The sequence below is a fragment of the Pelophylax lessonae genome (assembly GCF_965119305.1).
Source record: "Pelophylax lessonae genome assembly, chromosome: 2".
NCBI classification, from domain to species: Eukaryota; Metazoa; Chordata; class Amphibia; order Anura; family Ranidae; genus Pelophylax; species Pelophylax lessonae.
The window spans coordinates 578,733,206-578,981,425 of record NC_138769.1 but is presented as its reverse complement, the minus strand read 5'-3'; the positions used below and the strand labels follow the sequence as shown (position 1 = coordinate 578,981,425).

The following is a 248,220-nucleotide window of genomic DNA, read 5'->3' as shown; positions in this document are numbered from 1 at the left end:
GACCATTCTTCCAGAAGTGCATTTTTGAGGTCCGGCAAGGTTGTGGACGAGAAGGCCTGGCTCACAGTCTCCACTCTAATTCATCCCAAAGGTGTTCTGTCGGGTTGAGGTCAGGCTTCTGTGCAGGCCAGTCACATTCCTCCACCCCAAACTCGCTCATCCATGTCCATAGGGACCTTGTTTGTGCATTGGATAGAGTAAAGGAGGGTTATAACCATCAGATTTCCCTTCGTTTCCTGTCCCATAACCAAACAGGAAGTGAGTCCATCCATCCATTGGGGCCCCCCAGATCATCAGAACTTGTGTTCCCATTGGAAGGTTTTTCCCTCCATTACCTTTCAGGGGACAACCTAAAATGTTGGATTTTCTTTTATTTTCACCTTCAATGATAATGGTAAACAGGACAAATGGAAAGGGTGAATCTCCCTAACGAGAGGGCATAGACAGCAATAAAAACTGACAGGGGTTCTAAGCCCTCTCCACTCCATCAAAAAACTGAAAAATGTTGGCTTTAATTATACTTTAAGAGTTCCTTTCACTGGAACTAAGGAGCCAAGCCCAACCCCTGAAAAACAACCCCACATCATAATCCCCCCCTCCACCAAATGATTTGGACCAGTGCACAAAACAAGGTTCATAAAAACATGGTTGAGTGAGTTTGGGGTGAAGGAACTTGACTGGCCTGCAGAGTCCTGACCTCAACCCAATACATAGTTATAGGTTGAAAAAAAAAAAAAAAAAAAGAAAAGTCCATCCAGTCCAACCCATAAAAGGGGAAAAAAAAACAAAACACACCTATAAAACAGGGGCGTGACCACGCGGCTCTCACAGAGTGACGTAGAACGGTTTTCCCTGACCGAGGATCTCCGCTGGTCGGACATTAGCGGTGGGTGGTTGATGCTGCGCGCTCTGCTTTTGTGTGTATATGCTGATTTTAAAGAAAGTCCTTTGTAAGTGTATATCTGTAAGGGGGGAATTGGTGTGTGGTCCCAATAAAGTTTTGTGGTGTTGCACGATGAGTTTCTCCTTCTCTTTTTTGGTGGGTATACTACTTTGGATACTATTGTCCTAAGCACCAATTGCACAACCTTTGGAGAAGTCGGGCGAGTGTGGCTGATGAGGCATGTTAAGTGTGTGCCTACAAGAGGATATCGTGGCAATGACAGGCTGTTAACCTATTATTGTCTGGTGAGTGTATAACCACTGGGAGAGGCTGCACGCGGTGTGGTGACGGATTTATGTCGCATTTCCGGATGTCCCTCGCGTGGTGTACCTTGTGAATATCTTCTGATTATACAGACTGATTAAATTCATATTTGGACTATTAGGATATATTGTTTTTTGTCCTAATAATCTATTTGGGTGGTGCTGTGTCATTTTAACATATGCCTGTATGACTTTAGGCTGCACCCAAGTTATGATTAACTATAATGAGTGTCTGCATATGGATTTGGAGGACTTTTTATATATACATATATTTGTATGTTAGAGGGGTGGCTTACGGGTTGATTTCAGTGTATAAGGTAACCACAACCTCTATTCAGGTTTTATTCATTTATTAATGTTATTAATAAGTGATTAGCACGGCTTGATGTTTTAGTTCTTTGGAGCTTATACATCCTATTGCTTACTTATAGAACACCTTTGGGATGAATTAGACCAGAGACTGCAGGCCTTCTCTTCCACATCAGTGCCCGACCTCACAAATGTGCTTCTGGAAGAATGGTCAAACATTCCCACAGGCACTCCTAAACCTTGTGGACAGCCTTCCCAGAAGAGTTGAAACTGTTATAGCTGCAAAGGGTGGACCAACTCAATATTGGACCCTACAGGCTAAGACTCGGATGCCATTAAAGTTCATGTGTGTAAAGTCAGGCGCCCCAATACTTTTGGTAATATAGGGAGTATGTGTATATATTAAAAAAAATAAAAAAAAACACAAAAAAAATAAGTAAAGCATATTTTAATAAATATTTCTGTAAGAGACATACAATTAAACAAATTATTCAAGACCTCAGAAATGAAAGATAACTTGACATGACAATAAAAAATTCACACACTCCTTCACAAAAAAAAAAAAAAAAAAATACAAAAGTTGTCATATTGCAAAACTGCACATTTTCAGCAGGACTCTGGAACTGTAATCATTCTCTTTGCATCAAACAAGTCAAAGGAAAAAAGACAGGATGAAAAATATGCTCAACATACAAAGGAGAAAGGTTTCATATTTTTATAACCATAACTTGCCTAATTCAGGAATTTTATTTGCAGATAAAATGAGATGAAAAATGTGCCTTGAGCCTTGTGAATGGCTGATCAATATCTGCAACTTCCAATTTATTTCCGAACCTGGACCCTGAGAACGGTTGATGATGGACACAAAAAGACACGAACCCGTAGCCCAGCTCATGCCATAAGCATGTATCCCAAGGGGAACCCCTGACACCATTTAACTGGCTACAGCCTTGATTAAGCAAGGTACTGTCCAAACCCCCTCAAGCCAGGCAGTGCCCACCGGCATGGCTTTTCTGCTTCCTCATTTCTTATTCCCATAAACAATTTGCCAAATCAGAACAACCCTGTTCATGGACCCACCAACAGCGATCACCCTTCTTGTTTTTTGAGAAGCCCTAGTAAATAAGGAAACCCACAAGATGTTTATTGAGCTCTATGCGGTATTGGTAACTGTGCTAGTGAAGGATTTAACTGACCAGGGAAGCAATACAAATACATTGATGGCATTGTCCTAAATGTAGTTTGCTGCATGCAATTCAATGCAACCCACTGGTGATTACCTTTGCTTGGTATACATGTTCAGCATCAAGGAGAGCATTCAGCAGGCACCAGTTATGCACATTAAGTGTCCCCTTTTTTTTTTTTTTTAAACACCTGTGTGTACAAGTCCTTAGAATACAGAACACATACAATACACTCTTGTACCTTGACAAATCCATGACAGATGCACAGAAAAACAAAATTTCAATACTGCACAAACATCAGTAATTTCCAAGCAGGCCTCAATCTTTCTTTTTCAGTAAACCAGTAGGGAATGAAGGACAGGCTGATACAGCCCATCAGCACATGCCGTCTTTAAAGGAGAATGGAATAAGGTTTAGGAAAGCTGGGTAACAATCATTTAAATGTCAAAGAAATTACCAAGAACAATGCTTTTGAAATGCTTACAGAAATACATATATATATTTTTTTGTTACTGGCTGCAACCATCCCCTTTCAAAATATTACAGATGAGAAAGACCAACCTATGGAGTGGGAAAAGCATATATATGTATACACACACACTGGGAACTTTACTTTGCTTCTGTATGAACTGTGCTATTGACTTGATATACCCATGCAGAGGGTGGATTTAGAGGGAGATTTGCTAAAACTGCTGCATACAGAATCTGGTGCAATCAGTTTCTAACTTCAGCTTGTTTTAAGCTTTGCTAATAAAATCTAGAAGCTGATTGGTTACTATGCACAGCTGCACTAGATTCAGTGTACACCAGTTTTAGTAAATCTCCCCCTTAATTGTCTAATCTTTTTCTAAACCCAAAACATAATTTTGCAGCTTTCTAGTCCTTGGTGTGGTGGCTGCATTGGTTTTCCTTTATCCAGCTTATTTTGCTTTTTATTCACCTGGGGATCGTGCAAATAACACTTCCTGGCCCTGGGCGGCTACGTCATTTCTCCACTGATCTATGGAGGAAGCTATAGTTGTCACGCTAGGCTGCTCTCCTGATATGGACTACAAACATGCTCATATCCCCCCAATACATGGGGGTGAGGGCAGTACGTAGTTCACAGAAGATAGCCAGGAAGGAAGAGATTCTTCTGAGTAGCTCAGGAAGTGACAAGGACACTGCATTTCTGGCAAGAGAATAAGTATTTTCTGTATTTGGTGAAAATGTTCTTGGCTTGAAACAAAGGGAAAATGACTCTAGCCACCGCATCCAAGGACTGTAACCTGCAATAGATTACATTTTTGTGCTTGAGTTTAGTTATCCTCAAAGTCTGCCAGGAGTATAACTGCCAATTGAGTCAAATCGCATTGCAAGGAAAGCAGGTTGTAAATATTTCTAAAATTCTGAGTTTTAATTGGGCTTAGTTCTAGGTCAGTTTTGAGATCTATTACTTGAAGTGAGGCTTTTAGTGCATTTACCCACTTGCTGACCACTCACCGTAGTTATACTGCGGCAGGTTGGCTCTGTTACACGAAACAAAGTACATGTACGTTGTTTCGTGTAGCAGTTAGTGGGGGGGGGGCGCATGCCCAGATTGGCTAGAGGGGAAGCCAATCAGCGGGTACGGTGGACGCGATGTCCGCCAGACACACGATCACTCCCCATGGAGACAGAGTGGCAGTCTGCCGATGCAAACACGGCAGACCGCTGTTAGGTCAGTGATGAACACTGGGATCCTGTGTTCCTCCTATTTAGGAACACAGGTCTCTGTGTTCATCCAGTGACTATATCCCTCACACAGTTAGAAAGCATTCTCTAGGCACACATTTAACTCTAAAAAGGAAAAGGAATTGGCAGCACTCCAGGTTGAGTCAAAATCCAGATTTATTGACTGGACATCCAAATTATGACAATCGTGACAAGGTAGACGCGTTTCACACACTGACTGTGTGCTTAATCATTTTGTAATGATTAAGCACACAGTCAGTGTGTGAAACGCATCTACCTTGTCACGATTGTCATAATTTGGATGTCCAGTCAATAAATCTGGATTTTGACTCAACCTGGAGTGCTGCCAATTCCTTTTCCTTTATCAAGTTTTCACGGAGGCGAGCCGGGGCATGCACCGGTGTGAGTCATCAGGCAATTACACCACCTTGAGCAGTGAGTCCTTGTCTATTCACACATTTAACTCTGATCGCCCCTGGTGTTACCCCTTCCCTGCCAGTGTCATTATTACAGCAACAGTGCATATTTTTAGCACCGATTACTGTAGTAACGTCACTGGTCCCCCCAAAAGTGTCAAAAGGGCCAGGTGTCCCATCTGCCTGCCGCAATGTTGCGTAAAAAAAACGTTGATCGCCGCCATTACTAGTAAAAAAAAAAAAAAAAAAAAAAACAAAACCACAAACTTTGCGCAAACCAATTAATATACACTTATTGGGATTTTTTTTTTTTACCAAAAATATGTAGCGGAATACATATTGGCCTAAAATGATTAAAAAATTAGATTTTTTAATTTTTATTGAAAATGTTTTATAGCAGAAAATAACTTTTTTTTTCCACAATGATCACTCTGTTTATAGCGCAACCCTAAAAAAAAAAAACGCAGAGGCGATCAAATACAGTAAACCCCAGCTCCATCACGGTTCAGTTTTTGCGGTCGCTGTGTATTGCGTTTTTTTCCGTAATGTTATTTTACTAATTAAATCATTGAAAATTTTATATTTTTGTGTTTTCCATAGCTCTTGCTCTGTCTCTCAGGATCTTTTATGTGTTTAAAGGAGTTTCTATTGTTTTAAAAGTGTGTTTAAAGACCTTAAAATGCTTTTAAAAGTACAGTGACCGTAAAAAAAACATGCCTACAGTGTATTTTATAGGGTATTTAGGTATTTTTTAGGGTATTTATTATAGTATTTTCTATTTTGCGGATTTTCACTTTTCACGGGTGGGTCCGGAACGCAACCCTTGCGATAGAAGGGGGTTTACTGTACTACCACAAGAAAGCTCTATTTGTGGGAAAAAAAGGACAATTTTTTTTTGGGTGCGGCGACCCACGACCGCGCAATTGTCAGTTAAAGTATTGCAAAAAATGGCCTGATCATTAAGGGGGTAAAACCTTTCGGTCCTTAAGTGGTTAAAGCAAGAACATGTTTTGAGTGACAAGTTTAGCCTTTGCCTCTTTCCTCATAAATTTCCCCTGTAAAGGATATTTGCATAGCTTGCAGACAGGAAGCTTGCTACAACTAAGATCAGATAATTTAGCCATATCTGCATAAGCTGAGAAAGAGGAACAACATATGATTACTGTGCAGCATTTTTAAACAGGGAGCGGACAGCAGATATAGCGTCCCCATTTGTAAACACGTGTTTGTAAATATATAGACATAACATTTGAAACAAAATAACATATTGGGTAGGATTAGTGAATCTAAGCAGATTGTCATTTTTGCATCTGCATTGAAAGTTTTAGGCCCCTTTCACACAGGCGGACCGTTCAGATCCGCCTGTCAGTTTTTTTGGTGGATCTGAACGGATGCACCATGCATCTCTATGGGGCATCAGATGTCAGCGGAGACATGGCCGCTGACATCCGATCCGTCAAATCTGGACGAATAGAAAACCCTTTTTTCCATCCGTCCAGCGGATCAGATGAGAATGGACAGGCGGTCCGTTCCCATCCGATTCCCCCATAGAGAACAGCGGGGACCTGACAGCTCTGTCTCCACACACAGCGCAGAGACAGAGCTGCCATCCGCCTGCTCAGCGGGGGATCGGCGGATTGATCCCACGCTAAGAAAAACTGAGTCCGCCGACGGACTCCCCTGTGTGAAAGGGGCCTTAAACAGATTCCTTTTACAAGGCAATGTATAGTATTTATAATGCAGCATGATGTAAAGCTTAGTTCTAAAACCTTGTTTTCATAATATACAGTTTATAATTCTACATATAAATGGGGCAGTTATATTTTGTCACTACATATGCAGGCTGCTCTTCCTACTTTGCAGTGCTACATGGTGGTTATGGTTTACTGCTCCTTTTCACCAAAGAGGAGCTAAGGTTCGGTTTGAATTGTCCCATGATAGTAGGCCACTGGCTCCATCAGCTGCAGCTGTGGATTTCCCTGCCCCACTGCCACATGTAACAAGGGAGCGGGGATGCTGGGGTAATCATTGACCTACACAGTAATATAGCAACATGGCTGATTGAGCTGACAGCCTATCATCAGTTTCCTTCAGGTTCGGGACAAAGTTCAGCCTGATCCTTCGTTCTTCTCAACTTCTCACAATACAAGTCTAAAGTGGGCTAACTTTTTGAAACCACTGCTCTTCCAGTAGACGGATTTCTTATCACAAGTATTGTTAACCTCAACTAACACGTTTCCACGTTTAAAGAGGTTCTAAAGCCTAAACATGGTTTACCTTAATGCATGCCTTGCATTAAAGTAAAAAAAAAAAAAAAAAAAAATGTTGTTAGGGCATAACATAAGTATCCCCCCCCCCCACCCCCCTTTTACTTACCAGCGCTATGCACATCTGCAGCTCTTCTCTCCCCTAACTTCCGGATCTCACTGGGAGCCATTGGCTCCTGCCGCTGTCAATCAAAGCCAATGACGAGGGAGCGGCCGCAGCAGTGTGGCTAGGGAGTGAGCACGCACAAGTGGGATGGGAATGGGAAGAGAATGCCCATGGGGGCACTAGACAGGAGGAGCCAGGAGCACCATCAGGGGACCCGAGAAGAGGAAGTTCAGGGCCGCTCTGTGCAATTCCTTTGCACAGAGCAGGTAAGTATAGAGAGGTTTGTTATTTAAAAAAAAATGCCTTTACAACCACTTGAATGCATTAAAATAGATGAGCAAGTATGTAAAAGTAAAATAAAAATGATATATATATATATATAAAAAAAAAAAAAAAAAAAAAAAAAAAAAAAAAAAAAAGAAAGAAAGAAAGAAAGAAAGAAAGAAAGAAAGAAAGAAAGAAGAGGGCCAAAAATATTTTAGGGGAAATAGTGCTAAGATAACGTAAAATATCTGCACACTAAAGTTGCACTACACTTCCTCAATAAGAACCGATATTAGGACTCCTTCCCCCTGTTTTCTCAAAGTGAAGATACAGAAAAGACTTCTCCAGTTTAGGGCTGCATTCACACGGTGTAAATATTTTACTGATCTTAGTATGCATGATTTTTTTTTTTAGCACAAAAGTGCCAGCGTAATGATCGGCAAATAATTGTGTAAAATTGCCCAGCTTTTTTCCAATTCCTTCATCTGGCATACATGCATAGGTAAGTCCCCAGATGCAAATTTTTGGATTTTGGGTTATGGATCTAAATGCGGTGTATGTTTATGCACCTGTGTGAATGTCTCCACGGAAAACAATGTGGCTGTGTTCAGATCCGTAACGACAATTTGAATGAAGCCTTATGAGGAGGTGTAAAGCACACATTTCTAAAGCAGCCGATCCCCGTCAGAGAACACAGAGGTGAGATGACAATTTTTTTTCTAATAGCTTACAAGCTTAAACAGCATAATGTGCCTCTCCATTAAGGTTGCATTCACTTTTTGTCAGGTTTGGAGCATGGTTAGTTCATTTAACAATTCTCAATACTTAAAAGCAAAGATATAATTCCTGAGCTATTGGGCTATACAACAGCAACATTTACATTCTTTCTGTCATTCATTTTGTCAGCGGTTTTATTATCTGCACAATATCTTTCCTAATAAAGAGAATTCTGCATTTCTGGGTACCATGAGGACTAAAATCAGAACACATGTAGGCAAGTAGTTTGAAGGAGAATGTACAGCTTTCTGTGCAGCTAACATGAATGGCAGTATATAAATTGTGATTCTGAATAGAAAATAAAAACAAAGTATTTTCTCATATTGGTGGGCGAGGAGGCTGTGGTCACAGTTATGAAGTTTGCAAACCACATTTTTCAGAAGAAAAAAAAAAAAAAAACAAGGAGAAGGAAACATTGCTTTTATTCTGCAGGCTGTGCTTGGCACAGCCAGCAGATCCTCTAACACTGGCTTTAAACTAATGTAGGCTAGACTGAGGCCTCTGCATATTCTTCTAAAGGCTTGCAATCCCTCCCATTGTTCCAGAAGCAACACGTTATCCTAAAAGTTTTGTTGCAAAGCTCAAGTCCACAGGGCAAAGTCAGGCAATCCGGTCTGTGCTGGTGAATTTCCAAATAGTTCATGTTAGAAATCCACATCATCAGAGTCCGTAGAAGCGCTGTTGCTCTTTGGATCATCCTGGTTTTGGTTCCAAACAAAGCGGTAATTATCTTCTAGCTGCTGTTGTCTCTTTTGTTCTTTGTGTGCATCTTCTGTCCCATGAATCTGAAACCAAAAGAAGCACTTAAAATGTTGGTTTGAAGCATACAAATACTATAGCAAAATATGTAACAACCACGACAGCCTTTTGTGTAGACTGAAGCCTGCATATAGATATAAAAACTTGTGTAAAGTGGAGCTGAGCAACCTTTATGTTGTTCATGCCCCAAGTACCAGACTGCCAATGCTCTGGGACCTAAAAATAAGCCTTTCAATGCAACCTTACATACTGAATGTAAAGGTAATGATTCAGAGATTCAAAAAACTGGATTTTTGACTTACCGTAAAATCCTCTTCTCTTAAGTTCATTGACGGACGCAGTTCTCTGATCCACATCAGTAGGGTTATACTGCCCCTTACAGGAGTAGGACACTAGGCAGTAAAAAAGTTCTGGCTACGCCTATGGGCAGTCCCAGAGGGTACACCATCTCTCTTCCTGCTTAGGATGTCTGTTTTGTATCAAAGTAGTGTCAGAAAGAAACACCAACCCAACTCAAAATAGAGGGGCGGGTACTGCGTCCGTCAATGAACTTGAAAGAAAAGGATTTTACGGCAAGTCAAAAATGCAGTTCTCTCCATCGTTCATTGACGGACACAGTTCTCTGATCCATATCAGTAGGGATGTCCCAAAGCAGTGCCATAAAAGGAGGGGTGGTCACAGTAGAAAAGAACAAGTCCCCAAGGCTAAGCATAGACAACCAGGCAACATAGGACTCAGCAGAACAAAAGATGAGGCCCATCTGAAACAAACAGTAAACACCCTCAAGGAAGGCCAAAAGCCCTCCAGTCAGCAACCAGCAAAACATTGTGGTCAAAAGAGGCATCTGCAGATGCCAGCACATCCACTTTATAAAATTTGATAAAGGTGTGAACAGACTACCAGGTAGCCTTCTTGCAACCTGGAGCACAGACCCCTGTCAAGCGAAAAGCCCAGGAAGCACTAAGCGCCCGAGTAGAACGCGTCAAAACAGGGAAAGGTAGGACCTAACCCTTAATAGAATAAGCCTGCACTACCATCTATCTGATCCGTCTGGAAATCTAGTCGCAGCAGACGCAGGCAGTCCTGTTCATGGGCCCGCCGTAAGTACAGAGAGCGTGCCTGACTTACGAAAAAGACTCAGTAGTAGCCAAGTACACCTTGAGTGCCCGAACTCTATCCAGAGTATGCAATGCACATTCCCAAGGATGTGAGGGCTTAGGACACAAGATGGTAATACAATGTCCTCGTTCAAGTGAACACCAGAAACCACCTTCAGAGGGAAGGACGGATCTGGACGAAGTACCACTTGTCTCCATGAACCAACATATAGGGAGAACGACAGGACAATGTCGCCAGTGCAGACGCCCTGCGTGCAGAGTGAAAGCAACCAAGGCGGCCACCTTCTGTAATAAAAAGGTAGGCAGGGGATACCCTTAAATACTAGCGAAAGGAGGTTCTTGAAGAACCGACTGCACCAAATCAAGGTCCCCAGTTGGTGACGGAGGTCGGACCGGAAGTACCAAGTGTTTCACCCCCTGGAAGAAGTCACGCACCAGGGAACAGGTGGGCCAATGGCCTTTGGAAGAAAATTGCCAAAGCCGAAACCTGACCCTTGACAGTACTCAAGGCCAACTTTTGATCAACTCCCCATTAAAGGAAGCCAAGATCCGGGCCACCTAGTAAGAGCGAGGGGGAGCCCAAAGAGACTCCACCATGCAATATACAACTTTCTCGTATGATGAAAAAAATCATCCTAGAAGTCGCTTCCCACGCTTCAAGCAGGGTGGAAATCACTGAAGCAGTCAATCCCCTATCCTTCAGCACCTGGCTTTCAACAGTCAAGCTGGCAAAGCCAACGACTGTAAAGCCGGATGGATGATTGGCCCTGGAGACAAATCCTCCCGCAGAGGAAGTCTCCAGGGAGCGTCTGTGGCTAGCCTGACAAGGTCGGCGTACCAAGCTCGACGAGGCCAGTCCGGAGTCACAAGAATGACCGGAATCCCTTCTGCCTCGATCCTGTGAAGAATTCTTGGAAGCAACTTGAGAGGAGCAAAAGGCAGACAGCAGCAGATACTGACCTTGGCCCCTCAGTGATCACTCCCACACGACCATGCCAGCGTCAGCCTTGCGCAGATGACCATGCTAAACTTCTCGGCATCGTTCACGTTGAACTTAGCGAATGTTCTTGCCTATGACAGAACCCATGGTGCCACCATTACACCTGTCAGAGGGTCCCGGCAGCGGGCCACAAAGCTCTGCACTATTCAGTAGATGCGACGCCAGCAGGTCCACGATTGGAGTGCCCCAATGAAGGCACAACCACTGGAACCCCTCCAGATGAAGGGACCATTCCCCTTGCATCCAAGGCCTGTCGACTGAGGCAATCCGCCTGCCACCATTTCACACCTGGAAAGGGAACAGCGGAGAGAGCTGGAACAAGGCGCTCTGCCCAACAAAGAATGCCTGTCACTTCCTAAGCAGCAAGGACACCCTTGGTGCCCCCTTGGTGAAAGACCCAAGCCTCGGTCGAGGCATAGGCGATTGAACGTGCATCGGGCAGCTGCAGGTGCCCGATCCAGTGAACTAGGCAAAGCTGGATTGCTGTCAGCTCCAGGACATCGATCGGTAACCTGGATCCTCCAGGGACCATACTCCCGAGGCAGAGAACCTGCCGAGGACCCCTCCCCACCCGGACAGGCTTGCATCCGCGGTGACAATTGTCCAGTAAAAAGGGGAGGAAGGATTCTCAGATCAAGACTCCCTAGTCATCTAGCTCAGCCAGAGTGTTAGAATTCTAGTCCCATTCGAGGATTGCCTTCTGGGGGATCCTCGAGAGGGATTGAGCGAAAAAGAAAGACCCAAAAATAGACACCAACAGCTCCAGAACTCGCAGGCAGGTCCGAAGGGATGACCATGTGCTGGACAGTAACAGTTGAACCGCAGTCTGAGGTTCCAAGAGTGTTTTCCCAGAGGGATAAAACACACTGACTGAGGACGAGTCCAAAGTCATGCCCAGATATCCAGTCTCATGGAAGGGACCAGTGATGACTTCTGAAGGTTCAGAACCCACCTGAACTCTTCCAGAGTTCTCATGGTGACTTCCAAATTTGTTGTCAGCACCGTAGGGGACTCCACATGGAGAAGCAGATCGGCCAGGAAACCAGGACTGATACGCCCCGCTGCTGCAACAGCAACAGGACCGAAGCCAACACCTTTGCGAAGACCCGAGTAGCAGAAGCAAGACCAAGGAGTAACGCCACAAACCGATAGAGATCCTACCCTACGGCAAAAACGGAGAACACGTTGGTGTCCTGAACATAACGGGATGTGAAGGTAGGCATCTTGATGTCTATGGAGGCCAGGAATCCCCCCTGATGTAGGGAAGCCACCATTGTGCGAGCCGATACGATCTTGAATTTTTGATCCGCACAGGTCCAGCTTGTTGAACCAGAGCCTGAACTGCCCCAAGAGCGCCTGCAAGCGATCAGGGGACAGCCATACATTGGAAGGGAAAACCCTACCAGAAAAAAAACTGATCGAATTTCGATCTTGCAACTGGACCACATGACCTCCTGAACCCAGCTGCCTGGGATCCGTGCCAGCTGCAGGTCCGAAAACCGGCAAGGACGTCCTCCCACCCCATAGATGGGTGAGGACGCACCTTCAGGCCGAGTAGGCCTTGTCCGCAGGTCTGGGAAAAAAAAAAAAAAAAAAAAAAAAAAAGGATCTCTTGTTCACCCGCCCGAGGAAGTCTTGAAGGACTTCGCCACATCGACATAGAAACTGTTTGTGAGCCTTCAAGGAGGGACCCCGTCTGTGACGAAGGCCCTTACCCTTGTTAGCCTGTGTAAGAAAGGGACTCTACCCCCCCCCCCCCCCGTGAGGCCCTTATATAATGTCATCCAGGGAGATCCATTAAGGCCTTCTTAGAACTGTGATCCGCAGATCAACACTCCGGTCAAGTATACGCCGGACAACCACCGCCGAAACTGACAGGAGACCCATATAAAAGAGCAGTGTCCAGCGCGGCATTGCAAACAAATTGCAGCCCCTGCACCAGCTGGTACAACAGCTCCCCCAGGGCAGGAGGGACTTGCCCCTCACCAAGATACGGCATTGGAACTATGCCCATCAGGCAGAGTCTGCGTGGTAAGTGCAATCATGAACACTGTTCCCAGTGCAGACCCCGCCAGATAGTACAGATCGTGGGCCACAGCCCGCGCCATCCTATCCCCCAAGTCCTTAAGGGATAGGGATTCCACCACCGGAACAACGGTAGTCCTATCCATCCTATAGACTGTACGTCCACCATAGGCGGAACAGTCCACTTTACCAGAGACATCTCAAAGGTGCAACGTCTAGCAGCTGCTTAGACACCCCAGGGGAATGTTTCAGATGGTCCCATCCTACATTAGCATTCTAGCAAAATAAGATGCTCCGGATGGCGTGTGAGTGCCAGAAGCTACCTGCGCCCCAGGCGCAGCCGCTGCTGCGTCCTCCCAATTGCAGGGTGTCACGCACCGAAACAACCAGTGCATCCACCAGTGCCTGTATCATGCACGGCAGGGGAGGTAGAAATGTCATCCACATTATCCAAGGAGACAGGGTGCGAGGTAACAGACCCGGCAGGGAGGCCCACGTCTGCGGCTGAGTCAGACTCAGAATCCAAGACATCAGATGAGGCAGGGGTAGGTGGAGAAAAAAACATTTCAGAGCACCTCCACCCAGGCCCAAATACTTCCCGAACCGTTGAAAAAGCATTGATGGACAGTGGAGATCCGGAAGGTGCTGCGAACTCCGTGAGGGGGCCAGGTGGGGAGACATGGCCTGCAGGGTCCATACTGAACCTGAGGAACCCGCCAGCAAAATTTGCAAAAAATGCCAAAAATTACTTTTTTTTTTTTTAAACACAGCGCTAGAGCCCCCACCGGAGGTCAGGCACGCGCTAATGAACCCCCTACAGAGAGACCACCCTCAGTAACCACTGTCCCCAGATACAATCGGATTCAGAAGGTCTCATCGGTGGCTCAATGAAAGGGAGTGAGCCAGGAAGCAGCAAAGGGTGAAGGGAGGGGCTCCTCCCACAAAAAGAACACCTCCAGGCACACCCACCGTCCTTTACAGCAAAAAAATTAAAAAATCCACTGCAAAATGTCCGAAAACGGGTGTACCAAGATGGCCGCCGCCATAGAAGCAGACGAGGCTACAGGAAAATGGTAGGAACGCAGTAACCAGGACCTACAGGGGGACCCCCCGCCAGCCAATCGAACACCAGCCAGCTGCAGGAACCTCACCAAGCCCCCCCTTCCCCCCTGCACGATCGGTCGAGCGCCGCGGAAGGCGCCTTCCCCGGCGGCTAGCAAACGAGGTCCCAGCCCCATGTAGGCCCAAACAGTCCCCCACTTGAAGGGGGGGTGGGGGGGGTGTCACAACAGGACAGAGGGAAACCCACCAGGAGTGCGAGGGTCCGACCATCCCAGGGAGGGGGCCCGCGTCCACCCCAAAATCCGCCAGGGAAGGGGGGGGGGGACGTTTACTCACCATACCAGGAACATAGGCGGGCGCCATCTCCTGACAAGACCCCACGCCACTGAAGTGGGGGGGATGGGGGGGGCTGTCGGCCAAATAGGAACGCTGTGGCATAAGCCTAGACCCTGTCGTGTGCTTCCTGGCAAAACGTTTAACTCACTGGGCCAGTCCCCGTCCAGTGGGACTATGTCTCGGCCGACCCAGCGCGGAACTAAGGCCTGCACGCGCTCAATGGCCAGACTGGGGTGACCACTGGATCTAGATTATCCAGCCTGTCTTAGTTGCTTGAAGATCGCACAGTAAAAAAATCCAGAGAAAAAGACTAGCTAAAAAAAAAAAATCAATATTAAAAAAATACTTATGCCAGGACCAAAGATCCCAGCAAGGAATTAGGTCCTTACTCCTGACTAGGCAGATTAAAACGGACATCCTATGCAGGAAGAGAGAGGGTGTACCCTCCAGGACTGTGTGAGGAAGATTGGCAAAAAATCAACCAATTATGGGATGGTGTTAGGAAATATCAATAATCAGATATTCCAAACAAAACAGTCCATCGAATCATAATAGTGCTGTAACCACATTCCAAATGATAAACCATCCCCGTGAAACACAATGTAGTGATAAATCAACTCAAAATAGTGCTAACAACAATGTGACAAAATCTTCTCCAATAAATAGTCCATCAAATTATGTCCATGTGATGAAAATATATATGAACTCTTGTGATGCTTTGTGGATAGAACAAAAATGTATAAACCACGTCCCAACCAAGAGAATCCACGTGAGTATGACTCCCACCACCAGCTGGCTGTACTTCTTACCAGATGAAGATTATCTATGGCAATCCAAAATCGTGCACATTCACCCTCGTTCAAGCTACTCTATGGAGCCTCTTACCAAAAATGGGATGAATATGGGCGTATGGATGTACTCTTCTTCTATCAGAACGTAGCAGATAGCTGATTGGATGGTCTATTCTCCCCGGGTCTAATACTGATGGATCTTCTAAATTTTCTCCGCAATGAGCATGTAAATAAATGCAAAGGGACTGACAATGGTGTATTACCCCTGGTAAATTTATTGAACATAGGCAATTTTACTTACAGCAGACGTTGTATAGTCGAGCATGTAACAGAGCCTGGGTGATCCCGCGTCCGGCTGCAGCACGGACGACTTGGATGACGTGTGTGACGGCGCGACACGCCTCCTCTTCGACGCGTTTCCTCTGACAAGGCTTCCACTGGGATAGGAGGGCCTCCTATCCCAGTGGAAGCCTTGTCAGAGGAAACACGTCGGAGAGGAGGCGTGTCGCGCCGTCACACACGTCATCCAAGTCGTCCGTGCTGAAGCCGGACGCGGGATCACCCAGGCTCTGTTACATGCTCGACTATACAACGTCTGCTGTAAGTACAAATGAAGTACATTATATATGAACAAGAGTTCATATATATTTTCATCACATGGGCATAATTTGATGCACTATTTATTGGAGAAGATTTTGTCACATTGTTATTAGCACTATTTTGAGTTGATTTATCACTACATTGTGTTTCACGGGGATGGTTTATCATTTGGAATGTGGTTACAGCACTATTATGATTCGATGGACTGTTTTGTTTGGAATATCTAATGATTATTGATATTTCCTAACACCATCCCATAATTGGTTGATTTTTTGCCAATCTTCCTCACACAGTCCTGGAAGGTACACCCTCTCTCTTCCTGCATAGGATGTCCGTTTAGCGCACCAACTATTTATCACATATTTATATTTATCACAGTATCTTGGTTGCAGCTTCATTTTTACTTATCAGCGAACCCTAATTTTTAACAATTATACCCTCCAGGACTGCCCATAGGCAAAGCCAGAACTTTTTTTCTGCCTAGTGTCCTACTCCTGTAGGGGGCAGTATAGCCCTACTGACATGGATCAGAGAACTGCGTCCATCAATGAACGATAGAGAAAATTACTACAATCTCCTTGGGCACCAACCTAGAAAACTACATAGCTAAGCTTTTAAGGGTCATACAGTGGTATAAGTTTGTGAACAGGGAAATTTGCATTAGAAATGCTTTTCTACCCATACAAGTCAATAAACAACTGGCAGGGAATACCTGATGTTCCAGTCAATATATTAAATCCTGTTGCAACTGCATCCAGGGAGGTAAAAAAAAAAAAAAAAAAAAAAAAAAAAAAAAAAAGGGTACACTGGTCAGTACTTTCATGGCTAGATCTTCTTTTCAAATGCGCAGTTACCTGGCTTTAATGTTTCAGAATCACAACCAAAAACAAGAAGGGAGAAAGGGTTTTTCTTCTTTTTTTTTTTTTTTTTTTTAAGAACAGTCAGAACTCCTTAACTCTGAACTTGTTCCGGGGTAGGGATTTAGCCAGTCAGAAGCATTTATACAGTGCCTTGCAAAAGTATTCACCCCCTTTGACTTTTTATCCATTATGTTACATTACAGCCTTTAGTTCGATTTTTTGTTAATCTGAATTTTATGTGATGGATCAGAACACGATAGTCTAAGTTGGTGAAGTGAAATGAGAAAAATATATACATAAAACCATTTTTAGAAATCGAAAACAGAAAATTGGCATGTGCCTATGTATTTTCACCCTTTGTTATGAAGCCCATAAAAGCTCTGGTGTAACCAATTACCTTCAGAAGTCAAATAATTAGTGAAATGATGTCCACCTGTGTGGAATCTTAATGTCACATGACCTGTCATTACATATACATACCTTTTTTGAAAGGCACCAGAGGCTGCAACACCTAAGCCAGAGACACCACTAACCAAACACTGCCATGAAGACCATGAACTCTCCAAACAAGTAAGGGACAATGTTGTTGAGAAGTAAAAGTCAGGGTTAAGTTATAAACAAATATCCAAATGTTTGATGATCCTCAGGAGCACCATCAAATCTATCATAACCAAATGGAAAGAACTTGGCACAACAGCAAACCTGCCAAGAGATGGCCGCCCACCAAAACTCACAGACCGGGCAAGGAGGGCATTAATCAGAGACACAGCACAGAGACCTAAGGTAACCCTGGAGGAGTTGCAGGTTTCCACAGCAGAGACTGGAGTATCTGTACATAGGAGGATAATAAGCCGTACGCTCCATAGAGTTGGGCTTTATGGCAGAGTGGGCAGAAGGCATTACTTTCAGCAAAAAACAAAATGGCACTTTTTGAGTTTGCGAAAAGGCATGTGGGGAACTCCCAAAATGTATGGAGGAAAGTGCTCTGGGCTGATGAGACTAAAATTGAACTTTCGGCCATCAAAGAAAACAGACTATAAAGTAGTACACATACCAGCAAGTTGAAAAAGATCTCTTTTAGGTTCTTTGTATCTTCCTCTGAAAGCCAGTGTCCATCATCATCTTCTCCAAAACCCCCAGTTAGGATTTTTATCTCTATTTTGCCTGACAGAGAAATAATGGGTAAATCTGAAGTAATACATCACAAAAATTATTTAATGTTTTTACATTTATATATACATACAGTATCTCTCAAAAGGGAGTATATCCCTCATGTGACCACACTGAAGAAATCATACTTTGCTACAACGTAAAGTAGTGAGTGTACAGCTTGTATAACACTGCAAATTTGCTGTCCCCTCAAAATAACTCAAGACACAGCCATTAATGTCTAAACCGCTAGCAATAAAAGTTTGTACACCCCTAAGTTAAAGTGTCCAAATTGGGCCCGTGTCAATATTTTGTGTGGCCACTATTATTTTCCAGCACTGCCTTAACCATCATGGGCATGGAGTGCACCAGAGCTTTACAGGTTGCCATTGGAGTGCTCTTCTACTCCTCCATGACAACATCACAGGGTTGGTGGATGTTGGAGACCTTGTGCTCTGCTATCTTCCATTTGAGGATGCCCCACAGATACTCAATAGGGTTTAGGTCTGGACATGCTTGGCCAGTCCATCACATTTACCCTCAGCTCCTTTAGAAGGGCAGCGGTCGACTTGGAGGTGTGTTTGGGGATGTTATGTTGGAATATTGCCCTGTGGCCCAGTCTCTGAAGGGAGAGGATCATGCTCTGCTTCAGTATGTCACAGTACATGTTGGCATTCATGGTTCCCTCAATGAACTGTAGCTCCCCAGTGCCGGAAGCACTAATGCAGCCCCAGACCATGACACTCCCACCACCATGCTTGACTATAGTCAAGACACACTTGTCTTTGTATTCCTCACCTGGTTGCCGCCACACATGCTTGACACATCTGAACCAAATAAGTTTGTCTTGGTCTCATCAGACCACACGACATGGTACCAGTAATCCAAGTCCTTAGTCTGCTTGTCTTCACCAAAGGGTTGGTGGGCTTTCTTGTGCATCATCTTTCAAAGAGGCGTCCTTCTGGGACGACAGCCATGCAGATCAATTTAATGCAGTGTGCGGCGTATGGTCTGAGCACTGACAGGCTGACCCCCACCCCTTTATCCTCTGCTGCAATGCTGGCAGCACGCATACACCCCCCCAAGGGTGACCTCTGGAAAAGACGCTGAGCATGTGCACTCAACTTTGGTCGATCATAGCGAGGCCTATTCTGAGTGGAATCTGTCCTGTTGAACCGCTGTATGGTCTTGGCCACCGTGCTGCAGCTCAGTTTCAGGGTCTTGGCAATTTTCTTATAGACTAGGCCATCTTTATTTAGAGCAACAATTCTTTTTTTCAGATCTTAGAGAGTTCTTTGCCATGGAGGTTCCATGTTGAACTTGCAGTGACCAGTATGAGTGAGAGTGATAACACCATACCTGCTCCCCATACACACCAGAGGCCTTGCAACACTAATGAGTGACATGACACCTGGGGGGGGGGGGGTGGCTATTGGGCCCAACTTGGACATTTTCACTTGGGGGTGTACTCACTTTTGCTGCAAGCAGTTTAGACATTAATGGCTGTGTGTTATTTTGAGGGGAGAGCAAATTTACACTGTTATAGAAGTTGTACACTTACTACTTTACATTGTAGCAAAGTGTCATTTCTTCAGTGTTGACACATAAGAAATAATAATATATTTACAAAAATGAGGGGTGTACTCCCTTTTGTGAAATACTGTATACATGCAATCTCTGTTTAGCAAGATATCTAGGCCAGGATCTTACGGCAGACTATAGGGATACAAGGAATTAATTTGCAGGCCAAAAAGCAGTACTTTTGTGGGCTTTCACCTCAGCACTGATGCTACCATAGATACTTTTTGGATCAGGCTCATTTAGGGTATTTGCTTAAAATGATTTTGTATCAATGCCAGGCAAGGTAAAAAAAGGTCCCCCTTCTCCCTAGTCTTTCCATCCTATCAACACAGTGGCATTCAATTTGCTGGAGCTTACATGGGGCTGAGGACTCTCTCCACCCACATGTGACAGTGTAGGACCAATCACCATCACCATCATCACATAAAAACAGATGAGAGGCACATGCTCTGCCATACCCAAGGACAGTGGGGTAGGCACTGTATACCCAGAAGTCCCAGGTCTTTCTAAAATTTTCTGAAAATATTTAAATTTCTTACTAAATATGCAGGTTTATCTTCCTGCTTTGCAGTGCTACACTGGGTTGTACCTCTGTGTGGTTATAGACTGTGATAGTGGCTCTAGGAAGTATTGGTATCTAGCACAGTACATAATAACAGGTGCCAACACTTCAAAGGATAGGCACATGCCTTCCTATCTGGTTTTTATTTTTACTTGGAGACTTCTTACTGCTCCTCTCATAATTTAAAGTGGTTCAAAAGGAATTCTATGCACGAAGGTAAAAAAAATGTCTGCATGCAGCTCTCTGCTCCCCCTTATATGTGCCTGAGCCTGATTTGGATCTAGCGATGTGCTCGAGAGTAGGGATGATCGAATGGTTCGGGTCGACCATCGGTTCGACCCGAACATTGGCTGTTCGGAATTCTACCACCAGAACTGCCCAAAATGCAATGGGACAGGAACTGGGCTTTAAAAGCCCATGATTGGCCCAGAAACATCAGTAAATGTGATTGGAGTGACTACGGGGTCCAGAGCCCAATGAGGAGTGAATATGCCCCCCAGTATATAACATACCCCCGCCAAAACTCTAGCACTGTAATACAGGGGCTGTGGAAGAGAGTGGAAGCATTTGTGTTGCTCCAGTGTCATTTTGCAATTAGTGTGAGGAAAGGGATATGCAGTGTAGTTAGGGTACTACATACCACTATAGTTCGATTCAATAATCTAGTTTCTGTAGGGAAAGTTTTAGGTGTCAGGGTGACCGTAGTGTAGTTTAGGGTGAACTGACTCTGCTATGCCAGGGTGACCCCACTATGGAATCCAAAAACACCATTTTGAAGCCCTAAAACCCAATAAATGCCCCTAAAAAGTGCCTAGGGTTCTGGGTCATGCCCCAGGGACTATTAATCACACAAAAAAAATAGTTCTTAAAAATTGTCGTTTTTGATAGAGTTATATATATATATATATATATATATATATATATACATATATATATATATATATATATATATATATATACATACATACATACATACATACACATATATATGTGTATATACGTATATATACCCCTATACAGAAGTGGGGATGTCATGCCTGCCTCCAAAGACGCCCAAAAAACGCCCAATAAACGCCTGAAACAAAAACGCCCAGGTGTCAAAGGAGGTTAACACCATCCCTGCGCTACTGAAATTCTAAGAAAAATTATCTTTTTTTCTGGTTCTGGACATGCTAGAGCTGAAACTTCACAGGTACACATTTTAGACCCTCCAGACACTAAGTCAAAGAAATCTCATTTTTTTTTTTTTTCAATAATTTTTTCAATAATTGGCTCTCTATCAAAACGACAATTTTTAAGAACTTTTTTTTTTTTGTGTTATTAATAGTCCCTGGGGCATGACCCAGAACCCTAGGCACTTTTTAGGGACATTTATTGGGTTTTAGTGCTTCAAAACTGTGTTTTCTGATTCCAGAAGGTCAGGTCCCATTGATTTCAATGGGGTTCTGGAATCCGAACCGAACTTCAGAAAATTCGGGTGTTCTGGCCGAACCAAACTTTACAAAAGTTCAATCATCCTTGAGAACAGAGGATCTCTCCATCTACTGTCAATTACAGATAGTGAGGCAGCGGGGGGGGGGGCGTCCGAGACACAAACAGCAGGCTTCGGAACAAGCACACACAAGTGCCCCCATAGCAAGGGACAAAGGAGGACCTGGGCTGCTCTGCGCAAAACTATTGAACAGAGCAGGCAAGTATAATGTGTTTATTCTTTAAAAAAAAAAAAAAAAATGAAAATTAAGCATTTAGAATCCACTTTACAATTTACACAGTCTGGGGAAATGGAAAAATGGGATTTTTGACTTAGCGTAAAATCCATTTCTCTGATGTTCATCTGACAGCTCTTTAATCTTCTTGACCATTGGGTTATACTGCCCCCTATAGGAGTAGTACACTAGGCAGGAAAAAGCTTGACTATGCCTATGGGGCAGTCCCAGGAGGTATACTCCCACTCTCAGCTATTGGCACTCAGTTTTTTTACAAGCAGCGTCAGAGGAAAGCCAAATACAGAGGGGTGGGTGCTGTGTCAGCCAATGAACATCAGCCAAATGGATTTTACGGTAAGTCAAAAACCCCATTCTCTCTTTCGTTCATTGACGGACACAGCTCCTTAGCTTCTTGACGTCCCAAAGCAGTGTCAAACATGAGGGGTGGGAATAGCAAGAAAAAATTCCCAAGGCTAAACCGTAGCCAACCAGGTAACATGGAGCTCAACCATAAACAACTGGCGCTCACCTGAAAAAACAGTACACCCTTAAAGAGGACCAGGTACTCTAAACAGCAGCCTGCAAAAACTTGCGGACAAAATAAAAAAGCATGCGCAGATGCCCACACATTCTCCTTTTAAAACTTTGTGAAAGTGTGCACAGACGACCAGGTGGCCGCCTTGCAAACCTGCAACACTGAAGCCTGATGACTTAAGGCCCAGGAGGCACTAAGTGCTTGAGTAGTGTGCCTAAACAGGGAAAGGAGGAACCTGACCCCTAATTGAATGGGCCTAAATCACTGTCTGTCTGATCCATCTGGAAATAGTCACAGCAGAAGCGGCCAAACCTTTCCGAGGTCCCTCCGCGAGTACAAATAGTGAGGCTGACTTGCTAAAAGACTCCGTAGCTGTCAGGTACACTCTGATTGCCCATAGCACATCCAGGGAATGCAAGGCAATTTCCTTAGAATGCTTAGGCCTGGGACATAGGGAAGGCAACACAATGTCTTCAAATGGAAATCAGACGACCTTTGGAAGGAACGACGGGCAGGGACGAAGAACCACCTTATCTCTGTGAACCACCAGGTAGGTTGAACAAAAAGGACAACGCCACCAGCTCAGACACCCTGCGCGCCTAATAGGCACCAAAAAGGCAACCTTCTGGGTCAACGTAAGCAGGGGAGCCTTCCGAAGACTTTCGAAAGAACGTTTCTGAAAAACTGACCACACCAATTTGAGGTCCCATGGCGGCAATGGAGACCGCACTGGAGGAGCCAAATGTCAAACTCCCTGGAGAAAAGGTATGCATCAAAAAATGTGTGGCCAATGGACGTTGAAAGAAAACCGCCAAGGCCGAAACCTGGCCCTTCATGGTACTCAAGGCCAGGCGATGCGCAACACCTCATTGGAGGAAAAGGGGGAACCCCAAGAGACTCACACCATGCAAAGTACTTCTTTCAAATACGATGGTAGATCTACCAAGAGGTAGATTTTCTAGCCATTAACAGCGTAGGAATCACCGATTCAGACAAACCTTCATCCTTCAGCACCTGGCTTTCAACAGCCAAGCAGTTAAAGCCAGCAACTGTAAAGCAGGATGGAAGATTGGCCCTTGGGACAGCAGATCTTCCCTGAGGAAGTCTCCAAGGAGCATCGGCAACCAGCCATACCAGATCGGCGTAACCAAGACCGCCGAGGCCAGTCCGGAGCCACTAGAATGAGTGACGTCGGCCAGAGGATCCCGAGAGTGCCACAAACCTCTGTACCTTCCTTGAAATGTGTACAGCAGAGGGCTGCAACAAATTGGTCTGACCACCTTAGAATGCCGGCTACTTACACTTCTTATGCCCCCTTGGTGACTGACAGATCACGGCCAAAGCATTATCCGATTAAATTTGTACCGGACACCCCTGAGGATGAATTGTCCCATGATCCAGATAATGTCTGATCGCTCAGAGATCCAGTACATTAAATATTAAATTGGTAGCCTAGACTCCTCCAGAGTCCAGACCCCCTGAGCACAATCTGTGCTGAGGTCACCTCCCCACCCGGACAGGCTGGCATGCGTGGTAACAACCATCCAGTTCAGGGGGGGGGGAATTTTCCCTAACGAAGTGCTGGAGAACGAAGCCACCTCTAGACCGGGGATTCTTGTCCCATTTTATCAGAGATTATTTCCAGAGATCTCGTGTTGAACTGTGCAAACGGAACTGCCTCGAAGGTAGACACCATCAGGCCTAGCACCCGCATGTAAACCTGGAGAGATGACCGTCTGGTGGACAACAGAAGCTGAATTGCCTTGCGCAATGTATGGAATTTTTCCAGAGGAAGAAACACTCTGGCTGAGGCAGAGTCCAGAGTCAGACCCAGGTAGTCCAGTCTTGTGGATGGAACCAGAGCAGACTTCTGAAGGTTCAGAGTTTGTAGCGTAATATCCAAGTTGTCAGAGCGTTCGGAGGCTCCGCTCGCAGAACAACAATGTCCAGGTATCCCCTGCTGAAGCAACAATACTAGCACCGGTGCCAACACTTGTGAAAATCAGAGGAACGGAAAGGGGAGTCCAAAGGGTAACGTCACAAACCGATAATGCTCCTCACACACAGCGAAGCAGGAGGAAGCGCTGGTGACCGCCACATATTGGAATGTGAAGGTAGGCGTCCTTGATGTAGATAGAAGCGAGAAAATCCCCTTGATGTAGGAACATCACTACCGTGCAAATGGACTCCATTCGGAACTTCTGTATCCGCACAAAGCAGTTTAGTGCCTTGAGGTCAAGAATTGGACATACCTTGCCTTCCTTCCTGGGAACCATAACGAGGTTTGAGTAAAACTCCTGAAAACTTTCCCAAGTCGGAACCGTAACCATCACCTTGAAGTAACAAGTATTGCACTGCCCCAAAGAGACCCCCTAAGCGATCTGGGGACAAGTGCGGATTGGAAGGGAAGAACCTTTCTGGAAGAGAAGACCGAAATTAGATCTTGTAGTCGGATCGAATGACTTTGTGGATCTACTTGTCCTGTACCAGGGAGGTCCACGGATCCGGAAAACAGCAAAGACATCCCCCCACTCCAGATACGGTAAGGGCGCCCCTTCATGCAGAGGAAGCCTTGTCCGCAGGTCTGGAAGAGCCCGCACTTTGCTCACCAGACCAGGTCCTCTTGGACCTGCAGTGGAGGCCCTGAAGGGCTTTGTTCTCTTGTCTTGAGACCCTGAGTGACGAAAAAAGGCATGAGCAAAAAGAATGGCCCACGTCTACAACAGGGCTCCTTGCCCTTGGTAGCCTGCAGAAGAAGAAGAGTACTCTTTCCCCCTGTGAGACCCTTACTGATGTTATCCAAAGAAGCTTCAAACAGGCGATCCCCTACAAGGGGGAGATCAGATAAGGCCTTCTTAGAAGTCTGGTCCACAGACCAGCATTTCAATCAGATAATATGCCGAAGGACCACTGCTGATACAGACAACCTAGAATCAAAGGAGCCACATCCAAAGAGGCATCACAGATAAAACTGTAACCCCTGGATCAACTGACCTGCCAGCTTCGCAAAGACAGGGGGAAGTGGTTTCCCCTCCAGGTCCCGGGGTAAAAAGTTTAGTCCACTAGATCAGAGTTTGCGACACCAGGGCAATAGCAAATATCAGCCGAACCGACTGTGAACATATGGCGGGCCAGAGCCCCCGCCCTCCTATCAACCCGATCTTTAAAGGCCGGGATGTCTCAACCGGAATTAAGGTAGCTTTATTTAACCTGGAAACCAGCATGTCCACCACAGGTGGGACCGTCCACTTTTTAAGCAGGGAATCCTCATAAGGATACCGCATAGCAAAACACTTACGGACCACAAGAATGCGTTTTAGACAACCCCACTATTTTATGACAATGTTGTCAAAAGTAAGCAGAAAAGGGGGACACCCTCGCTGCTTTGAAGAGGCCTGTGGGAGCCAAAAAATACCGGCGCCTCAGACGCAGCATCCTCCATTTTTAAAGTTTCACGCACTGACGCAATCAGTGCATCCACCAGTGCTTTTTCATGCACGCTATAGGCGCGTCCGCAACAGATTCAGGATCTAATGAGACAGGAGAGGGCGGGGGGGCCCTATATACTAAGCTCACCCGGAAAACACAACAATCAGGGACGGGCCACCGACTGCGATCCCGCAGAGGGGACTCCGACAAAGGGCCCATGAATGGACCGCCTACTGGATTCCGCAAAAAAACAAGGGGAGGGGGGTCGCCCTCTGAGCCTCTCCAAAGAGGCCGGCATAACAGAAAATAGCCCCCTTAAAAAGGGGGCCAGCCACCGTAACGCAGACGCACAGGCAGGGTATCCCGATGGTTCCGCAGTGCAAAAAAGGGGCAGGTGCCCTACACAATGGCGGCACGGCTGCCATCAAAAAAATAAACCCCCCCCCCCCCCCACAGAGTCACCACTTCCAAGGGAGGCGCCAAGCTGGCCCGTATGTTCTAGTAGACCGCAAGCCGTGGCCTAAATTGTTACACGGATCCCAGCCAGGCAGATGCCCAAAAGAAGAGCAGCGGGAGGAGGGGAACCAATGGGTCCCACATCCACCCCAAAACCCTCCAGGGGAAGGGGGGGAGGAACAGCTACTTACCATACCAGAAACAGGGTGGGCACCGCTCCTGACAGCCCAATCAGAATAGGGCAGGGGGGCTGTCGCCCAGGAGGAACGCTGGAGGAACTATGTGCCCTGTCCAGTGGGGCTACGTTGCGGCTGATCTAGCGTGAGGCTGAGGTCTGCATGTGCTCGCTGGCCAGACTGGGGGGAGGGGAATCTAGATTATCCAGTCCGTCGCCCACACAGGAACCAATGAACAGGAAGAGGAAAAAGTTAAATTTAAAAAGGAAAACAAATTGCCAGAACCAGAGATCCCAGCAAGGAATTAGGTCCTTGCTCCTGACTAGGCAGAAAAAGGAAAAAAAAAACAGTGCCTATAGCTGAGAGTAGGAGTATACCCCCTGGGACTGCCTCATAGGCATAGTCAAGCATTTTCCTGCCTAGTGTCCTACTCCTGTAGGGGGTAGTATAATCCAATGCTCAAGAAGATAAGGAGCTGTGTCCGTAAATGAATGAAAGAAAAAAAAAAAAAAAAAAAAAAAAAGCACTATTTCTATACAGTTAGATTTTTCTCTCACAGGTTGCTTGCTATTGTTAGGAGCTCAGTAGAAGTAAAATACCTATAGCCAAGTAAAGGGAGGAGCTAAAAAAATCTACCCGTACAATACAATTATAAAAACATGTAAGCCTGACGTCATTTCCAGTCCGCGGCCAAGACCGGAAGCCTCTGTATTGCAGCGCCATACCACTTGCCTACTGATGCTACTACATGCGGTTTTTCTATGAAAAGAAATTATATTTTCTCCCCTGATGTCTGATGCTGGTTACCCATAAGGACCATAACAGCCTGCCTTAAAGGGACCACCACAGGACCATTCACGTCCATATTGGAGACCCTGCTACCTATTGGTACAAACACTCTTTAAGAGTCTTGGAGGTGAGCGGCCATTTCACTCATTTTAGGATATATGCTCACCACCACATGAAAAGCAGTTTCCCGCACCTTGTGAATGTTCAGTTTTCCGCACACCCGCAATTCTTTGCACATCAGCACTTTTTTTATGGAACTTTTGTTTATTCATGAACATTTGTCTATATCTACATATACATCTATATCCATCTATCTAATATATATATATATTATATATATATATATTTTTTTTTTTTAAATATGCTTTTACCCTCACTTTTTGAGCATTTGAGTGTATTCATTTTTTGCATTTCTTGCCATCTATACATTTTTTTCCCGGTATTTTCATATAGTCACAATTTATTACACAGTCATCTGTTTCTATTACTGTGTATTTACTATCACTTCACCTCTGATCATACATTGTTGGGGGTTTTGATCAGTTTATCATCACTTGGCACTTTAATTCACTGTCACTTTTGTCTTTTCAGTGACATTTGGTTGTTATCATTGGATTATTTCTTTGCTGCTATCTATTGGAGTTTTTCTCACACATGTTTATGCATTTCTATGCACTTTTGGCACATGTGCACTTTATCACATCACTAATATTTATTTGAGGTCACTTATTTTGCTATTGATGTGTATATTTTAAGTGTGTTCTCTTATCAAGTTTTATTGGGGATTAATTAAGCGCAGATTTTATTGATTTTTACTTACTTTGATGTATGTGGTGACACTATACAGAATTGGCTGCTATTTCTTTTTATTCCCTATCCATACTCTATATCTACTACTCGATTTTTCTATTACATCTGGTATATGGTCAAGCGCTTAGGTTTTTTTCCATTCTCATTATAAAAACATGTAAACACTGAAAAGTCATGTTAAAAATAAGGCTCCGTTCACATGTAGGCGTTTTGGGGAGTTTTTCTGCTCTAGGATCAGCTCTCAAAACGCCCAACAAGACAAATCCTATTCATTTCAATGGCCCCTGTTCACATCTGAGCGTTTTGATGCTGTATACAAAACGCCCAACACTCAAAAAAGTACATGAGCTTCTTTTTGGGCAGATTACAGGCGTTTTCCATTGGTCTCTATTCAATCTAAAATGCCTGCACAAAAATTGCGGCAAAATCGCGGTAAAAAACGCACGAAAACGCTACGCTCAGGTGTGAATGTAGCCTAAAGTGAATTCAAGAACAAAAGCGAAGCAGTTAAAGCATATACGAGTACTATAATGCCTAGTAAAATATTTTACACTCCAGGGTCCTACCCATGTACAAAGAAACTGACTTAAAGTGTGAACTTCACACTTAAAAAGGGAAATTCCGCTTTATGCCCTCGTCTTCTGTTTTTGGCACATTTTGAGGGAGCAGGTAACTGGTTTGACAGGAACCCAATCCCGGTTGGATTGCCGCAACAATGCACTGGAAGTTCTTCCCCCTGCCTGCAATCTTTTGGGACATGTCACAGGTCCCAGAAGGCTGCGGGACCATTCACAAAGTGCAACGCAGCTCGCATATGCACAGTGGGCAGCCATCTGTAAAGCTGCAAGGATCCACCGCTAGCTGCCTACAGAGCCAGGGACCCAAAGACCAGTGAACAAACAGCACAGTGCTAGACCCCTGGACAGGTGAGCGTCTTTTTTTTTTTAAAAGTCAGCAGCTACAGGGTTCGTAAACTGTAGCAGGTTTTTTTCCTTTTCAAACAGGAAAAAGAACCGCTTTAATGCCTCAAGATTCCCCCTCTCCCCTATCCCTCTTCTTTCCTTTTCTCCCATATATCCCCCCTTTAGTTCATTCCCTCCCTCACTAGCACATAAAAATGTTTTCAAAAACGTGGTACTTTCCAAGGGATTGTCTTAAGGTATGCCTTAAGATGTATTGCTGTTGCTAGGCACGCTTCGGCCTGATCAGGTCTCCAGCCTATTGAGCACAGCCATAAGACTAGCTCTTGCATATAGGGGCACAACTGCTGCTGGTAAGTTACTAATGCAATGAGCCTCGTTCCTGCTGCTGGTTCGTTACTAATGCAGCGAGCCTCGTTACCCTGCATCTACACATTTTGCTCACCTCCTTTTGTAGTGGACATGGGGGAACGAAGGTATATTTTTCTGATTCTCTACCTGTTCAGCAGGTATGCACTGCTGGTATTGCCCACTCTGACAGCAAGAAGGCGTGATTGTTTAATTGTTCATGTTTTTTACCTGACTGTCATGCTGATGCAAACCTTTTAATAAAGAAAAATTAAAAAAAAAAAAAAAAAGGGGGGGGGGCCGCTTTAATGACAAACCAGGTATTGTAAGCATCACAAGCTGTCTACACTTTACTAGTAATGGCGGTTTTTACCCTTTGGTGAACATGTCAGGTCAAATGTAGTATAAATTGGCTGTGAATAGTTACAAAAAGATTTGAGCTAGGAACAATTTAACTTGACTAAAAACTGGTGAAAGACAGTCACACAGCATTAAAATAAAAACTAAAATGATCAGTTTCAACTTTGCAATGCAACTGCTTATAAGAAGTCAAACATGAAGGAAGAAGAATCAAGTCAAAAGATTCAAGAAAGGTAGGGCATGCATAGATTTCAATAAAAACGTGTCTCAGTCTGAAATTAGAGAAAAAGAATGATTTAGGGAAAATGTCAACTGGAAACAGAATATCCCTAAAGAAAAGCTAGCCAAGAAGCAGAAAAGCCAGACATTAGACCATAATTAACATATTACAGAGAAAATCAAAAATAGCAAGGGTTAATAGAGAAGCACCAGAATAGTCCTATATTACACTCCACCTGACCAATTCTGCCTTGTGCATACACAACCAAAAGGGAGCCAGACTGACGAGAGCAACACAAGCCTACCTTGTGCCTTTAGGCCCTCCTTTTCAAGCAGGTCTTTAACAACATTTTCAATGAGTTTCATCTGTGGGTTTTCGCTGCTCATTTCTTTCAACCTCCTCTCGGTATGCTCAGAGCTGCCCCTCCGTATCTTAGTGACCCTGACTTTTACACGGCCATCCGAACGGTCATCTGATATGAAGAGGTGACAGGAAAAATTAACCCATCTGTTTACAAATAATTAAACAGGATAGCCACACTCAGGTAATGGCCGTTCGGGTGAGTCAAGGCCACATCCAGATTTGTATTCTATCAATATCTGTTCTCTCTCAGCAGGGCCGCATAGAGGTCTACTCTGATACACTAAGGGGCAACAAATATCCACAAAACAGCTTTGTACTTACTGAAAGGAAAACCTGAACACCGTTATAGCCAACAGACAGATTTCCAATATTCCAAAAGTAGACAATAGTAGGAAATTGTTGGCCTTATTTCTAAAACTTGTCCCTTATAATCACTTTCTTCCTTACATTTATACTGTGCTTAAGGAATAAAAAGAAAATAGAAGTTGATAACTGCTATGGGGTAACACACTTCTCTGAGATCTCTTAGCCAATATGACCAACGGTGTGCATATTTATCAAAATACTGCCAATACTTTCAGGATGCTACACAAAGTGTTTAAACTTAAAGCATCTTTAGAAATCAGTACCTTAAACCAAATAAAACTGTATAGTATATGGTTACTACACTCTCTATAAGTAATTTTTTTTTTTTTTTTTTAACAAACTGGACAAAACCTGAAAAATATATAAATGTACTTTAACCTACAAGAAACACCACAGGCGGTTAGTGCGCCTCCATACTTTAGAATCTGCCTTTCTTCTGTTCATTCTGAACACAACATTCCAAAGCAATGACTCCCCCCGCCCGTAGTCACAGGGGAAGGGGCGAGCAGGGCACTAAATGTGTGTAACATGTTCCAAAGATAAACTTTAAGCCAGCAACAGCATTTTTTTGGGGGGGGGGGGGGGCAGCAACACCCATTATCGCCTTTATGCCATTTCGCAGACACTCAAAATATATATATATATATATATATATATATATATATATATATATATATACACATACACACACACACATACACACACACATACATACATACACACATATATACAGTGCTTTGCGAAAGCAATTCGGCCCCGAACTTTGCAACCTTTTGCCACATTTCAGGCTTCAAACAAAGATATAAAAACTGTAATTTTTTGTGAAGAAACAACAAGTGGGACACAATCATGAATGGGCAAAAATTTCAGTCTCTCGATGTGCAAAACAGCTCGAGCTCAGTGAGGTTGGATGGAGAGCGTTTGTTTACAGCAGTTTTCAGTTCTTTCCACAGATTCTCGATTGGATTCAGGTCTGGACTTTGACTTGGCCATTCTAACACCTGAATATGTTTATTTGTGAACCATTCCATTGTAGATTTTGCTTTATGTTTTGGATCATTGTCTTGTTGGAAGACAAATCTCTGTCCCAGTCTCAGGTCTTTTGCAGACTCCATCAGGTTTTTTTCCAGAATGATCCTGTATTTGGCTCCATCCATCTTCCCATCAATTTTAACCATCTTCCCTGTCCCTGCTGAAGAAAAGCAAGCCCAAACCATGATGCTGCCACTACCATGTTTGACAGTGGGGATGGTGTGTTCAGGGTGATGAGCTGTGTTGCTTTTACGCCAAACATAACGTTTTGCATTGTTGCCAAAAAGTTTGATTTTGGTTTCATCTGACCAGAGCACCTTCTTCCACATGTTTGGTGTGTCTCCCAGGTGGCTTGTGGCAAACTTTAAACAACACTTTTTATGGATATCTTTAAGAAATGGCTTTCTTCTTGCCACTCTTCCATAAAGGCCAGATTTGTGCAGTATACGACTGATTGTTGTCCTATGGACAGAGTCTCCCACCTCAGCTGTAGATCTCTGCAGTTCATCCAGAGTGATCATGGGCCTCTTGGCTGCATCTCTGATCAGTCTTCTCCTTGTATGAGCTGAAAGTTTTTATCTTTTATATCTTTATGTTTGAAGCCTGAAACGTGGCAAAAGGTCGCAAAGTTCAAGGGGGCCGAAAACTTTTGCAAGGTACTATGTATGTATGTATGTATGTATGTATGTATGTATGTATGTATGTATGTATGTATGTATATATATATATATATATATATATATATATATATATATATATATATATATACACATACACACACACACATATACACACACACACACACAAATGCGCACAGTATATAATCTCTCTCTGTCTCCCATCTATATCCATCTCTACACACACACACACACACAAACTGCTTTTTTATCGGTTTTAGGGGGCAAGTTCTAGTGTAGACAGTTAACTAACGGTTGTCTGTATCAGTGCTGGGGAATACATTGGCTCTATAGGCAAATTACTAAAAATTATTTTAAAACCTTACCAGTTGGGGCTTTGGCAGCAGGCTCCTTGTTGCCTTGTGTCATGACTTCATTGCTTTCCCCAGGTTCTGTATCTTCTCCCTTATCCTCTGCAGCATTGTCCAATTTATCTATTAATTTGTTTAATGTGGTGGCAAGTGATTTAGTCGCTTGCTTTCTGTCAAACTCCCCCTTCAAACCTTCTGTTTCCAACTCTTCCTGAGCCTAGAAAATATGGAGTGTGCAACAAAGCATGACAACTTAGGAATACTAAAATATAGCAGTAGCAATCTGACAATTAGTGAGAAAAAAATAAAATGACAGGGGTGGGGGGTGTTAACGTACTGATGCCGATGCTAGGGACTCTTATTGCATCCACAGACATGAATGTTGGGGGTTATTACTGGGTCTAATTAAACCAAGGATAGGGTGTTCTAATAATATGGCCACCAACACAGACACTAGTGCTGAGTTAACTGTACTCCCAACTTAAGTGTGCATTGTGATATACTGCAAAAAAATGCAGCAGGAGTAACATTTTGGGCAATGAGAGGAGTTAAGCCTTTTTATTTTAAATGGGCTGCCTAATTTGCCACAATGCACCTCCTAAGTGCAAGAAAATGAGCTGTTGTGCTCTGAAACTGTTGGGGGCCATATGCTCTAAGTTTTAAAGTTGACCACCACTGTTGTAGAACATTAATGTCTGCTTATCAGAGTTTCTGATTGGATGCCAGATATCTCCAGTGAATCAGTTATGACCATTCCAAGATAAGGAAGGAAGGATGCTTGCAAATAACTGTTAGGGTCCATGCACAGTGGCTTCTACAGGAGTTTTGTGTTTTGCCTGTAGAAGCAGCTCAGGGTTATCTTATTTGTTAATGTACATTAGGACGATTACAGGCATATTTTAAAGCTCAGCGTTTAAAAAGGTAGAAAAAAAAAAAAAAACACAAACATTCTTGTTTGCGTTTTTGATTGGAACTTTCTGGCAGAAAAGCTAAACACTCCTAAGCTCTCCTAAAGTCCTGTAAAAAAAAAAAAAAAAAAAAAAATAAAAAAACGCTCTTCATGAGCATTTGTTTTCTGCCAAGGGAACTGGCAGAAAGCCCAGTGTGCATGGAGCCTTAGGTATTAGAAGCTCATCCACAAAAGCCTAAAAAATGCTGCTTTTACAGACATTGAGTTTTTGATTTTAGCCTAAAAAGTCTATGCATCCATGGCACACACAGGTGTTCACAGGCATATTAGAAGACAAGCATTTACGGGGGAGGGGGAGGATTCACCAAAAAAAGGTGCATTCAAAAGATGAGCTAAAAAGCAGAAAAACATGGGACGCGCCTAAACGTTATATGTATCTAGCATTTGAGCGTTATTGCATTCCAATGGGCAGAATAAATTTAAATATTCTGGCAAACTAAATGCATTAACATTCAAATGGTAAATGCGCCTAAATGCATGTGCAATAGCACTATTTTAAGCAGCATTTTTCTGCCAGAGGTTCTAGTATTCAGAGGGGTTTAAACAGACACCCGGTGTGCATGAGGCAATATGGAGATGAAAAGTAGAAGTAGAACATTCAGGAAAAAAAGTTCTGGATGATACCATGCAATGATAAAACGGTTTTGTAGCAGTTTAGGTGAGTAGTGCAGGTGATAACATACAGTATATAACAACTTGTATATAAAATATAGTAACTTTACAGCCAGTACCCAAACTTTCCGAATACACTTTTTCTATGTTAAGCCAAAGGAGCCGATTTAATAGGCTGTTCCCTTGGCAAGGCAATTTTCCCTTAGCTTAGTGAAGGAGTGAAAATTCATATTTTAAAAAAAAGCACTCAATTTCATGCAAGGGGAAAAAAAAAAAAAAAAGGATAATGGAAGTCAGCACAGTATCAATTCACTAGGCTAAAGAAAAATTTAGCAAAGTGCAAGTTATCTTTCAGGTGCTAGGGTGAGCTGCACGCACCCTTCCTGTGCTGGGACCTCCACTGCGCTTACATGGCATTCAATCTGTGTCTCCTGAGTCTTGCTGCAGAGAGGGCCATGCTGTCAATGTCACATGACCTGAAGATGGACCATGCCCGAAACGCATCGAAAGCCTTGTGAGACTACAGTGGATTTAGCCATCATCATAGCCCCTAACGTCACATTCGGCGTACCATCAGGAAGCCCTGGCCACATACACCCAGTCTGTCTCCTGCCTCCATCCCTGGGCTGATGACTGGGCCTGCGACTGTGCTGCACAGTTTACGTCACTCTGGTTGCACTGACAGTACATCCAGATGTAAATTTTGATGATTATGGATAGGAAAAACCCAAAATTCAGTATCTCAAAAAATTTGAATATTACCGAAGACCAATAAAAAAAAAAAAAAAGATTTCTAATACAGAAATGTTGATTTACTTAAAAGTATGTCTATGAACATTATAGTATGGGACCAAATGAAATGCAAAATGTCCGCAGTCTGCGATGATTTGGGGAGCCATATCATCTGCGGGTGTTGGTCCACTGTGGTTTATCAAGTCCAAAGTCAGCGCAGTCCTCTACCAGGAAATTCTAGAGCACTTCATGGTTCCCTCTGCTGACCAGCTTTTTGGAGATGCAGATTTAATTTTCCAGCAGGATTTGGCACTTGTCCACACAGCCAAAAGTACCAATACCTGGTTTAATAAACATGGTATCACTGTGCTTGATTGGCCAGGAAATTTGCCTGACCTAAACTCCATAGAGAATCTGTGGGGTATTGTCAAGAGGAAGATGAGATACATCAGACCCAACAATGAAGACGAGCTGAAGGCCAGTATCAAAGCAACCTGGGCTTCCATAACACCTCAGCAGTGCAACCGGCGGATTGCCTCCATGCCATGCCCTATTGATGCAGTAATTCATGCAAAAGGAGCACGTATTGAGCGCATACATGCTACTGTAGTGCAGCGCAAAAAGTTGATAATCCAGACACATAAAATGAATGCAGAGTAGAAAAAAATGTCCAAACCAAAAAAAGGAAAGGGAAAAATAAAACTCCTCATTCCAAAGTCCAGAGTGATGAAAAATGGGACTAGTAACAGTTGAAAAGAATAGTCCAACTCCACACCCATATTGTAAAAGCAAACTGCTTACCAGATAGATTTGACCACTGAATTACAGGTGGTCAAAAAAGGTCCCAGTCCTTAGTACGAGCTCCGGCCTCTGTGCTGGAAGTGTGCTGTGCGGCACTCTCCCAGCAAGGGAGGTACGGAAATATGCGGCCCCATAGGGATAATAATAAAAAAAAAATGGGATTTTGGTCTTACCGTAAAATCAATTTCTGGGATGTTCATTGGTGGACACAGCTCCTGATCTTCTTAACCATTGGGTTTTACTGCCCCTTAATTGAATAGGCTTGAAACACCGTCTGTCTTATTTATCTGGAAATGGTCACAGCAGAAGCCGACAACCCCTTCGGAGGTCTGTCCGTGAGCACAAATAGGGAGTCTGACTTCCTAAAAGACTTCGTAGCTGCGAGGTACATCCTAATTGCCTTGCATTCCTTGGATGTGGTTCGAGCAATTTCCCTAGGATGTTTTGGCCTGGGATACAGGGAAGGCAACACAATGTTTTTATTCAAATGAAAATCAGAGACAACATTTGGAAGGAACGACAGACAGGGGCAAAGATCCACCTTATCTCTGTGAACCGCCAAGTAAGGTGGACAAGACAACACCGCTAGCTCCGACAACCTGCGTGCAAAAGCGACTGCCACCAAAAAGGCCACCTTCGGGGATAATGTAAGCAGGGAAACTTCCCTAAGATTTTTAAAAGTAGATTTCTGGAGGACTGAAAGCACCAAACTGAGGTCCCAAGGCGGCAATAGAAACCACGACGGAGGAGCCAAGTGTCGAACTCCCTGGATAAAAGTACACACCAAGGAAAGTGTGGCCAATTGTCATTGAAAGAAGACCGCCAAAGCGGAGACCTGACCCTTGATAGTACTTAAGGCAGGCGCTGCTTAACCCCCTGTTGGAGGAAGGTCAAGATTCAAGCCACCGAAAAGGATTGAGGATGAACCCCAAGAGACACCACGCAATGTACGACTTCCATGTATGATGGTAAATCTTCTTAGAGGTAGATTTTCTAACTTAACAGCATAGGAATCACTGAATCAGACAGACAAACCTCTATTTTTCAGCTCCTGGCTTTCAAATAGCCAAGCTGTTAAAGCCAATGACTGTAAAGCAGGATGGGAGATTGGCCCTTAGGACAGCATATCTTCCCTAAAAGGAAGTCTCCAAGGAACATCGGCGACCAGCCATACCAGGTCGGTGTACCAAGATTAGCGAGGCCAGTCTGGAGCCACTAACATGACCCGAGTTCCTTCGGCCTCGATCCTGCGCAGAAGTCTTGGCAGAAGCTTGAGAGGGGGACAGGCATAAGTCAGACGATTCTGACACCACAAGGCCACCAGCACGTCTGTGGCGTCCGCCAGAGGTTCCGGAGACCGTGCCACAAACCTCTGCATCTTCCTGTTGAGATGAGAGGCCAACAGGTCCACCCGGGGAGTACCCCACTGGAGGCACAACTGATGAAACACCTCCAGATAAAGTGACCATTCCCCCTGGTCCAACGCCTGTAGACTGAGGTAATCTGCCTGCCAATTCTCCACCCCCAGAATGTGTACAGCAGAGATGGCTGAACAAAATGTTCTGCCCACCTTAGAATGCCAGCTACTTCCCAAGCAGATAGGACATTTCTTGTGCCCCCTTGGTGATTGACATAGGCCACAGCCGTGGCATTGTCCAATTGAATTTGCACCAGACACCCCTGAAGATGATCCGTCCAATGATCCAGACAAAGTCTGAACGCTCGGAGCTCCAGTAAAAATGTATTGTGCACAACAAGACCTATACAGTACAAACTGTTATCCATACATTAATTTGTATATATGTTATGAACTTGTGTTTCATTACTTTTCTGTGGGTTTTCTATTAATTCACTATGTTGTTATTATTGGATTTTAAATGTACTTTATGATGTGCAATAAACCTGTATATTTTTAATATGTGGTATGTTTCTTTAAAAGTCCCGTGGGTCATTCTTTTTGTTTTAGTTCTCAGAGGAGCTGCATCCAAAGAGGCATCACAGAAACTGCAGCCCCTGGACCAACTGATCTGCCAGCTCAACAAAGGCAAGGGAAAGCTACTCCCCCTCCAGGTCCCGGCATAAAAGCTTGGCCCACTCAGTCAGAGTTTGTGACACCAGGGCAATAGTAAAAACCGGCCTAAGTGCCAAACCAGCCACAGTGTACATATGGCAGGCCACAGCCTCCACTTTTCTGTCAGCAAGGCCAGGGACTCCTCAACCGGAATCATGGTTTTGTTTAACCTAGAAAATGGAGAGTCCACCACAGGTGGGACATCCCACTTTTTTAGGCAGTGAGTCCTCATAATGGTACCACATAGCAATAAGCTTAGGGACCACAAGCAGGCGTTTTGGACTGCTCCACCGTTTAGTGACAATTATGTCAAAGTAAGCGGGACCACCCTTCCCCCTCTGGAGGGCTTGTGGGTACCAAAGCGTACTGACGCCTCAGATGTGACATCAGCCGCATCCTCCATTTTTAAAGTCTCACACACAGATAAAATCAGTCCCTCCACCAGTGCGGCTACAGGAGCAGAGGAATCATCCTCGCCATCTGAGAAATCAGGGTGTGTGGACACAGACCCAGCAGGGTAACTTGCGCCGGCAGTAGCCGAATCAGATTCAGGACCTGATGAGACCGATGAGGCAGATGAAGGCGGGGGACGCTTGCCCGTTTCCCAAGGAATAAATCCACCTTGGACACCAAAGACTCCAGGACCGCCGCAAGTGTTGGAAGGCAGTGGTCCTCAACTCCAGTCCTCAGGGCCCACTAACAGGCCAGATTTTAAGTATTACCTTGGGGAGATGCAGACTAGAGTACTGCAATCACTGAGCAGCAAATTATATCACCTGGGATGTATTTCAGTTATCTTGCAAACCTGGCCTGTTACTGGGCCTTGAGGACCACTGTTGTAAGGGATTGTTGGGACTCAGAGGGCCCGGTAGCCTCTGAGAGGGGAATCCGGTAGGAAAATGTGCTCCAGGGACTCCATGAGTGAAAAAAAGGGGGACCCACAAAAAAAAAAGCACTGCTATGGACACCCCTACTGCGCTGGCAGCACCACAGGCACCAGAGGATAAGGAGGGGCTCCCACTGCCAAAATCACCGCCCATATATGCTTCACAGTCATGGCCGCTGCTTTTAGCGTTGAGAAACCACTAGAAAAGCGCCGCTGAGGCTACACAAACATGGCCGCCAAACCTACAGCACACAGGCTACAAGAAAATAGCGGGCCAAGAGCCCTGAAAAAGGACACCAGCAGGAAGACTCCACCAGGTACAGCCCCCCTCCCAAAAGCCGATCGTCCAGTTGCCGGCAGCGCACCCCCACCCCTGGCGCCAGCTCAGCACCCAGATCGACCTGACAAGGTGGTATGGCCACCCCATGGGAAAGTGGGGGGGGGGGGGTAGGCAGAGGAGGGGCAAAGTGTTTGCAGGGACCACTGAGAGGGGGGGGGGGACCCTGCATGGGAAGGAGGAGAAACCAGTCAAGCTGTAAACTCACTACTCTATGAGTAGCAAAGTGTAATTTCTTCAGTGTGGTGACATGAAAAGATCTAAAATATTTACAAAAATGTGAGGGGTGTACTCACTTTTGTGAGATTATACATACATTATATATATATATATATATATATATATATATATATATATATATATATATATATATATATACACACACATATACATATACACACACACACACACACACACACACACAGTGTACAATACACTTAAACCAATATTCAGTGCAAACAAATCTAGTGAACTCATGTCCAATACAAACATGTCCAATTGTTCACTGGAATTCTATGAATTGCACATGTGTTCACTAGAATTGTTTGCACTGAATATTGGTTTTAGTGTATTGTAAATTACATCAGATGTATATACAGTGGATATAAAAAAAAGTCTACATACCCCTGTAAAAAATTTAATAAAAAATTAGACTAAGATAAATCACTTCAGAAATATGTCCAGCTTTAATGTGACCTATGTGGACCTAAATCCAACTGAAAATCTGTGAGTTGACTTGGGGAGGGCTGTGCACAAGAGATGCCTTCGGACAGATTTTTTGCAAGAAATATTCCCACGGTAAGATGCTATACTGATAAACACCTACCCCAAAAGACTGAATGCCATCATAAAATCAAAAGGTGCTTCAACAAAGGGCGTGCATATTTATGCAACTGCGTTTTTGTAAGGTTTATTTCTCTCCCCCCACCCATTTAAAAAGACTTTAGTTTGCTGCAGCAGGAAGCTTGGTACTGAATGCACTTTGTGTTTCAGCACCTGACAAGGAGTGAGAGACTGTACTGTGGGCAGAGTCACCCCTGCCCACAGTGCAAACAAAATCTCATCCTAGGGAGAGCGGCATTAATGTGATGGGGGTTGACTTCCATGGTCAGCCAACACAGGGGAGGGAGGGGGGTTAACTTTCACTGCCAATCCACAATAAAGGGTGAGGTTCAATATCACTGCCACTGACCACCAATGCAGGGAGGGTATAAATTGCACTGCCACTGAAGAACGTGACACCAAAGCAGGGGGTTTATTATTGCACTCACTGATACCAATGCTGGAGGGGGGGGGGGTTGTTATTATTGCACTCAGTGATGCCAATGCTGGAGGGGGGTTATTATTGCACTCACTGATACCAATGCTGGGGGGGGGGGGGTATTATTGCACTCACTGATACCAATGCTGGGTGTTACTGTACTTCAAATTCAGTGTACATTACTTTAGAAAGTGCAGCAGGAGCAAAGCTTTGGGTGCTGAGGTACACAAATGTATAGCTACTCTGCAGCCCTCTGGAGGTGTTGGGGAATCACACTCCAGGTCCTCTAATTTTCCGGTTGACCACCACCACTGCCATAGAGGGTTCATTTCTTTTTTTCATTCAACCAGCAGGTTGAACAAGAAAACTGACCCAATTCCCCCATCCACACATTTGAGGTGGATGGGGGAAATCACTCCCACGGAGCCATTGTATTCTGACGGCAGGGAGACTTCCCCACTGTCACAACACACTTATTGGTTGTGCAGAAGTCAATCTGTCCCCAAACATGGATGGAAATTCGGCCGGTCCCCGCTGAACTGGTCGAATTTTGATCCATACGTGGCTAGCTTTATACAGATTTTAGGCCACATTAACCGCTTCCTGTCCTTAGGAGATGGAAGCAGTTATACTACACCAGGATCATAGCTGAAGCCATGATCCTGGTATTGTTCTTTAGAACAGTCAATGGGCTTTCTACAGCCACCTTAACACTTAGTGATGAGGATGTAATCACTTCCGGTTTTAGTTGGTTTGTTTACAGGCCATTATTGGCTTGTAAAACAGCCGATCAAACCGATCTCAGTTTATTTGACTGCTTTGGAGGGCAGAAGAGAGCTCTGGGGTGTAAAAGATGCCAGATCTCTCCAAAAAAAAAAAAAAAAAGAGGACCTGTCACAGCCCATGCCATCACGAGGGATGTTGTTCATCTCTTGTGAAAGCAATAAAGTCCAATCAAAACAAAAATTAAAGAGATAGTGTAAAAAAAAAAAAAAAAAGCAGATGTGCCCAGTCCATCCCCAATGCTCACATGGAGGATACTGCAGTGCTGAGAGGAGGAGCTGGAGACCGGGGACAGGCCACTGGAGTCGCTGGGGGCCAGGAACAGGAGAGGCACTTCCTGCGGCGAGAGGACCATGGCTTGACTGACAAGACAGCAGGAACCAACAAGGTGGGGGACAGAGACAGAAGTTGACAGATGGGGTAGCGGGAGCCAGGGCACACTGACAAGTGAATGTGGGGAAAAGGAACGGAGGAAAAGCTGGCAGGAGAATGTGGTGGGGACATACTGACAGAAGGAGCGGTGGACAAGCTTTGAGTACTGGGTGTAATTCCTGTGGTACCCGAGAGTATTGGGAGTAATACCTGTAGTGACTTGGAGTACTGGGAGTGGTACTGGGAGAAATTCCTAGGAGTAATACCTGAAGTAACTAGGTGTACTGGGAGTAACCCCTATAGTGACTTAGTACTGGGAGTGCTACCTGTGGTAACTTGAGAACTTGAAATACTGGAAGCATTTTTTTTTTTTTTAACTGGAGTACGGAGATACATTTTTGCACCAACTCGGGGTGACCTTGCACTAACAGTGATTTTACTTTAATTTGGAGTACTGGGAGTAACCAGAAGTACTGAGGGTGACCTAGAATACTGAAACTATTTGAGGGTACTGGAGTAACTAGAGGTTACCTTGGTATTGGGAGCAACTGGGAGTAATTTGAAATAACTCGAAGTACTGGATAGCTACTAGGTGTACTGGGAGCAACTGTAAGATATTTAGAACCTATATTAGTACTTGGAGTAATATTACAGTGCTGTGAGTGACATGGGGTTACTTAGTATTGACTGGGAGTACTAGGTACGGACGTGGAGCGCTAAGTATTTACGGAGTACAGACTAATAAGTTGGGAACTGGGTAGGGACTTGAAATTCTGGGAGCGTTTTAAAGTAACTTGTAGTATTGGAGGTATCTGAGAGTAATTTGAGACAACGTGGAGTACTGGGAGTGACCTTGAGTAACTTAGAATAGCAGTAGCACAAGAAGTAATTTGGAGTCGAGTAGAGCAGTGGTCCTCAACTCCAGTCTTCGGGGCCCATTAACAGGCCAGATTTTAAGTATTACCTTGGGGAGATGCAGACTAGAGTACTGCAATCACTGAGCAGCAAATTTTATCACCTGGGATGTATTTCAGTTATCTTGCAAACCTGGCCTGTTGGTGGGCCCTGAGGACCAGGGTTGAGGACCACTGGTGTAGAGTATTCGTTTAATATTCCTACTACAGTAGCGGGTAAAACGTCAAACAGGATTGGTAATACGACCTGGTACACATCCTGCTCCATGTATGCATTTCTTGAAGAGCGATCCGAGAATCAATACTGCTGTGTGAGAGGTCAGCTAGCTAGTCGTTTCTCTGGAAACTCAGATCCTGAATCTATAGAATCAGGTGGCAACAATGCACAGCATCAATAACCTGGAAAGAACCTTGGACATTTCCCAGCAGGTGCTAGTGGGGGCCAGTATAGAGGGGGGTGGAGAAATGGAGTAACAGGAGCCAGAGGTAGGTAGCTAGGTTACCCCTAGGAGACAGAGGGAAGAGCACTAGGGAGGCTAGTCCTGAGTTGGTACATCCCAACAAATATGCCAAGTTGCAGGATGTTGGGGATATAAGCTCAGGGGTGGCATTGCTGGAGCAGGCGCCCTCCCCTAGCTGCCAGGGGAATGTCTGCTACAGTAAGCGGAGCAGGGGCACAGGCAAGGTTTGACAGGCACTGGTAGCAGGGGACTCAATTATTAGAAGGACAGAGGCTGTCACAGACCGTGATCACTAAACGGTATTATTGTTTAATTTGCGATCAGGTTTGGCACGTCACGGATCGAATGGACAGATTATTGGGTGGAGCTGGGGAGGACCCAGCAGTCATGGTACACATTGGTGCCAATAACAAAGTGGGAGGAAGGTGGAGAGTCCTAAAAAATTATTTCAGGGACTTGGGGAATAGATTGAAGAGAAGGACCTCCAAGGTGGTATTCTCAGAAATACTGCCTGTGCCTCGAGCTACACTAGAGGCAGCAAGAGCTTAGGGAACAGAGAAAGTGGCTGAGCAGCTGGTGTAGCAAGGAGGGATTAGAGTTCACGGAGAACTAGGCTGACTTTTCAGACAGTTACCAGCTCTTTAGTAGGGATAGGCTACACCTTAATTGGGGGGTGGGGGGGGGGGGGGTGCGCTGCTCGACTGGGAAAAAAGATGGCAGAGAAATTAGAGGGGCTTTTAAACTAGGAGTTTGAAAGGGGGGGGGGGGGGGTGGAGTGGACAGAACAAAATCGCAGCCTCAGAAGACCTAAAGAGAAAATATGCACCATACAAAACTGAGGGGCATGTTCCCATATGCAAGGAGTCTAGCTAACAAAATCGAGGAACTAAAGCTGCTATTACACAAGGAGGATGTGGACTTTGTGGGAATAACAGAAACTTGGTTTGACAGCTTACATGACTGGCTGGCAATTATCCAGGGGTATTCTTTGTATTGGAGAGATAGGGAGGGGTGTCCCTATATATCAAGAACGATATACAGTTGGAAGAGAGGAATGACATCGGGGACGCGGCAAGAGGGGAGGTAGGATCTCTGTGGGTGGAACTTCAATGGCAAAAAGTGGGAAATGAATACCGGGGGTATGTTACAGGCCCCCAAACATGAAGAAGAGGAGGAGTTGGATCTCCTTTCACAGTTAGAAATAGCGTTGAGGCAGAGAAATGTTATCATAATGGGAGACTTCAACTATCCCAATACTGACTGGGCAGCAGGGACAGCTCACTCATTAATGGCCTGTCATTTCCTAAAAATGTCCTAGAGGACAACTTAATTTCCCAATAGGTGGATTCCCCAACTAGAAATTATGCAGTACTAGATCTATTCATTACATATGACTCAGATCTGATCACAGATGTGGAAATACAGAACAACTTGGGATCTAGCGATCACAGGCTGATCGCTTAGCATAAATCATAGGAAAAGGAGACACGAGGGTAGCACACGAACACTAATGTCGGGCAAGACAATTTTTTTTTTTTTTAAACTGCGCTCGATAATGCCAGATATTAAATGGGACCAAATCTTGGATATTTTAAAAAACACACAAAAGAAAAAAAATGGGAGCGCTTTATTAAATATATTAATGAAAAGTATCGCCGAGTGCATTCCAATTAGCAATAAATATAGAAGAACGAAGATGGGTGGCCAATATGCAACATAAAAAAATCATATCAAAGATAAAAAAATGGCCTTTAAAAAATATAAAGTGAATGGGTCATTGTCAGCATTCCAAAACAACAAAGGAATGCAACAAGAATTGTAAGAGCACAATCAGGGTGGTTAAGATAGAGCAATAGAGACACATAGCGAAGGAGACTAAAAAAAAAAAAAAAAAAAAAAAAAAAATCCCAAGAAATTCTTTAAATATATAAACTGTGAAAAAGCAAGGTCAGAGCACGTTGGCTCCATAAAGAGGGATGAGCGAAACCTGGTTACAGATGACAGAGAAGGCAGCTGTACTAAATGCTTTCTTCTCCTCAGTTTTTACACAGGAAAAGGAGGGGTATAACATCCATTGTATGGTTAGTAACACGTCCCAGGTTGTAACCTTGTGGCTTACAGAAGTCGGTGTACAGAAAAGACTAGTAAAACTTAAAACGCAAACAGTTGGCTCTGAGGAAGAGGCTAGGCCTCGAAACGCGTCAGCCGTCATCTCATCGGTTATGAACGATTGTATGGACTACACCCGGACATTTGAGCAATCTAGCTTGATATGATTTACTTTTATCTACGTCTGTGAGTAGCCATTTTTAAATGTTACATAAATAAAGCCTTTTATTGAGGATAATGCGCTAGGTCGGTGCGCCCTTTTTTGTTTTCTTTGCTTCTAGTACCGGTGGACTACCCCAGTCCGATATGGGCAGCAAGACCTAAGCCATCTGAGAAGCCAGTTGTGAGTCCCGTGAGGAGCGTGGTCGAGGGGTTTGGATACCAAGCGCAGGAGAAGGGTGGTCACACCTTATTGTTTTTTGGACCTGATGGCTTACACCCGAATCTCCTCAAGGAACTCAGTCAGGTTATAGCCAGACCGATATTCCTAACCTTTATGAACACCATACAGACAGGAATGGCACCAGCTGATTGGTAAAAAGCCCACATTGTACCAACATTCAAAAAAGGGAAGAGATATTTCTGGTAACTACAGACCTGTTAGCCTAACATCAATAGTATGTAAAATATTTTAGGGGAGAAGGGACTATACCAAAGAATTTGCTGATGAAAAGGGTATCAATAGTAGAACTACGCATGGATTTATGAATGGTCGTTCTTGCCAAACCAACCTGTTACCTTCTACAAGGAAGCGAGCTGCCATCTGGACAAAGGCAGGCCTGTGGAGTAGGTGTTTCTGGATTTGATACAGTTCCCCCAACGCTTTATCTAGAAACTGAGGTCAATAGGCATGGACCATAGGGTTTGCTCTTGGATAGAAAATTGGCTACAGGAGCACGGCTAAAGGGTGGTGTTAAATAACGTGCTCAGAATGGTCTAAAGTGGTAAGTGGGGTCCCCAAGGCTCTGTCCTGGAACCAATTCTGTTTATTTTATTTAAAAATACTATAGAGGATGGAACAGCTTAATCTCAGCGTTTGCTGACAACACAAAAATGAGTAAGGCAATAACATCACAGCAGGATGTAGAAACCTTACAAGAGGACCTTAATACAATTAATGGAGTGAGCAACTAGATGGCAAATGTGGTTTAGCATGGATAAATGTAAAGTAATGTACTTGGGGGGTTAAAAATATAAAAACGCAGGTTACTTACTGGGGGGGGCTCTGGGGGATTCCAGGATGGAGAAGGATCTGGGCATCCTAGTAGATGACAGACTGAGCAATAGCATGCATTAAGCAAAGCCAGCAGAAGATTATCATGCATTAAAAAAAGGGATTTTTTCCAGAGATAAAACAATAATTCTACCACTTTCTAAAACTCTGGTTCGGCCACATCTGGAGTATTCTGTCCAGTTCTGGTCACCATTCCTCAGAAAGCATGTGCTGGAACCGGAGTTAAAATAAAAAATCAACAAAATTAATAAGGGTGCTAGAGGACCTAAAATAGGAGGAACGACTACAAGCGCTAAATTTCTTCTCCCTGGAGCAGAGACGCTTGAGAGGAGATTTGATAGTGATCTACAAATCGCTCAATGGTAATCCCAATGTAGGTAGGAAACGATTCAGTCTTAGGGAGTGAAAGAGGGGGAAAGGGTTTTAACCTTAAGCTGTGTATGGGCTTTTTCACTGTCAGGGCGGTAAGGATGTAGTTCTTTATCCAGGTCTGATATTTTACATCTCAAAAACCTGGCATTTTTGCAGGGGTGTATTGACTTTTTTATATTAACTGCATAATAACTGGAGGTATAAAGATGTTGCATTGACTAAGTACATGTCATTTGGGGATGGTTTAACACTATAGCATTTATTTGTTTGGGCTTTAGGGGTGTGTATATGTATATTATTTTTATTCTGAATATTGATAATTTATAGCGCTGCCATCTGTCGATCGGTTACAATATTTTAACAGGGTTCCCCCAAAGTCGTCACTTAGGCAGGACGTAATGCATAGGGCACAAGCTGAGGTTACCGGAAGGGACGTAGACACTGATACAAGCACGACGTTCGGGGACAATTACCAGATGTTTTTAACTTAAAGCGGAGTTCTGGCCACATTTTAAACTTCACATCATGCATTCCTATATCCCTTTCTAAATTCAAATTGGCTATTTTTTTTAGGTTCCCTTACCTTATTTTTAATGGAAAATAACTTCACTTCCTCCCACTTCCTCCTTATGCGGCTGCGCCTGCCGACGTCATTTCCTGCATTGCACTGACTCCTGGGAGATGAGGGTCATCAATCCCAGGAGTCAATGCGCCTGCACCGGTGTCCCTCGTCACTTCCGGTTCAGGCGCATCATTCTCTGCCGATGGATCGAGAACAGCTTCTGGACATGCGCAATGACGTGCCTGCACCGGAAGTGAAGAGGTATAGCATTCTGGGACTCGCGAAATCCAGGAAGAGGGACACTGCGGCTTCAGCTACCCACACCGCAGATGGCCGCGCTGTGCAAGAACTTTACAAAGTAAGTAATTCATGCTGCACAAACAAAAAACAGGGGACAGTTTAAAGGATATCTTTATGTAAATGCACTAGCCCTGACTATTCTAGGGGTATTTTTAGCAAAAAAAAAAAAAAAAAATTTGGCCAAAACTCTTTAAATGGGAGTTTTTGCCATTTTATTTCAATAAATATTTTAATATACTACACCATGAGTATCCTTATATATCCCCACTCTGCATCTTATGGCGAGAGTACCTTAAGAAGCCCCTGAAAAATACCCATTATCTACAGAGCTAACTAAGCATTGGGGAGAAGCACAGAGGACATCTAGTGGTGAAGACACATAATGCCAATGGGGATATAATACTATATGCTTAATTCAAGTAATATTCAGGTGAGAGGCTAGAGAGCACATTGGTGTCACTTGGATGAAGAGAAGCAACATACAGGAATATTTCTATTGGTGAAGGGATACACCTGGATTTATACTAAGCACTTTTTGCATATGTTAATTTCAGTTAATATTTCAATTTACTGTCTGTGATTATTCTATATTTACACTTGTGTTATTGCACAATTGCATGGTGCACTTTTTGGTTGGTGGATCATATGTGTGGTTTTATGCACTTTATGTCAACAAGATGTTTCATTACATATAGAAATGTAATTATTTGTTTTAAATACCAGTTTTAAAGAGAAACTGCGTTACATCTGGGCACCACAAATCAAACGCTATTTCATTAATTTTTATTATTTAAAACAAACGCCTCCATCCATCTAGGTCTTAATGCTTTATTTTGCTGAGAAAAAAAAATTAGAAAATGCCCCCCCCCCCCCCCCCCCTTGCATTTCCGGCTGTGGCCATCTTGAGTAAGGGTAGAGGATTCATGTATCATTAACTTCCTGGGAATCCAGCATTGGCTGAGCCGAGACCCCTTCCTCAAGACTCCTGGGTTGTATGACATTTGCCAAGGCATGGAAACCAGGAAGTAACCGAAGAAATGCAAAAAAAAAAAAAAAAATAAATATTATATATATATATATATATATATATATATATATATATATATATATATATATATATATATATATATATATATATATATATATATATATGATATACTTTCCTATTTAGTTAATAATGCTAGCAGCATAAGGATGAAATTCCAGTAAGTTATGATACTCTGAATATTATGGTATTTTATCACTGAAGGAGGTAGAGCAGCACTATTCACCCATTATCGCAAGCCTAAAAATACTTTTTGGTAGCAATCAAACACAAGAGCAGTGGCTAACCAAAAAGTAAAAGTTCCTTAATCCTAATAGATACAAACACTAGTCAAGATGATATCCTAAGTAAACAGATATATACACACACACAATAGAGTACAGGCAACTTGTAACCAGTGTCCATAACACTGAAGTTGGTTTCAGCTTAAACAGTTGTATACCTGCCATCTAGTGGCTGTGAGCCATGCAGTCATGTGTCGGGTGGGGGGAGCTATCAAGTCAGAAAAGTTGAACTGGAATTCCAAGCAAATCACCAAACATACATATGAGGTACACCCCACAGAACATTTTCAAGCTGGCACAGGATATAACTTATTCAACCAGTCTTATTTACACACCACTGTCACACTGCACAACCATGCATATAACTAACTGTACTAAAGCTGGCCACAGATGTATCGAAATTCATCTATGGGCAGCTTAAATCCTGGCTTATCTTTACTGCTTCTTGGATCATCTCCCTGTTCATTGGTTATAGGCAATGTTGACCCAATAAGCAGACAGAAGTGTGGAGAGAACAGAGGAAACTGCATAGCTAAACCAGAAAATGAGTATGCGGTCTTTATGGCTATGCAATGTGGCAGAAGTATTTAAATCACAAGACTGGACAAACAAAAGAATAAATATATTAGCAGGAAAAACCATTACTAAATGTATTCCAACTATGTATTTAGTGATTTCCCTGGACCTCAACTTTAAGTCTCTGACATGGCAGAAGAGATAGAGGTAGGCTCCTGGCTTACATATTCATCCAAATATCCTATTTACAGGGGTTCCCCAGCAGTTGATCGTTATTTATAAGTCCTAGTAACTACCTCATCGATAATGTTGTTAAATTCCTTCTCCATCCCCGTTTTCACATTGTCCTTAATTTGGGATACATCAGACTTGGGAAGGAGGAAGTGTTCCAACTCTTTCTCAAATTCCTGCATTAAAGCCTGTTCATCTTCATCCTCAGGATTTTTCAGTTCATCAACTGCACTCGATTCGGTTTCAGCCTGTGCCTCTTTGCTCTCAGAGACAAGTTTATCTTCATCCTGCAAAAAAAGGGAGGGGGTGACAAAACAGCCTACACCGGAACCAGTTAAAAAAAAAAAAAAAAAAAAGGTATTTACACACATTTTTACAGGCAGTATACAACATAGGCAGGAGTCGGGGGGGGGGGGGGGAAGCAACGTTTTTCAGCAAACAAATGTACCTTGCAGGAACCATATAAAATAAAGCGGTACTTCACCCAAATAGGGACGGTCCGCCCCCCTCTTCTATATTTGATTTTTTTTGTTGGGTGGGGGTTCACAGGTATCTACTTATAACGTCTAGGCGACTGCAGCGAAGCTTCTCCAGTGCTGTACATGGCCATGTGATTCGGCACAGTGCTCTGCGATAGAATGCAGTCTGCATTTTAGCACCGCACTAGGCTTTGTTGCAGCATGAATGTGACACATAGAAAACAATGGTTTCCTGCATGTTCTTGCAGTGACAAATATTTACAACGCAAAAAATTGTACATTACCGCACATAGTGTGAATTCACCCTAAAAGCCAGCAACTACAGTATTTGTAGCTGCCTGACCTTTTTAAAAATCTGACTGAAGCTGACAGATGTCTGATCTTTCACAACATAGAAGTGTAATATTTCAAATAAAGTGTGCTTGGTCAAGGGTGGTTAAAGGAAAAAAAAAAAATTTAAACAAATTTCTGCTGGAATAAAAAGGCATAAGCCATGAGGAAGACACATCCAACCACAAAAAAGGCAGCGACATACCACAGAAATATACACAGTTTTGGTTTTTAATAAATGTGGTCATGTAGTTCTTAGCAATATAAACAGAAAAAAACAGTCAGCGCAGACAGGTGAGAAATAAATAAAATGCAAGGCTGAAATGCTAGCTAAACACCGACCCGGGACACACAATCAATCCCAGACAGAATATGTAATGGAAATTGGTTTAGCGCAAATCATATAAAAACTGGGGAGACCTATCGTTAATGGGATTGGATCGGTATCTGCTCGTCTGGGTCAATATATAGACCACTTTTTAAAACCTCTTGTATGTGACACTAAAGCCTACCTAAGAGATACCAGACACATCATCCAAACTTTGGAGAGTATCACTATACAGTCTGAAATTTTTCTGGTGACTGCTGACGTAGGGTCACTCTACACCATTATTGGTCATGAGGACGCTATGGCTTCAGTTCAATGGGCATTGGAAACCTCCACCTTAAGTAGTCAACATCAATCCTACTTATTAGACGGTCTTAATTTTTGTTTACACAAGAACTATTTCTGGTACGAACATCGCTTCTACCTTCAACAGAAGGGAGTTGCGATGGGAGCCCGCTTTGCTCCCAGTGTGGCCAATTTATTTATGGCCCACTGGGAGGAAGCTGTGGTGTTCCAACAACATCCTGAAGAACTTGTTTGTTACCGAAGGTATATTGACGATGTGTTCTTAATTTGGAAAGGTGGCATTGAAGGTTTAAGAGCATTCATGGACCGGTTAAATTTCAATGACAGACACATCGTCCTTTCCTAGAATATTGATCCGAACAAGATTGTTTTTCTTGATTTGGAAATATTCAGGGAAGGCGATACCATCAGAACTCGTAGCTACTTTAAGCCCACTGACAGGAATGGTTACATTCCATTAAGTAGCTGTCGTCTCAAACTGTGGCTGTGTAACATCCCCAGAGGGCAATTTGTTCAGCTAAAAAGAAATTGTTCCTCTGAAGCAGACTTTTTGTCTCAATCAGCACAGTTGTCCAGCAAATTTGTACAGAAGGGCTATCATAAAGTAGATTTAGATAATGAAATATCACGGTGGCTATCCTTGATAGAACTACACTTGTATCAGGACCTACTAGGAGAAAAGAGAACACCCAGGAGTTTAGGATAGTTTTAGACTATAGTGTACAACAAACAATTTGAGAGGATAGTGGCGAAACATTGGGATATCCTGCTTAGGGATAAGGACTTAGGTCCTTTATTACCTCCCCGTCCTCATTTTATCTACCGGAAGGCTAGGACATTAAGAGATAAGTTGGCCCCTGGAGTGGTTGATCCCCCGGTTGTGAAGGAAAATAAACTCTTTTCCTTCCTGTCAGGCTTTTATGCTTGTGGTCGATGCCGAGCCTGTAAGCATTCTATATGCAACCTTAAAGCGGAGTTCCACCCTGGAATTTTTTTTTTTAAATACCCCCGGGACAGTCAGGGCTAGTGCATTCCACAATGGCTAGCCTCTGATCTGTCCCGGGTTGCACTTACCTGTTAGGACAAATACTTACCTTGAAATAGTCTTGTCCAGCGCTGCCATCTCAGATGTGGGCAGCTTGAAGCCAGCGCGATCCTCTTTGGCGTCCTCTTCCGCCTTCTTCGGTCCCACGATGCCCTGCGCCGGCCCCGCCGTCACTTCCGGGCGCGCGCGTCATCCCTCCACAGCTTCTGGGCATGCCCAGAAGCTGTTTAGAAGGGGATGACGCGCGCGCCCCGGAACGGACGTCGGGGCCGGTGCAGGCGTAATGATTCCTGGGAGCGATGACGTTCAGCTCCCAGGAATCATTGCAGAGCCAGGAAGTGACGACGGGCCGCGGCCGAGGAAGAAGGAAGTAAGGTAAGTATATTTTCTTCGCTACGAGGCAAGTAAAAAAAAAAAAAAAAAAAAATTCGATTAGCCATTTGTTTTTCAGGTGACCCGCAGCGAGAAGATGGAGTTAAGTATAAAATTAGGGTGGAACTCCACTTTAAGAAATGGAAGGAGTTCTCGGCATCCACTACTGGCAAGACGTATCCAATACGGGAACTTATCACGTGTCAGACCCAGGGGGTCGTCTACATGCTGGAGTGCAATTGCGGCCTCCAGTATGTGGGCAGAACCTCCAGGGCTCTACATGTCCGTATTGGTGAACACATGAGCAATATTAAAAAAGGCCTTAAGTCTCACAATGTGTCTAAACACTTCAGAATGTTTCATAATCGAGACCCCAGGGGGTTGCATTTCTGGGGCATCGAGAAGGTTAATAGACATTGGAGAGGGGGACATTTTGTCAGATTTTTGAGCCAGAGAGAGTCTTATTGGATTTATGAGACTAGAGTTTCTCATCCGTCTGGCCTTAATGTAGAATTTGATTTAAATTTTTTTATTTCAGATAGGTGATTTGTCTTAGTATATAGTACATATGTAGTATTTAATTATTATCAATTATATATATATTTTTTTAATTCATTTTTTCATATATCTTTTCAGATTTGGGGTCTTATATATATTTTTAATATTCATATCTCATTTTATATGTGTACAAATTTTATATGCCTATGTTGTGTATTTATTATAACAGCAGCGGTTGATGTCATGAATTTTAGTATAATATATATATATATATATATATATATTTTTATATATATTAAATGTGCAACAGGCTTTGCCCTGTTTGTATTATGATTATTACTTATGTGGATTATTTTATATATATTTTCCTATATTAGGTTCATTCTATCTATGGGACATCTTTTTTGGATGTAGTACACTCTTTAGGCCACAAGATGTCCTCAGTAGAGTGAGTAGTCCTCAGTAGTGTGAGTAGAATGAACGTATTGACATCATGCAGCAGCGTCTGGTTATAAAATCGACTGTGGTGACTTGACTCCACCCCCGCTGACGAAGTGCTGTAGGACGCAACGCCGCGTACGGGAGGTGGAGTCGCTTTCATAGACGTCACCCACTGCTGTCTTGTACATTTGTGTGGCTGGCTGCCACTCTGCAGAGCCCTCAACGCCTTCTATTGACGGATGTTTACTGCGATATTTATTCTGCCTACATGTAAGTGCAATTCTTTATTAAAGATCCCTTGTTGTACGGTTTACACTTAGAGGCTCTGTTCCATTTCTTTATACATGCTTGATGGAGTTACCTGCTGTTACACGGTACCACTGGAGGGATCTGCACTAATATATGATTTTAACTGCTGATGACAAAGGGGGCTTTTCTCTGAGTCTTTGCCCCTTTGATCTGCTGCCATCTGACATCATTGGAATACTCTGCATTAATGAGTTGTTTGACCTGCTGGTGAAAGAGGGGTCAAACCTTGAGGTGAGCGCACAGGTGTGCTTCTTGGTAAAGGGTTATCACAAGTTGGACCTGTTTGTGACCTACGTTTTCCAGCACCTTATGCGGATCTATGGGCCTTTTATAACTTTATTTTATATACCTTTATGTATTTATGGACAGTTTTTATATGATTTGCGCTACACCATTTTCCATTACACATGTAGTTCTTAGCGCCAAAGAACTTAATGGATCCAGTAAATACCTTTTCATTTTTTTTTAAATCTTCAATAAACTTCATTAAGTCTTCTTGATTTCTTATTATTCTGTAGCGGAGAGTCTTGTGTGTACCTAGAGTGATAAAAAGGTGGTGCCGTTTACTGATTATGCATAAACAAAACCATGCTAGATATTGAGAAAGGAGAGTTCATAGTAATAGATAGGGTCACTTTTTATTACTGAATAGATCTTCCACAATGTCACCATTTTAATGCATCAGAAATTGTGTGCACCGTGTAGATTGCATATGTCATAATAAAGACTGCAAAGGTTTGCTGGCTTCTGATCTTTTTTTACATTATACTACCAATATTGCCGTAAATAAGAGATCATGTAAAAATATGTACTAACCTTGTGCCCCATCAGTTGGATTATTGTGATTGGGAAATACTCCTTCCTACATAAAGAAGCAGAAAATAAGAATTGCAGAAAAAAAAAAAAAAAAAAAATGGGATTTTTGACTTATCGTAAAATCAATTTCTCTGATGTTCATTGACAGACACAGCTCCTGATTCTTAACCATTGGGGTATGCTGCCCCCCACAGGAGTAGGACACTAGCCAGGAAAAAAAACAAAAAAAAAAACTTGGCTACGCCTGTGGGCAGTCCCAGGGGGGTACACTCCCACTTCCTGCTATAGGTACTCCGTTTTGTTTCAAGCAGTGTCAGAAGAAAAAAAAAAAAAAAAACTCTATAGAGGGGAGGGTGCTGTGTCCGTCACTGCACATCAGAGAAATGGAATTTACGGAAAATCAAAAATCCAATTTTCTCTTTCGTTCCTTGACGGACACAGCTCCTGATTCTTCCTAACCATTGGAACATCTCAAACCAGTGTCAAACATGAGGGGTGGGAAACAGCAGACAAAAAAGGCTAACCAAAGCCAACCAGGTAACATGGAGCTCAACAACAAACAAAGTTTCTTCTCATCTCCCCTCCGCCCTCCAACTTTTTGGAGTCCCCCCCGATGGCTCTTTTTAGCCTGATCCTTTACATCCTTTACTTCTATTTGCTCGCCCCCCTTTCCCCTCCCTCCCCTTTTTTTTCTTCTTCTCTACTTATCCATTTCTTATTTTCCATCATTCTGCGGTTATGGATTTAACGTTGTCTTTTTTCTTAGTACAGGTTTTCTTGATATATTATGTTTGATGTACATTGATATGTAATGTTTATGCTAGATACTATGACATTTTGAAAGTCTGTTTGATATGCATGCGCTGCTTGGATCCTGAAGAAACTTGTAATATGTGAGCGAAACACGTAGATCCACCAGCAGATTATATGAATCACACTCAGGTCATGTGAGCCGTTCTGTTCATGCAATGTCACACTTCATTAGGACTATCTATTTTAATGGATTGTATGTAAATCTGTGGATCCTTGATTCATTTTACCAGAAACTCTTTAGCAGAGATCTTGTGTGGAGCTGTGCAAACAGACCGCCTCGAGGATGGACACCATCAGGCTTAGCACGCGCATGCAAGCCTGGAGGGATGACCATATATGGAACAGCAGCTGAATTGCCTCCTGCAATGCCTGGAATGTTACCCAATGAAGAAACACTGGCTGAGGCGGAGTCCAGGGTCAGACCCAGATTGTCCAGTTTTTGTGGACCGAACCAAAGCAGACTCCTGAATGTTTAGGATTCAACCAAACTCCCTCAGAGTTCGCAGAGCAATCTCCAGTAGTCCATCAGAGCAGTTGGAGACTCTGCTCACAGAAGAGGATCGACCAGATACCCCAGTACAGCGATCCCCGCTGAATCAAACAATGCTAGCACCGGGGCCAACACTCCTGTGAAGACCCGAGGTGAGACCAAAGGTCAGCGCCACAAACGGATAATGCTCCTCGACTATGGCAAAAACTGCGGAAGCGCTGGCGACCAGCACATATGAAAATGTGCAGGTAGGCGCCCTTGATGTCGATAAAAGTGAGAATAAATCCCCCTGAAGTAGGGACGCCACTACCATGTGAATGGACTCCATGCTGAACTTCTGTACTCGCACAAAGCAGCTTAGCGCCTTGAGGTCCAGAATTGATATACCTTGCCTTCCTTCCTGGGGACTGTAAAGAGTTGAGGAAAAAAAAAAAAAAAAACCTTGAAAATGTTTTGAAGTCAGAACTGGAACAATCGCCCCTTAAAGTAACAAGTTTTGCACTACCCCAAAAGAGACTCCGTAAGCGATCTGGAGACAAGTGCAGGTTGCAAGGGAAAAAAAACCTGACCAGATAACTTTATGGACCCACTTGTCCTGTTACCAGGGAGGTTCATTGATCCGGAAACCAGCGAAGACATCCCCCACCAAGATACAGGTGAGGAGCCGAGGAGAATGGCCAACATCTACGACAGGGCTCCTTGGCCTTGGTAGCCTGCAGAAGAGGACTACTCTTCCCACGTGAGACCCTTAATGTCATCCAAGGAAGCTCCAAACATGCGATCCCCCACAACAGGGAGATCAGATAAGGCCTTCCTAGAAGTCTACCGCGGATACAGATAGCCTTGAAATCAAAGGTGCCACATCCAAAGAGGCATCAAACTGTAGCCCCTGGATCAACTGGTCCGCCAGCTCCGCAAAGGCAGGGGGAAGCTATTCTCCCTCCAGGTCCCGACGTAAAGGCTTAGCCCACTCGATCAGAGTTTGAGACACCAGGGAAATAGGAATTACCGGCCTAATTGCCAAAGCAGCCACAGCACACACATGGCGGCCCAGAGCATCCGCCCTCTTATTAGCTGGACCTGGCTGGAAACCAGCAAGTCCACTACAGGTGAACCATCCACCTTTTATACAGCAAATCCTCACAAGAATACTGTAAACAGAAAATGCCTAGCAATGGTTTTGGACAACCCCCGTTTTGTGACAATGTTGTCAAGGAAAGCAGAAAGAGGAACAACCTCGCTGCTGCGGAGGGTCTGTGGGCGCCAAAAGAAACCGATGCCTCCGATGCGGCGTCAGCTGCATCCTCCATTTTTAAAGTTTCACGCACTGACACAAACCGTGCATCCACCAGCACCAATTTAAGCGCAGCTAAAAGAGCAGAGGAATCATCCGCACTATCGGAGCACTCAGGGTGTGTGGACGCAGACCCAGTAGGGTCGCTATATACTGCGCTCACCCCAAAAACAAAATCAGGAGAGGCCGCCAACTGCAATCCCGCAAAGGGGACGCCGGCCAAGGGTCCACAAATGGACCACCTATTGGAGCCCGCAACTCAAAAAAAGGGGGGGGGGGGTCACCCTCCGAGCCCTCCCTAGAGGACATATTAGGACATAGCTCCCTTCAAAGGGGGCCGCCCGCTGTGACACGAACACGCAGGCAGGGTACCCTCGCTAAAACAAGGCAGGTGCTCCACACAATAATGGGTGCAAGACTGTCATTAAAAATGAAGCACCCCCACAGTGCCACCTGGTCCAAGGGAGATGCCAAGCTGACCATATGGCCCAGCAGGCCGCAAGCTGCAGCCTAATTTTTTGTGGGGGCCCAGCCACAATTGCACGGATCCTCAGCTCAGCAGATGCCCAAAGGAAGAGTGGGGGCTTCAGCTACATGCAATGGGGCCGCCCCCAAATGGTGGCACCCGACTCGACCGCATGGCCTAGTAGGCAACAAGCTGAGGCCTAAACCGGCTGCCAGGACACAAGCCCAAGCGAAGCCGACCACCCAGGAGCAGCGGAGGGGGAAGACTGATTGCTCAAACTGGAGGGAGTGACTTCAGCCATGCTCACAGGGGCCGCCTCATGTAGTTTCAGAGTAGTAAGCCGCAGCCTAAATTTTCCTCTGGATCCAGCTGCGTGAGGCCCGCAGATGGTAAACTATCCGCTCCCCCAGCCCAACAACCGCCGTAGGGTATCCCTGCCCTAGTCACCAACCCCCAAGATGGCAGGGAACCCTGCTCAACCCACCCTGTTGTGCACCAGGGAAGCCAGGTCAACAGCAATTCCAACCAGCCTCCATAAGGGCATATGGCAACAGCCAGTTCATAACCTCACCCAGGGAGGGAGGAGGGGGTGCGGGCTGAGAAACCCAAAGTGACCGAAATGTTAGAGGTGCTGGGGAAGGGAGGGGAACCCAGGGGTCTGACCGTCCCAGAAAGGGACCCACATCCACCCCAAAACCCGCCAGGGGTAGTGGGGGGACAGCTACTTACCACACCAGGAACAGGATGGGCACCGCTCCATCGTAATGTGGGTGCTGTCGGACAGTAAGAAACACTGCGACTCAGGTCGAAGCCAGTTCATATGCGTCCTCGCAAGATGTTTATCTCGCAGGCCAGCCCCCGTCCAGTGGGGCTATGTAGCAGCCAACCTAGCGCGGAGCTGCAGTCTGCATGTGCTCGCTGGTTCGTCGTCCAGTCTGGCACTTGATTGGATTGTAGTTCTCACAGGAACAAAATAAAAAATTTCATTTAAAATGAAAAAAAAAATGCCAGGACCAGAGATCCCAGCAAGGAACTAGGTCCTTACTCTTGACTAGGCAGTTAAAAAAAAAAAAAAAAAAAAAAAAAAAACTAGCAGGAAGTGGAAGTATACCCCCTGGGACTGCCCCATAGGCGTAGTCAAGTTTTTTTCCTGCCTAGTGTCCCACTCCTATAGGCGGCAGCATAACCCATTGGTCAAGAAGAAACAGAAGCTGTGTCCGTCAGTGAACGAAAGAAATAGTGATGTCATTATTAGAGAATAGGATAGGTAAATCTACACCTGCCACTACACCAATAAAATAACAGTGTGGGTTACACCAATGCAATTTTCACTTTTAGTTATATTTACTAATCAAATCTCAGATGATAAATGCAAATATGAGAGTATGGTTCACACAAAACAGAAGTCCAGTCAAATACTAATTATACTGAGAGAGTAGCTCCACTTGTTGAGAAAAAAAAAAAAAAAAACACAAACACTATTCCCCTCTGGTTGATCTGTGTGCCTTGCAAGGAGTTTAACAAACTTTGCTGCAGATTAGTACCTTTTGTTACTCTGAAGAAATAGCCGTTTGTCTACATCCATGTGAAAAATGAATGAGTGATTTTGTAATCATCAATCAGCTGCTGCTCTTGCAGGATTCTATTGAGGAAAATTGCACGGTCTGCATCCCTTTAGACGTGATTTCCCTTTGGTAGTATTTAACTAAAAAGGACATTTTTGTTGCAAGGTATGCCCAAAATCTGACTTGCATCTTAGTGCAGACTTCTAGGAAAATCATTGAGACAATCTCAAAAGTAGGAAACAACAATTCTGGGGGGCGTTCTGTACACCATCCCGTGTACAGGATGCCTACAGGTTACCACATTGCATAGAAAATTACAGAGCTGCAGATTGGAAAGGAAAGGTAATTTTTAATAACGTTCAATTACAATATGACTTGTGTTGCAATTGTATAAGCATTTTTTTTATTTGCCGTTTTCCCATAAAAGTGGAGTTACCCCTTAAACCCGCTACCTCATCCATTATACACCTATTCTAACTACCCTGTAAAGGAAAGATTTCTAAATTTCTCTATTCTAAGGGTGCTCTGGTCCAGCAGCCAGCTGTAGTGAGTAGAGATCGCCAACAATGGCTGCAGAGCCTGAGAAATGTCATCACCCATAGGCTTACTATGGGGCATCCGTTGTCAGAAGCCCCTCCTTTACCCTGAAGATGGAGCTGGGATCCAATCATGTGACCGAACCGGAGTGCCCTCAGAATAGCTAAGTAGAGACATCTCTTCTTTACAGAGTAGTTAAAAATACACTTAAAAATGTGAGTGGGAGCTGATTTAGGTATAGTTACGATTTGACTGGACCTCAACCTGGAACTTTTTTCGCTTTGTGAAAACAATCAAAAGGATCATCAAAAACCCTGGCCTATAATATTTACTTACATTTGATACTACAACCAGACTTCTTCAAATAAAATTAAGTTTCATATCATGAAATGTACGATTTCCATGTACAATGATAGATCTTCCTGAAAGTAGACTTCCTGGCCTTCAATAGTGTAGGAATCACAGAGTCAAAAAGACCTCTATCCTTCAACACCTGGCTTTCAAGAGCCACGCGGATAAAGCCAGGGACTGTAAAGCAGGATGGAAGATCGACCCTTGAGACAGCAGATCTTCCCTGAGATGACATCTCCAAGGAGCATCGGCGACCAACCTTACCAGGTCTGTGTACCAAGACCGGCGAGGCCAGTCTGGGGCCACCAGAATCCCTTCCACCTCTATTTTGCGCAGAAGCTTTGGCAGGAGTTTCAGCGAAGGGAACGCATAGATCAGCTGATACTGACCCCAAGGAACCACCAGTGCATCTGTGGTGTCGGCCAGAGGATCCCTTGACCTGGCTACAAACCTATGAACCTTCTTGTTGAGTCGAGAAGCAAACAGGTCGACCTCGGGTGCCCCCCACCGGAAACACAGGAGGTGAAACCCCTCTGGGTGTAGGGAACAATCCCCCTGATCCAAAACCTGACCACTCCGGTAATTCGCTTGCCAGTTGTCCACACCTAGAATGTGCACAGCCGAGAGCTGAAACAAACTTCTGCGCCCAATCCAGAATCTCGGCCACCTCCTGGGCTGCCAAGACACTCTTGGTGTCCCCTTGATGATTGATGTACGCCACGGCCGTGGTATTTTCGATTAAATCTGGACCAGACAACCTTGCAGACAAGTTGTCCAATGACTCAGGCAAAGCTTTATCGATCTGAGCTCCAAGATATTTATCGACAGCATGGACTCTTCCACTATCCAGGATCCCTGGGCGCAGCGCCTCCCCAGTACCCCTTCCCAGCCTGACAGGCTGGCATCCGTGGTTACCACCGTCCAATACAACTGAAGGACTGTATTGGCGTAGCCTTGACTTGGCGTAGTGCTGACGAGTGAAGCCGCCACCACAGAGGAGCAGACTGTGTTGCAACTCAACAGAATCAAGGTGTGCAAGGATTTTGGATCCTTGCTCCACTTTACAAGAATCTCCCTTTGTAAGGGTCTCGTGTGCAACTGAGCAAACGGAACCGCCTCGTAGGTTGATACCATCAAACCCAAGGCCGCAGAGAGGCCAGATTGTTTTCCAACAGCAACCGTATCGCCCCCTGCAACTTCTGCAGCTTGTCCGATGGAAGACAGACCCTCGCCAAAGCGGAATCAAGAATCAGGCCCAGATAATCTAGTCTCAGTGAGGGTATTAGGGCAGTTTTTTTTTTTTTTTAAATGATGTTCCAACCGAACTCTTGCAGTGTTCAGACAGTGATCGCCAAGTCACACAACAGGGCTGAATGAGAGTCCACCCTCAATAGGAGATCGTCCAGGTACCCCAGCATCTAAATCCCCAGTTGGCACAGTTATGCCAACACTGGGGCCAGCACCTTAGTAAAGACCCTGTGGGGGGGAGACAAGACCAAAGGGTAACGCCACAAATTGAAAATGCTCCTCTCCTATAGCGAAGAGAAGAAAAGGCTGATGTCTAGTGTAGATAGGGATGTGTAGATATGCGTCCTTGATGATATCTATGAAGGCCTAAAAGTCTCCTTGGTGTAGGGATGCCACTACTGTGCAAATGGACTCCATTCAAAACTTCTGTACCCTCACAAAACGGTTCAGAGCCTTGAGGTCCAGGATTGGATGCACTCTGCCCTCCTTCCTGGGTACAGTAAACAAGTTTAAAGAAAACCCTTAAAAGCGTTCCTGAGAAGGAACCGGCACAATCACACCATGCGACAGCAGATCTTGTACCACCTCTCATAGATCCTTTAACAAGTCTGGAGATAGGTGCAGATTGGACAGGAAGAACCTGTCGGACGGTTGAGAACAGAATTCAATCTTGTACCCTGATCGTATTAGTTTGTGAACCCATTTGTCCTGAAACAAGGAAGTCCATGGTTTGGGAAAGAAGCAAAGACATCCCCACACCCCAGAAACAGGTGAGGGCTACCGTTCATGCAGACAAGGATTTGTCTGCAGATCCGGATTGGCCTGTCTTCATTTCTCCTGACCACGTCTTCTTGGAACCCCCCAGAAGACCTGAAAGGCTTTCCTTTCTCCTGTGACCCGGAGGCACGAAAAAGCCGTCTACGAGCAGTAAAAGGTCATGGTGCCTTGCCCTTAGAAGCTTGAGGAAGAAGAGTACTCTTCCCACCCGTAAGGCCTTTGATCAGCTCATCCAGGGAGGATCCAAACAACATCTCCCCCGTAAAGGTCAGAAAGAGCCTTTTTGGAAGCCTGGTCCGCAGACCAGCTCTTTAACCACACCATGCGTCAAATGGCAATCTCCACCACAGACACATTGGCCACCAGGGGAGCCGCATCCAGCGACACATCACATATGTACAGCAGGGCTTGAGCCATTTGATCCATGAACTCGATTCGCCCCGGAGAAATCTGTCCCGTTTCCAAGTGATCTTTAAGTAACTTCACCCATTCAGTGATGGTCTGACACAAGGGTGGTCACAAATATTGTTTTTAATATTAAAGCATGTTAACACATGTAAATGGTGGGACAGACTCAATCTGTCTATCAACAGGGACCGTAAAAGCCGGGATTCTTCCACCGGGACCACAGTAGACTTATTCAGTCTGGAAAACGGATGATCCAACTTTGGCGGCACAGTCCACCGAGCGGAAACCGCATCCGCGAAAGGTAAGCAGCGTTTGAAACATTTGAGCACCACTAACATGTGTTTGATGCGCCCCCACTGTTGATTGACAATATTGTCAAAAAGTTTGGGGCAGGGAAAACACCTTGCCGATTTCTGGGATTTGCAGGTGCCAAACGACACCTGCGTCCCTGACAATGTGGGCTCATCTGTCATTTTTAAAATTTCTCGCGCAGAAACTATAAGTGCTTCCACCAATGCGCTTTTCTGCGCAGCGGCTGGCGAGGACATGTCCTCGTTGCCTTCAGAATGCGATGACACAAATCCACCGAGGTGGGGTGCATCTGCCATTTACACTGAAGATAAAAAGACGTCGCAAAACGTGATTGCACCGCTGCACTAGCGATATGCAAGTCCCAGCCTAATACAGTCTGTCAGCAGAGTGAGTGAAGAATACCTACAAGAGACCCCAAACACATTACCAAACTGCTCAGGAGGCTTGCAGGAATGTTCTGTGTATCAGAAAGAAAAAACAATCTCACACATGAAGTAGAAAAAACACCTGGGTCATAGCTAGAGTCTATAGTGTCTGCCTTGCTTGTCCAGCGATCGTGAACTACAAGAAAAGGGCCGCCCCATGCATTCCTATGGCGAACTATCAGAAAATGGCTGCCCATAGATTTTCAATGAGGGAAGCTAGAAAGCTAAGCACAAATCTACATGAAAATGGCGGTCCACACGGCGCACCATGCGATCTCCAGGACCCCCCAGGGGGGTCCACAGACAAGAGGCATTGGAGGGTCCCCAGGAGGAGACCCCACCAGGACACCAAACCAACCCCCCAAAAGAGGCAGCAGCGGCAGTATTGTAGCCGCCCCCCAGAGGTAAGAACCTGCAATGGAAAGGGGGGGGGCGTGGTATGTCCGAAAAGCCAGGGGAACCGAGGGACACCCGAGGACCCGACCATTCCAAAGGAGGAATCCACATCCACCTTGAGACAACCAGAGAGTTGGGAGAACAGTTTACTCACTACGGTATCAGTTGGGCGTTGCTTCGAACAGATTACCTTTCACCCGGGGCGGGGGTGCTGCCAGTCAGGGGGTACACGCTGCGACTCAGGGTGTTCAGGGTCGTTTGGGTCCCAGCAAGATGGTCCACTTGCGGGCTCGTACCCGTTCATCAGGGCTCTGGCGTGGCGAGGCCTAGTGCTAAACAATAACCTGCTCACGCTCGCTGGCCAGGCTGGGAGACTAAGGATCTAGGATATCCAGTCCGAAAACCCAGCTGGCTGTTGCTTGTAGTTCTCCAGGAAGTCTAACTAGTAAATAAAAATTAAAGGTTTCCGAAAATAAATAGCCAAGACTGAAGTTCCACCAGGGAACTAGGTCCTACTCCTAAACTAGGCAGAAACAAACTGAGGGCTGTAGCAGAGTGTGTGGGGTTATGCCTGCAGGGACAGCCCCATAGGCGTGGTAAAGCTTTTTCCTGCCTATTGTCCTACTCCTGTAGGGGCAGCATAACCCAATGGTCAAGAAGATATGAAGCTGCGTCTGTCAATGAACGATAGAGAAACACAAGCAGTATTCAACGCTATCCCTACACATCTAGACCAAGATGCAATCCTCACTTATTTACAATAGCACCGGTGTGTGCTGCATTTGCATTGGGTGCATGTGAATATGTGTGCGTGCACACACCCTTAGTATGACACGCAAATATTATGAACAGTAAAGCAATGGTCCTGGAGTTGATACTTAAGGGGCTGCAAGATGCTAGCATTAAGCACTTAAAAAAAAACAAAAAAAAACAAAAAAAAACTTCGGATTCCTCCAATAAATAGATTGCATTTCAATGAGTTAAGGGCAGACATCTGTGACGCACAGCCCCACATGGGCTTTCAAAGGCAGGTTGTGACATCATATATTTTGCATATTAGATCCACTGAAGTGCATGAAATGACAGTGCAAATGTGCTGTATGTGGATTTCAAGATAATAGTTTTACAACATGCACACTCTTCAGAGACTTTACCGTGGGTTCAGAATCTGGCATCTGTGTTTCTGTATCTTGTGGTTGACCCATCTTATTCCAGACCTCGGCTTCTTCTTGTTCTAGCTTTGCACCACCTTCATCAAGCTCAGCTGCAGCAGAATCTTCAACTGCAGATTGTAGTCAATTAACAAAAACATTTTTATATTACTACATATATTACTACATAGCACTAACAATTTACAGACAGCTTTAGTTCAGTTCTCACTTGAATACATTTCTAATGCTTAACGCTCCTATGGGCAGATTTGAAGCGTTTGTTGAGTGTTAACGCTCCACAAATGCCTATTCTCTTACAGTAAATCAACTAATAACGGCCCGCAACTGCCTGGCAGAACATTTGCAAAGTATTACCCTGGATTTGAATAGGAGACATTGAAAGGTTTCAAACGCCTCCCGACTTGACATGAGGCTTCAAATTTGAAGTGACGCCAACGCTTCATGTTTTGATAGCGTGCAGTCTATTGTATCTTGTGCATAGGCGTTTCAGGGGCATTTTTTGCACCTCTTAAACGCCTCCTTTAATGCCAGTGTGAACGTAGCCTAACATACTCGATATTCAGATTAATCCCCTGCTCTCAGGCATCTTTAGAGTGTGCAAGAAAACCAGAAGGTACTTGGAGAAAACCCACCCTAAATATCCAAATACTCCATAAAAAAAAAAAAAAAAAAAAAAAAGGATTTTTGACTTACCGCAAAATCCATTTCTCTGATGTTCATTGATGGACACAGCTATTTCTTGACCATTGGTTATGCTCCCTCCTACAGGAGTAGGACAAAAAAAGGTAGGAAAAAGCTTGACTACGCCTATGGGGCAGTCCCAGGGGGTATACTCCCACTCTCTGCTATAGGCACTCTGTTTTGTTACAAGCAGTGCCAGAAGAAAGCAAACTCCACAGAGGGGTGAGTGCGGTGTACGTCAATGAACATCAGAGAAATGGATTTTATGGTAAGCCAAAAATCCCATTTTCTCTTTGGCTCATTGACAGACCGCTCTTTAACTTCTTGACCATTGGGACGTCCCAAAGCAGTGTCAAACACTGGGAACAGCAAGAAAAAAAATTCCCAAGGCTAAACAGTAGCCAACCAGGTAACATGAAAGGTATAAGAGGACCAATGCGCTACCTGAGGGGTAAGACTGATGAGCAAGAACAACAGTAGGTGCCAAAAATATTTAAATAAATGATGAAAAAGGAATAGAATAGAAAAAGCAGCCAATTCTATTCGGTGTCACCACTGTATAATGGATAATATAGATAATCCAAAAATCAGCGCTAATTCATGAATAAGTGGTAAAAAGCAGTGGTAATGCAATAAACTAATAAATGATGCAAAAGCAATGTGATGGATAAAATAAGTGCACAAAATATCAAGCGAGCAAAAAAGACCTGAGATGCCTGTAGAAATAAAGAATCACTGATGTCAAGACAAGTGGTAGCATACAATAATAAATGCACAAAATAAATGTGACCATCAAAGACAACAGTGGGTGCACAAATCAAATGAATGACAATGTCCAATAAATGGTGAGGAAGTGCACAAAAGGTAATTGCCAACAAAAAGTGACCGAAGTGATAATTCCACAAATAAAAAAAGTGATGGATGCGATTCCAAACAGTGTTGCCGGAGGATTTGGCGTGTTACTCCAGTGAGCTAAAATAAACGTGTGCAATGGCCGCTCACCTCAATGCACACTCATATGAGCGTGTTTAAAAACTCCTTGGATGTCGCACGGACCTCTTGTGGTAAGGGATGGAAGGTGGAATATAGAATGAAACGCCCCTCTACCCTCCGTGAGAATTAATCCACAATGCAGTATTGCTAGTGACCAGCCACTGATATGCTTCGCAGGTGTATGGATGCATCTCTTATGTAGGGGTAATCCAATAAAGGCCATCATGGTGTAATACATCAAAAAAAAAAAAAAAAAAAGATTTTAATAATAAAAAGGACTTACAGTGAGGTAAAAGAACAAACGCAGACCGCAGATGAAGTGTACAACCCGACTTCCGGTTATGGCAGTAAACCGGAGTGACATTATCCGGCTGCGTCACTACACACGTGACTTTCTCAAGGGATAGGAACTGCATTGATTATTGTATGTCACCACTTGTCTTGACATCAGTGATTCTTTATTTCTACATGCATCTCAGGTCTTTTTTTGCATGCTTGATATTTTGTGCACTTATTATACCCATCACATTGCTTTTGCATCATTTATTAGTTTATTGCATTACCACTGCTTTTTACCACACAGTCAGGTCCATAAATATTGGGACACCGACAAAATTCTAATCTTTTTGGTTCTATACACCACCACAATGGATTTGAAATTAAACAAACAAGATGTGCTTTAACTGCAGACTTTCAGCTTTAATTTGAGGGTATTTACATCCAAATCAGGTGAAAGGTGTAGGAATTACAACAGTTTGTATATGTGCCTCCCACTTTTTAAGGGACCAAAAGTAATGGGACAATTGGCTGCTCAGCTGTTCCATGGCCAGGTGTGTGTTATTCCCTCATTATCCCATTTACAAGGAGCAGATAAAAGGTCCAGAGTTAATTTCAAGTGTGCTATTTGCATTTGGAATCTGTTGCTGTCAACTCTCAATACGAGATCCAAAGAGCTGTCACTATCAGTGAAGCAAGCCATCATTAGACTGAAAAAAACAAAACAAACCCTTTAGAGAGATAGCAAAAACATTGGGTGTGGCCAAATCAACTGTTTGGAAAATCCTTAAAAATAAAGAACGCACCGGTGAGCTCAGCAACACCAAAAGACCCAGAAGACCACGGAAAACAACTGTGGTAGATGACCGAAGAATTCTTTCCCTGGTGAAGAAAACACCATTCACAACAGTTGGTCAGATCAAGAACACTCTCCAGGAGGTAGGTGTATGTGTGTCAAAGTCAACAATCAAGAGAAGACTTCACCAGAGTGAATACAGAGGGTTCACCACAAGATGTAAACCATTGGTGAGCCTCAAAAACAGGAAGGCCAGATTAGAGTTTGCCAAACAATATTTAAAAAAGCCTCACAGTTCTGGAACAACATCCTATGGAAAGATGAGACCAAGATCAACTTGTACCAGAGTGATGGGAAGAGAAGAGTATGCAGAAGGAAAGGAACTGCTCATGATTCAAAGCCTACCATCTCATCAGTGAAGCATGGTGTTGGTAGTGTCATGGCATAGGCATGTATGGCTGCCAATGGAACTGGTTCTCTTGTATTTATTGAGGATGTGACTGCTGACAAAAGCAGCAGGATGAATTCTGAAGTGTTTCGGGCAATATCTGCTCATATTCCGCCAAATGCTTCAGAACTCATTGGACGGCGCTTCACAGTGCAGATGGACAATGACCCGAAGCATACTGCGAAAGCAACCAAAGAGTTTTTTTAAGGGAAAGAAGTGGAATGTTATGCAATGGCCAAGTCAATCACCTGACCTGAATCCGATTGAGCATGCATTTCACTTGCTGAAGACAAAACTGAAGGGAAAATGCCCCAAGAACAAGCAGGAACTGAAGACCGTTGCAGTAGAGGCCTGGCAGAGCATCACCAGGGATGAAACCCAGCATTTGGTGATGTCTTTGCGTTCCAGACTTCAGGCTGTAATTGACTGCAAAGGATTTGCAACCAAGTATGATAAAGTGAAAGTTTGATTTAGGATTGTTAATCTGTCCCATTACTTTTGGTCCCTTAAAAAGTGAGGCACATATACAAACGGTTGTTATTCCTACACCGTTAACCTGATTTGAATGTAAATACTCTCAAATTAAAGCTGAAAGTCGGCAGTTAAAGCACATCTTGTTGGTTTCATTTCAAATACATTGTAGTGGTGTATAAAGCCAAAAAGATTAGAATTGTGTCCATGTCCCAATATTTATGGACCCGACTGTATTTATGAATTAGCGCCGATTTTTTGATCTATATTAACCAGGTAACATGGAGCTCAACCATAAACAACCGGAGCCCTCCTGAAAAAACAAAAACACAATACACCCTCAAAGAGGATCAGGTCCTCTAAACAGCAGCCTCCAAAACTTAGCAGTCAAATGAAGCATCTGCAGATGTCAACACATCCACCTCATAAAACTTTATGAAAAGTGTACAGACAGCTAGGTGGCTGCCTTACAAACCTGCGTCACTGACGCCCGATTGACGGAAGGCCCAGGAGGCACTAAGCACCCTGATGGAATAGGCCTGAACCACCGTCAGTCTGATCGAACTGGAAATTATTGCAGAGGAAGCGGACAACCCTTTTCAAGATCCGTTTGTGAGCACAAATAAGAGAATCTGGACTTCATGAAAAACTCTGTAGCTGACAGGTACACCCCAATTGCCCGGACCACATCCAAGGCATGCAAGACAATTTTCTTTGAATATTTAGGCCTGGGACATAGGGAAGGCAACGCAATGTCTTCAGTCAAATAAAAAACAGACAACCTTTGGAAGGAATGACGGTCAGGGGCAAAGAGCCACCTTATCCCTTGTGAATCACCAGATAAGGTGAACAACAGGATGCCGCGGCCAGTTTTGACACCCAGAACACCTAGGTAATAGCCCCCAAAAAAAGGCCACCTACTGGGGACTGTGTAAGCAGGGGAATCTCCCAAATCATTTCAAAGGGAGGCTTCTGTAGAGCTGAAAGCACCAAATTGAGATCCCAAGGCGGCAACAGAGCCCGCCCTGGAGGGACCATATGTCGGACACGCTAAAGAAAGGTACGCACCAGGGAGTGTGTGGCCAAAGGTCGTTAGAAGAAGATCGCCAAAGCCAACACCTGGCCCTTGACAGTACCCAAAGGCCCACTTCTGTTCAACCCCCCACCCCGTTTAAGGTAGGTTAAGATCCAAGCCAGTGGAAGGAGTATTAACTACTAAGCGACTCACACCATGCAATGTATGTCTTCCACGTAGGATGGTAGATCTTCCTAGAAGATGATTTCCTAGCTTTCAACAGTGGTGGAATCTCCGATTCAGATAAACCCCTATCCTTCAGCACCTGGCATTCAACAGCCAAGCCGTCAAAGCCAGCGACTTTGGAAAATCGGTCCTTGGGACAGGAGATCCTCCCTGGAAGGAAGCTTTCAAGGAAACGTCAGGGACCAGATCAGCGTACCAAGCCCAACTAAGATGACCGGAATCACTGCCTCTATCCTACGTAGAAGTCTTGGCAGAAGTTCGAGAAGAGGGAAGAAGTAAATCCGCAGATATTGACCCCACAGGGCCACCAGCGCGACTGTGGAATCCGCCAGAGGATCCCTTAACCCAGTCGCAAACCTCTGCACCTTTCTGTTGAGACGAGACGCCAACAGAGCCATCTCGGGCGTGCTCCACCAGAGATACAGCTGATGAAATAATTCCGGATAAAAAGGGACCACTCCCCTTGGTCCAACGACAGCCAACTGAGGTAATTCATCTGCCAATTTTCCTTTGCGGGAATGTGTACGGCAGAGAGGACTTGAACAGTTCCGCCCACCTATGAATGCCGGCTACCTCCAGAGTCGCCAAGACGCTTCTTGTGCCCCCTTGGTGATTAACATAAGCCACAGCCGTGGCATTGTCCGATTGAATGCGCACTGGACAACCCTTAAGGTGATCTGTCCCAAGACATTGATCGGTAGTCTGGACTCTTCCAGCGTCCAGATCCCCCGAGGAGAATGCTTGCCGAGGATGCCTCCCCAGCCTGACAGACTGGCATCAGTGTTTACCACTGTCCAATACAAGGAGAGGAAGGATATTCCCAGCCGAAGCACCGGAGAATGAAGCCACTGTCCAATACAAGGAGAGGAAGGATATTCCCAGCCGAAGCACCGGAGAATGAAGCCACCATATCAGGAACTCCCTCGTTCCCGACTCAGTCGGATCCGATTGTCCAGAGACTGGGGAGCCTTGTCCCATTTGGCCAGAATCTCCCTTGCATGGACTTAGTATGGAACTGTGCAAAAGGAACTTCCTCAAAAAGGTAAACACCATCAGGCCCAGCACCCGCATGCAAGTCCTGATAATAAAAACAAAAAGCAGAGCGCCTCTAAGTGTTTTCAGTTTAATTAAAAAGGGTAATGCAGGTACAGGAAAACTGCTCACATTTAAAACAGTATAAAATAGCTCATCTGTTAGGTGGTCTGCAGGAACACAGGGGTCCACGGCTGGATGTTAGTAGCTCCAAGAGGTGGTGCAGGGGATGGTGAAGGAGGGAGATGTCTGGAGAGCCAAGAGACCAGATAGTAGGATGGTCAGCAGCTTCAGGAAGGTGTTCTGTTCCTCAGGGAGACACCTGGTGAGCCGAGAGACCGTTAGGTAGGATGGCTGTCGGCTTCAGAAGGGCGCCCTGCTCCCTAGTACATCCGGCGCCAACAGATAGGGGAGCCCAGCATGACAGATCCTGTAGCCTCACAGGGCGTGCGCGCTCCTTTCTCAAGTGCAGTGGCATGACACAGAAGAGCTGAACAAGTTTATAGGAAGCCAGCACTCAAGCTGGGTGGATACAGATGGACTTAAAGTGGCCATTGTAAATGGGCTGGACAGTGGGACCACTGAAAACACTTAGAGGCGCTGTGCTTTTTGTTTTTATTTTCACTTTCAGAGCTGACTTCTCTCTGCAGCTGAGCTGGCCCTGAGTGTAATCTATTTCAGCCATCAACTACACCAGACTAATGACTATACATGAACTGCATACCCCTTGATGCTATATAGGTATGTGTGATGCGCCAACTCTTATCCTGCTTGTGCATGCAAGTCCTGAGGGCGACCATCTGTTAGACAGCAGGAGGCAAATCACAGCCTGCAAATTTTGAAGTTTGTTCAGAGTTAGGAGCACTCTGGCTAAGGCCAAGTTTAGAGTCAGGCTCAGATAGTTCAGCTTCGTGGACGGAGTCAGAGCAGACCTCTGAAAATTCAGAATTCCGCTTAACTCGCAGATTTCATATTGAGATCTCCAGGTTTTCCACCAGAGCAGAGGGAGACTCCGCTCACAGAAGGAGATCGTCCAAGAAGCCCAGTAACACTAACACTTTTGTGAAGACCCGAGGAGAAGAGGGGAGACCAAAGGGCAACGCCACAAACTGATAATGCTCCCCTCCCACAGCAAAGTGAGAAAACACTGTTGACTGGCACATACTGGAATGTGTACCCGCACGAAGCAGTTGAGCGCCTTGAGGTCCAGGATTGGACGCACTTTGCCTTCCTTCCTGGGGACTGAGAACAGGTTTGAGTAAAAACCCACAATCCGAAGTCAGAACCAGACAAACAAAAAAAAAAAAAAATAGAGGGGGGATCTATGCGCTGCCAATCTGGTATAAGAATAGAAGGGAGTCCGGGGGAAAAAATATAACTAATATTGTAAAAAGGGTATAAAATCGTAAATAAGTGAAAATACTAAATCAATAAAAGAAGGATAAGAGTGGAATAAATGAGGATAAAATCCTAAATCACCAGCAGCCATTTCTAGTATTATCACCAATACCGCTAAAATGTAAATTGAGAAATGAACCGGCGCTGATAAACCACACTACTCCTAGTGGATGACAATAAATGATCCTAGGAATATATAAAATCTCAAAGCCTAATCGGAAAACACATATAATCAATCCAAAGTGCAGGTCAAAAAAACGCATCATGCGATAAATCTCGAGTGAGATGAATATAAAAGTGCCAGATCAACTCTGATAAATATCCCGGGAACGTATAAATTCTCAAACCCAAATCTAAAAATGCATATAATCAATCCAAAGTGTAGGTGAGAAATCGCATCATGCGATATATAAGTGAAATGGATAAATAAAAATGTGCTAGATCAACTCTAATAAGAAATGCTGGGGGAATATACCATATAAATAGAGCAAATTAGTAGATATATAAATATTTAGATGCAATTCATAAAAAAAATCCCAGTGGAATAATATATGAAAAAAAAAAAACGATCACAGATGTGAATAAAATGTCCAAAATAGTTCATAAATGAATAAAGTGCAAAATACAAATAATCCGTGAGCGTATAACTCTGCAATAAATAATAATGCAAGAAAAAAAAAGTGCAAAAAAAAAAATGTATATATTAGCTAGAGGTGGTCATAAACAAACGTGCAAACAAAGTGCAAAGTGACTGTTCGTGGTAATCTTCTTAAATGATTGTTTTAAAGTGACTTTGTGTGAAATCCCACTGATGTGGTCCGGAGTGAGCAGGAAAAAGGAGAATATGTGCAATGGCAGCTCACCTCACATTGCACCATTCAGGCGCTTTAATTGCAGATTGCCCCGGAATGGGGGAATGGATATCCTTTTTCTCCAATCGATGTGGGGTTTTGACCAAACTGACATCCAATGTTTAAGATAAGGGCTTTTGGATACCCACAAATTAGACCAATCTTCTCCACTCAGACAAAGGTGCTCCCAGTTGTTCAAAAAAAGAATATGCTTTAAATAGTGAAGTATGTAACTAAAGGGTATTTATTTCAATACATAAAATCACACTCACATGGATAAAACTTGAAAAACAGCAGCCGCAAAGTTGCGGTGTACAGCAAACACAGGTACTTCCGGTTTCGGCCGAAAACCAAAGTGACGTCACCCGATGGGAGGACATTTTATTCACATCTGTGATCTTTTTTTTTTCATATATTATTCCACTGGGATTTTTATGAATTGCATCTCAATATTTTTTTTTATATATATATCTTTTCATTTGCTTTATTTATAATGGCATATTCACCCCGCATTTCTTATCAGAGTTGATCTGGCACATTTATATTTATTCATCTCACTCAATATTTATCGCATGATGCGATTTTTGACCTGCACTTTGGATTGATTATATGTGTTTTCCGATTAGGGTTTGAGATTTTATATATTCCTAGGATCATTTATTGTCATCCACTAGGAGTAGTGTGGTTTATCAGCGCCGGTTCATTTCTCATTTTACAGAACCAGACAATCACCACTTGAAGGTACAGGTCTTGTACCGCCCCAAAACAGGCCCTCAAGCGGTCTGGGTACAGGCGCAAGTTGGAAGAAAAAAAAAAACCTCGCTGGGAGACTAGAGCAAAACTCGACCTTGTAGCCGGACCGAATTACTTGGTGGACCCACTTGTCTTGAACCAGGGAAGTCCACAGATCCAGAAACCAGTGTAGTCTTTCCCCCACCCCCGATACAGGTGAGGGCGCACCTTCATACAGAAGAAGCCTAGTCCAATGATTGGGAGAAGCCAGAGCTTGACTTGCCAGACCAGGTTTGTTTGGATCCTCCTAAAGAGGCCCTGAAAGGCTTCGAGCCCTTGTCAGTCAACCCTGAGGGACGAAAAAACTTCTCAGCTCATAAGGAGGGCCTAAGTCTACGACGAGGTTCCTTGCCCTTAGTAGCCTGCAGAAGAAAAAAGTATTTCCCCCACCCCCGTGAGACCTGTAATGATGTCATCCAGGGTAGCTCCTAACAGGCCACCTCCTTGAAAAGGAAGATCAGCCAGGGCCCTTTTTTGAATCGGATCTGCAGATCAGCACTTGAGCCAAGACACACCTAAGGACCACTGCTAAAAACAGAAAGACAAGCCATCAGGGGAGCTGCAGGCAAAGAGGCATCACAGATAAAATGCAGCCCCTGGACCAGCTGGTAAACTAGCTCGGCAAAGGCCGGGGGGAGCCGTTTCCCCTCCAGGTCACGGCATAAGAGCTTAGCCCACTCGGTCAGTTTGCGACACTAGGACAATGGTGAATACCTGCCTCATTGCTGAACCAGCCAGAGTGTACCTTTTGCATTCCACAGCCTCCGCCTTCCAGTCAGCCGGATCCTGAAAGGCCGGGGACTCCCCAAGTGGAATCATGGTTGCCTTGTTTAATCTGGAAACCAGAGAGCCCACCACCAGTGGCACAGTTCACGTCTTAAGAAGGGACTCCTCATAGGGATAACACCTAGTAAAGCGTATAGGAACCCCACGGGGGTGCTTTGACCATTCCCACTCTTTAGCGACAATTCTGTCAAAATAGGTAGGGAAAGGAAACACCTTTGCCACTCTGGATGGCGTGTGAGTGCCAAAGGGTACCTGCGCCACCGTCGCAGCTGCGTCATCCATCTTTAGGGTCTCACGCACAGATACATCAGTGCCTTTTGTGCGCAGTCAGACATGGAGGAATCATCCTCACTATCGGAGGATTTAAGGCGCGTGGTTGCCGACCCAGCAAGGAGACCCACATCCGCGGCGGCCAAATCAGATTCAGGATCTGCTGAGACAGATGAGGCGGGGGCGCTTTGCCCAAAGTCATCTCCACCTGCGACACAAGGGACTCCAGGACCGCCGTCAGTGCATGGATGGATGGTTGGGACCCGCAGCCACTGAGAGGGGATCAGGTGGGGAAATGTGCTTCAGGGACTGTTAGAGAAGGGGGGACCCACACAAAAAAAAAAAAAGGTATAACATCACTAGGGACACACCCACCACGCTGAAGGTACCACAGGGTCCAGCACAGAGCACTACCACTGCTATAGCAGAGAGAGCGAGAGAAAACCCCCACAAAGACTCACCACCACCGATCAGGCACTTCAAGCACCAAGCAAACTGCACACCATGCAGCGTTCAGGAAGAGAAAGATCCAGGAGGCAGCACTAGAGGATGAAGAGGGGCTCCCACCACCAAAACCACCGTCATACAGCTTCAAAAACATGGCCACCGCTATTTTCAATGGGAAAAAAAAAACACAAGAAAATGGCCGTTAAAGCTACACAAACATGGTCGCCGATCTACAGCACAAAAGGCTACAAAAAAATGGCAGCAGCATGCAGCTCCCGGGGGACCCCAAAAGAACTGAACACGACTCTAGCAGGAAGGGGAGCCCCCACCAGGTACAGCCCCCTCTCAAAGGTTGATCATCCAGTCGCTGGCAGCCCCCGGCAGGGCCCCCCCCATATCACCAGCTTGACACCCCATACCGGCCTAAAAGCTATGGCCACTTCATGGGAGGGAGAGGGGGGGGGGGGGAATGTGTGAAGATGAGGGGTAACAAGTCCGCAGAGGACCACCAAAAAGGGGGGGGGAACGCTGCTCGGGAAGGAGGGAACCCGGGGGTCAGACCCTTCAGGGAGGAGCCCACGTCCACCCAAAAAACCTCCAGGGTTAGAGGAGGGACATTTAACTTACCATACCAGGAACAGGGTGGGCACCACGGAATAGGGGAGGTTGTCAGCCAGGAGGAACGCTGCAACTCAGGCTAAGGCCAGGTCATATACGCCCTCGCAAGACTTTTAACTCGCAGGCCAGCCCCCGTCCAGTGGGGCTATGTTGCAGCTGACCTAGCGCCGAGCTGAGGCCTGCGCACGCTCTCTGGCTAGACTGGGGAGATCCTCGGCATCTAGATTATCCAGTCCGTCGCCCAGTCTGGCAGTTGATATTTTGTTCCTGTGAGAATCTACTAACAAAGATAGGAAAAAATTCAATTTAAAAAAGGAAAAAATGCCAGGACCAGAGATCCCAGCAAGGAACTAGGTCCTTTCCCCTGACTAAGCAGGAAAAAAAAAAAAAACTGAGTGCCTATGGCTAAGATTGGGAGTATACCCCCTGGGCCCTCCCCTATAGGCGTAGTTAAGCTTTTTCCTGCCTAGTGTTTTTCTTCTGTAGGGGGCAGCATAACCAATGGTCAAGAAGATAAAGAGCTGTGTCCGTCAATGAACGAAAGACCCACAATATCGTAGCATTGTCATTGGAGCCGAAACAACTAATCGATTAATCGACAACTAGTTCAACTATTTTTATATTTGATTAGTTGGTCAGCCAATTAGTTGGCCTGCATACAGAATGCATTATTGGTTTACATATCAGGAAATACAGTGCAGCCCACATACAGCTCAGTACACCGCCCACAGGTCAGAAGACACAGTGCAGCACACATACAACTCCGTACACCATCCATCATGCAAGAAAAGCCTCGTACACACGATCAGATCAGACAATTTTGACCCATTTTCTGTTGCATGCTACTCTCATATCGAAAGTGAAAAGGTTACTTTCATACGAAAATTCTGATACAACATAATTCAACATCAGAAGTGATGTAATGTGTTGAATTGTTTTGTATGTATTTTTTAATTTCTGAAAATGCGCAGTAATTTTTTTTTTTCTCTTTTTTCAGACGAAAACCGTACTAATTAAACGAAAATCGGACGTTGTGTTCACATACGATAAAAATTTTATAGCCTGCACATCCAGTTTTTGTCGTACGAAAATTAGTAAATCGGCTGTCGAAAGCACCATACTAATGATCCGAAAATCAGCAAATCGTTTGTCGGACCAAATTTGACTTCCGATTTTCTTATCGTGTGTATGGGCCTTAAGTGCCTAAGAACTTGTGAATGTGTGATAAGCAATGCCTCATGGGACATGTAGTCATGGGCAGGAAGTGAGTGTTTCTATAAGCAGTTTTTTTTACCTTGCTATAGGAGTAATCTATACTATAATTTGTAACTTGCTATAGGGGCACTCTGGTGGGGGACCCCAGAAGAGGAGAATCGAGGCTGCTCTGTGCAAAACTATTGCACTGAGCAAGTAAGTATAACCACGTTTTTTTTTTATCTCCCTTCACATATCTTCATGTCTGATTCCTGGTTAAAATGCCCATATATCCTACTCCTGGGTGTAATTATTACACACACACACACACACTAATATATATATATATATATATATATATATATATATATATATATATATATTTTTATAACTTTCACCGTTTCACAGTATAAATGGAACCCCTTATAGTAGCCATTATTTGCTCTTTTTGTACTATAAAAGGGCCAATTTTAGTTTTTTAGCCCAATTAGAACAGGTGATACAAAAAGAAAAAAAAAAAAAAAAAAAAAAAGCATGTTGCTGCTACTAAATGCCTTAGGCCTGGTTCACACTTGTGGGTTTTTTGTTTTTTTTTTTTTGCAGAAACACACTGCAGTTCATTTGACACGGTTTCCTATGGGACACATTCACATATTAGCACTGATTACTGTAGTAATGTCACTGGTACCCCCAAAAGTGTCAAAAAGGTCAGTTAGGGGTCAGATCTGCCCGCCACAATGTCGTAGTCCCGCTAAAAATTGCAAATTGCCGACACTGCTAGTAAAAAAATAAAATAAAAATGACAAATCTTTCCCCTAATTTTGTAGACGCAACAACTTTTGCGCAAACCAATCAAAATATGCTTATTGCGAATTTTATTTTTTTTTTTTTTACCAAAAATATGTAGCAGAATACAAATTGGTCTAACAAAGAAAAAAAAATGTGATCTTTCATTTTTTTTTTTTTTTGGGAAGGTTATATAGCAAAAATGTGAAAACTTTTTTTTTTTCTCTCGGGAATTGTCACTTTATTTTTTTTTTTGGCGCTATATAAAAAAAAAAAAAAAAAAATCGCACAGGTGACCAAATACCATCAAAAGAAAAAGAAAAATGGATTTTTGTAAAATCTTACCGTAAAATCCTTTTCTCTTAGCTCATCGACAGACGTAGTCCTCGGTGATACACCACCTTCGGGTTATGTTACCTCCGCAGGAGCAGGACTAGACAGGAAATTAAAAAGCTCTGGCCACACCCTAGGGGCAGTCCCAGAGGGTATATCCTCTCTCTCTCTGCCTCAGCAAATCAGTTATGTGAAAAAGCAGTGCTTAGAGAATTTAACCCAACCCAACTCCAAAACAGAGGGGCGGGGACTACGTCTGTCGATGAGCTAAGAGAAAAGGATTTTACGGTAAGATTTTACAAAAATCCATTTTTCTCTAGCGCTCATCGACAGACGTAGTCCTCGGTGATACACCACCTTCGGGACGTCCCAGAGCAGTATCACAACTGAGGGGTGGGAAAATGGAAATCAATCCCAATCTAGAAGGCCCAACCGGTGCCAACTAGAAGTTTACAATGCTCATCCTTAATGATGAGACTCAACCAAAAAAAGAGAAAACAATTTTTTTTTTTTTTTTTCAAACAGAAAAAAACCCTCGAGGTAGACCACCGGTCTCCTCAAATTGCGGCCTGCAAAACCTTGCGGCCAAATGAGGCATCCGCCGATGCCGTCACATCAATTTTATAGAATTTTGTAAAGGTATGTACCGACGACCAGGTGGCCGCCTTACATACCTGGACCACTGACGCCTGATGGCGAAAGGCCCAGGAAGTACTGAGCGCTCGAGTGGAGTGCGCCCTAACAGGGAACGGAGGACTCTGACCCTTAATAGAATAAGCCTGTACCACCGTTTGTCTAATCCATTTGACAATGGTCGCGGCAGATGCAGGCAAACCCTTTCTGGGGCCATCCGTGATCACAAAAAGTGAATCCGTCTTACGGAATGATTCCGTAGCTTTCAGGTATACCCTGATTGCCCGAACCACATCTAAGGAATGCAACGCATGTTCCCAATGATGCTTGGGCTGAGGACACAAGGAAGGTAGTACAATATCTTCATTCAGATGAAAATCTGAAACCACCTTGGGAAGAAAAGATGGCTTAGGATGAAGTACTACCTTATCCCTATGAATCACTAGGTATGGTGACTGGCATGATAATGCAGCCAGTTCTGACACCCTGCGAGCAGAAGTAATAGCCACCAAGAAGGCCACCTTCTGGGATAGAGTAAGCAAGGGAATCTCCCTGATGTTTTCAAAGGGAGGTTTCTGTAGAACCGACAAAACCAAATTAAGATCCCAGGGCGGTAAGGGCGCGCGGACTGGAGGAGCCAGGTGCCGCACCCCCTGGATGAAATTCTGCACCAAGGATTTGGTAGCTAAAGGCTTCTGAAAGAAGATTGCTAATGCTGAAACTTGACCCTTGATGGTGCTCAAGGCTAGCTTCTGCTCAACCCCTTGTTGCAAAAAGGCCAATATTCGAGTCACCGAATAGGTACGTGGAGGAAATCCTAAAGATTCGCACCACGCAATATAAGTCTTCCATGTGTGATAATAGACTTTGCTGGAAGTCGCTTTCCTTGCTTTAATAAGGGTAGGAATGACTGAAGTAGACAAACCTCTGTCCTTCAGTACTTGGGTCTCAATGGCCAGGCCATTAAAACCAGCGACTGTAAAGCACGAAGGTAAATTGGTCCTTGAGACCACAGACACTCCCTGAGACGAAGTTCCCACGGAACGTCTGCGACTAACATGTCCAAGTCGGCCAGGCCGGCTTGAGGAGGCCAGCCTAGAATTTCTAGGACCACTGGCGCTGATTGGATCTGAACCAGGCGTCCCTAGAGGTATCTGGCCCCGACCATCCGAGAAAGTCTGGTCGTTTTCTGTTCCCACACATTTATCAGATACCTGATTGCTATCAGGAAGGGTGATCTTTTCTGGTTGAACCTCAGGGACCGAAGTCACCCGACTAGAGGCTACTTGGCCTATCTGGTCAACCAGATCCGATTCCTGTGAGGTATCGGGACTAATCTTAGGAAAAGGTAAAGGAAAAGATCTTTTCAGGGAACGGTAACTACCGCTTCCTGTGGTACTTAAATGTTGGAAGGGAAGAATCGCACCGGTAGTAGTGGTTGATGCTCGATCTAATGTCCTGAATACCGGTGAAAACGTCCCCCCACCCTGAAACCGGGTGGGGGCGCACCTTCAGGCTGTGTACTCCTTTGCTTCGGGTTTGGCTGGGTTGGTCCCCTTCTTGAACCCTCCTGGAGGAGTCTTGCCTTTCCCGCTAGTACCAGCCGGGCGCCCTTTATGGGCGGTAAAGAAAGGTCCTCGCTTGTTGCGAGGTCCCTTAGCTTTTGCAGCCTGTGGCAAAAAAGTGCTCTTGCCCCCAGTGGCATCCTTAATGATTTCATCTAGGTTGGCTCCAAATAGACGATTCCCCTGAAAGGGGAGATTGGTCAAGGTCTTTTTGGAACCTAGGTCAGCTGACCAGCATTTTAACCACAGCACACGTCTGAGGATCACTGCTAACTTAGATGCATGCCCTAATAGGGGAGTAGTGTCCAAGGCTGCGTCACAGATAAACCGTAGCCCTTGTATGATCTGTTCCATCAAATCAGATGTCTCCTGGGGAATATCTTTTCCCCTAAGATCTTGGCGTACCATTTTCGCCCATTCCGTAAGTGTCTGGGAAACTAGACCAATAACGATTACTGGTCTAAATGCTGACCCTATCAGAGAAAAGATAGTGCGGGACTCTGCTTCTATCTTTCGATCCACCGGATCCTTAAAGGACGAAGTGTCCTCCACTGGAATAACCGTGGCTTTATTCAGCCTGGAAATAGGCGGATCCACGACTGGTGGTACCGTCCATTTCTTAATGATGGATTCCTCAAACGGATAGCGTCTAGCAATACGCTTGGAAATAGTAAAGGTACGCTTAGAATGCTCCCATTCTCCTTTAATCTGATTACCAAAACATTTAGGTACAGGAAAAGCCTTCGCCGTCTTGATGGGCTTATTAGTCCCAAAAGGCCTCTCTGTTTCAGTTGCCTCTGCCGGTAAAGCCTCAAGTTTTAAGGTTTCTTGCACTGCCACAACTAGTGCGTCCACCAATGCTTCTTCCTGAATTATAGCAAGAGAAGAAGCGTCCTCCTCACTGTCTGAGGGGGCTTTACCTGGGATAACAGCCCTTGCAGAGGAACCTGCAACTGCCGTGACCATCTCTGAATCTGAGTCAGAGGTGTCAGATGGTATAGGGGTAGGCGGGGGTCGCTTCCTAGACCCCCGTCCCTGACAGGCCGCCTCCACCCGAGCCACCATAGACTCCAAAATTGCTGTAAATGACTCTATACTCTGTGCACCGGCGGGTCCCGAGGCCCCCTCGAGGGAAACAGGTGGGGGAATATGTGTGGCAGGGTCCATAATAACTCCAGTTACTTCCTGGATAATATAATTCAAAAGTAAAGAAAAAAAAAAAAAAAAGTTTTTTTCTTTTCTGACCCCCAGCGCCACAAAAAGCCCCTTAGTGTTACCTGCTTAGGGATCCCTATCGATCGAGAGAGAGAGAGATAGACCCCCAGGCTCACCACTTGATGCTCAGAGTTAAACTGCAACAGCTTACAGCGCTGTCTTGACAAACAGGAAGTCTCTTGGCTGGCTGCCCAGGAAGAAAGGAGGCGGCTCCGCCCCTCTGCACGCCTTCCGGCGCCTCCCCCAAGCTCCACGAGGTGTAGGATCACCTCAAACATGGCCGCCCCCATGCTGGAGACACGAGGCTACGCCAAAATGGCGGCTCGTGCGATCCAGCAAAAAAAATGGCGGCGGCCTAAACTGAATAGCGGTGTGCTGCAGGGCACACAACACTCTCTCTGCATGGGGATATGGCGTGGTTGGCGGTACCGGCCCTGGCGGACCGCGTGGCCGTTCGGGAGGCCTGCTATTAGCTGGAGATCTGATTTGGAAGGCAGTCTACATGTCCGTGGCTTCTGACTGGTAGGTAGCTTATACTTAACCCATAAGATTCCCAGAATGCCACAGATTACATCTTTAAAACATGTATACAATAGATTGTTAGCTCCCAAGCCAAGCCTCCTGGCTTTTGCACACATAAATCACACTCAAAGTAGGAGGATTTGTGACATGTTATAGGATAGAAAGGACTCTTTCTTACCATACAGAGAGGGGCCCGCGTTCACCACAAAACCCGTCAGGGAAAAAGGGGGAACATACTACTCACCATACCGGAACCAGGCGGGCACCAACTCCTGACAGTACCCCTCTCCACCGGGGCGGGAGGGCTGTCGACCGATACGGACGCCGTGACTCATGGTCTTTGGCGTTTCGGCGAGACGTTTAACTCGCGTGGACAGTCCTTTAATGGGACTTTGTCGCGGCCGACCCAGCGCGAAGCTATGGCCTGCACGCGCTCGTAGGCTGAACTGGGGTGACCACCGGATCTCAACATCCAGCCCGTCGCCCAGTTCAGCTTTCTTGCTTGAAGATCTCACATGAACACTGGAGAAAAAAGCGGTCTAAAAAATCTTTTTAAGAAAAAAATCTTGCCAGGACCTAAGATCCCAGCAAGGTGTCTAGGTCCTTACTCCTAACTAGACAGAAAATAACTGATTTGCTGAGGCAGAGAGAGAGAGGATATACCCTCTGGGACTGCCCCTAGGGTGTGGCCAGAGCTTTTTAATTTCCTGTCTAGTCCTGCTCCTGCGGAGGTAACATAACCCGAAGGTGGTGTATCACCGAGGACTACGTCTGTCGATGAGCGCTAGAGAAAGCTCTATTTGTGGGGAAAAAAAAAGGACATCAAATTTTATTTTTATTTCAGTACAGCGTTGCACGACCGCAATTTTTCAGTTAAATTAACGCAGTGCCGAATCACAAAAAATGGCCTGGTCATAAAGGGGGCATATCCTTCCGGTCCAGAACGGGTTAAATATATATGCGAGTATATTTCTTCTCTCGGTTATTCTCAGAGTGGATTAGAGATTTTTCTCCCTAAGGCTCCTTTCACACAGCCGCTCCGTGTGAAAGGTCCGCTGCAGGACTTTTTTTTTTCCACGGAGCGGATGACATTTCTGTCATCCGCTCCGTGTGCCCGCATATCATCCCATCCGTTTGCAGATGATATGCGGACATAATGTAAGTATATGGCACTGCGGATGTCAGCGGATGACACCGCTGACATCCGATTTTCCTTCCTTTCCGTTTTTTACACGGAAGGAAAAATGGGGTTCTGTTCCATTTGTAAAAACGGAACAGAACTGAAAGGAGGAAAATCGGGTGTCAGCGGATGGTATTCCGCTGACACCCGCAAAGCCATTCACTTACATTATGTCCGCAAATCATCCGCAAGCGGATTGGATGATTTGCGGACACACGGAGCGGCCGTGTGAAAGGACCCTAACCATATAATTGGTTATTTATATTTACCACTGCATACAAATATTTAAGAATAAATTGCCTTTTTTTTTTAAACTTTACAGAGTAACTAAATTATACACCACACTGTTTTTAATGGTATTATCCGATTAGTTGGCCAATTGTTTAGATTAATCGGTTATGAAAATAATTGTTAGTTGCAGCCCTAATTGCCATGTCTTTCTGATTAAATGATTTCTAAATTCCAATAGAAATTCACAATGCATTTAAGGGACTGACACCTACAGTTTTTCTAATTTCTTAAAGAATATGTAAACCCAGCATTTCATATTCCTAATAAGTGCCTGCTGTACCATGTTCTTGTATGAAAAAGTATTCTGTTCTTTGTATTGTGTGAAATCCCTGGTGTTCTGGCCAGCTGCTCTGCTTTCCTATTAAAAACTGACCACAGTGAACAGGAGAACACACACCGTGGTCAGTTCTCTAGCAATGCTGAGCACTCAACCTGTTCTCCAATAATAAGACTTGTCCTCACACACCTTCCCGCACAGCTATTCACTGGAAAATTCTGTGTACTGCCATTTCTCCCCCCCCATACATACACACACTATATATACACATACATACATACACCCACAAAGGCCTCAAAATTTCTGCCCACCTGCTCGCATTTGGCAAGTGGAAATTAGTGGAGGGCAAATATGGAGCAGGGGAGGACTGAGCTGACAGTGTCCTGGCTGATTGCTTCTCGCAGCCGCGGTGTGGCCATCAAAGTGGCCCGGGAGGGGGGCTCAATGCCCAGAGTCTCTCCGATACCCTGTAAAAGAAGGCCACACTGCTTCTGCCAGAAGGGATCAGCCAGGAAGCAGTCAGGAGGATCTGTCGGCCAGATCACACAGAGCAGGGATCTCCTACTGAGACAAGGCTTATACAGTACTATTCATATACTAGCCGTGTCTCAGGGGATGATCCCCGCTCTGTGTGCTCCAGCCACCGCATCCTCCCTGCTGCATTGATGGGCACTGATGAGCATTGCTGGTCACTGATCCGGCTGCACTGATGGGTACAGATATGCTTTAGGTTAATGGTAATATTTTTTTGTAACTTAATTATGCATAAAACATTTAACAGGGCAATTTCATGATATAAATGAGGGCATTTTTAGGGACGGACTTAGGGGCAGGGCAGATAGGAGTTGGGTGGGGCAACTGGTGGCAAGCAACTCTTAAGGCCTGGCTAGTGGCTCAGGACTTGAAATTGAGCCCTGTACATACATTCATACACACACCGGCCACTTTATTAGGCACACCTGTTCCATTGCTTGGTAACACAAATTGCTAATCAGCCAATCACATGGCAGCAACTCAATGCATTTAGTCATCTAGAGGTTGTGAAGACAACTTGCTGAAGTTCAAACCAAGCATCGGAATGAGGATGAAAGAATTTAAGTGATTTTGAATGTGGCATGGTTGTTGGTGCCAGACGGGCTGGTCTGAGCATTTAAAAAAACTGCTGATCTACTGGGATTTTCCCACACAACCATATCCAGAGTTTACAGAGAATGGTCCAAAAAAGAGAATATATGCAGTGAGTGGCAGTTGTGTGGATGAAAATGCTTTGTTGATGTCAGAGGAGAATGGGCAGACTAGTTTGAGATGATATAAAAGAAACCGTAACAAGTAACCACTCGTTACAACCAAGGTATGCAGAATACCATCTCTGAACGCACAACATCGAACCTTGAAGAAAATGGGCTACAGCAGCAGAAGACCACACCGGGTGCCACTCCTGTCAGCTAAGAACAGGAAACTGAGGCTACAATTTGCACAGGCTCAGCAAAATGAAATAGAATATTGGAAAAACATTGCCTGGTCTGAGGAGTTTTGATTTCAGTTGCGACATTCATATAGTAGTGTCAGAATTTGGCGTAAACATGAAAGCATGGATCCATCCTGCAATAAGGCTGGTGGTGGTGTGAGTGATATTTTCTTGGCACACTTTCGGCCCCTTAGTACCAATTGAGCATCGATTAAACGACACGGCCTACCTGGGTATTGTTGCTGACTATGTCCATCCTTTTAGGACTACAGTGTAAACATCTTCTACAGGCTACTTCCAGCAGGATAATGCACCATGTCACAAAGCTCAAATCATTTCCAACTGGTTTCTTGAACATAATGAGGACACTGTACTCCAATGGCATCCACAGTCGCCAGATCTCAATCCAATAGAGCACTTTTGGGATGGGGTGGAATGGGAGATTCTAATCATAAATGTGCAGCCGACAAATCTGAAGCAACTGCGTGACGTCAATATGGACCAAAATCTCTGAGGAATGTTTCCAACACATTGTTGGATTTATGCAATGAAGAATTAAGGTTCTGATGGCAATTTTTGTAAAATCTTACCTGTAAAATTCCTTTCTCTGAGTCCTCCGACAGTCGCCGCCTCTTCATATTCGTCACAATGGGGTATTCGACTTTGCTCCGTAGGAGTAGCTAGGCAACAGAATATGTCAATATTAAATCTTTTATCATATCCCACCCCCCAGGGGGTGGTCCCCTCAGTCTATACCCTCCTGCTTCCTGTTCCATACCTCCGTTTCAGTAGAATAGCAGTAGAGTACATACACAAAACCCCAAAAGAGGGGCGGGGGCGGCGACTGTCGGAGGACTCAGAGAAAGGAATTTTACAGGTAAGATTTAACAAAAAAATGACTACGTCTGTCAATGAGCGACAGAGAAAAATGGATTTTTGTAAGATCTTACCGTAAAATCCTTTTCTCTTAGCTCATTGACAGACGTAGTCCTCTTTGATTCATATCAATTGGGTTATGCTGCCCTCTACAGGAGTAGGACTAGGCAGAAGGAAAACGTTCTGGCTCCACCTTAGGGGCAGTCCCAGAGGGTATATCCTCTTCCTGTCTGCTGCAGGAAATCAGTTCTGTCACAAAGCAGTGTCAGAGAATTTAACCCAACCCAACTCAATGATAGAGGGGCGGTTACTACGTCTGTCAATGAGCTAAGAGAAAAGGATTTTACGGTAAGATCTTACAAAAATCAATTTTTCTCTGTCGCTCATTGACAGACGTAGTCCTCTTTGATTCATATCAATTGGGACGTCCCAAAGCAGTGCCACAAATGAGTGGTGGGATTGACGAAAATCAAATCCAATCTAGAAGGCCCAACCGGTGCCAACTAGAAGTTCAAAGGCTCATCAGACTAATCAGACTAGAGGGATGAGACTCAAATAAAAATCCAACTGAAAAAAACCCTCGAGGTAGACCGCCGGTCTCCTCAAATTGCGGCCTGCAAAACCTTGCGGCCAAAAGAGGCATCTGACAATGCCATCACATAAACCTTATACAATATTGTAAAGGTATGACCCGACGACTAAGTAGTCGCCTTGAAAACCTGAACCACTGACGCCTGATGGCGGAAGGTCCAGGAAACACTAAGCGCCCGCGTAGAGTGCGCCTTAACAGGGAACGGGGGATCCCGACCCTTAAATAGAATAAGCCTATACCACCGTCTGTCTGATCCATCTAGAAATGGTCGCGGCAGAAAACAGGCAACCCCTTCTTAGGGCCATCCGTGATCACAAACAGTGATTCCGTATTACGAAATGAATCCGTAGTATTCAAGTATACCCTGATCGCCCGAACTACATCCACGGAATGCAACGCGAATTTTCGAGGATGACTGGGCTTAGGACACAGGGAAGACAATACCATGTCCTCAATCAAATGAAACTTTGAAACCACCTTAGGAAGGAAGGATGGATTCGGACGAAGAACAACCTTATCCCTATGAACCACCAGATATGGGGAACGACAGGATAATGCGGCCAGTTCTGACACCCTGCGTGCAGAAGTAATGGCCACCAAGAAGGCCACCTTCTGGGATAAAGTAAGCAAGGGAATCTCCCTGATATTTTCAAAGGGAGGTGTCTGAAGAACCGACAGCACCAAATTAAGACCCCGGGGTGGTAAAGGTGCGCGCACTGGCGGAGCCAGGTGTCGCACCCCCTGGATGAAATTCCGCACCAAGGAATGAATAGCCAAAAGCTTCTGAAAGAAGATTGCTAATGCTGAAACCTGACCCTTGATAGCACTCAAGGCCAGCTTCTACTCAACCCCCTGTTGCAGAAAGGCCAATATTCGGCCCACCGAATAGCAACGTGGAGGGAACCCAAGGGATTCACACCACGCAATCTAAGACTTCCATGTGCGATGATAAATCTTTCTGGAAGTCGCTCTTCTTGCTTTAACTAGAGTAGGAATAACTGAAGCTGACAATCCCTTGTCCTTCAGCACCTGGGTCTCAATAGCCAGGCCGTTAAAGCCAGCGATCGTAAAGCAGGATGGAAGATCGGTCCCTGCGATAGCAGATCCTCCCTAAGAGGAAATCGCCAAGGAACGTCTGCGACGAGCCTGACCAGGTCGGCGTACCAAGCCCGACTAGGCCAGTCCTGATGTACCAGGATAACTGGGATTCCCTCCACCTCTATCCTGCGAAGAAGCTTCGGCAGTAACTTGAGAGGAGGGAAGGCATACAGTAGCTGATACTGCCCCCACGGGGCGATCAGCATGTCTGCGGTGTTTGCTAGAGGATCGTGGGAGCGAGCCACAAACTTCCGCACTTTCCTGTTGAGCCGAGATGCCAACAGATCCCATTCGGGGTGCCCCAACAGAGGCACAGTTGGTGGAATACCTCTGGATGAAGAGATCATTCCCCTTGATCCAGAATCTGACGGCTGAGATAATCTGCCTGCCAATTCACCCCCGGAATGAATACCGCAGAGAGAGCTGGAACAATCGTTCCGCCCAACGAAGAATGCTGGCCACATCTATGGCCGCCAGGACACTCCTGGTGCCCCCTAAATGATTGACATAAGCCACTGCTGTGGCATTGTCCGACTGGATCCGAACTGGGCTGCCCCGGGGCTGCTCGATCCAATGCATCAGACAAAGTCTGATCGCTCTTAGTTCCAATACATTTATCGGTAACCTGGACTCTTCCAGGGACCAAAGCCCCTGAGCAGATAATTGACAGCGAATTCCTCCCCACCCGGATAGACTGGCATCCGTGGTGACAATCGTCCAGTATATTGGAAGAATGACTTCCCCTGGCTGAGCATCGGAGACCGAAGCCACCAGACCAGAGACTCCCTGGTCCGCTCGCTCAATCGGATCCGATTGTCCAGAGATTCTGGATTCTGATTCCATTTGAGAAGAATCTATTCCTTGAAGGATTCAGGTATGGGACTGGGCAAATGGTACTGCTTCGAAGGAAGCCACCCTCAAACCCAGGACCCTCATGCAAGTCCGAAGAGAAGGCTAGTTGTCGGATAGTAACAACTGAATTGCTGATTGAATCTTCCGGAGTTTCCCTGCCGGAAGGAATACTTTGCCCTGGATGTGTCTAGAATTAGACCCAGATAGTCGAGCCTCCTGGTGGGAACCAGAGAAGACTTCTGCTGGTTCACCAGCCACCCGAACTCTTGCAAAGAGATCATGGTGATCTCTAAGTTTTGTAACAAGATCTGCGGAGACTCCGCACGGCGCAGATCGTCTAGGTAACCTAGAATCGATATGCCTCGTTGACGCAACAGCGCCAACACTGGGGCCAACACCTTAGTGAAGACCCGAGGAGCTGAGGCGAGACCAAAGGGTAACGCTGCAAACTGATAATGGTTCTCTTCTACGGAAAAATGCAGGCAACGCTGATGTCCTGCGTAAATGGGAATGTGAAGATAGGCATCCTTGATGTCTATGGACGCTAGAAAATCCCCTTGATGCAGGGAGGCTGCTACTGTGCAAATGGATTCCATTTTGAATTTTTGTATCTTGACAAAAAAGATTGAGTGCTCTTAAGTCCAGAATTGGACGCACCTTACCCTCTTTCCTGGGTATTGTAAACAGTTTTGAATAAAACCCTTGAAAACGCTCTGTCCAAGGAACGTGGATTACCACTCCTTGTTGCAGTAAATCCGTGACCGCTCCCCGCAGAGCTTCTAAGCGATCTGGGGACAGTCGGATATTGGAAGGGAAGAATCGCACCGGTGGGAGAGATCGAAACTCGATCTTGTAACCTGACCTTATGACTTCGCGAACCCACTTGTCCGGGAATCTGGAAAGCCATGGATCCGGAAACCGGCGAAGACGTCCCCCCACCCCAGCTATGGGTGGGGGCGCACCTTCAGGCTTTAGTAGTCTTATCTTCAGGTCTGGAAGGGCCGGGCTTTTGCTTGCCCGACCAGCGCCCCTTAAAACCTCCCGAAGGAGTTTTGGAGGGCTTTGTTTTTTCGCCCGTGGGGCGAAAAAACTTCTTATGGGCGGAAAAGGAAGGCGCCCGCCTCTGACGAGGTCCTTTACCCTTAGTACTTTGTGGCAAGAAAGTGCTCTTGCCTGCAGTGAGATCCTTGATAATCTCATCTAAGTTAGCCCAAAATAGGCGCTCACCCTGAAAAGGGAGATTAGCCAAAGCCTTCTTGGAACCTTGGTCTGCCGACCAACATTTTAGCCACAGTCTACGCCTGAGAACCACTGCTGAGACTGATGCTCGCCCCAATAATGGAGTGGCGTCTAGCGCAGCGTCGCAGATAAACTGTAACCCTTGTATCATCTGTTCTAACAGATCTGATACCGCCTGAGGGATATCACTCCCGGCGGGACACTAAATCCCGGCGTAACCACTTGGTCCATTCTGTTACAGTTTGAGAAACCAGACCAATAGCAATTACTGGTCTGAAGCTGACCCAATCAGGGAAAGGATGGCGAAAGGATGGCGCGAGACACGGCTTCCACCTTAAGATCCTCTGGATCCTTAAAGGACGGAGCATCCTCCAATGGGATAACCGTAGATTTGTTCAATCTGGAGATTGGAGAATCCACCATAGATGGTACTGTCCACTTCTTGAGGAGGGATTCCTCGAACGGATAACGCCTATTAATGCGTTTGGAAATAGTAGGGGCTCGTTCTGGATGACCCCATTCTACCTTAATTACATTACCGAAACACTTGGGTAAGGGAAATACTTTCGCCATTTTGGCGCATTTATTAGTACCAAATGGAATCTCAGTAGCAACTACTTCTGATGGTGTAACCTGTAGTCCTAAGGTTTCCCGAACGGCTACAATTAATGCGTTTACCAACGCTTCCTCTCGGGCTATGGTAGATGCTGAGACATCTTCCTCACCGTCAGAAGAGACAGTACCCGAGACACAAACCCCAGATGAGGTACCTGCAACTGCAGGGATAGGCTCAGACTCTGAAGTTTTCAGATGAAATGGGGGTAGACGGGGCTCCTTGCGCCCTGTCCCTGACAAGCCACTTCCACCCGGGATACAAAAGTTTCCAAACTGCTGACAATGACTCAATAGTCAGCGGGGAACTGGAGGGTCCTGCAGCCATTTTTTTTTTTTTTTTTTATCTGTAATCCACTAGCGCCCCTCAGTGTACCTGCCTTGGACGAGAGAGAAAGAGAAAGAGAAAGAGAAAGAGAAAGAGAAAGAGAAAGGAGAAAGAGAAAGAGAAAGAGAAAGAGAAAGAGAAAGAGAAAGAGAAAGAGAAAGAGAAAGAGAAAGAGAAAGAGAGAAAGAGAAAAAGAGAAAGAGAAAGAGAAAGAATGGCGATATTTACACACTAAGGTAGGCTATAACCCCTTTGCTCTGGATACTTATATGTATACTCTGGTAAATCGAACCAGGCTTCCTTGGATCAATCTGCTAGAGAAACCAAGGCTGCTGAAGTGTCAGCTTCCAAACCCAGGTTGTTAGAGTGTTAGCTCCCAAACCAAGGTTGCTTTTAAAGTGTTCGCTCCCAAACCAAGCCTGCTGGAGCGTCAGCTCCTAAATCAAGGTTGCTAGAGTGTCAGCCCCTAAACCAAGGTTTGCTTAGAGTGTGAGCTCCCAAACCAAGCCAGCTGAAGTGTCATCTCCTAAACCAAGGTTGCTAGAGTGTCAGCTCCTAAACCAAGGTTTGCTTAGAGTGTTAGCTCCCAAACCAAGCCAGCTGAAGTGTCATCTCCTAAACCAAGGTTGCTAGAGTGTCAGCTCCTAAACCAAGGTTTGCTTATAGTGTTTAGTTCCCAAACCAAGCCTGCTGGAGTATCAGCTCCCAAACCAGATCACACTATCCAGGGGATAGGTGAATTTGTCATAGGCTAAAGGGGGAACCTTAATGTCAGAAAGAATCCGACCATACACAGAGGGGCCCGTATCCCAAAAACCCCACAGGGGGGAAGGGGGAATATTTACTCACCATACCGGAACTGACGGGCACCCTCTCTTCACAGTACCCTCTCCACCGAGATGGGGGGCTGTCGACCAATACGGACGCCGTGACTCTGCTGGTTCCTGGCGTTCAAGCGAGACGTTCAACTCGCAGGGTCAGTCCCCGTCCAATGGGACTATGTCGCGGCCGACCCAGCGCGGAGCTATGGTCTGCATGCGCTCGTAGGCTGAGCCGGGGTGACCACTGGATCTCAACATCCAGCCCGTCGCCCGGTCCCGCATACTTACTTGTGTCGCGGCCGACCCAGCGCAGAGCTATGGCCTGCGCGCGCTCGTAGGCCGGCTGGGGTGACCACTGGATCTCAACATCCAGCCCGTCGCCCAGATCCGGCGTGATTTGCTTGAAGATCTCACAGGAAAACTGGAGAAAACAACTACCTAAAAAAAGAAAAAAGAAGTTTTTTCTAAAAAATCTTGCCAGGACCAAAAGATCCCAGCAAGGAGCTTAGGTCCTTACTCCTGACTAGACAGAAAAAAACTGATTTCCTGCAGCAGACAGGAAGAGGATATACCCTCTGGGACTGCCCCTAAGGTGGAGCCAGAACGTTTTCCTTCTGCCTAGTCCTACTCCTGTAGAGGGCAGCATAACCCAATTGATATGAATCAAAGAGGACTACGTCTGTCAATGAGCGACAGAGAAATTCCGTTTTCTCTTACGTCCTCCGACAGTCGCCGCCTCTTCATATTCGTCACAATGGGGACGTCCCAAAGCAGTGCAAACATGAGTGGTGGGAAATGCAGCCGCGCCTAAGGCAACGCCGTCTCCACATCAGAGAAAGTAACCTTACCAAAGGAAGGAAACCAGCTGGGCAGCATGGAAAAAAAAAAAAAAAAAAAACTTTGCTCAACAGGAGCAACAACCCAGGAAAAAACAAATAACCTAGGGATAAAAACATCCCAAAACAGCCAAGGGCCCAAAACAAGGGACCTTAAGGTACTGCCGCACTAAGAACCTTGCGGCCAAAGGAAGCATCTGCCGATGCCTGAACATCCACTTTGTAGAACTTAGAGAAGGTGTGAACGGACGACCAAGTCGCCGCCTTACACACCTGGGCCACAGAAGCCCGATGAGGACAGGCCCAAGACGTACTCAACGATCTAGTATAGTGCGCCTTCACAGGCATAGGAGGAACCTTCCCCTTCAAAGCATATGCCTGCTCAATGGTCTGTCTGATCCATTTGGCGATGGTAGAAGTCGACGCCGCCATGCCCTTCCGAGGTCCCTCAGGAAGGACAAAGAGAATCCGTCTAGCGGAAGGATTTAGTCGAATTCAGGTAAACCCTGATCGTCCTAACATCCAAGGAATGTAAGGCCACCTCCTTCGGATGCTTAGGCTCCGCGCAAAGCGAAGGCAAGACAATGTCCTCATTGAGATGAAATTCCGAAATCCTTTTCGGAAGAAAAGAAGGATTAGGTCGCAAGACCACTTTATCCAAGTGAAGTACCAGATACGGAGACCTGCACGACAAAGCTGCCAGCTCAGAAACTCTGCATGCCGAAGTGATCGCCACCAAAAAGGCAACCTTTTTGGACAACAGAGGTAACGAGATCTCCCTGATCTTTTCAAAGGGAGCATGTTGCAACACGGACAGAACAAGGTTCAAGTCCCATGGAGGCAAAGGCTCACTCCGAGGAGGGACCAGGTGTCGCACCCCTTGAACAAAGGTGCTAACCAGAGAATTAGACGCCACAGGGAGCTGAAAAAGAACGGCCAGAGCAGAAATCTGACCCTTAATCGTGGCCAAAACCAAACGCTGGTCCACGCCCGTTTGAAGGAAAGCCAACACTCTCAAAACCGAATATGAGCGAGGGGAATACCCCCTGGACTCACACCAGGCAAAGTAGGCCTTCCAAGTACGGTAGTATATCTTCCCTGAAGAAGCCTTTCTAGCATTGATCAAAGTATGAATGACCTCCGGAGAGAGACCCTTATCCTTCAGGACCTCGGTCTCAACCGCCAGGCCGTCAAAGCCAACGACTGTAAAGCAGGATGGAATATCGGTCCTTGAGACAGAAGATCTTCCCGAAGAGGCAGACGCCATGGAGCGTCGACCGCCAGATTCACGAAGTCTGCGTACCAAGACCGGCGGGGCCAGTCTGGCGCCACCAGAATCACCGTTTTCGGTTCCAAGGACAACCTGCGAAGGAACCGGGACAGCAACTGAATTGGTGGGAATGCATACATCAGCCGATACTGATGCCACTGAGCCACTAACGCGTCTGACGCGTCCGCCCGAGGATCGCGCGTCCTTGCCACGAACCTTCCCACCTTGTTGTTCAGACGAGACGCGAACAGGTCCACATTCGGAAAACCCCACTTCGCGCACAACATCTGGAAAACCTCCGGGTGGAGCGACCATTCCCCCTGGTCCAGAGTCTGGCGGCTCAGATAATCCGCCTGCCAGTTCTCCACCCCCGGAATGTGAACTGCCGTTATCGCCGGGACGTGCGTCTCGGCCCAAGACAGAATGTCGGCTACTACCCGAGCCGCTCGGGCACTCCTAGTGCCCCCCTGGTGGTTGATGTAGGCCACCGCTGTGGCATTGTCCATCTGAACCCGAACAGGACAGCCCTGTAGCTTGTCCGTCCAACGTTGAAGGCAAAGATTTATCGCCCGCAATTCCAGAACGTTGATCGGAAGGGAGGATTCCTCCTCCGACCAAGTACCCTGGGTGGACAGAACGCCCAGAACACCACCCCAGCCCGACAGGCTGGCATCCGTGGTGATCACCGTCCACGAAAACGGACGTAAAGACTTGCCCCTCGACACCGCCGGGGACTGCAGCCACCATAGAAGATTCCTTCTCGTGCGAAGACTCAACGAGATCTGAAGATCCAGAGATTGTGGTCGCCCGTCCCACCCGGACAGGATCTCCACCTGGAGATCCCTCGCGTGAAACTGGGCGAAGGGAATCGCCTCGAAAGCGAGACCATCAAACCCAAACACCTCATGCCCGTCCGGAGGGATGAGCACAGAACTTCGTCCTGAAGCGTTTTGAGCTTGTCTTCCGGTAGGAAGACTTTTGCCTGAACCGAATCCAGAATCATACCCAGATAGGGAAGACGAACCGACGGGCACAGCGTCGATTTTGGGAAGTTTATCGTCCAACCAAACTCCTGCAGAGTTTGCAACGTGACGGACAGGTCCTTCACCAGACCCTGACTGGTCGCAGACCGAACCAGAATGTCGTCCAGATACCCCAGGATCGAGATACCCTGGGCTCTCAATAAGGCCAGAACCGGTGCAAGCACCTTGGTGAAAACCCGCGGAGCCGAAGCGAGACCGAAGGGCAACGCCACAAATTGATAGTGATCCTCCGCAATGGCAAATCGAAGATACCTTTGGTGACCCTCGAAAATGGGGATGTGTAGGTACGCATCCTTCAAGTCGATGGAGGCCATAAATTCTCCCGGAACTAGAGCAGCCACCACCGAGCGCAGGGATTCCATGCGGAACTTGCGAACCCGCACAAATTGGTTCAGAGCTTTCAAGTCCAGAATTGGACGTACCTTGCCCTCCTTTCTGGGCACAGTGAACAGATTTGAATAAAACCCCCGAAATCTGTCCCGATGAGGCACCGGAACCACCACTCCCTGAGCCCGCAGGTCCTGCACCGCCAGATGCAGGATCCCGCAAACGCTCCGGAGACAGTTGAAGGTTTGAGGGAAAAAACCTGTTCGCCGGCCGAGAGAGGAACTCGATCTTGTACCCAGACCGAACGACCTCCTGAACCCACCTGTCCCGAACGCGGGCCAGCTAGGGTTGAAGAAAACCGAGCAAACGTCCCCCCACCCCAGAACTGGGTGAGGGCGTCCCTTCAGGCCGCATTGTTATGGGCAGCGGATCCGGACTGGCCGGACTTCTGCTTACCTGCCCACGGTTTCTTTTGGGAACCTTGACCCTTGAAGGGTTTGCCCTTATAGTGCGACCGAAAGGCACGAAAGGACCCCTGAGGGGGCCTAAATGAAGCATGCTTCTTACCTTGAGCGCCCTTAGCCTTGTGAGATTGGGGCAAGAGCGTGCTCTTACCCCCAGAAATCCCCTTAATCAGCGTATCCAGTGAGTCGCCAAAAAGGAGAGTTCCCGAATAGGGCAAATTAGCCAAGGTCTTGCGAGACGATTGGTCCACAGACCAACATTTTAGCCAAATCAAACGGCGGGTCAACACCGCCACGCTATGCACACGTGCAGCCAAAGGAATAACATCCAATTCAGCATCACACAAATACATGACACCCTGATGGATCTGATCCACCATAGCCAACGTCGTCGGCGGGGCAGAATCAGCCACCAGGACACGCCTGAGTACTTGCGTCCAATCCGCAACAGCCTGAGCTGCCATAAGGGAAGCAAAAATAGCTTTTAGCATGGAACCGGTAACCAAGTATGGCGGGCAAGAGACTCCAGTCTCCTGTCCGTAGGGTCCCGGAACACCGGGGTATCTTCTGCCGGAATCGCAGTAGATTTATTCAAAACCGCCACCGCGTGATCTACCGGAGGTGGAACACACCAGCGTTCATCAGTGGCAGGCGTAAAGGGATAACGCAGTTTGAAGCTACTTGGCACAGCAAAAGGCTTTTTAAAGATTGCGCCATTGTTCACTAACAGCGCGCTGAAAATCTTCAGTGCAAGGAAAAACCTGCGATGTTTTGCGCCTCCGCTGTGTCCCATAAGAAGCCAGAATGGCAGGTGGACACGGTTCATCCTGTAAATGCAGCGTTTGTTTGATAGAAGCAACCAAGTCATCCATGATTGCAAGCTCTTCAGACGAGGCAGGGGGAGAATCATCAACCCCCTCAACCTCTGCATCCCCCTCCGACCCTGCAAAGTCCAGGGACGAACGGGACCCCGATAAGGGGACCCCAGCCATAGCAGCCCCATCACCTTCGCCCTCTGAATCAGAGGAGATTGAAACTCTGGGCCTTTTAGTGGATTGAGCAGCCACAAGCATCTGCACCTGAGCAGCCAGGTTAGCCACAACTGTGGCCAAATCGCCCCCCTCAGGGGAAACAGCAGCAGCCCCTTGTCCACTCAGTAAAGTGGGAGGAAATTTGCTTTCCTGAGAATCCATGCCCCCAGAAGTGTGCAGGAGAAAAAAAGGGTAACTGCCCCTTTAAAAAACACGGCTAGCGCAGCCCACCGCACACACACACACCAGCACAATGCGACCCCCTCAGGGATAACTACAAACAAACTACAGGAACACAGGACCAAGGAGGATAAAAACCTGGAGAGAACACTGCTGCTGCTGTATCGATCGGTGTGCCCAGGGAAAAGGAAGTGATGCAATAGAAGCCACTCCTATAAAGCCTATAGAAGGCTACAAAAAAATGGCCGCCGGGGGAGGAGGCAAATGCAGTGCTACATGAGGCCGGAGCGATCGCCGCCAAAATGGTGGCGCTTGGCGCCAAAAACGCCGCTCCCAGTCATAGAAGAAGCCCTCATATGCCTGTAGATAACAGTAAAATGGCGGACCACAGCAGCGGCCGCCGCATGTTGCACAAAACATGATCCACAGCATGTCCTACAACATATAGCATGTCACATAGAGAAATCACACAGTTATGCACACAGAACAGTGTATCACAGCCCCCCTCCTTGCAGCCCACAGCAGCATCTAGACAGGGAGTCCCACAGTGTGAACAGACATGCAGGGTTACACAGTCCCAGACTGACACCCACTAAACAGACAGGTCCCCACACAGAGTACACTTACCTTCTGAGTGGCGTGGGGAACCCGCACAAGCGATCAAGCCACTGCACATGTGACAGGGAGAGTCGCAGCCAGGACGCAGGAGAACTGCGGTGCAAAACCGCATGGCGTCCAGTGAGGTAGCCACCTCACCATAGCATCCCTGCAGCGAACAGGGATGGGTCGTTCACATGTGCCAGGAAAAATACCTGACTGAACGCTCGATGGCAGGCTGGGAAGCCACTGGCCCACAACCTGCGACCAGGGGGGCCAGCCCGAGACCCAGCCCGCATGATCCTCTTCATCAGAAGAACTAACTAATGCTGACAAAAGTAACAGCTAAGTAAAGAAAGAGAAAAACTCAAATAAAATCAAAAGAAGATAAAGGCTGAGACAAAATGCCCCAGCACAGAAACAGCCAGCTAACTCCTGAAAGCTAGACATTGAAACTGAGGTATGGAACAGGAAGCAGGAGGGTATAGACTGAGGGGACCACCCCCTGGGGGGTGGGATATGTTAAAAGCTTTAATATTGACATATTCTGTTGCCTAGCTACTCCTACGGAGCAAAGTCGAATACCCCATTGTGACGAATATGAAGAGGCGGCGACTGTCGGAGGACGTAAGAGAAATTTATATATATATATATATATATATATATATATATATATATATATATATATATATATATATATATATATATATATATATATATATATATATATATATATATATATATATATACACATACATACACACACACACACACACACACACACACACACACACACCCCTTTTGCCTTTCATTTCCATTTCAAACTTAATAGGTTCTTTAACAAGGTGAGGGTTTATAATCACTTTAAGTAGACAACTACTTGAATTTCATGTCTTTACAGCATAAGAGGATTTCTAGATTTTTTTTACAGTTACATTTGGTAAAGCAATGTAGATCATACCACCTACCGCTCTCCTCTTGTGGATGTCCCTCTGCAGTTTCTGCTATATTCAGTAGCTTCTCTTGATCCAAGGAGGCAGAGCCTTTGTTTGGCAATGTATTAAGATCGAGTGTTTTCAATTCTTCTGACAATTCCTCCACAATGCGCTTTGTGTCAGCTGGAGTAAATAAAAAAAAAAAAAATAAAAAGAAAGGATATTTCACAATTAAATAGTATATTCTAGTTAAATAGATTTTATGTCCAAACAAAACACTGAAAATAGGGTAACAAATGTATAATTGTTGGCATTTTTAATCTGGGTGATCTAAACATTTTCTAGCCTCTTATTTTAACGTCAAACTCGTATGCAGTAGGGATTTGGCCAGGTTTAGTTTGTGAACCATTTTATGAATATTTCTTGAAATTTGAGGCAAACCATTAATGTCTATACAAGATAAATCATGGGGCCAATAACTAATCTATTTTGCTTTAAAAGGGAAGCATTGTAGCCTCAAAAGAATCGATAAATAAAATATATATTTCTAAGGGTTAAATTGACATGAAATTTTTACCACGTTGGGAACAACCCATACCTATAAAAAAAACAAAAAAAAATAAACTCCAGAAATTACGTTATGTGTAGAAAAAGGTAATGACACAGGGAAAAAAGTATTGAACATGCTAACTGAAATTTAATACTTCGAACAAAATCCTTTGTTGATAATGACAGCTTCAAGACACCACAACTAGTCGCATGCATTGCTCAGGTGTGATTTTGGCACATTCTTCCACACAGTCAGTCTTCAAATATTGAAGGTTCCGTGGGCCTCTCCTATGAACTCTGATCTTTAGCTCGTTCCACAGATTTTCTATTGGATTCAAGTCAGGTGATTGGCTGGCCTGCTCTAGCAGCTTTATTTTCTTTGAATGTCTTGGTACATTTTTTCATTCATCCTTCCTTCTAGGACATGAAGTTTGCCAGTACCGTATGCTGAAAAACAGACCGACACCATGATGTTCCCACTTACAAAACTTCATCACTGTTGGTATGGTGTTTTTGGGGTGATATGCAGTGTCTTTTGACCTCCAAACATGGTGTGTATTATGGCATCCAAACAATTCAACTTTGGTCTCATCTGATCAGACTATATTCTTCCAGTATTTTATAGGCTTGTCTAAATGTTGTATAGCAAACTTTAAAACGAGCTTAAACATGCTTTTTCTTCAGCAATGGAGTCTTGTGTGGCGAGTGTGCATACAGGGCATTGTTGGTTGAGTGCATTACTGATCGTTTTCTTTGAAACCAATTTCTGAAGCTCTCCACAAGTGGTCATTGGCTCTTGAAAACTCTTCTGATAATTTTCCCTCCTGTCAGAAATGTTCCCTCCTCAGGGAACCCCAGCAAGGAGCACTGGGTTTATGGTGAAATTATGCTACTTCTGGATTATGGCCCTAACAGTGCTTACTGGGACATTCACAAGTTTAGAAATTCTTCTGTAATCAATGCTATTAGTAAGTTTTGCAGACAAGGTTGTGAAGGTCTTGAGAGCTCTTTGCTTTTACCCATTATGAAATGTTTGTGTGACACCTTGGTAAAGAGACACCTTTTTATAGGCTTTTTTTTTTTTTTTTTTTTTTTTTTTAGACTAAACAAGCTAATATTAATTTGCACTGACAAAGGGGAAGAGTTGTTTTCTAATTACTGATAGTTTTCAGCTTGAGTCTTGGCTTCCTATGCCTTTTTGTACCTCCCTTTCTTCACATGTCCAATACTTTTTCCTGTGTCATTCCATTTTATTACACATAACCTAATTCCTGAACTTATTTGTTTTTGTTTCTTTGTATGTATGGATCGCATGAGTTGTTACCGACATGTGCTGAACATTTCATGTCAATAGCACCTTGAGAAATAGATTTACCTAAAAAATTGTTTAGTGTGCGTGTATCTCTCTCTATATCCAGGGCCAAAAGTTTTGAGGACACAAATATTAAATTTTCACAAAGTCTGCGGCCTCGGTTTTTATGCCTCTCTGCAATAAAAATGAACTTAATGCCATAAACAATTCCACTGCCTTTGTGAAGGCGGCTTTAGAGCGCCCAAGAAAGTCCAGCAAGTGCCAGGAGGACCATCTCCAACAGTGGATTCAGCTGCAGGATCGGGCACCACCAGTGCAGAGCTTGCTCAGGCAGGTGTGAGTGCATCTGCACGCATGAACAGCGAGGCAAAAGACCTTTAGAGGATTGCCTGGTGTCAAGAAGGGCAGCAAAGAAGCCACTTCTCTCCAGGAAAAACAGGGACCGACTAATTTTCTACAAAAAGGTACAGGGATTGGACTGCTGAGGACTGGGGTAAAGTCGGTATCTCTGATGAATCCCCTTTCCGATTGTTTCGGGCATCCGTAAAAAACCTTGTTCGGAGAAGAAGAGGTGAGCCCTACCATCAGTCTTGTGTCACGCCAACAGTAAAGCATCCTGAGGCCATTCATGTGTGGGGTTGCTTCTCAGGCAAGAAAGTAGGCTCACTTACAATTTTGCCTAACAACACAACCATTAATAAAGAATGAACTAAAAACAGAAAAAAAAAAAAAAGGGCGCAAACGCCTAGTGCATTACCGAAGACACCTTGGAAATTTATTAAAAAAAGCATGCTCAAACATAAAAAAATAAAAACTTATGGTAAATACAACTCCAGTAACAAGGGTCATACATCTTTTGCTGGAAAGCCAACGCTTTTCGGGAAATGTGCTTATTTCCTCTGAGCTCTAAGTACGCTTTTGGCTATTTTAATACATTTCTAAGGTTTCTTCTTAGGTAATGCACTAAGCGTTTGCGTCCTTTTTTTTCCCTGCTTTTAGTGCTTTGGGCGTTTCCCCGCTCAAGGAGTGCAGCATCACTTTATTACCACTTTCTACAGAGCAAACGCAGTCCGATGAATAAAGAATGGTACAAAAACATCCTCAGAGCAAATTCTCCCAACCATCCAAGAACAGTTTGGTGATCAACAATGCCTTTTCCAGCATGATGGATCACCTTACCATAAGGCAAAAATGATAAGTGGCATGGGAACAAAACATCAAAATTTTGAGTCCACGGCCCGGAAACTCTCCAGACCTTAATCCCATTAGGAACTTGTGGTCAATCCACAAGAGGCGTGTGAAAAAAAAAAAAAAAAAATGGATTTTTGTAAGATCTTACCGTAAAATCCTTTTCTCTTAAGCTCATTGACAGACGTAGTCTTCTTGATTCTCAAGAGCTGGGTTAGGTTGTCTCCGCAGGAGTAGGACTAGGCAGAAAGACAAAACGTTCTGGCTCCACCTTAGGGGCAGTCCCTGAGGGTATATCCTCCCTCTCTCTGCTACAGGGAATCAGTTCGGTTTTAAAGCAGTACAGAGAATTTAACCAAACCCAATGATAGAGGGGCGGGTACTACGTCTGTCAATGAGCTTAAGAGAAAAGGATTTTACGGTAAGATCTTACAAAAATCCATTTTTCTCTATCGCTCATTGACAGACGTAGTCTTCTTGATTCTCAAGAGCTGGGACATCCAGAAGCAGTGCCACAAATGAGGGGTGGGATTGACAAAATCAAATCCAATCTAGAAGGCCCAACCGGTGCCAAACTAGAAGTTTTTAAAGGCTCATTATAAACAAAGAATGAGACTAAAGAAAAATTTTCCAACGGAAAAAACCCTCGAGGTAGACCACTGGTCTCCTCAAATTGCGGCCTGCAAAACCTTGCGGCCAAACGAGGCAAAGTGAATCCGTCTTGCGAAACGAGTCTGTCGTTTTCAAGTATACCCTGATCGCCCGGACTACATCCAAGGAGTGTAAAGCAAACTCCCGAGGATGACTGGGCTTAGGACACAGGGAAGGTAATACAATTTCTTCATTCAGATGAAATTCTGAAACCACTTTTGGTAGGAAGAATGGATTCGGACGAAGAACCACCTTATCTCTATGAACCACCAGATATGGTGAACGACAAGATAATGCGGCCAGTTCTGACACCCTGCGTGCAGAAGTAAGCCACCAAGAAGGCCACCTTCTGGGACAACGTGGGTAGAGGAATCTCCCTAATATCTTCAAAGGGAGGTTTCTGAAGAACCGACAACACTAAATTAAGATCCCAGGGGGGTAACGGCGCGTGCACTGGCGGAGCCAGATGTCGCACCCCCTGGATGAAATTCCGCACCAAGGAATGAGTAGCCAAAGGCTTCTGAAAGAAGATGGCTAATGCTGAGACCTGACCCTTGATAGTACTCAAGGCCAGTTTCTGCTCAACCCCTTGTTGCAGAAAAGCCAATATTCGACTAATCGAATAAGACCGAGGACGGAACCCCAAAGGTTCACACCATGCAATGTAGGACTTCCATGTGAGATGATAAATCTTTCTGGAAGTCGCTTTCCTTGCTTCAACTAGAGTAGGAATAACTGAAGCTGACAAACCTTTGTCCTTCAGCACCTGGGTCTCAATAGCCAGGCCGTTAAAGCCAGCGATCGTAAAGCAGGATGGAAGATCGCTCCCTGAGACAGTAGATCCTCCCTGAGAGGAAGTCTCCACGGGACGTCCGCCACCAGTCTGACCATGTCGGCGTACCAAGCTCGACGAGGCCAGTCCGGAGCTACCAGGATTACTGGAATTCCTTCCTCCTCTATCCTGCGAAGAAGTCTTGGCAGTAACGCGAGAGGAGGGAAGGCATATATTAGCTGGTATTGCCCCCACGGGGCGATCAGTGCGTCTGCGGTTTCTGCTAGAGGATCGCGGGAGCGAGCCACGAATCTCTGAACTTTCCTGTTGAATCGTGATGCCAACAGATCCACATCCGGGGTGCCCCACCGTAGGCACAACTGGTGGAAAACGTCTGGATGGAGGGACCATTCCCCCTGATCCAGGGTCTGACGGCTGAGATAATCTGCCTGCCAATTCTCCACCCCCGGAATGAACACCGCAGAGATTGCTGGAACAAATCGTTCCGCCCAGCGAAGAATGCAAGCCACTTCTTTGGCCGCTCGGACACTCTTGGTGCCCCCCTGGTGATTGACATAAGCCACGGCCGTGGCATTGTCCGACTGGATCCGAACCGGGCTGCCCTGGAGCTGCTCGGTCCAGTGAATCAGACAAAGTCTGATCGCTCTCAGTTCCAATACATTTATCGGTAACCTGGATTCTTCCGGGGACCAAAGTCCCTGGACAGATAACTGACCGAGAATTCCTCCCCATCCGGATAGACTGGCATCCGTGGTCACTGTCGTCCAATATATTGGCAGAAATGACTTTCCCTGGCTGAGCATCGGACACCGAAGCCACCAGACCAGAGACTCTCTGGTCTGTTTGCTCAATCGGATCTGATTGTCCAGGGATTCCGGATTCCGATTCCATCTGAGAAGAATCTCTTGCTGAAGAATTCGGGTATGGGACTGGGCAAAAGGGACTGCTTCGAATGAAGCCACCATCAACCCCAGAACCCTCATGCAAGTCCGAAGGGAAGACCAGCTGTTGGACAGTAACAACTGGACTGCTGATTGAATCTTTCGGAGTTTCCCTACCGGAAGAAAAACTCTTGTCCTGACTGTGTCTAGAATTAGACCCAGATATTCGAGCCTCTGGGTGGGAACCAGAAATGACTTTTGCTGGTTCACCAGCCACCCGAATTCCTGTAAAGAAATCATAGTAATTTCTATGTTTTGTAGCAAGGTCTGAGGAGACTCTGCATGAAGCAGAAGATCGTCTAGGTAACCAAGGATCGATATACCTCTTTGGCGCAGAAGTGCCAACATTGGGGCCAACACCTTTGTGAAGACCCGCGGAGCCGTGGCGAGACCGAAAGGTAACGCCACAAACTGATAGTGGTTCTCTTCTACGGAAAAGCGTAGAAACCGCTGATGTCCTGCGAAAATGGGAATGTGAAGATAGGCGTCCTTGATGTCTATGGACGCTAGGACATCCCCTGGATGCAGGAAGGCTGCTACCGTGCGAATGGACTCCATTCTGAATCTTCTTATGTTGACAAAAGAATTGAGTGCTCTTAAGTCCAGAATTGGACGCACTTAGCCCTCTTTCCTGGGTATTGTAAATAGGTTTGAATAAAACCCTTGAAACCGTTCTGTCCAAGGAACGTGGACTACCACTCCTTGTTGTAGTAAATCTGTGACTGCTCTCCGCAGATCTTCTAAACGATCTGAGGATAGTCGGATATTGGAAGGGAAGAATCGCGCCGGTGGGAGAGATCGAAACTCGATCTTGTACCCTGACCTTATGACTTCGCAAACCCATTTGTCCGGGATTCTGGAAAGCCATGGATCCGGGAACCGGCGAAGACGTCCCCCCACCCCAGTTATGGGTGGGGGCGCACCTTCAGGCTTTGGATGGTTTATCTTCAGGTCTGGAGGGGGCGGGCTTTTGCTTGCCCGACCAACGACCCCTGACGCCTCCTGCAGGAGCTTTGGAGGACTTAGTTTTTTCACCCGCGGGACAAAAAAACCTCTTGTGAGCAGAAAAAGAAGGCCCTCGTCTTTGACGAGTTCCTCTACCTTTAAAATTTTGCGGTAAAAAAAGGTGCTCTTTCCACCCGTGAGATCTTTAATGATCTCATCTAAGTTGGCTCCAAATAGACGCTCTCCTGAAAAGGGGATATTAGCCAATGCTTTTTTGGAACCTTGGTCGGCTAACCAACCTTTTAGCCACAGTGTACGCCTGAGAACCACTGCTGAGACTGATGCCCGCGCCAATAATGGAGTGGCGTCTAACGCCGCATCACACACAAACTGTAACCCCTGTATCATTTGTTCCAACAAATCTGATACCGCCTGAGGGACCTCTTCTAAGTCCCGGCGTAACCACTTGGTCCATTCAGTTACAGCCTGCGAAACCAGACCAATAGCTATTATAGGTCTGAAAGCTGATCCAATCAAGGAAAACATGGTGCGAGACATAGCTTCTATCTTGCGATCCACTGGATCTTTAAAAGACGGAGCGTCTTCTGAAGGAATAACCGTGGCTTTATTCAATCTAGCAATTGGTGAATCCACCACAGGTGGTTCTGTCCATTTCTTAATAAGGGTTTCCTCAAACGGATAACGCCTGTCAATGCGTTTAGAAATAGTAAAAGTGCGTTTTGGCAGACGCCATTCTTCTTCGATTGGATTGCCAAAACATTTGGGCAATGGAAAAACCTTCGCCACTTTGATGCGTTTTTTAGTCCCAAAAGGGATTTCAGTTTCAGCTATTTCCGATGGAATACCCTGTAACCTTAAGGTCTCTTGAACAGATACAATGAGTGCGTTTACCAACGCTTCCTCTCGGGCTATGGCGGATGCCGAAACATCCTCCTCACTGTCTGAAGAGACAGGACCCGAGACACCAATCCCAGATGAAGTACCTGCAACTGCAGAAATGGGCTCAGAGTCTGAATCCAAGGTTTCAGATAATATGGGGTTAGGCGGGGGTCGCTTTCTTGCGCCCTGTCCCTGACAAGCCACTTCCACCCGGGACACAAAAGTTTCCATAATAGCTGACAATGATTCAATTGTCAATGGGGTGCTGGAGGATCCCGCAGACCCCTCGAGGGGATCCGGAGGAGATACCTGAGTGGCAGGGTCCATGTTAATTCAGGACACCTTTGCCAGCAAAACAAAAAAATTTTCTTTTTTTTTTTTTTGTGTGTCTCCCCCTAGCGCAATAGCGCCCCTCAGAGTACCTGCTTCTCGATCCCACAGAGAGAGAGAGGGACCCCCAAGGCTCACCAACCGATGCAGTGCAGTTTCCAACCAACTGCAGTCAGCGTCTGTCTTACACAGACTGGAAGGAGCTGTTTGCTTTTTCCCGGGTAGAAGGACGTGGCTCCGCCCCCTGTGTACGCCTTCCGGCGTTCCCAGCTCTCCACGAGGTAGCTGGGCTCACAAAACATGGCCGCCCCCATAGAAGAGACATAAGACTCCAAAAACATGGCGGCCGGCGTGACCTGAGGACATACATGCATTCGGTCTACGGCAAAATGGCGGCGGACCGCCGAAATCGTTTTCCCAGCACATCCACCTGCATCTCTGCTAAGAGGCGATATATGGATCTACAGGAGATACACTACACATAAGGTAGGATTATACCTCCTATGTCTGCTGTAATGTTACAGTCTGCTGGGTAGAGTGTTAGCTCTTAAACCAAGTCCACTTTCCACAAACACATGCTGTATTACAAGGGGGACTTGTAAGTATCAGATATATACTGACCATATATGGAGGGGCCCATAATACATACTGCCTCATAACGAGGAAAAAAGGGAACGTTTACTCACCATACCGAACCGACAGGCACCCTCTCTTCACAATACCCTCTCCACTGGGGTGGGGGTTTGTGGACCACTCCGGACGCCTCGACTCTCTGGTACCTGGCGTCCAAGCGAGACTTTTAACTCGCAAGGTCAGTCCCTCCACTGGGACTCAGTCGCGGCCGACCCAGCGCGGAGCTCTGGTCTGCACGCGCTCGTAGGCAGAAACCGGGGTGACCACTGGATCTCAACATCCAGCCCGTCGCCCGGCCCCGCATACTTACTTGAATATGTCGCGGCCGACCAAGCGCAATGCCATGGTCTGCGCGCGCTCGTAGGCCGGCTGGGGTGACCACAAGTGTCGCCCAGTCCGGCATTTTTGCTTGAAGATCTCACAGGAAAAAACACTGGAGAAAACTACCTAAAAAATGTCTTTTTCTTAAAGAAAAAAAGTCTTGCCAGGACCAAAAGATCCCAGCAAGGAACTTAGGTCCTTACTCCTGACTAGACAGAAAAAAACTGATTCCCTGTAGCAGAGAGAGGGAGGATATACCCTCAGGGACTGCCCCTAAGGTGGAGCCAGAACGTTTTGTCTTTCTGCCTAGTCCTACTCCTGCGGAGACAACATAACCCAGCTCTTGAGAATCAAGAAGACTACGTCTGTCAATGAGCGATAGAGAAACAACAAATTCTGACAAGCTCCAAGCATTGAATATGCAAGAATGGGCTGCCATCAGTCAGGAGGTGGCCCAGAAGTTGATTGACCACATCCCAGGGCGAATTGGAGAGGTCTTGAAAAAGAAGGGTCATCACTGCAAATATTGACTCTTTGCATAAACTTAAACTCAATAATAGCCTTTGACACTTCTGAAATGCTTGTAATTATACTTAAGTATATAATAGTAACAGGCTGCGACCTTTCCCCTATCCTTTTATTACAGCAGCTTCAATACAAGGTCGGTAAGGATGTTACAGTGATGTGGCCTGCTGGCCATGCAGCGTGTTAGGATTTAAAAAAAATAAATTAAAAAAAAAAAAAAAAAAAAAAAGTTGCCTGGGGGAATTTTGACATAAAACCACAAATTTTGAACCTGCATGATTCACCACAAATCCATGGCAACGACAAAACCAAAGCGAATGCCTAGTTTACATTTTAAATGCTGGCTCAGTAATGTTTTTAGAATGGACAGGCCTGCAAAGAAAAGGGTTAATACTGATCCCACACCAATTATGTTGTCCAAGGTCTTCCCTAAGCTGTACTGGCTGAAAAATCTACAACAGTTGAGTGTCAGATGTCTAATCCCCTTCCGCACCTTCTCATTCCTTCCTCTGGACCCTAAGTTACTACAGGACACAGTAATGTGATGTAGGGGGGCCAAATGAAATATCCACAGTGCAGAGAGGTAATCAAGGCATTAAGCACACAAACACTATAGGAAACACTAGGTTTTTCAGCCAGCATAGCTTGTGAAGACAGTGGAGATCAGCAGCCAAAGAGGTCAATATTAGTCCTTTTTCAGGGATGCCTTTGATTCCCAGTTTTCAAAGCAGGACAGTCACTTTATAAGGTAAATAGGCTATCAGTGGACTGCAGCATCACATTAGGCTACATAATTTTTCCTCCCTCTGAATGAAAACCTTACTTCCAAAACAGAAACAAAAACAATGTTTTACTTACAGACTTGGGCTTTAACATATTCAACATACTGCTCAGGGCTGAGCGCAGGGTGGCACGTTATAGACTGTGGGGTTCCTGTAGAAGGAGGACGCAAGAAGGGATGATTGCAGATGCGAGTTGTATGTACAGTCAGTACATAAGTACAAGACTGGGGCTCATCCACGCGTGAAATGTAGTCTCCAGAGCCTTCTTCACACATGAACTGCAACAATAAAATACCCAAATATAAATATAGGGTTTTTTTCTTCCTTTTTTTTTTTTTTTTTTTTTAAAAAGTCTACTTCCTACCTATTTTTTGTAGAAAAAAAAAACAATTGCCTATGAACTATAAAAATGGGATTTTTGTCTTACCGTAAAATCCATTTCTCTGATGTTCATTGACTGACAGCTCCTGATCTTAACCATTGGGTTATACTGGCCCCTAAAAAAGCTTGACTACTCCTATGGGCAGTCCCAGGGGGTATACTCTCACTCTCAGCACTCCATTTTGTTACAAGCAGTGTCAGAAGAAATCCAACTCCACAGAGGGCTGGGTGCTGTGTCCGTCAATAAACATCAGAGAAATGGATTTTACAGTAAGACAACACAAATCCAAATTTTCTCTATCGTTCATTGACTGACATAGCTCCTGATCTTCTTAACCATTGGGACGTCCCAAAGCAGTGTTAAACATGAAGGGTGTGAACTGCAGAAGAAAATTCCCCAAGGCTAAACCATAGCTGACCAGGCAACATGAAACTCAACCAAGAACAGGAGCTCACCTGAAAAAACACCCTCAAATCAGACAAGTTATCTAAATAGCAGCCTGCAAAACTTGCAGCCAAAAGAAGCATCCACAGATGCCATAACACCCACTTTACAAAACTTTGTGAATGTGTGTACAGACGACCAGGTGGGCGCCTTGCAAACCTGCACCACTGACACCTAACGACGGAAGGCCCAGGAGGCCCCAAGCACCCAAGTAGAGTGTGCCCTGACAGGGAAAGGAGGAGCTAGACCCTTAATAGGACAAGCCTGAACCAGTCTGATCGATCTAGAAATAGTCACAGCAGAAGCAGCCAGCCCCTTGCGAGGTCCATCCGTAAGGACAAATAGTGAGTCGGACTTCCGGAACGACTCTGTAGCTGCCAGGTACACTCTAATTGCCCGAACCACATCCAGGGAATGCAAGGCAACTTCCTTAGGATGCTTAGGCTTGGGACACAGGGAGGGCAAGGCAACACAAGGTCTTCATTCAGATGAAAATCGAAGATGACTTCTGGAAGGAACGATGGACATGGCCGAAGAATCAACTTATCCCTGTAAACCACTAGGGTAAGGTGAATGACAAGACAGCGCCACCAGCTCAGACACCCTTCGTTCAGAAATAACAGCCACCAAAAAAGGCCACCTTCTGGGACAACTTAAGCAGGGGAAAAAAAAAAAAAAAAAAAAAAAAATCGCCCAAATATTTTCAAAGGGAGATTTCTTGGAGAAGTGAAAACATCAAATTGAGGCCCCATGGCCGCAAAGGAGAGGGCAAAGGGGCAATCAAGTGTCTCACTCCCTGGAGAAAGGTACGCACCAAGGAGTGTGTGGCCAATGGACGTTGAAAGAAAACCGCCCAAGCCGAAACCTGGCCCTTGATGGTACTAAAGGACAGGCGTTGCTCGACCCCTCACTGGAGGAAGGCCAAGATTAAAGTCACCAATAAGGAGCGAGGGTGAACCTGTAGGGATTCACACCATGCAATGTAGGTTTTCCAAGTACGATGGTAAATCTTCCTGGAAGTAGATTTTCTAGCTTTTATAAGCGTAGGAATTACAGATTCAGGCATCCCTCTATCCTTCAGCACCTGGCTTTCAACAGCCAAGTCGTCAAAGCCAGTGACTGTAAAGCAGGATGGTAGATCAGTCCCTGTGATAGCAGATCTTCCCTGAGAGGAAGTCTCCAAGGAGCATCGGCGACCAGCCGTACCAGTTTGACGAACCAAGACCGGCGAGGCCAGTCTGGAGCCACTAAGATGACCGGAATCCCTTCCACCTCAAACCTGCGCAGGAGTCTCAGCAGAAGCTTGAGAGGAGGAAAAGGCATATCAGACGATACGGATTCCAGGGAGCCACTAAAGGAGTCTGGTGTCGATTAGAGGATCCCGAGACCATGCCACAAACCTCTGTACTTTTCTGTTGATCAGATTCACCTTGGGAGTCCCCCACCGGAGACACAACTGATGGAACATCTCCAGATGAAGTGACTATTCTCCTTGTTCTAATGCCCATTGACTGAGATAGTCCACCTGCCAATTTTCCACTCCTGAAATGTGCACAGCAGAGAGGGCTGGAACGAACTGTTCTGCCCACCTTAGAATGCTGGCTACTTCCCGAGCCACCGGAACACTTCTTGTACCCCCTTGGTGATTGACATAGGCCACGGCTGTCGCATTGTCCTATCGGATCTGTACCAAACACCTCTGGAGACAGCATGTGTAATGATACAAAGTCTAATCGCTCGGAGCTCCAGTACATTGACTGGTAGCCTGCACTCTTCCAGAGTCCAGACCCCCTGAGCATACTCTGACGAGGGCGCCTTACCACCAGGATAGGCTGGCATCCGTGGTAACAACCATCCAGTACAAGGTAAGACATTTTTTTTTCCCAGAAGAAGTGCCGGAGAACAAAGCCACAAAACAAGGGACCCCCCTCGTGTTCCAGCTCAACAAGATCAGGTCGTCAAGAGACTGAGGATCCTTGTTACACTTCACCAGAATATCCTTTTGCAGAGATCTTGTATGGAACTGTGCAAACAGGACCAGCATGAAGGTAGATACCATCAGGCCCCGCAGCCGCATGCAAGCCCCCAGAGACGACCGTCGGCTGGACAGCAGAAGCTGAATTGCCCCCTGTAACTTGTGAAGTTTTTCCAGAAGGAAGGAACACTCTGGCCGAGGCGGAGTCCATAGTCAGACTCAGATAGATAGTCAAGGCTCGCAGACCGAACCAGAGCAGACTTCTGAAGATTCAGAATCCAACCAAACTCCCTCAGCGTTTGCAGAGTAATTTCCAAGTCGGCCAACCGAGCAGTTGAAGACTCTGTTCGCAAAAGCAGATCATCCAAGTACCCCAGTATCCCAATCCCCCGCTGACGCAGTAATGCGAGAACCGGGCCTACACTTTTGTGAAGAACAGAGGAGCGGGAGCGAGACCAAAGGGTAACGCCACAAATTCATAATGCCTCTCGCCTATGGCAAAGCAGAAGAAGCACTGATGGGCGACACATATGGGGATGTGAAGATAGTCATCCCTTAGGTCGATTGAGGCAAGCTTGACATGGAGGCAAGAAAATCCCTCTGATGTAGGGACCCTTCGGAACTTCCGTACCTGCAAAAAGCAGTTTAGCGCCTTGAGGTCCAGAATTGGACGCACCTTGCCCTCCTTCCTGGGAACCGTAAAACAGGTTTGAGTAGAAACCTTGGAAACGTTCCGGCGTCGGAACCACAACAATGACCCCTTGAAGTAACAAGTCTTGCACTGCCCCATAGAGATCCATTAAGTGATCTGGGGATAAGTGCAGGTTGGAAGGGAAGAACCTTTCCGGGAATATGATCAAAACTTGATCTTATAGCCTGAGTGAATGACTTCATGGACCCACTTGTCCTGGGTTAGGAAGGTCCACAAATACAGGAAAACAGCAAAGACGACCCCGAAGGATAACTTGCGTCCGTGGTGGCCGAACCAGACTCTGGATCCGAGGAGACAGAAGAAGGTGAAGGCGGGGGGCCCAGGAACAAATCTACTTTGGACACCAAGGACCACCATCAGTGCAAATAGTTGTTAGCCCCAAAGGGCCCTGCAGCCTCAGAGGGGTCAGATGGTGAAACATGCTCCATGGACTCCATGAATGAAGAAGAGGGAAATCCACAAAAGTGTAAAACACTGCAAAAGGGACACCCCATCACGCTGTGACATTACACGGCCCAGCACTGAACACTACCACTGCAATAGCAGGAAGAGGGAGAGAAAGCCCCACAAAAGGCGCTCCCCACACCGGTCAGGTACTCACAGCCCGAAATATCTGCACACCATGCAGGGATCAGGAAGAGTAACATCGCCATATCAGCACTAGAGGCAGACTGCTGAATCCCCGTCCCATCTGACTCCAAAGACATTGCAGCTGCTATTTGCAATGGGAAACCATAGGAAAATGGCCGCTGAGGCTACACAAATATGGCCGCTGATCTGTAGCACATAGGGCTACATTAAAATGGCGGCCCCACGGGGTTCCCGGGGGCCCCCGAATGGACCCCGGAGCACAAAAAACGACCCAAACCGGAAACAGGATGGGGGGGCCCTGGCAGGTGCCCCCGCCAGGCCCTTATCCCTCCTGAGGAACGACCGTTCGGTCCCTTGCAGCGCGGGCCCCCCCCACCCCATCACAGCACCCCATGTAACCTAAAAAGGTATGTCTGCCCAGGGGGGATGTCTTGCAGATGGGGGGGTGTCTGAGCAGATTGGGGCATAGGCCGCAATAGACCACCGAGACGGGGGGGGGGGATGTGAACTGGGAGGGAGGGGAGCCCAGGGGTCAAACCATCCCAGGGAGGGGCCCACTTCCACCCAAAAACCTGCCAGGAGTAGAGGTGGGACAGCTACTTCCCACACCAGAAACAGGGTGGGCATCGCTCCGGACAGGACACCGCTCCATCGTAATGTGGGTGCTGTCGGCAAGGAGGAACGCCGTGACTCAGGCCGAAGCCAGTTTGTGTGCGCCCTCGTGAGATGTTTAACTTGCAGGCCAGCCCCCGTCCAGTGGGGCTATGTCGCAGTTGACTAAGCGCGGAACTGCAGTCTGCAGGCGCTCACTGACCGGACTGGGGCGGCCCCAAGGATCTAGATTATCCAGTGTGTTGCACGGTCTGGCAGTTGATTGTAGATTCTCACAGGAACAAAATAAAGAGGAAAATATTCCATTTAAAAAGAAAAAAAATTGCAAGGACCAGAGATCCCAGCAAGGAACTAGGTCCTTACTCCTGACTAGGCAGAAAAAAACTGAATACCTATAGCAGGAAGTGGGAGTATACCCCCAGGGACTGACCCATAGGCATGCTCAAGCTTTTTTTCTGCCTAGTGTCTGTCCTGTAGGGGTCATTATAACCCTACGGTCATGAAGATGAAGAGCTGTGTCCGTCAATGAACAAAAGAGAAAACTTTTTATGAGCTGAGAAGGATGGACCACATCTACGACGGGGCTCCTTGACCTTGTTAGCCTGCGGAAGAAAGGTATTCCCCCCCCCCCCCCCCCCGTGAGACCCTTACTGATGTCATCCAAGGAAGTGTACATATGGCGGGCAACAGCCTCCACTTTTCTGTCATCTGGGTCCCCAAAGGCCTCAACCTCAACTCCTCAACTGGGATCATGGTTGCTTTGCTAACCTACAAAACCGGACAGTCCACCACAGGTGGGACAGTCCACTTTTTATGCAGGGAGTCCTCATAAGGGTACCGCATAGCAAACAGCTAGGGACCACAAGGGGGGCGTTTTGGACAACCCCGCTGTTTAGCGAAAATTTTGTCAAAAGTAAGCGGGAAAGGGGAACACCCTTGCTGCTCTGGAGGGCTTGTTGGTGCCAAAAGGAACAGACGCCAATGCCGCATCTTCTATTTTTATAGTCTCACACGCAGATACAATCAGTGCATCCACAAGCACCTTTTCATGTACGGCTACAGGAGCAGAGGAATCATACCCACTATTCTGAGAAATCAGGGTGTGTGGATACAGACCCAACAGGGTGACTTGTGTCCGTATTCGATTCAGGATCAGATGAGACATTAGGCAGGTGAAGGTGGGAGATGCCTGTTCCTAGCCCTATTCCCCAGGACCAAATCCACCTTTGACACCAAAAACTTCAGGACCGCTGTCAGTGCAGTAAGGGATTGTTGGGACCCGGAGAGCCTGGCAGCCCTCGAGAGGGGATCAGGTGGGGAAATGTGTTCCAGGGACTTCATGAGTAAAAAAAGGGGGACCCACAAAAAAAAAAAAAAAAAAGTGTAGAAACACGAGCTGAGGCCAAGTATGCTCGCTAGCCAGACTGGGGTGACCACTGGATTTTAGAAAAATATCCAGCCCATCACCCAGACCAGCAGTTGATTGTAGATTCTCACAGGAAAAATAGAAAAATCCAATTGAAAAAGTAACAAAATTGCCAGGACCGAAGATCCCAGCAAGGAACTAGGTCCTTACTTATTACTAGGCAGAAAAAAACTGAGTGCCTATAGCTGAGAGTGGGAGTATACCCCCTGGGACTGCCCATAGGTGTAGTCAGGGCTTTTTTTCTACCTAGTGCCCTACTCTTGTAGGGGGCAGTATAAGCCAACGGTTAAGATCAGGAGCTGTGTCCATCAATGAACGATAGAGGAATAACCCTAATTATATGCAATACCAAGGGACTAGTGAATTTCCAAGCAAGAAAAAAAGAAGAAAGAAGAAGAAAAAAAAAAGAAAGAAAAAAGAAGAAAGTAGAAAGACCATATTAAATTCTTGTCAGAAATTATACAAATAGCATTCACCAGTGAGGTAAAATCCTACTGTATGAATAGACCCTTGGCTTCTCAGCCCTACAATCAGCAATGCAAGCTCTACATCGTAAGTGATGCCAAATGCATGGTTGTAGTGCAGGGGTGCTCAACCTTCTGAAGAGGGAGGGCCACTTAAGTGATTTTGTAACCAGCTGCAGGCCACAATTAAATGAAATGGTTCAGAATTTATTTTGAATGGAATAATGAAGATTTTAAAAAATCAGGATCATTATTTTCTGTGGGACCAACCCTCGTTGGGTGTTTACCCACTACTCCATCTTGCCAGTGTGATGCACATTCTGAAAGCGCACCAAAATTTCTGCATTCAGGAGTTTTGGTGCGCTTTCAGAAAGCGCACCAAACCCGCAGGATATGATAGAAGTCTATGGCTCAGTGCAGATAACCTGCAGGTGCACTTCTCTGCACCCGTGGATGGTGTGAAAGCAACCTAATAGTTGTTAACCCTTTTATATGTGCTAATATGGCCACTATTATGTCCAGTGTACGTGTCGTTTAATACATTAACCTTTTCCTTTTGCAGCTCTGGGATGGCAGGTCAGCAAGCCCAGATTGCAATCAACAGGTTGCTGACTGGTCATGCGATGCTGACCAGCCCTACGAGGCCTGCGTACCAAGACTGACAAGGCCATTCTGGAGCCACCAAAATAACTAGAATCCCTTCTGCTTCGATTCTGCACAGAAGCCTCGGCAGAAGCTGTAGTGGAGGAAATGCATAAATCAGATGATACTGACCCCCAAGGGGTCACCAGTGTCGGCGGCGTCGGCCAAGGGATCCTGACATCTTGCCACAAACCTCCGGGTTGAGACCAGAGCCAACAGGTCCACATAGGGAGTCCCCCACTGGAGACATAGTTGTTGAAACACTTCCGGATGAAGAAACCATTCACCCAGACTCCGAGCCTGCCGACTGAGGTAGTCCGCCTGCCAATTTTCTACTCCTGGAATGTGCACAGCAGAGAGGGCTGGAACACATCGTTCTGCCCACCTTAAAATGCCGGCAGCTTCTCTGGCTGCCAGGGCACTTTTTGTGCCCCCTTGATGATTGACATATGCCACAGCCGTGGCATTGTCCGACTGAATCCTTACTGAACACCTACAGACGATCAGTCCACTGGGACAGGAAAAGCCTGATCGCCCCAAGCTCCAGGATATTGATCAGCCGACTGGACTCCTCCTGAGTCCAAACCCATTGAGCCAAATCCCTGCTCAAGACACCTCCCCACCCGGACAGGCATCCGTGGTAACCACTGTCAAGTACAGGGACTTCCCCTTGTCGAAGCGTCGGGGAACGGAGCCACCAAAGCAAGGATTCCCTTGCACCCCTGCTCAACAGGATCAGATTGTCGAGAGATAGAGGAATCTTGTCCTATTTGGCAGGAATCTCCTTTTCCAGAGGCCTGGTATGAAAATGAGCAAAACGGAACCGCCTCGAAGGTGGAGACAATTAAACCCAGTACTTGCATGCACGTCCTGAGAGATGACCAGGAGCCGTATCACATGCTGCAACTTCAGCAGTTTTGCCTCTGGGAGAAACACCCTGGCTGAGGCTGAATACAAAGTCGGGCCCAGGTAGTCTAGCTTGTCAGACGGGGTCAGAGCTGATTTCTGAAAATTCAGTGTCCAGCCGATCTCTTGCAGAGTTTGCACAGTTATGTCCAGATCGCCTTTTAAGACAGACGGAGACTCTGCTCGCAGGAGATTGTCCAGGCACCCCAGTACCGCGATCTTCCTCTGCCTGAGCAAGGCTAACATTGGGGCCAACACTTTGTGAACACCCGGAGAGGTGAGGCGAGACCAAAGGGTAACGCCACAAATTGATAATATTAATCTCCCACTGTAAAAGGAAGATAACGTTGATGCCCTTATCGAGAGAGGCTAGAAAATCCCCTTGATGAAGGAATACCACCACTGTGCAAATGGACCCTCACAAAGAGATTCAGGGCCTTGACATCCAAAAGTGGACAGACCTTGCCTTCCTGGGAACAGTAAACAGATTTGAATAAGATCTCTCAAAAATTTCCAACCCTGGAACTGGGACAATGATTCCCTGTGACAGTAGATCCTGCACTGCCTCATAAAGGCCCTGCAACCAATCCAAGAACAGGCGCAAGTTAAAAGGAAAGAACCTTGCTGGAGGTAAGGACCGAAACAACTTGTGAACCCATTTGTCTTGAATGAGCAAGGTCCACGGGTTTGGAAAAAAGCGAAGACGTCCCTTCACCCCAGATACGGGTGAGGGGACCCCTTCAGGCAGAGGAGGGCTTGTCTGCAGGACCAGTGAAACCCGCTTTCGACTTACCAGCCCAGGGTCTCTTGGAACGACCCGCGAAGTTACAGATGGACTTTCGTCCCTTGTCCTGCGCGCGCTCGCGTGACAAAAGGGCCATTTGTGAGCTGAGAAGGAAGGACCACGTTTACGACGAGGCTCTTTGCAACCTGTGGAAGCAGAGTACTCTTAACTCCTGTAAGACCTTTAATGATCTCTTCCAAAGAAGCACCAAACAAATGGTCTCCTGCAAACGGTAGATCAGTCAGCACCTTTTTGGAAGCCTAGTCAGCCGACCAGTACTTCAAACTAAATCATGCAGCGAAGGGTCACCGCAGTCACAGACACCGGGCCACATCCAAGGACGTATCACAGATGAACTGTAGCCCCCTGTATCAACTTATCTGCCAGCTCAGGAGGATGTTGACCCCCTTCCAGATCCTGGCGTAAGAGCTTTGCCCATTCCGTCAAGGTCTGGGAGACCAAGGTGATAGCAAACACTGGCCTCAAAATTTAACCCACCACAGTGAAAAGGTATCGGACAAGAGCTAACTGTGGACAAGAGCTTGTCTCAGAGCTTCAGCTCTTGTCCACAGGGTCCTTAGCAGACGGGGATTCTTCCACTGGAAGGAATGTGGCCTTATTCATTCTGGAAACCTGAGAGTTCACCACCGATGGAACCGTCAGCTTCTTCAAAAGTGTGCCTCCACAAGCGCCTTTTCATGAGCGGCCGTAGTGGAAAAAGGAACCATCCTCACTGTCAGGGCCCTCAGGGAGCGTGGACGCAGACCCAGTGGGTTGACTTGCATCCATGGCAGCCGAATCCACCTCAGACTTTGAGGAGGCAGAGGATACAGGTGAGGGCGGTTCTTGCTAGACCACTTTTGAAAAGCCATATCAACCTTTGATACAAGTGACTGTAGGACCGCCGTCATGGCCGCCAGGGCAGACTGAGACCCAGAGGGTCCCACAGCTTCTGAGAGTGGGTAAGGTGGCGATACCTGCTCTAGGCTCCATGGTTAAATCAGAGGCTGCCTTTAATTTTTTTTTTTTGCTCAAAAAAAAAAAAAAAAAAAAAAAAAAAATTCCCTCACTGCTACAGCTGTGGGACTGCAAGACCCAGCACACCAGCAGCGCTGCTATAGCAGAAGAGGGAGCTGTATACCTGCAGGGACTCACCACCACCTATTCAGAGCTGGATACAGAGCACCAAAGCTGCTTGCCATGCTGCGATCAGAAAAGGAAGAGGAAGCACAGCTACTGCCACTAGAGGCCCACCACGGCTCCACAAGCTACAAGAAAAAGGCCACTGCATTGACTTCAATGGGAAACTCCAAAAACATGGCCGCTGGACTACACAAACATAGCCGAAGTTGAATACAGCCATCCACAGGTAAATGGCAGGACCACGTGGCACCCAGGACCCATATTGGTGCTTGGAGTCCACTGGGGGCCTTGCTGGGACCCCCCCCCCCCTCCTGAGCAGCCACTCACCGCAGGAACCTCAAAAAAAAAAAAAAAAAAAAAAAAAAAGGAAGGATGAAGATCACTAGCATCACTCTCCTGCCTCCCTTCAGCCCATCACCAGGACACCCCACACCCACAACAGCCTGTACACCCAAGGGGGGGGGGGACCTGCTGGGGGGGAACCCATGAGGGAAGGAAGGCCACAAAAGGGCCCACCAACTCAAGGAAGGGCCCGCGTCCACGCCAATAATTCCCCAGATGAGAGGGGGGGACACTACTCAACACCTGGGAAACGGAGTGGTCACCACTCCTGACGGTCCACTGCGCCATCATGGAATGGGGGTGCTGTGGGCCAGAGGTGAGCTGCGACTCTGGTCGTGACCAATATCGTGATCAGGGCTATGTGGTCTCACGAGGTGTTTCACTCGCCAGCCCCCGTCCAGTGGGGCTATGTTACAGCATACCTAGCGCGGAGCTAATAGTTGGGTCGCGCTCGCTGGCCAGAGCATAATGATCTAGAATATCTAGTTTGTCGCCCAGTCCAGCAGTTGATTATTATTTTCTGTTCCTGTGAGAACTAAAAAAAGGAAGAACCAGGTCCTTACTATTGACTACGCAGAAAAAAACTCAAGTCCTATAGCAGGAAGTATACCCCCGCCTAGGGGCACACATATATAATATACACACAAAAACGTTTTGACCTTATATGCACTTCAAAACTGATTGCTACTATACTTACCCTAATGTGGGGTGTTTTGGTGTCTCAAGCCAAAGTAGTGGGACTTTATGGGCAAGTAATGATAATTGATGCAAGTATTAAAAAATAATAGTATCGGATTTATTCCATTATACATGAAGCATAAAAGGTATATACATACATTCCAATAGGTGGAGGTAGGTGTTTGGGTATAGGCCCAATGTGATAAAGATTGAGAAAAAAAGAAGAAGATTCAAAGGAATCTGTGACATATGTGATAATTAGTGACAAAGATAAGGATGTGGTCTCTGTGTTTCCTGTATATTCCAGGAAAATGTGGGTCACAGAGTCTATCCCTATACTGACGCGTTTCGGCTTTACTTAGCCTTTTTCAAAGATTCTTTGTCACCCAGCTGCAATATATAATCAATAACATATCTGTTATTGTAGGTATTCATATAAATATTTAGTCCTAGTATATTAATATAAAGTATTTGGTACATACACTATTCAACTTTGTTTCTGCAGAAACCTCTCAGTGTCCTCTGAACCTGCAACAAGGAGTGGTGGGGTACCTTTGTGTGGAAGGATATGCAAGTGTAAATAAGTTGTAGGTGTTTGTATCCTATAGTTACTCAATATTTTCATTTACTCATGGGTTGGGTGTAGATACTCATATATGGGTGGCTAGGTAGCATTCCAGCATTGTCCTGAGCGATCCTTTCTATAATAATCATATATATATTGTTTAAAGGGGCTTCAGCATTATTGGTGATTATTTCATACAGAGTTTTATGTCCGCTTAAAACCAACTTACATTTAGCAGTTTTTATGGGTAGAGGATTGAAGGGTGGATGATGAGTCTTCCCCTGCCGCAGATAAATTGCAGCTCCAATAAGCCGCTCTAAAGAAATCAGATCGGTGTGATTCCAGTGCTTTGTACATTGGATTGGTGGTAAGTGGTAAATATTTATTTATTTAAGGTAACTTGAGGCTTGTGGATCCATTCCAAACTTACGTTTAGCAGATAAAGTTGATGAAAAGGAAAATTCTCCACTGCAGAGGTCCGTGTCTTTCCTGTTCCCTCGCTAGGAGGGAAGTGAAGGGAGACGCCGGCTCCCCGGCCTTTTATAGCTGTTCGCACATGCGCGGATGGCGCTGCACGTATTCAGCTCTTCTTTGCCCGTGACGTAGTAGCCTCGTACTGCGCAAGCGTCTGGGTGTTGCACACGCAGTACGAGCCAGTCAGGCAAGGAAAGGCGGCCGCCGACACGGAGTGTGAGACACGAAGCTTTCTGGCCGTGGTCAGAGGGGAGATGTTTGTCCCTTCCATGTCTCATTCATCGCCCCTGTCCTTGGGTGGTGACAGGGGCTTACCGTGCCGGGTGCACGTTCATGAGGATTGAGATGTCTGTTCTTGAGATAAAGTATACATTGCAAGCTATATAAGTAAAGCATTACCGCAGTATATACAAGTATTAAATATCAATACATATATTAGTGTAAATCTTAGTTTTAACAGCAGTAAAAAATAAAGATTATCCAAGGGGGGATGATATTCCCGTGGGGGATGTGTTGGATATAAATGAGCCTCAAATAATTAAGTTTCCTTAAAACAAATCCCTGATATGAACACCTTTTTGGTATGACAGACATTGGAATATATCCAACACATCCCCCACGGGAATATCATCCCCCCTTGGATAATCTATTTTTTACTGCTGTTAAAACTATGATTTACACTAATATATGTATTGATATTTAATACTTGTATATACTGCGGTAATGCTTTACTTATATAGCTTGCAATGTATACTTTATCTCAAGAACAGACATCTCAATCCTCATGAACGTGCACCCGGCACGGTAAGCCCCTGTCACCACCCAAGGACAGGGGCGATGAATGAGACATGGAAGGGACAAACATCTCCCCTCTGACCACGGCCAGAAAGCTTCGTGTCTCACACTCTGTGTCGGCGGCCGCCTTTCCTTGCCTGACTGGCTCGTACTGCGTGTGCAACACCCAGACGCTTGCGCAGTACGAGGCTACTACGTCACGGGCAAAGAAGGGCTGAATACGTGCAGCGCCATCCGCGCATGCGCGAACAGCTATAAAAGGCCGGGGAGCCGGCGTCTCCCTTCACTTCCCTCCTAGCGAGGGAACAGGAAAGACACGGACCTCTGCAGGGGAGAATTTTCCTTTTCATCAACTTTATCTGCTAAACGTAAGTTTGGAATGGATCCTTTATGGATCCACAAGCCTCAAGTTACCTTAAATAAATATTTACCACTTACCACCAATCCAATGTACAAAGCACTGGAATCACACCGATCTATGATTTCTTTAGAACGGCTTATTGGAGCTGCAATTTATCTGCGGCAGGGGAAGACTCATCCTCCACCCTTCAATCCTCTACCCATAAAAACTGCTAAATGTAAGTTGGTTTTAAGCGGACATAAAACTCTGTATGAAATAATCACCAATAATGCTGAAGCCCCTTTAAACAATATATATATATATGATTATTATAGAAAGGATCGCTCAGGACAATGCTGGAATGCTACCTAGCCACCCATATATGAGTATCTACACCCAACCCGTGAGTAAATGAAAATATTGAGTAACATAGGATACAAACACCTACAACTTATTTACACTTGCATATCCTTCCACACAAATGTACCCCACGACTCCTTGTTGCAGGTTCAGAGGAAACAGAGGTTTCTGCAGAAACAAAGTTGAATAGTGTATGTACCAAATACTTTATATTAATATACTAGGACTAAATATTTATATGAATACCTACAATAACAGATATATTATTGATTATATATTGCAGCTGGGTGACAAAGAATCTTTGAAAAAGGCTAAGTAAAGCCGAAACGCGTCAGATTTAGGGATAGACTGTGAACCACATTTTCCTGGAATATACAGTAAACACAGAGACCACATCCTTATCTTTGTCACCAATTATCACATATGTCACAGATTCATTTGAATCTTCTTTTTTTCTAAATCTTTATCACATTGGGCCTATACCCAAACACCTACCTCCACCTATTGGAATGTATGTATATACCTTTTATGCTTCATGTATAATGGAATAAATAAGATACTATTTTTTAATACTTGCATCAATTATCATTACTTGCCCATAAAGTCCCACTACTTTGGCTTGAGACACCAAAACACCCCACATTTTTTTTAAAATACAGGGACGGAGGCAAAAACCTACTCCTACTATCTAGAGACAAAAACCCTCACCCCTTCACTATACTTACCCTAACCTCGGTTTCTCTGGATTTTCCATTCAGATCACACCTGGAACCATTCACATACATCTGGCTGTGGTAGCGCTTTAGTTTGTGATGTTTAGAAGCCTAAGAGAAGGAAACACAACACAAACCTGATCTTCTAGCTCATGAGAAAAAGTATACATTTATAAAAATGGATGACAATGCAAAACCATTTAAAAAATGATTTCCAAAATAATATATATCATCATCAACTCAACACACCATGTTGCCCCTTGAACAGAGAAATTACAGAGAGTACCCACCAAATCCAAACCACCACAGGAATTACTTTTAGCAAACGCAACCAATTTTCATATCAACTGTATCCACTTTATTTTAATGTAAGAATCACATTCAGTCAAATTTATCTAATCTCTAAAAGAACGACTTGTATGATAGAGGTTGTTTTATGAAACAATGTGAAATGAAGTGCAGCAATTCTGGATCGACTGCTATCAGTGTGTATGAGTATGTGAAGCAGCTTCCAAAAGAAAGAAAATGGAGCATCACACCAAAATGTAGATCGTCCAAAAGACAGATAGGTTAATGCATTTCAGGGGTGTAGGGGGGCCTCCCTTATCGATACTGGAATATCTGGTTCTATAAGATAATAAACTCCAAATAATTCACACATTCTGAGTTAGCAGAAGGAAAATATATTTGTGCAGGTTTCTGCAGCTGGTCCAACCTAGAACCAGAACAGAATCTAAACAGGTTTCAGCAGCTGGTTTAGGCCTAGAATCAGCTGCTGAAATCTGCTCAACTTCAAGCCCTTCTGCTAACTCAGAACGTGTGAATCAAATGAAGTCCGCTATCCTTCAGAACCAGATATTCTAGAGTAAAAAGCCTTGATAAAAGGAAGTGTGTCTCTGGTCTTTATTGAACACACGGAGTATGAAATAAAATATTCACCACTACATTTGGCATAGCAGGCCACTACAGGTATCTGAAATAATAACTTTCCAGGTTTTCCCAAACCAAGCAGATACTGGCTTTCATCTTCTAGCCTGCACCAAAATAAATAAGGAAACGTAGACTTTTTTTGCACTCAACTCATAAATGAGGATCATTAAAAGCTACAGCTACCTTATCTCCAACCAACACAACCAGAAGTGGAATAACTGCAAGCATTTGGGTTTCAAAATACAATGGGGATTACTAGGTAGATGGCTAAATAACACAGCGGACAGGAAAAAGTGAACCATTTACTTGCCAAATGATCACTTGTATTGGAAATCATATACCTCCTCTATGCTACAAAGTCCAGACTGATAGCACCTCTTTGCAGTTCCCCATGTCGCCTACTAAAAGGAAAGAAACACAAGAAGGGTCATGACTAGACAATGTTTCTGGTGCAACCTGCCCTATTAGAATAAAGCTGCACATACACTAACCAAAACTATTTGGACACTTGCCATTACACACATGAACTTTAATGGCATCCCAGTCTTAGTCCGTAGGATTCAATATAGAGTTGGCCCACCCTTTGCAGCTATAACAGCTTCAGCTCCTATGGGAAGGCTGTCCACAGGGTTTAGGAGTTTGTCTATTGGAATTGTTTTACCATTCTTCTGCTTTGTGCACTGGTGCGCAGTCATGTTGGAACAGGAAGGGTCATACCCCAAACTGTTCACACAAAGTTGGGAGCATGAAATTGTCCAAAACCATAATCTCCCCTCCACCAAATGTTTAGAACCAGTACACAAAGCAAGGTTCATAAAGACATGAATGAGAGTTTGGCTTGGAGGAACTTGATTGGCCTGCAAAGAGTCCTGACCTCTATCCGAAAGAACACCTTTGGGATGAATTAGAGCGGAGACTGCGATCCAGGCCTTCTCGCCCAACATCAGTGCCTGACCTCACAAATGCGCTTCTGGAAGAATGGTCAAACATTTCCATAGACACTCCTAAACCTTCTGGACAGCCTTCCCGGAAGAGTTGAAGCTGAAAAGCTGCTAATATTGAACCCTACGGATTAAGACTGGGATGCCATTAAAAGTTCATGTGCGTGTAAAGCAGTGTTAATATTGGCATCAAATTTTGATTTTGTTTTAGTTATAGTCTTTTGACTAAAATGCCATTTTAGTCATCGTGCACTGAACAAAATTATAAAATGCAACACTTGTGTTTGCCCCCATTTTTCATGAGCTGAACTCAAAGATCCAAGACTTTTTCTATGTACACAAAAGGCCTATTTCTCTCAAATATTGTTCAATTTCTCTCAAATATTGTTCACAAATCTGTGTAAATCTATGTTAGTAAGCACTTCTTTGCCAAGATAATCCTTCCACCTCACAGGTGTGGCATATCAAGATGCTGATTAGACAGCATGATTATTGCACAGGTGTGCCTTAAGGCTCGTACACACTTGACGAAAATCGGACGAAATAGCCTGCAATTTTTCTATCTCATGCTCAGCGGTCATAACCGTTTTTAGTTGACAGTGCATAATGTTCACAAAATTTCTCGTCTGATTTTTTTTTTTTGGGACATTTGTTCCTAGACTTCCGGGTCGTCAGCAACTTCAGACCATGCGTGGTCTTTCGTATCCGATTTTTCGCAGACATACTGCATACACATTAAATGAAAATTGGTCGTCTGGGGACGGACCATAAAAATTTTGGTGTTTGTCCCTCCGTTTTTTTCATTGAAAAATGTTGGCATCGGCTGCTGAAAGTTGTGTACACACTAGCCGAAAATCGTACGACTTTACCTCGGATGGGAATTTTCGGCAGATTTTTTACTAGTGTGTACCCCACTTTAGGCTGGCCACAATAAAAGGCCACTCTAAAATGTGCAGTTTTACTGTATTGGGGGGGGTCTGAACACCAGTCAGTATCTGGTGTGACCACCATTTGCCTCACGCAGTGCTGCACATCTCCTTCGCATACAGTTGATCAGGTTGTTGATTGTGGCCTGTGGAGTGTTGGTCCACTCCTCTTCAATGTCTGTGCAAAGTTGCTGGATATTGGCAGCACCAGGAACACGCTGTCGTAGAACACGATCCAGACCATCCCAAACATGCTCAATGGGTGACATGTTCAGTGAATATACTGGTCATGCAAGAACTGGGATGTTTTCAGCTTTCTGGAATTGTGTACAGATCCTTGCAACATGGGGCCGTGCATTATGCTGCAACATGAGGTGATGGTCGTGGATGAATGGCACAACAATGGGCCTCAGGATCTCGTCACGGTATCTCTGTGCATTCAAAATGCCATCAATAAAATGCACCGGTGTTCGTTGTCCATAACATACACCTGCCCACACGACGCCATACACATCTGCTCTGTACAGTGAAAACCCGGGATTCATCCGTGAAGAGAACACCTCTCCAAAGTGTCAGACGCCATTGAATGTGAGCATTTGCCCACTCAAGTCAGTTACAACGAACTGCAGTCAGGTTGAGACTCTGATGAAGACAATGAGCATGCAGAGGAGCTTCCCTGAGATGGTTTTTGACAGTTTGTGCAGAAATTCTTTAGTTATGCTAACCGATTATTGCAGCAGCTGTCCGAGTGACTGGTCTCAGACGACAGAGGTGAAGATGCTGGATGTGGAGGTCCTGGGCTGGTGTGGTTACACGTGGTCTGTGGTTGTGAGGCCGGTTGGATGTACTGCCAAATTCTCTCAAACGACTTTGGATTTGGCTTATGGTAGAGACAAAACTCAATTCACAGGCATTTGCTCTGGTGGATATTCCTGCAGTCAGCATGCCAATTGCACGCTTCCTCAAAACTAGCAACATCTGTGGCATTGTGCTATGTGATAAAACTGCACATTTTAGAGTGGCCTTTTATTGTGGCCAGCCCTAAGGCAAACCTGTGCAATAATCATGCTGTCTAATCAGCATCTTAATATGCCACATCTGTGAGGATATCTCGGCAAAGGAGAAGTGCTCAACAACACAGATTTAATCCCGGTTCACACTATTGCGATGCGGGAACACTGCGAATCTACTGCGTGTTCCCGCATCGCATCCGCAGCACAGGCGGTTCACACTGTCATATGCGATACGCTGGGGGTGTCAATTCAAAGTTAACGACACCTCCAGATCAGATCGCATATCGTAGTGCGATCTGACAGTGCACAGGAATTGGATCGCACTGGTGCGGACCAAAAAAGGGTCCTGTGCGTGTTCACTGCAATTGCATACAGTCACACAGTTTGAATGGCTGAATTCGCACCGCACAGACATTGCATGTGATTTTAGGAGCAGTGCGCTCCAAATCACATGCGATGTCTGTCATCGCAATAGTGTGAACCGGCACTTAGACAGATTTGTGAACAATATTTGAGAGAAATAGGCCTTTTGTGTACATAGAAAAAGTCTTCGATCTTTGAGTTCAGCTCATAAAAAAATGAGGGCAAAAACAAAAAAAATGTTGCATTTAGAATTTTGTTCAGTGTATTTTAGTTGACTAAAATCTCCAGTATATTTTAGTTGAATAAAATAATTTTAATCAACTAAAATCTAATGTGTTTGGAAATTCTATAGAAATGCTTAAAGAATACATTACAATTTACTAAACTCATTATATACTCCTGGAGTAATAAAAAAAAAAAAAAAAAAAAAATCGAATCTAATATTTTTATGGTATTAAAGGTTTGAAAAAACTCAGACACAGATTTAGCCACTCTGGAAGGTCTGAGGAGGCCTGTAATGCTGCACAGTGCACTGGACGGTGGTCTGAGGAGGCCTGTAATGCTGCACAGTGCTGGATGGTGGACTCAGGTCTGAGGGATGGCCTGAAATACACAGTGCCCTGGATGCCACAGGTCAATAATACGCACACAGTGCTCCAGGAGTGGGAGTGGGACAGTCTCGTCGGGACTCGGGAGGCCTGCATGTAATGCACAGTGCTGCTCTGATCTCTGGCAGTCATCACGGAGGGTGTATACAGTCATTTTAACATGCTTGCTTGCTGGGAGCGGAAGCAGGCGGAGCTCTGTGAAAACCGGAAGTTCGTTCACGACGGTTAACGTCCATGCCTCACATTAACGAAAACGGATTTGATTTTCGCCAAAGTTTTCGTTAGTGGACACTGGACAAAAAGGTGCTGTACTTTTAGTTTTCATCACTGTAAAAATGCCGCTGACTAAACATTTTGACAAAATTAACACTGGTGTATAAGGCAGGTGTCCCAATACTTTTGGTAATATAGTGTATATGCCTAGCTAAGACTGCCTGCTTTCTCGTCTTTGGCATAATTCTAGATGACCCAATCTTCAGTCAACTGATACAGTAAGCTGTTGGAACAAGTCATATATTCAGCGGAAACAATATAACATAAGAGATTAATGCTATGAGACCTGCTGACCTTTGCTGTTTCATTATTCCAGTCAAATTCTGACTGATAGTACCCAAGGTACAAGATGTCTCCCTTTACTTCAGATTCTGGAATAAAAAAAAAAAATTATAGAACTTAAACTGTCCTATATTTACAGGACATCGTTCACAGAGCATAGTAAGAAAAAATAGAAAAAAAAAAAAAATCTACCACCACCAAACATAGTAGATAAAATATAGCTTTATGGTGAAATTAGTAAAATAGTAATTCTACAAGACTGGCAAAAACTGTGTGCTTAAAGCGGAGTTCCACCCTAAAAAATATTTTTGCACGTCCGCTAGCTTAGATGAACCTGAAAAAGAATTGGATAATTAAATTTTTTTTTTGTTTCACTTACCTTGTTTTTAATGAAAATATACTTACCTTCCTTCATCTTCCTCCCTCTGCGGCCACGGCCCAGGACGTCACTTCCTCCTTGTATTGACTCCTGGGAGAGGAACATTATCGATACCAGGAGTCAATGCGCCTGCACTGGAGTCACTCGTCACTTCCAGTGCAGGTGCGTCATTCCCTGCTGAACAGCTTCTGGTCATGCGCAGAAGCTGTTCAGGGATGACGTGCCTGCACTGGAAGTGACGAGCAGGGCATTCTGGGACTCCAACGTCACCGAGAGGACATGCTCCGGCTTCAGCTGCCCACATCTGAGATGGCAGCGCTGGACAAGACATTTTCAAGGTAAGTATTTCTTCTTACAGGTAAGAAAAACAGGGGACAGTTCAGAGGCTACCATTGCTTAAATGCACTAGCCCTGACTGTCCCGGGGGTATTTTTAGCCGGGAACTCAGCTTTAAAAACACACTACACCCAGATCCAAAGTTTAAAACAGGATGTAAAAACGTCATCTATGAAAAATGATATCAAGATAAAAAATTTCAGGCCACACAAACACATTAAAGGTTAGGCTTTTTTTCAGATAGTCGATCTGTGCAAGCTTAGAACTGCAAATTAACAGTTAGTGTATAACTAAAAGGCAAAACTTTCTTTTTATCGTTTTGAATAGAGTGGAGAGGGTTTAGAACACTTTGTTGGTTTTTTTGCGGTCTGTGGCCCAGTTGAGGAGATTCGTGCTACCGATCTGTCCTGTTTCAATTTCACAGAGGGGAAAGCTACAGTACCAATAGACATACTAGTTGTGGTGACTATCCGTCATTTTGTAGGGATTTCCTCTCACTTCCCATTTTGGCTACTAGACAGGAAGTGAAGGGAAATCTCTCCAATAGGACATTAATGGCAAAAAAAAAGTTTTTCCTTTAGTTCTACTTTAAATACCACACTGGGCAAAATTTGACTCTCCTCCAACCACTTTACTCCACCCCCTTCTGACCCATGTTGCAGGGTTTTTTCTTCATTTCATGCCTGCTGAAGAAAATTATTCTTTCTAGTAGCAGGTTCTCCACAATACAGGAGCGATTGGTGCCCTAGGCAGCAGAAGAGGCAAAACATCTTTGCAGAGGCCATATTTCTAAAATGTTTGTTTTCACCAGAGACACATTATACAGGATCACTTAGGGCATGTTAATGTTAAATTACCAAAGGATTAGAAAACCTTGGCAGCTTGTAATATTTAGGGTCGGATTTTCTGACCCCCACTGATTGTTGTGATTATACCACAAAATTGTCCAGCCAGTGACCAGATAATTCCATAAAAAGATCACATGACTAGTTAAAAAATAGAATGCAAACAAAGTAAGCGGTACCAGATGACACGGTCAGGGCTGAGGTAAAAAAAAACTCACACTGTATTCCAATAAGGGCGAAGCCAAAACGAAGGTGTAAATATCAGTCCTCGAAAACTCAGTTGTTAGGAGAATGACCTGGGCTGCAGAGTAGTGTCTCCAGGCTTGGCGCGCCACGGAGGACACGGGAGTTGGCCACCGGAAAGAAGTAGGAAGAGCCACATGAGCCGGCTTGGACCACAAACCTGGTCTGTTGTCATGACAACTCATTTTGCGCACATGCGCTTTGCCAAGTCACGGAGGAGGCTGGCAACCAACAAATTTAAAAGCAAAAGGAGGGTAAGCAATGGGCGGGATGGCCGAGAAACATATTCCAAGTTAAAATACCAAAAATGTATACAAAGCATAATTTAGCTGGACAATGTGTGTAGCAGGCATCAGAAAAGCCTAACTATTCTATCAAATGTTTTAGTGAAAGAATTATTTATATATGTTATATGTACCTTCAATATGGTATTGTTGTATATGTTTTCCATAGCAGAACTCGTACGTCCACCAGTCTTTGGTCTGAAAGACAAACATGACCACCTAAATGTTGTATGCACAGAAAATATGGTCAGACATAAATGACAGATTACAAAAAAAAAAAGAAAGAAAGGATCCAGTTTCAAATAGTTAAGGTTTACATGGCTTGGGTCCATGGCTTGTGACAGAGAAGAGGTGTGTTGGATCCCCCCTGTAAGGTAGCATTAGGTTTGTCATAACTGGATTTTGACTACTCCAGTCCACTCAAATAAGTACCAATTTAAACCCCGGTTCACATTAGTGCGATTGCGAAGATCGCATGTAATTCGGAGCGCACTGCTCCTAAATTACATGCGATCTCATGTGCGGTGCAAATTTCAGCCATACACTTTGTATTGCTGAATTCGCACCGCATCTGCACTAAACTCGCACGAGGCTTTTTTTTATCCACAGCAGAATCAGATCGCATAGTGGTTCACACTAGTGCGATCCGATTCTGTGTGAACTTGCAGATCTCACTGCAATATGCAATCGCAACTGGGGGTGTAACTTTAATTGACACCCCCTGCGTATTGCATATGGCAGTGTGAACTGCCAGAGGTGCGGATGCGATGCGGGATCACGCTGCATATTCACAGCGTTCCTGCATCGCACAAATGTGAACCAGCACTGACAGCTGAAAAAAGGCATTAATAGCGCAAACACAAGGTCAGAAAAGACAGATGCTCGTCCAAAACAGACATTCGCCAGCAAAATAATATAGCAATCCATCAAAAACCCATATAATCCTTGATAGAGTCTCTAAATGTATGTAAAAGCAATCCAGGAAAGAAGAATCAAGATCCCAGGTGTGCAGATTGAAGGCATACACCTCACACTCCTCCACCAATTAGTGTCTCAATCCAGAGAAGATGGCAACTCACCAGACTGACGCTCATCCATTCTCATGGAAAGGCTCACAAGCGTAGCTACTAATCACACACAGGGGCACTGGATCCTACTGCTCACTCCTGGTCCTGATTCGACAGCCTCTGGACTTATTTTGGAATATAGTTCTGGATATAGGAAAAATCCTTTTCTCCACCCCTTGCACACAGTACACTCAGGATAAAAGAAAGAATTGCCGCAATAGTGTGATATTGTTTTCATAAAAACACACACTTTTATTAAAAGTTTCCTATATCATTACACTCACAAGTATAGTGAATTTTAAACAGCATGATTTGCAAGATTGCAAATTGACCAACACCCTGGGGTGTCTCCTCGGCCTCTCCACCGTGGTGTGGCATCCTCTTGGAGTGACTTGGGAGTCCGTCCGTCACTGCTGATCAATGCCGGTTGCCGTATGGTCACACCATGAAGCTTTTCGTCATTTCCGAAACCGGACCAGGAGTGAGCAGTAGGATCCAGTGCCCCTGTTGGTGATTAGTAGCTACATTTGTGAGCCTTTCCATGAGAGTGGATGGGCGTCAGTCCGGTGAGTTGCCATCTTCTCTGGATTGAGACACTAATTGGTGGAGGAGTGTGAGGTGTATTCCTTCAAGCTGCAAACCTGGGATCTTGATTCTTCTTTACTGGATTACTTTTACATCTATTTAGAGACTATAAAGGATTATATGGGTTTTTTGATGGATTGCAATATTATTTTGCTGGCGGATGTCTGTTGATGAGCATCTGTCTTTTCTGACCTTGTGTTTGCACTACTAATGCCTTTTTTTCAGCTGTTAAATTGGTACTTATTTGATTGTCGTTATAACTCCAAGTAGCAGCAACATGTCCATTAGTGGACATGAAACATCTGGGTTATCCCATACAGGTCATTTATGTGTGCAGGGGACCATTTTATATTGTTTTAAATTTATGAAAAATATTTTTGGCGTTTTATAATACTCCAGTTCACTGTAGTCACAGACTACAGTGAACTGGAGTATTATGAGGTTTATGAGGTTTAAAGGCTAAGTTCACCTTTTTTTTTTTTCCAAAATCCCAGCTCCCATGTACCACTATAGCATGAGTTTACCTCTTCTGCAGAAATAACAAAAATTTCTTCCATTTTATGCACTCACCTCACTGTCTGCATGGCTAATTAAAAAAAACTTCTCCATTTCTTCTGCCTTACTTCCTGGACAGACTATAGGTCATGACACAGGAAGCAGTTGACCAGCTGATTTCATTAGCTCACCCCCTGCATATCTACCCTCCTACATACCACCCACCTCCAGGTACACATTTTTTTAAAATTAAATGAAATCAGTGATCACCATTCTCACTAAATACAAAAGCATCAATTTTTTTTGTTCTACCTTAACTTCATCTTGCATAAATCGTTAATTTGGCAGAGTGTGCTGAGTGATCAGATAACAGCCTATGTGGATAGAGCTGTAGTATTGAAAACAGGAAAAAGTTTGTAATTTATGCAAATCTGATTGTACAATCGTCTTTAGATCTACCATCAACTATGTAGTTTAACCACTTCCATACCAGGCCATAGTCAAATGACGCCGGCAGGTAGCTTTTGTCGATCCGGGTGGCCGTCGTATGACGTCCGCCCGCTCTCGCCACTACTGCGCGCCCGATCAGAGATGAGGCTCGTCCCTTGGACAGAGCCCATCTCTGATCAAGGTAAACAGCCAATGAAATTGGCCATTTACCACGTGATCAGCTCCAATCACAGCCAATCACATGAGCGACTCCAGCGCGAGCCGCTCGGTCTCTCCGCAAAGCGCACCCCCCGGGGGGAACAGCGCGTCGATCAGGGACGAGGCTCGTCCCTCGGACAGAGCCCATCAGCGATCTAGGTAAAGAGCCAATGAAATTGGCTTTTTACCACATGACCAGCTGTCAATCACAGCCAGTCACAGAATGTCAACAGAGACAACGGTAACTAGCCGTTACCGTGCTCTCCTTCTCACACACTGATCCTGTGTGAGGAGGAGATTGCGGTAACAGCTAGTTACCAATCATAGTGCACCCCAAAACACATCGATTGCCCCCCCCCAATAAAGAGGACCTGTCACTAGCCCATCAAAGTACCCGAGAACCTGTCACCAGCCCATCAGGGTCCTCTGACGACAGGTACTCGGGTACTTTGAGTACCCGAATACCTCTCTGTAGCCCATCAGAGTACCTCTCTGTAGCCCATCAGAGTACCTCTCTGTAGCCCATCAGAGTACCTCTCTGTAGCCCATCAGAGTACCTCTCTGTAGCCCATCAGAGTACCTCTCTGAAGCCCATCAGAGTACCCCTCTGTAGCCCATCAGAGTACCCCTCTGTAGCCCATCAGAGTACCCCTCTGTAGCCCATCAGAGTACCCCTCTGTAGCCCATCAGAGTACCCGAGTACCCATCTGCAGCCCATGCCTCCTAGATTATGTGTCGGGGTGTTTGCTTTCCAAAATGGGGTCATTTTGTGGTTAATTCCCTTGTCTTGGTGTTCCAGGGCCTTCATAAGTGTGATAGGTTGTAATGAAATTATATGTGTAATTTATGCTCCTAGAACACCTGACGGTACTCCTTGTATGTTGGGCCTCTGTATTTGGCTATGCTGTGACAAAGTCCCACATATGTGGTATCGCCATGCTCAGAAGGAGTGGCAGAATGTATATTGGGTGTAATTGCAAGTATGCATATACTGTGTGTGAGAAATAACTTATGACAAATAAAAAATGATTTCTTCATTTTCCCAAGAATTGTGGGAAACAATTACAACTTCAAAAAACTCACCATGCCTCCACTAAATACCCTAGAATGTCTACTTTCCAAAAAGGGGTCATTTGGGGGGTATTTGTACTGTCCTGACATTTCAGGGCCTCAGGAAATGAGATAGGCCATCAGTACATCAGGTGTGATCAATTTTCAATGATTGGCACCATAGCTTGTAGACTCTCTATAACTTTCACACAGACTAAATAATAACCAGTAATTTGGGTTATTTTTACCAAAGATATGTAGAAGTATAAATTTTTGCCCAAATTTATGAAAAAAAAATTATTTGCAAAATTTTATAATTAGTAGAAACTAAAACAAATTTTTTTTTTTTTTTTCTCAAAATTTTCGCTATTTTTTCACTTCTATCGCAAAAAATAAAAAACCCAGTGGTGATTAAATACTACCAAAAGAAAGCTCTATTTGTGTGAAAATTTTTTTAAAAAATTTGATTGGGTACAGCGTTGTATGACTGAGTAATTATCATTCAAAATGTGAGAGCGATGAAAGCTGAAAATTGGTCTGGGCAGGAAAGGGGTGTAACTGCTCTGTATGGAAGTGGTTAAGGGCCTGCCTGATTGGATACAGAGTGATTGCATAAATGGGGTGTCCTCCTTTTATATAATTTTGGTAAATCTAAAGAAGATTGTACAATCAGATTATATAATGTATGGCCATCTTTATACATCTAAAATTAACTAGTTGTGCTTTCAGTGCCATTAAATTGTTAACAGCACATCAAACGCAGAAGCAAACACACATTTTGCCATGTGAAATGCTGCAAAATGCGCAGTAACAAAAACATGCAACCCCCAACACGCCAAAATGTCCCATGAGCCACATGTAGCACACCTCATTGAAAACAGGCTGCCCTATGCGTCACGAGAAAAAAAAAAAATTAAACAAAAAAAATGTGCACTCCCACTATGCTAGATGTAAATGGGGCCTGAAAGTGAAATTGGTGTGTACACAAGATCAATGAGGTTTCTTAACATCTGCCCATTTCCAGATGCATGGCCAACTGAACTGATAATGGGTGCTTTTGCCTTGTGATTCAGGAAAGCGCTGCACCAAAATTCACAGGAAAAAAAAAAATGTCAGTAGCTTCTCTGGGGTGATCGTTGCTTGTAGGGCAGCCCATTCAAATGGATGGGCTGCCCTATGCGTAACAAGTGAAAATGCTCCAAAACAAAAAAAACCTGCATGTGAGAATGAAGAAGAGTTTCTTATGCAGAGATGTGAACGGGGATTGACAGCTGAATGTTTCCGTCTGATCCTTCCCATTTACTTGTATAAAGATGGCCACACACTATGCAATCTGATTGTACAATTTCCTTTATATTTACCAAGACTATGGAATTTCTAGGACCCACTCATTCTGTATCCAAACAGGCAGGCCCTTGTACTATATAGTTGATGGTAGATCTATAGAAGATTGTAGAATAAGATTGCATAGTGTATGGTGAGCTTTACAGAACCCAGGACATACTTTGTTTTCAACACTACAGGTCTATCCACATAGGCTGTTATCTGATTGCTCAGCACACTCCAAATAAACCATCTGTGCAAGATGAAAGTTAAGGTAGAGAAAAATCTATGCCTCTATTTAGCGAGACCGGTGATCACGAATGGCATTTTATTTTAAAAATGTGCACCTGGAGGTGGCTGGTAGGTAGAAGGGTAGCTGGAACTTCGCTTTTAAACTAGACCCATCATGACAAACATGAAGGTTGCGATTCCTGATCTCTACTTGAAAATACTACTGTCCTTTGCTGACCCTCCACTTCAATACGGAGTCACTTCAATACTGAGTCACAGACCCAGAACATGTTTTCATATCAGAAAACGTCAGGGAGAGAATGATTAATACAGGTCAGTAATGCAAAGTATTGAATTGTGGAAATGACAGGTGGTTCACAGAAGCAGCTCAGCAATGTCAGCCCTGCGTTTCCTTCCACCAGGTTTCCACCAAATCACATGAACAATGATCACCATTAGTCGACAGCTCCATAGAAGCCCCTGGCAGACACATGCTATACTTTAGAAACAATGAGTCCAATGGCCCATTTCTGCAAATCCCCATCTCTATACCAACGACTTTTTCAGGCAACGGTTCAAAGGGCTGACATCTGGGAATAGTGAAACTGCGTAAGGAGAGGTTTTACCTGAGCACACAACCACGCTTGCCTGAATATTAAGGGGTCTATGGCCTAAATTCTCCACAATACATCTTACCCTTCCATTAGCTACATTCTTCTAAATACATCTTACATTTTCCATTGGCTACACTCTTCTGAATAAGGCTTACCCTTCCAATGCCTATATGCACAAGTGTAACATAAGTGTAAGGAGGAGTTAAAGTGGATGTAAACCCTCACATTATACACAGTGAAGTGAATAACCTCAGATGATACACAGACATAAAAAAATCCTCCTACATAGGTTTTACTTGTTTAACTGCGGTCTTCTCTTGGCTACAACCCTTCAAAGTGCTGATTTGTGATAAAATCATTCTGCATCTGTGAGGAGTACAGAGGAGGGGTGGAGAACTGCAGTTACATTGTGCAAGAGCTGACTGAAGGAAAGGGACACCCCTCCCCCTCTCTACACATAGGCAGAGGAATGAAGTAACATGCAGAGCTGTATTCGAAATAGACAAGCTGTGTGCTTTTCTCCCTCCCCGACACAAATTTTAGGTCATGGTATCGCATGTGTCGGGAAAACTTATCAGAAGTGACTCATGATAGAGGAATGAAGCACCGGAGAGAAAAACGACACTTCGAGCTTTGGAGAGAGTAGTAAATACTACAGATATATGTGCTTAGTTCAAATTTCATGACTGGGGTTTACAACCATTAAATTTCAGCCTCTGCTGATCTCTAAACTGCTGGCACTTTACTCTGCAGCTTGAGAGGTGTTAGGGTTGCAGCCCCTGTCTCCAACCTATAGCAATACCCCAAGAGACTTGGGTAACTTGGCTTTTGCTATCCAAGCTCTCCAGAACTGTGACTGAACAAGAAATAAGCTGACCCATGTTTTCGCATCAATACAGCGGACTTCTCCCCTGCCTTCTTTACTTTGCGTTTAACATACCTTTGAGCGAATTAGCTGCGCATTTATATGCTTACAAATGACAATGTTGGTGAGGTATGTCCCTCCAGTGCCCCCAGTGTTCTAGAGGCACATATTATTGTGTCACCAATCCCTCCTAAGGTAGACATCTATTAGCTGGCAACAATCACAGTGTTTTTATATGCAGCCTACCATACGTGTGCACACATTCCTTGCAAAACATACATTGTACTAATCGCATACATACCCCTGAAGAAGATTGTAGAACAAACAATATCGAAACACGCTTGGCGTTTGCTCTGTCATTGTAGCAACTTCTTATGACAGGAATCATGGGATTATCGCTTACAGTGTGCTTTTATTCAAGACTGCAAAATGTTGTAAAATGTCTGTTATTGGTACGCTTCACTGTTGTATTCATGGTTTTAACCTTGAGACAATAAATTATTAATTTTATGATTTCCACTTTCGGACTAGTCTTTTCCTTTAAAGTTCCACCCATAGGGTTCTTCTTTATTATTTAGCTATCAACAGGGATGTGGGCAACTCCTAGCTCCTGATCCCAACAGTTGTTCCCACAATACCTAAAGAGAGGACATCGTCCCAAGGGTACCCCACACTGTGCCTCCCCACACTATGAGCAAAGTAGGATGAAGAGCTACAAGAAAAAAAATCTCCAAACCACCTAACTTGAAGCGGTCTGCCAGATTTAAAGCAGCTGGCATGTCAGAATCAGACTGCAGGGTGCAGTGCTGCAGACGGGAGAAATTCTGCTCTAAAACTTCTGGAAGATCAAGGTCGGCTCAATCCCCCTCCCTGGTGTCTCTGGATGCCTGCATCAAGGTAAGCTCATGCACCTGCCATACTGCTATCCTTTCAGAGAGACCAACAGCAGAGATACCCAGGCAATCTCCACTAGAGCCTCTGCACCCATGGGTATAGTTACTTCTCCATCAAAGAAGGAACCTTTGGGGGTAAAAGCAAAAAGGTGATGGGGAGATTCTACAACTAGGATAACAAAAAGTATCTGGGATTTTTTAGGTTAAGCAACCCCTCCAGGTCCACTGTCACTGAAATCATTAGGAAAAATATACTAGGAGGTCCCTGCAACTAACACAAAGGCTTGAGGGAACGCCACAAAAACATTTAACAGTAACATGATATTTCGGTTAGGCCGGAGGAAACAAATATTAGAGGAAACTAGGTAAACTGTGCTCCTATTGATTATGGATGATGGGTATCCTGTTTTAGGAAGGGGAGCCTGTCTCTCATAAGCTGTCCTGGAAGAGAACTTGGGGCCAAAAAAAAAAAAAAAAAAAAAAAAAAAAAAAAAGTTATAATGGTTAAATCACCTTGAATCTTCTTACAACTTAAATTCATTACAGTAGAAGATATGGTCGCTTTTTTTTTTTTAAAAACAGGACTTTTAACATTCAACTTAAAGTGGAGTTCCACCCATTTTTTCAACAATACAAAAATTGCATCTATTCCCCAAATGATCACAGTATTAATTTGGCAGTGAACTCTACACATGGGAGGTCACAGTCTGAATGTACAGTTAAGTGTACCTTGGTTAAGCATGGTGCAGCCTCCATAGGTTTAAGGAGATCAGTAATTCCGAGTCCAGAGTAGGCCTGAGTGTCTTCCTCCTTCTCCTGCTGAAATTTTACAGCAATTGCTGGAAGTTTACATTCATAATTCTGCTTGTATTTTGAGGCAATTGTTACAATATTGTCAGCTTTGCTCTGGGGGGGGAAAAAAAAAGAAAAAAAAAAAAAAAAAAAAAGAAGAATTAGTTATTTTTTTCTGTTGAGGTGTATAGATTTAATACACAACATTCAGAATTTAATCTAGTTGTTGCAGTTACACTTTAAAACTGATGTGATGCTTTATGATGTAATTCAAACAAATACACAAGAGGTTACCTTCAATGAAAACCATTACGTGAAAAAAAAAAAAATAAAAAAAAAAAGTGGAAGGAGATGCTGACAATGGCATGCTGCGTCCCACTGACTTCAATACAAACTTGCGTCCTATTGACTTCAAATGCAAAAATTGCCAGCCACAATAATTAGGTTTGTTTTTTTGTTTTTGTTTTTTTAAACTGTCCTTTTGGTTTTGGCCAAATTCATCCTGAATTTTCCGGGTTTGGCACTTTTTTTGTGAACCACTATCGCAAGCCAAAAAAAAATTCACACACACACACACACACACACACACACAGTGCCTTGCGAAAGTATTTGGCCCCCTTGAACTTTGACCTTTTGCCACATTTCAGGCTTCAAAGATATAAAACTTTAATTTTTTGTGAAGAATCAACAAGTGGGACACAATCATTAAGTGGACCGAAATTTATTGGATATTTCAAACAAATAAAAAACTGAAAAATTGGGCGTGCAAAATTATTCAGCCCCCTTAAGTGAATACTTTGTAGCGCCACCTTTTGCTGCGATTACAGCTGTAAGTCGCTTGGGGTATGTCTCTATCGGTTTTGCACATCGAGAGACTGAAATTTTTGCCCATTCCTCCTTGCAAAACAGCTCGAGCTCAGTGAGGTTGGATGGAGAGCGTTTGTGAACAGCATTTTTCAATTCTTTCCACAGATTCTCGATTGGATTCAGGTCTGGACTTTGACTTGGCCATTCTAACACCTGGATATGTTTATTTGTGAACCATTCCATTGTAGATTTTGCTTTATGTTTTGGATCATTGTCTTGTTGGAAGACAAATCTCCATCCCAGTCTCAGGTCTTTTGCAGACTCCATCAGGTTTTCTTCCAGAATGGTCCTGCATTTGGCTTCATCCATCTTCCCATCAATTTTAACCATCTTCCCTGTCCCTGCTGAAGAAAAGCAGGCCCAAACCATGATGCTGCCACCACCATGTTTGACAGTGGGGATGGTGTGTTAAGGGTGATGAGCTGTGTTGCTTTTACGCCAAACATAACGTTTTGCATTGTTGCCAAAAAGTTTGATTTTGGTTTCATCTGACCAGAGCACCTTCTTCCACATGTTTAGTGCGTCTCCTAGGTTGCTTGTGGCAAACTTTAAACGACACTTTTTATGGATATCTTTAAGAAATGGCTTTCTTCTTGCCACTCTTCCATAAAGGCCAGATTTGTGCAGTCTACGGCTGATTGTTGTCCTATGGACGGAGTTTCCCACCTCAGCTGTAGATCTCTGCAGTTCATCCAGAGTGATCATGGGCCTCTTGGCTGCATCTCTGATCAGTGTTATCCTTGTATGAGCTGAAAGTTTAGAGGGACTGCCAGGTCTTCGTAGATTTGCAGTGGTCTGATACTCCTTCCATTTCAATATTAATCGCTTGCACAGTGCTCCTTGGGATGTTTAAAGCTTGGGAAATATTTTTGTATCCAAATCCGGCTTTAAACTTCTCCACAACAGTATCTCGGACCTGCCTGGTGTGTTCCTTGTTCTTCATGATGCTCTCTGCGCTTTAAACGGACCTCAGACTATCACAGTGCAGGTGCACTTATACGGAGACTTGATTACACACAGGTGGATTCTATTTATCATCATTAGCCATTTAGGTCAACATTGGATCATTCAGAGATCCTCACTGAACTTCTGGAGAGAGAGTTTGGCTCCTGCGCACTGGATGGAGCGGGTTGGCATGGAGTTTTGCGTAAGATTTGCAAATAATTCCAGCTACCTATATATCTTTGGCTCTACTGGGCATTCCGACACGCAGACTTCACTTAACATAGCCTCTGCGCAATTTTACATCATGCGTTTAGTCTGAATTTACATTAAGGGACAAGATCCAGGATATATAAAAAAGTCTCCCCAGCCCAGAAGACTTAAAGGACCAAGAGTGCAGGAACAAGCAATAATTGGATGCTAGCATACAGGAAGCTCAGTAGACATTACTTTACAATTATTGAAAATAGCTGCTAAACACCTATCTATAATCCAAACTAAGAAAATAGGAGGTAGCTTACAATTATTATTAGGGCTGAAACAACTAATCAGCATAATCGGTTATGAAAATAGTTGTCAACTATTTTAATAATCGTTTAGTTGGTCAGTAGTTGGCCTGCATACAGAATGCATTATTTGTTTATATACAAAATACAGTGCAGTGCACATACAGCTCAGTACACCATCCAAACATGGAATTAAAGCGGTAGTATACTGCGCTTTTGAATTTTTACCTACAGGCTAGCACATTATGCCATTGTCCTGCAGGGTTTTTTTTTTTTCCCCAAACACGGGGGATACAACCACTTTACGTGTCTGAGAACTTAAATGGATTGTAAAGGCAGAAGTATTTTTTTTTAATCTTAATGCATTTTTGAATGAACCACTTAAGGCCTGGAAGGTTTTACCCCCTAATGACCTGGCCATTATTTGAGATACAGCGCTGCGTTACTTTCACTGACTGTCGTGCGACACTACACCCAAACAAAATCAATGTCGCCCCCCCCAAAATGGAAGTTTTCATTTGGTGGTATTTGATCTCTTCTGCGGTTTTTATTTTTTGAGCTAAAATTATATATATATATATATATATATATATATATATATATATATATATATATATATATATATATATATATAATAAAAAAATAAAAAAAAAAAAAAAAAACTTTCTGCTATAAAACATTCACAATAAAAAAAAAAAAAAAAAAATTAGAAAAATGAATAGGTTTTCATTAAATTTAGACCAATATGTATTCTGCTAAATATTTTTGGTTAAAAGAAAAAAAATCCAATATTAATTGATTTGCGATAAAGATATTGCATCTACAAACTAGGGGAAATATTGTCATTGTTATTCATTTTTTTTTTTTTATTTACTAGTAATGGCGGTGATCAGCGATTTTTAGCAGAACTGCGACATTGCAGGAGACATATTGGACATCAGACTTTTGATGGGACCAGTGACATTACTACAGTAATAAGTGCTAAAAATATGCACTGTTACTGTACCAATGACACTGGCATGGAAGAGGCTAACACCAGGGGCGATCAAAGTGTTAATTTTGTACCTAGGGGATGCTTTTCTAACTGTGTGGGGGGGATGTACTTACTGGATATCCACAGAGACCTGTGTTCCTAAATAGGAGGAACACAGGATCCCTGTGTTTATCACAGACAGAACAGCGATGTGCCAATATGTACTTCGGCAGACCGCCGTTCTGTCTCCATGGGGAGTAATCGCCGGTGCCCGGCAGACTTTGAGTCTGCCGGACCTGTTGATTGGCTTCCCCTCTAGCCAATCGGCACCTGCGCGCATCCCCACTAACTGCTACAAAAAACGATGTACAGGTACGTAATTTTGGGCAACCAAGCTGACCTGCAGCAGAACTGCAGAGGCTGGTCAGCAAGTAGTTTAGAAAAAACAAAAACAAACACACCACACGTTCTGTGTACAAAAGCCCCCCTAAGGGTCCATTCACACTAGCGCGACTTGACAATTCACAGTCGGTCGCCTGCCATTGATTAGCACAGGACCCGTTCTAATAGGAGCGACACAAGTCGCTCCGACTTAGAAAAAGGGTCTTGTACTACTTTGGGGGCAACCTGGAGGCGACTTGCATTGACTTCAATTATATGAAGTCCGTGCAAGTCGCGCCGAGGTCTCGATGCACGCTGTGCACCGCGACTTCACAGGTCGCCCCACAAAATCCTGTTAAGGCAGTGTGAATGGGCTGTAATACTTACCTGAGCCCGTCTATATCTAGCGATGTTACAGGAGTGTCTCATTGGCTGAGACAGCATGCGGCACGATTGGCTCCTGCTGCTGTTAATCAAAATCATTCAGCCAATTAGGAGAGAGAGAGCGAGAGAGAGAGCGAGAGCGAGAGATGTGATTTGGTTCGGGTGCCCCCCATAGCAAGCTGCTTGCTGTGGGGGCACTTAACAGGAGGGAGGGGCCAGGAGCACCAAAGAGGGACCCGAGAAGAGGAGGATCCGGGCCACTCTGTGCAAAAACACTGCACAGAGGTGGCAAGTATAACATAAAAAAAAAAAAGAAGACGACTTTACAATCACTTTAATAGTGTGAATGTGTCAGAAGCAATGCCTCATAGGACATGTAGTTCTGGGCAGAAGTAAACGAGTGCTTCTAAAAGCATGCATTTTTTTTTTTACCTTGCTATAGGGGCACGCTATACTATACTAAACTTTGCAGCTTGCTATAGGGGCACTCTGAAAGTGCCAGAAGCACTGGCGGGGAACCCCAGAAGAGAAGAATAAGGGATGCTCTGTGAAAAACCACTGCACAGGGCAGAGAAGCATGACAAGTTTATTGTTTAAAAAAATCAGGGTAATAGACTTGAAGAAATGTAAGGCATTACAACATTTAGATTAGAATACTTTTACGTGTGTGGGTGTTGTAAATAGATTATATCTTTTCATGTGACAACACTGAAGAAATGACACTCTGCTACAATGTAAAGTAGTGAGTGTACAGCTTTTATACCAGTGTAAATTTGCTGTCCCCTCAAAATAACTCAACACGCAGCGATTAATGTCTAAACCGCTGGCAACAAAAGTGAGTACACCTCTAAGTAAAAATGTCCATATTGGGCCCAAAGTGTCAATATTTTTTATGTGGCCACCTTTATTTTCCAGCACTGCCTTAACCCTCTTGGGCATGGAGTTCACCAGAGCTTCACAGGTTGCCACCGCAGTCCTCTTCACCTCCTCAGCGACGTCACAGGGCTGGTGGATGTTAGAGACCTTGCACTCCTCCACCTTCCGTTTGAGGATGCCCCACAGATGCTCAATAGGGTTTAGGTCTAGAGCTTTGCCAGTCCATCACCTTTACCCTCAGCTTCTTTAGCAAGGCACCGGTCATCTTGGAGGTGTGTTCGTGGTAGTTATGTTGGAATACTGCCCTGCAGCCCAGTCTCCGAAGGGAGGGGGATCATGCTCTGCTTCAGTATTTCACAGAACAGGTTGGCATTCATGGTTCCCCCAATGAACTAACTCCTAAGTGCGGTCAGCACTCATGCAGCCCCAGACCATGACATGACCATGACCACCACCATGCTTGACTGTAGGCAAGACACACTTGTCTTTTTACTCCCCACCTGGCTGCTGCCACACATGCTTGACACCATCTGAACCAAATAAGTTTATTTTGGTCTCATTAGACCACAGGACATGGTTCCAGTAATCCATGTCCTTAGTCTGCTTGTCTTCAGCAAATTGTTTGCGGGCTTCCCTCTGGGACAGCCATGCAGACCAATCTGATGCAGTGTGCGGCGTATGATCTGATCACTGACAGGCTGACCCCCCACCCCCCCCCCCACCCCTTCAACCTCTGCAGCAATGCTGGCAGCACTCGTGTTTATTCCCCAAGAGAACTTCTGGATAGGACGCTTAGCACTTAACTTCTTTGGCCGACCATGGCAAGGCCTGTTCTGAGTGGAACCTGTCCTGTTAAACCGCTGTATGGGTGTTGGCCACAGTGCTGCAGCTCTGTTTCAGGGTCTTGGCAATCTTTATGTAGATTCTTTTTTTAGATCCTCAGAGTTCTTTGCCATGAGGTGCCAAGTTGAACTTCCAGTGACCAGTATGAGAGAGTGAGAGCGATCACACCAAATTTAACACCCCTGCTCCCCATTCACACCTGAGACCTTATAACACCGAGTCACATGACACCAGGGAGGGAAAAATGGCTAATTGTGCCCAATTTGGATATTTTCACTTATGGGGTGTACTCACTTTTGTTGCCATCGGTTTAGACATTATTGGCTGTGTGTTGAGTTATTTTGAGGGGACAGAAAATGTACAATGTTATACAAGCTGTGCACTCACTACTTTACATTGTAGCAAAGTGTCATTTCTTCAGTGTTGTCACATGAAAATATACAATAACATATTCACAAAAATGTGAGGGGTATATCACACATACACACACCCAGAATGTAAAAGCGATTCTTCAGGTGCACATCAGGCAGTGGCGATCACCCAGACTCCAGTATATAGAAAAAACTACATAGATCCAATCTGCAGCACCTATTCTATTTAGTAAGAGTGTTAAAAAAAAAAAAAAAAAAAAAAAACTCATAGAAGACATCAAACTAACATTTTAGGTCTATTAAGATCCTTCATCAGGTAGAGTAAGCATGAAAATGTGTTTAGCGCAACTTCTCTCATCAACTGGAAATGAGCATCACCTGGATAATCTTCACTCAACGTAAAATAGAGACTAATATTACAGCTAATATTCAGGAGATACACAATATAACAGTGTTACTGGTTATCCATATACACAAAGAAAAAAAGAAGAAACAAAATATTTACAAAAAGATGTAAATCATAATCTGTATTCAAACCTCTAGTCTAGGATAACTAGCATTGAGTTGTGAAATCCAATTTACTTCCCTCTGTTGTAACTTTAACTCCATATTTCCCCCTCTCTTTAGTTGTGGTATGTCATCAATTACCATAAATCTTAGCTGGACTACAGTGTGACCACACTGTCTAAAATGATTAGCAACTGGTAATTCAGACTGGGGAATGAATAGAGGATTTATGTTGATATATCCGGTCCTTAATTTGTTTGAGTGGTCTTCCCTACATAGTATAACCCACATGGACATTTTAGGATATAAATCACATATGTACTCTGACACGTGTAAAATCCTTTAATGTCAATAGTTTTCCCTGTATGGGGATGTGTAAATGAAGTGCCCTTGATCATACTAGAGCACTGAACACAGGATCAGCAGGGGAAGGAACCATTTTTTTTTGGACCTAATCATATTGGTACTCCCTTCACTTTCTCACTCAATCTCATTTAATAATCATCTCCTCAATAGTTCTACCCCTCCTATAAGATGATAAAGAAGGGGCTTTAAACTCATCAATATCAGGAAAGGCCTCTCTAAGGTTTCTCCAGTGCCTTTTAATCACTGAATAAATCTGTGCAGAATAGGAATGATATTGTGAAACAAAAGGAATCTCTTATTCTGCCTTTTCACTCTCCTGGACTCTCAATCTCTCATGGGTTAACGGTTGTATCGGATAACCTATGTCTGCAAGTCTATTTTGCATCTCTAATATATAGATCCAGTCTCAATGATGTTTTACTGGCTATGCAATTCACACGTGTGACATCTGTCAGACTGCGAGGGCATCTCCTGTGCAAAGCCCTCTTCAGATCACCCCACAGTCACATATAAAATTACTATGCAAAAATATGAAATTCGGGAAGAGTTTCTCTGCAGATATGGAATATTAAACAGTGATATATAGAAATGAAGGACCATTGCTCCCAAGCAATATTATACCGTTAGTCAATTGTCAGAGCCCTGTAAAAAAAAAAAAAAAAAAAAAAAAAAAAAAAAAAAAAAAGGTACCGCTATTGCTTATGTGCAAAATGTACGGTAAATGCTAATGCAGAGAGGTTCCGGATAAAAAGAAAGCGAAATAAGGAAATGGGAGAATGAAGAAAAAGAGGCCATCTCTGTCCCAGGGGTTCACTATGGGCATATTGACTCATTGTGTTGGATTACAGTTCACTGGGGTACTGTGCACCCAACTTTTCACCTCATCAAAGTTGTCTTCCATGCTTTTGCAATTGTCCGTTTTATGCAGGGAACAAGTCCTGGGGAAAAAAAAGTGTGGGGACTCACCCAAGATTACCACCCCCTTAAAAATAAAAAAGTATATATACATATACACACACACACACACACACACCTTTTGAGGAGCGAGGGACACTTTAGTGACTGGGTAACTGGTCGAGGGCCACAAAGAGCAGAGCGGACAGATCAGATGACAGGTCCATGTTAGCATATGCAGAGCAGACACGGACACAGCCTGCTCTACTCTATGGGCCCTCCAATCTGATCTGCCCACACAGAAGGAGACGGATCCCCTTCTGTTTTTTTCAGTGGATCGTATTGAGTTCCTGCAGGTATCGCTGGTTGCTGCTGTCCCCCAGGCAAGGGTGGCAGGTGGCTGCTAACTGGCTGTCCTCCAGGGCTGGTACTGCTGGTGGATACTGCTGGCTTGTACTACTGGGGGATACTGCTGGTGGATACGGCTGGCTGGTTCCCACCTGCATCCTTAGTGGATTAATAGTACTACTGGAGTATTTATAACTATAAATTTTGAGGATTTTTTACAACAATGTTTTATAACAGGCTAATCTCGCATATGGTTAAAGCGTCATACACTCTGCATTCATCACAAATAACTGGCTGTCCTCCAGGGCTGGTACTGCTAGTGGATACTGCTGGTGGGTGCTGCTGACAGGTACTGCTGGTAGAGGCTACTGCTGGCAGGTACTGCTGGTGGCTACTGTTTTTCTAACAGGCTAATCTTGCATATGGTTCAAGCATCACACACTCTCCATTCATCCCAAATAAAGTACATATACCAGGGATTCCCAAACAACGGCCCTCCAGTTCAGGAACTACAATTCCAATCATGCCTAGTCATGTATGTGAATGTCAGAGTTTTACAATGCCTCATGGGAAGTGTAGTTCCGCAACTGCTGGAGGGCCGTAGTTTGGGAATCCCTGACATATACCATATACCCATATGCATAGTAGCTAGGGTTGTCTGACAAGGGAACTATCATCATCCCGGAGCCATGGACATACAGCAGCTGCTACAGATTACAACAATTCTCACTTGATACAAACATTTCTCTCCTCTCTCTCTACACCTCTCCTTCTGGCAGCAAATGACAGCACAAGTAGTCATAGCATAAACACCTGATAAGATAACTAGAAAAATCAGACAGAGCTATCTATTCCGGTCCTAGGGGGAAGAACTGAGCTGACCTGATCAATAACAGCAACCAACCTGTAAACAGGATAAAATGCCAAATTCAAAAAAGGTACTGCTATATTTAAAACACAACATTTAGTGGACCCACCATTAGTGTGACAGGAAGCATGCGGCTGCAGTGGAGAACACAGCCTATGCTTCCTGTATTGCTCCCCTCACAGGCGGTTTTTGGTATCACTCCGCCTGTGACAGGAGCCAGCACTATACAGGAAGCATCGGCTCCGCTTCCACCAGTGCCAGCTCCTTTCTTCACACTGTGCTCAGGGATGGCGGGTTGGGAACCCGCAATCTGGGCTTACCAACTCGCCATCCCAGAGCAGGAGGTGGCGCTGGAATCGTGTCGGGGGGACGCAGCTGCTGACGGGAAAGGCGTTCCAGCTGTAGAAAAAGTACAGGAACCCCATTCCCATGCGTGTCTGCAGGACTCGATCCCTGGTTTCATGGCCGAAAATATATGGGTCACTAGAGCGCTCTCTCGTTTAGTAGCGCCTTCTATCAGGTCGTGCAAGAGTGCCTCCCAGGGATCTTTTCACAGGTTTATATGGAACACCGAATTTACTACATTATAGACCCTTATCTTCAGTCACATACATAAATTTAGCCATCATAAGTTACGGCAAGCACAGGTGGCTTGTTCAAGCTACCCGTCTATAAAAGGGGGTCTCTCATGCATATTATCAGGGCTCATAATTTCATGTCCTGAGCGACTAGCCAGACCTTAAAGGTTACTCGCCACCAATTGCCCCACCCAACCCTGCCCTTAAACACGCTCTCATGACATGACGCTTAAATAATTTATGCAGGATCAACTTACAAAATTTTATTAACAAACAACAACAACATCAGTCCCACCTCATCAGTGCAGGGGTTTAGAGAGAAGAGGAAGATGAGAGCCGGCCAGATCATCACACAAAGAGGGGATCCCCCACTGTGACAGCTTTGATTTGAATTGCCCGGCACTCACACAAAGTCCCTCTTCCTGGACCGGCTCCTATGATAGACGTCACACGTCCCGTCATTGGACCAGTGTGCCGTCTACCAAAGGAGCCGGTCCAGGAGGCGAGACTGTGTGACTGCAAAGCGCTGCACGGTTCAAATCAAAGCTGTCACAGGAGGCGATCCCCACTGTGTGTGTGATGATCCAGCCAGCTCTCCTCTTCCTCTCCCTTATCGTGGCCTGTCAGCGCTGCTCAACCCCCCCACGGTAGCCCCAAACAGGCAGGTAAAAAATTTGAAGGTTGATATATTACAATCCTGTGTGAAAATCTGCAAGAGAGTGTCAGGTCTTTTTTCTTTTTTTTTTTCTGTCCTTTAAATAAAAATTTTGATCTCTGTGTCAGATGATATTTACCAGCTTCAATCTCTAAATAAGTATTTACAGTATATCTTCTGTTAGTGGATTCGATATTTTATTCCCCAACCATAGAGTTGGTTATATTGTATTTATCACTGCGTAGAAGAATAAACTTTTTTTTTTAAACGTTACCAACTGAAACAATGATCGGCCAACGAATCGATTATGAAAATAAGCCTTAGTTGCAGCCCTATTATTATACAAGTCTTAATGGTGCCAACAGTTTGCTCAGCGCTTTACAACGATTGGACAAACAGTACAGTTACAATACAATTCAATACAGGAGGGACCAAAGGGCCCTGCTCGTTCGAGCTTACAATCTTAAAGGGAGGGTCAAGTGATACAATAATTGAGTTGTTTTACAGCTTATAGAATTCCTGGTGAATTGATCACCTCTACAGCCATCAATATTTTCAGTAGCTCTCCATAGGCGCTGAGTAGACCTCAAAATCGATTTACAGCAGTAGACCATGCAGGAGGCTGCAGCTGTACAGGGAGGCAAGTATAGAGGGACTAGCATTTATTACCATCCCTGAACTTGTTCTTTTAAAATAAAGCTGAAATAGAATGGGTGAATCTCTTGATGGGAGGTTCACTTCGTCCAAAACTTGAGCATTTTTCTTATCATTTTTAGTAGCACATGAATAAGGCTTCTCTACACCTGGGCGTTTTTCTTGCAGGCATTTTTGGAGGCAGGCATGACTTTTTTTGGATTTAGTGCCTGGGGGGTCTAAAAAGTGTACCTGTGAAGTTTCAGCTCTGTAGCATGTCCAGAACCCAAAAAAAATATATAATTTTTCTTATAATTAATAATACAGCAGTGTGGCGGCTTCTCTACACCTTGCATTTTTTTTTTGCAGGCATTTATCGGGCATTTTTGGAGGCAGGCATGCCTTTTTTTTTGGATTTAGTGTCTGGGGGGTCTAAAAAGTGTGCCTGTGAAGTTTCAGCTCTGTAGCATGTCCAGAACCCAAATATCATTTTTCTTATAATTATTAATACAGGCGGCTTCTCTACATCTTGCATTTTTTTTTGCTGGCATTTATCTGGCATTTGGTGCCCCCTTGGTGGTTGATGTAAGCCACCATGGTAACATTGTCAGCCTGTACCCGAACAGGACAGCCCCGAAGTCGGTCCGACCACTGGAAGAGAGAGTTTTATCGCTCGCAATTCCAGCACATTTATCGGGAGGGAGGATTCCTCCTGCGACCAAGTGCCCTGGGCAGACAGGTTGCCCAGGACTCCACCCCAGCCCGACAGGCTGGCATCCGTGGTAATCACCGTCCACAACAACGGACGGAAGGAAGGACTTGCCTTCCGACACCGTTGGGGACTGGAGCCACCACAGAAGAGCCAATCTGGTCTGACGACTCAATGAGACGCTCAGATCCAGGGACTGAGGCAGTCCGCATACAGGTCCTGAGTGACGAGGATGGATTGTCCCTGAGGGACCTGATCTCGTCCCGTAAAGTCCGGAGCTTGTCCTCCGGCAAGAACCCCTTTGCCTGAGCAGAGTCCAGAATCATTCCCAGATAGGGAAGGCGAACCGATGGAGACAACGTCGATTTCTGAACGTTGATGGCCCATCCGAACTCCTGTAGCGTCTGCACCGTGGTGGACAGATCGCGCAGTAGGTCCTGGCTGACACTCGATCTTAGAAGGAGATTGTCCAGGTACCCCAAGACCACAATGCCCTGTGCCCTTAACAGGCCCAGAACCGGCGCCAGCACTTTGGTAAACACCCTTGGAGCCAAAGCGAGACCGAAAGGTAACGCCACAAACTGATTGTGGTCCTCTGCGATAGCAAACCGAAGGTACCACTGATGACCCTCGAAAATAGGGATGGGCAGGTACGCATCCTTCAGCTATCGAGGCCAGGAATTCCCCTGGACTCAGGGAGGCCACCACCGAGCGGAGAGACTCCATACGGAACTTCCAAACGTGCACGAAGCGGTTCAGCGCTTTCAGGTCCAGAATAGGACGTACTTTGCCCTCCTTCCAGGGCACAGTGAACAGATTTGAATAAAATCCCCGAAACCTGTCCCAATGAGGCACCGGGACAATCACCCCCTGAGCGAGAAGGTCCCGTACCGCTTGATGCAGGTCCTGCAGACGCCCAGGAGGCAAATGAAGATTTGAGGGAAAAATATCTGTCGGCCGGCCGGGAAAGGAATTCGATCTTGTACCCTGATCGAATGATTTCCTGAAACCACTTGTCCGAAATCCGGAGCAGCCAAGGTTGGAGGAAACCTCGCAAACGCCCCCCCACCCCTGAAACGGGTGAGGGCGCCCCTTCAGGCAGAGGCGGATTGACCCGCCGAGCCAGCATTGCCTGACTTCTGCTTGCCCGCCCAGGGCTTCTTCTGGCTACCCTGGCCCTTGAAGGGTTTGCCCTTGGATTGGTTCCGAAAGGCACGAAAGGACCCCTGAGTGGATCGAGGCGCAGAACCCCGCCTGCCACGAAAGGACTTGTTCTTCGGGTTCTGGGGCAGCAAAGTGCTCTTGCCCCCTGTGACGCCTTTCACCAGGGTATCCAACGCCTCGCCAAAAAGGCGAGAACCAGCATAGGGAAAAATCAGCAACTGTAGTCCGCGAGGACTGGTCAGCCGACCAGCTCTTCAGCCAGATCAGTCGCCGGTTAAGTACCGAGACACTAGACAGGCGTGCTACTAAAGGGGCCTCATTTAAGGCCGCATCACACAAATACACGATTCCTTGGTGAATTTCATCCACCATATCCAGCCGGGCAGGCGGAACAGCATCAGACACGAGGTTGTCCTAAGCACCTTAGTCCAATCAGCCACCGCCTGAGCCACCAAAACGGACGCGAAAATGGGTCTGAGCAACGAGCCCGCCACCGTATAGGAATGGCGGGCTAGAGACTCCAACCGCCGGTCCGTGGGATCCCGAAAAACCGGGGTATCCTCAGAAGGAACCAAGGTAGCCTTGTTCAGCACGGCCACAGTGTGATCCACCTGTGGAGGCACACACCATCGTGAATCTGTAGCCGGTGCAAAGAGATAAAGCAATTTGAACCGACTAGGTACCAGGAATGGACGTTTTAAAGTGCGCCATATTTCATTAACAGTGTAATGAAACTCAGCGGGACAGGGAAAAACCTAGGGGTCCTGTGTGTCCCAAATGAGGACACAATGCCCGGAGGATTGGGCTCAACCTCCAAATGTAGTGTTTCCTTAACAGAAACTATCAATTCATCCATGGTCGCACGCTCTTCGGGCGACCCCAGGGAGGAAGTATCAACCCCCTCCACCTCCCCCTCAGACCCCAGCGGGTCTAAGGACGAGCGAGACCCTGAAAAGGGCACGCTCGCCACAGCAGCCATATCACCATCTGAATCAGAAGAGAGAGACAATCTGGGCCTATTCCTAGCAGCACGTTCAGCCATCAGCATTTCCATATTGGACACCAAGGTCGCCACTACAGCGGCCAAATCAGGTCTCAGAGGGGCCACAGGAGAACTGGGGTCCCCCACCAGAGCTGGGGGGGAATTTGCTGTCCTGAGAATCCATTGCCCAAGATGAAACAGTGCAATAAATTTTGTACTGCCCCTTTAAAACCGCTGCGGAGTGTGCAGCCCACCGCTACAGATACAGTGACAAAGACCCCCAAACAGGAGAAGAAAAAAAACTGAGCCAGAAATGACAATACAGAAGGTAATGAGAGCGATAGCCTGCAGAGCCCCACAGAATGTTACCACTGATGTCACTGCTTCAGAGGAAAAGGAAGTGCTGTCAGAGTAGGCTGAACTATAAGCTGCATAACTCAGGGAAAATGGCTGCCCCATAGGACTGAATGGAAGGCTCCAGCAAAATGGCCGCCAAACATGCAGTCGAAACGATCATTCTGCCACCGCAAAATGGCGTCGGATGGCGCCAAAACAGCATGTAGTATTGCCCATAGTGAAGACAAACATGCTTGCCCATACCTAAAATGGCGGACCGGGCGGTTTTACCCCGCTGCGGCTGCCACACACACAGTCTGCACCCCCACAAACACCGAAGTGACACAGGGAAGGGGACCCCCAAAAACACACAGCACCGCAGCGCATGTACAAGCGATCCCCGCAGGAACCGCATCAGGGAGTCGCACCAGGCACAGACATGGGGACACACAGCAACACAGGACTGCCACCCCAGACAGAGGCCCCACACAGAAATACTTACCTGTACCAGATGGCGTGGGGAGCCTCTCAGAACGGATAGCCGCTGTCCTCATCTGACAGGGAATGCCGTTAGCCACGGACATTACACTGCAGTATCGCAGATGTGTCCAGTGAGGTAGCCACCTCACGGCTGCATCCCTGCTGCGAGCAGGGATGGGTCGTTCATAATGCCAGGACGAACCACGGCTGAACGCTCGATGGCAGGCTGGGGGTCCATCTGACCCTCTGCCCTGGAGAACCAGGGCGGTCATTCCGAATCCCAGCACCGCATGAATCCATCTTCATCCGAAGAGTCGACTAAAACTAAGCTGAAAAAAGAAACAGCTAGTAAAGTAAGAAAAAAAACTGACATTTTCAAAGAAAATCAAATAAAAAAGAAGGATTAGATAGGCTGAGACTGTAGCCCCAGCACAGGGAAGCCCAACTACTCCTGACGCTAGGCAGAAAGAAACTGAGTTGGGAGTGGTCACTGCAGGGGGGTATTGACCTAGTGGGACAACCCCCATGGGTGTGTATATGCAAATGCCTTTGTTCTTTTTGACCAAGTCTTATGCCTAGCTACTCCTGCGAAGCGGAAGTCAATACCCAATAGTGATGACTTAGAGGCGGCGGCGACTGTCGGAGGACGTAAGAGAAATTATATATTTTTTTGGGTTCTGGACATGCTACAGAGCTGAAACTTCACAGGTACACTTTTTAGACCCCCCAGACATTAAATACAAAAAAAGCCATGCCTGCCTCCAAAAATGCCCGATAAATGCCTGCAAGAAAAAACGGCCAGGTGGAGAGAAGCCATATTCATGTGCTCATTAAAATAAGAAAAATGCTCTTTTTTTCTGGTTCTGGACATGCTACAGAGATGAAACTTCACAGGTACACTTTGTAGACCCCCCAGACACTAAGACATGCCTGCCTCCAAAGACGCCCAAAAAATGCCCGATAAATGCCAGCAAAAAAAAAAAAAAACAGGAAGGGGAAATTAGGTCACAACACATCATATTCTGATTGGCCAAATACAAAGTCGTACAAAGTCGTCTATCATACAAGTCGCGTAAAATAATTCACAAGTCGCGCTAGAAGTCGGCCCTTATGAGGCGACTTTAGTGGTCGCGGCAGTGTGAACCGGCACTTAGATAGATTTCTTGTTACCAAGGCAAGCTAAAATATCTCTCTACTTAATCAACAAGGTTTTAAATGGAAAAAATAAAAAAAAAAAAAAAAGGGGAGGAGGGGGTTTTATATAAATTAGAATTTTTTGTAATCCGGAAACATGCATGTTGTTTCCCAAGTGTGAAATACGAGGGAAGTGAAAGTAGTCTATTCATTGCTGAAAGCATTGGAGAGAAGAGATATTTGCATATTAAGAAGAATACTAAGTTAACAGTAGTCAGGCACACAGACAAGGATACCCTCAACCAATTCATTCCAGCACCTGTCATTACATGTTTTTTCAGCCAAGATGCAATACACAGGAGGATTTGTTGTTTTCTCTCATAGTATACGAACAGAAAAGTAAACGCACACCATACTTTCAGAATCTGTTGACATTAACAATGCATATGTTGAAAAGAATTTATAGAACACTAACATACGTAAGCCTTAAAGCTGGACAGAAGACAGTTTGCTGGTGTAACAATATCACCATATACTTGATATGAATGATTACACTTGTAGACTTCAGATCCTGCTTTTGACATCCATGCATTCTAAGCGGTAATGTGCAATTGCTGGGCGAGCACTGAATATCTGATTTGCTTGCAAGTTGAAAGAAGGCTCATCCAAGTGTCTCCATATTTATTTCCAAATGATCAAATCTTACTGTATAAGGCTAAAATAAAAAGCACACCTAAAAAGGCCACCTCCAGCCTGAAAACAGTAATAAACCCAAACATTTTATATAAATCCTTAAAGTTCAACTCCAGAAATCTAGCCAGTCTAAAATCTGACAGAATTCCTTAGGTTAAGTCCAACAAGGTGCATGCCACTTCATGAACTTCTCTCTAATTTACAACTAAAGCTCCGTTCACATCTTGGTGTCCCAGATCACAGGCAGAATCGCCATGATTTCAAATCACGGGATGCCCATGTGATCCCCGTCACTTCCAATGGCACCCCAAATGATTGTTGCCAACAAATCGCAGAAAAATCAGGCAAACAGATCGCAGGACACGTCACCCAAAAGATGTTCTTGTACTTTTTTGCATATTTTACTGCTATTTGTCAGATGTCAAAAAATCGCACCACGATTGGGGTTCCAATGAAAGTGACGAGGATCACACGGGCATCCTGCGATTTGCCTTGATTCGGGATCGCGGGCAGAATCGCGGCAATTCTACCCACGATCAGGGGCCCCAAGATGTGAACGGAGCCTAAAGGTTTTACGGAGTTCTGGGAGCATAGCAATTGTTCCAATTTCACCCACTTCAATGCTGAACCTTCTGGTCTCAGCTCCAGTATAAGAAGTCACATGCAGTTCTACCCACTTCCCCTCTTCCAGCCCAATCACAGAGCACTTTGTATTATGTGAACCCATAAACAAAGAGATAGCTGAAATCCAATTGGGAAAAGACCGCTCCAGGTGGGCTGGATGTCAGGTGCTGGTCGGATCCGTCAATCCGGAATCACATATAGCAAAAAAAGGAGATGACCGCACTCCGATGTAAATCAAAAATTGGAGTAAAATTTATTCCACATCAAACAAATAGGCAAACTGGAACAACACACTGTGGATGCAGGACACAAAGGCAGACGCGTTTCACGACTTAGGGATGTCGCTTACTCATTGCCAGCTCCATTCTGTGTGTGCAGCTACCACAGATAAACCCATACAAGCAGCTGTAAACATTCAGGTTCATTGATTGATTGATTATCTGAATAGGTGTCGGCTACAAGTCTGTGGATTTAAAGTGCACAAACAGAATGGCCCCAAACGAAAACAAATACAAATTCAAATACACAATAATAGTGATATATGTACAAAAATACATCAATGACAAAATATTCATTTAAGACAAAAAATGTGCATTTGTGTTGAACAAAACTCAGTATTATTAAAAATACATAAATGTAATCGTGCTAAAATAAACCTGTATACAATATATGTATATGTATACTTATGTGAACTGTGAAATATTCAATATACAAAAAACATATATTCAATAGTGTGAGTATGTATCAACAGATCGATACTCGATCAGAAAAGTTTTCTAACCGATGTAAATAAATCCCCAATATAATGATATAAGAAACGAAGTACGTGTACCCTGTTGGAAAAAACATGTGAAAAAATATATATATATATATATGGTACTGGGTAGACTTCGTACATGAAAACACTGTTTAAAGTGAAAAATTATTGAAAAAGTGTATATATATATATATATATATATATATATATATATTCAAAAGAGGAAAAATTATATATATTGAAAATATATATATATATATATATATATATATATATATATATATATATATATATATATGTGAAAAATTTTTATAGAAAATTCATGGAATGTGTATAAGAAATAATTAAACAAATAAATGTGTATATATAGTGATTAAAAATATCATGTTTTGAACTGATTAGATGTATATATGTATATGACAGGCTTATATTGTATGGATATGTTCTTCAGTATAATAAATTTAACACATAATTGAACATATATATATTTTCAATACAATTAGCCAACCAGTCTGTTTCTACTCTAATATAGGTTCGTCCAAGAAGATTATTTTATAATCTTTTCCTTTTTTCCCCTTGTGGAATGGGAAATAGTAGCTTTTTCAATACATATTTTTCAATAATTGAGCATATAGAAACATTATAACTTTTTTCATCCATAATCTATAATCTGACTAGTTATGTTTAGAAACTATCTATATATTGATATATTTTATGGTTCTATTTAGAATCTGTGTTTTTGCCAGAATTGGATTAAATTGGATGTTTCTCTATACTATTTCCCATACACAAACCGATTCTAAATATCTGGGGGTTTTTTGGCCATCCAATTATGGGTTAAATGGATTGGATAGCAGTCAGCTATCTAATCTAATGGGCCAACCTTCCCCGGTTTCTATCCCCTTCCCCCTCTCACAGAATCATATATGTTTGGGTTGCTAATTAGCTCCAATAACATTTGTAACTCTGTGAGTTCTATCTATTCTTTATTATGGTTTTAAACACTGTTTGTGGAATGAATTGAAAGAGTATATCTTGTGTTAATACGCAAGATATTCTATGTGGTCTTTATAATTGTGAAATACTGGAACATGATATATATATGTGTATGTATATTTTACATCTAATCAGTTCAAAACATGATATTTTTAATCACTATATATACACATTTATTTGTTTAATTATTTCTTATACACATTCCATGAATTTTCTATAAAAAAAATTTTCACATATATATATTTTTTCAATATATATAATTTTTCCTCTTTTGAATATATATATATACACTTTTTCAATAATTTTTCACTTTAAACAGTGTTTTCATGTACGAAGTCTACCCAGTACCATATATATATATTTTTTCACATGTTTTTTCCAACAGGGTACACGTACTTCGTTTCTTATATCATTATATTGGGGATTTATTTACATCGGTTAGAAAACTTTTCTGATCGAGTATCGATCTGTTGATACATACTCACACTATTGAATATATGTTTTTTGTATATTGAATATTTCACAGTTCACATAAGTATACATATACATATATTGTATACAGGTTTATTTTAGCACGATTACATTTATGTATTTTTAATAATACTGAGTTTTGTTCAACACAAATGCACATTTTTTGTCTTAAATGAATATTTTGTCATTGATGTATTTTTGTACATATATCACTATTATTGTGTATTTGAATTTGTATTTGTTTTCGTTTGGGGCCATTCTGTTTGTGCACTTTAAATCCACAGACTTGTAGCCGACACCTATTCAGATAATCAATCAATGAACCTGAATGTTTACAGCTGCTTGTATGGGTTTATCTGTGGTAGCTGCACACACAGAATGGAGCTGGCAATGAGTAAGGCTGGCCATACACTATACAATTTTCTTATTCAATTTCCTTTAGATTTACCTTAAACTATGTAGTGCAAGGGCCTGCCTGACCGCATACAAATTGAAAGTGTTTAGGTTTGACCCTATATTACATGGTTTTGGTAAATCTAAAGGAAAGTTGAACAAGAAAATTGTATAGTGTATGGCCAGCCTTAGCGACATCCCTAAGTCGTGAAACGCGTCTGCCTTTGTGTCCTGCATCCACAGTGTGTTGTTCCAGTTTGCCTATTTGTTTGATGTGGAATAAATTTTACTCCAATTTTTGATTTACATCGGAGTGCGGTCATCTCCTTTTTTTGCTATAACCCATAAACAAAGCCTTCCGTGAATGAACAGCAGAGGAGGGGCAGGCAGAGCTGCTGTTGTGTGAAAAAAACAGCATCATGCCTGTGAGAGTATAGCTATATTCCCAGAGCTTTGTAAAACTTTCAATTGCAAATGAAAGAAAAATCTAAGAGTTGGCATGCATCTCATAGGACTTAAAGGGAGTTGTAAATGCAGAAGTTTTTTCATCCTAATGCATTCTATTCATTAGGATAAAAAGCCTTCTGTATGCAGCAGCCTCCCCAACACCCCCTAAAACTTACCTCTGCCCCCTTTCTGTCCAGCAATGTCCACAAGTCCATCTACCGACCGGGACTCCCCCTACCGATTGGCTGAGATACAGCCGTGGCGCCATTGGTTCCTGTGGCTGTCAAAGTCAGTGAGCCAATCAAGAAAGAGGAGGCAGAGCCAAATGGCAGCTCCGTGTCTGAATGGACACGCGGAGCTGCAGCTCGGCTCGGGTGCCACCATAGCAAGCTGCTGGCTGTGAGGGAACTCGATGGGTTCCTCACTCCTGGTCCCTCCCTCCTGAGAAGAGGGAGGATCTGGGGTTTTATTTTTTTTTTTTTTTTTAAAAACACAACAAATGAGAGTTTACAATCAGATTAACCCTTAGTAAACCCAGCACATTTTAGAACCGTAACTCACTTTTGTTGAGGGGAAAAAAAAAAAAAAAACAACATTCCCCCACGGGGGATTTATGTACATTGCAAGAATTATAACAAACTTTGTTGCAGATTCCTTTTGTTATTCTGAAGAAATCACTGTGTTCCTCTGTGCCCATGTGGGAAACTGAGTCTAATGGGCCATACACATCATACAATTGTCTTTAGGTTTTTTCTTTTAGATTTACCAAAACCAGATAATTTGGGTTCAAATCTAAACACTTTCAATTTGTATGAAATCAAGCAGGCCCCTGCACTACATAGTTGAAGGTAAATTTAAAGGAAATCTACAACAAAAGTTGTATAGTGTGTATCCAGCTTAATGGGAGTGGTTTCATAATTATCAATCAGCTGCAGTCACTAATGAGGAAAGCTGCTGGACCTGCATCCCTTTAACCGCTTGCCGACCACCGCAAGTACATATACTGCGGCGGTCAGCCCCACACAGGCAGAGTGACGTATCAGTACGTCACTAGCCTGTGAGGCTCTGGGGAGCGAGCGCCAACGGCGGCGCGCTCCCGTGCGGTCACGGACCCCCCCCCCCCCCCGCGCGTGTGACCGGCGGACCCGATGTCCGCCGGTCACTCTGCGATCGTCGGGGGAGAGGGAGAAAGGCAGGCTGTGTAAACAAGCCGCCTGTCATTCTCCCCTGTGTAAAAACACTGATCATACGGTTCTACTATGTAGGACCGTTGATCAGTGTTCCTACAGCTCAAGCCACAGCCAATCACAGGTAGAATCACGCCCCTAGGGACACACACAGCCCCTCACTCTCAAATAAAGTTAACCCCTTCACTGCCAGTGTAATTTTACAGTAACAGTGTGTGTGTGTGTATATATATATATATCACTGATTACTGTAGAAATGTCACTGGTAACCCCAAAAGTGTCTAAAATGTCAGTCAAGGGTCCGATCTGTCCGCCCCAATGTCGCAGTACCGCAAAAAAAAAAAATGCAAATCGCCGCCATTACGCGTTAAAAAAAAAAAAAACAACAAAAATGACAGAAATCTTTCCCTTAGTTAGTAAACGCGATAACTTTTGCAACATATGTAGCATAAAACAAATTGGCCGAAAATGTTAAATTTTGATTTTTACTTTTTTTTGGGGGGAATTTCATACAAAAAAAAAAAAAAGTGAAAAATATTGTTATTTTTGCAAAATTGACGCTCTTTTGTTGTTTATAGCGCATGATAAAAAAAAAAAAAAAAAAAAATAATAAAAAATAAAAATCGCACAGGTGATCAAATACCACCAAAAGAAAGCTCTGTTTGTGGGAAAAAAAAGGACGTCAAATTCGTTTAGGTACAGCGTCGCACGACCGCGCAATTGTCCGTTAAAATCACGCAGTGCCGAATCGCAAAATACTCCCTGGTCTTTTAGCAGCCAAATCCTCCGGGGCTTAAGTGGTTAAGCCCCGTACACATGTACCGATTGTCGGCCGCCGACCGATCGGCCAATTGGAGGCTTGTTAGTATGATGCTTCCGACAGCTGACAGCGCATTTTCGGCCGAACAGAATCTGTCGTGCAGACTTAAAAATATTGGTTGGCCGTAACCAGAACAGCCGATTGTTCGCCAGTCAGTACAGATTTCGGCCGACAGACAGCAGATTAGCAAGACTGGGCATGCTCAGAAAATAAAAAAGACAAGGAAAGTTAACCATCACATGACATCACTTCTGCAGTCGGCTGTTGTTGGCCGACAAAATTCGTGTGCAGTCTTTTGCAGTTTTCAACAGACACGACAGCCCTGGACAAAAGACGGCCGATCGTTCGGCCGACGATCAGTACGTGTGTACGGGGCTTTAGATGTGTTCCTATTGGAAGTCTCTCATTAAAAATGACATCTTTGCTGCAGGGGATGCCTGAAATCTGACTTGTATCTTAGGCAGACTTCTGGGAAAATCAGTGAGCCAATCACACAAGCAGGAAATTATGTTTCTGGGGAGTGGTCTGTACAAAGTCTGTGTACAGAGCACCTCCAGGTAGCCATATTTTATTGCATTTTTTTTTTTTTAAAGATATGTTTATTAAATTCTATAAAACATATTACACAACACTAGCACAAAGCAGTGTGCAATGTACAAACAAACAAAAAAAAAAAAAACCCCATCAACAAACAATTTCTCTCCACTCCTCTCCCCTGCAAGGTTATCCTATGTGCAGTTTACAGTCAGTGATTACATAGAATGTACACAACTTTGCCTAGTTTCACCATAAGCAAGTATGCCATTTGTCAAAGTGTGATGTATAAACACATTTTTATACTTGTGGCAAATCAGGAGTAAGTGCCGGTTCACATTTGTGCGATGACAAGAGATTGCATGTAACTCAGAGCGCACTGCTCCTAAAATTACATGCGATCTCTGTGCGGTGCAAATTCAGCCATACAGTTTGTATAGCTGAATTCGCACCGCAATCGCACCCAACACGCACAGGAATCTTTTTTTGGTCCACAGCAGAATCGGATCGCACGGTGGTTCACACTAGTGTGATCCAATTATGTATGAACTTTCAGATCGCATTGCGATCTGATCTGGGGGTGTCCTTAACTATTAATTGACACCCCCAGCGTATCGCATATGGCAGTGTGAACGGCCAGGGGTGCGGATGCGATGCGGGAACACGCTGTATATTCGCAGCGTTCCCGCATCCCACAAATGTGAACCGGGACTAAGGGTCAGACGACAGGCAATCCACCAATCCCATATTTTGTGAAAGGTTTTTTTTATTTTCCTATTCGCAAAAGGTAAGCTTCTATAGCGGAAGTGGGTCATTGACCAGTTTTATTTATTGCATTTTCAAAACATTACAGCGAGTGCAGATTGAAAAGGAAAGGTCATTTTTATTAACATCCAATTACAAAATGACTTGAGTCACAGTTGTATATGCTATATTATGTTTTCTTTATTTGCTCCCCTCCCCCCTACAAAAGTGTAGTTACCCTTTAACTAACAAATTAAAGTTAAACTCCTGCTAACACTAAGTTACAGCAAACTGTTTTTTCCCCCCTTTTAGGCTAAGCCCCGGTTCACACTAGGGCGACCTGTGAGGCGACCTGGTCGCCTCACAGGTCGCCTCCCATAGGGAAGCTACGGACCCGTTCTAATAGGAGCGACACAAGTCGCTACGACCTAGAAAAAGGGTCCGGAGCTTCTTTGGGGCGACTAGGAGGCGACCGCCATAGACTTCAATGTTATGAAGTCTGTGGCGGCCGCTCCGAGGTCGCGGCGTGCTGCTCGCACCGCGATCTCGGAGGTCGCCCCTGAAAGTAGCGTCGCGCCAGTGTGAACCGGCGCTAAAGGTTTTATGTAATAAATAAAAGCTGGCTATTGTAAAAACACCCAAGTCAGTGGTAAACGGATTGTCCCAACCCTCCAACTGCTACTTTGTGTGGACACCTTGGTCTTGGGTTTGTTTAAAATGACTTACTGGCTGGACCAGCAGGTAAATATAAAGGGAACAAAACCCTAATAAAAACATGTTTTTTTGGTTTTAATACTTTAAGTCAGCCTTTTTCAACCAGGGTGCCTTGACAAAATGCCTAAAATTAATCAAAAATGATATACAATCCGGCAGGTAGATGAAGCCTGCCTTTTAATTACACAAAGCCACAGGTTTTCAATTTGCCCCATTTCGACTTTCTAGACATTGGCATCTTAACAACCAATGACGTCATCAGTTATTAAGGTGGATGTCAGTTGCCTCCTTGTTTGACCCTCCTCTGCCTCTCTTCCTCAGCACTGGGGTGACATTAGCTGACTGATGGAGAGAAATTGAAGAGAAACATTAGAATACTAGTCAGTACCAGTGTGCAAAAGTGTATTTGCTTTGGATAAATAATCACCTCTAACGGCTGGTGTCCTATATATGTGGATATTGCTGCATAATGTAAAACTATTATTAGAATAGTTTTTTACATTTTAGAATGGGGTGTCTTGCGACTGTCCATAATTCTAAAGGGTGCCTTGACTGAAAAACATTGAGAAACACTGCTTTAAGTGGAATGCAAAAAAAAAAAAAATCTCTCCCCCCCCCACCCCCCCCAAAATAAAAAGCCATGGTAGTGGTGTGGAGGTTGGTGGGAAGAACCACAAAGTGCAGTGCAGCTCTCCAAGAAGTGATGGTTTCTGAAGATAGTCCAGAAGCCATTGTTTTCTGGATTAGAGTGGCTTCAGAGGCATGCACAGTACAAAAAAAAAAATATTTTGTTCCTCTGTCCAGGAAACTGTTTCTGGAATTTTAATTTTAGCAACAGAGATGCTTTCAACCTAAGCTACAGACAGATAAGAAAAATAAATGCTCAGCTATCATCAGTTCACATCCCTTCAGTGTCATGTGGAAAAATGCAAAGTACATTATGGGCATTCATTTTTAATATATACATCACAACACACCAGTAACGCACCACCATGCACTACTGAAAAAAAATTGGTGCATGTCCAGTTTTTAGTCCATTTGGTGCTTTGCTAGCCCATAATGCAACACATGACTGCATGGCATAATGCACTTTAATCAAACGCACCGACAGGGACCCGTTTAAATGGGCCCTTAGCATTCACAGTATCTGCCCAATCAATCTTTTTAAATCTGTAGCTTTTATTACAAAACCTGGTGGTCCTTCCATGAAGATCCTTCTTCAAATACTTCCTGTTATAGGATGACAAGTTTTCCTCTTACGTTATCACCACGTTTTAATACATGCTCCACCCACCTCACTATCAGTCGCTGAGGCTATCACCAAGAAGGTCCAATAGGAAAGCTTTAGTAGTGGGAGGTACAGCTTTACATATACCTTTCAAGGTCTGTATCCCATCCCTGGATCTACTGATTATTATGGTTTACATCTAAAGTCCATCCAAAGCCTCCATTTTTTTCCTTTTCAAAGTAATTGATAGGCCTACTTGTTTAATGAGCAAATATGGCTCCCTATTAGGGCTCTTTCACACAGGCGTTCCGTATGTCCGTTTTTCATCCCATCCATTTGCGGATGAAAAACTGACATAATGTATCTCTATGTAAATACGGATGTCATCGGATGACCATCCGCTGACATCCGTTTTTCGCCAGTTCAGTTCTTTTGAATGGAAGAGAACCCTATTTTTTCTTCCGTTCAAAAAACAGAACGGACGCAAAAACGGATGTCAGTGGTGTCATCCACTGACATCCGTATTTACATAGACATACATTATGTCCGTTTTTCATCCGCAAACGGATGGGATGAAAAACGGACATACGGACCGGATGACACAAGTGTCATCCGTGTCTGTTTCAAAAAAAAAAAAGGAACTGATCGGGCATAAAAAACTGAACGCCCGTGTGAAAGAGCCCTAACATATACAATTTCATGACTAACAGAAAAAAAAGTTTAGACATCAGCACATAATAGAAATAAAGATGAATTTATGTTTACAGTTACACTTTAACTACATAACAGCACAAGATTAAAATTATCCAAGTAGTTTGCTACTAAAGATCATACTTGTGCGGTTAGCTACCTTAATGAGAAGAAAAAAAAATTCTATAGAAACTATGTTGCACAATATCAGAAAAATTATTAAAAAAAAAAAAAAAAAAAAACACTGTAAGAAACTGCCACTGGGGGATTTGTATTTTTTTCCCCATTGTTTGTGGTGTCAATTAGGGACAGACTAGAAAAACAGATCATGGTGGCAAACCCAACCTACTGGTCTATTCATGGTGGCGGCGGGGGGGGGGGGCTACTACTCCCCCAACACCGCCAGCCGTAGGTCACTACTCCCACACCCCCCTCAACACGGCCAGCCATGGCTCACTACTGCTCAAACGCCAGCCATGGGTCTCTACTCCCACACAACCCCCCTCAACACCGCCAGCCATGGCTCGCTACTGCTCCCCCAATGCCAACCACGGGTCTCTACTCCCACACACATCCCCCCTCAACACCGCCAGCCATGGCTCGCTACAGCTCCCCCAATGCCAGCCACGGGTCTCTACTCTCACACCCCCCACCATCAACACTGCTAGCCATGTGTCGCTACTGCTCCCCAAACGCCACCAGCCATCAGTCACTACTGCTCCCCAAACGCACCCTCCCCCCCCTTCAACACTGCCAGCCATGGGTTACCACTCCCATACCCCTTCCAAAACCGTCAGCCGTAGGTCGCTACTGCTCCCCCAACACCGCCAGCCTTGGGTCTCTACTCCCACGACCCCCCTCAACACCACCAGCCATGGGTCACTACTGCTCCCCCAACGCCAGCCATGGGTCTCTAATCCCACTCCCCCACCCTCAACACCACTACCCATGTGTCGCTACTGCTCCCCAAACGCGGCCAGCCATCAGTCGCTACTGCTACCCAAATGCCCCCCCCCCCCCCCCATCAACACTGGCAGCCACGGGTCACTACTGCTCCCCCAACGCCAGCCATGGGTCACTACTAACACCCCCCCCTCCCAACACCGCCAGCCGTGGGTCGCTACTGCTCCCCCAACGCCAGCCATGGGTCGCTACTGCTCCCCCAACGCCAGCCATGGGTCGCTACTGCTTCCCCAACACCGCCAGCCGTGGGTCGCTACTGCTTCCCCAACGCCAGCCGTGGGTCGCTACTGCTTCCCCAACGCCAGCCGTGGGTCGCTACTGCTTCCCCAACGTCAGCCATGGGTCGCTACTGCTTCCCCAACGCCAGCCGTGGGTCGCTACTGCTTCCCCAACGCCAGCCATGGGTCGCTACTGCTTCCCCAACGCCAGCCATGGGTCGCTACTGCTTGCCCAACGCCAGTCAAGGGTCGCTACTGCTTGCCCAACGCCAGTCAAGGGTCGCTACTGCTTCCCCAACGCCAGCCAAGGGTCGCTACTGCTTCCCCAACGCCGCCAGCCGTCAGTCGCTACTGCTTCCCCAACGCCGCCAGCCGTCAGTCGCTACTGCTTCCCCAACGCCGCCAGCCGTCAGTCGCTACTGCTCCCCCAACGCCGCCAGTCGCTACTGCTCCCCCAACGCCGCCAGTCGCTACTGCTCCCTCAACACCGCCAGTCGCTACTGCTCCCCCAACACCGCCAGTCGCTACTGCTCCCCCAACACCGCCAGCCGTCAGTCGCTACTGCTCCACCAACACCGCCAGCCGTCAGTCGCTACTGCTCCCCCAACACCGCCAGCCATCAGTCGCTACTGCTCCCCCAGCCATCAGTCGCTACTGCTCCCCCAGCCATCAGTCGCTACTGCTCCCCCAGCCATCAGTCGCTACTGCTCCCCCAGCCATCAGTCGCTACTGCTCCCCCAACACCGCCAGCTGTCAGTCGCTACTGCTCCCCCAACACCGCCAGCCATCAGTCGCTACTGCTCCCCCAACACCGCCAGCCATCAGTCGCTACTGCTCCCCCAACACCGCCAGCCATCAGTCGCTACTGCTCCCCCAACACCGCCAGCCGCTACTGCTCCCCCAACACCGCCAGCCGCTACTGCTCCCCCAACACCGCCACCTGTCAGTCGCTACTGCTCCCCCAACACCGCCAGCCGTCAGTCGCTACTGCTCCCCCAACACCGCCAGCCGTCAGTCGCTACTGCTCCCCCAACACCGCCAGCCGTCAGTCGCTACTGCTCCCCCAACACCGCCAGCCGTCAGTCGCTACTGCTCCCCCAACACCGCCAGCCGTCAGTCGCTACTGCTCCCCCAACACCGCCAGTCGCTACTGCTCCCCCAACACCGCCAGCCGTCAGTCGCTACTGCTCCCCCAACACCGCCAGCCATCAGTCGCTACTGCTCCCCCAACACCGCCAGCCATCAGTCGCTACTGCTCCCCCAACACCGCCAGCCATCAGTCGCTACTGCTCCCCCAACACCGCCAGTCGCTACTGCTCCCCCAACACCGCCAGTCGCTACTGCTCCCCCAACACCGCGAGTCGCTACTGCTCCCCCAACGCCGCCAGTCGCTACTGCTCCCCCAACGCCGCCAGCCGCTACTGCTCCCCCAACACCGCCAGCCGCTACTGCTCCCCCAACACCGCCAGCCGCTACTGCTCCCCCAACACCGCCAGCCATCAGTCGCTACTGCTCCCCCAACACCGCCAGTCGCTACTGCTCCCCCAACACCGCCAGTCGCTACTGCTCCCCCAACACCGCCAGTCGCTACTGCTCCCCCAACACCGCCAGTCGCTACTGCTCCCCCAACACCGCCAGCCGCTACTGCTCCCCCAACGCCGCCAGCCGCTACTGCTCCCCCAACGCCGCCAGCCGCTACTGCTCCCCCAACACCGCCAGTCGCTACTGCTCCCCCAACACCGCCAGTCGCTACTGCTCCCCCAACACCGCCAGTCGCTACTGCTCCCCCAACACCGCCAGCTGTCAGTCGCTACTGCTCCCCCAACACCGCCAGCCGTCAGTCGCTACTGCTCCCCCAACACCGCCAGCCGTCAGTCGCTACTGCTCCCCCAACACCGCCAGTCGCTACTGCTCCCCCAACACCGCCAGTCCCTACTGCTCCCCCAACACCGCCAGTCGCTACTGCTCCCCCAACACCGCCAGTCCCTACTGCTCCCCCAACACCGCCAGTCGCTACTGCTCCCCCAACACCGCCAGCCGTCAGTCGCTACTGCTCCCCCAACACCGCCAGCCGTGGGTGGCTACGTCTTCCCCAACACCGTTGGTCCCTACTAAACGCCCCCCCCCCCCCCACACAACACACTGCCAGCCGTGGGTCGCTACTCCCACACCCCTCCCCACTAACAGCATTCATGACCCAACACTGCCAGCCATGTGTTAGGTAATTTTTTATTCCCAATGCTCACACCCCATTGCATCTCTGCCGCTACAACTCCACCCAGCCACCGTCTGTTCCATTCACATCTACACATATACTGAATGTATGAAGAACACATGCTGCGTTTGCGGTGCCATTAAAGACACAATCACACATTTACACGCAAAAAAAAAAAAAAAACTGAGTAAAGGACGCAAACTCTGCGCCCAAAGAAGGGGCAGGAGCTTCTTGCACACGTTTGCAGCACGTATGGCAGCTCTTTCAAGCGAATGGTCTGCTCTATGCTGTCACATGAAAAACACACCTACACCTGGAGCTCAGGTGTGATAGTGAGGAGCCTGGGCCTGAGCTGTATGTCAGTCCTCTCCATGTGACACCAGGAAGCAGTGTATGATATTGGGGGGTCAGGGGTCTCGGTGCTCCCCTGGTGATACCAGCAATTGCTCAGTCTGCTATAGTCAGGTAACAGCTGGTGGCCCGTCTCTCCCTTACCTGTCCTCTTATCACCGGCTCAGACAGGATCTCTATCCCGTACTTCATCTCCATCAGCTCCTCCAGGTTCAGGAACCCCAGTGACGCCGCTGTGATACCACACAGCACCCACATATACAGGCACACCTGAACCCAGACTCCGGGCACCGCCATCTTCCCTCGCCTCGCTCAACAACATACACCTTCCTCCGAACTCCCAGAGAGCGCCTCTGTACACCTGCTTAATGCCGATTGGCTAACACACTGACAGCCTAGACTCCTATTGGTCCGATAAGCTGTCTTTCACTCTTCACCTCTCTCTGCTCACTTCCTAATCTAGCGCCCCGCCCACCGAGCCTAGTCCTGTTCGGAGCCGAAACGCTGTTGGAGGAAGAGCCGCCACTCACTCCACTCTGTCACTGCTGATTGGCTAGAGCGCTGCCGGCATGGGCTTGTTTTGGCTTTCTCACAGAGTCGCGGCGATTGGGTAAAATCAAGGATGACCTGACCCAATCACAGGTCTCTAGCAAGGCTACTATTAACCATTTCTGTGCTGGTTGGTTTATTCAGCTGAGGATTTCAGGAGAACCATAGCTAGCGCAGATATGTTTTCCTGTATAGGAAATCAGTGCTGAGTACCCTAGATGTGGCTGCTGGTGACTTTTCATTACAAAATACATCTGAAACTAAAGGAAGACTCTCTGTGAAATCTTACTGTATAACTAAAAGGAAAAACCTTTTTTAGTTTGGATGGAGTGGAGAGAGATTTGAACCCCTAATGAATGTTAACCACTTGCCCTCTGAAAGGTTTACCTCCGTTCATGACCAGGCCATTTTTTTTTTTTGCAATATGGCACTGCATTATTTTAACTGACAATTGCGCCGTTGTGCGACGCTGTACCCAAATAAAATTGTTGTCCTCTTTTTCCCACCCATAGAGCTTTCTTTTAGTGGTGTTTGATCACCTCTGCCATTTTTATTTTTTGCGCTACATACAAAGAAAGACTTTTGAAAATAAATTTTGAAAATAAAAAACAATATTTCTCTTTCGTTCATTGACGGACACAGCTCCTGATCTTCTTAACCGGTTCCCGACCACCCGCCGCCTTTTTACTGCTGCAGTGTGGCTCTCCTAGGCAAACCGATGTAGGTCTACATCGCTCGCAAACGGGACTCGGGGCGCACGGGAGCACGCCCTCCATCCCCACGATGGTCTGATTCGGTACAGAACCGATCAGTCATCAGGTCAAGGCCAATGATTTTTGGCCTGGCCCTGGCGAACGGGTCTGACCAATGGCAGACCGACCTATGTCTGTGTTTTGGAAACACAGACACATGAAAAGCTGCTCTCTTCCCTCGTGGAGCCAGTTTCGGTTCCAGCTTGAGAGGAGAGAGCAGCTAACTGTAAGTACACCAAGCACTACATTACACCACACTAGATAGGCACATTTAACCCCCTGATCAACCCCCAGTTAACCCCTTCACCCCCTGTCACAGTGCACACTATATATAGTATATAGCGGTTTTGCTGATTTCTGTAATAGTGTGCCTTGTGAGTTCATTTAGCGCTAGCGACCGTTAGTTTTCTGTTCCAAATAGGTTTAGGGTACCCGCCATCCCCCCAATAAAGATTTAACCGCCTGATCACCCACTGACACCCCAGTAAACCCCTTCATTGCCCTGTCACAGTGTCACTTTTATAGTGTACAGATCTTTTTTCTAATCACTATTATCACTATTAGTGTCACAGGTGACATTAGTTAGCATTAATGCTACTTAGCATCAGTTTGGGGCAGCATCAGATCCCCGCCGCATATTTAGAAATACAGTATAATTTAACCATTTGCTTGCCAGTGACACACACATACACACACTTAACACCGCCATTACTAGTATAGTATCTGAACGGATCAATATCTTTGACCTGATCAGAACTATACTAGCTTCCCCAATAGTTTAGGGTTCACCAAAAGGCTGCGTTAGCAGGATTGGCAACGACACCTGCCAGCACCTATGTTTAGCTTTTCCGCCCAGCCCATCCCCACCCCACCCAGGCAAATGCAGTAATCAATAGATTACTGTCACTTCCAAAAACACAAAAAACAAAAACGCAGCGTTAGCAGAGTCAGGCATGATCTCTGCTAGCACTAGCAGTTTTTTTTTTTGTAGCGATTCAATTAGTCCTCGACTACCAGGTGCCTTTTTACCTGTGAGTCACACTAGGTACCTATAAATTAATTAGCCAAAACGTCCAAACGGAGGTACACTAGTGAAGAGGCCCACAGGATACTGACCATGTCAGATGGGAGCGATGGGGAAGTCTCACTGGCAGAATCAGGGTCAGTATAGGAACCTGTAGAGAGCAGTGGCTCCCTGACAGATAGCTCCGACTACAGAGTAGTCCCTACAAAGGTCAGGCGTACCCGACCCCATTCTGGAGTTGCTGAGGTGCAGAGATTGCAGGGTGCTCGTATGCAGCAGAGTGTCGGTATTAGTGCCACTCAAATTTCTGGTGAACTGGCAAGCACCAGCGGCCTAGTACACCCTGGTCATAGCGAAACCAGCACTGCAGTATCACTTAGTGACGTGGCGAGTCCCATAAGTGCAGTTCAAGCTGGTGCAGTGGCTAGCACAAGTAGTGGCCCGCAGCCACCGAGAATTCGAAGACAGGCCCATAGAGCCCATAGTGCCCTCCCTGATGCGCTGGCAAATCCTGATTGGCAGCCCACAGATTCTGCAGCCCTCGTACTTCCCCCATTCACTGCCCAACCCAGAATTCAGGTGGAAACATCCAATTTTACTCCCCTTGATTCTTATGAGCTGTTTTTTACGTAAGAGCTTTACAGATCTATTGTGTGCCAAAGCAATTCATACGCTGGACAATTTATCACCGCAAACCCATATTTGACGCTTGATAGACAATTTGGCTGTAAACCTATAACGGTTTCCGAGTTTAGGAACTTTCTGGGCCTATCCCTCAACATGGACATTAACTAAAAGGAGTGAGTTGCGGTCATATTGGTCCACTTACCCATTTCACCATATGCGCGTGTTCTCTGCTTGCATGGCCAGGGTGAGTTACGAGCAAATCCTGCGGTTTATGCACTTCAGTGACAATGAACTCTGTCGTCCTCGGGGTGACCCTGGATAAGATTGGCTCCACAAAATTCGGCCCCTCATAAACCATTTTAATCAACATTTTTCAGCCTTGTTTATGCCCCTAACAAATATTGTAAAAGGTAACTGATGCTAAAAAACGTCAACCACCCGCCCGGCGCTAAAATATATATATAAATTAGTGTAAAGTATAACGAAATAAATATATCTACTCAAATCATGAATAAATAGTAAATAAAATCATGTAGATAAAATCATGTAAAACATGTCACTCTGTGCATCCTTTTAATGCACTAGCTGCCACTGTAAACGTAAAACTTGCAAAATCAAATGTATAATAATAGCCCAATCTGTGCGTCTCAGTTCGTTATATCATACATTCAGCGGCGCTTCAGCACACACAATGTATGTGTGCAAGTATATTAGTCAGTTCCTGCAGTGCTTCAGAGCCTGCAATTGCAAACTAGTCCCAACTCCACAGGATGTGCAGTCACAGCCAGCAAAAAGATTTCTCCTCTGATGTTCAGCACCAGTGATTGTACACACAGTATCACTAATCCTTCACCACACCGACTGTGCACCCCTATGAAGTGGCCACTCACCGAATTGCCCTTGAAATATCGCCTTTATGCATAAGCTGCATGAGCCCTTGCTTCTAGTCGGTCTGTCGTCGCTTAGGCACGTCCAGATCCTATCCGTCCACCAGGGGTCACTATCAGGCTGTATATCTCCTCAGTGCAATTTGTAAGCAAACGACATGAAGCAAGAGAGTAGTGTAATACTGTTTCGACTTTATTAATTAAATAAAACTTCCCTCCCCTTCAGCGTATATGCTTACATTTCAATCACCCTTTGCACGCATATCATAAACACAGAGGCTTTGAAAGGTACCGCCGCTCGCCGACCGCGAGCTAGTCCCTGCTGTGGATTACAGCGCTCCTGCGGCTAACAGGCGAGATCCAGAACAACAGCGGTATCCTCCCTTCGTCTCCTCAGCAGCAGCGTACGTGCATCCTGACCGGTTTCGTCTGGTAGACTTCAACAGAGGACTGTGTTGAAGTCCTCTGTTGAAGTCTACCAGACGAAACCGGTCAGGATGCACGTACGCTGCTGCTGAGGAGACGAAGGGAGGATACCGCTGTTGTTCTGGATCTCGCCTGTTAGCCGCAGGAGCGCTGTAATCCACAGCAGGGACTAGCTCGCGGTCGGCGAGCGGCGGTACCTTTCAAAGCCTCTGTGTTTATGATATGCGTGCAAAGGGTGATTGAAATGTAAGCATATACGCTGAAGGGGAGGGAAGTTTTATTTAATTAATAAAGTCGAAACAGTATTACACTACTCTCTTGCTTCATGTCGTTTGCTTACAAATTGCACTGAGGAGATATACAGCCTGATAGTGACCCCTGGTGGACGGATAGGATCTGGACGTGCCTAAGCGACGACAGACCGACTAGAAGCAAGGGCTCATGCAGCTTATGCATAAAGACGATATTTCAAGGGCAATTCGGTGAGTGGCCACTTCATAGGGGTGCACAGTCGGTGTGGTGAAGGATTAGTGATACTGTGTGTACAATCACTGGTGCTGAACATCAGAGGAGAAATCTTTTTGCTGGCTGTGACTGCACATCCTGTGGAGTTGGGACTAGTTTGCAATTGCAGGCTCTGAAGCACTGCAGGAACTGACTAATATACTTGCACACATACATTGTGTGTGCTGAAGCGCCGCTGAATGTATGATATAACGAACTGAGACGCACAGATTGGGCTATTATTATACATTTGATTTTGTATGCCCCTAACAAGTTGTCTGCGTTGATGAGTCCCTGATTACGTTTTCTGGCTGCCTTGCTTTCAAGTAGTTTATCCCCAGCAAGCGTGCCAGATACGGGGTCAAGATGTATAAGCTCTGTGACAGGGCCACAGGCTATACATGTAGTTTCCATGTTTACGAGGACGAAGATAGCACTGTGGAGCCCCCCAACTGCCCAGACTACATAGGGAGCAGCGGCAAGATAGTCTGGGACTTGGTGTCACCCTTATTCGGAAAGGATTACCATTTGTATGTGGACATCTTTTATGCAAGCGTGCCACTTTTTAGTCACCTGCTTGAATTTCAAATTGGAGCATGTGGCACCGTGAGACCTAATCGCCGGGGCTTCCCCCAAGCCTTGTAGATTCCCAACTTAGTCAGGGGTAGAGAGCCTGCTTGAAAACAGACAAATTGCTTGCAGTGAAGTGGAGGGATACACGGAATGTTTTCGTTCTGTCCTCCATTCACGCAGACAAGGCAGTCCAAATTTCTACGGCAACTGGTGTTTTGGAGAAGCCCCTCTGTGTAAACGAATATAACCTTAATATGGGAGGGGTGGACCTCAACGACCAGATGATGTCGCCATACTTAATTGCCCCTAAGGCCATATGCTGGGAAAAAAACTGTCTATTTATTTCAGTTGGCTTTGCTGAACGCTTATGTGCTATACAAATCGTCAGGACGAAGTGGATCCTTCCTACAATTCCAGGAAGTGATCATCGGAGCCCTTCTGTATCCAGGAGGTTCTGTGCCCCAACCTCCCCTACCAGATGCAGTGAGCTGGCTGCATGAGAGGCATTTTCCATATGCCACCCGGAGTACCCCTACCCAAACACCCCCAAAGAAGATGTCATGTCTGTAGGAAGCGCGGATTTAGGCGTGACACCCGTACTTATTGTCTCTTCTGTCCTAGCCAACCTGGTCTCTGCATCGGGGAATGTTCCCATTGCTATCACACACTAGTGGAGTGTTAGTGTAGGGTACACCACGGCACAGTCTAGGGCACACAAGATGTTCGATGGCGATCGCATTTTGAGAGACCCTAAGCTGGAACATTTTACAGTTACAGAAAAGTGTAAAAAAAAAGTTACAAAAAAAGTTACAAAAAAAAATAAATAAAATAAAAAGCCAAAAATAGTTGTCGTTTTACGAGTTAATTTTCTGTTCTTACTCTGCTCTTCTACTTCTACTCTTTCTACTTTTACTGTACTTTATTGTTACTGTTTTTCATTGGTAACCATTTTTTACTTTTCAGGTACCAATGTAATGTTTTATATTTACTGTTTTAATGTTAACCATTGTTTGCCCAGTGGCGGCTGGTGCTCAAAATTTTTGGGGGGGCGCAAAAACAAAAATGTAATAGGTATTGCTTCGCGGCAAAAAACGAGGTAAAAAAATTGCATGACTTTGAGGTCATGGTACAGGCATGGCACATGTGATGGTATAGGCATGGCACAGATGGTACAGGCATGGCACAGGTGATGGAATAGGCATGGCACAGATGGTATAGGCATGGAACAGGTGGTAGAATAGGCATGGCACAGGTGATGGTATAGGCATGGCACAGGTGATGGTATAGGCATGGCACAGGTGATGGTATAGGCATGGCGCAGGTGATGGAATAGGCATTGCACAGGTGATGGTACAGGCATGGCACAGGTGATGGAATAGGCATGGCACAGATGGTATAGGCATGGCACAGGTGATGGAATAGGCATGGCACAGATGGTACAGGCATGGCACAGGTGATGGTACAGGCATGGCACAGGTGATGAAATAGGCATTGCACAGGTGATGGTACAGGCATTGCACAGGTGATAGTACAGGCATGGCACAGGTGATGGAATAGGCATGGCACAGATGGTATAGGCATGGCACAGGTGATGGAATAGGCATGGCACAGATGGTACAGGCATGGCACAGGTGATGGTACAGGCATGGCACAGGTGATGGTACAGGCAGGGCACAGATGGTACAGGCATGGCACAGGTGATGGAATAGGCATGGCACAGATGGTATAGGGATGGCACAGGTGATGGAATAGGCATGGCACAGATGGTACAGGCATGGCACAGGTGGTGGAATAGGCATGGCACAGATGGTACAGGCATGGCGCAGGTGGTGGAATAGGCATGGCACAGGCATGGCGCAGGTGGTGGAATAGGCATGGCACAGATGGTATAGGCATGGCACAGGTGATGGAATAGGCATGGCACAGATGGTACAGGCATGGCACAGGTGGTGGAATAGGCATGGCACAGATGGTACAGGCATGGCGCAGGTGATGGAATAGGCATGGAACAGATGGTACAGGCATGGCACAGGTGATGGAATAGGCATGGCACAGGTGATGGTAAGGTCATGGCACAGGTGGTGGAATAGGCATGGCACAGATGGTACAGGCATGGCGCAGGTGATGGAATAGGCATGGAACAGATGGTACAGGCATGGCACAGGTGATGGAATAGGCATGGCACAGGTGATGGTAAGGTCATGGCACAGGTGGTGGAATTGGCATGGCACAGATGGTACAGGCATGGCGCAGGTGATGGAATAGGCATGGCACAGGTGATGGAATAGGCATGGCACAGGTGATGGTAAGGTCATGGCACAGGTGGTGGAATAGGCATGGCACAGGTGATGGAATAGGCATGGCACAGGTGATGGTAAGGTCATGGCACAGGTGGTGGAATAGGCAAGGCACAGATGGTACAGGCATGGCGCAGGTGATGGAATAGGCATGGCACAGGTGATGGTAAGGTCATGGCACAGGTGGTGGAATAGGCATGGCGCAGGTGGTGGAATAGGCATGGCACAGATGGTACAGGCATGGCACAGGTGATGGTAAGGTCATGGCACAGGTGGTGGAATAGGCATGGCACAGATGGTACAGGCATGGGGCAGGTGATGGAATAGGCATGGCACAGGTGATGGTAAGGCCATGGCACAGGTGGTGGAATAGGCATGGCGCAGGTGGTGGAATAGTCATGGCACAGATGGTACAGGCATGGCACAGGTGATGGTAAGGTCATGGCACAGGTGGTGGAATAGGCATGGCACAGATGGTACAGGCATGGCGCAGGTGGTGGAATAGGCATGGCACAGGTGATGGAATAGGCATGGCACAGATGGTACAGGCATGGCGCAGGTGGTGGAATAGGCATGGCACAGGTGATGGAATAGGCATGGCACAGATGGTACAGGCATGGCGCAGGTGGTGGAATAGGCATGGCACAGGCATGGCGCAGGTGGTGGAATAGGCATGGCACAGATGGTACAGGCATGGCACAGGTGGTGGAATAGGCATGCCGCAGATGGTACAGGCATGGCGCAGGTGATGGAATAGGCATGGCACAGATGTTACAGGCATGGCACAGGTGATGGAATAGGCATGGCACAGGTGATGGTAAGGTCATGGCACAGGTGGTGGAATAGGCATGGCACAGATGGTACAGGCATGGCGCAGGTGATTGAATAGGCATGGCACATGTGATGGAATAGGCATGGCACAGGTGATGGAATAGGCATGCCGCAGATGGTACAGGCATGGCGCAGGTGATGGAATAGGCATGGCACAGATGGTACAGGCATGGCACAGGTGATGGTAAGGTCATGGCACAGGTGATGGTAAGGTCATGGCACAGGTGGTGGAATAGGCATGGCACAGATGGTACAGGCATGGCGCAGGTGGTGGAATAGGCATGGCACAGGCATGGCACAGGTGATGTAATAGGCATGGCACAGATGGTACAGGCATGGCGCAGGTGGTGGAATAGGCATGGCACAGGCATGGCGCAGGTGGTGGAATAGGCATGGCACAGATGGTACAGGCATGGCACAGGTGGTGGAATAGGCATGGCACAGGCTTGGCACAGGTGATGGAATAGGCATGGCACAGATGGTACAGGCATGGCGCAGGTGGTGGAATAGGCATGGCACAGATGGTACAGGCATGGCGCAGGTGGTGGAATAGGCATGGCACAGGCATGGCGCAGGTGGTGGAATAGGCATGGCACAGATGGTACAGGCATGGCACAGGTGGTGGAATAGGCATGGCGCAGATGGTACAGGCATGGCGCAGGTGATGGAATAGGCATGGCACAGATGGTACAGGCATGGCACAGGTGATGGAATAGGCATGGCACAGGTGATGGTAAGGTCATGGCACAGGTGGTGGAATAGGCATGGCACAGGCATGGCGCAGGTGGTGGAATAGGCATGGCACAGGCATGGCGCTGGTGGTGGAATGGGCATGGCACAGGCATGGCGCAGGTGGTGGAATAGGCATGGCACAGATGGTACAGGCATGGCACAGGTGGTGGAATAGGCATGGCACAGATGGTACAGGCATGGCACAGGTGATGGTAAGGTCATGGCACAGGTGATGGTAAGGTCATGGCACAGGTGGTGGTAAGGTCATGGCACAGGTGGTGGAATAGGCATGGCACAGATGGTACAGGCATGGCGCAGGTGGTGGAATAGGCATGGCACAGGCATGGCGCAGGTGGTGGAATAGGCATGGCACAGGCATGGCGCAGGTGGTGGAATAGGCATGGCACAGATGGTACAGGCATGGCACAGGTGATGGTAAGGTCATGGCACAGGTGATGGTAAGGTCATGGCACAGGTGGTGGAATAGGCATGGCACAGATGGTACAGGCATGGCGCAGGTGGTGGAATAGGCATGGCACAGGTGGTGGAATAGGCATGGCACAGGCATGGCGCTGGTGGTGGAATGGGCATGGCACAGGCATGGCACAGGTGGTGGAATAGGCATGGCACAGATGGTACAGGCATGGCACAGGTGGTGGAATAGGCATGGCACAGATGGTACAGGCATGGCACAGGTGATGGTAAGGTCATGGCACAGGTGATGGTAAGGTCATGGCACAGGTGGTGGTAAGGTCATAGCACAGGTGGTGGAATTGGCATGGCACAGGTGGTGGAATAGGCATGGCACAGGCATGGCGCTGGTGGTGGAATGGGCATGGCACAGGCATGGCACAGGTGGTGGAATAGGCATGGCACAGATGGTACAGGCATGGCACAGGTGGTGGAATAGGCATGGCACAGATGGTACAGGCATGGCACAGGTGATGGTAAGGTCATGGCACAGGTGATGGTAAGGTCATGGCACAGGTGGTGGTAAGGTCATAGCACAGGTGGTGGAATAGGCATGGCACAGATGGTACAGGCATGGCGCAGGTGGTGGAATAGGCATGGCACAGGCATGGCGCAGGTGGTGGAATAGGCATGGCACAGGCATGGCGCAGGTGGTGGAATAGGCATGGCACAGGCATGGCGCAGGTGGTGGAATAGGCATGGCACAGATGGTACAGGCATGGCACAGGTGATGGTAAGGTCATGGCACAGGTGGTGGAATAGGCATGGCACAGATGGTACAGGCATGGCGCAGGTGGTGGAATAGGCATGGCACAGGCATGGCGCAGGTGGTGGAATAGACATGGCACAGGCATGGCGCTGGTGGTTGAATGGGCATGGCACAGGCATGGCGCAGGTGGTGGAATAGGCATGGCACAGATGGTACAGGCATGGCACAGGTGGTGAAATAGGCATGGCACAGATGGTACAGGCATGGCACAGGTGATGGTAAGGTCATGGCACAGGTGATGGTAAGGTCATGGCACAGGTGGTGGTAAGGTCATGGCACAGGTGGTGGAATAGGCATGGCACAGATGGTACAGGCATGGCGCAGGTGGTGGAATAGGCATGGCACAGGCATGGCGCAGGTGGTGGAATAGGCACTTACCTGGCGACGGCTCGGCTCCCGGCGGCGGCTTCTCCCCTCCTCGCGACTCTGATGTCCGTCCTCTTCTGCTCGGCTCCTGGCGGCGGCTTCTCCCCTCCTCGCGACTCCTCTTCTTCGCGGGCTGCGGCGGGAAAGTGACCGGGCGGTGACGGTGAGTGACTGATGCACGCACCGGCACCGCCCCCAACGAGGTCACCATGGATGTCCTGAATCATGATTGGTCCAGGCTGGAGTCTGGACCAATCATGATCCAAGACATCACAAAAGGGGGTGGTGTAGCGCATTTTTCTGCGCTACAGTTACGCCCCAGAAGGCCGCCAATTGGCGCCTCTGCTGGTGGAAAACCCCACCCCCCATCGGCACCAATGCGGCGGACGCCGAAAGAGGGGTGGTGGAGCGCAGAGCTCTGCGCTACAGTTACGCCCCAGAAGGCCGTCTATCGGCGCCTCTGCGGGTGGAAAACCCCACCCCCATAGGCACCAATGAGACGGGCGCCCCTTGTGGGCAAAAATTTTTTTTTTTTTTTTTTTTTTTAAATCTTTTTTTTTTCTTTTTCTTTTTTTTTGGGGGGGGGGGGGGGGGCGGCGCCCCTGCGCCCCCTATGGGCCGGCCGCCACTGTGTTTGCCTTGCAGGTACACCCATCAGCTGCCACACTGATTTATATATATTCTGACACAAACAGCATTTGCGCTCAGCATATATGGAAATCTATGATGGCAGCGCTGTAGGAGGTGATTTCACCACCGCAGTTAAAAAGAAAAAAACCATACATGGCTTTCATCATGTATGCCCATCATTAGAGAAGTGGGTGGATGTTGGGCGGTCCAACGATGGGTATACCACATCGATCGCTGTGGATGAAGGAATCTGTTAGGTTCTCTGTTTTTTCATTCAGCCAACAGGCAGCATGAACAAAAAAAAAAAACCTACACTATATGCCAAACAAGGACCAGCAATGTACTGGTATGTTGCTGGACTTTGAGTGTTTATACCAGGATGATGCCTGCAGATTTAGGCATCATCTTGGTATAATTTTTTACAGCCAGCGGTCAGCTTACATGTAAAAGTGATCCTAGCAGATAATTACCCGCTAGATCCCCCCCCCCCCCCCAACCGCCTTCCGTGGTTTTTCTCGGGCTCTCCTGTCCCACCAGGTAACCCAAGAGTGCAGCCAGTGGTTCAATTATCTAACCATAGAGCTAATTGGAGATGAGAATGGCTCCAATCATCTCTATGGCCTAAGATACCGGAAGCTACGAGCATTTCATGACTTCGGTTTTGCCAGATATACACAGTGCCATTGGGAAAGCATCTTATCACACCAATCTTGGTGTGGTCAGATGCTTTAAGGGCAGAGGAGAGATCTTGAGTGTAATAGACCCCAATTTTTTAAAAGAGTACCTGTCACTACAGATTGCTATCATAGGGGATATTTAAATTCACTGTGATAACAATAAAAATTATAAAAAAAAGGAAAGGGAAGGTGACAAACTAACATAATAAAATATGGGTATAGTTGCGCTAAAAAAGCTTAAAAAATAAGCGATTGAACGCACAATAAAATAATTATCAAAGCAGCTACACTCAAATCATACACTGAACATATGTAAATAACAAAAGAATAAAATATGTAGCGCTAAAACATTATGAACAAAGTCCATAAATAAAGTCCATTTCCACCAGTGATATTGCACGGCACCAATTTGCAGTAAAGTGAAGGGAATCCACCACCAAAAGGAGTGTTCATAACACGCTTACCAGATAGTTATATGTATTGGGCCTCGAACTATCATAGAACTGCAACACACTCGGTGACGAATTGGACCGGACCTCTTCACAAAGATGAATCCCAGGATTGATACCTTGACAGTATACCTTAAGGGAGCCACTCAAAAGAAGGAAATATAACCCCTCATAGTGCAGTATTTTTCATAAACTTTATTGGACGTAAAGCAGAGATATATAGCACTCACATTTAAGAAGGGTATATTGTGCAAATCACACGCTGACCTGCGTGGTTCCAAATCAGATATCAAGGTAGCAGGCAATGTCCTCTATTGCATGTAGGCGTCCAGCAAGGGCGGCCCGACGCGACGTTTCGTCACATATGACTGACGTCTTCAGGGGCGTAGCCCCACTGCTGAAGTACACCTATTTATATCCATAGAGGCAATCCAATTGGCTGGCTGAAACCCGGAAGCGGAAATCACCATCATGTGTCCCGCGACCCGGAAGTCTACTAGAAACAGGAAGCGGAAGTCGCTGTCATATCCCGGAAGGTAAATAGAGCTCTGTATACAGGAAGTGAGTCACAATTCAATGTGCTCCACCCCCCCAAAGAAAAATATGTCACCAAGAGTCAAAAGGGCCGAAACTGATGATGACATGTAATTAATAAAGAATATTGTGTACAATACGATCCGATCTGACCCCAAAATCAACACTTAGAGGCATATTATTTGTCACAATATAAAATAAAAATAGAACGTAATATATGACAATGGCGCCACCTTGTGTCCAATTTGGAACCTACAAGTACTACATATCAATTAAAACAACAATTAAAAACCACTAAAATCATACCCAATATATTAATAACAATACACATATATCAATTAAGGGCAGCTTCATACAACCCAAATATAAAAATAAATATAAAAGATAAGGGCCATTAGGAATTTTGTTCATAATGTTTTAGCGCTACATATTTTATTCTTTTGTTATTTACAGATGTCAGTGTATGATTTGAGTGTAGCTGCTTTGATAATTATTTTATTGTGCGTTCAATCGCTTATTTTTTAAGCTTTTTTAGCGCAACTATACCCATATTTTATTCTTGTTTATACTGAAAATTGAGAGTTGCAGCTTTGTATTTGATGGATATATTTGAGTATCGTACTACTCTCAGTATTAATACTGAAGATGTTTTTTCCTCTATTGAGGAAGCACCGGACACTTTGGGAGGTCTATTCACCAGGCTGAAAAACCTTCTTACAGCGGAGCTCCATACCAACTGGGATGTGGCCTTTTTCGAAAAATATATTTTGGATAATATGGTCCCCAGGAGTCTCCGCTGGGAAGTGTTTCTCCAGAGCGATATTTTTGACATTCAAGAATGGTTTCAGTTTTTTAATAAAATGGGTCTTAGCCTTATGAGTTTTATGTTGACGAAAAAGAAACAAAAACTCCTGAAGCTAGACAAGGATATAGGGACCATTAAAGAAAAACTGACGGCATTTAAGACCAACGATGATTACAAAAAGAAGTCAGAGGCTTTGCGTAAACATCTAGAAAAAGAGGAAATAGAGCAAAAACTAAAAAAGAAAAAGAAATATACGAGAGACCTAGGGGACTATAAAAGGGGAGAGGTCTTCAAGTGGCAATCGTCATTTGTGGTACAGGAGCCCGCAGATGTCGATGGCAATGAAGACATGGAGGTATCTAGCGTTCCTTTGGTGGTGAGACCTAAAGTAGTAACTGCTAGTGTTCCAGCCCCTTCCTCGCCTAAACCCCAGACCACCCAATGGGTGTCCGTTGGACGTGGGAGAGGTCGGGGTAGAGGTAGAGGTAAAGGTCGCCCACCGCCACCTTCTCATAACAGTCTGATGTATCATAATAACAGATTTGAACCCTTGAATAGAGATGTTGATTCACCTGGGAGGTACATGACAAGGCCTCTTCCTGAGTTGGAGAGGTTTGGTAATAATGGGGGTGGCTGGGTGCAGTCCCCTCATACTACAAACTTCCAGGGACATCCGCATCAGGATTATACACAGCATGGGTATAATTATGGTCCCTCTAATAGTGAATTTTTTTCTTTAAGGTGGTGCCCACAACCTAAATTCTAATCAGTTTTTTCGCCAGGACACCCCCAAAGGGAAGCGAGGAAAAAATGTAAAAGAGGGACTAGAGGGGTAGGAGGATCAGACAGAAAAAAGAGGCGGTTTTAAAAGATGCAGGCCTCTTTAATCTAAGTACGGCACATATATCTAATGAAGAGAAATTTGTTTTAAACCATGGGCTGAAATATGCTCCTCCCAAACAGTTGAGCAAATTCGATACATTTATTGACTTGCATAAGTTTGTTAGAAAAATGAGTATTAAGAGACATCTGCTCAGTAATCCATTGAACCCCAGGACAGAATATGTCATGGGAGTTAAGTCTACCACTTTTTCCAATGCCTCCACCTTTAATCCCCCTGGTCCATTGGCTCCTTCGCTTATGGTGTTCAGAGACTTGATGGCCAGGGATATTGATTCCTTGAAGATCAAGAGTACTGGCACCAATATTATGTTTAAGAAGGGTTTGGATCGCCTTAAGGATAGGGAGGATATAACGGTACGGCCGGCCGATAAGGGTGGAGGCATTGTTATTTTAGATTCTACTGCCTATAACAAGGAAATGTGTAGACTACTTTCAGACAGGGGTACCTATGAGGTTTTACCAGGAAACCCTACTATCAAATATAAAAAAGAATTGAGTGCCTTGGTTGAGTATGGATTCCAGAATAAGTTTCTCACTAAGAAGGAGAAACTCTTTTTGGCCAATCTATTTATGGCCAAATGGGAGGAGGATGTCATCCGTGATGTACCTGGGCTCCTCCTTTGGGACGGTGATCAAGCATCCCTGGAGTCATTTATGGCCAACCTAAATGTCAACATGGAGTAGGGAGGAAATCCATTTTTTGGATCTTAATATTAGGGTGGTAGAAGGGCAAATAATCACCTCGACCTACTTCAAGACTACTGACAGGAATGGATTTATTGATATTTCCAGCTGTCACCATCCATCTTGGCTGAGATCCGTTCCTGTCAGTCAGTTCTTGAGGTTGAGACGAAACTGCTCCAGACATGAGGACTTCCTCAAAGAAGCATCCTCTTTAACCACTTAACCCCCGGAGGATTTGGCTGCTAAACGACCAGGGGGTATTTTGCGATTTGGCACTGCGTGACTTTAACGGACAATTGCGCGGTCGTGCGATGCTGTACCTAAACGAATTTGACGTCCTTTTTTTCCCACAAACAGAGCTTTCTTTTGGTGGTATTTGATCACCTGTGCGATTTTTTGATCACGCGCTATAAACAAAAAAAGAGCGTCAATTTTGCAAAAATAGCAATATTTTTCACATTTTTTTATATGAAATTCCCCAAAAAAAAATTTAAAAATCAAAAATTTTTAACATTTTCGGCCAATTTGTTTTATGCTACCTATGTTTGGTAAAAAAAATCGCAAAAAGCGTATTTTTATTGGTTTGCGCAAAAGTTATCGCGTTTACTAACAAAGGGAAAGATTTTTGTCATTTTTGTTGTTTTTTTTTTTTTTCGCGTAATGGCGGCGATCTGCGATTTTTTTTGCGGTACTGCGACATTGCGGCGGACAGATTGGACCCTTGACTGAAATTCTTGACACTTTTGGGGTTACCAGTGACATTTCTACAGTAATCAGTGCTATACATATTCACTGTTACTGTAAAAATACACTGGCAGTGAAGGGGTTAACTTTTTTTTAAAGGGAGGGGCTATGTGTGTCCCTAGGGGCGTGCTTTCTACTGTGATTGGCTGTGGCTTCAGATGTATGAACAGTGATCAACGGTTCTACATAGTAGAACCGTATGATCATCCTTCATACACAGGGGAGAATGACAGGCAGCTTGTTTACACAAGCCGCCTGACTTTCTCCCTCTCCCCTGACGATCGCCGAGTGACCGGCGGACATCGGGTCCGCCGGTCACACGCGCGGGGGGGTCCGTGACCACGCGGGAGCGGGAGCGTGCCTCCGCGGGCGCGCGCTCGCTCCCCAGAGCCTCACAGGCTAGCGACGTAGGGGCTGACTGTCGCAGTAAATATACTGTGAGCAGTCGGCAAGCGGTTAAGATCTAAATTCCTGGAGAAGGGGTATGGAGAGGCAGAATTGGATGTGGCTCTGGCACGTGCTAGTGCACGGAATAGGGATGATTTACTGGTACCTAGGTTAAAAACCAAGGATGATACCTACCAGCATGCTTTTTTCTCTACCTATTCTACCCAACATTTTTCAGTAAAAAACATGTTGCGGAAACATTGGCACGTACTTAAAACTGATAGTGTTTTGGGCCCCGTTCTGCCCGACAAGCCACCTGTTATCTTTAGGGGTGTCCCCCCATTGAGATTGCAGGTGGCGCTGAATATTCGGAACCCCCCCAAACGGGTCTCCTTTTTTCAAAACATGTGTGGATTTTTTCCATGCAGGTCCTGTAGAGTCTGCAAATATAATATTGCGGGCTGAAAGAAAAGTGAAATGTTTGTGACTGGCGTGACCAAACTCACACATAAAATAAAACCATTCATCTCTTGCACCACGAGATATGTGGTATACCTTATTAGGTGCCCGTGCGGGATGGAGTACGTGGGACGTACCACGAGGATGTTGAGGGTACACCTTAATGAGCATATCACTAATATTTTAAGTGGTTTCCCCAAGCATAGTGTGTCTCGTCATTATGACGAGTGTCATAATAGGGATCCTACGGGCACACTATTCTTGGGGATTGATAAATTTACCCCTAACTGGAAGGGGAGCAATCTCACTCATGGGGTGTCCCAATTGGAGACAGCCTGGATCTACAGATTAAAATCCTACACGCCCTATGGATTGAACATCGAGTGGGATATTAATGTTTTTATAGCAAATTCCTAATGGCCCTTATCTTTTATATTTATTTTTATATTTGGGTTGTATGAAGCTGCCCTTAATTGATATATGTGTATTGTTATTAATATATTGGGTATGATTTTAGTGGTTTTTAAGTGTTGTTTTAATTGATATGTAGTACTTGTAGGTTCCAAATTGGACACAAGGTGGCGCCATTGTCATATATTGCGTTGTTCTATTTTTATTTTATATTGTGACAAATAATCTGCCTCTAAGAGTTGATTTTGGGGTCAGATCGGATCGTATTGTACACAATATTCTTTATTAATTACATGTCATCATCAGTTTCAGCCCTTTTGACTCTTGGTGACATATTTTTCTTTGGGGGGTGGAGCACATTGAATTGTGACTCACTTCCTGTATACAGAGCTCTATTTACCTTCCGGGTTATGACAGCAACTTCCGCTTCCTGTTTCTAGTAGACATCCGGGTCGCGGGACACATGATGGTGATTTCCGCTTCCGGGTTTCAGCCAGCCAATTGGATTGCCTCTATGGATATAAATAGGTGTACTTCAGCAGTGGGGCTACGCCCCTGAAGACGTCAGTCATATGTGACGAAACGCCGCGTCGGGCCGCCCTTGCTGGACGCCTACATGCATTAGAGGACATTGCCTGCTACCTTGATATCTGATTTGGAACCACGCAGGTCGGCGTGTGATTTGCACACTATACCCTTCTTAAATGTGAGTGCTATATATCTCTGCTTTACTTCCAATAAAGTTTATGAAAAATACTGCACTATGAGGGGTTATATTTCCTTCTTTTGAGTGGCTCCCTTAAGGTATACTGTCAAGGTATCAATCCTGGGATTCATCTTTGTGAAGAGGTCCGGTCCAATTCGTCACCGAGTGTGTTGCAGTTCTATGATAGTTCGAGGCCCAATACATATAACTATCTGGTAAGCGTGTTATGAACACTCCTTTTGGTGGTGGATTCCCTTCACTTTACTGCAAATTGGTGCCGTGCAATATCACTGGTGGAAATGGACTTTATTTATGGACTTTGTTCATAATGTTTTAGCGCTACATATTTTATTCTTTTGTTATTTACATATGTTCAGTGTATGATTTGAGTGTAGCTGCTTTGATAATTATTTTATTGTGCGTTCAATCGCTTATTTTTTAAGCTTTTTTAGCGCAACTATACCCATATTTTATTATGTTAGTTTGTCACCTTCCCTTTCCTTTTTTTTATAATTTTTATTGTTATCACAGTGAATTTAAATATCCCCTATGATAGCAATCTGTAGTGACAGGTACTCTTTTAAAAAATTGGGGTCTATTACACTCAAGATCTCTCCTCTGCCCTTAAAGCATCTGACCACACCAAGATTGGTGTGATAAGATGCTTTCCCAATGGCACTGTGTATATCTGGCAAAACCGAAGTCATGAAATGCTCGTAGCTTCCGGTATCTTAGGCCATAGAGATGATTGGAGCCATTCCGGTCTCCAATCAGCTCTATGGTTAGATAATTGAACCACTGGCTGCACTCTTGGGTTACCTGGTGGGACAGGACTTTACTTCCAATAAAGTTTATGAAAAATACTGCACTATGAGGGGTTATATTTCCTTCTTTTGAGTGGCTCCCTTAAGGTATACTGTCAAGGTATCAATTCTGGGATTCATCTTTGTGAAGAGGTCCGGTCCAATTTGTCACCGAGTGTGTTGCAGTTCTATGATAGTTCGAGGCCCAATACATCTAACTATCTGGTAAGCGTGTTTTGAACACTCCTTTTGGTGGTGGATTCCCTTCACTTTACTGCAAATTGGTGCCGTGCAATATCACTGGTGGAAATGGACTTTATTTATGGACCCCTGTCCCCCGTGCTTGCGCGCAAAAAGGAGCATGCAAGCTTTGGTCTAGTGTCATATGTAAACAGCAATTGCAGCATGCATGTGAGGTATCACCGCGAACACCAGATCGAGGGCAGTAATTCTTGCAGTAGCCCTCCTATGTAAGTGCAAAGCAGTAACCCACAAAGACTTTTAAAGGCTTTTAAAAATGTACGTAGTTTGTCGCCGCTGCACGGGGGGTGCGCATTTTTAAAGCATGTCATGTTTGATATCTATGTACTCAGCATAAGATCATCTTTTATATTTTACCAAACAATTGGGCAATATACAGTGTATTTATGCATTAAATTAAAAAAAAAGTGTTTTTTACCTAAAAATTTGCGTTTGGAAAATATCTGCGCAAATACCGTGTGACAAAAAAAATTGCAACACCCACCATTTTATTCTGTAGGCCCTCTGCTTTAAACAATATATATAATGTTTGGGGGTTCAAAGTAATTTTCTAGTAAAAAAAATTATAATTTTTACTCGTAAACGAAAAGTGTCAGAAAAGGCTCGTCCTTTATGTGGTTAGAAGAGTGGGTGATGTGTGGCATAAGTTTCTAATATTGGGCAATAAATGCCAGGACTGTTCAAACACCCCATATGACCCCTTTTTGGAAAGTAGACACTCCAAGCTAGTTCATGAGAGGCATGTTGAGTTCATGGAATATTTTATATTTTGCCACAAGTTTCGGGAAAATTACAAAAATGTTTTTTTTTTTACACAAAGTTGTCACTTAAATGATATCTTGCTCAAACATGCCATGGGTATATGTGAAATGACACCCCAAAATACATTCTGATGCTTCTCCTGAGTATGGAAATACCACATGTGTGAAAAAATAATCACTGCCTTCACACTTTCTAAGGCCGTAAATTGTTGATTTCACTCCTCATTACCTATCATAGTTTCGGAGGACATGAAATGCCAAGATAGAACAAACCCCCCCCCCCCCCCAAATTACCCCTTTTCGGAAAGTAGACACCCCAAGGTATTTGCTAAGGCCCCTTTCTCACAGGGCGGATCCACTCAGCGGACTCCGTTAGCTCAGTGGGGATCGCCCCGTTGATCCCCGCTGAGTAGGCAGATAGACCTGTCCGAGTTCCGCTCTCCTCTATGGGGAGATTGGATGAAAACGGACAGCATGTCCATTTTCATTTCGATCTTAATTGATCCGACCCGCTGGATGGATAGCAAAACACATCGCCATTCATCTGTTTCAGATCAGATGACAGACAGGTGTCAGCAGACACATTTCCGCTAACATCTGCCTCTCCATAGAGGAGAAAGGGTGGCCCGATCAGGTCCGCCTGAATAACGGACAGACGGACCTGATCGCTCCAAGCTTGTGAAAGGGGTCTAAGAGGCCTGGTAAGTATATTGCAGCTCTCATTTGTTTTGGAAAATGAAGAAAGAAAAGGAAAATGTTTTTTTTTATTTTAATTTTCAAATTTTTGTGACAAAAAGCGAGATCTGCAAAATACTCAACATGCCTCTCAGCAAATAGTTTAGGGTGTCTACTTCCCAAAAAAAATGGTCATTTGGGGGGGGGGGGGGTTTGCTGTCTTGGCCTCCAAAACTACGATAGGTAGTGAGGAGAGAAATCAACAATTTACGCCCTTAGAGAGCCTGAAGGCGGTGATTGATTTTTGGGGTTCTGTACGCGGTTAGACTAACAAAAAGTCTCACACATGTGGTATCTCCATACTCAGGAAAAGCAGCAGAATGTATTTTGAGGTGTAATTTCACATATACCCATGGCATGCGTGAGCAATATATAATTTAAGTGACAACTTTGTGTATAAAAAAGAAAAAATGTTGTAATTTTCCCAAAACTTGTGGCAAAATCTAAAATATTCCATGGACTCATCATGCCTCTTAGCAAATAGCTTAGGGTGTCTACTTTCTAAAAAGGTTAATTTGCGGTGGGTGGGGGGGGGGGGGGGGGGGTTGTGCTATCTTGGCATTTCATGGCCTCCGAAAGTGTTATAGGTAGTAAGAAAGTGAAATCAACAATTTACGACCTTAGAAAGCCTGAAGGCAGTGATTGGTTTTCAGGGTCCTGTACATGGCTAGACTGCCATCCCCATACTCAGGAGAAGCAGCAGAATGTAGTTTTTGTCATTTTTCAAACAACTGTGACAAAAATATTAAATTTTCAATAGCCTCAACATATCTCTCAGGAAATTCCTTGGGGTGTCTACTTTCCAAAAAGGGGTAATGTGGGGGGGAGGGGGGTTTGTACTGCCCTGCCATTTTAGCACTTGAAGAAATGAGATAGGCAGTCAGAAAATAAAAGCTGCGTAAATTCCATTATACACGATAGTTTGTAGCGGCTATAACTTTTGTGCAAACCAATAAATATTAAGAATTTTTTTTATCAAAGACATGTAGCTAAATGCATTTTGGTCTAAATGTATAACAAAAATTGAGTTTAGTGGATATTTTTTATAAGTAGAAAATGTAATTTTTTCAGTTTATATCGCAAAAAATAAAAACCAGAGGTGATCAAACCTTTCCGGTCCTTAAGTGGTTAAATCCTCAATAAATGCACACGTTTATTTTAAGATTTTGGACACTTTTCTTATTCCATCAATTGAAAAGGTGTTTGGTGATGAAGACGTCATTTTTCAGGAAGATAATGCATCTTGCCACAGGCAAAAGCCGTGAAAACTTTCCTTCAAGAAAGACATCATGTTAATGGCATAGCCTGCAAATTGTGAAAATTTATGGTGGAAATGAAAGACCATGACAAGGCTCAATAACAGAAAATTGGAGCCGGATTGAGGAAGAATATTGTTTGTCGATAGTTAAATCCATGCCTTAGAGAATTCAAGCTGGGTGGTGCAACAAAGTACTAGTGGTGTTTTTTTTTTTCATGATTCCATATTATTTTCCTCAGAATTGAGTGATTCCATATTGTTGATTGATCTGCAAAAACAGTTGCAATTGACTACAGTTTTCTTTCTTTTTCTATTTTTTTAAGTGTTTTTAAAGCCAGAAGGTTTAAGTGTTGAATAAAAATAGTTTTGAGGCATGTCTGCCATTATTTTTTTTCTACACGATTAAACAATTGAATAAACTTTTTCCAAGTGTGATGATTCATGACAAATCACCTTCTGCGGGGCAAGGATGTCAACATCACTGCGCATGCCAGCGTTATACTCGTGGCTTGAATACCGACCAGAGACGATAGGCTGCATAATTAAGCGTTGTTACCCTAGTGTCGGGAAGACACTATGAGCATGTGAGTGGTTTTGATTATTTTAAATAAAGTCTGTTTTTAGACAATTTTACGCCATGGAAGTCTTCCTTCTTCTATCCTCCTTTCATGCATGATTGGAACCTGTGTGAGAGGGTTTATTGTAAGGGACCGTGTCCGGAGCCAGTAATGTGGAGCCATTAACCATTTAAGGGATCAGCATTTTGTGCAGTAGCTGGTTTATAACTTGACCAGCCAATAGTTCTGATAAGTTGTCGGTCTTTTTTGTTTATAGTTAAAAAAAAACAAAAAACGCAGCGGTGATTAACCACAAAAAGAAAGTTCTATTTGTGGGGAAAAAGGACATAAATTTAATTTAGGTACAGTGTCGCAGGACCACGCAGTTGTCAGTTAAATTAACCACTAAAAACACCCTAAAGACCAGGCCATTTTTTGCAATTTGGCACTGCACGAATTTAACTGGTAATTACGTGGTCATGCAATGCTTTAGCCAAATTAAATTTATGTCCTTTTTTTACCACATATAGAGCTTTCTTTTGGTGGTATTTGATCACCCCTGGGATTTTTATTTTTTGCAATATAAACGAAAACTAACCGAAAATTCTGAGAAAAAATTATATTTTCCACTTTTTCTTATAAAAAATATCCAATAAACTAAATTTTTGTCATACATTTAGGCCAAAATGTATTTAGCTACATGTCTTTGGTAAAAGAAAATCTTAAAAAGTGTATATTTATTGGTTTGGGAAAAAGTTATAGCGTCTACAAACTATAGTGTATATACTGGAATTTTCGCAGTTTTTACTTTCTGACTGCCTATCTCATTTATTGAAGTGCTAAAATGGCAGGGCAGTACAAAACCCCCCAAACTACCCCTTTTTGGAAAGTAATCACCCCAAGGAATTTGCTGAGAGGCATGTTGAGCCCTTTGAATATTTAATTTTTTTGCCACAAGTGTTTAAAAAATGACAAATAAATTAAAATTTCTTTTCCCTTCCTCACTACCTATCACAGTTTCAGAGGCCCTGAAATGCCAAGATAACACAAAACCCCCCAAATTACCCCTTTTTGGAGAGTAATTTTACTGAGAGGCATGTTGAGTCCATGGAGAATGTTATGTTTTGCCACAAATTTCTGGAAATTTTAATTTAATTTTTTACACAAAGTTGTCACTAAATGATATATTGCTCACACATGCCATGGGTTTATGTGAAATTACACCCCAAAATGCATTCTGCTGCTTCTCCTAAGTACAGGGGTATCACATGTTTGAGACTTTTTGGCAGTCTAGCTGCATACAAGACCCCGAAAACCAATCACGGCCTTCAAGCATTCTAAGGGCGTAAATTGCTCATTTCCCCACTGCTAATTACAGTTTCGGAGGCCAAGAAATGCCAAGATAGCACAAACCCCCCCAATGACCCCTTTTAACTTTAAACGTTCCAGTCTAGGGTCTCTCAAAATGCGATAGCCATCTAACATCTTTCGAGACCCTGTGTGAAAGGGTGCCCTAGACTGTGCCGTGCTGTACCCAATACTAATACTCCACTAGTGTGTGGTAGCGACGGAAACAGTCCCCGATGCAGAGACCAGGTTGGCCAGGAAAGGAGGGACAAAATAGCTGGTGTCACACCTATATCCGCGATTTCTACAGACATTACATATTCTTTGGGGTGCTCTTTGAGTAGAGATACCAGGGAGGACATCCGGAAAATGCCTCTTATGCAGCAGGCTCACTGCATCTGTGAATTTGAGCCACAGCACCTTCTGAATACAGAAGGGCTGTGATGATCTCTTCCTAGAATTTTAGGAAAGATCCACTACTTCCTGACGCTTTCTATAGCATGTAAGCGTTCAGCAGAGCCAGCTGTAGTAGATAAACAGACACTTTTTTGTACCAGGATCTGGCCTTACGGGCAATTAAGTACGGCACCATCATCTGGTTGTTGAAGTCCACCCCTCCCATGTTAAGGTTGTATAAGTGGACACAGAGGAGCTTCTCAACAACACCAGTAGCTGTTGCAATTTGGACTGTCGTATCTGCGTGAATTGAAGCAGAATGAAAATTCCGTGTGTCCCTCCACTTCACTCCACGCAATTTATTACAGTTCAAGCATGCTCTCTCGTCCCGTCAAAGTCAGGCATCTACAAGCCGTTGGGGCTTGTACCGTGATAATGTCACACAGTGCCACATGCACCAATTCCATAATCAAAAAGGTGACTAAAAAGTGGCACGCTTGTGTAATAATGGTCCACGTTGTGATGGTATGCGAGGTGAGGTAGTAGATAAATCGCTATATTTCACCTCGCATACGTTCTGTAGTGAGAGACTGAACCAGAATCTCTGTGACAGGCTAGGTTCCGGTCCAGAGATTGTGGGTAACCTGAGGCCATGCTCAGGTGGACTTTAAATGAACAGGAAGAGAGCACAGGAATGCTCTGGCCTGAGACTCAGAAGGGAATCTGAGAGAGGAGCTCTGTTTGGACTTTCAAAATAACAGGTTTGATTTACCATGTGTTTTTGTGGGTGATGGGGACCAGCCCCACACTGTATTGTGAGAAAAACTGTTGTTTAGTTTAGCGCCGGATGGCAAGGATTTATTTTACTGTTTTATTGTTTTTGTATATTTGCAAACCTCTGCTAAATAAAGCTGGCAACCCACCAGACTTTAAATAAATTACCTGCGTGCTGGCCTTACTTTCCTGGAAAAGGTGATCCCTGTGAGCTAATCTCCCACAACGTATAAATGGTACCCCTTTCCAAATAAGGATGATACCAAGTCCCAAACAATCTTGCTGCTGCTCCCTATGTAGTCTGGGCAGTCGGGGGGGCTCCACACTGCTATCATTTCCCTCGTAAATATGGAAATTACATGTATAGCCTGTTGCCCTCTCACAGAGCTTATACATCCTGACCCCATATCTAGCATGCTTGCTGGGGAGAAACTGTTTGGAAAAAAAGGCGGCCAGAAAATTTAATCAGGGACTCATCAAAGCAGTCAACTTGTTGGGGCCGAATTTTGTGGAACCAGTCATCAGCAGGGTCACCCAAGAACAACAGATTTCATTGTTATTGAAATGCATTAACCGCAAGATTTACTCGTATCTAGTCCTCGCCATGGCAGAACAGGCATATGGTGAATTGGGTCAGTGGAAGAATATGACAACTTACTCTTTTTATAAAGGCCCATGATGAGGGATAGGCCCAGAATGGTTCTAACTTCGGAAACAGTGATACGTTTCAATGCAAATTCTCTGTCAAGGGTCAAATTTGGATTGTTTTGGATAAATTGATCGACATATAAATTGCTTTGGTCCACAATAGATTTGTATAGATCTTCCCTGAAAAACAGCTCATGAAAACCAAGGGAAGTAAAATCCGCTGTTTCCATCTGAATTCCAGGTTGGCCAGTGAATGGGGGAAGTATGGGTGCTACAGGAGTGGTGGGCTCCCAATCAGGATTTGCAAGCACATCAGGATGGACACTATGAGCTCTACGGGCCTGTCTTTGAAATCTTGCTGTGGGACACTACTTGTGCTAGCCACCGCACCATCTTGAACTGCACTTATGGAACTCACCACATCACCATGTGTTACTGCAGTGCTGGTTTGTGTACAACCAGGATATACTAGGCCGCTGGTGCTCGTCCGTTCACCAGAAGGTAGAGCGGCACTAGTACTGACACTCTGCTGCATACGAGAACAATGCGATTGATGCACCTCAGCAACTGGGAATGGAGTCGAGTATGCCTGACCTTAGCAGGGACCATCACTCCGTCGTCAGAGCTATCTGTCACTGCTCTCTACAGGTTCAAACCTGAGCCTGATTCTGACAGTGAGGCTTCCCCATCGCTTTCATCTGTCATGCTCAGCATAGTGTAAGCCTCTTCACTAGTGTGCCTCTGTTTGGACATTTTGGCCAATAAATGAATAGGTACCTAGTGAGACTCACAGGTAAAAAAGCACCTGGTTGTCAGGGACTGTTTGAACCGCTACCAGTCCTGACTCTGCTAACGCTGCAGTTTTGTGTCCTGTGTATCTGAAGTGTCAGTTATCTACTGATACTGCACTTCTTGGGGGCTGGGCAGAGGAGCTAAATGCAGGTGCTGGCAGGTGTCGGGGCTGATCCTGCTAACGCTGCATTTTGGGAACACTATACTATACTATTGGAGATGTTTGTATAGTTCTGATCTGATCAAAGATATTGATCCATTCAGACACTATACTAGTATTGGAGGCATTTAGTGTGTGTCACTGGCAATCAAAGGGTTAAAATGTGTTACTGAATATGTGGGGGACAATCTGACGCTATCCTGCATTGACGCTATCTGACACTGACACTTACTGTCATCAACCGTTACACTAACACAGTGATCAGAAAAAAATGTGTAAATTGTACTAATGACACTGTGACAAGGCAGTGAAGGGGTTAACTGGGGTGACTAAGGGGTTAAAACTTTATTAGGGAATATATGGAGGATAACCTAAACCTATTTGGGACTTCCGCTAACTGCTGCTGACACTAACTGACGTCACCAGTGACACTAATACAGCGATTGGTAAAATATCTGTACACTGTATTTAGTGACGGTGTTATGGGGAGTAAAAAGGGTTAACTGGGGGGGGCGATCAGGTGGTGAAATATGTGCCTATGTATACTGGTGTCAGTGTAGTGCTTGGGTACTCACTATAGGTGCTCTCTTCTCACTTGCTGGAACCGAAAAGGGCTCTGGGAGAGGAGATTGCATCATTTCCTGTGCCTGTGTTTACATTACACAGACAAAGGGCATTCTGTGATTCGCCAGAACCGATCAGCAGGTCCAGGCCATAATTTATTGGCCTGGACCTGTAGAGTATATATTCCATATATATATGGAATCAAAAAACACTATTTTGAAGCCCTGAAACCCAATAAAACCCCCTAAAAAGTGGGTCATGCCCCAGGGACTATTAATCACACAAAAAAAAGTTCTTAAAAATTGTCGTTTTTGATAGAGAGCCAATTATTGAAAAAATTATTGAAAAAAAAAAGAGAGATTTCTTTGGATTTAGCCTCGGTTTCCACTAGTGCGGCTACGAAGTCGTGCTACTTCTAGCACGACTTCGTAGCGAAAGTAAACTGCGGCTTCAGTGAGACTTGTCCCTCATATATAGAGGGAAGTCGCACTGAAGGCGGCTCAAAAGTAGTGCACAATCTACTTTTGAAGTCGCCGCAACTGAAGCCGCGGCAGTGGAAACGGGCCCCATTGAAAACAATGGGTTTTGACTTGCTGTGCGACTTGACATGTGTCAAGTCGCACCGCAAGTCGCACTAGTGGAAACCGAGCCTTAGTGTCTGTAGATATATATATATACCCCCTATACAGAAGTTCAGATGTCATGCCTGCCTCCATCCAGAGTGATCATGGGCCTCTTGGCTGCATCTCTGATCAGTCTTCTCCTTGTATGAGCTGAAAGTTTAGAGGGACGGCCAGGTCTTCGTAGATTTGCAGTGGTCTGATACTCCTTCCATTTCAATATTATCGCTTGCACAGTGCTCCGGAATTTGTCGCCATTCCGCGATTGTGCGCAATTTAAACCCTAACATGTTAGGTATGTAATTACTCGGCGTGACATCATCTTTTACAATATATAAATAAATTGGGCTAACTTTACTGTTTAGTTACTTTTTTAATTCAGTGAAGTGTATTTTTTTCCCAAAAATACAGCGTGACAAAAAATATTGCAACAACCGCTTTTTATTTTTCAGGGTCTTTGCTACAAAAATATATATAATGTTTGAGGGTTCTAATTATTTTTCTAGCAAAAAACACTGGTTTTAACTTGTAAACAACATGTGTCAGAAATAGGCTTGGTCCTTAAATGGTTAAAGTCTGATGAAAGTCGGACCGAAGTTGCAGGGCAAAGTCGGATTGATAGTTATACGACTTTCGCGTCGCACCAGTGTGAACCGGGCCCAAGTCAGAAAATGAAGTCCTGCTTCGTTACTTCAGGCTGGCCCCTTTTGCAGGTATAGCTATGTAAAACATCAAAAATAAGTGCCTATACTGTTTACAATCTAGTAATACACTGTCTCAACCAGCTATGCAGATGCTCAGTTGCTCTCTATTTTTAGGCACTGCCGAGTTTGTAGAGGCTGATCTACTAACAGCCTTAAAACGGAATTAAACCCTCCTATCCTTCACAGCCACGGAAGCTGCTTCTGTTTGATCTGCGGTTGCCGTGATGCTGCACATTTGATCAGTTATGACACTGGCCATTTGATTGTTTGACAGTTTGGTTGAGGAGATAAGCAAATGTAACAGTTAGCAATCCCGGCATTCCAGGAATGTAACTGTTTTTGGAAACTGTTAAATCGATGGGTTTAGTTCTGCTTTATGATTTACTGCAGTTCAGGGGCTTCTGAGATTCAGCAAAATGGCAGCCTCCAGCAAGAAGAAACAGGAACAATGCTGGAGGCAATTTACAGCGCACACTTATTTTGTAAGCATAATTATTATTGTGGACTGTATGTTCCTTGCTAAAGAACATTATTTTTCATCAAGTTGTTATGGGTAAAATTCAGGTTTAATGACCTAAAGGGGACATGCAGAAGAATGTTTTTTTACATAGGCTCATGGGGGCACAGATTCCTATCAGTGCCGGTGTTCCGTGAGAATTACCTACCCGTGAGAAAAACCTACCCTCGTCACTTCCGGTGTACGAAAGTGTCTGTAACGCCGCGGAATTACATTAAAACAGCTCGCCAGAAATATCATGTGATCTCCACTGCTATCCCTGACACTTCCCTGGTCTTGTCTACTAAATATAAAACCGGCGGCGGCTGTATGACAACATAAATCACGGAGCCGCCAGCCGCTTTTATATTTAGTAGACAAGATCAGGGAAGTGACAGGGCAAGGAGCGGAGCTTACTCACATTGCAGTACAGCTGTTTTAATGTACCCGCCGCGATGGTAGGTTTTTTCCACGGAACAGTCATCATTTCAGACTAGTGCGCATGCGCACTAGGGGCTGTGAGCATGCGCACTGCCAGGGTAGGTTTTTCTCACGGGGTAGGTAATTCTCACGTTACACCGGTTCACACTATTGTGATGTGGGAACACTGCAAATATACTGCGTGTTCCCGCATCGCATCCGCAAAACAGGCAGTTCACACTGCCATATGCGATACGCTGGGGGTGTCAATTCAAAGTTAACAACACCCCCAGATCAGATCGCATATCGCAGTGCGATCTGAGAGTTCACACATGAATCGGATCGCACTGGTGTGAAAAACCATGCGATCCGATTCTGCTGCGGACCAAAAAAGGGTCCTGTGAGTGTTTAATGCGATTGCGGTGCACAGTCAGTCATACAACCTGTATGGCTGAATTTGCACCTCACAGACATCGCTTTATGAGCGGGTCCAAAAACTCTGATCTGGTTTTGGCAGCGTGTTCTTGGGTGTAAGTGGTCCTTGGAATTGTCAGACTTGTGCTCTTGAGGAGGGGGATTGGGGGCTTCCTGTGCATACTCCCTAATCAGAAGTGCAGGGAAGTAGCGCAAAAACAAATTGGCGGCCGCCGGTTGCAAACTTGACAAATTAGAGCTGCATGATTAATCGTTAAAGAATCGCAATCCCAATTCCCCTCCCTCAAGATCTTAAAACAGCATGTCCTCGATTCTTACAGACAGAGATGTATAGTAACTAAGTAGAACTACTTCACTACTGTACTTAAGTACCGAAAGGCGGTATCTGTACTTTCCTAGAGTAGAATTTTTTTCTCCTACTTCTACTTTTACTTCACTACATTTTTTCGATGATTTTAATACTTCTACTCCAATATTTTTTTTTTGTGCTGCATAGTTACTCGTTACAATTATAAAAATTACCACTGCCAGAACAGTAGATGGCAGGTTTCATGAAGCTCAAAACGTGTATTATCAGCGCATACGAAAATAAATGCTACTGTATGTATAAATAAAAGCTGCATTTGAAATAATAAAAAACAATATGATGTTCAAACTTTTGACTTCTTTCTTTAATAACTACATAACACAGTACTTGTACTTTTACTTTCAGTACTTGAGTAGCAAAATTTTTAAAAAAACTACTTGCAATACTTCAGTACAAAAAATGTTGAATACTTTAGTACTTCTACTCAAGTCACATAGTTACATAGTTAGTGAGGTTGAAAAAAGACATCAGTCCATCCAGTTCAACCTATGATGTGTGTGTGTGTGTTTGCTTTTAACCGTACATCGTATACCCCTGTATGTTGTTGTCTCTAAGGTGCCCATCTACTAGTTTTTTGAAACTATCAATGCTTCCTGCTGATACGACTGCTTGTGGAAGAGAATTCCACATTCTTACCGCTCTTACAGTGAAGAACCCCTTACGCACTTTAAGGTTAAACCGCCTTTCCTCTAGTTTTAGTGAGTGGCCACGTGTCTTATTGTATCTCCTTTCTCTGAATAGTTTGTTCCTTATGCTAGGGTCGCCAGTACAGTATTTGTACATTGATATCATATCCCCCCTCAATCGTCTCTTCTCCAGAGAGAAAAGGTTCAGTGCTTGTAGCCTATCCTCATAGCTGATGTCCTCCATTCCCCTAATCATTTTTATAGCCCTTCTCTGGACTTTCTCCAGTTCCAGCACATCCTTCCTGAGGACTGGTGCCCAGAACTGGACAGAATACTCCAGATGTGGCCAGACCAGAGTCTTGTAGAGTGGGAGAATAATCTCTTTATTTCTGGAGTGAATCCCCTTTTTTATACATCCCAGTATTCTGTTGGCTTTGCTTGCAGCGGCTTGGCATTGCATGCCACTGCCAAGCCTGTTGTCTACCAGTACCCCCAAGTCCTTTTCCATCTTAGACTCACCCAGAGGTTCCCCCCCTAGTGAGTAGCTTGCTTTCTGGTTTCTGGCCCCCAGGTGCATTACTTTACATTTTTCAACATTAAACCTCATCTGCCATGTAGTTGCCCACCCCGTTATTTTGTTCAGGTCCGCTTGCAAGGTTTCCACATCCTGCATAGAAGATATTGGCATGCCTAGTTTAGTATCATCTGCAAATACTGAGATTGTACTAGATATCCCCTCCTCTAAATCATTTATGAATAAATTAAACAGGATTGGGGACCCCACTTTCTACACCCGCCCAATCCGAGTACTCCCCATTAATCACCACCCTCTGGACTCTCCCCTGGAGCCAGTTCTCTATCCAGGTACTCACCTTATGGTCCATACCTACCTTCCTTAGTTTGTACAGTAAGGGTTTGTGGGGAACGGTGTCAAAGGCCTTTGCAAAGTCCAGATACACCACATCCACAGGCTTTCCCTTATCTAGGTGGCAGCTCACTTCATCGTAGAAGGTTAATAGATTGGTTTGGCAAGAACGATTTTTCATGAATCCATGCTGATTACTACTTATAATACCATTTTCATTACTAAAGTCTTGTATGTGGTCCCTTAACATCCCCTCCAAAATTTTGCAGACTACTGATGTTAGGCTGACCGGCCTATAGTTACCCGGGATACATCTCGGCCCCTTTTTAAATATTGGTACCACGTTGGCTTTTTTCCAATCAGCTGGCACCATACCCATCTGTAAACTATCCTTAAAAATCAAGAATAATGGTCTGGCAATCACCTGGCTGAGCTCATTAAGAACCCTCGGGTGCAAGCCATTCGGTCCCGGGGATTTATTTATGTTAAGTTTCTCTAGCTTGGCTCTAAGTCTATCTTCTGTTAGCCATGGCGGCACTTCCTGAGGTGTATTATTTAGTTCGGCCTTACAAGCAAGGTTCGTGTAGCCCCCCAATTCTTTTGTGAAGACTGAAGAGAAGAAATTATTTAACACTTCCGCCTTTTCTCTGTCCTCAGTGGCCATATTTCCTTTGTCATCTTTTATGGGGCCAATGTGTTCTGGCCTCGCTTTCTTACTGTTTATATACTTAAAGAACTTCTTGGGGTTCTTTTTACTCTCCTCCGCTATATGTCTCTCGTGTTCTATTTTAGCCGCCCTGATTTCATCATTACATTTCTTATTACACTCTTTGTAATGCTTAAATGCTGCCAATGACCCCTCAGTCTTGTATTTTTTGAAAGCCTTTTCTTTAGCACTAATATACATTTTTATGTTGGAGTTTAGCCACACAGGGTTTAGTTTTGCTCTTTTAAATTTATTTCCCTTTGGAATGCACTGGCCAATCCCCTTGTTAAGTATGCTCTTGAAGCACTCCCATTTTTCCTCTGTGTTCTTTGTTCCCAGGGTTCTATCCCATTTGATATTTTCTAGCAGCGAGCGCAGTTTAGGGAAATTGGCTCTTTTGAAATTCAGTGTCCTTATATTACCCTTGTGCTTCCTATTACTGTAATTAATACTGAAACCAATTGACCTATGGTCACTGTTTCCTAAGTTGTCCCATGTTTCTATATCCTTGAGCAGGTCTGTATTGTTGGTAATCAGTAGGTCAAGTACCGCATTGTTTCTTGTCGGTGCATTCACCATCTGACCCATGAAATTGTCCTGCAAAACATTTAGGAACTGCCTAGCCTTGGCTGAGTGCGCAGTTCCTTCTGCCCAGTCTATATCTGGATAATTAAAGTCCCCCATTATAATGACATTTCCCATCCTTGCTGCCAATCCTATCTGTAACATTAGGTCCGCCTCACCCTCCTCCCTCTGGTTGGGGGGCCTATAGCATACGCCCAATATTACCTTCCCCACCGTGCCTTCCCTTTGAAGCTCTACCCATAGGGATTCTGCCTCGTCCTTAGCTCCCTTATTAATATCATCCCTCATATTTACCTGTATACTGTTCTTAATATACAGACATACCCCTCCCCCTTTTTTACCTTCTCTATCCCTGCGATAAAGGGAATACCCCTGAATGGTCGCCATCCAGTCATGGGAGCTGTCAAACCAAGTCTCAGTTATCCCCACAAAATCTAAGTCCTCCTCAAACATCAGCAGCTCCAGCTCTCCCATCTTGTTGGCCAGGCTTCTGGCATTGGTATACAAACCTCTTAATTTTGACCGGTTACCTATATCCTCTTTTGATGTTTTTAGGCTGCTCTCTTGATTTTTCCCCATACCCACCCTGGGTATAGGAGTTCCGAACACCCTACCGCTAATGCCCCCATTTCTGCCCTCTGAATCTTGCTTTCCACTGGCTAATTCTACATCTGTACCCTCCCCCCCATTCCCTAGTCACTTTTTGATTGAGCACTTCCACTTCTACTCAAGTCACTTTTTGATCGAGCACTTGTACTTTTACCCAAGTATGGGTTTCGAGTACTTTATACAACTCTGCTTACAGAGCCATTCTCTACTCACTCACAGCTGTCAAAAAAAAAAAAAAAAAGCCTCCAGCAAATATTTGTCAACATTGTTAAGGCTGCTAGATAACTATAAACACAATGTTTTACAATGTATCATTTCTTTCTTTTAGGCTCCGTTCACATGTTAGCGTATGGATCATGGGCAGAACCGCCGCGATCCGGAGATTATTGCAAATCGCAGGACGCCTGTGCGTTGCCCGTTGATTTGCAATAGACCCCCAAACGCTGAGCAATGTTGCCGCGATTTCCACCTGCCGAATCGCGGTAACATCGCGCAAAAAAAATCGTGGGACGCAATATGATCCAAAGAAGCTCTTGTACTTTTTTGGTCGTAATGCGTCCCACGTTTTTTTTTTTGTGCGATGTTACCGCGATTCGGCAGGCGGAAATCGCGGCAACATCGCTCAGCGTTTGGTTTTCTATTGCAAATCAACGGGCAACGCACAGGCGTCCCGCGATTTGCAATAATCTCCGGATCGCGGGCGGAACCGCGGCGGTTCTGCCCATGATCCATACGCTAACATGTGAACAGAGCCTTAGATCAAAGGAATGAACTTCCGTCTGTAAGTGAGGGCAGTTTAACCTCTTAAAGACTAAGGGTCCTTTCACACGGAGTGGATCGTTTTTTGATCCGCTCCGGCACATTTTTTTTTTTTTTTATGGACACGGATGACACTTGTGTCATCCGGTCCGTATGTCCGTTTATCATCCCATCCACTTGCGGATGATAAACAGAGATAATGTATGTCAATGGGATTGCGGATGTCAGTGGATGACACCGCTGACATCCGTTTTTGCGTCTTTTACGTTTTTTTAAACGGAATGAAAAATAGGGTTCTCTTCCGTTCCAAAAAACGGAACTGATAGGAAAGGACGCAAATCGGATGTCAGCGGATGGTCATCCGCTGACATCCGCAATCCCATTGACATGCATTATGTCCGTTTTTCATCCGCAAAAAAAATGGGATGAAAAACGGACATACGGACCGCCCGTGTGAAAGGACCCTTATGCTGGCCATAGACTATACGAAAAATCGTTCAAACTAATTTTCGAAAAATGAACACTCAACCATGAGAGCAAACAATCGTGCCATCACGTATGACCGATTATTCGTTCAATGGACTTAAATGAATCCGTTTTTTGTTTGTTTTTTCCCATATCCCTAAGGGCTCTTTCACACGGTCCGCCTCCGTAGGCGGATCCGTGCTGCTCAGCGGGGATCGATCCGCCGATCCCCGCTGAGCCGGCGGATGACAGCTCCGTCTCCGCTTGCAGTGCGGAGAGGGAGGTGTCACAGCTCCCGCTGCTCTCTATGGGGGATCGGATGAGAGCGGACCATCTTTCCGCTCTCATCCGATCCGATCCGATCCCTGAACGGATGGAAAAATAGGGTTTCCATCCGTCCAGATTTCACGTACAGGATTGGATACGGATGGCAGCGGGTGTCAGCGGAGGTGTCTCCGCTGACATCCGCTGCCCCATAGAGCTGCATGGAGGATCCGATCAGATCCACCTAAAAAACTGACAGGCGGATCTGATCGGATCGCCCGTGTGAAAGAGCCCTTATGCAAACAGTTTGGACGAGAAACACATTAACCTTTCAATTTATCGTTCGTTCGGCAGAAAATTTCCAAACTTGTCCTTTGTTTTCTTCGGCTGAAAAACGTTGTAGCCGATTACCAATTTGTGCCCATTAACTGGCTGAAAAATGAAAGAACTGTCCAAATGACTGGACTTCGGCCGATATTTCGTATAGTGTATGGCCAGCATAAGCCTTTTTCTGACTGCTTACAAGTTAAAATCAGTATTTTTTGCAAGAAAATTACTTAGAACCCCACAACATTATATATATATTTTTTTTTAGCAGAGCGATCGTTACAATCTTTTATGTCACACTGTATTTGCGCAGAAGTCTATCAAACACAGTTTTTTGTGAAATAATAAACTTCAATGATTTTTAAAAAAACTAAACAGTAAAGTTAGCCCAATTATTTTGTATAATGTAGAGGATAATGTTACGTTGAGAATCGTGATCTTTATTCTAAGCAAAACAATTGTGATTCTCATGTTATCCAGAATTGTGCAGCTCTAAAACAAAGATGTAATTGTTCTGGACTTTTTCTGAAACAAATATGTTCTATGCTCAACTGACCTATACAGATATATTTATAATAGAAAAGGTGAGGGTTTAGTAATGCTTTAATTAAAGCCATGTGTACTGTACAGTACAGAAGCCAAAGACAAGCAGGCAGTAATGGCAGGCGCATATTTATCTTATACAACTATACATCTCTATGACCAGAAGAGGGCACTGCTGCAGAGGAAAAAAGCTGCAGTCAGTCTCAGAACTCATTCCCATTTATAATTGGCAAGTATGGTCAGCCCTGTGCCACAGTTGCTGATCATAGAACACAGTTTACTGTGATGTTAAGACCAAGTACTATTAAAGGATAAGTTCACCTTTCAAAAAATAATTAAATAAATGCACTTATTTTTGTAGATTATGGGCATTTATTTGTTTTTACTGGAACCTGCAGATCATTGCACCCAGGGCCAAGTCTAGCCTGACTGATGTGGAGGTGTAGCAAAAAATATCAGGCGGGTAGAGGATGGGAGGTCAGCAGGGGGCAGTGTATATAGGGGGTCAGCAGGATAGAGGATCAGATTGGCAGTTTGTATTGCAGTGTACAGAGGCCATTCCATTGTGGGGCAGTGTACAGGGGTCCTCAGGGTGGAGGACGGGGGCAAGTAAAAGGTGAGGCAGCGTTCAGGGGCCAGTAGTAAGTGGTGCAGAGGACAGATATTGCCTAACTGTGGGCGGGACTTAAAGGGAGATGATTAAACAAAATCTGTGTCTAGTCGCTGAGTATACTGCACACATACTGCATACTACTGTACTTGTACCCAGAAAATACTCTTACTTACTATGTCACAAGTGACAGTCTCATAGATACAGATAAAACGTTAGAACGAAGGATCATTTCTAAAAATGTAAACATTTCCATCATATATACTTTTTTTGCACACAGAAAGTGATTGATCACTTTGTCTGTAGAGATGTTCCGAACTATTCGCCGGCAAACAGTTACCGGCGCCAGCAAACATCGCTTGTTTGTCGCAGCGGGCGAACATATGCGTTGTTCGGTCCGCCCCCTATACATCATCATTGAGCAAACTTTGACCCTGTACCTCACAGTTAGCAGACACATTCCAGCCAATCAGCATACCCTCCCTCCCAGACCCTCCCACCTCCTATAGAAAAGCAAGGACAGCATCCATCTTAGATTCATTCTGAAGCTGCAGTGTTAAGCCCCGTACACACGTACCAATCGTCGGCCGAACGATCGGCCGTCTTTTGTTCAGGGCTGTGGTGTCTGTTAAAAAAACTGCAAAAGACTGCACACAAATTTTGTCGGCCAACAACAGCCGACTGCAGAAGTGATGTCATGTGATGGTTAAAATTCCTTGTCTTTTTTCTTTTCTGAGCATGCCCAGTCTTGCAAATCTGCTGTTTGTCGGCCGAAATCTGTACTGACTGGCGAACAATCGGCCGTTCTGGTGTTGGCCTACAAAAATTTTAATGCCTGCACGACAGATTCTGTTCGGCCGAAAATGCGCTGTCGGCTGTCGGAAGCTTCATACTAACAAGCCTACAATCGGCCGATCGTTCGGCGGCCGAATATTTACGGCCGACAATCGGTACTTTAGTTAGAGCAGGGAGAGTGCTGCTGCTGCTGCTGCTGAGTTAATAGGGAAATCATTAGCTAGGCCAGTGTTCTGTGTCCACTCCTGCTGTAAGGACAGCATCCTGACAGCACCCCAAAAAGCCCTTTTTAGGGCTGGTACATCAGTCTGCTTTTATTTTATTTTTTATATATATATATATATACAGACTGTACTGTGTGCACACCACTCATATCGGGTGGCACAGTACCTTGCAGATAAAAAAGTCATTTAATTTTACCCTTTAATATAATTGCAGTTGCCTGCCAGTGTGTGTCAGGCCCACTGACTGAACTGTGCCCACTGCCAGTGCCCACCACTCATATAGGGTAGCACAGTACCTTGCAGATAAAAAATTAATTTAATTTTTCCTCTAATATAATTGCAGTTGCCTGCCAATCAGTGTCAGGTCCAAAGACTGAACTGTGCCCACTGCCCACCACTCATATAGGGTGGCACAGCACCTTGCGGATAAAAAAATAATTTCATTTTTCCTCTGTAATATAATTGCAGTTGCATGCCAGTGAGTGTCAAGTCCACAGACTGTACTGTGCCCACTGCCCACCACTCATATAGGGTGGCACAGCACCTTGCAGATAAAAAAATTATTTAATTTTTCCTATAATAAACTGCCCACCACTCATACAGGGTGGCACAGCACCTTGCAGATAAAAAATGTATTTAATTTTTCCTATAATAAAAAATAAAATTCATCCAGAAAAAACAGGAACTGGCTTTTTCATTCGAATTTCAGTAGCACAGGGATGGTGATAACCTCTTACCAAATAAATCGGATGATAACATATACCAAAATATATGAATCAGATGTGATAAATATAAGCATAAAATCATAAATACATAAAGCATGAAATCACATCAATAGGAGTCCATAAAGTCCATAGGTATAAAGTGCATAGAGCAATGAAAGTGCAAACATGAAGGATCACAGGTGCGACTTATGGGGACCACCCTTGCATGCCACCACCACACAGTGCCGGGAGAAGTATCTGAAATTCAGACTCACCAGACGCCTATGCCTAACCACTCTCATGGACTAGGCAACAACAGCATATAGTAAAATCAGATTTCCTCCAGATCTTTGATTTGTGCTGGTTTTATAGTGCACTATAAATTTACCAGGAAATCTTCCAGAGGAGTCTTTGCAGCACAAATCAGAGATCTGGAGGAAACCTGATTTTACTATATGCTGTTGTTGCCTAGTCCATGAGAGTGGTTAGGCATAGATGTCTGGTGAGTCTGAATTTCAGATACTTCTCGCGGCACTATGTGGTGGTGGTAAGCAAGGGTGGTCCCCATAAGTCGCACCTGTGATCCTTCATGTTTGCACTTTCATTGCTCTATGCACTTTATACCTATGGACTTTATGGACTCCTATTGATGTGATTTCATGCTTTTATGTATTTATGATTTTATGCTTATATTTATCACATCTGATTCATATATTTTGGTATATGTTATCATCCTATTTATTTGGTAGGAGGTTATCACCATCCCTGCACTACTGAAATTCAACAGCCAGTTCCTGTTTTTTTCTGGATGAATTTTATTTTTTATTATATTTACTCATTTAAGTAGCAGCAGTTTGTGTTATTTGTGTTATTCTGTCAGGTTTGTGTTACCTGTATTTCCTAAAGCGCAGTGGATTACAACATCGTCTATTAATTTAGTACAAGTAGTGATATTTATATATTTAATTTTTCCTCTGTAATATAATTGCAGTTGCCTGCCAGTGAGTGTCAGGCCCACAGACTGTACTGTGCCCACTGCCCACCACTCATATAGGGTGGCACAGCACCTTGCAGATAAAAAATTAATTTAATTTTACCTCTGTAATATAATTGCAGTTGCCTGCCAGTGATTGTCAGGTCCACAGACCGTACTGTGCCCACTGCCCATCACTCATATAGGGTGGCACAGCACCTTGCAGATAAAAAAGTAATTTATTTTTTCCTCTAATATAATTGCAGTTGCCTGCCAGTGAGTGTCAGGCCCACAGATTGTACTGTGCCCACTGCAAATGGACTGTTTGCGGTTGTTTGCGGTGCGTTAAATGGGGATTTTGGTCTGTCAGAGTTTGGTCTGTCACTGTGAAGCGGGCGTAACCCTTACACTACCTGATCGATACAACATCATACCTGATCGTTTTTACACACTGGATGTTTTAAAGCACGTTATTCCAAACAATTTAGGAATGTTAGGTGATATATACCCTTTATGGATTAAAACCCGACTCTGCGTCAACTACGTAATTTTCCATGGGAGTTTTGCCATGGATCCCCCTCCGGCATGCCACAGTCCAGGTGTTAGTGCCCTTGAAACAACTTTTCCATCACTATTGTGGCCAGAAAGAGTCCCTGTGGGTTTTAAAATTTGCCTGCCTATAGAAGTCTATGGCGGTTCGCCCGGTTCGCCCGTTCGTGAACATTTGCGGAAGTTCGCGTTCGACGTTCGCGAACAGAAAATTTTATGTTTGCGACATCTCTATTTGTCTGTCTACCTAAAGAAAACCTTCAATAAAACCAAAAAGTGAAAAGCAAAAAATTATTGCGCTAACCATGAAGGAGCTGCTACACCAAACAACTGACAAGAAAATTGTGAATAGCAAAATATGGAAAAAAAAGTGCAGCGCTAATAAACAATTGCAATATGAACATCTCTTGGCTTATCTGAATACGAGGCTTGGAATGTGTTTTGCTTCCGCATATGACACACTTCCGGTTTATCTCTCTAACCACATCGAAAACGAGGCTTGGAACTCACGCCAACGCCATTTTGGGCTCGGTTTGTCTGCACAGTAGGCATCTTTTCATTGCGTGATTCATTACTGCTTACATTAAAAATAAGCGGCTTTTGTGGGTGTTTGGCTGGCACTACCTTTTGAAAACAGCATTTATGCTGAAATGCGTCAAGGCCACCCTGCTGACAGCCTACCTTTGCATCTGTATACGCTCTTTCACACGAGATGTTTGTAAGTGCAATTTGGTGTATTTTTATTTAATAAAAATTTTAGCAGTGTTACACTATTTTGTGCTCCCTTGTTTTCTGGTTTACTTATGGCCATTTGACGGAGTGAGAGCCTTTCTGGTGTGACGTTTTAAATCTGCTATTACATCTTCACCTCAACATCCGTGATCCTGGTCATCCCTTCGGATTATCCATCCATTGTACAACAAGCTGATTTGACTCATATGCTATATGGCATTTTGAGTCCTATCGTTCTGGTGAGCACATTATATCTCTATATCTTGTTGGTGTTGGGACCCAGTGAGCACTGCAATTATCACCGTTGTGGACTGGTTTATCACCTCACACATGGGACTGTTGATCTCATGTTCACTTTAATTTATGTTGCAATTTATTCGTTTGTACCTTTCTTAGTTCATGTTTATACACGTTTATATTGTAATTGTTTATTAGCGCTGCGCTTTTTTTCCCATATTTTGCTATTCACAATCTTCATTAAAACCAGCAACTGCTGGGATAATGAACATTTTGGTTGTGTTTATGTAATGTACAACATAATGTATAGAGTGAATGAGTCAGGAGTAAGTAACGTACAAAACAACATATAGAATACAGCATCAGGATGAGCCCACCCTGTTCATATCAGAGTTCACCCTTAAACAGAGTACCCCTTCAACATCAGCATCCTTCCTTTTACATTAGGGTCCCCAGAGTACCCCCCAACATCAGGGTCCCCAGAGTCACCCCCCCCTAATATCAGGGTCCCAAGAGTCCCCCTAAATCAGGGTCCCCAGAGTCCCACTCCTTACATCAGGGTGCCCAGTGTCCATCCCTTAAATTAGTGTTCCCAGAGTTTCCCTAGTTACATCAGGGTCCTCAGAGTCCCCCCCTTACATCAGTGTCACTCCTCTTCCTTTCATCAGGGTCCCCAGAGCCACTCCCTTTACTCAGGGTCGCCAAAGTCACCCCCTTTACACCAGTGTCCCCAGAGTTATTCCCCTTACATCAGGGTCCTCAGAGCCACCCCACTTTACTTTAGGGAACCCCTACATCAGGGTCCACAAAGCCATCCCATTTCCGGCAAGGTCTCCGGAGTAAACCCCAGAGCCCCTTCCTTACTTTAGGGTTCCCAGAGCCCCCCTTCTTACATTGAGGTTGCCAGAACCCCCTTCCTTACATCAAGGTCCCCAGTGTCATCTATCTTGAATCAGGGTTTCCAGAGCCCCTCCCCGCTTATATAAGGGTTCTCAACATCACCCCTGTTGCACCAGGGTTCCCAGAGCTCCCTCCTTACATCAGGATTCCCAGAGCCCCCCTCCTTACATCAGGTTTCCCAGAGCCTTCCCTTTTTCACCAGGGTTCCCAGAGCCCCCCTCCTCACATCAGAGTTCCCAGAGCCCACCTCCTTACATCAGGGTTCCCAGAGCCCACCTCCTTACATCAGGGTTCCCAGAGTCTCCTTCCTTACATCAGGGTTCCCAGAGCCCCCTTCCTTACATAAGGATTCCCAGAGCCCCCTTCCTTACATTAGGGTCCCCAGAACCTCCTTCCTTACATCAGGGTTGCCAGAGTCATGTCTCTTGCATCATGGTTCTCAGAGCCCCTTTCCTTTACATCCTACATCCTGGTTCCCAGAGCCCCCTCCTTACATCGGGATCCCCAGAGTCAAGAATCAAGTCAAGATAGAAGAGGCAGATGTATGTGTACCTGTGGCAAGGAGCACAATCTGCATTGCAGTACCATTCGTGCAGGCTGAGCAGAGTTATGGCAGCAGTGAAGGGGTTACTGCAACACGCCAGAGAGAGAGCCCCAAAGAGATCTGCCTAGCAGGAGGAGCCACTGCTGGAGAGTCAGCTAGTCTGGGGATGTGGGTCGAGTCGTGTCCGCAGGCCACAAATCAGAACAGAGCTGAGACATCACTTCTGCTGTCGGGTGTAGCTGAGGAGCAGACACGTGTGTGGAGGTGCAAGATGGCGGATGCCGGAGTGAGCTAGAGCACAAGGGCTATCCCACGTGTTGGCACAGAACCTGCAGAATAGACCGAATTGCAGAATCCGACCCTGTTGGACACAGGGGTCCGAATGATGCCCAAGGGAAGTCTGGAACTGTGTAGAGGAGGGGACACAGAGCATCATGGACTGGTATGTGGCAGATGCCTGAATGTGTCCATGTGGCTGCGAGGTTTGGGCCAGTGTGGGCACTGCAGTGACATGTTGCTGAAATTGAAGCAGAGTGATTGCCATCCCAGAAGACTGTATGTGAACTGGTAGGTAGGAGCCACCTCTAAACTACAGACACTAGTAGTGGCTATTCCCTTTGGGAATAGTCGAGAAAACCGCTGGGGTCGGGATCAGTAGTGCAAAGCCACACAACCATCTGCCAAACCAGAGAGATTCACATTGCAATGCACCCAAGTCTTAAGGGCCGAGCAGCATTCACAGGGTGCACTGGTTGTGGTCGCAGCAACAAAAAGTCCAGCTCTTAAAGAGGCAGAAGGATATCAGTGGGCCCAGAAGTTGAAGTCCTCCAGCACATACAGTCAGGGGGAGGCAGGGGCCATTGAGCTCTCTCCTTACATCAGGGTTCCCAGAGCCCCCCTCCTTACATCAGGGTTCCCAGAGCCTTCCCTTTTGCACCAGGGTTCCCAGAGCCCCCCTCCTCACATTAGAGTTCCCAGAGGCTCCTCCCTACAACAGGGTTTCCAGAGCCCACCTCCTTACATCAGGGTTCGAAGAGCCCCCCTCCTTACATCAGGGTTCCCAGAGCCTTCCCTTCTGCACCAGGGTTCCCAGAGCCCCCCTCCTCCCATCAGAGTTCCCAGAGCCTCCTCCCTACAACAGGGTTCCCAGAGCCCACCTCCTTACACCAGGGTTCCCAGAGCCCCCTTCCTTACATAAGGATTCCCTGAGCCCCCTTACATTAGGCTCCCCAGAACCCTCTTCCTTACATCAGGGTTCCCAGAACCCCCTTCCTTGCATCAGGGTTGCCAGAGTCATGTCTCTTGCATCATGGTTCTCAGAGCCCCCTTCCTTACATCAGGGCCCTCTCATCGAAACTGATATTGTTTCATCACCTTGGGGAAAATAACTTCTGCCACAGAGGACTTCTTCTGTTAAAGTCAGGGGCTGCTACCTGGAGGGGGTAAATCCCTAGTTAACAGAGACTCCTTGCTATAAGACACTTTGTGAGGATCTTTTGGGCCATGGGCCATTTCTGTCACTAAAAGAGATACTGAGAAAGGACACTTTGCGAAGATACTTTATTTCAGGGCTCAAAATTTAAAGTCCTGAGCTACTAGCCAGGCCTTAAGGGTTACTCGCCACCAGTTGCCCCACCCAACTCCTACCCTGCCCCGCCCCTAATTCCACCCATAACACGCCCTCATAAATTATCTCATAAAATTACACTGTTAAATGTTTTTGCATTAATGCAGAAGTTACAAAAATAAATATTAATAACAACGTTTTCAGTGCCCATCAGTGCAGCCTAATCAGTGCCCATCAAGGGTCTGGAACCCCCAAATCACCCTCCTAGTACCCCCCCCCCCAAATTTCACCTCCTAGAACAAATCCTACCCGTCAAATCCTCCCCCCATCAAAATTTTCCCCCTAGCACAAAAAACCCCCATTATTCCTACTGGCACAACCCCCCCCCCCCAAATACCCCTTTTTAACAGCCCCCAGACTTTCTGTTCTGGCACAAATCCATCCCCCCACCCCATTCCAATAATCTCTATAAGGACGATCCCCAAATCCCCACTCCTGGCACAAATCCTCACCCCCCCAGCACGAATCACTCCTCCTAGCACCCTCCCCCCCCCAATTCCCCTGCTAGAAGAAATCTTAGATTGTCACCTCTCAAATTCCCCATCCCAGCACAACCCCCCTCCCCCCTTATTGATCCCACTTAGAAGTAATCATTTTCTCCCCACCCCTCCTAGTACAAATACTTTTTGGGGGATTGTCCCTGGGGGGGGGGGGGTTGGAATAAGAGAATTTGTAGCATGAGGGGTGGGGAGAAGATGATTACTTCTAGGAGGGATCAATATGGGAAGGGGGGTTGTGCTAAGAGGGGGGGGCTGTGCTGAGATGGGGGGATTGTGCTGAGATGGGGGGGTTGTGCTAGGAGGGGGGGGCTGTGCTGAGATGGGGGGGGTTGTGCTAGGAGGGGGGGATTGTTCTGAGATGGGGGGGTTGTGCTAGGAGGGGGAGGGACTGTGCTGAGATGGGGGGTTGTGCTAGGAGGGGGGGATTGTGCTGAGATGGGGGGGTTGTGCTAGGAGGGGAGCTGTGCTGAGATAAGGGGGTTTTGCTAGGAGGGGGGATTGTGCTGAGATGGGGGGGTTGTGCTAGGAGGGGGGGGGACTGTGCTGAGATAAGGGGGTTTTGCTAGGAGGGGGGATTGTGCTGAGATGGGGGGTTGTGCTAGGAGGGGGGGGGGGGACTGTGCTGAGATAAGGGGGTTTTGCTAGGAGGGGGGATTGTGCTGAGATGGGGGGGTTGTGCTAGGAGGGGGGGTTGTGCTGGGGGGGGGGGGGATTGTGCTGAGATGGGGGGTTGTGCTAGGAGGGGGGGGGAATTGTGCTGAGATGGGAATTTGGGAGGTGACAGGATAAGATTTGTACCCCAGTGTAGTTCTCCCTTTCCTCCAGTATGCAGACCTCAGATACAGCGCGGCACATCGCTCTGTGATCCTCCTCTTCATATGTCAGAGCGGAGGAGGAGCGGAGGAGAAGCCTATTCCTATTCCTAAAGCTTTGCACGGACAGCTCGGGAGAGATGCGGCTGCAGAAGCAGAAGGGGAAGAAGATTGCGGCTCAGGAATGACACTGGATGTCAGATGGGACTATACAGAGTTTGTTACCCGCCCCCTTTCCACATTGCTTGCTTTGACTCGGAGGACAGGGGATAACAAACTCTGTATAGTCCCGATCTGACATCCAGTGTCATTCCTGAGCCGCAATCTTCTTCCCCTTCTGCAGCCGCATCTCTCCCGCCAGCTGTCCATGCAAAGCTTTAGGAATTAATTGTCTTCTCCTCCGCTCCACCTCCACTCTGACTCTTTAAGGGGAGAAGAAGTCCCGATCTGATGTCTGCTATACTGACAGGAGTGTGAAGCCCGGCGAGAAGAGAGAGAGAGCACATCCCGCTCTCTCCTGTCACTAGTCACAGAAACACTCCTGGCAGCGCCCCCTCCACCTCCCATGACACAGACGCCCAGGGCAGCCATCCATCCCACCCTCCCTTGTACCGGCTCTGGGTGAGATGATCAGCTTGACCCCCTCCATCAGTACTGCTGGCCGGATAATGTTGGAGCGGCGGATAATCCCGCTCAGCTTTAATTGTAATTACCGGGCGCTCGCCGACACACACAGTCCCGTCTCCTAGCCCAGCTTCTTTGATAGACGTCACACGTCCTGGTTGGCCAGGTGTTCTGTCTTTCAAAGAAGCCGGGCTAGGAGACGGGACTGTGTATGTCGGCGAGCGCCCGGCAATTACAATTAAAGCTGTTACAGCGGGATGATCCGCCGCTGACATTATCCAATCCTTTGGCCGGCTTTCCTCTCCTCTCTTCCCCTGACAGGAGCTCGCCCTACATAATTTTCCACTCGCAAAATGCGAGTAGGCGAGTGGAAAATTTGAGGGCTGCTTTATTTAAAGGACACTTTGCAAATATTCCTTTGGGCAAGTGGGCCAGAGTAATGTTGAAGGAAAATTTGCGTGGGTTGCTACCTTGTGAGAAAAAAAGGTGGTGGCTCATTGTCTCTTAAGAGAGAGGGGTGCCAGAGTGAAGGATCCCTTGAAGAGTTCTTACAAACACAAGTAGGCAAGCTTTGCTAAGGCTCCAGCAATAATAGCCTGCCACAAGAAGAAGATGTGTTGCCTTTGTGTTGCAGAGAGAAGGACACTGTGAACACCAGTCAGATGGACTCCGCAATTCTTCATCCTAACTTGTGGGTCTGGCAAGGATAGAAAAGAGTCAGTGCCCTGGTGATTGAGAGGGACTGTTCAGTTAGTTAGATTGGTAGGTTGTTCTGTTTGTCTATTACAGGAACACAACAAGACGACGAGTCAAGCGTGCCCTTAGGGGTCCGGATGCATCAGATGATTCATTGGGAAAGCTAGTGTTAGAAATTCATCACGTGAGAAGGTCGCCTCTGCGGAGAGGGCAGTCTCACTGTGAGTATATAGAATGCAACAGTTATTACATGCTCACCCCTTTTGCTTTGCAGGCTTGCAAGGGATCTTCATGCCTTTGAGAGGTTTTCTATTGCCTATTTGTATATATACTGTATGTACAAATGTTATTTGTAGCATAGTTAGTCAGGATGTTTAACCTTTTCCTGTCAAACAGATTTTTGTTTGGCAGGGGGTGCATTCCTATAATGCACCTGGTGGAAACCCTTGTGTAAATTTGTAAAAAATATTGTACAGCAGATGTCTATATTTTTTCGCGTAAACTATTGTATTCACAGGCTACATATGGGGTATGCCCCATGGCCCTGTACATATGTTATTTCCCTTTTCCTAGTTTGTGGGATACTCCTTATAAATTTTTGTACGGGTATTTTTGTAGGGGCAGATGCCCAGAGCCAGTGAGGACATGGCTCAGTTTGGCGGGGGTGGATGTAGCACCCTCCTAGGTTGGTGCTAGAAGAGAGAGTATAGTTTTGGGTCTTTCTGCTTACCAGAGAGATTTCCAGGTAAATTTAAATTTATATTGCTGCAGGATCTGTTAGTAAGGTCTGCTCATGGTGCTCAGGTGCAGCTCAGCATGTCTGAAGTTTTTTACACTTGTCCAATAGGGAGGCATTTTGGACAATGGGGGGGAAACCTGACAAATGAGTGCACAGACATATACTATAGCCCTGGTGATTTACAGAGGAAAGTGCCTCAGTGCATGCTGGGATACTGTATAAATGCCAAGGGCACAAGTGCTCAGGGTCTTTCAACTGGAGAGCAGGGTCCCAGAGGGAGGGAGTGGCTTCCCCTCCTCTGTATAAGCTGCCATTGGGCCTTAGGTGGTTGACATGAGGCCTGAGAGTCAGAGAGAAGCTGAACCCAGATTTCCTGCAAAACTGACTGGAAGGGAGACACGAAAAATATCTGATTCTGCCTACAGTGAATACAGATCTGTGTCATGGGGCCTGTCCTGTGAGGGCCACTCCTTCTGTTAGAAGAGTCAGTGGATGGGTGTCAGTCAAGGGGATGCAAGAGAGTGTCCTGAAGATAATGTAGTTGCATCAAGCCTTTGCTATAGAGAGCAAGAAGATTTAATTCTTCCATACAAGTGGCAGTATGGTCAAAGCAGTGTGTCTGCTTCCACAAATAACCTGGTAAGGCCAAGTGAGAGTTATTCTTATCCACTGTGAATAGTTCAAGTTGCAGTATCCCACTATTCCCTTCTCCTATCCAATTTCCACAATAAATATAAACTTATTGAGTAACGAGCAACGGGGAGGAAGGATGGATGTGTGAATAATCCCGTAGTGACTGTCTGCAGGTAATCAGAGGGAGACCCAAGAAGTCCTCACACAGCAAGCCCTACGGGGACAGTGCTACACATACCCATTGGAAGTGACGAAACATGTAAGATTTGGAGGGAGACCCAAGAAGTCCTCACACAGCAAGCCCTACGGGGACAATGCTACACATACCCATCGGAAGTGATGAAACGTGTAAGATTTGGAACGCACAGCGTACGTGACGTGGCACGCAGGTGGAACGCAAGCCCGGAAGTCCTCCCGCTCGCTACCCTGCAATCAGTTTGCACCGATATCCACGCTCATGAGCGGCCGTTTTTGGCCTTTTTGATTGACAACCTTTTACATTTTTGCTTATATTGCTCTAAAGACCTTGTACTATTATGGTTTTTATCCAATTTGGAAAATAAAATGTATCAAAAGTTACTACGCTATCCGGAGCCGTTTTTTTAAATCTTCCCTTATACCTGGCCTGAGGGGAGAGAGAGGGGGAGCCCGCCATCCTGCCCAACCTTAGCAAGCCACGAGGAGACTCCTTCATAGCCTGGAAGGCTATCCAAGCTTGGTTGGTCTTGGTGCCATAAGGCATACATGACCCACGCTATTTGGTAAGTGATTCAATCTTACCATTTGTCACTGTGAAAATAAAAGCTACACTGACTGAGCACTACAGAGCGGATTGAGAAATCACTACGCTGAGCACTTGCACCTATTGTTTGGAATAAGCACTGTTTGCACAAGAGACTCACTGTATTTATTTATTGGATTTTAAACTTTGAAAATATTTTCTGGACTTTTTTCTTCTTCAACAATTCACTACAGTCACTTTATGGAATTTTTTATATGAATTTTATATATGGAATACTTTATATTTATCACTATATTGTCACCACTATCACCTTATGAAATTTATTTATGATATTTATTGAATTAATTGATTACAGCAAGCGCTATAGGTAGCCTTTTTAGACTACTTACCTGCAATTCATTCTGTATAGCTCAAATTGTATCACATTTGCACTAAAATCGAACAGGACCCTTTTTTTTGCACACCAGAATCGGACCGCATGGGTGTTCACACCCATGTGATCCGATTCTGCAAATTACACTCCTTTTTGCGAAGCAATTTCGGGGTGTCGTTAATGTAACATACAGACCCACAGCGGTTTGCGACAATTTTGATGCAGTGCGGACACTGCACAGAATTTGCTGCGCATTCCGCACCGCATCAGTGTGAACCAGCACTAAGCAAGACAGATTCCACCTGCATACTCCCTGAGATTCCTATTATTGGCACCTAATCTGGAACACCTGAATCTAATTCTGTGAATTTAAAGTGGTGGTAAATGTACATTTTCCCAGTGACTAATCCACATTTATGTTATTTTTGTTTACGTTTTTTATGTTTAAGTATTAAAGATCACTCACATTTACTTGTATTCTCAGGCGGCGTCCCTACTTTGCATTCTGGACTGGTACCATAGTAGATCGTCTAAATTTTGGACTAAGTTGAGGATGCCCTACTTTCTCCTGACGTCACTTCTTTACTATGGACTGAACCTAGTCATAGGCCTCTGAAGGACCTCACTAGCGCTACCTTGCATATATGGGACTTGCGTAGGGGACTGCTTTAATCAAGACCAAGTCTCTTGACCCCCTTGTTCGACAATGTTTCTTTTACTCCAACCTTGTCTAGATGTACATTTCTTTCTTGGCGGGAAACCCTCTACTGTGCCGTACCTTATGTGTTGGAAAATTGGTCCCACTTTCCCAAATCCTCCCTGATTGTCAAAATCAACAGAGTGCTTGGCTGGAATTTACACAGCTACAACATTTCTCTAAACAGTACTCCTCTCTGGATGCCCCGACTAGACCAACTACGGAGTTGGGTCATTTCCAGTCCTCCAGACCTGACCACTCACTATCTCTGCTATATCACATTTTATAGCTGGAGTCATGTCCTAACTCACCTTTATAGCAATCCAAATAGAAGCAGAAATTAAATATACCAGCAGATGAATTGGAGTGGCCTAAAATATTTGCGCTTTCTTTTAAGCTTTTGGCATCTTCCATAGCCCAAGAACGCAATTATCGTATACTCTCCTGGTGGTATTGCTGCCCCTCATTTCTTCATAAAATTTACCCTACCATCCCAGACCTGTGTTGGCACTGTTTGCAGGCTTCTGGCACTATGACTCATATCTGAGGCACTTGCCTATGTCTTTCCCTTTTTTGGGAAAAGATTCTGCAGTTGTCTGCTGACCTGGTGGTTAATACCTTCCCCAACCAACCCCAGCTCACAGTATTATCCTTAGGCCCCTTTGACACAGGCGGACCGTTCAGATCCGCCTGTCAGTTTTTTGGCGGATCTGAACGGACACCCCATGCATCTTTATGGGGCATCGGATGTCAGCAGAGGCATGTCCGCTGACATTCGATCCGATCTGTCAAATCTGGACGAATGGAAACCCTATCCATCCAGCAGTACGATGGTTCGTTCCCATCCAATTTCCCCATAGAGAACAGCAGGACCTAACAGCTGTGTCTTTGCACAAAGCACGGAGACACAGCTGCCATCCGCATGCTCAGCGGGGAATTGGCGGATCGATCCCCCGCTGAGAAAAACTGAGTCCTCCTGATGGACTCCCTGTGTGAAAGGGGCCTTAGTGTCGGGCTCCTATAAACAGATCAAAAAGAGTCTGATTAGATTTTTCTTGACCGCAGCTTGTTCTGTTATTGCCAGATGCTGGCCCAAATCTGACCCACCAACCTTAACCTCTAGCCCTGAAAAGAAGAAATCACTATACAAACCTTTGCTAAAGCCGCTCCGGTCTGGTACAGTCCCACGATGAGCTGTCAGCTGCGGCTTCGCTGTGGAGGTGGGTGCAGAAGAGGCAGCCCCATGGCAACTCTATGGGTGACGTCACTTTCCATTCATTTTCCAGCCGTTGTCAGCTGTCTCCTCTGCAGAGCTTCCACCGCTGGAGATCAGACCGGAGCAGCTTCAGAAAAGGTATGTAAACTAATTTCTTCTTTACAGGGCTAGATAGGTTAGTCTTAGATTGCGGATGCCGGTAGATTTAGAGATTTTAGTGTTAGGGTGGACTTCTACTTTAACCTCCTTAGCGGTATTCCCGAGTGTGGCTTGGGGTTAACTTTCAGTACCAAAAGCGGTAACCCCGAGCCACACTTGGGATTACCCCAGGACATTACTCACCTTCCCTGCACTCCCCCGCCGTCCTCCCCGGCGTCCTCATAGTCTCTCCCCACTCTGTGCACGGCCTTCCGGTTCCCTCCCTGCGAGCGTTGTGACGCAGGGGGGTGGAACCGGAGGCAAATTCAAAAGTGTAAAAACACTAAGTGACATGATAAAAAGCTGTGATCCTAATGGATTACACTGTATCATGCCATTTCAGCACAGGATTGCACCTGGTGACTTTTCCAGTGCCCTGCCTGTGCTTTTCCAGTACTTTGTGCCTGGAAAATAGAGAACGACTATGGCGTCCAAAAATCTTTTTTTTTTTTGCGCAAAAACGCTTTTAGACGAACTGGAAAACAGCGACAGTAAAACGGAGTTACTTGAAGAACTGAGCGATAGCGATTAGTGGGAAAATTCATCAGGTACGGAAAGTGACGACAGCGATGATTCTGATGTCTCTTTCTGGCACATAGCTTGTGGAATTTGGGAAGTATATCAAATGATTCTTCATAATTTCCAACGGATCTATGTGCCAGAAAGAGACATCAGAATCGCCGCTGTCATCACTTTCCGTACCTGATGACGAATTTTCCCACGAATCGCTATCGCTCAGTTCTTCAAGTAACTCCGTTTCGCTGTCGATGTTTTCCAGTTCGTCCAAAAGCGCTTTTGCGCAAAAAGAATGCTTTTTAGACGCCATGGTCGTTCTCTATTTTCCAGGCACAAAGAACTGGAAAAGCACAGGCAGGGCACTGGAAAAGTCACCAGGTGCAATCCTGTGGTGAAATGGTATAATGCAGTGTAATCCATTACCATCACAACTTTGTATCATGTCATTTAGTGTATTTACACTTTTGAATTTGCCGCCGGTTCCACCCCCCTGCGACGCAACGCTCGCAGGGAAGTGAACCGGAAGACAGGTGGCGGCATTGGCCGAGCACACAGCGGAAGGACGGCGGCGGGGGAATCGCAGGGGAAAGTGAGTTTTAAAATGTAAAACAACAGATTTCTATGCAAAACAATGTACCGCTTTTAGCACAGAAATCTGGACATAATCAGACCGCCAGGGAGGTTAAGATACTGGAATCATACTGAGTACGATTAAAAGGAAGTTGGAATGACCAGTTCAGTATAGCTGTACTTAGGAAACTGGAATCAGATTGATTAGAATGGAGTTTAATAATCAGACTAAGTATGATTAGAATGGAGTTTAATAATGCACACAATACCAATCCAACACCAACATACCATAAGCAAAGAAAAAGTGAAAAAATTGACCCTGAAGCAAAAGCAAACCAACTACCTGACAATAATACTATATTCAAAGTAAAGGAAGCTGACATAAATCGGGCATAACCAGGATTGGGAACATGGGAAGCAGAAATAGGGTAACAGGATACATCATACCGGAAGTAGAATACAGCATAAGGCAAGGATTAGGATAACCAGCAGCGGCATGGCTAACAGACAAAACACTGAAGCACTTATGCAAATCAAGGGAGGGGTTTTTTTTTTTACCTTCCCAGCAGCCAGCATCTGATTGAGCCTAATTACTGGGATCTGCTGACTGCTGGGAGTCACCCACTGGTGGCCACTGGAACTGTGCCTTTCAGGTCAGGGAACCACAGTGCCACCAGCTGGCAATGCAGATCTTGGGCAAAAACAATAAAAAGAGAGGGAACAAAGAGGTGTCACCTCAGAGGGTTGCAAGAACAAAGGGGATGCTCATTGAGCATCCCCTTTGTTCTTGCAACCCTCTGAGGTGACACCTCTTTGTTCCCTCTCATTTTATTGTTTTTTGCCCCATTGCTTTATGGTTGCGGTGGCTCTCTGATCCTATAGGGCCAACAGGCGATTTTCTGTGAGACCCCAGATGTAATAAGGTCCCCCGTGGGCGTCCACCACTGTGGTCCACCTCACTCCACACCTCCCCCTCTTTTTATAATGCAGATCTTGACACTGTCCTTGCTTCATGGAAGCACTATCCCAGGGAAGAAGGGCCACACAATGATAATGTCACTAGATTCAACAAGTTTTTTTCAGCCATTCAGTACATGCTGAAAGTCCCTTAACTGAAGATAACCCCACTGACGCGCTTCACTCTCATGGCTTTCATCATAAAGAGAGAGTTGACTTTGGTGTGTGGTTCTTCATTCTTGGCAATGTGTTTTAAGTACTGTATGTTATATGTATGTGTATGCACTGCCTGAAAGATGAACATGTGGTGTAGTTGCATTGCATTTTACCATATAACTATATATGACTATATATATATATTAAAAAAATGTACACATTCTGATACCCTAAGGCTCCATTCACACCTGGGTGTTTTGGGATCATGGCAGGATTGCTGCAATTCTGCCTGTGATCTCAAAACCCACTACAATTGCGAAACCAGGTTTAAGTCATATTGAAAATAATGGTAGTAAGAGTGCGGTTTTGCCGTTCCTGCTGCTTTTTGGGCTACAAGCTTCATTTGATTTGCCATGATAATCGCAGCAAACCCGTACTGTGTTTTAGGATCTATTGAAAATAATGGCACTTGAATCTGCGTTTTGGGATTTTAGTCTGTTTTGAGATTGCGGGCAGAATCGCCCAGGTATAAATGGAGCCTAAAAAAATGACCTTCTCTCTAGGTACATAGGTATCTGATATACCTGTTTAGGGAAAAAAGATACATTTTAGAGGAAGACATAAGACAGTACGGGTCCTTTCACACAAACAATCCGATCAGATCCGCCTGTCAGTTTTTTAGGCGGACCTGATCGGATCCTCCATGCATCCCTTTGGGGCAGCAGATGTCAGCGGAGACATCTCCACTGACACCCGCTGCTATCCGATTCCGATCCGGTCTGTGAAATCTGGACAGATGGAAACCCAATTTGCCATCCATCCAGCGGATCGGATGGGATCGGAAGAGAACGGACAGGCGGTCCGCTCTCATCCGATTCCCCCATAGAGGACAGCGGGGATCTGACACCTCCCTCTTCGCACACAGAGCAGAGACAGAGCTGTCACCTGCCTGATCAGTGGGGATCGGCGGACGGCACCGGACGGCGCATCATGTGAAAAGGACCCTAACTCAAAGTTAGAATCGTACTATCAGATTATGTTAATGGTAGATAAACATTTGATCCTGAAACAAAAGTCCTACTAAATAGTTTTTCAAGCCAGGAATAGAGAGGTCCCGGTGTGTAATGTGAATTTGCACAGTAAAGCAGGAAATTCATACCGTACATTCATTTACATTCATGGTAATTGATGGCCATTTCCCCGTACTGTCAGCCTTTTGTTTCAAAATTAGAACTTCCTAGCAGTATCCGTTGACTGTATAATTGGTCTGACATGATTTCAATTAGTGCACGGAATGTAAAATTCAAGTAAAATTAAGAACATACAGTTTTATTTAAAGGAGCAGTTCAGCATAAATATATAGAAGCCTGTGAGATGAAAATTCTATTTATTTACATTGTACACCTCAATTATATTGAGAACAGTATACCACTGCAACTATTACATTTCAGGTTACAGTATTCAGTCTAGCCAAAATCATTTTCTGATCGGTCTGCTGAACTATTGGATAGTTTTCTTTTACACTAGAAGAAGTTTAGATGCTTTGTTAGGTTTTTGTTGTCCATGTTGGAGAAGACACTTTCCTAATTTTCTGTCCCAGTGACATAAAAGTAGGAGTAAACTCCCTTGTAGGATTTTTTCCTATAGGTAAGTCTATAACATGTTCCGTACCGCTCGCTGCACATTTACTCCGGCAGGCTGGCCCTCCTGCGCGAACCGATGTAGCCCTACGTCGGTCGTGCGCTTGGTGCTGGGGGGGGGGGGGGGCGAGCATGCACCGCTGGTGACTTGCTCCCGCCCCCACTAGGCAGCGGGGATGTCGATGCACGGGGCCGGCGGCCAAGATTGCCACTGGGCACCCGTGATCGTTCCCCGATGAGAGAGAAGAGCGGTCAGATGTTGTAAACACAGCTGACCGTTCTTCTCTCTTGAATGATCACAGAGCGCCTGTGATCCTTCTATATAGGATCACATGTCTCTATGATCATTTCACAAGCCCACCCCCCCCACACTTCGTGAACACTCCCCTGGGCTCACATTTAACCCTTTGATCACCCACTAGGTTAACCCCTTCCCTGATTACTGTAGTAATGTCACTGGTTCCCCCCACAAGTGTAAAAAATGTCAGTTAGGAGTTTGTTCTGTCCGCCGCAATGTCGCAGTCCTGCTGAAAATCGCAAATAGAATAAGACAGGCGCCGCTGAAGTAAGCCAAAACTTTATTGCATGACAAACATAATACAGTAACTTACATGGGGGATTGCTTTAGTTCATGTTCCGTAGGTGGTGGTTCCTTGGATATTGTCTCCGAAGTTCTGGCCGTCCTGCAGCCAGGAAGTGACGGTCCACTTCTCTGAATGCTGAAAATCGCAAATCGCCGCCATTACTAATAAAAAAATAAATAAATAAATAAAAATGGCATAAATCTTTCCCCTAGTTTGTAGACGCAATAACTTTTGAGCAAACCAATCAAAATACACTTATTGAGATTTTCTTTTCTTTTTTTTCTTACCAAAAATATGTAGCATAATACAAATTGGTCTATAGGGATGAAAAATTTAGATTTTTAATTTTTTTTTTTTTTGGGGGGGGAATGTTATATAGCAGAATGTGAAAAATATTTTTTTTCAGAATTTTTGCTCTATTTTTGATTATGGCACAAAAAATAAAACTCGCAGAGGTGATCAAATACCACCAAAATAAAGCTCTATTTGTGGGGGAAAAAGGACATTTATTTTTTTTCCGGTACAGTTTCGCACGTCCACGCAGTTTTCCATTAAAATAATACAATGTTGAATCACAAAAAAATGGCCTGGTCATTAAGGAGGTAAATCCTTCCGGTACAGAAGTGGTTAATAAGGCTTACCTTTAGGTCAGTAGATATCTCTTAAACATGCACCGTTTAGGAGATATTTACTTTAGATGCAGGCGTTGATGTCACCGCCTCATGCGCTCTGAAGGACCGACATACACGGGACTGACATCATCGACAGTTCGGCCACTCATATCAAAGAAGCCTGCGAACCCGGAAGGAAGACCAGGTGAAGATAAAACCGCCTTCAGCTGTGACAGTGCACCACTGGAGGGCTTCGTTTTCTGGCATTTTTAAGGCTTTTTCAAGTATGTCCTAATTGTATATTCACAGCGGCTAAAATTGCGATAGCCCGCTACTAGCGCTCGCCTGTTATACCGCTAGAGCTGCTCAAAGCCAAACTGACATGGATCATGATAAACGAACGGATGGTGGCGCTACTTAACGATAAAATTAGCTTGTTTGATAAGACATGGGACCCTTGGCTCAGATATTTGGCAAGCCCCCATTGAAGGGGGAGTGCTGTTGACCCCCATGGGGGCTGGGGGAAACGAGGGAACCTAATGGGGGTGGATGAACCTAGGCGCGGACCCCCCCCTTCCTTTTCTACCCACTGCTACTAATTTCTCCTTCTATCTCCTTCCTTGCTATTGCTTGGGCCCCCGTGGACCACCTGACTCCCTTCTCTCTTCCCCTTCTTTATCCTCTGCTCCCCTTCTCTTTGCTCACTCCTACCCTTTTTTGTTTTTGTTTTTGTCCTCTTTTCTCCCCGTTTTATCGTTCTTACTCATTACAGTGCACAGGACCACCTCCCTCCTAGGGCGCAGCATGTTCCCTTGAGGGGCGCCGGGGGGGCTCGGGCCCCTGGCCAACCTGGCGGTCGATTCGGGGTTCTGCTTTGACCCTGACTTGGGCTGTCATTCCAAGAATTATTCTGTTTCTGTTGAATTTCTTACACCGGCTATGTCTGTGTCAGTTGTGCCTTGATTTACATTTTGAGGATGTTATGCTATCTTTGTAGTATATGACCAAGCCTAAGCCCCGGTTCACACTAGGGCGACCTGTGAGGCGACCTGGTCGCCTCACAGGTCGCCGCAGGTCGCCTCCCATAGGAAAGCTGCGGACCCGTTCTAATAGGAGCGACACAAGTCGCTCCGACCTAGAAAAAGGGTCCGGAGCTTCTTTGGGGCAACCAGGAGGCGACCGCCATAGACTTCAATGTTATGAAGTCCGTGGCGGCCGCTCCGAGGTCGCGGCGCGCTGCTCGCACCGTGATCTCGGAGGTCGCCCCTGAAAGTAGCGTCGCTCCTATGTGAACCGGCGCTTATGGGCATACTTTGCACTGTTGTACAATTTGTTTTGCAAAACTTTAATAAAAATATTGGAAAATAAAAAGCATTTTCAGGTTGTGGTGCTCAGATACAGTTTAATTTTGCTGTAACTGTAATAGTAGAATTCATTTTTACCTAATCTTTCCTAGGTCGAAAAAAAAAATGAGTGAAAGATGAACAGGTAAATAGCTAAATAGACAGATGATATAAATATATGGGAGCTGTTTTACCTGGATTTGTATTCCTCTCCATCCAGACCGGAGGATTTTCCCCCTTATTGACCAGGCCCTATTTTGCGATTCGGCACTGCATTACTTTAACAGACAATTGCGCGGTCCTGCAATGCTGTACCCAAATAAAATTGATGACCTTTTTTCCCACAAATAGAGCTTTCTTTTGGAGGTATTTGATCACCTGTGCGATTTTTATTTTTTGCACTATAAACAAAAAAAGAGCGACAATTTTGAAAAAAACAATATTTTTCACATTCTGCTATATAACATTCTCAAAAAAAAAAAAAAAAAGTAAAAATCCAATTTTTTTACATTTTAGGCCAATTTGTTTTCTGCTACTTATTTTTGGTAAAAAAAAAAATCGCAATAAGCGTATTTTTTTTGGTTTGCGCAAAAGTTATTGCGTCTACTAACTATGGCAAAGATTTATGTCAGTTTTATTTATTTTTTTTACTAGTAATGGCCACCTGACACACGCTATTTGGCTGATGAGCGGGGGCAGGAGCGCCCCGCCGGCAGCGGCGCTCGCCCCCTAGCCTCCTGAGAGCGAGTGACATAGAGCTACGTCACTTTGCCCAGGAGTGGCTGTCTGCCGTAGTAAATCTGCAGCGGGTGGTCGTCAAATGGTTAATAAAGGCACCATTTTTACATACAGTACTTTATTATGCTTTGCACCCTTTTATCTCTCTAATGGTAACGCTGGTGGTTCAAAACTGTGACAGAGCTTATACCCTTGAAGGTCATTAGAAGGTTGTTGAATTTGAGGGCTTCTAACCATTTATAATTTAATGGTCCACATTGTTTGGTAGATGTCTTTTAATTGTGGTGCATGGTGGTGAAGGCCCTGGTTTACACCTTGGGAATAAAGTGTGGATTTACATACAACATAAGAACTGACTTTTTCCCTATAAATTTCAATAGTGGGCCTTGATTAAATTGGTGGCTTTTTATGGACTTGGTTCATAAGTTGTTTGTTGCACTTTGTACCTAAAGTGGTAGTAAACCGCAGTCGAAGAAAAAAAAAAATTCCCTGCTAAGGCAATGTCTTAATGTGCTAGTATGCATTGTATACTAGCACATTATAAGAGGCATACCTTAAAACGAAGCCCTCCCGCTACATGGGTTGCCGGCGGCACGATGACATCACTCCTGCGCAGCACGGCACGGGCTCTGAAGGTCGGACACGGTATGCTGGACCTTCACAGTGCATGCGCTGGTGACGTCACAGAGGGTGGCATCCCCTCTGAACATCTCCTAAACAGTGCAAGTTTAGAAGATATTCACAGTACCTACAGGTAAGCCTTATTATAGGCTTACTTGTAGGTAAAAGATGAAAAAGTGAGTTTACTACCACTTACAATATAAGAATACACTATATATGGTCCATAATTTGTTGCACTTTGCACTTTATTATATAGGAATTATATATTCACTATATGTATGTTTGATTGTTTGTTTCAGTTTAATTCTATATATGCAAATGAGTGTTTATAGCAATCTTGGTGAATTTAACCCTACTTTGATGGATTTTTTTTAGAATTTTTTCACATTTGGTATCACAAATCGCACAATAGCAGCTTAACTAAAATAACAAGAGCTGCGTATAACTAAAATACTAGGATTTAAATATAAACAATTTTGCAAAAAGCAGGTTCACCTAAGATACTGGAAGGTGACCATTACATACAGTAGCACAGACCTAGCTACCTGGTACTTAGCATGTGAGAATATACCAATAAGTGATGGTTCACATACCGTATATGTAATGCGGGAACCCTGCGAATCTCGCATCACATTCAAATCGCATGCAGTTCACACTGCAATATGCAAATCGCTGGGGGTGTCAATCAGGGAAGGACTGGGAAGGGGGGCAGGGTGGCAATTGCCCCCCGGGCCACTCTGATGCTGGGTAAAAAGGCCGCAATCAGGACCGGATTAATGTAGGGGCCAGACACTGTATACAGCTGCCGGTCACCGCTACACAATGTTATATTTGCAGGGCTGCAGCGGAGTGGTATACGTGTGCAGAGTACGCTCCTGGACCCGGCCGGCACAATACTAACACAGTCACTTTTCTGTCAGGCAGAGTGATCTCTGCCCGACAGGAGCTTCCTAGGCTCTGCCTGGCGTGATGTCATGTATTTTTGTTAAACCTCCTTTGTTGCTATTAACCTTAAATTATGTTACCACATTGCATCATGTTTGTCTTGCTTCATAATATCAATATTCATTATAAAACCAGGCGGGCATGGATGGTGAGCTGATTCGATGGTTCAATGGGCCACTTGACTGGACTTGCCCCCCATGCCTAAGGCTGCCAGCCCTCCCCTGGTGTCAATACAAAGTTAACGACACCCCCAGATCAGTTCGCATATCACAGTGCAAACTGACAGTTCAGACATGAATCGGATTACTTGGTGTGAATCACCATGCGATCAGATTCTGCTGCGGACCCAAAAAGGGGTCCTGTGCGTACAATCTGTATGGCTGGATTCGCATCGCACAGACATCGCATGTGATTTTCCGAGCAGTGCGCTCCGATTTAAATGCGATGTCTGTCATCGCTATAGTGTGAACCGGGACTAAGAGATTTGTCAGATTAAGAAGTTATGGTCTGCTGCAGTTAACCTTTCAGAACATAGGAATACTAAGTGGAAAACAAGTTTGCATCTCCCATGGGTTTTTGTTGCAGCTAATAAAAAAATAATCCAAACAACATTAAAAGGACAAAAGGTTTATTGTACAAAAAAAAAAAATTAAAATGCTCTGGTCTTTGACTGTACAATGTCATCAATGTTTCTCCTAACAGAGAGTAATAACATACACTATGCATCAACTTGCTTCAAGTGATGCTAAACAGAGAAATGTTAATTCAATACCCTATAATGACAATGTGAAATAAGTTTGTTTGAAATATTTGCAAGTGTATTAAAAATAAAATGAAAAAAATCCCATGTACATAAGTATTCACAGCCTTTGCTCAATACTTTGTTGAAGCACGTTTGGCACTGAATACTGCCTCAAGTCTTTTTGAGTATGATGCCACAAGCTTGGCACACTTTTTTTTTTTTGCAGTTTTTCCCATTCTTCTTTGCAAGGCCTTTCAAGCTCCATCAGGTTGGATAGGGAGCATCTGTGCAGAGTCATTTTCAGATCTCTCTAGAGATGTTCAATTGGGTTCAAATCTTGGCTCTGGTTGGGCCACACAAGGACATTCACAGAGTTGTCCTGAAGCCACTCCTTTGTTTTCTTGGCTGTGTGCTTAGGGTCATTATCCTGTTGGAAGATTAACATTCACTCCAGTCTGAGGTCCAGAGCACTCTGGAGCAGGTTTTCATCAAGGATGTCTCTGTACAATGCTGCATTCATTTTTCCCTCGATCCTGACTAGTTTCCCAATTCCTGCCGCTGAAAAACATCCCCACAGCATGATGCTGCCACCACCATGCTTCACTGTAGGGATGGCATTGGCCAGGTGAAAAGCAGTGCCTGGTTTCATCCAGATTTGACGCTTGCCATTCAGGCTAAAGAGTTCAATCTTTGTTTCATCAGACCAGAGAATTTTGTTTCTCATGGTCTGAGAGTCCTTCAGGTGCCTTTTGGCAAACTCCAAGCCTTTTACTGAGAAGTGGCTTCCATGTGGCCACTCTATCATACAGGCCTGATTGGTGGAGTGCAGCAGAGATGGTTGTTCTTCTGGAAGGTTCTCCTCTCTCCACAGAGAAACATTGGAGCTCTATCAGAGTGACCATCGGGTTCTTGGTCACCTCCCTGACTAAGGGCCTTCTCCTTCGATCGCTCAGTTTGGCCTGGCGGCCTGCTCTAGGAAGAGTCCTGGTGGTTTCGAACTTCTTCCATTTACAAATGATGGAGGCCACTGTGCTCAATGAGACCTTCAATGCTACAATGCTTTTCTGTACCCTTCCCCATATCTGTGCCTCGATACAATCCTGTCTTGGAAGTCTACAGAAAATTTCTTGGAATTCATTGCTTCATTTGTGCTCTAACATGCACTGTTAACTGTGGGACCTTATATAGACAAAAATGTGCCTTTCCAAATCATGTGCAGTCAACTGAATTTACAACAGGTGGACTGCAATGAAGTTGTAGAAACATCTCAAGGATGATCATTGGAAACAGGATGCATCTGAGCTTTTTTGTTTTTTTTTATATTTAATACATTTGCAAAGACTTCAAGCAAACCTCTTTCAAGTTGTGATTATGGGGTATAGTTTGTAGAATTTTGAGGAAAATAATGAATTTAATCAATTTTGGAATAAAGCTGTAACATAACACAATGTGGAAAAAGTGAAGCGCTGTGAATACTTTTGTAAATCATATATATCATGCTACTGCTTTTTTTTTAATCCTCAAAGTACCTTATTCCTGCAACACTGTTGTGTGGTCACATGACCTTTCACTGTTATTTGGCATCTGCAGGAAACGATCTTTGGCTGGGGCTTCTATTACTCTGCTGATGTATGCTCTCTACAGTACGAGTCTGTGTCTGGCCAACCCTGATTGGTGCTGTGCCAGTCACATGACTAGAAAAAAAAAGGTTGTTCATAAGAGCAATTCAACTTAGATTATAAATATCAAACAACTGTTTTACAGCTCCCTATAAATATTTATTGAACAACAAATGTGTATTTTTTGTGCATTAATATGGTGTAGGCCATGGGTGTCAAACTCAAGTTCATCGAGGGCCGCATCAGCATTATAGTGCCCTTAAAGGGCCTGTTGTATCTGTAATACTAGATGTCCAGAGTATCCCACCCCCCCCTTACATCAGATGTCAGGGTTCCCGCCCACCCTCCCTTACATCAGAGTGCACCCCCTTACCTTGTGTTGCTGCTGGGAAGAAGCTGGGGTCTGAGCTGGGAAGCAGAAAGTGCAGGGTCTGGAGGAGACCCAAAGGAGGGCTGGAGCTCTAGGAGAAGTGCGAGAGCCACATGAAATGGTCTGGAGGGCGGGATTTGGCCCGCGGGCCTTGCATTTGACACACGTGGTGTAGGCAGAGGCAAAGATGATTGACACTAGCTTCTGTATCCAAGGCTCTTTTTTACTTTACAGGTTTTATCAATTAAATTAGATATATTCAATGTTGATTTATAATAATAATAACATTTTTTATGAATTTCTTAGTGAATGTAGTCAATCGGCATACTATATCCCACCCCCATAGCAATAGGAGGACATGGAGGAGGAGGGGAGTGTCATTTATCACTGTGTATACGCCCACATGTGTGACTCTATAGTCATGTCAGCTGCAAAGATAAGAAAAAGGAGGCAATGAAGAGCTTGGAAGGGAACTGAAATTGAGCATGATCAGTAGAGAACATCAGCTGATTTACACAATCTGCAATGGGGACACAGGGAATATAGGAGGGATAGCTGAAGGCTGGATCAACCAGGTATATTTTACTCTACATGAATGCTTTGGTGGCTTTGTTAATATGAATACTCTGTAATATATCACGTAATGAGAGTTTTTCATAGTCTTGGTTTAATTAAACTTTAATAGTCTTTGCTTCAGATTTGGAAATACAGCAGCATCAGCAGCCCCTGTGTGTAAAAGGCCACGGGGTTCAGTCCTCTGTCTCTCTCCCCACTTCTTCTTCTTCTCCACCACAGATTTGCACAATAGTAAGTCAATGATCAATGGGATCATATGATCTCCACAAGGTTTGTATGAATCCCATACCAGATAGCAAGCTCCCAGTTATCTCCAGCCTTGCTACCGTTGACCACTGGGAGGTTGCTACTTATCTTATTAACTGTTTGCTAGGTGGTAACCTTTTCATAGAGAAAAAAAGGTTATGCATGACTCTGAAACGCACACACAAAACGCAATCTACCAAATACACTGTTCTGTTTATATGGCTGGGAAAACAGAAAGCTTGGCTTGGTAACTTTCTAGAAGGCTTGGTCTGGGAAAACATTTCTGCTTTTTCTGAAATTACAAAATCACATCTTATGATATTTGGGTTGGACTGTATTTAGTGTGGATGCTGCCCTAAGCAATGATTACACCCTGCTGTAAAGCTTTCAACTATTTGCTCACACTAATGTCACGTAATTTGAACATTAATAATGACAAAAACAAATTAATGACAACAGAAGATGAATGCTTTGTATGCCTGTAAACTGATGACGTATATGGCCAAACAAGGCAGCAAATAAGGTGGTAATTTAGGCCTCATGCACACTGGAAAGTTTTGCAGATGCTTCAAGGGTGGTCAGGCATTTTTTTTTTCCTGCATCTAAACCCCCCTGCATGTTAGCCTTTGTGTCTATGTACACATAAGCTTTTAGCGGCATTTAGTGGCAAGGGCTTTTAGAAGCAGAACCCAACCCCCCCCACCCCTCCCCATTTATGCCAAGGCCTCCAGGAGCAGAGGTGTTTCGGCAGAAAAAAAAAAACACTTCATGCGTATAAAGGAATGTAAATGTGTGTTAACGCATCTAAATTCTTGTTAACACTAGGCGCATTTAGAGCTTGAGCAATATTTTCATTGACCAGAATAAATTAGCCTTCTGACCAATGAAATGAATTAATGCCCAAAATATCCTTAAGGCCTTTTGCACACAACTTGAGAAAACTCAAGTATTACTGATCTAAAATGCAGCCTATTGTTTACAATGTGCCTGTACACACAGGCATGTAGACAAGCGGTGCGTATTCTTGAGTTAAAAAAATAAAATAAAATTGTAAAACATGCATTCCCATTCAGTATTTTGTGCTGGTATGCAAAAATACGAGCAAATGCATGCATATAAGCATAAATATTCATTATTTTGATATGGAATGTATTGTATGTGTAGCAAGGTTTCCAGGCCTGTGGCCTGATGTGGGTCTGCCATCAGTACCGGCAGGACTGCCTGGACTGGCCATAGGGCAGACCGGGCATATGTCGGTGGGCCGAGGCCTCCGCTCCGGGCGCATGATTGTCACTAGTGTAGTGTCCCTCTGCTCTGATGCCGGTTGCCGCACGCACCGCAGACAACAACACACCCAAGCCAAGGCCAGCTGCAAGGTAAGGAAAGGGCATCCCATCCCTCCCACTGCCATCCCTCTGCTGGATCCCACCATCCCTCCCACCGCCATCCGGCCCATCCCTCTGCTGGATCCCACCATCCCTCCCACTGCTATCCCTCTGCTGGATCCCACCATCCCTCCCACCGCCATCCCTCTCCTGGATCCCACCATCCCTCCCACCGCCATCCGGCCCATCCCTCTGCTGGATCCCACCATCCCTCCCACCGCCATCCCTCTGCTGGATCCCACCATTCCTCCCATCGCCATCCCTCTGCTGGACCCCACCATCCCTCCCACCACCATCCCTCTGCTGGATCCCACCATCCCTCCCACTGCCATCCCTCTGCTGGATCCCACCATCCCTCTCACTGCCATCCCTCTGCTGGATCCCACCATCCTTCCCACAGCCATCCCTCTGCTGGATCCCACCATCCCTCCCACTGCCATCCCTCTCCTGGATCCCACCATCCCTCCCACCGCCATCCGGCCCATCCCTCTGCTGGATCCCACCATCCCTCCCACTGCCATCCCTCTGCTGGATCCCACCATCCCTCCCACTGCCATCCCTCTGCTGGATCCCACCATCCCTCCCACCGCCATCCCTCTGCTGGATCCCACCATCCCTCCCACAGCCATCCCTCTGCTGGATCCCACCATCCCTTCCACTGCCATCCCTCTCCTGGATCCCACCATCCCTCCCACCGCCATCTGGCCCATCCCTCTGCTGGATGCCACCATCCCTCCCACCGTCATCCCTCTGCTGTATCCCACCATCCCTCCCACTGCCATCCCTCTGCTGGATCCCACCATTCCTCCCACTGCCATCCCTCTGCTGGATCCCACCATCCCTCCCACCGCCATCCCTCTGCTGGATCCCACCATCCCTCCCACCGCCATCCAGCCCATCCCTCTGCTTGATCCCACCATCCCTCTCACCGCCATCCCTCTGCTGGATCCCACCATCCCTCCCACTGCCATCCCTCTCCTGGATCCCACCATCCCTCCCAACGCCATCCGGCCCATCCCTCTGCTGGATCCCACCATCCCTTTCACCGTCATCCCTCTGCTGGATCACACCATCACTCCCACCGCCATCCCTCTGCTGGATCCCACCATCCCTCCCACTGCCATCCCTCTGCTGGAGCCCACCATCCCTCCCACCGCCATTCCTCTGTCTGATCCCCCCCCTCCCATGAGGCAGTGGATAGGGATGACATCAGTAGCGGTGGTGATGGGGATAGGGATGACATTAGTGGCAGTGGTGATGAGGATAGGGATGACATCAGTGGCAGTGGACATTGTCATTCCTATCCCCACCACCACTGCCACTGATGTCATCCTTATCCCCACCACCACTGCCACTGAAGTTATTCCTATCCTTACCACCACTCCCACTGATGTCACCCCTATCCTCATCATTCCCACTGATGTCATCCCTATCCTCAACACCTTCACTGATGTTATCCCCATCCCAACCACCACTGATGTTATCGCTATCCCCACCACCGCCACTGATGTCATCCCTATCCCCACCACTGCCACTGATGTCATCCCAATCCCCACTACCACTGATGTCATTCCTATTCCCACTGCCACTGATGTAACCCCTATCCCCACCACCACTGCCACCGATGTCACCCCTATCCCCACCACCACTGATGTCACCCCTATCCCCACCACCACTGCCACTGATGTCACATCTATCCCCCACCACCACTGCCACTGCACTGATGTCACCCCTATCCCCCACCACCACTGATGTCACCCCTATCCCTACTACCACTGCCACTGATGTCATCCCCATCCCCACTACCACTGCCACTGATGTCATCCCAATCCCCACTACCACTGTCACTGATGTCATCCCTATCCCCACCACCACTGCCACTGATGTCATCCCTATCCTACCACCACTACTGATGTCATCCCTATCCCCACTACCACCACTGCTACTGATGTCATCCCTATCCCCACTACCACCACTGCTACTGATGTCATCCCTATCCTACCACCACTACTGATGTCATCCCTATCCCCACTACCACCACTGCTACTGATGTCATCCCTATCCCCACTACCACCACTGCTACTGATGTCATCCCTATCCTACCACCACTACTGATGTCATCCCTATCCCCCACTACCACCACTGCTACTGATGTCATCCCTATCCCCACTACCACCACTGCTACTGATGTCATCCCTATCCTACCACCACTACTGATGTCATCCCTATCCCCACTACCACCACTGCTACTGATGTAATCCCTATCCCACCAATACCATAAGAAACTACATACAAATTTTGGGGGCGCCTGTGAACAAAAACCTTGATTTTACTACACGTGTAATATATGACCCTGCACACTGGAATGAGAGCAATAATTATAGGATCATTATTCATGGTTAACTCTGAACTGATGACCTCTATGATCTTTAATAGCTTTGCCTATGGAAAATATAGGGTACTGAAATGTGTTGCTATTTTCGGGCATGCATAGTCTTAAGGTTTGACATGTTGGGTATTTATTTACTTGACACAAACTCATCTTTTATTTTTTACCCAAAAATTGGGTAATATATTTTTAATGTACCCTAAAATGACCTGTTATCTCTTAGCCTGGGTTCACACTAAATGCGGACTGCATCTTAATAGCAACCCGTCCATGCAAACAGATTGCGGAGTGTATGTTAGGTTAACGACACCCCGCAATCGGTTTTCAAAACACAGTGCGATTTGCAGAATCGGATCGCATGGGTGTGCAGGCTAAATATAACTAAAAAACATAGAGAAACCGGTAGTTGTTCATCATTGGTCATTTTGTTTAAAAAAAAAAAAAAAACTGGGCTGCTCAGCCTAAAATGCTCGGGCCTATTTTATGTCCCAGTCCGGGCCTGAGTACCGGTACTCTCTCCAGCCCAAGTGAGCTGTGACCCTGCGTGTGACAACTGAAGCAGCGACAACTCCGACATCTGTTTGTGGTTTTTATTTGATTTAAAGGGGATGGGAGAAGGGAATGAATGAGTGGGATACTCCTTGAGGCTTGAACTAGTTACATGTGGGACTTTACTCCTGAAAAATGCCCGTTGGCGCTTCCTTGACGTCAGCCAACGCTCACTAACACTGTAAATGTCCTGTAGAACACAGAAGTGCTGAATCCTCGACTATTAGTCCAGAAGATCCAGGACTGAGAACTGTAGAACTCCTGACACTGTTGTGCTGTTGAAGTCACTGAATACTGTTCCCGCTTTGGCCAGCTTGAGGTAGTATGAAGTAAAACTCTATATAGCTGTACTTGGAACTGACACACTCTGCACAGTTCAGGGCCCAACCGCAGGTGCCCCCTTTAACTTGAACTCTTCAGGGTCCACTGACTATGTACCCCTCTGTAGCTTCAGGGTCCTCAACCTAGGTACCCCCTTTACAACTAGCTGGCACTGGATCCAAGAACCTCTTCCGGAGTGGTCCCCTCTGACTTCAGGCAGGCCCCCCAGGGGCAATACTCAGTACTCACAACCTGTGTAGGCTTTCCTGGGACTGAACCCCTCTCTCTCTCCACAGGCTCATGGCACACCGGATCCCCTAAGCTCAACTCAGCACTCTCTGGACACTCAGGCGACACCCTGAGACATCCGCCTTCCTAAGACAGGAGGAGAGACAGCCGTACTCTCCCTCCTGGGACTCTGCTCCCGCCAAAGACACTGAGTCATGCACTTCCCTCAGACTTATACCCACTCCCAGAATCCTTTGCGGCAGAATCTGCCTTCTGGGGTAGTTACAAGCCTGGATGTGTCCCTGATTGGGTTTCCTTCACTGCCCAATGAGAAGCCTCTCACAGGGCCAGTGAGGAGACTCCCCTCACAGCAGACACACTTGGTAGCCATGACAACCTACCTCACAAAAGAAAACATGGCTCTGCTGTTAGGCAGACAAAGCCCACTATATTTTACCTAGCACCTACCTGAGGGGTGTTACATATGTGTGAATGCACAAATACGCACATAAATATGCATGAATATGGGCAATATATACTCCTGAAATTACATTTAGAAACGCTGATGCTCAAACATGTGCAATAAAGCCTAATAAGTTACACATTTTTACAAGCATCAGGAGTTTTTTCTGCCAAAACATTGCTGCCAGGAGGAAAGGCTTTTAGAAGAGTTTGCAAAATGTTCTGTGTGCATGAGGCCTTATAATAAATATGGCAGAAAACAACAAATGTACAAAGCACTCCCAGATTTTATGCCCAAAGTTGTCTACTTAGATATTATATGTGGGGTAGGTAAATCTACAAGTAAAAGACTACTTCTCCATTCTACACAAAGTGTTTTGTTACACATTGTGTCCATGTTAGGAAAAGAGGGGGCATATCAGACCTCTGGAGATCACTGCTTCCCCATGAAGTAAAGCCGGTGTTCCGTGAAAAAACCATACCCGTGAGAAAACCATACCCTCGTCACTTCCGGTTCCGCTATGGAGGGTATGGATTTCTCACGGTAGTTAAACTTGCGGCGGGTACATTAAAACACTTCGGGTGCAACATAAATCATGTCCTCTCCTATCGCTGTAACATCCCTCATCTCCGGTAATAAATATAAAAGCGGATCACGGAGCCGCGATCGCCGTCACATTTACGTCTCATACACCCGCCACCGCTTTTATATTTATTACAGGAGATGAGGGAAGTTACAGCGATAGGAGAGGACATGATTTATGTTGCACCCGAAGTGTTTTAATGTACCCGCCGCAAGTATAACATTAGAAACAGTGCCGTGATAATTTCCTACCCTCCGAGCATGCGCACTTCTCAAATTCTTTCTTCTTCAATCACGTATCCGGGGCTCTGAGCATGCGCACTACTGCGCTGCTCAGCTGTTTCAAACCGGAAGTGACGAGGGTATGGTTTCTTCACGGGGTATGGTTTTTTAACGTTACACCGGCCATACATTGATCCAAATTCGGTCAGTGCTGCACATTGATGCACATTAAGGCTCCATTCACACCAGAGCGTATCAATTTACTGGCGTTTTTCCGGCATTTTTTAAGCCTTTTTTGCAGCTTTTTCTCAAGACCCGCTTCCTGATTGGCCAGGAGGAGGATCCGTGTGACAATAGTGAATTTTCATTCGCTATTGTCACACAACTGGGTGGGCTCGGGGGGGGGGGAGTGCTCTGCGCCCCGAGCCCACCCTTTTTTTTAGCCTGTGAGAGCCTCTGGCTCTAGTCACATGGTTAAAAAAAAAAAAAAGCCCAATTGAACTCCATGCGTCCGGGGCCCCACAATTAGTTTAGGGGGGCGGACGCATGGATGGGGGGGGCAGGACCCCTGCGCCCCATGTGCACCAGCCGCCACTGCTATGGGGCCAAAATCGCTTGTAATCTAAAAAAAGAATCTCATGTACTTTTTGAGCTTCAGGCGTTTTCCTTCAAGTGACAGAACGCTCATAAGTGAACAGGGGCCATTGAAATTAATGTGATTTTGCTTGTTGGGTGTTTTGGAGCTTCAGAGCTGAGCGTTTTAAAAGCTGAAAAACGCTCAAGTGTGAACAGAGCCAAAATATCATGTTACACATGCATTGTTTGTTAGTCCCTTCCTCACTCTGTAGCTAGGAGATGCCCTGTATAACTAGTCACCCCCCCCCCCTCTTTTCAGTGTGTGTGTCTTCAGTTTCTGTTCTGAGCACATGTCATTGCCGGAGCTAGACACACTATGATTTTTTTACCTATCTGATGCCTATCTGTGAAGATCTGCACACGTTTTTATCTGCAATGTGTAATTTCGATCAAATCACTGCTTGCCAACGCTGCTGAGGTTGTATGTTATAGTCATGTCATTACAACTGGATCTGTTATAGAAATCACACTTGCAATGCTTAGATTGGGGAAGAAGAACATTACATTAAAAAAAAAAAAAACGAAATAAATTTTCTGTTAACAAAGGTGTTGTAGAATATTTAACCAAGTAGAATAAACTAAAACACTAGCAGCGCTAAAACAAAAGGATCATTGTGTAAACCAGTGTCCTTAAAGACTCATAGACCGTAGCGATGTGCAGTCCATATAGTGATAAACCAGGCACAGTCCATCCACCAGGGTAGGGGAGTGAAGGATCTTGTCTATTCTTCCAAAGATACCACCACACTCTAGTGCTCCCCCCCTTTGAATGAAACACTCACCAGAACCTGGTGAATACAGAGCCTTCAACCAAATCCACCAAAATGCGGGTGTGCTGATCACTGCTGGGCTGCACCTCACTTCTCCTTCCTCCAATGTTCCTCCGCTCAAAGTTCATGCAATTGAACAAAGTGGGGGCAACAATAGTGTAATTCTGCAAACTTTATTTTAAAACCACACACAGTGAAGCCCCTCTCCCCTCCAGATGTCTACTTACAGGAGGGTAAAGGAGTGAAGGCATAAAGGATAAAATATGCACACTGGGTAGCCAATTCCAAACATTCCTGTAGTTCAATAGGAATCCCGGATGGTGTCCTATGTGAGATGTTCTGCGACCGCACACATCAGCTCTGACGTTTCGTCCTCACGACTTCCTCTGAGAGCCCATGTGCGCGGCGCGGTCGTAATGTTTAAATAATGACGCCGGCGCATGCGCACCAGCGTCCGTCTGAAATGTCACCTGGAAGTACACACATATTATTGCTGCCCAGCTCCCATCGGTACTCCGATGTGCGGATGTGCACTTCCGGTCGGACGTGATGACGCACATCCGCCGTCGACATCAAGCTCAGTACCTGATGACAGCATCCGGCTACACCGCCGGATACACGTCACCGTCGGGATGCTCCGATACCTTCTCTGCGGACACCCACTTAGAACAGGCACAGGATCGGCATACATTACTATGAGCACAATATGCCCCCGGAATGCATGAGCCCTCCCACTCGTCTGTGACTCTATCCCCACCATTTATCTATGGGGCAATTTAAAATGTATAAGCTATAGCATCCACATTCCATACTGAATGCCTTACACTTTACATCTATAAATTTCATAAACAAAAATACAATAAAATACAAAACGTTAAGCATCAAATCTGCAGTCTGGTATATAAGAGTAAATAAACCATATATCTACATCAACGATATAGGAATAAACTGATATGAATAAATATACATACATCTAAAACTGTTAAAATACCATCATTACTAAAAAATATATTATAAAAATATATAAAATTTGGACAAACATAAAAAAATTATTTTATCAACACTATATATGAAGTTTAAAACAGATATTAGAAAGAAAGACACAAAGGGAAGAGAAGATGTCAAAAAACTCCTCCTTCTCTCTATATATATGTGTGAGCCTGAAAGACCCAAAACTCAGATGTTACCAAATATATATTTTGGGAATATGCTGCCAAAGAGCGATCTGGATAAGAACTACCTATAAAAATTAATAATTACTAATAAAACAGTTGATATCCAGATCAACATTTAGACCTTTGGGGTATAAGCTATCGGTCAAATAAATCCAGTGTGTTTCACGTTTCGATATTTCCCGGACCCTATTCGAGCCCCTCCATACCGGTTCAACTTTTTCTATACCCCAAAATTTGAGGTGAGATGGATCCCTATTATGGAAGTCTCGGAAATGGAGTGACACACTGTGATCCTTGAACCCATTACGAATATTTGTAATATGTTCTGACACTCTCGTGGTGGACACCACCAACTATGGCTGTCTAACATCCCCAGGGGACAGTTCCTTCGTGTCAGAAGGAATTGCACCCTGGAGGTTGATTATTTTGAACAATCCCAAATTTTAAAGGAGAGATTTATGGAAAAAGGTTATGTAGCTGCCAAATTGGATAAGACAATAACTGAAATAGGTGCATTAACGCAGGAAGAATGTTTGAGGGATTCGGTCAAACAAAGGACACAGGAACACGAATGGAGCTTTATAACACAGTTTAGTGCACAACATCGCGAAGTGGAACAGGTTTTTAAAAAACACTGGCCTGTACTTCGCATGGACAAGCTCCTGTGTGGTGTGCTGCCAGATTCTCCAAACTTCATTTATAGAAGGGGACCAACTTTTGGAGATCAGGTAGTAAAAAAAGTATTGGACCCTCCAAGGAAACCAGTTATATTCTGGGATGAAAGAGTTGGTTTCTTTGCATGTAGGAGATGTAATGCCCCATACACACGTGCAGATTATCTGCAGACTTTTGTCTGCAGACTTACCAAAACCATATAATATGAGGTCAAACCTAAACACTTTCAATTTGTATGCAATCCGGCAGGCCCTTGCACTACATAGAAAAGTTAAGTCTGCAGACAAAAGTCTGCAGATAATCTGCACGTGTGTATGGGGCATTAGTCACTCCCTAGTAGTTTATAATCTGACATGCAACTGGACCTCTAACTACCAAAAGTGGCCATCGGATGCCTAACCTTGCTCTATAAAATCACAAACTACAAGGGACAGGGCTAAGGGCTCTTTCACATGGCCGCTCCGTGTGAAAGCTCCGCTGCGGGACTTTTTTTTTTTCACGGAGCGGATGACATTTGTGTCATCCGCTCCGTAAGTCTGCATATCATCCCATCCGTTTGCGGATGATATGCGGACATAATGTAAGTCTATGGGGATTGCGGATGTCAGCGGATGACACCGCTGACATCCGATTTTCCTTCCTTTCCGTTTTTTGAACGGAGGAAAAATAGGGTTCTGTTCCGTTCCAAAAAATGGAACAGAACTGAAAGGAGGAAAATCAGATGTCAGCGGATGGTATTCCGCTGACATCTGCAATGCCACAGACTTACATTATGTCCGCAAATCATCCGCAAAAAAATAGGATGATTTGCGGACACACGGAGCGGCCGTGTGAAAGAGCCCTTATTCTTTATATTTGCGTTTGCCACAGCGCAGAATATTTATTTCAAACACAAGAGTCAAAATATGTATGACCAAAAACCAGTCTCATAAAATAACTCACCCCGCGCACAAACGGAAAAAATAGATAGCAACAAAAAGTTATGAAGACGCAAAGTCTCAAAGCAGTTGCTATACAGACAGAAATGTTAACAAAGGTGTTGTAGAATATTTAACCAAGTAGAATAAACTAAAACACTAGCAGCGCTAAAACAAAAGGATCACTGTGTAAACCAGTGTCCTTAAAGACTCATAGACCGTAGCGATGTGCAGTCCATATAGTGATAAACCAGGCACAGTCCATCCACCAGGGTAGGGGAGTGAAGGATCTTGTCTATTCTTACAAAGATACCACCACACTCTAGTGCTCCCCCCCTTTGAATGAAACACTCACCAGAACCTGGTGAATACAGAGCCTAACGTGCAGAGTAGATAGACAATTCTGAGTTCCAGTGCCATACCACAGTTCTTGCTGCTGAGAAACTGTTTAACAGGCTGGTTGGACAACAGTTGAGGGATCTCCCCATGGTTGCTGATCTTGTCTCCAATACAAAGACAGGTGCCGCATTGCAATCATCCTCAGGAGCCTCTGCAACTGAACTTTGCTGCAAAATTCATCTGGAGGTATCCCTATTAAAAACAGCAACTTGAAGCAAGTTGATGCATAGTTTATGTTACTATTACTCTCTGTTGGGAGAAACATTGATGACATTGTACAGTCAAAGACCAGAGCATTTTAATTTAATTTGTTTTGTACAATAAACCTTTTGTCCTTTTAATGTTGTTTGGATTATTTTTTTATTAGCTGCAACAAAGACCCATGGGAGATGCAAACTTGTTTTCCACTTTAAGTATTCCTACGTTCTGAAAGGTTAACTGCAGCAGACCATAACTTCTTAATCTGACAAGTCTCTTAGTCCCGGTTCACACTATAGCGATGACAGACATCGCATTTGAATCAGAGCGCACTGCTCTGAAAATCACATGCGATGTCTGTGCGATGCGAATTCAGCCATACAGATTGTACGCACAGGACCCTTTTTTGGGTCCGCAGCAGAATCTGATCGCATGGTGGTTCACACCAATGCGATCCGATTCAAGTCTGAACTGTCAGTTTGCACTGCGATATGCGAGCTGATCTGGGGGTATCGTTAACTTTGTATTGACACCCCCAGCGATTTGCATATTGCAGTGTGAACTGCCTGCAATTTAAATGTGATGTGGGATTCGCAGGGTTCCCGCATTGCATATACGGTATGTGAACCATCACTTATTGGTATAATCTCACATGCTAAGTACCAGGTAGCTAGGTCTGTGCTACTGTATGTAATGGTCACCTTCCAGTATCTTAGGTGAACCTGCATTTTTACAACATTGTTTATATTTAGATCCTGGTATTTTAGTTATATGCAGCTCTTGTTATTTTAGTTAGCCCTGTCCCTTGTAGTTTGTGATTTTATAGAGCAAGGTTAGGCATCCGATGGCCACTTTTGGTAGTTAGAGGTCCAGTTGAATGTCAGATTAGGTTGAACTGGATGGACTGATGTCTTTTTTCAACCTCACTAACTATGTAATTATAAACTACTAGGGAGTGACTAACGTGCAGAGTAGATAGACAATTCTGAGTTCCAGTGCCATACCACAGTTCTTGCTGGTGAGGAACTGTTTCCCAGGCTGGTTGGACAACAGTTGAGGGATCTCCCCATGGTTGCTGATCTTGTCTTTAATACAAAGACAGGTGCTGCATTGCAATCATCCTCAGGAGCCTCTGCAACTGAACTTTGCTGCAAAATTCATCTGCAGGTATCTCTATTAAAAACTATATACACCTGGGTATATATGCACAATTCCAGTAGAACTCTTGTTGGGCCTTTTACTGATAATACCTGTTTGTAAATTCGATGTATGTACTCATTTTAATCTTTTTCTAAATAAAGCATATGCGTTATTTCCATACTGGTGTGCATCTACACTGCTCAAAAAATTAAAGGAACACTTTTTAATCATAGTATAACATCAAGTCAGTTAAATGCCTGGGATATTGATCTAGTCTGTTAAGTAGCAGATGGGGGTTGTTATTCAGTTTTAGCTGCTTTGGTGTTAATGAAAGCAACAACAGGTACACTAGATGGGAAACAATGAGACAAACTCCAAAGCAGAAATGGTTTTACAGATGGAGGCCACTTTTCCCTACTCATCTTTTCTGACTATTCAATAGTTTTGGATTTGGCTAGGGTCAGTGTCACTACTGGTAGCATAAAGCCATACCTGGATCCTATAGAGGTTGCACCAATTCCTCCAGGATGGCACATAAATAATTGCCATTGCCAGAAGGCTTGCTGTGTCTCCCAGCACAGTCTCAAGAGCATGGAGGAGATTCCAGGAGACAGGCAGTTACTCTAGATGAGCTGGACAGGGCCGTAGAAAACCCATCAGCAGGACCGGTATCTGCTCCATTGCGCAAGGAGGAACAGGATGAACACTGCCAGAGGCCTACAACATTACCTCCAGCAGGCCACTGGCCAAACAATCAGATAGAGACTTCATGAGGGTGGCCTGAGGGTCCGATGTCCTCTCGTAGGCCATGTGCTCACTGCCCGGCACCGTTGAGCTTGATTGGCATTTGCCATTGAACACCAGAATTGGCAGGTCATCCACTGGCGTCCTGTGCATTTCACAGATGAGAGCAGGTTCACCCTGTGCACATGTGACAGACGTGAAAGGGTCTGGAAAAGCAGTGGAGAACGTCATGATGCCTGTAACATCATTCAAGTCAGCATAACCAGCTTGGTGGTGGGTCTGTGGTGGTCTGGGGAGGCATATCAATGGAGGGACGCACAGACCTCTACAGGGTAGAGAACAGCACCCTGACTGCCATTAGGTATTGTGATGAACTCCTTGGACCCATTGTCAGACCCTACATTGGTGCAGTGGGTCCTGGGTTCCTCCTGGTGCCCGACAATGCCTCATGTGGCAAGAGTATTCAGCCAGTTTCTGGAGGATGAAGGAATTGATACCATTGAATGACCCCTACAATCGCCTGACCTAAATCCAATAAAACGACTCTGGCACATTATGTTTCGGTCCATCCAATGTCACCAGATTGCACCTCAGTCTGTTCAGGAGTTCAGTGTTCAGTGATGCCCTGGTCCAGATCTGTTAGGAAATACCCCAGGAGCCCATCGGTTGTCTTATTAGGAGCATGCCCTGACATTGTCAGGCATACGTACAAGCACGTGGGTTCTATACACACTACTGAGTACCATTTTGAGTTGCTGCAATGAAATTTCAGAAAAATGGACTGGCCTGCTGCATCATTTTTTCACTTTGATTTTCGGGGTGTCTTGCATTCAGCCCTCTGTAGGTTTATCATTTTAATTTCCACCAAACGATGTGGCATGCTTTAATTTCTAACACATTACCCAGTCCAAATCAATACAGATATCCAGCATAATATTTTTCTGAGATCTGATGTTTTCCAAGTATTCCTTTAATTTTTTTGAGCAGTGTATATATTTATAGTTAACATTATATGCTGGTTGCAGTAGTTCCTCTGCTCCCAATTACTTTGATTAGATTATTGGTTAATTTTCCAGGAAGGGAATCCCCTCTGTTCACAGAGGCACCCTGTCCTGGGTGGAGGCACTGTCAAACCCACTCTTCTACTTAGAGAAGGTTCTGATTCTACAGTATTATTTACCTGCAGGTGTAGTGCATTATCTTGCTTACATAAGGCCACTTGTCATAAATCCCACAAAAAGAAGGCTATAAACTTAAGACCTATTCTAGTGTAAAATTGCAAGGAAAGTTTCTGAAGTCCTCTGCTAGTCTTGCTGGGTTGGAGCATGGGAGTGCCCTGTGTAGTTCCCCAATTGGACCACTAGGTGTTGCTATAGGTAGCTGTGAGAACAGGCTCAGGGACCCTTTGTTGTGAGTGGGTCGTGTAATACTGCTGGAGGCCCGCAGAATAAAGCGGAATGTTATCTTGGGTAGTTTTGGGCTAGCCCTGCCTATGCAAATGTGGGGTAGGGTTGCCACATCATCCCTTTAAACCAAGACACATATTAATTTCACAGGTTTGAGGCTAATATATTGCACTTAAGGCACTAAGTGAGTTTAATTACCACCTTAACCACTTGCCTACAGTGCAATTTCACCCCCCTTCCTGCCCAGGCCAATTTTCAGCTTTCAGCGCTCTCACACTTTGAATGACAATTGCGCGGTCATGCTACACTGTACCCATATGACATTTTTAGCATTTTTTTCACACAAATAGAGCTTTCTTTTGGTGGTATTTAATCACCTCTGGGTTTTTTTTATTTCTTAAAAAAAAAAAAAGAAAAAAGACAGAAAATTTTGAAAAAAAAAATATTCTCCTTCCCTGATGTGTGCTTATGAGTCGGCACTGATGGGCACCGATGGGCAGTGATAGGCTGCACTGATGGGCATGGATGAGGTGGCACTTATGGGCATTGATGAGGTGGCACTGATGAGGAGGTACTAATATGACGCACTGGTAGGTGCCACTGATAGTCGGCACTGATGAGCACTGCTAAGCAGCACTAATGAGCACTGATAGGTGGCACTGATGGGCACTGAGAGGTGGCACTGAGAGGCGGCACTGATGTACACTGACAGGTAGCACTGATGGGCACTGACGGGTGGCACTGATGGGCGGCACTGATGGACACTGATGGGCATCACCATCAGTGCCCACAATAAGTGTCCATAGTGCTGCCAGTCAGTGCCCATCAGTGCCTAGATGAGCAGGCACTGATGGGCACTGACTGGCAGCACTATGGGCACTGATTGTGGGCACTGATGGCAGGCACTGTGGGCACTGATACTGGGCAGTAACTGGCACTTTATTTACATTTTGTGTAATCAGGGCACTGATGACCAGTGCCCTGATTACTTGTTTTTGTCTCCCCTGTGAGGAAGAGCCGCTGATTGGCTCTCCTCACCCCACACACTGACAGTGTGAGGCGAGGAGAGCCGAATAACGGCACTTCCTCATTTACATGTGATCGGCTGTGATTGAACACAGCCGATCACATGGGTAAAGAGTCATGTCTTTGACTCTTTACCGAGATCGGGATCGCGCCGTGTCCTAGCAACACGGCACGGTCACGATCGCCGCTGCGCACGCCCCCAGGGGCGCACGAGAGAGGCTGTTCTGCGCCGTCATATGACGGTGTCCCAGGATAATAGCTACACCGCTCCGCCGTCATTTGACGGTGGGCGGGTAGTAAGTGGTTAAGCAGCCACAGAACCTGTGTAATTAATGTGTGTCCTGGTTAAAAGGGATGAGGTAGCAACCTTAATGTGGGGGCATCTTGGGAAGTGGGGCTGCATTATAAATACTAAGGCAGGAGTCTGCACAGTGTCATCATGGGAAGTGTAAAAGACCAAAGCAGGGATGAGGCTACATCTCTTGGAGCTTCCCCTTGGGAAGAGGGAGCAGGGACAAAAGGTGCAGGTCTATTAGGACGACTCCCATCTCCTTTGCAAAGAATGCAGGAATTTGTCAAGCCCCCCAAAAAGGTACAAATTCCTCAATCTGGCTCTCCTCCCATTATGGTGCGCTCCAATGTTTTTAGCCCCAAGATTCCAATGAGTACTGTGAGGAGGGTCTTGTGTTTACAGTATTTCATAGTGCCCCAGTAGGTCTAGGGGGCCATCCTTTGTCCAGGTATAAACGAGTAAAAGTGCATGTGCTCCCTCACCACTAAGTGAGTAATACACGTGGAGGACATCTAGCCAAGCACACAGCTTATGTTCTAATTTAGACTTTACCTGAATAATTTTTTATTTAATGACAAGCAGTACCTTTCAAACCATGTTTGACTTTTGGGGCAATGCAAAGTGCAAGACTATTTGAAGGTTCTCTTTAAAGAGGTTACTTTCAATTAGTCCTCTACATATACACGGTCTGTATGTTGATGATGGATTTGCTTTTGTGCCTAAATGCACTTGTTTGGCTTTTGCAAGTGTAAAGACTGTATTTACACTCTGAACAAAAAGGTACCGTGATGTTATGGCCTACACCCCTAATAAATATCAAAAACCAAAAAGAGAAAGGTGGGGTTTTTTATGGCCAATAGGAAGGGACGATCCCTTTTTTTTGACACTAGGTTATGATAAAAGAAACAGTTTATTTATTACACACACAAGTAAAAAATAAATAGACATACATATA

The 248,220-nt window shown here is 45.2% G+C and overlaps 1 protein-coding gene across 1 annotated transcript; it reads right to left on the bottom strand.

The window, feature by feature from the left end:
- Nucleotides 1-8,676: 8,676 nt before the first annotated feature.
- Nucleotides 8,677-168,700, bottom strand: OS9 (OS9 endoplasmic reticulum lectin). Its single transcript, XM_082246758.1, has 15 exons — nucleotides 168,490-168,700; nucleotides 138,441-138,617; nucleotides 130,075-130,138; nucleotides 127,866-127,942; nucleotides 122,530-122,628; nucleotides 108,246-108,447; nucleotides 98,333-98,482; nucleotides 64,597-64,724; nucleotides 54,361-54,406; nucleotides 53,996-54,081; nucleotides 49,502-49,723; nucleotides 32,599-32,800; nucleotides 30,139-30,306; nucleotides 17,848-17,957; nucleotides 8,677-9,027 (listed from the first exon to the last, which is right to left on the bottom strand). The coding sequence occupies exons 1-15, from the start codon at nucleotides 168,640-168,642 to the stop codon at nucleotides 8,887-8,889; spliced, it is 2,025 nt and encodes a 674-aa protein (XP_082102884.1). The 5' UTR covers nucleotides 168,643-168,700; the 3' UTR covers nucleotides 8,677-8,886.
- Nucleotides 168,701-248,220: the final 79,520 nt, after the last annotated feature.

Bases quoted from the DNA above. Each gene is read 5' to 3' on its own strand.
- OS9 (XM_082246758.1), bottom strand. From the start codon at position 168,642: ATGGCGGTGCCCGGAGTCTGGGTTCAGGTGTGCCTGTATATGTGGGTG. The intron at 54,082-54,360 runs GTTAGTACATAT...TTATCACTCTAG, and splicing joins TCCAACTGATGGGGCACAAG to GTACACACAAGACTCTCCGC. The intron at 49,724-53,995 runs GTATTTACTGGA...CTTTTTTTGCAG, and splicing joins ATTTAAAAAAAAATGAAAAG to GATGAAGATAAACTTGTCTC.